This window comes from Lates calcarifer, linkage group LG7_1 (assembly GCF_001640805.2).
Source record: "Lates calcarifer isolate ASB-BC8 linkage group LG7_1, TLL_Latcal_v3, whole genome shotgun sequence".
Taxonomy (NCBI): Eukaryota; Metazoa; Chordata; class Actinopteri; family Centropomidae; genus Lates; species Lates calcarifer.
This window is the reverse complement of record NC_066839.1, coordinates 10011070-10263957: the sequence shown is the minus strand read 5'-3', so window position 1 is coordinate 10263957 and position 252888 is coordinate 10011070. Positions and strand designations below refer to the sequence as shown.

Below are 252888 nucleotides of genomic sequence, written 5' to 3'. Positions count from 1 at the left end.
GCCGACCATAATGGGACTGAAAAGTTGGGGCTAATTAAAAATAATGAGCTCTGTGTGTTGATGCTCTACCAGTCATTTCAATGACTTATATGAACCTCATCACAGTTTAACACAACCTTGTTTGAGATCTTTGAAATTTCTGTTTACTGCTGAGATCCATCTGCCTCCAGACAAACAAATCTCATTTACCTGCAGCTCCTACACAGAAACCTGAGGGGAAATACTTGGTAAATCATGTTGAAAATAAGGAAATGTGTCACAATGCTGTCTAAATTTCCTTATTGGCTTATTTGACCAAGTCCAAATCCATAAGCATAAAAGACCCTAAATTTTATTATTGACTATGCCTAATATGTTGTGTGTTACATTTCTGAGCACTGCATGAAAAATGAAAGCTGTATGCAGTTGGGAAAGCCAACAAGTAATGAAACATAAAAAAGAATCTTACTAATGGTGTGAGGCAGGGACATGAATTCTTTATAGATTGTATAATTCACCATCATGTCCACACTCTTAGGTTTTGCTGACCTATATCAATGCCAGTATGCCAGGATTTTCCCCAGGTGCATACATTGTCGAGATGAGTGAAGAGAGAAGCCGGCTAAGTGGGGTGGGTATGGGGCTACTATTTGTAAAAATGTAGTGTTATGTATGGTAGTACAATCTGTCAGGTAGGAAGTATTTATATGAATGGACTGTGAATGTAATGTAATGTAATGACTGCAATGCAGTGTTAGGTGTTTTTTAATCATCAAATAAGAGAGACAGAGAATAACTGCATATAAATGTAATTTGTAGGAAATGGAGTTAGGTCATTTTTAACCACTTTCTCAACCCTGCTTTTGTCTCTGCACAACCCTCCATTATTTTTCAGTTTTCACCATCCCCCTGTGCACCCCTCACCCTCATCTTATTCTCAGTCTCTTTCTCTGGTCTTTTTTCAAATTGCTCAGGTAAAACAGTAGAGTTTGTGATCTAATCTGGGCCCTCTGCTGCCTTACAATGAACCTCATTCCCTATTCTACCACCCTCACGTTCTCTCTCATCTTGTGCCTTTACCCATGCCTTACTCTTGTATTTCTCTCTTCCCTTTTTAAGTCTCATCACTCTTTTCTCTCCTTCGGTGTACTTCTCACCCTCTCCCATCTGCCAGTTCTGTTCTTTTTTTCCTCTATCTTCCTCTCTCTGGTAGACATTATACCACTGCAATGCCTGGCCGATAACACATCCATTAAAGGCTGGAATTTCTAAATAAACATTTGATTTATAATGCTTATTAGTGAAAAGACAGTAAGATTCAACACAAGAGCAGTGGGTGCCGCATTGAGTGCCAGGGCTGACAACACTGTCTCACTGTTTTGTGGTTGCTATTAATTTAGTTTGGCATCTTCACAGGTAGAAAATTGGAAAATGTTTGGGTCTGTGCTTCAGTGGACACAGTAAATGGTGCATTCTCACACACAAACGGACTGCAGTCAAACATGAACTTCACCGCCCCTTCCCTCAAAGCCCCGCCACCCCACACAGTTATTTGCATAAAACATTCAAGCATTTCACTCTTTGGCATTAAGGTTGTCGTGGCATTCACATTATCTTCTTTGCCAAGAAAATCAGAAATGTTTTTTTTTTTTTTTTATACTTGGTGCAGAGGACAAGGAAAGATTAAAGTGGGCTAAAGTGAACAGAGAATAAGGACTTGGTTAAATGCCTTCAAAACAGTGGCTTCAACTTACATGCCAATCCCCATGCAAAAGACTCACAAAGTTAAATGCAGAGGTTGACAGTTTGCATTCTCCATCTAAAAAGAGACCTTCCACTGTGCGTTGAAATGTGGCATTAATATGCAGTGGAGTCAGAAAGACATTTTGCCACAAATAATACTGAGTGAACACCAGATTTATGGGTACATTTTACTTCTCTCAGCAAATACCTAGCCTAGGTTATGGAAACCAGACATAAATTTGAACCTCCTTGACAAGTAAAAACAAACAGACAATATTCATTTTAGGCATGGTTGTCTCTTCAGAAGATCTGTCACACAACAAGGTTTTATGATTTACTGTATTTCAAACTTTCGAGGCATAAAACAAAGCTTCCTCCCAAAGCGCTTGTCTTTCAGCAGTTTGTCTCACTATACACTCTTTCATTTGCACACAACAGAATAAAACATCCTCAGTCTTATATTTATGATGTATCCCGGTCTGGTAAATATGAGCAGGTGTGAATTCTAGCTGCCAGTGCTGATGAAATCCAACTGGCTACTGAGCATCTATCACTGCAAAGACCCCAAGGTATCATGTTGGGTAGGTTGACTTTCAAAGCCCAGTGCAGACTCCAGCCCACGGCTGAGCTGTCAGGACTCTTGGCCCTAGCACTCACTCTCACTAACAGCCATCTCCTCGGCACACTGTGAAGGGTGGCTTTGCTACTTCAGCACTCATTCTGTTTTGACACATAGACCTCTCCACATGCTTGTCGCCCACTGCTGTGCCAAATATTGCCCCAAATTCAACAGCTGCCCCTTCAGCAACAGGAAGGAAGACATTTGACTGCAAAGAGGGAGAGAGAGATAAGAAGTGGAGAGAGCTGAAGTGTTTATATATGGTCTTTACACTCATGTTAAGGTGCTATAACTTGTCTTGAGTTACAACTGTGAGTGTGTGTGTCTGTCCCTCTTTGGGAATTTGTATTTGTGTCCCAGTCCATGCAAGAACAGCCCCGGTCCAATTCCCCACTGTCAGTTGTAAGAACTATGATTCAGCACAAGTGAGATGCATTTGCAGGACGATGTCACACCCAGACCACCATGAGAAGTTTTTATCACCTCAGGAATGTAAACAACATCTCCAGAGTTACGTGCTCTTACATGAGAATTCTTAACAGCCTTGTGCTTCATTTAATAAACAGTCTGCTGCTGTGTGGCAGCACTGAAAATATCCTGCGGGCAACACAAGAAGTTGAATGAATTTCCCTAAGTAGTTGTAGTGCTCGTATTCTCAAAGAACAACAGAGGGTTATTTTGGGTAGTGAGGGTGGTCATTAATCAGAAATGAACATCCTTATACACTTAAGTAAAATAAAAACAAGATTTAGGATCTAATATTTCGGAATGAATTGAGATAGCAGCTCAAATTGAGTATGAATTTAAATCAATTCATACCAAAAGTATCGAGCAGTTCCTGCAGAGTGAGGCCGGTTTACGTGTAGATAACTTTCTCTTTGTCAAATAGGAAATGATGTTGCTGGTTCAACCATTCACTCATTTGGCCTTTCTTCTTGCTACTTCTGTGGATATTTTTAACTTTAGTAAAAAAGATAAACACTCTTTTTCTTATTGGTTTTTTACTACATGTCTCACCATAAACAACTGTGAGTTTCTGTGAGAAAACTGGGTTTCAGTTGTGTTTGCACTACAAGAACAATGGCCAATTTAGGACTTTGCTATTTTAGGGTGTCTACTGGGGTCTAATTTTAAAGAGGTGATTAATGGTTGAATAATGCTAATTATTTGATGGCATGGAGAAAATAATAACCACAGGAAGCTCCACACATATTCCTTACTGACTCACAGAAAGTTATTCACAAGAACTCAAACTCTCAAAGTACTTTAGAATAGTAAAATCATAGCTACATAAAGATAGATAGATTGGCCTTGACAAGACAAAAACCCTGCAGGCAAAACTGGACGCAAGGGACACAACTATGAGGCACATTTCATCAACACAATACACTTCAAAGAGTGATTAGGAAATGATCTGAAACTGACAATCAACAGCAATGTACCCTGATGATGAGTATGAGATTGGTTTTATCTATTTGTGTGGTGCTTGAAAAGAGAGATCCACCGAGGAGTCCACCAGAAAAGTGCCCCTGATTGAGTTCTGCAATTTGGGGGCATAGACAATGTTAGGCTGATTGCCAGGAGGCATGGAGGCAAAAGAGCGATGGGAGGAAATGAAGAGATGGAAGAACGAGAAGAAGGGACTGATTCTGTACAAGTGATTGGGCTTGGTCCCAGGGCTGTCGGCCAATTTCATCTAAGTGAAGATACTGATAGTTGATGATGAGCAGAAAGAGAAGTTTCAAAATGGAAAGTAAGAAGGAACAGAGGGAAATAAATTTGGGTAGCAAAAGGCTAAGAGTGTGGGCACAATAACAGAAGAAGTTTAACTCTCAATTGCTGTAGTAACTGGTGAATGCAATGGCAGTGGTACTAAGTCTAATTTAAGCAATATAGTTAGGAAGCTATTTATCATGTGATATGAAATGCATGTTTGATGCGGCTTTTTTGCAATCTGTACAATATATTAAACATGCATGAGTTTGTTTTTTATATATACACATACATAATAACACTACAACTCAATATCATACCTAGGCACAATAGCTTCACCTTGAACAGAAAATCTGATTCTGCAACTATGCTTTAAGGATTAATAATTTTAACCATGGGAAAAAAAAAAAAAAAAAAACTTTTTTTGGTCAGCACTACAATTTTCCAGGCAAGTCAGCACTAAAAGTAAAAAAAATAATTCAAATAATTCATCATTTGCCAGTAAATTATGTCTTAAATCTGGTCTTTTTTGATAACAAATTCCCATCTATAGGTTTTAGCTAGACACTGTCTGTCTAGTCAAAAAATTTGCCTATGGCAAATGTCACTTATTTGCAGTGTAGTTTTTGAATAATTTCTAGAGATGACTGTCAATATTTTATTTTATTACATAAAACATGATGAGGCAGATTACTGTGCAGGCATTGTAAAATTATTATTATCAAAAAACAGGAGTAATGATTTTTTGTCTTCTTTTTTTTTCTTGTTTTAGGTAAATATGATTTAGCAAACAAGAAACAAGATTTAACTGACTCGATATAATGTGGGTGGTCCTATACTGTCCACATGCAAATACATATACAACACACTAACAATTTTAATGGGTCTTTCATTGACGAGCACTCCAGTCCCAGTAGGCTTCATCAGTAACAACTGCACAGCTTTCAGGTTGCTCTTTTCTTGCCAGTATTTTATTATCCTTTCCATCTGTATCATTCTGTTTTCAGCTCTCTGAGGGTGAGATGGCTGAGGCTCTTGGTGATTGCATCAGGTTTTAATATCTGTCTGGTGGTAGTTTCCATGGACAGAACACAGCGGGTGAGAGAGGGAGGATATTGAGTGTACTGAGAAGGGAAGCATCTGTCCCATTTGCCACCCACATATCAGCACCCAGTTCCTGTAACTAACACAGCACATTGGACACACAAACTCAAGAATTCCCCAAATCCCCCTATTGAAAGTGAGACTGTGTGTGTATGTGTGTCTGTCTACCTGTCTGTGAGCAGAGGGGATATTTTTTTGTTAGGGATTGGGAGAGAAATGAGCCAACAGGCACCAGAGCTGATACTATGTGTATCAGAAAATACAATGGCACAGTAATGCTGGTGATGTAATAGGGTTGAACAATTTTGGGAAAATATGTAATTTCGATTTTTCTGACAGATACTGCGATTTGCACCATATGAAGTCAAGCTTCAGCCCCAGTATTCACTATGTGAAACATGTGATAGAGCCTTACCATTTAGGAGATCATTGAAATATTAACTGCTCTTTGTACTAATCCAAGGATGTGAATGAAAATATACAAATCCAAATTGTATTTATTCTGACAAAAAATGGTACAGAACATACACATAATGAACAACAGAGCCATTCTCACAAAACAAACAGTAGCACTATGTTCGCTTGCCTTCTCTGCTGTAACTTTACATTGGTCATACTGCTGCCTGTGGTGATTTCTTCTGACAAGAGATTGACAGGCACACAGAGAGCTGGTAGAGACAGACACATGCAGTAAAAACTCTATGGGATTTGTCCCCGTAGAAAATACAAATACAAATCTAAGTTAATGTTAGCTAGTTCATTCTACCATTTTCTCTCTTCTTTCTCTCTCTCCTTCTCAGCTCAACCTGGTATTTTGCAATTTACTAATATTGCTGCAGAGGTAATAATTTTCCTGTAGTGGACCGCCGCAAGAAAATGCTTATAGCGGAAACACTGCAGACATAAATCTGGCATCTTGGTCATAGCTCTGTTATCTCTCTTGCCAGCCTGCTGACACTGTCAGCCGGTTTTAACTCGTCATAACAACGGTAGTTTCTGCTTCAGCTTTGTCCATTCTTGGGACGGGCATGCAGCTCTCCGCAGTCACACTGCCTGCATTGCACTGTCTCTCTGCCCTCTGTTTTCATCCAGTATCTAACTCCACAGTTAGTTATGTGGTTTGGTCATTTTAAGACAAGATTTGGTTGTAAAGTTTACAGCCTGTCACTCTGTTGCTCCCACAGTGCTGTTTGTGTGAAGTTTGAGGCAGCTAAAATAGTGTAACAACTCATCCACTATTTACATTACGTTGTGTGTTTGCGGTTTGCAAATCACATTAGTTCAAATTGCAATTTTGGTTGAAATTCGATCAATCAGTCAGCCCTATTCAATGTATCGCAGTCATCTGTGTACCAGAAAAGCTGGTGACCCCCAGAGTCTTACATGTCAATAAATTGTAACAGAAATGCCCACAATGCTGCATGTTAATGTATTAAGATGCCTAGACAATTCTACTAACAATATGTTGCATATTGCATGTTGCATAAGTACTGTGTTGCATGTTGTAAGCTGCATGTGGAAATATATCTTCTGTGGCTCCCACAAAGACGTATACCCTAAGTCAGGCTTACAGTATTGTACAGCAGTTTGCCTCTATATGTGAAAGTGAGTGTCTATTTCTTACAGCCCTGTGACGCCCAAGGTGTCTGCCCAGTGCATTCTGATATATATGTAGTGGTTTGTCATCTCCCTTATGGTTTTAAAAATATGAAGTCTAAACTTTCAAAGTATAAACTTTCAAAGTGTCTTACTCAGACTGTGAACTGACGAATTAGCAGAAAATTAGCTCTATGTTCTCTGCTTGATGATTAGACCTTTTAGATGGGATACATTAGAGCAAACTTGGGCAGTTAAATCTTCTGCTTGATAATGCATTCATTAGGTTATAAATGGCCTGGAAATTGTCTGTTAGGCTTCAGCAGCATGTGACCCTGAGGAGAATCAAATGAAGCTTTTTAGTAAAGACAAAGGGAAATTGTGCTAAAATATTTGAAGTGATATATGACTTTAATTGAGTTTTCATATGTATTGGTGTTTTTTACATCTCAAAATTATAAATATCAAAAATATACAATATTATATTAAACAGCTGGAGCAAACACTGCAGAGCAAAATAAAATAATGTACATTACTACAATATTGCAGTGTTTTCAAGATTAAGGGAAGAGGGACTGCAGGTACACACTGCTGATAAATAAGGAAATAGCAAAAGCGCACTGAAGTTGTTCACCATGGTCTACCAATTCTATTGTAGCTTCTTCCTGCTAATAGTGGTATTTTGGGTATCTGGGTAGTCTCTAAAGCCTGTAGCAGTGTATGTCTGTGTTTCTGTCATAGACCAATTTTGGGGAGGCTATTTTACATGTGAAGTTTAACAGAGTTCTTCTCAGCCTGTGAGAACAGACAAATTTATTACGGAAACCTGTGTTACCAGGCAAGGGAAATCAAATGAACGACGTTATCCAATTGCATTATGGGAAAGGCAGGATCCAGTGTTTATGGAGCTTGGCCAATGTTAGGGACTCTGCTGCTAGACATAATTTAACCATTGTGTTTTTTAACTGGTCTCTTGCAAGACCACTGTAATAGTTTTAATGCTTAATTATCTCTTATACACAATTAACCAGGGAACACTGTGAATGTGTGTTGATTTTAAGTTGCTGAGGAGATTCTTCTTATCTTAAATCACTCCATAAAAATGTTTGTTCTCGCCTCTCTCGCTCTCTTTCTGGCAAAAGAGAAAAACACGGAAGTAATTAGATCAACAATCCCACTGTGTATATTTAAAGTTTATATCAATGCCAACTGTTTATCAAAACTCTTCAAAAACATCATGTTAAACAGAAGGGGCTGAATGTCCATCACACTAAAAGGATTATTAATTAAGACTTCAACACAGACTATGTTTTAAAATACATCAGTGATGCAGCCTGAGAGAGAATTGAGAACATTTCAACTTTTCTTTATTGGTATCATTATTCCATTCATTATTCCATTTGCTCCAATATCTTCATTTATAAAGATGGGTAACAGTTTCTCTTGAGAAACTGAGGCTTTGAGAACTTCTAATGAGCTCTTGCCATTTGTTTAAATTTCATAGGCCAAAGGCTTAATTAGGTGGATGCAGAAGAAACATAACTATTAGTATTAATCAATAACTGTTGCTTAATGCAGAGCCTTACATGAAGGGCTCTCTGAAGTCCCCTAAAATAAGTTCCCTAAGACATGAGATTACCACATGACCCCAAAGGTTGTTAAGAAATACCTGCCCCCTAAACAGAAGGTGACTGATGGTGGTACTGTCTCTCTAAGCTGCTCAGAAAGTGGTCCCCAAAAATCCACATATAGCCAATTCACATACACAAAATTGCTAAATTGATTGTACGGTTTGTTTGCGGCTGAATAACACGTGTTTACAGAAGTGTTCAATGTGCATACCCCACTTAACTTCACTTTAAGGGCAGATGACTTCAAAGAGTACGCACAGAAAAATGAGGGGTTCTCTTAAAACTTAACTAAATTCCTTTAGCTGATTTGCATAATTAAACTTAAAATGCAGCAATCAAAAATATAAATTGCAGTGTAATTCAAAGGCTTAATTTCACACAGAATTACAGACAAGAAAGAACAGGGAATTGCTGTTGTTGGGTACTGCATATATTCTTAGAGTTCATTATTCTAGCTGATTTAAATATGAGAGTTGTTTTGGGCAATGCTTGTTATAATAATTTCCCTAAGTGTCTTCAAACCAGGAGAAATAGCAGGAGAGAAGTAGAAATCCATTCCATAATCCTTCACCTTATCAGTTGCTCTGATGAAGGTCACCATAACAAGGCATACCTTTGGCACAAGCTCAGATAGAGATGGATACAGTGTGTGATGTGTGATGTGTGTTTTCGTTTAAACAAGAATATGGTCAATTTCTCTCTGTGTTTTTTTCCCTTTCATATACAGTGTACAGACAACACCCTTTGCTTACAATTGAAACTCACTCCACTTTGCTGCTCTGAGCAGGGTGCTTCTTAATTATGGCAACTAGAAGGGCTATGGAGAATGACAAACCTCTTATATGCAGTCATTACAAGAATGACCATAAACACACATACATACAGATAGATGGCAGACAAGCTGATGCTTCACAGCTGGTGACTTCCACTAAGAAACATAAATACAGTGTTCCCAAACATAGGCTCTACCTAGAGGTAGATTAAGATGTGCCCAGGTAGATAAAAGCAGTGTCTACAAATAGTATACATGTGGGTCTTTTAGGGGACATTTGTAAATTGAAGCCACAGAAAATAACCTGGCTTACACTCTCCTCCTCTAAAACACGAGTCTCTGCATGTACATCAGTCACATGCTGCGCCAACCACCACCACAAGTAAATTCTCAACCTGCGAGAAGCACAGACGATGAATCGTGCTAGTGTAGACTATTTTGTTCAGGATATTTCCAATTTCATTTTCTTTTGGCTCTTAAAGATGTTACGCAGGCCAAAAGAAGAGATCCTAAGCTCTTAAGTAGACAAGAACAGGAAAGATAATTAAAATATTATAGAGATGAGAGAAAGCCATCTTGGAATAAAAGGATAAAAGAAATATAAAACATACAAAAACAGAGGTGACACTAATGCTTCTCCTCGACATTTTACATTTGTCTTTTTTTTTTTGAAGCTGATGATTTCATGAAGTGTCATAAAATGTGACACAAGACCTCCATGTCTTGTGTTGGCCTTCAAAAATCAAATGATAAGAAAGTAGATAAATAAAGAAATAAATATGCAGCCAAGTTTATTGTTTTGGTATTTTTGAGTTTACATTCAGCTAAAGGGCATGACAAACAAATGTGTTTTGCCACACAGTCCAAGTCTTGGCATTCATGACAAGTAACCCCCCGGTGCACCCCATCAGTCAGTGCTCTGCTGCAATGCATATTCCTGATGTCTATGTGAAGCCTGTTGTTTATCCCCAGGCTACTTAAATACTCAATCATGTTCTGTAGCGACCAGGGTGGGACAGGAAAAATAGATATGAGAAATCATATTTTATGGTTTCAGGGGAGGAAATCAGAACCAATTCTGAAAATGTTCCAGGAATTGATGTTGGATGCTGCTGAATAATAGACAGCCCTATTGGCAGCAGACACGCCACATCTCTCCTTTTAATAAGAGGACACCGAGCTCGTGCACTACATTGAATGCAAACAGTTATAACACCAGGAATTTGATGCCAAGGCACCATTGATCTGGCAATTGTGAAGCTTAAGTAATGGTCGATTATTGTTACTGACCACTGAGGATTATTTATGAGGGGCATATTTATCTCATAACATCACTGAGTCAATACACAGTTTATCATTTTCAGAGAATATGAGCCACTGCCATCTGTGCTATACCACTCTCTATTGTAAACTCTAATCAAAATCTAAATCTGCAAATCTGGGAAAATAAGTCTACTTCTACAAATTCACTGACAGAGAGAGTTTTCTGTTGAAAAATTCTGATCCAATATTTTATAATTGTGTTATTAAATGGTGTACCATGGCGACAAATTTTGGCACTGTCCATATATTCAGCCTCTATTGGATGAAGTGGGACATTTAGTGTCAAGGACACTGGGTTTGAGTGTTGATATTTTGTTTCTTTCTGTCATTTTAGAGAGATGCCTGAAGGTTTGAGTAGACATGATATATACCACGGGTAAATCTTTACAGCAGCAAATAAAAAAACTATTACCAAATGCTGGCCTCAGTGAAACCCCCAACTCTGGGCTCCATTAACTATCTACACTCCATTTAAAAGATGACTTTTGCCCTTTCAACACTGAAAGACAGGGATGAAAATATCACAAGACATGGGATTGCTCTCAGGAATCAGACACTGTTTAATGCTTTTTACCATCTATCCTTACTTCTCCTTTTTACATCACTGAAAATAAAATCCCTGTTTAATGAACTGTAGCTGTGTATTAGTCTGTGTTAAACCGACAACCTCACCTGTTCTTGTTCGGAATCTAACTGATAGATCGTGGGGAATTATTCCAGTTTCAGTTTAGTGAGGTCCAGTTAAGTCAAGTCAGGTCTCAATTGTGGTGGTTTTGATTTGGTATTTGCACATGTACAGTAGCAACGATGGCTGAGACAGAAAACGCTGATTTAGGCTCACAAATGACAAAAGAAAGAATATTGATTTATATTGGTTATGGCTCAAAACTTCTTGCACTGCCCCATCATGTACAAAGGCTCAACATGCTGTCACTGCCACTGCTCTGTGTACAACTTGACACAAGATGAGAAAAGTTTAACAGCCATTTGAAAAACACATCTGATTACTTTTAAATGCCTAACTCTCCCTGCAAAATGCTTGGTTATTTTATGATGATTATATGAGAGTACTAATTTTAGTGGCTTAGTGGTTAATGGCTCACAGTAAAGGAATAGTGAAAAAACAGCAGAGATGTATGACTCATATGATTAGAGAGACTGCTGCTTGACTGGTGCCAACTCTTCAGCATCAGTTCAAAGCGTGGAAGTTACTGCTCATCTGAAGTTTGGGCCTGGAGGAGGAGAAAAGAAAAAAAGGCTTCTGAAGTACAGTGAGTGCAGGCCAGTGGAGACAGTAATATTAAAACCAGAGTGAGGGACACTGTTAATCGTCCCATAGGTATCTAAGAGTCCATGTGTACTAACCCCTCTTCCCACCCATGGAGTAATGAAAGCAGAAGTCAGTGTGCCAGTGTCCTGACAGCACCTTTCTGTTCCAGGACAGTAACTGTGCTCTCACCCTCAGGCCCTGAGCAGGATCTCTTTATTCCGCTTGGATTTTCTTCTCTTTGCAGCCAGCTGCTGCCCTACTTGGGTTTCTCATTCTGCTCCTTTGATTGCCCCCCCTGCTTAAAGCCTGTGCCACTTTCATCAGAGGGCTATTTGAATCCATTCCACCTTGAATAATTGTGCAGGTCAAACCTCTGTGTGGAGGCGCACAGTTTGAAAATGGTTCGACATGCAGGTTTGACTTCAGTTTCAAGCACCAGGGTAAATTGGTTCATTTAGAAATGCTACATATGGTAGATAGGGTCTTGGTCTGAATATAAATGACATACATTGATTTTTCCTTCTAGTAAAGTATTTTTCACTCAGCTTGTGAATAAGCTGTCTGTTTAATATTCAGTTTGAGCACCTCATGAAGTAATTGAACCTATATTACCCTGTTACATCAGCATGGGCCATTTAACATTACTCAACCAGGCCTGCAACTCGTTATAAGAAGCAGGGGAGAAAATGTTGAAGAAGGGGTAGCATGAAGAAGTGCATTGTATGTATCATAAATACAGTCAAGAGGGAACAGAGAAAGTATGCAGGTGAAACATGAGCCTTGTTATGAATTCTGCACCAGGCAGCAGATTCAGTAGAACATTCTGTAAGACGTCAAGTCGACCCTCATTAAAGCTCTCTTCCTATTATCATTAGCTAGGTGAATATGCGTAGATGGTAATAGATGTGGTTCTATGCTCGTTAGGCGACCTTGTGTCTATTTGTCAGGAATTAACGAGTAGCAGTGTTCATTAAGAGTGGATAAGCCCCGGAAAGAAGGTTAACCGATAGTGCAGAGGTTATCCCTTTCACACATCAATTCAAGGTGTTGAATGGCTAGCAAATCTTAGACGACTTTGTGTGTGAGTGTCTGTAACATGTTTATGAGCATTTGTTGAGACACATACACAGAGATTTGCTGTGATGGGACAAGTGGTGAGTCAGATGTATGAGGTGATACAGAGATCAAGGACAGACCGGGACAAACAAGGAAGTGCACTCATGAAGAAACACAGTCATTCTTTGCAGTCCCTTTAGTCCTTTACTGTCCAACCCTGATGCAGTGATAGAGACATAAAACCCCTCTCTCCTGTATAATCAGCACCTCCAGCCACTTCCTGCTAGAAATGTTTTCTTCAATTTCTCATTTTCTGCTCGTCAGAGTTTACACCTTCAATTCCATCTGCCCTCTTCCTATCTCATGCAGTCTGCTTCTATATTCATCAGCATAAGGGCCAGGCCAATGGTTTCCTCTCGTACATCCTAAAACTGACATTTTCCTCGCAGACTTAAGTGTGGACATGTTCTAGATGTGACTGCAGTGGACAGGACATGTCTATGTTTTTCAGTTTTGATGCGCATGTACTTCTGAGTGTGTATGTTGTGTTGTGGGAGTGGAGAAGGAAAAGGGCAAGGTTCAGTAAAATTCAATAGCTATCCTGGTAGTAAATGACCTTTGCAGTAAAGGTTTTCCTTTTGTCAGGCCAGAGAGGGATAAGCAATTCATCCAGTCAGTTGCAATGAGGCAAACTTTAACTTTAACTGAAACTTTAACTTTAAATCTACTTTTACCCTGCAGGTAAATATGAACTCCGGGCACCGGAAACAATTTCAGTGCAGCCAGGCCTAAACATAATATACACACGCAGACATACACACATGCACCAACAAAATGCAACTCTGTGGACCAAATGCAATGCAAAAATCTCCATTTCTTGGGTCAGTAAACTATAGGCCTGGTTTCCAGTGAGGGTTGGGACTAAGTATTGGCACATGCCTCCTGGACTGAACAATAATCCTTGGCCTCAGCATGAAAGTGAAAATGAAATGACAGGTAAAAATATAGGTTTAGCTTTTGGGGAGTGCAGCTGAACTAAGAAAAGACAGTATTATCCCATTTGAAAGTCATATAAATTCTAATCTAGAGTTGTCCCCTAAAAGTTGACAGTTCAGTACATCTGTCGGTAAGACCCTGATTTGTCTCATAAAATGTGATTCGATAACTTGTTATATATATTTTTTTTAACTGCATCACAGTACACACATAGAGCACTGCAATAGTGTGTTTTGACTTAAAACGACTGGACCACAAAACTAACTGTGATGGAAATAGAGACGTGATTGAAACGGCAAGCAGAGCAGTACCAGACAGCGCGAGGCAGGGCAGTGCGACTCATTTCTGTTGGCTGCTCTAATATGCTAAGCTCCAGTGTCAGGCAAGATCTGTCTGCCCACCAAAAGCTTAATGTCAATCACAGGAACATACACAGCTAAAGCCGGAAACTTAAAACTGACGGACAATGCTGTCAGCTGCCCAGCAGGAGACACACCTCATTGTATGGCTGGATTTCACAACTGAGTTAAGACATATTCCAACTTAATGTCTATATGAAAAACAAGAATGAATCATCAAATTGTCCTATGGAACAGCCAAACCCAATTCAACTGACAAAATTTGAGTTGGGTACAGCCCTGGTATTAACAACAAATTATCAAAACCTTTAACCCTGATACTTGTTTTTTTCATTTGTATGGTATGCTATTAGTTAGGCTCCACCTTTTTCCCCCAGACACAATTATCTGCTCAAAGCTACACATTCTAGACTTAAGTGTAGCAAAAGGTTAGCCAGTATTGTCACAACAAACATTTTTTTAAAAATTTTTAGAAAGTCATGCATACTGTAGAGTTTCAGAAAATATGTTTGAAGCTGTAAATATACTATAGTAACAAGACTAGCCATTTGGCCAAATTATTCCTGTTGTTAAAAAGAAATTTGAATAAATTTTAGGTTTTTACAAATTTTTGTCAGTATGTATCAATGTTGTCCTGAGCACATTTCCCATGAACATAGGAAGTTAAATAAATCAAATAGTAACATTGTACCCCCACCCTGGATACTAACCTAGTAATAACTTGGCCTGGTACTGTAGCCCAGTGGGCTCATCTTTAAAATCCTTAGATTCCACAGCTTGGATGAGAGGGACTGTAGACTGCCACTCTCAATTCTTATCAGCTGCTTTAGTCTCTAAGTTTATGTAAGATGTACTTAGCTAAACATTACAAAGAAAAACTTGAACAAAAAAGTTTTTCATAGTTATTTCACTTCACAGGTAGCAGCTTAATTCATCATTGACTCAGCCACTTTGGTGAACTGCACTAGCAGCTTGCTGGCATTTTGTGTTTCTCTTGCATCATTTCTCAGAAGACTGTTTCAGCACGATATGGATCAGTGAGTGTGAAAGTGTCCCTAAAATGATTCACACAGTGGGTGGAACTGACTTTATTTGGAGACGGAGGAAGAAAAGGACATCTGTGAGGATGAGAGTACTTTATTAGAGCCGAGTTTGGCATTGTAATTTAGTCTTGCTCTCGCCAATGGCTCCGGTTTTCCGTGAAAATGTTTCATTCTATTTGTGAAACCTTTACCAGCTATTATTTCCCCGTCTCGCTTCATCTCAGCACAGACACAGAGTGAAGGGGGTGTAATGGCCGTGGTTGGCCATGTTTGGCCCAGTCTTATAAAATCTCATTAAATTGTCCGAAAGTAGCATTAGGAACCTATTTCTGGCTGTTAACAGTGTGGATGCTGGCTGGCGTTTGCATTCGGCCCCCAGAACAGCTGTTAGGGGTTTGGAGAATGCCATTACTGGTCACAATAATGTCTGATGTGAGTACACTAAAGTCATTCTAATTATTACCTGCTTCCTCTCTTCACATGGCTGGAGATGTAGGACAGAGACACAAGACCTATCACATCATATTATTCGTTGGTTCGTCATGGCCTAGGAGTAGTTGGATGATTCAGACACATAATAGATGCAATTAAAAATGTGTGTTTTCATGTGTGCCAGTGTGTGCGTATGTTCGTATAAATTCAATTTCCTCATAATTTCCCCATCACACCAGCAGAGATTCCAATTACTTATTCATGACATTTAATGGAAGCAATCTATCTAACTCAAGTGGGTAAAAATGGCTGTTGAGGATTCTTAAATGGATGAATAAAACAGTCCCGACCAAGCTTTTTATACAGTCACTACCATATTAGACCCATCATACATGCTTAGAGGTCTGATAGTTTTTATTTTCTGTTGTTTTTTTTTAAAAAACTCAAAAGTAGATAACAGAGCTTCTAGCAGTTTGAGTGTACACAATTCATGGTGGCTTTTTGTTCACAATTACCCACAAAGTGTTTCAATGTGCCATTTTATAACAGGCAGTGGCATTTTCAACAGAAATGAAAGGAAAACAACCTCAGCAGCTATTTTGTTTGCAAAACAGCCTTTGTGCTGAATGATCAGGTAAAATAAATGAATAAATGAAATGAAAAACCTTTTCTTATTTTAGAGGATGCAAATGTCACAAAAAGAGCCAAATGTGCACAGTGCAAATTTTCAGTGTTTTCATCTCATTTACTGTAAAGAGTTTGTGCAGTATGGCCTACACAAATTATATTCAGTGATAGAGCCACATTAACAGAATGGTTTACAGTAATATACACAGGGAGTCTTTGAGGGTGTAGACTGGCAACAATATCAATTCCTGTTATAGTGGTTGCTTTTATAGCACTGTACTGTCACAAACACACCATAATCAACATTACACTTTTACATTTAACAAGAAACAGAGAAAAAGCAGCAGATAAAGAAATTAAATGGGTAGTAAGGGATCAATGACTTTTATCGGCTTCTGCCAACGTTCAAAAACACACACAGCAAAAACACAGCAACCTTAGCCCATAGCAAACTGTCACCCACGGCAAATGCCCTCTCTCTGCTACTGTGTGTAAAGGCTTTTTAACAATACCAGCAAAGAACCAAACTAAATTATCTTAAAACCAGAAGTTTCTGGCCACTGTTCACAGCCACTTTTTAAATAGTTAGCAGGACAAAAGCCACTCAAAACTGAAAAAGGATTATGGAAAATACCACAAATGACTAAAACCGATCTCATATATGACTTTATTTCCCTAAATGCTGTGGATTCGTGCAATTACTCTTGTCCACCCAAGCATCTAAAAATGGGAAGATTGGGGAAAGCAAAATAAATGGCTTGTTGACATAATGACTACTACTTTGTTATTTTGTCGGTGATGAGCAATTCATAGATGTTCACTATTCATGAAATGTTTTGTGTAGTTATTCTTTACATCACTGGTACTGAATGCTATGCAGCTGCAATGGGTATTGCAATGTCTGGTATAGCAAAACAGTTAGCAGATGAGAACATTACTTGAATGATATTGATATTACTCTTCTCCTGACCTCCTATCATCGACACCACATGCCAAGTAAGAGTAAAATACCCAATAAGTAAATAAAGGAACATTGCAGTGATGCCTGCAAAGGAGAATGTAATTTGGATTGATCTTTCTTTAATATATGAAATAGTAGCCTGGCATCAACAAAGCCTGAGACCGCTACCTTGCAGATAAATTGTTCATTAAGGGAAAGAGCTGGGGGAATCCAAGAAAAAGATACATACAGAACAGGCAGTAAGTGGCAATGATGTATTCTGGCCTTCTTCCATAGAAGTAAATTGGATTGTGAAGGCAAGTTGGTGCTTCGGGCTCACTCTCCAATCAACAACGCTGCCATTGACATCCATCGCTTTTATTGAGATTCTTCAAAAATGGATGATTTGTTATATTGTTTGGAAACAGTATCAGCTAATCATCTTGATATCACGTTTTCCTAAGAAACTGGTGTGAAAACACAATTCCTCCTCAGACAGAAAAGAGAAAATATATTTTCTCTCCAGATAAATGTTTTCTCTCCAGATAAATGTACCGTTATGGTTATTTCTTATCCTGTCCTTTGGTTTATCAAAACATTTATTCAATGGAAATGTAAAACAGAGGGGGGGGATGTCAAGTCCTTCTATCTTGCTCCCACTTGACTAGTGTGCTTTGGCTTAAGTGATGAAGTGCCTCAGGAAACTGCAACTGATGTTATGCTAAAGCTATCCCATTGTTTCTTTACGTAGAATATTTAACCCTCCTCTATTTAAGAGGGTTTGTTCCTTGTGCATTTGAGCATAAGATAGATAGAGTCTGGTTTCAGGGATAAACAGCAGAAGAATACTGTCATTTATACAGCCCACAAGTCTCAAGAGATCTCTGTTGCTGTGCAATGTTACCGGTCTAAGACTAACTGCAGTAGGATCTATTCATGGTCTGTAACCAAGGGAGCTCCAAGGTACTTGTCTGAAGATGCAGATAAAGAATGTCATCTAGCCATGATTGCTAGAGCAGCTGCACACACACATACACATGCACACCATATTCAAAGAAAGAATTGAAACAATGTCCACATCAGCCAACCATGACGAGCCTGACAGGTAATCTTGGGAGAGCAAAGAAAAGGGCATTCAATATGTCTCTGCCTTGAATCTTTGTGTGTGTAAATATGAAGATGAGAAATGGATTTGGTCATGTTGGTGTGTGGAGGACCCAAAGGCCTCGCTCAGTGTGGAAACCCTGAAACCTCACATCAACCTGCAATGAAAAACTAAGGGAGGGAAGAGAAAAACATGCACGTAAAAAAACATGTTTTTAAATAATCTTATGATGCTCTAATTCAATTATAAAAATAAACCCAATACTCACAATCATATTGGCAACATGATATGTATGGTACGTTTCATCTAAAATGTTTTATTAATTTAGCTGATCTTTATCCCACACTGATAGAAGACCTTTGCAATTTAACCAACAGTAAAGTTCATAAAGGCTTTTAACTCTCACATAGAAAAACACCTGGCAGAAACACCTGGAATCAATACAATACTGATGCAACAACAGTTAAAGTAGATCAGAAACAAGGCATCAGCGTCACATACTCACCAAAAAAACTGACTGCTACAGCAATAAACACATAGCAAAAAATACTGTTGCACAACACCACGTTCGTATATTTTTCTGTATTTAAAGGTCCAAGTTTCCACTGAGACATTCAAAATATCAGCATCTGGTTATTACATAGCATACGCACTGAGAGGGCACTTAATTATACTGTCTCCATGGCTCACATCCCGAACTTAATGCCAAAATTTGCCAAGACATTTTGATCAATTTTCTCTTCCACATCAAATTTAAACACTATCAATTCTTTGCCTGCACAGACAGAAGATGCTGGTGTTAATTCAGCTGAGGCCCATCTTCCACATGATTAGACCATCACAATATGATGTTATTATGAAGAATAGACCTCAGCATGCAGTATATTTGCTCCCACACAAACAAGAACACTAATTTACAAGGATTAGAAAATGAAGCAAGAGGAAAAACATCACTCTATTATTTTCCTTGGCCCTCTGCAATCTATGCACATCACCTCAAACTCACAAAGAAAGCAGAACTCAACGAAGACTAATTAGTTTGCAGACATAGTGTTGATGAAGAGGAATGAGATGTATGAGAAGAGCAGAGGTATGTAACATAAATTCATCTTTTCCCGCTGAAGTGGGCAGTGAGGAGGTCTGAGCCCATCACATTAGCATGAAACAGTTTTTGACAAAAAACAGCAAAATAAAACAGCAGGCTCCCTGCCTCCCAGAACACACCACACACTGGGCTTAGTGCTGTGTTACTCCACAACTTGGCTGGAAAACAAAAACAGCACACTAACACAGGGGTGTGCAGGTTTTCACATTGCAGAGTACCCCAGTGCTCCACACACTGCATCACACACACAGTGTACTTCACTTGGGAGCGGATCAGAGAAAAAAGACAATTTTTCATTTTTAGTAGTGGCTGGAAAGAGGGAAACTGAAGAGGGACAATATAAGCTACGTGTGTTATATCAATGTGTGTGGCTGCATTCCTGTCTGTAACTGTGTTTTGCCTTTTTCTGTACATGAAACTGTAAGTGTGTATACATACAGTATGCTCTTTTTCCCACCGCAAGCCAGAAAGTGATCAGTAGAATATTGGAACAAATTCAAAATGGTATAAAGTCATTATCTGTACATGGCCAGTCATCCCCCCTTAAGAAAAGCTATCTTTACTATCCCAGAATATCAGGTGTCACCATGACAGCCTGCTCTGACAGACCTTGTCACTGGCCAGATTAGCATGGATCAGTGTTAGCTGCTGCTTTGATTGAATTCAACTGGGCTTTCTGATGCATTCTGTTGTCTCTGGTAAACAGTGGTTTGTACAGTGTCAGACAGAGATAATCCTGTACAGAGGGAGGGATTAGCCTGAATCAATAATGACCCCACACTGTGAGCATGTTAAGGCAACTGGCATCTACCTCACAGAGATGTACAGGTGCGTTTGCACAGGTTTTGTTTTAAAATCAAGGGGAGGAATTAGCTAAGGATGCAGAGGTAAATCTGTGGATTATTATGTAACAAATGAGGTGGTTACCCTACAGGAAAAGTCAACATTCTGTCACAGATTTGAACATTAAACCCAATGTGTAATTTCACTTGTCTGTCCATTTCAAGAAAATTAAACAGATTCTCATTCATGTGTGTATGATTAAAGTTATAATTAGGTTTTAAATGTGCCAGTTAAAAATTCCAGCTAATGTATGCCATCCAACTTTTTGTCTAGTATCCAGTGAAAGAAAATACTCCTCTCATTTACTCAACACTAAAGCTGCCTTGGCAAGTTCCAATCCAAGTCCTAACTGTAATCAATTAACCTAAGCAAGACTACCAGTAGGAATAGTACTCCATACGGGGAGGATTTTCCACCTGTGATGTAGCATTACCAGACTGCTCTCACTTGCCCTTTGGCACTTGAAAGATGAGGAAAGATAACATAAAGCAAGACTAGGGAAGCACAGAGGAGTTCCTTGGAGCTGGAAACCAACACAAATAACAACTACAGTGGATAACTGCAAATTAAGACACAGTGCCCATACTGGACTGTGTTCATATTATCTGAGAACAAGGCAAAATTTAGGAGCTTAGTCTTAGTAGATTGTTTTTTATTGTGTGATTATGTTTACAGTGGTAAAAATAGAGCATCATTTTAGGAAATGAGTACTGTGAGCAGTTGTAAAGACATTTACGTCATGCACATTTAATAGTAAAGCACTATCATGGAAACACTATGATTTCCTTGGATCACAGTGGTAGAGGTGGAGGACCACTGAATAAATGAGCTAGTTGTTTTGACCCGTATCATAGCCTGTTCTTTTATGTACTTGTAGGATGGCTTTAAGCAAATAGACGGAGGTCGTCTCTTCAGCATTTTCTTCACACATGGAAGAGCAAAACAAAGCCATGAGGGAAAGAGGAGGGAGCAAGAGAGAGAGGGGTAGAATGAGAGAAAGTGGTGCAATGACAAAAAAGGTGGGGAAAGTGGTGGAATCAGTGCAAGAGAGTGAGAGAAATGTGGGAGAGGGATAAACACAATTTCAGATGTGAGTTTGAGGGTGGTGGAGGAAAACGAAAAGGGAAAAGAAAAGGGGAGAGATTCATTAATGCAGGGGATGGATATGGCCCATTAGGTGATTCCCAATAAGACTCTCTGGGCCAACTAATTCACCTGCAATCATTTACCCTACAGTAGGTTTGATCACAGGCACAAATGCTGCATGGTAATCAGCATGCAGAGGAAATAAGACTGTCTCTCTGCTGAATTCATGCAGAGACACACGTGCACACATAGATTACATAGCACAGGCACGTTCCCTTTTTCTCTCCCTCTCAGGCCGTCACAGAAGCTCGCTTTCACAATGACTCAAGGTCATAAACAATTTTTGTTTCCTTCCTGCTGTGCTGCTGGTGTTTCTTCCATGCACTGTGATAATTAACAATTAACCTTTAATCGACAATGCTTGTCAGAGCTCACACTTAACATGTCCATTAGTTTCATGTCAGTGCACAGCCAATATTAGAAGCCTTCACACACTTAATATCTCACATAATCCAAAGTACACAAAGTCTGACCTTCTAGCTATTGAACAGATGATTAACCTTTATGCTCGTTTAGCCTCTGGTTCGCTTCATTACTTGATGAAATTTTAATTACAAAGCTGAAATCATGTTCCGAGAGCCCTCCCCAGAAATCCATATCTAAGCTCTCCCTTGAAGACTATGAGCTAATGTGCAAATTGAAATCATCCACACGTTTTTGTCTTTAAAAACTTCAGCTAGAGTTTGGGTTTAGTAATTTGTCAAACTTTTTAAAAACCTCCTGGCCTTCAGTATCTGTCATGTTTTTATATTCCCAAAGTCGAACGTTGTGCATTCTGACTGTTCGGTTGCGGCAGGAGCCCATATTAAATGGCTCTTCAAACCTCTTCACTGATTCAAAATCCAGAGCTTGACAAGGAATTCTCCAAAGCAGATGTTGTTTTCAATAGTTAATGGAAAGACTGAACAGATATCTCCCAGAGTAGGGCTCACAAACCCCCAAAGCTATAGACTTGTAATACACCTAAACAATACTCAGGCCCACAACTGCACACAGCTAAACAAAGCTCTGTGTCACATCAAAGCACATAATATATAAGCTGATTCAACTGCATTTGTGTTTGTATTAATTCAAGTAAAAACACAAACAAACCTTTCTCAAAGCCAGACATACTGTAAGATGCACTCACACAGGGGCACATTACTGATCACTGGGCAGTAAACAGGTTTATGTTATATTTAGCTGTTTGCTCCACTTTTGCACTTTGGCTTGTCCCTTGTCAGCAGAAAAGTGTGCAGAGAAGACAAGACTGGCAGCTCTGGTTAAGCTGATGCCAGTGCACAGCATCTATTGTTCACCTGCGGATTTGGGAACAAAAACAAGGTGCTGTGTCGTGTCATCCCAAGCCTCTTCCTGTGAGAGAATAACCTGCTTTCCAAATGCAATCTGTATTGCAGCCTGATTCTGAGCTAATTCTCATTAAGTCTACAGCAATTGAAAGGAATGGGCAACAAGGAAACCCTGGACCTTAAGGCAGATTGGTTTCAATAATACTTTCCCTGGCATCTCTTGTCATGCATGACTAATGGAATACAGACATGTAAGGGGAGCGAGAGAGAGATATTGGGATTGAGATTCCAGCCATGAGCTTTCATTTTATCATGAGAACAACAAACCGTAAACAGTTTGCTCACACTTTAGGACAGAACTAATACTATACAACATTGCTTTGCTGTGGTCATGGACTTAAATTGTTGAGCCAAACAATCAGTTTGTGTAAAGGCTACCTTGAAATAGGGGATGTACCCTGATTTTACTCTGGCATCTGTACTCTTCCTAAATTTCTGTACTGTATCAATTTTTGTATTATAATCTTGCTAATAGGGACATTATTTTGTTTCACAGTGCACAGTCACACCTAACAGACAGAATGATATTTGATTTTGTTTTCTGCAAGGGAACTACTGTACAGTTAACTCAGAAAGATGTTATGTAGGTCATCAACCTCATCAAGACGTGATACTGGGAAACAGGAAGGAGAGACAGCGTAGTTTGAGAGAGAAAAGAAAAAAACATCTAGATGCAACTTAGAGTGAGGAGGGACCTTAAAAACTACTAGCAATCAAGGAAGCTTAACATCTGCAGAAAGTAGGCTGGAGAAGAAGGAGAACAGGGAAAAAAGGCAGGAAAAAGAGAAGAGGAGGAGCATGAGGAAATACTGAAAAGTGAGAGTTTTAACACCTCAGGTTGCACAACTAGAAAGAATCACCTCTAACCAGCAGTCAACAGAAATGCCAATTAGAGAAAATGAACACGACGGAGGCCAATGATAGATAGCTCCTGTACTCACTGGCAGATAATTGAAAGCATTACTTCTTCAGTTACTATCTAAAACCCAAGCAGAAGACTCTCTGTCTCAGCTCACATACTGTATTACAAAGCCAAGGATATAAGTAAGGAATATGAATCACAGGTGATTCAGTATTCACTTATTCAATAGAAATGATAAAGATGGGCTCAATCAGAAGTGACTGCCACCAGCTGTTAGCTTAATACCGGACTTACCTTTCCTTCCTCTTTGATTTCTGCTTATGGTGTGTCCAGTGAAAAAGTTATACCTCAGAAGGACCACAATGCATTTTTAAGGCTAGACAGAGGAACTCACAGAGAAGCTTTGAGTCAATCAGACAAAGGTAAAGCAACAAAAAAAACAACAAACAAAAACTGCAGCTTTGAGGTCTTCAAAACGCACACACTAATATGTACACTCACAGCTATACACACTCTTTAGTGACAAGTCAAATGAGTATATCAAAACACTCTCATGCAAAACTCCTACTTCCATTATTCACTGACATCTTCTCCCTTGTTTCTCAGTTGGTAGCTTAGTTACCTGTTCCTTTGACACATGACAACTCCCCTTCCTCCCATCAACCTGCCAGCTGAATTTGACAGCCTCTTTAAAGGCCTGAGTGAGTTGTGTTTTGATCATTAGCAACCCATTTGTCAAAAGGAATATGCATTATCTGAAAAGAATTTGGGGAAAAGCTCTCTCCCATGCAGCCTCTTCTCTGTGGAGCAAGTTTCTCTCTCTCTCTCGCTGAGGAGTCAGACACTCGTGTACTGCTCTCATCCACTGACTATTCTTGAAGTTCGGATTGTCACCTCAGTTATGCTTTTGCAGATTTGTGATCGGATTGACTATTGAGAATTGAGGAGATGATTACCATGTGATGATAGCCAGGCAATTTTTTTTTTTGCATACCAAGAGGGATAATGCAACTGCTAGGTAGCTAGCAAACAGAGGCATTTCCATTTCTTCCGGTAAGCACACAACAGCTACCCTGTTGAAATCCACACACTACACATGTACTGTGTACTACATGGAGGTGTACTGAGGGAAATATCCAAATACTGGAGTAAAAACATGGCAGGCAGCGACAGAGCTTTATGAAACGTAAAAAAATCCAGTCTTCTGTGGAGATCCAGTAGTAATGTAAATTTAGAACTAGAATATAATATTATCATCTATAATGTCATTTTAAAAAACACTGTCAAAGCTCTGCTCCCTCCAGTGTGTGTAGGTTCCCTCACACATCTGAAGGAGGGCTCCTCCAGCTCCAGCTGTCACTCATCTCTGTCTGCTCTCTGCTCTTACAAATTGCTGTAAAGTCACATTTTGGGAAAGGAACTGTTAACTAGGCAGAAATGAAATGATGAACGTGATGTAAATCAGCTCCAGAACTTTAAACATGGCACATGCGCTATATGCAATCTGATATAGCGAGTCCTGCATTTTTTCAGCTGACAAAAGCTTTGCACTCTGCAGTAAGTTAATGTTATGGAAACACTCTAATCTAATTTTGATTCTAAAATATTCTAAACACAGAAGACCGAACAATCTGAAAATACACGATCGTCCCATTCTAACCTCTTTCTCTTGTCTCTTGCTATGATCTGCATTTCTTATCTGTTTCTCCCCTTATTTTCTATAAAACAATTGTGATAAAGCTGTACCATATGCAGCGTATACTGTATAGTTGATTCATTAATAAACTTGACAACACAGATTTACTACAGAGAACCATTACAGAGACGATGTCAAGATGTCATTTCATATACACATCCTCAGGCTAATTTAGAGCGGGTAGCAGAACCTGTCTAGCATGGAGGTGAATACATTATTGGATTTTCTACCAGCAGGCGCATTTTGTTTTATAAACACGAGGAACATCGTGTAAAGCCACAGATTCAATCACACTTGTTTTGGGCATTTTATGAAAGTGACAATACGCAAAACACCTGCGAGCACATTTAGCATGCCAAAAGTTCAGCCCCATTTAAACATCAGAAAATCATCTGAAAACAAGTATCATTATGCAAAAGTGATTAAAAATGATGGCGCCTGCAGTATTTCACAATGCCCTCTCCACTCTAATTTCAAAATATGGATCACATAACTCCAGATCACATTTTCCTCTCAAATTCAACCAATTCTTCTATAACATGAATTCTGCCTTCAGTATAGTAATATACTGAAGGCAGAATGCGGGTGTTGTGGCAATCGGGCTCTGAGCACTGTGACAATGAACACTTTTAATAATTCAGTGTTTCTCATTCACAATCTGCAGGATTGTGGCAAGGGGTTGTGGTGCATCTACCACAACCTGTCAGCCACAGAGGTGTGATGAGCATAAGATTTGCCTCTGGCAGATGGTTTGTTATGAAAGTTAGGGGTTTGAGGAAAAACACCTGGGATATTTTGCCACAACTTTCCAACTCACACATGCTGTACAGAGAAATATGTAAATCAAACTGCTATCACTCTGCACAAAATAGATGTGGCTGCTGTGGTTAGCAATTCCTTTTTCAGTTTGTGTTTTCCAGAAATCATTCAGTAGCCTCTCTACGGCCAACACAAAATGCCCATCAAATTTCATTAGCACCTTGTCTTCTGTGTTTACAAGTGGCCTGATTGGTTCATACTGGCATCGTGGCAGCAGGGCTCTAAATGCTGTGAGCAGGAATGCCAATGACCTGCCTGAAGCTAATGGTCCATGGTGTAATGAAACTGGGAAGATACTGACTGATTCCCTGCGCACCTCCCACTGCTCCCATTTCAGACACACCAATTTCAGTTTGTCTCCCTTCATTAGTCCCTGGCCCTGACCAGGCATCATGAATGAGGCTGTTACATACAGTTACAGGTGTGGGAAATTCAACAGTCTAAAAATTCTTGCTTCAACAGACAGGTGAAATTAGTGTATTCCAAGCATACAAAAAGCATGTGTACAGTATCTGTTTGTGTAAAGCCAAGTGGAAAGAGGGATGATAAATAACCTACTGCATATGACTGCCTTGAAATATGAGAATAAAGGAGGCAGGCAACTGATAACAAAATGATGACATGACACTCAAGAAAAATTGGAAGCTATGAGAAATTAGTGAAAATGAATATGAGGACTTAAATTTGAGAAGAGAAAAAATAATCTAGCAATTGTAAAAAGTGAAAGGAGTGACAGTAGAGGGTTAAAACTTGAAAATGTGATATATCGAAGTATACTTGATATATCCTGTTTCTTTTTCTTTTAAAGCCAGCAGAAGAAAATGCTGATATGGGACAAATGCTCAGAATATTCCCTCAAGCATCCAAAACCCTAGGTCAATGCCCTGCCAGAAGAAGGTCCAGAAGCAGTTAGCTACTTAAAATTAATTGTCAAAGAGAGAGCTAATATGGTGCTAATGCTAACTCACCATGTGAACTCAGCATATTCTGAAGCTGTGGGGTGCACTGAGGACAATAAACCTTAGCAGATAAGTACTGCAAGGGAACTGTTAAAGCTGGAAGGTTCATTAGGATACAAGTTTGACTCAAGTTTGTGTAAGCTGGAACATTTACATAGAGGACTACTGTGTCAGCATCACAGAGATTCAACTGCTGACATAATAGCAATGATGAAAACAAAAACTGGCTTTCCTCTTGATCCGTTTTGGCTTCTCCCCTCTAGGTTTCTTGCCTTGTACTCATCCGTTCCTCTCTTTCCCTGACTCCGTCTCTCAGGGGTTCACCCATATTCCATATCCCGCACAGGTCCTATAGTGTCCTGCCTCCCCCCTCATCAACATCTGTTCCCTATCCTTGCCTTGTGCCAGGGGCAGCTACCCGCCAAGACACCCATACCATCGGCACCAGCTCTGTCGCTGCCTGCCAAGCATCTGATCAAAGGGGGCAGCTGTCGAACGGATCTGCATGCCAGCCAGTGTTGCTGCATGAATGAGAAACGGGCAGAGGAAGGGGAAAAAATAAACATCCAGCACCATCACTACTGCTGTCCCATCCAGAAAGACGGTTTGATTGATTGCGGACAGCTTATGCCATACGCCCAAAGCCTGGAGGAATCGTTGTAGTCTGTTTTTACCCACAGCAAAAAGAATAATTAGCAGATCACAGATGGTGATGCTCAGAGGAGTATAAGGGGACAAGGAAATTAAATACATTAGATACTGTCCGGTATCCTGAGAGAGGTTCATAAGTGATAAAAGAGAACCTGTAGTGCAGTTTAGCTCTGCACGCAGAGCAGAATACTGACTAGGCCAGAGTAAAGGTTTGACTGAGAAGGAGGTCACAAATACTATACCAGGGGCAAATGTGGAACAGTGCAAAATGTGTCATAAATAAAGAATACATGGATTTAAGATATTCATTGCATTATACCTTTTGTCAGGCTCTTCATGAGGATCCTAAATTTTCTAGCTGTGCCCCTTAAAGGCAACACTTTAGGTTATCTGCTTAGTTACTCACCTTTGCATGCATGTGAAGCTGGTCTGGTCTACAACACCTCATAGCAAAATCTGCATTGTTCGAAGTTTGATGATGAAATAGCTTCCTGACTTTCCAATTGGTTGAGTTTATTCTATATAATAAAATGAATGAAATTAAATTAGAACAGCAGCCACAGACACTGGGCCTCTACACACACACACACCTCTTCTCAGCAAAGCTTTGAGCTGAAAGAGCAAACAAACTAACAAACTATTTGATAAATTGAGCTCTCAGTAAATCAAATAAAAGCAATTATATCAATACAATAACAGATAATTAATGTCTTACTTGACACCAATATGTAACAATTTCACCACATAATAGCAGCTATCTTAGTTTATAATAATAAAACTAAAAATGACCGACGCATGCATAAAATAGACTGAATGAAATGTGTGTATGACAGCCACACTACCAGCTCTGTGAGGCTGTACTCAACAATGACAGCTCACAGGCAACATGACAACATGCTCTGTGTGACAATGATAACATGCCAGTGTTTAGAGAGAAATGTTGACCATGGTGAACTTCTTAGTTTAACATGTTAGTTAACTAATGCTGAACATTAAGACACACCTGAGGTAGTATTTGGTCATAATCCGAAGTATTAGACTGAAATGTTGATCTGATGATGTGGCTGTACCCAAAGTCATGAATGCCTGTATAAAATTTAACTGCTATCCACACCACAGCTGTTGGGATATTCCAATCTGGACAAAAATGATCCACAGCTGGGGGATGAACAACCAAACAGAGGACACTGTCATCCCCTGAGCCACACCAACAGTGAAGCCACGATACAAAAAGAACAGGAAGAGGCTATATACCTAATATACTAAATAAAACTGAGAAAACTGAGTAAACAACGACTTTAGAAGATACTGGGCTCCTGGGCTGTGCTCCTTTGAGCAAAACTAAATCATTGAGGATGCTATCTAGCTAGCTGTTAGCTTGTCTTCAAACTAGCATGTTACAACAACATGCCGTACTCAATTAATATCTTAAAAATAAATAAAGACACAACGAACCACACTTGGAAGCCCTGGAATATAAAACATAGAGCAAGTTTAGCACTCAGCACAGACTCACCTTTCTCCGGAAACACTTCCAACTGATGGAGGAGGGCGGCTAACTTCAGTACCGACGCCACACTTCAAAGGTCGGGTTACCGGACAATGTCAGTTACTAACGCGTTAAAACGGGAAGAATTAAAAATAACCAATTATCCGGTTGGAGGCAAAACTTCTTTTGTGACTTAGTAGGCGAGAACAACAAAGTCTGGCAGGTGCACAGCGACAAAAAACACATTTAATCCAACTTGGAGCAAATATTTAAACTACACGCAAATACCCAAATGAAATCCAAGATGGCGCACGATCCTTAATTGAGTTCAGTGCTCAGAGCTGGCCGGAAGATGCATTACAACATTTTTTTTTTTTTTAATCTTTATTTATGAACAACAAAGGCAGGGTATAACAATAGTAACAAATATATACAAACGATCAGACATTTCAAAACCGTAGTACATAAATTAAAATACTAGCATTACAACAATACTAAACAGCTTGATATGTCCATTAGCATCATCATCATCATCATCTCTCTCTATAGATAGATAAATAGATAGATTATCATGTGATACAATTAAATCTTTTCAACGGTCTCTAAATGGACCTCGAGTTAAGATCAGTTTATAACTTTTTGATAGAAGTTATAGCTTAGCACCCTCAAGGTGAAAGTCACAATTTCACCCTCAATAAAATTGTCTCAACGTTCTTGATTCATTCAACAATTTTGTATATAATGACCATTATAGCCACAGGAGGCTCCTGTGGCAGTAAGCCTTTATTCTTATTGTCTGATTAAGACTGACAAAAACCTGCCCGGATGAGTTCCTCAAGGTTCAGTCTTAAATGTGAGCAAGCATCCATCAGTTCCTACCAGCTCCAAGGGTGCAATGCTCTGTAGCTGAACGTGACCTTTGACCTCCATTTGGAGGGCAAGAGAGTTTCACTTACATTGTTATCATATATTCACTAAAACATCCACTATGTGAGCTGTGTTCTTGTACAGCAGAATGCTAAGTCAGGCAGGCTGCACTTCACTGGAGCTTGACAGTCTAATGTGTTAAGTCACAGAGGGCTGTCTCTAAGCAGGATTAAAATACTTTGGAAAGATTGCTGATAACTCATGCAATCTTGTTTGGACGAAGTTTCACATGAGCACATTGGACTGTTACAGTAATTAAACCTGATCCGCCTTCACATATAGCCTAATTGTCACATTAATATTAATAACAATACGAGTACACTTCTTTTTGCAATGGAATCCAGTAAGGAATAACTACCACCTCTCTCTTGAGAATACTAGGTTGTTACTTATAAAAAAAAAAAGCCAATTCCTGCAATGCATTACAGAAGTTTGAGTTGTAGACTAATTAAAGCACCTCAGGGAGTGCAGAGGATGTGAGCACACTGTCTATAAGGAGTCAGAATACATACAGTAGCCCCAGATCCAATTAGGGTGCACTACCACTTTGCTTCTGCTGCATTATTGAAGCGTATTACGGAACGGCTGGACCATAGATGATAGGGGAACGCTATTAAGAGAGAACCTACCCAGCATGGAAAAGTCATCTCCGTGAATTACTTTGTGGTGAATCTGCCACAACAGAAGATGATGGAAATGGATCCGGGGACTGATACGTCAGTAATCGCTTTTCTTCTAAACTGTGGTAGAGGGGAGAAAGTTATACAGCGAAGACTCGCTTGTTAACATTTTGTGATGAATAAAGAGTGAGAGAAAGAACTGTAAGATCAGGAGGGAGAAGTTAAAGGAAGGAAACAACCAATTTGAGGTTGCTGTGGTCTAATACTTTAATCTGACAGGTTGCTAAAATGAGCTGGTTTTACACCATGAAATTACTTGTGCAGTCAGATTTGATTTATAACCACCAGCATGTGACAAGACAGCGAAGCAAGACCAAGGTAAATGTCTTTAATCGAACATCACACAATCCTTAAGAATAATTAATGCATGCAGCTACAAGTGGGTAATGAATAATCAAATGAAAAATTGGGGGGGGTTGAAGGGCTGGATTAAGAGGTAAAGAGGCTAATTATCTTTCATCATTCATTTTGGAGTTTTCCGTTACAGCTCAGCAGGTTCACTGCAAACATGTAATAATAATACAACCTCTCACTGCATGATCAGTTCCTTTGATAAATAATAATGGTATAGTCCTGGCTAGATGACACTGAGTTGGCCATAATGAGGCCTATATTCCTCAAATCAGGTGTGTGTGCTGGAGTGCATGGGATGCTTTTAAATGCAGGGGGCAAGCTCTGCATATGAAACACCTTAAGGAGCGGGATGAATTTCTGATCAGTGTGTATGAAATTCAGTGAAGTGATTCAACTATGTACCATTACAGTCCAAACAATTCAACACAGTAAATAAATAAAAATAACAGCAGAGGTTGAAAGCATACTTGTTATAAAAATTTTATTTAGAATAAAACAACATAGCCATATTACACGTAGTGTGGTCAATCTATTTTACATACCTCAGGAGAAGCGACACAGTTCTGCCATGGTACGGTTCATCATGATTGTAATCATTAAAATTATCACCAACATCATCATCAGTCTACAGTCAGAGGTTATAGTAGTGTTGTTCAGTCTCACAAGTTTTACAGGATAGCATATAGCACAACAACACAACGCAGTGAGGGACCAGTGCTAGAAGGCCAGTGGAAAAACCAACAACAGATAAAGTAATACTCGTCGTAACGGGTGGCTAGCTTCAGCAGGCCACAGACTCATTGTGGTACAGTAATAATAACTTCTTTTTTTTTACTTGGTATCTCCTCGTTGCAGTGTACACAAATACAGTAAGCTAAAGCTTAGAATGCTAAACCAGGTTGTTCATGTTCTGTAAATGATCACAACGGTTTTAAACAAGTTTACGAACCACAAAAACAAAACTGTGTCTATGAGTCTGAGGTAGCAAGGCAATCATGGCTTTCCTCTGATTTCTGAACATATATCTTTTTTTAAAAAAAAGCTATTCTACATAATGATGGCGGGCCTCTTACAAACCCAGATTCAGAACAACTTTAGATTTAAATCTATATTTTCCGAAACTTCTCTCTTTATACACAGTCCCACTTTAATTCATTAACTCTTACCTCGTCTTCCACATGTGGAATGACAAACTGTATAGGCACAGAAGGGGTAAACTTTACATTAACAAATCGCACTCGACACAAAGTCTGCCGGCATATCAATGCTTTAAAGGGGAACTTGACATCAAGCATGCTACGAGATAGATCTTGAAAACAAAACAGATGCTTGTGACAGTCTACATCTTCAAAGTGAACCTTTAAGCCTCTGAATGTTATTACTCAGGAACTGTGAATGCTCCCAAATATGCAACTAAATCTGTGGCTACTTCCATTGACAATAGCAACTGGGGCTGGAGGGTTCAAAGCAGTGGAATGACCAAAAAAAAAAAAAAAAAAAAAAAAAAAAAAAAAAGTTTGATTCCCAGTGAAGGCAGAATTTATTTATTTTAACGAAACACAAATCCCCAAACCACCCTCTGAAAAACAAGAAGCATGTTTTACTATACAAAGCCCCATGTCCATATACTCATCTGCATATCTAAACAAACCACTGACAAATGTTGAACCAAGTTCAGGTACAATCTACAGTTTATAAAATGTACAATTTGCATAGTACAAGACAAGGTGGTAAAAGTAGTTAAGTTGTCCGGTCCTGTGCGTCTTTGGGATTTAGGGTAGGTGGGGGGGGGTGTTGTTTTGTTTGGGAATGGTCCTGTCTCTTCTAACACTCACTACACACAGGTGCACGCAGTCACATGTGCAACCACAAACACGCACCATCCTGTGTGGTGACTGTCCTCACATCACCTGCAAAACAGAGAACACAAACATGCAGCCATCATCACAACAAAATTATACATTTTAAAACACGTCGGTGCAAATAGGTGTGTGTTTGGGTTCAACTGGACCCAGGGAAAGTTAGTGCTTCAAGTGCAGCAGGTGAACCTGCCTCATTTCTTTTCATCAAGACATCACTGTGCGGAAACATCCAAAGTTCGAACAAAGTAATCGGGTTTGAAGGCTGTTAAATGGACTGCAGTCCCTCAAGCCAGTTACAGCCCATTAGGAGCTCGGTGTGGAGGAAAGGGAGGAGGTGGGCGTGGATGATGCAGGAAAGATTTTACAAAACACAGCTGTCTTCTTAGGAATGGAATTAGGCACTTAAGCCTATTCGCCCATGCCTTTGTGTGAAAATCAGCAGAAAGTGTATTGTCAGTATTTGCCAAGGACAATGCAAAAAAGAAAAGATTAAAAGGCTGACTAAAATAAATAAATAAAGCAAAAATAAAATAAAGCAGAGTGTCATTCACTTCATTTCATGCATGCACTGAATACAAAGTGCATATTATGGACGCTATACAGTATCATACTAAACTTGAGCTGATTTAAATGAAATTTAGAGATGTAAATTCTGAAAGCGAGAGGCTGAAGTGCAGTGGTCATCAAAGAAGAAAGTAGAAATCAAAGGGAAAATATGTGCAACAGTCACCACAAATGCTTTAATAGCAAATAGGGAGGTGAGCTGGTGTGTGAAGGTATTGGCTGTGTGTAAAGAGACAAGCCGAGCAGTTCAAAGACACAGAGAGGAAGGAGGAATGGAGCGAACGAGGGGCACCAGGGTGGGTTAAATAATTACACTGGGAAGAGGTCGGCGGCAACAGCTCTCACAACAACTCTGTCCCAAAGTGCACCTTGGCCTCAGACCGAGGGGGAGAGAATGAGACGAGCTGCTAATGGCGCTCCCCAGAGATCCATTAACCATCTCTTTCACACAAGCCACCAAATGTGCAAGAATGAGGCCGGTGAAGGCTACAGAAGAGACTATGTTTGTGGCAGCAGCTGTAATTACCTCTAAAATGTTGCTCTGCTCCAACTTCTCTCACCTTTACCAATTACTAAAATACTGACACGGAAGCACACACAATAGAGCAGTCGGGGAGACAACAGGAGCTTCCATACAAGCTGCGAATACACAGACTGATTTACAGTACTGCTGTGTGTCTGAAAGTGTGGAGATACTCAGTCTTACCTGTGGCCTTGAGGAGAGGCTTGAGGCTGTGGGAGATAAAACAAAGAGACAATAGAGTAGTTTAATACTTGAACTCCCCAGTTCAGCTCTGTTTTCATAAGTCTACACTACAATTATCAGCCTCTGGGTCCCTCCCACATACTCATGCACACACTCAGCTCTGTGCTGCTTGGTCCCGGTGCCTCGGAGCTGTGCAGTAACCAAATGCTAATAACGCTTGCCAGAGCGTCTGCCAGATTAGAATGGATTTTTAACTAAAGGACTCATAGGAGTTTCAACTCTGAAAATTCGAATGCAATTTAAAGTCAGTGAGCTCTAACTCGCTTTTCGAAGATTTGTATTTATTTTTCTATTTGATTAACATCCCCCTGAGGTGGATATTCTATCAAATTCTGCTATAAAGAGTAATGAGGGGCTAAGGTTTTTTCCTGATCATATCAAATACTAAATTAAAATGGTAATAAAAAACAAAACCTCACAGCTGCATGTGAAATCTGTCTATTTGAGAAAGTATTTCATCTGAATCAAAAGCACAGTCACAATGCAGAGGAGCCTGAACGCACCACACAAACAATGATTCCAGTTTCTGAAAAAGTCTATATACCACTCTTCACTGAAATACAGGATAAGACCTTTTGAATTCATGACTACAGATGAGTGCACAGCTGCTCGAGATGCCATTATTTATACATGGCACTGCAAAGCGTACATACACACACACACACACACACACACACACACACACACACACACACACACACACACCATCCACAAACAAAGCTGAATGACAGTATGAGGTAAAAAAGAGAAAAGAAAAATGCAGAGCAGGAGCTAGTAAGAGAGAGGAAGGCGAAGACAGAGGGACTGATAAAAGAAGTGAGGGGAAGTGGAGACAATCGAAAGACAGATGATGAGTGTGGTTGAAATTGTAAATTATGTTGATTGCGTCAGGAAAATACCACAGTTTCTCCCCTTTCTGTTTCTGTTTCTGCCTTGTCATGCTGCCATGGCAGAGCATGTCACAGATGTAAAAAGTGCTGACAAGCATAAACAAAATAAACTAGTGTATCTACTGAATTAATTAAAAACAAAAACAATAAAAGGAACATCTGTTAAATTATCTAGGCAGATGAGAGGGGAAATGTGATTTTTTTTTGTAATGGGAAAAACTACTTCTGAAACTTCTGCAAAGACAGTTTGATATGTGTTGGGTTGCACACAAATTCCCAAATTCAGTAGATGTATGTTAATTCACAAACTCACATTAGCCATTAGTCAATCAATCAATTAAAGTAGTAATTAATTGGTTTCTCTTTGCCATATATATTAGTAAAATGAATATCTTTGGGTTTGGGACTTTTGGAATCAACAAGGCATCATTTTGTATTTTCGGACATTGTGGTGGAGAAAATTGTTTTATAGACCAAAAGATTAATCTAGAAACTACTCTGAGGACTATTTGTAAATGTAAAGGATTGTTGCAGCCCTACAATTTGTAAAAGAAATGAAGTCTACCGAATTACATTTGGGTGAAACTAAACAATTTTTTTAAACATTGCTGTTCAAGGAGGGTAAAAACTAATTCACACATCTTATACCCTACAGATGAATTTTCCCTGTGAGGGATGAAGTATGAACAGTTAAACGGAGTGGCATGCACTATTTTTCTGCTGACCAGCGACCTTGTGGTGGAACACAAATCTGCCCTCAGAGGCTGAGAAGACACGGTGGGAGAGAAGAGGAGGAGGAGGAGGAGAGGGAAACTTACGACTGCATGCAGGGAAGGAGTTGTTAATCTGCTCCATTACATCTGCCAGGTCAGAGCTGCTATTGTGGGAATCCAGCAGCTCATCTGAACACACACACACACACACACACACACACACACACACACACGCACACACAGACCATACACAGAGAGGCTGGATTTCAGTTTACCATGGACACACTTTAACATGGTGCCACAACACAGTGAGCAACAAGTTTCCATTTGCAGTGCAACAGTGTGAGATTCTTTTCTGTGTTGTGAGTGATGTTCAAACTTTCAGTGTACCTGCCAAACTTTTTTTTTGCCATCAGTGATTGAATTTCAAGGACAGATCTACATATATCAAGATCAACAGTAGCATGAGTGTTTGTGTCTGGATTTGCAAGTCTTTTTGAGCTCGATTGTCTCACCTGAGTTTTCAGTAAGAGGCCCTCGATCTTGCGCAGTGGGAGAAGACACTCCATTTACCCTTGAGTCCACCTCCGGCTGAGAGAGAGGGAGAGAGAGGAGAGAGAGCAGAAAACAAAAAAGAAAAGTCCATCATTATAACATAATTATTCCGCTTGGCATCCACTTGACAACTTCAAAATTAGTCGTGCTTCAGTGCAGCAGGCGGAGACAAGGGAATACCAGAGGGCGGCACAATGAGGCTGTTGTCATGTGTACAAAAACATCTCTCATCAACATGTCTCTGCCAATGTCCCAAACTTTAGTTTAACATGCCACAGAATGAATCACAGTCAAAGACCTCAAAGGACGTCTTCACAGAGTTTTAGCGCTCTGGCTAATTGATGAATCCTGATGGATTTCATTGAGTGCAACAGTAAACAAACTGCCAACATGAAAGATTAAAATCAAGGTCATGACTTGTCCAGATAAATATTCTTATGCCCATGATATTACACACTGTGTAATGTGATATGAAAGTTTATATTTATATATCTTGCCTTTCTATCCACTGGTTTCTGCCCTAACACCTGTAGCTGAGCCTCACATTAGAAAAATCCATCTCACCTGAGGCTGATGTGTCTGACATTAATGCGGCCACCACAGGTGCTAAAGCAGCAGGGAGTGAATACAGATGACCTACAATAATCTACCAAAAACAGTGTTGGTATTCAGATGTTTTGTCTGTGACAGCTTGCACTACTGTTCTTTTGCTTCAAATTGCTTTCCCCCTGTTGTCTGTGTGATCGCCCTATTCTGTAGTCTCACCTTGATGTCCGCTACTGAGCTCAAGCAGACTTGGTCTGCAGTAAATCTGTGCCCTGAAATGTTTTGAATATAAACTGAAAACACTGTTCCAGGAAAAGAGAAGCATTCAGGCACAGATTCACAGATAAACTGATAATGTGTGATCCAATTTTTTCATTTGTATGATTAAGATAAATAAGCAGGATAAATAAATATCTCTGATTCAAGTCACAGCTGATAAGAAAAGTCTGATGAAACAGGCAATTTTTCAAAACAATTACAGAAAAAGCCCAGTTACTCCAAAAAAAAAAAAATACAATTTCAATCAATTAGACACTAGGGTTTTTGTAGCTAAAATACTGTAGACAGTTGATCAATTGCTGAAAACATGCTCTGTTGCTCTGATGCACAGAAGCAAATACTTGAGGTCCAGTGACATTTACAGCAGAATCCCACATTTCCCTCTTCCCTTTAGCTTTTCAACTGCAAGAAACTGAATCAATGTTGCCTCCCTACCCTCCTGCATCACCCCTCTTCTTCCTCCTCCCTCATCTCCCGGTGCCCCCGGCACTAGTAAAGGCTAACATGTTGGAGACGTCTCCAGAGCACAGCCGGTGTCTTGAGGCTTATCTTAGAATAGCTAAGGTCAGGGCTGTGGTCAGCCTTGAGGAGTGTGGATTTAATGCGTGCCATCAAGCTGGCTGGAGTTTATTATTCTCCAGCTTGGCATTAACACTGTGGTTGATGGAAAGACATGTTGACATACCATCAGGACTCCGGGGACTCAAATGTCAGACAACAGAAGTTCTTATTTAGAGTGGGGATGTTTGTGTGGATGCAGTGCGTGCTATTATGTTTGCATTTTCTTTGTCTGTCAGAATTAGCATCACTTCACTTCAGGATGTGGTGCAGAAAAATCTACTTACACATATACAGTGCTAAGACACGGTACAAGAAATTTGACAACTCCAATATGAGTAGAGCAATGTACGGATGAATGTGTGAATTCCTCCGCTACATTTTACAATTACAGTTACTAGTTACTTTCTACATTAAGAATTTATATAGAAAACATTAAATTTATTTTTGACACATATTTATAAATGAATCTACTTTAACAAGATAATACTTAAACTAGTTTCACTTTGGCCACCTACAACAATAAAATGCTGCATAAATGTTAATACATGTTGCCTAATGAGCACGTTTACCTTTCAAGATTCAAGACCTAAGATTTGTACTTACAAAGATAGCCTTGATACTTCTAATATCAAAAAATTATACTGTTTATACAAAATCTGTTTATATACAACAGCTATACATCAACTGGAGTGGCATCTCCAATATAGTGTAGGCTGTGTGCACGAAAAAACCTTTGTTCTGTCAAAATGTTAATCTTCATCCATTAAAAATCTGCCGACTCACGTCAGCTGCCTTCCTCAGGCCATATTTGTTGTGAGTTATTACTGCGCTTTCAGCTCCACAGCTACCAGAGAGCCAATACCTGCCCCCTGTGTTTGCTCAGTCTGATTTGTCAGGATTGCTGTTTGTTTGGCTTGAGGGTTGTGCATTTCTCACTTGGCACAAACAATCCAACCTCGGTGAGCAATTAGGCCACGCATAAACAAATCTGGAAGTTATTGATAGAGGGGCTGGAGATGGATGCTGGACTCCGGGATAGAATGGTGATGATGTGATTAGGATCTCATCTGAGCATTGATGAGCAGGTTTTGTTATTCAAAGGCACAAACAACTAAGGATAAAAACTGAATGGGTTATCACGTTTTGCCTACAGACATATATGGACTTCTATGTGGGGGTTAATGTGTGCACAAATACATATTTACATTGATGATTTATTTGAATGACTTTGAATGAGTCCTTTTAATTTATTGGACGCATTCTGTATCAGTGTTTCACTGTTTAATTTAATTTTATTTATTTTTTTTATTTTATGAGTTGCACTGAAACAGCCCTGCCAGCTGGTGTGTGTGAGTGAGTCTGTGAACTGTGATTACTGCCCTGCTGCTCCTCAACAACAAGCCTAATGAACTAAAAGAAAAGGCAACTTATATATTACCTTGTGACTCCTTTTTATTGATACACTGTGCATGTTTTTGATAGATACTGGTGTGATTTTGGAAACCATTTCAATTTTGGAAAAAAAATTTAGTTGTCTCTTGTTACTTTGAAACCTCGCTTATAAGGTCCTCCTTTTAAAGCTGACACATGAGGCTAGCTGGTCTGCATATTATGTATAAAGGTATGTTTATCATTCTTGTCCATGTTGTTTTCTGTCTCCTAAGCACCAAAACTACAGCCATTCTTTCTGCAAATGGCCCCTTCACAGATGCAGCTTGAATTTATTTCACCCAGTCCACTTTGCACTCGTCATTGGAGAAATCCACAACAGCAAGAAACAACCCTGATTCCCTTTTTTTTCTGAGGGATGACTATTTTGACAACATATGAGTCTATGAATATCTATCTGTGCCTCCTCTCAGCCATAACCTGTGGCTTCTCTGGATAAAACTGTCCAACAAATCAGTGTAAGTGTTATGTCACCTGGTGCAGTAGCTGTCGGAGGCGGTGGAGCTGAGACTCCAGCTGTTTGTTGTGTTCCTCCAAGATGTGCATGCGGGCCTCCAAGCGGCCCTTGTGTTGTCGCAGCAGCTTTGCCTCTGCTAGAAGATCGGCCTCATCCGGGTGGGTGGAGGGGCCCTCTGACTCCCAGGGGCTTCCAGCAGGGGCCCCTCGTTGGCCGTGCTGTTCCTTTAACTGTTCATACTCCCTCTGCAGGGTCCTGGAAAATAAGGATTAGAAATAGGGATCAAGAAATGATACAAAAGACACACATATCTTATATTATTTTGTTTTTATTATACCATTTTTAGGATCCCCTTATAATGTTTTTTAAAATATTTTTTATACTTGTTAAGTAGCATGACTTGTAGCCATGTGTAACCATTAGTTTGACAGTTATATTCCTGGAGGCCTTGTACAAATTGGCCTCAGAGGACTTGTGTTCCTCACTGCTGGGCATGTTGCAACCACTAGCCCAAGAGGTCGGGACGTCTCTCTCGTGTAATATTTCCTATGGTTGCATAATTATTACAAATATGTAATTCGATGTTGTTGTTATTATTTTTATTCCTGAGGGACTCTCGAACAGAGCATTCAAAAGCTTCTTCCCTTTTGTGTGTGGCACCCTGGCATTGTGGGTGCCACACAAAAACACCGCTCTCATGTTTGCCACTTCTTTCTCGGTGAAATCCTATTTGAAGTGGATAGACAAACATAAAGGACACCCCCCCCGCCAAATCTCTTGCCTCACTCCCTCCTCACCCCCGCACCTCCCTTCCTCTCAGTGCAGAACCATAAGCTGCAGTGCTTTACTTAAGTTGGCATTTATGAGCCTGGCAGTAAAGCCCTCTCTCCCCTCCTCTCTCTCCCGGAGTGCCTGTGTATGTGGGTAATCAGTGTTAAATCACTCCAGTCGAGCCACTGGCTGTGCAAAAGCATCTCTACAACAATAGATTGTACAGTGACTCTGTCTCTAAGCCATCTCCATTTACTAATCAAACCGGGGAAGGACTTGGCGTGTGAGACAGGCTGGCGGTACGGGAAGGGTGTGCATGTCTATTTATTGTGCACTGGAGTGCGACAATGGGCACATGACACCAGGAAGCCATGAGTAACAGTAAATGTGACTAAGAGAAGAAAAAGATAAACACTAGTTTAGTTTTAAATGTCAAAATTGTGCAGAAACAAGCGACATTTCCCCCATATTCTGGGTCTCAACCGGCCTCTTCCCACACTGAATTCTCTCAAGTTTTTGTTTAAAAGACATACAATATAATGCCCTACCTCTGCTCCTCCTCCAGCCGAGCGATGATCCGCTCCAGTTCGCCTCGCTCCTCCCTCTCCACGGCCTGCAGGATCTGGGCAGGACTCTGGGGCTGACTGCAGGGGGAGCCCTCCCCTCCCAGCGTCTGACAGTACTGCAGGATCAGGGCATGCTCGTCGTCCCTGTGGAGAGGATGTGTGGAGGAGTTTTGTGAAGACTGAGAACCCCAGAGATCTTGTCCCTTTTAGATCAGTTTAGTTCACCCCCTGGTCAGTTAGGGAGGGGTGAGACAGGATTTCATTAGCACGTGGTTGTAACAAAGGTACTTGTGAGATAAATGCCAGCTTACTGTAAAAACAAATAAAGAAAGCACCCAATCTAAAAGACTGCTGTAGCTGCCACAATACATAAGATCTTTAGCTATTGTGGGTCTGTAAGCTCCACAATCCTTGGTGGAACACAGATGTGTCAGTCTCTACTATCTGATAAGTGGAATAAGCGAGGGCTGTGAGAGATGGATGGAGCAAAGAGGGGAAAAAGCCTTGCAGACAGATGGAAAGATATGGAAGAAGGGAGGGAGAGAAACGTCTGCCGGTGTCTGCTGTCGTGTATCTGTACGTGTGTGTGTGTGTGCATCTGTCCGTCCCTTTATGTGCAATCTCAGTGATCTGAAAGGGGCTGGCAACTCTTGCCGAAGCCCAGCTGTCACCCTTACTCTAAAACACAACCTTAGCCTTGAAGACTAAAACCTGACAACCACACACGCACACAAAAAAGATGGCAGACTGTTATTTAAAAGTCCTTTCCATTGCTAAAGTGACTGTCATTTCCAGAGCCAGCTTGACAGCCTGAGATAGAGTTTGGCTGAGAAAGTTTAGCAGCATGGTAGCTCCACATGTGACTCACTCTATTTTGGCATTTTTCATGACTCCAGCCAGTTCAAATGTCTGCCTGTGCTCAAACTGTCATTCTGTCTTCATATTCTTCAGTTATGTCACATTAAAATGAATATATCTTAATCGACAGGAGGCTAAGAACATTGTTATGCTACTTTATCACATAATATATAAGTACATGCAGCTGAGATATGGGAACACACCAACATCACTACAGTGAGGTTCAACAGGGCAAACAACATGAGCAGTCAGATAATCAGACAGGTTGTGAACAAAATAACAGTTTTTATTTTATACAGCCATAAACCAAAAGTGAGTGCACTCAAATTACCGTTTATAATTAATCATTGCACAGGACAACTATACACAGTAAATATGGTAAGATAAACTAAACTGCGATTGATATTCACAATAGACGTTTTGGGTGATAATTCTGTGGCTTGCTTTTGTTTTCTCTCCCAAATAAGTTTGACTAACTAACTTTGTTTAAAATCTGTATGACAGTTAGACTGCTTGTGTTTTTTGTCACGCCCCAATTCTTTTTTTAATGTTGTGTTCTGGGTATTTATCTAATTTATTTAATTATAGGTAATTATTATGGACAGGAAGTAAAACATCAGACAAATGGAAAGGCAGGTAGTTTAGTTTAGGGTGATTAAAGCGGAATCACATAGGTAAATCAAGAATCAGCACTAATTTGTGTTTTTAGAGCTTTTTTGATTGAACTGTCACTTTTTTTAGTTTAAGCACACCCTTGACACCTTTTAAAATACACAGTAACTTGCTCTAAACTCAGTTCACACACTCTTATCTGGGCGAGACCATAAATGAGCACATAATCCTTGGTTATAATGAGTAAGTTAATCAAATACGCTCTGGAGAGCAGGCTAACAAAAATGAAATGTCTTAGGTTTTACATAAGACACCCTTGAATTGCACCATGGGAGTCAATCAATGAGTATTCAGCAAATATTCAGAATGGCATTATTGCCACATGCATAATAAGAGAGGTTACGAATAGGGAGCTTTTTCTCGCTCAGAGATGACAGTAATTATACTATTTTGTGACCAAGGACTGAGGCAAGTGGTTAGCTAATGAAAGGTACAGAAAATGAGGCTTTCACCTCTTCACATAAAAGGAACAATATGCCAAGCCAGTAGCCTTCCATGCACGTTGATGAGAAAGAGGTTTTTATCACGAACCAGCATAAGCTCCCTCTACGATTTGAAGCGGAAGTTTAGAACGTTCCTCTCTCTAAAGAATGGGATTTGCGTCAACCTTGTGTTCAACCTTTTTTTTTTTCCTTTTTCCTAAAATGAAAGCCAGCATTGATAAAAGAGACATGAAATAAACTTTATATGCAGTCAGTGCAAAATGTTTTGAACCTTTCTGCACCCTCCATTAAAGACAAAAGCATTCCCCAGCTTACTAATCTCCTGTAACCAGTAGCTCTCCCCTCGCCATTTTTTTTTTTTTTTTACAGTTCCTTCCAAATTATTTTTTAGTTCAGTCATTACTTTTCCTTTTTTCATAACTAACTCTTCTAGTTTCTAAACAACAGGTGAAAAGTTTTAGAACACCCCCATTTTTCCTTTTTTTTTTTTTTAATTTAAGCACCACAAGCACTAAATGTACAAAGGTCATCTGTAAACTGCCCAAGTTAAAAAAGACAACAAAAACTGAAAAGTCATGTTAATTTAACAGAAAACAGGTGTTCGGGGATTGAGAAATTGGTGAGCTTTCCTGCAGCAGTGAAAGTAAATGAAAGTTAATATAAAGAATTCCTACATGTGCCCCAACTTTTAGTGATTACTTACAAACCATCTGTCTATACAAAAACAGTGTTGGAACAAACTGTGTTAGTACACCCCCTGATGCATTATTAGGACAAAACCTTGCTGCAGGAAGTTATACTGGATATTGCTATCATAATGGTGAGAAAAAGGCAAGCAGCAAAGGAAAACAGGCTGGATGTCAGTGTCAGGGGTTCATTCTACAGCAAGATAATGACCCAAAACATCAGAGGAAAAGAACCAGACAGTGATTTAAAAAGATGGAGGACCAGCACAGTCTCCAGACTTAAACTCCACAGAGCAGGTTTGGGATGAACGAGACAGCAAAACAACCTACAAGAGCAACACATTTCTGCCAACAGTGCAGGGACAAACTTTCCAAACAATGTTTCATTTCTATCACAGAAAGAATGCCATGAGTGTGTTTGGCTGCTGAATGAAATCAAATCTTTATTATGTATTTGTTCTGTGCTTGAGTTTCACTGTACACAAGTACACTTAGACAGTACATTATGTAAATTTCAGTGACAACTGGACAAATGGAGGTGTACTAAAACTTTTGATTGGTACTGTATGTTATACATATCTACAGATATACGTAGTTATTCATCAGTTTACCTCTAAAATGGAGACGGAAGCCATGCTGAAACTACTGAGCTTCTGTTAAATTACACAAAGACAGCTGGCAGACACACTAAGCCAAATTTCACACTGCCACTGTTGCAACATGCAGCAATACGCCAACACACACATGTGCGCACACAAACGTTTGAAATATGGGCACACTATGACAAGGGGGAGACAGCGATGATGACGAAAGGCTCAGTTTCTGTAGGGAGTGTTAAAGATAGGTGGCGGTGTAGCCTGCTGGGACCAGGGGATGAGGGGTCCTGCATGGCGAGTGACCAATTAGGAAGGTCCCTAGCAACAAGAAGCTGTAGCAGGACATTATGGCTGGCAGGAAGAGCCCAGAGGACAGCAGGAAAGGGGATTATTTTGTTTGGAAATGGGGACTACAGGGGGTTAGTGCTGGCTCACAAATCACCTGCTCTGAAATACTGGGACAAAGACGTACTGGAAGTGAAAGGACTGGAGACTCAGGCAAGCGGCGGTGGAAGAGGAAGGGACACAGAGAAGAAAGAGATGATAGAGGAAGAGAGCATCAGTGTGGGAGAAGAATTAAATGTGAATAACGGTGATGAATGGTGAGGCTATTAGCCGCGATGCACTGTGAATACGAGTGTCGTGTTTGGCGAGGGTGAGCAGAGGACACTGCTGAGGGAACTTTTACAGTCTTCACCCGACAACAATAGTCTCCAGGCCTGATGCCTGGCTAACGTATTGCAAAAGAAGCAGCTCTTCTCAAGCTAAATATCATCTGACCTCCGAGAGAAACAGTAAGAGATGAAAAGAAAGCAAAACAAGGAAGTCAGGAATATAAGAAAAAGAAGGGAGAGGATGAAAGAGGGGCAGTTGCTACAAGTCTTTTATTTCTCCCCTCTGGTAATATGTTAAAACCTCTCTTTCTATGGGACTACCATGTCTGGGGAGTGATCATTGTGAAGTGTATTGCTTACGGTGCAGGGCTTCACAAAAAAGTATTTTACTGTTTACCTCTGTGCTTACTGTTTAATCTGAAGGTTGCCTGGGCCCAAAGGTAAAACATGATTAGACTACAACAAAAAAATGATGAAAGGGGTAAAAGACAAAGAGGGAGAGAGGGGAGGGTAGTGTTTAAAAAGAAAAGGGCTGGAGAAATTAAAGGGAGAGGGACAGGAATAAAGGGCAAAATATGAAAGGCGAGGAAAAAAAAGGACAGCACTGGGGGAAAGACTAGAAAGCAAGAGATAACCAAACAAAAAAGCCCAGGCAAAAAAAAAGAAGCAGGGAGTCTCAGTCCTCAGTGACGTCCTGCGGCACTGATGACAACATCATACTTTAGCTGGAGGTCACGAAAAACAGGCAACACCAACTTCCTAATTAAGGATTCCCTTTTAGATAAAAGCAATATAGGACTAAAATGACACAAGCACCAATGCCACATCCACATACACACACACATGAACACACCCTTTATCTCTAGAGCTCTCTCTCTCTCTCTCACACACACACACACGCTAATAATTGATAGCGCTGCACAGCTGGCAGTGAGTCCACATCAGTGTTTGCAAGCTTTGAAAGATCAGAAAACACAAGCCAAAAGCCAAACATGCATGTAATTGGCTAACGCAGTCATCCATGTTACACTATGTTACCAAACCCTGGCAGGAAGACACCTTCTACTGTCCTGTCAGGCATATGGGAATAAATTCTGTGAGTGTGTGTCCTCACAAACAACCAGATGGAGTGGAGTGACAGACAAAGAGGCTTGTGTGAAATCAGCTGTAGGCGGGAAAGAATAAATCTTACAAAAAGAGAGGAAAGACAATCAAACACTCCAAACCAAAGGCATTAAAAGGAAAGAGGAAGGAGAGTTATTTCTTAGCTGGGAAGTCTGACAGCACAATATACAGCTTCATCTTTTGAGAGGAGATCTGGCTGAGGGGACTGTTTCACTGTAGCGCTATCTAGAAAGCACAATATTGTTATTTTTACATAAGCTTTCAAAGTTACTTTTTCCTTAAAAGTAGGCCTTGATGGACACACTTGTGTGTAAAAACAGGGCTACTGGTTGATTCTGGCCTTTTAAAAACAACCAATGTTTACTTCCAAACTAATGTGAATGACATTTTATTGAAATAGAGTAACATTTAAGCAAATGTTATAGCACTTATGACTTAAAAAAAAAACATTCCCCTGCAAAGACCTACAGTAACTGTACTCTAAACTTATTTTTTTGAAATTAAGCTGGCTGTAATGATGACTGTTTTCACAAGTACATCACAAAGATTTCAACATTATTTAGCTCTTAGTCAAAATTAAGAGCCAGTATGTGGGGAATCAAGTCAAATAAGTTAATTATCCTCCACAGAAACAGCAATAACAGCCTACAACAGCAGACAAATTGGATCTAGTTCATTTTCCTTTCCAATTAGCTGCACTGTTCAGAATGCAATAAATAAAAGTTTATAGCATCTCTCAGACCCCAGTGTTTCCTACTGAGAGCTTGATTATTCATTTAACACATAATAATAACATAATCTGGCTTGACATTATAAAAAGAAGTACATTATATCAAAAATTGTAGTATGCAGTACATACACAGGTTCTACAGCTTGTGCTTCATGCTGATAAGTACAAAGCTGTTCTTTTCAAAGACGTGTTGTGGAAAAATACTCCAGTCCTAGTTATATTTTATGATTGGCATTTAAATTTCCTTTTTCTTGGGGGATTGTGCTCTTTTTATCTTCACAGCTACATTGTAGCTGTTGTTTTGCAGAAACGTGGAACACAAATCGTACAGAAAATGACACTGATGTAAAAGTGAGTGAAAGCACAAGAACTATGATTATGTTCTAAATGTGCCCCGGTGGGTGTTTTTTTTCCCTCTGCTGCTAAACCCATTAGCCTTCATCAAACCATCATCTTCCTCACCTCATTAGCGCCTCTACACACTTCTGTGTATGAGCGTTGGTGTTGTTTCAGAGCTGGCAAAGATAATGGCTTCTTCTCTTAAATAAGCCCGAGTACAAAGCACAAAAGAGAGTGAGCGAGGAGGAGAGGGGATAATGTGTTTGTCCCGCATTACGAAAGCTTTGAGAGGAAAATAAATCCACCTCTGCTTCCAACTTCCCCTTCTCACCAACACCTTTTGTCTTTCTATTCTTCTGTCCTTCTATTGATCAGTTGAAAAGACGGAGAGAGCAGAGAAATGCAGCTTTTGGGAGTCTTCAATCGAAACCTTCTGTTTCCAAAAGTGTTATTTCTGAGAGGTAAGGTTAGATGAAGGTGAAGTGTGGGTGCAGTGGACCACATGATGCACGCACACTGGCAAGGGACACAACCCACAACAGAACGAAGCTGATGCTTCACTTCATCTTCACTGAAGACTCTCAAAGGTTTTAACCATCTTCCCATGCGCCTCTCCACTGTTGTGCTGTAAATACTCCTTTTAAAAGAATTTCCTTTTTAAAAACCCCAAAGCTTGTTTCCCTTCTTCTCATGAGGTATACAGGGAATCTTTTTTCTCTCCTCTCTTTTTTTGGCTTTGCTCTACTTGAAATTGTTGCTGAGACTTCTGCACCCTCACATTCTCATACACAAAGTAATTTCACACGTGTATGCACACATTGCTAGTTTCCAAATCTATGATCATCTATGATCTGGGAAATCTACAGAACAAGAACAGAGTGATAAGTGTCTGTCTGTCTGTTTCTGTTTGAACACATGTGTTAGTGTGTCCACCAGCTCAGAGAGTGTTTGAACCTCAAGATCTCATTCCCCTGATTAGGATCTCAGCTGGGAAAAGGAACTAATGCGCTCTTCAACCTGAATGGCTGGTAGAAGACATACACATGCCTTCACATCCTCACACACAGACACACACACACACACAATCAGAAACTTTTACACCCATGCTCCTCATCAGCTTTTTTTTTTTGATTTCTTCTTTTTCCGAGTTTGCCATGTTCTCATCTCCTCTGATCAAAGATAACTGGTCGTCATCAGAGATCTTGAAACCAATCACTCTTGCTGCTCATTGTTGGCACTCTAATCCATTACATTTCTCCCAGAGTTCTCTCCTTCCCGCTGTATTCAACCACATTCCATTGTCTTTTATTCCCCTTCACTCAACACTTCTATCGCTCTCCCCAGACCTTTCTCGGTTCTCACACGTTCTCTCTTGATCTCTTTTCAGGGCTGTGGAAAAGCCACCTTGTTATGTCTTTGGCTGGTTTTGATCCACTGAAGGGCATGTTTTGGGGTTTCTGACAGGTAAACACTGCACTGGAAGCCGTCTTAGCTTATTTTATCATAATGAAACCAAATATCAACAAATACGCGCTGGGAAAATTTCACTTGAATTTTAGAAGAAACTGTTCATTGTTTGAAGACAGAAAACATTATTAGCTGACATTAATAAAATGCCTGTGTATATATGGAAATGAGGAGGTTTGTTGTGACTAGAAAATGAAATCTGTGAAATAACACTATGGAAATTTGAAGTCATGTTGCAGCAAATATCAAAACATGTACAAAAAAAATGTCGGAAATAACAAACAGTGACTTACATGCTTCCTGTGGCTGAGCTGCTGTCTGTGGGCAAGGAGCCATTAGAGCGCTCCATCTGGGCCAACCTGGGAACGAAACTATCATCAGGCACTAAAACTTCAACATTTAAAAGCTGTCATTGCCTCATTACAATGCAGAACATCAGTGTAAACAAGAGAGGAGCTCAACGCCACAGCAGCACACCTAGTACGATTTTAAAAATATGGTGAAGTGACCACATGCAATTTTATGCAACTTTATACTTCTGTATGTTCTGGTATACAGTTTGTGTGCACACCCATATTTTTTGTGCAATGTACAGCAGAGATGTGTGACTGTGTGTGTAGGAGCATTTTTTTCTGGTCATAGATCCAGACAGAGAAGTCATGCTAATGAGGCTGCCCCCCCGATCAAAGCTTGTATTCACAAAGCTCTGTAATATAGCAGCTGCAGGGTTGTCCCACAGATTAATAATGTGATCCTCACACTATCCTTAAAGATGAAATTGAACTTTGACAGAATATGGGGTGGGGGGGTTAGAATTCCATGAATCAAATCTTATTGTGTGCATTTTTTCCACACACGATAATCTATAATGTCAGCGTCTCTAGTTCAGTTAAAATTGTAATTCACAAGGCTCATGTCTGTGTCATTGCTGATAAAACAATGCAGCCAGAAACACTGAGTGAAGGTTAATGGTGTGTGACCAACGGAAGGTTACGGGCCAGAGAGAGCAGCGCTGCATCAGAAGACCAGTCATGATTAAAGCCTTGTGTGGAAGGACACACCAGGGTCTGTTTGACACGAGTAACCCTTGTCAGCTTTAGAAAAGATAAGCCTTAGACTGATTAGAGATTCATTCAGCAGGCTAGATGGGATTTATGCAGCTTGGATACTTCTTCTTCTTGGATCTTAATATTCAGACTTATCTTAAAATCAAACATGGCAGGTTTTCAGTCTCAGTGCAGCAGAACATTAGTTTGGTAATGATCGACTGCAGCTCACACGCCGTGTTCACGGGTGTGTTGATGTACACAGCAGTTTCATGTGATGTGGGCGGCTAAAAACAGCTATCATGCCAATCTGCTGCTACTCTGATCTCAACAGCAAATGCATAATGTTGCCAGCCGTGTTGGTGGGTGGCTGCATGTGTTCTCAGTTCGCTCACCGAGCAGACTTCGACAGTCATCTGACATTTAATGTATGCGAACACCGTTTGGCACAAAATAAAAAGCAGATCCATAATGTTCCAAAGTCTATTTTATAATAATAATAATAATATCAAATTTCTATAGCACTTTTCAAGACACTCAAAGACTGTTGTTGATGTTGTACTTTTCTCTGACATCAAACAATGTCTTGTTCCACCACAGCATTTTTCAACTGCACCTGAGGTTTGTAGAATATCTATATATGCATTGTTTTTCCATTGTGTCTATGTTGAAAAGGTGAGACTGAGATTTGTGATTCTATGTTTAGTTACACAGAGCACTTTTTGTACAGATTCCAGGTCGTGACAAAAATCCAGATATTGTCTATCAGTTGTCCTTTGTGCAGTCTGAGGGGAAAAAAAGCATTTGTGTTTCTCTTGTTCGACTGTCATTGCATGGCCTGAAACAGGTCTCAAAATGACACATTTACAAATGCTTATTTTTGTCTCCCACTCAGTGAAAAGACATGGTATTCTTACGCTCTGTCTTTGAAATGCCTCAGCTTGAGAGAGCCAGTTCAGATTTCCAAAATAAGTAACAGGACTGATAGATACTGGCAGAACATGCTTTGTTTGATTCTGAGCTAAATGTGTCAGTGTGAGATCTGTTTCATTGTGTAATGAGAAAAAATAGCAAAAGAAAACAAAGCTGTTCTCTGCAGTAAAAATTATCTTGATTATATGGAGCACAGGAACAACCAATTAAGATAATTAATGGTATCACTATTTATATGATAGCCTTGACGCTATACTGAACAATGCTGCCGGTGTACTTCATCAGAAATGATTGTTGGAGGGTTGAAAAGCTTCAGAAACCTCCCTCTCTCACACCTTTTTAACATCTGAACTAGGTAGGCTCTGTATGAGGTTCTACAATACTTCTTCCTCCTTAAAAATATCTGCAATATGTCCTGATACTGAATAAAGTTTTTGGTTTTCATCTCATTTCATTCCATCTACTGCAAATCACATTTACGCATTTTACATTTCTGCTGCTCCTTTAACATAGCATAATATAGCGTTTACCATTGTTAAATGTGATTTTCCCTAGCTTCCAGGCAGCTGCTGTTTTCCATTTATGTAATGCTTCTAAAATCATTGTACAGAGATTTGATTTGGTTGTCATGTCTATGTCTTATTGTTGTCAATATCAGACTACTGTTGCATAGTCATGCATTTTAAGTGCAGCATGAAAGCAAATGTGACTTGGAGAGTGGGAATAACACACTCAAAAACACTGGTATGGCCCTTTAAAAGTGGGTTTAAGGTCCTATAATGAAGCTCTTGAGATGTTTTTAATGTGCAACATTTAAATGCAGTTAGCCATTCTCTGAATGTGTGCTTTGTGGCGCCTGGCATGATGAGATGATGATTGGAGAATGCAATGCGTACCTGCTGGCATACTGCTCTATCCTGGAATGGGTGTCATCATGAGAGAGCTGAGGTGACTGGGACAGCCTGGAAATGAATGGGGTAATGGAGATGAATGAGATTCTGCATGCTCACACAACCTCATTAACACACAGATTCGCAGGCACATGCACACACAGTCGCTCGCACACAACCTAATGGCCCTTCACAACATCACCTAGAAAACAAATCTGATAATCCTAGAGAGAGAAATAGGAGAGCAGGATGATCTACGGAGCGGTCGGATAGTTTTTGACAGCCGCTGCTGGGATGAGCAACTGAATGCTAGCTGGATGTTTTAGAGAGGAGAAGGAAGTGACGGTAAGGAGACAGTGGGTGAGGTTTTTTTTTTTTTTGGTCGCATCTTCAGCCAGTGGATCAGGCAGGCAGGCAGGCAGGCAGGCAACATGCAGTGCAGTCATGGTTTAGTCGGTGTGAGGACGTGGGGCAGGGTGAAGACAGATGAGAGAGGAAGGACTAAAGAAGGTGTTGTTTAAAGGTATTCCAGTCTGGAGACGAGGTGTAGTTTCTGGTGACGTAGATACTCACTCATACTGCTCCGGACACATGCTGATGAGGGTGACGGGACTGTAAGAGGGAAGGAGGGAAGGGGAGTAAAGGTACCAACAAAACATTTAAGGGTCAAATTCACTCAGTGGGTCAGAAACAAAAACACAGCAGGTGGAGGAAGAGTCTGTCTAACAGCTGAACGGCTGGACTCAACAAAAATGGAAGACAGTCACCAATATACAGTATACACCACACGTGGTCCCTTGTGATGTGTAAAACCTGCTTCAAAACAGACTTGTGACACAGAAAATGTGTAGACTTGAAAGGGTCAAAATGTGCAAGTGGGCCTGTCAGCACACTGCGAATATCCCCAGGTTGTGTGCGTCAAAGCTTGTACAGGCAAAGGTTGAGTGTGTCAGCTGACTTCGCTGCTGTCAGACACATTTCATTAAATTGTTTTTACAATTTCTCCTGCATACAGAATGATATGGCCCAAATTCATTCCTTTTTCTCATTTAGTTCCCTCAGGATTTACTGAAATAGCACGCCAGAAAAACCATACGTACAGCAGAACCTATTTTCTGGTTAATCTGCTATTGAGTACATTATGTTAGGAAGGAGAATTAAAACGTGTTATGAGAACCCAGCAAATGAAGCTACTGGTCTTTTGAGTTTTTGGAAATAAACTGTGACAAAGCAGGATGATAGAGGCATGTGCTTTGATGTCATAAAGTCTTCTAAAGTTTCTGGTTTCTAATCTGTAGTAATTGCTGCTATTCTTAGAGATGTACAGCATAAATTGTTATTTGTAAACAAATGTGACACCCTCTTATCTCAGACATACAAAGAAATGAACTGTTTTCACAAGGAGGCTGGCTAGAAATTGGTAAGATAACAGTGGAGGTTGACATTCTTTCGCCTCGCGCTTTTCTTCCCACATTAAAGCAGGGAAATTCAGAGGGAGACGTGTGGCATGGTGGTTATGTTTCTCACAGTGGAGCAGCTGATGTAGTCACACTTCTGTAGCTGCGAGGAGAATTCAAAATTTAGCAGGGAATTCAGACAGAAAAGAGTATAAAAAAGGGAGTGAGAGAAACCAGGGTCGGCAGGGCAGACCGAGCTAAGTACTGAGAGCCTGAGCTGCAGCATTTTAACGCCTCCGCTGACATCTTCGCCAGGAGGAACAGTGAGTGTGTTCGTTTTGTTTTTCACGCGAGTGATGTCAGTTTTCATCTTTGCCAAAAACTGATAGCGTTGTAGGGTGTAGATTGTTTTCCTTTCACCCAAATTTGTCCTGCCGGCGTATGATGACGCAACTTTAACCTGCAGATGGGTTGCACTTGAGAAGAAGTAGTAATGGGGAACACAAGTGACGGAGAGGTAAAGAGGGGGAAAAAATTGAAAATGAAGCATTAGAAAAAAAAAATATGTGAAGGAAAGGTGACTTAACCAGGAAGGCAGGAAATCACTGCAGTGGGGACATTTGGGGAGTATTTGGGGTCTGACAAATGTGGCTGCATGTTGTGGCTGCTGAAGTTAAATAACAGGGTGTGGTGCACATTTCACTTCTGAACAGACTGAGCTGTTGTGAAAATTCATGGCTACAGTGAATCTATAACTAAAAACAGTATTCATTAGAGATCACCATCAGTCAGTCAGAATGCCGTCTTCTGTTCAGTTTGAGAGTACATTTAGAACAAAAAATAAAGCTTGTCTTCAAAATGAGAAAATTAGATTCTTCTGCATGTCTGTCTTTTGATTTGATACTGATCTGATTGAGCTCTCACAGGGTAGGTCAAACTCAATCTGACTGAAGCTCCCTAACACACAACACAAAGATGATGACATTTAAAAAAATCTTTACTCATAAAAGTCAGTGTCTTGTGAGTAGGGTGGAGCCTGGAGTAAACAAATGGTAACGGACCTTGGTTAAGCAATAATCACAATGTAAAACCCATGTAGCATGTCTTTTGAAAAAGCTGGCTTCAGTGATGCTTACAATCTTGCAATGGTGTGTCTGCCACTGGCTACTTTAGAAAACTTGGAACCGCTGACTCCGAAAAAACTGAAGAAACTGCAAAAAGATCTGACGTCTTTTATCATCTCTTTATGTATTTGTCAAAGTCATACAGTATCTGGTTCACTGTGCTGTCAGAGTTTCTTTAGGGGTGAGTTTTTTTGGGGTGGGGTTTTGGGAATGTCCTGAAAGGCTTCTAAAAATCAATTTAGTCCATCATGCTGTGGTAGTCACTCTGTCACAGTTAGCACTGCTTCTCTCTGTTCTCCCTCTCTTCCATTTTCTCCAGCGGGGGGAAAAGACCATCTGCACATGCTGACACCTCTACCTGTCTGTCAGCAAGACAGCTAGAGGGCTGCAAAGAGAAATGTGTGTATGTGTGTGTGCACACGTGTGAGTGAGAGAGTGTAGATATAGATGCAGAATGAGAGAGATACTTCTGTTTTTATCATTTACATGTGTATTAACGCATAAAAAAATCTTGAGTGGATGCTTTTGTGTGTGCATATGAATATATATATACAATATATATAAATTCTGTGCTTTGATGTACACTATACTTACTCTCTGTCACATGTATACGATTGGAAGCTTTTTACTTCCAAATCAATTTTCTTGAGCTACCTACCTACAATGCATTTTTCTACATATATATTTACTAAACATATATACATGAAAATTGTATGTTTCCTTAATGTAATAAATTCTAAATTCAAAACCTACTGTGCTAACAGATGCCTAAGGAAAGCTTTTCACTTTCACTTTTGTTAGTCCTGTAAAATGTCTCTCTCACTGAATTGTGCCCACTAATATACAGCAGCATTTTAGGACTTGATCCTGACGGGAAAAATAATAATTCAGCCACTAATTTACAAATCCACGTTTAAAGCCATTAACCCCTCTGTGAAGCCTAATGCAGCAGAGACCCATCTTCACTATCTGGTTATGTAGGGTGAAAGGCAAAAACTAACACTGAGAGGGAAACCATTAGAATGGTTCTTTCATATTATCAAATATAACTATGACAAATCAAAAATCCTATCTGGCGTGAAATTAAGCAAAGATATAAGGGGGAGGTGAGAGTGGGTGGTGTTTTGCTCTCTCAAGGTGGAGGGAAACAGAGTGGGTGGAATCAAAAAAGAGAAATGATGACACGAGAGCAGAAAGGAGAGAGTGAGTGAGTGCATTAGGGAGGGCAATTATACAGCAGACAATCTAATTTTCTCTTCTGCTGCTACAGTACTTTAAAAATTATAACTTCTTACAAGTTCCCTTGTTGAGACGACCAATGGAGCCTAGGTTTTGGGGGGGGATATTTAAAAAATGAAATCTTTTAATATTCTTCAAAGTTGTTCACAGCAAGAGAGACTGGATTCAGTCCATTAGTTCGCAGCCCATCAGCGAAGCTGTAAAATTGGGAGTAATCACATTCTTATTACAACCAACACGGTGTTGTTATGATGTTTACCTAATCTCTATAATTCCTCTTTTTAAGCAGGGACTAGATCTTGTTCCAATTACAGAAAAATCCATTTCAATTTAGGTCACAGCATTCATTTTAGTGATGCGGAGATGACAAGAGCCATGAACTGTGACAATATAGGTCTAAAATGAATGTGGTGTGCAGAGCATTTCTTAACACTGATCATATGCCTGAGCCAGATCTCATAGACAGCTCAAATGTTAAAAGTTGCACATACCGGATTCTTTCTGCACATGAAGATGAGAGTATACAAGCCTGTGATATCATGTGAATAGTGCATGGCTCACGGGAGAGCCCTAATGCAGCAAAAGAGACAGGAAAATGATGACCATGAAATAGTCCTGAATTTCTCTAAGTCTCCATTCCCTCCTGCCATAATTTGAAAAGATCTCCACATTTCGCCCACAATTTCTCTACCTTTTAGAGGCATTTATCAGGCAGGCAGCTCTGGAGGAGTCATTTCTCAGAGAGGAAGGGAAGTGAGAATGGAGCGAGGTGGGAGGTGAGGAGGAGGACAGGCGAGGATAGGAGGGATGAAAGGGAGAGTGCAATCCATCTGAGAGGTGACCGTGCGCCGACTGGTTGTCGGGGAAAATCTATCGTATGTGAACAGGTGAGTCACTGTGTGTGCACGCATGGGGATCTCTGAAAGCTTTCAGCACTCAAAAGATGCAAATGAACACGTAAACTGAGAGGGAGCTTAACACTCTCCACAGACTTTCAGAACTTGTGACCTGAGGATATTTGTGACAGAGAGAGTGATGTGGCAGTAAAATATATTTAAAGGGACTCTGCCAATTTTCCATGTTAAAGTCAATTGATTAGTCATGGTTAGTACTACTCAGCCTGTTAAAACTGTTGTATAATGTCTTGTATAAAAATGTTGTAAATGAAAGCCTCTGTCACAAACTGGGTTCATGAATCTTGAGAGATGAGGGGAGCAGGGAGGCACACAGTCCTCTACAACTCACTAGAACTTCATGTTGCTCTGTTTTCACTAAGCCACACCCCCTTTTGAGCACTCCAATCAAACAAAAAGGATTTGATTTTAAATCTTTCTTGTAACTAAACCTCCCCCACAAACTCTTTCACTCACAAATATGTCACACTGCTGAATCTAAAGATGCTCGCACTTTCCTTTCCCTGTGACGTTAAGTGATGTGACGTCAGATGAAAGGTGTTGCCCCCATAGACATAAATCTAAACTATGTGGATTCCGTTTTTAGTTCAGACATCAATCTGTATGTGAAGAGTTGTTTATGTACTTCGGCCAATCGGATGTGAACACTGTTCTGATTCAAACTGACACTCAGGTCCTACTTACGTTTCCAAGTTGTCGCCCTCCAAAACTGTCTGGACTGGCAGGTAACCTAGCCGAGGATGCTTGGCAAAGTACTTCTTTGATCGGAATTTATTCTTCAGCACTTTGGTGAAATCACGCATGTCCTCACCTGACGTCGTCTATGAGAGGGACAGAGAGAGAGATTATTTATTACAGTGTGTGTGTGTGTGTGTGTGTGTGTGTGTGTGTGTGTGTGTGTGTGTGTGTGTGTGTGTGTGTGCGTTGTGCATGCATAAGCAGCGTATACATTTGTGTAAAAGAGAATGTCTTTTGTTAATTAGGTACTTAGCAAAGGTGTTCCTCCTGCAGAAGCGGTTTCTGCCTTGCAAGCAAACAACAAATTACCACTACAGTCTGACCAGAGGGCGAGAAAATCCCTCTGCAGAGGATTCAGACAACAACCACTGAACACACACACACACACACACAAAACACACACACACACGCACACTCCCACAGTTGACAGATATGCATAAATGAACAGACTCTATTAAGTTCAGTTAGCTTATTGACTAATCCACACAATTTAAGATGGTAGTTTGAGCAAACCAACAGCAATTACAGAACAATTAGGCTAAAGCTGGAGAAAGTTATATGTGTGCATGTGCGTTTTTGTGTAAGCTCCTTCCTGTTCGGCTTAACAGACTTTTTTTTCATTGCCTTTATTAGATAGTGACAGTGCAGATATGGGCAGGAAACAATGGGAGGGGAAGAGAGAAGAGAAGAGGTGGAACACTACGCCTGGAATCGAAATCAGATATGATCTCTGTCTTCACGACTAGGTCGCCAGGACGCCACCTGATTTGTCGAGACAGCTAGAAAAAAAATTCATCCCAATAAAATGACACCAGAGACATGAATAATAATTAAACCCAAGCAACATCTCCTCTTAGGGAAAGGTACAGCTTTGAAATTAAAGTAATCAATACAGCATGACACCTAATTTGTATTCTTCAATACCACTGACAAAGTCCAATGGAACTATGAAAATGCCACTCCCATAAAAATCTAAACCTAATAAAAAAGCAATATTGTGGCCATAAAACAAACAGTACAACAAAGGAGAGAGAACAAGTCTTATTAAACGACAGCACTGAGTCTCACAAAAGCCACTATCAATCGGTAACTCTCTGCAAAATCTAATTTTTTTTAGCATCATTATTCAATATGGACTTGATATTTTCAGAGGTATAAAATGGAAATGCAATTTGGTTTGAGCATGGGGAGTACAAGGTAACTAATATATATAATATTGATATTCTTAGAGAAAAGAAAGAGAAACAATAAAAAACTTGCGCTTCAAAGGTGTCAAATAAAGTGGAGTTGAACTGTAGGATTTAAAATAACTCAAGAAGTTGATTCAGTTTCATTTGATTTCCCCCACAAGCTGGAATTACAGATTTGGATCTTGGATATATCTAACAGCTTGGAACTGCTAGATTTTGCTGAATTTCTACCAATCTACAGTATCTTGCAGTTCAATAGAGCTCTGGTAAGTTGAATATGCAGTGTTTATGAACAACAAGATGCAGCTTTTCAGTGGGATTCAAGTGGAAGCTTTTCAAGGTTTTTCTTACTTTCATTCTGCAGCTATTCAAGTATTGATCTAGCTGTATGTTTTAGGTCATTGTTCAAACAGAACATAAGCCATTGCACCAGTCTGAGGTGTCTGGCACTGCACAGCAAGCTGTCCTCTATAATTTGCCTGTATTTGGCTCTGTTCATTGCTCCTTTATCCTCACACATCTCCCAGTTAGTTGTGCTGAGAAGCCTGCGGTCAGTACGCTGCTGTCAGAGCCGTTCTTTAAAACAGTGATGGTGATAAGTTGTGACTGGTTTCTGGCAGACACAGAGCTTAAAATTATGCCAGATAAGTTCAAAAATATTAATTTAATCAGTGCATACAATCTTTCGTCTTATACTCTCAGTCTTTAACAGACTTCTCTGTGACTTCCAGCCTGCTGTCATGAGCATTTTTCTGCCAAACAGACCAGATCACAGCAGCTTTATCAGTGTGGTCCAGAGTGTTTAAAGATGCAAATGCAGGGCAACTAAGAGGTATACTGATATACTTTCAGTAGATGTAAGCAAATAATTTAATATTATGTCTAATGAACTGTACAGGCCACACTGTAGGTCAGGCTGTAAAGAAGTCTCAGGCGCAAGATTTCAGGCAGAACCTTGCTTGTAACTTAAATATATACTTTTACACTATGGGTTATTGTATACAGATCTGTGAAATAAATTCAGATTAAATACACTTTAAACTTTAAGATGCAACATGACAAAATGTGGGAAAAGCCAAGAGGAAATGTTGAACCCTCTCTGTAGTAAATTTTTTTTCTCTGATAAAAATGACGATCAGTAAACTCCTGAGTCATTAACGTAGCCTATAGCTGAGCACTAATCTCTCACCAACATTTTAAGTGTTTGTTGCCTGCAGTAAAGCTGAAAATAAGATAATGTTTTTTCAAAGTTGTGGCAGGCAGCTGCTGGGCATCTTAACTCAGGGAAGAATGATCACTTCCCCCTACAGCTGCTCCTCCAAAGTCAATATCTATCCCATTTGCAAAATTGAAAAAGCAAATTAAAAGACAGAAATGAGAAATGTCTCCACTCGAGTCACTCAAAGTTTGATGTTAAGCAATATTGAAACGAGCTGGCCCACAAGTGTGTGATCCTAATTGAGAAAGGGAGCAATGTTCAATTTCACAAAGCTTCCCCCGTTTTCTAATATTCTTCTCTCTGCGTAGCAGTAAAGTGAAATATAGCTTTCTGGAAGAAATTATAAAAAAAGACCTCAGAGAGCCATGAACATTCTACCATTTGTTCATGTAAATTCAAATGAAGCCAAAGGTCTGTCGGGACAGTTGATTGTGGAAGTTTGAGAGATCAGCTGCATGGGAAGTGGGACGTGGAGGCATGTGGTAGGGGTAACGCCAACTTGTATTAACCACAGCGAGAAGATGAAAATCTGTTCACAGAGTCACATTAAAGGGACCCACCTACTATTTCTAGCTAAAGCAAGCCCACAGTGTAAGCCTAGGGTACAGGTTAAGGTCAGGCACGTACTGGTTATGGTTGACTTGCACTGGAATTTGATACGTAAATCATAGAATTACACAATATTTGGAAATTAAAACAGCAGTATGTTTTCAAAACTGAAAACTGTAATAGTAAAGAAGTCCCTGAATACTAAGCATGAATATTCAGGGGCTGGAAGAGAGCAAGTCAGTGGTTTATATGACATTAAGAAAGGGACAGTTTTAATGAAAGATGGGGTAGGAGGTAACCAAAGTCTTTAAGTGTGAATGTGTGCGCTTTCATTATATGCATGAGTGGAGTGTGTGAGCATGTGGAAAAGAGATATGACTTGAGCTTCTAAGCAACATGTGTGTCTGTGCACGTGTGTGAGTGTGTGCATTAGTCCCTCACCGGTGTGCAGTATTCCACCATGGGGTAGTTGAGCTTGTGGCCCTTGGCGGTGCGCCCGGAAAAGAAGCAGCTCTGACACACGTCGTAGTTGAAATGCTTTAGACTGCGATACCTGAAGAAAGAGAGCGAGGCAGAGAGGAGAGGGGTGAGAGAAGGGAGGTGAAAACTGAGATAAGTTGAGCTGGGAAGTGGTGTGTGTAGATGTCACTTTCATGTCCACAGGGTGTATTGATGTGTGTGTGTGTGTGTGTGTTTTGTGCCCACGTATGTAGCACTACAACATGACTCAACTCCAGGCTACACTATGCTGGGGCCCTCCTGGAGAGCTGTTGATTTCCACTGTCACTCTGTCACATAATCCTCCACATGCAAACGACACACACACACACACATGCAAACCCTCCTCAATATGCTGACAGTATGACAGACAATTGGATTTCCACCAAAACACAACAACGTGACAGCAACTGTCGGGATGTTGTCCTCAGCAGCAGCTGTAGCCAGAAGGCCATTTAACAGCTAAATTGAGACAGGAGCCATTCAGACATAATGGCTTAAGTCTTTTATCTCTCTCTCCTCTCCAGCTCTCCCAAGGTTAGCTGACTGATGAGCTACAAGAGAGAGCCATACATCAAAGGATGCAACAGCGCACACGACACCACCAAGTCAAACGCGCCATTACGTGCTGACACGTAGCATATTACTACGAGGAATGAGATGTTAATTCACCTTCACAGGAGGAGGTGCAGAGATGTCCCTAAATTAATGAGTTATCCACCAACAACTTAGGTTAATAATGGAACCTGTATATCTGGTTTTCTTATGTGACATCCTCTTATATATTAAAAAGCACTTTTTATTAATCACCCTGGTGTGCAATATTCTGTCACATGCTGCTTTACACAGTGTTTACATTTTAATCCAGGAGAAACTACAAAAACACAAACACACAAAAAAAACTATTGCTTATAGATTTGTTTACAAATTTGAACTTAGACTTTTGTCTAATGTAACGCAAACAGACACATTGAAATTCAATACATTTGTGATATAGAATGACATCTTAAATTACCCATTAATATTGTGATATTAATCTCAACTATCAGCAAAACCTGGTGTACAGTTTGCCTTTGACCATATGAACCCTGTTTACACAGAAATTATTGATAAAAGCGCAATTCAAACAATGAAAGAGGAATAAAGGAGGAACATTAGAGGCAAAAATGAAGAAAAACAAATGGGTAAAATGCATATACTCTTATTTGTATATTATGTGTGCTGCACCTATAAAAAAAAAAAGCTTTTTGTCCACTCCATCTGTAACCTGTGCAATCACAAAAGTCACAACAAGTGCTGTATATCCCAAGACAGAAAACCCAACCAAACACAATAAAAGCAAATTATATGGCCAGAAAGAGATTAAAACAAAAGAAGAAGAATAAAACTGTATTAAAAATAAAGGTCAGCTTCTAATTTCACATTATTAATCCCACAAATTATCATAAAAACACCATGAAAGTCTTTTGTATCGCTGGCATTTTGTAGCAAAAGCCATTAAGTTTTAATTATTGCCAGCCAGTTCGACATCACAAGTAAATATGGAAATGTAACACATGCTCAGGACAAGTTTACGTGACCGCACAGTAAATGGTGCATGTTGAATGTGGTTCAGTGGCTTGTTAACGATTCCATTAATTTCTGGCAATTGCATTGACATTTATCACATTTAAACATATCTACTGACATATTATCCTTGAAATTCAGTTTGAATTTTTGCTCATGTACCATGCCAGTTCAAAAAGTACTACTCCTTACAAGAGTAAAAAAAATAAAATAAATAAAAATAACTGAAATCTACTGGTATAACACGGTTGATGTCATGTCTCAAGACCACACAAAATGCCTGCTCTGCATTTTCTTTCCTCTTTCTCTCTTGCTCCCTGCCTTTCCCCTCCCTCCATCTCTCTCTCTCATCGATCAATGACAGAACCTGGGAGACGTGTGCTTCATCAAATGTCTGACTGTATTTCTCTTTCTGCTGGCAAAGCAAGGCATCTGAAGGGGACAATTCTGCCATCCTACTTTACTTAGCATGGTGTCACGCCTATCTCCAGCCACAGAAAAAGTTTTTCACTGCAAGACAAACCAGCGAAAAACTGAATTTTATGATAAATTGACCAAGGCTGTTGAACAGCAACGCACATCTGTTGTTACTGCGTAAATCTGACTGATCAGGAACCAACAGAAACAGAGGCAGTAATTGTGTGTGTACGCTGTATGTGTGTGTCAGTCCTGCACAGTATCAGAGGGTGGTCTGATATGGATTGTTTGCCAAGCGACCGGCTCTCTGTGAACTTTGTGAATGTGGCCTTGTAGAGTACAGTATGTTTGTGCGTATGAGCATTTTGTTGTTTGTGAGTATGTGTGTTTCATTGCAAACCTCCGGATGGTATTTAGTCAGTGGTGTATCAGCTGCTGACATTTAGATAAATGCCTGCCCTCCAGAGCAGATCTGCCCTTTATGCTCAACCAGGAGGGAACAACACAAAACAACTGCCACATTTATGTGTGTGTGTGTGTGTGTGTGTGTATTTGGCCTGTTACATGTTGCAAACTTGTCACCTTCATCTATTATGGGTGTTTCACAAATTGAACGCTAAATATGAGCATGTGAGTGTGTTTACCTGAAGCCAACAATAGGACACTCCTTGCAGATGTTACACTTTGCCTGATGCTTCGCCGTCTCCGCAGCAGCCACTCTGTGCAGCACAGGAAGCCAAACCATGGACTGAGGCTCCAGACGCATCCAATCTACAAACTGCCTAGGCTCCAGCTCCACCTTATTGGTCACCTGGGAATAAAAGAGGTGGGGCTAAAAGTGAAGAGCTTTTAAATCAAAAGTTTAGGAACCATGTGAAGTTTACAGATTCTATTAAAGTTCAACAAAGACGGCTGATAAACTGTAAAGGCACTTTGTAGCATGATAGACAAACGTACAACTCCATTCCCAGGAACAAATAAGAGGCTGTAACTCTTTGCTTGTTACCGAAAGCCTAATAAAGATGCAGACAAATTTAAGATGACCATACTTATTAAAGTGATGATTCCCTCAGGCGCATTACGACTTTGAATTGTGGACATGACTAAATAACTTTTATGAGCTCCTTATTCATCTTTATTGGTCGAAATATCTTACAATAAACAATGATTGATTTTAACACCCTCACTGCCCTTGTCCCACACACCCCTGATCGTGCTGTTAGCTAACAGCCATATTGCTCCATGCAAGTAGATATGAAAAACACCCCCAAACTCCTACTCTTAACTGCTGCTTTAAACTTTTGGAGGTGTAATTGTTTATGTAAGCTGTACTTGCACAGAGCCTGTTCTTTTAAAACACTCTGGTTGTGAAACAATCTCTTGGCTTCTCCAAGAACAAGAAGCTAAAAATTAAGTGTCCGCTTTCCAACCTTTGCCCCTCTTAAAAACAAACTATCGACAAAAAGAAACATTACTTGATAACAGCAGCATTCACAAAATGTATTCCAGCAGAATCTTTGTTGGACTGCAGATTATAATGAGCCCATTCGAAAAGCCAACTCAGGGTGAGATGCTCTGACGTGGCTGTTGTTACCGCTAAACCAATCAAAGATGACCTTTCCATCATCCCTGACACACAAAAAGGGCAGCAAATGCAGCAAAGGGGTGAATACATTTGAAATAAGAGGAGAGAATAATCAAAAGGAATGCAGCACATATGTGTGTGTGTGTGTGTGTGTGTGGGTGGGCATGTGTTCCCCTGATCCTTTCCCAAGGCTTATGGTTTGTAAGACTGTAGAGTGTCTCAAGTTTATTAGCATATCCTTCTAAAAATAAATGCACACTACGAAACTAAAAGGAAACGCATTCCAACCTGAAAACTGGAATCAGGGATCGTCTTATTAAATTAATATTCACAGCTGGCTTTGGTGTGTCTGTGTGTGTAAGTGAGAGATAAGGTTGTTTTTTTGGGGGGGGCAACCAAAACGTATTCATAGCACCAAATATTGAAAAATGTCAAGTACCAAGTGCTGGCATCAATTATTGACTCTTGTTGACTTGTGAAAAGTTTCTCCTTTTGCCAGTTATAGACTGTATTTTATAAGGCAACATTTCATGTCACATAACTTTAGGTCAAGATAACCTGGTGAATGCATTTCAGGCAACAGCCCAGAACATAATGTCAGCGTTTATTAAGTGTGTTTGTTTCAGTTGGGTTTAAGAGCATAAGAAGGACTCTTTAAGTTTGTGGTTGAGAAGTGACAACACTGCCAATCAAACTTTCACCCTGCAGACATCTCAAATCATCTTTAAATCCTTAACCCTTCCATTTGACCTTCCCCTGCACAATCAGAATACCTCTCCATCTCTCCTTTCCCATACGCCAGTCTCATCTTCACCTTCCCTCCCCCTCCTCCTTACCACCCAACGGCAGAATTATAGCACTTGCAGATTAATTACTGCAGAGGAGAGATGGCTGAAAGGATGACTATATAGATGGATGGATGGATAAATGAAGGAGAGTGACAAAGGAACAGTGAAGAGGCCATATTTATGGCGGCACAATCCGTTCATCACAGGCCCATTAAACCAAATGGACTGGGTGACTGCACTGACACTGGCAGGGCAGACTGACACACAGGTGGGACAGAGCTTTGCTTGCGTACATGTATCAGAGTGTAAATTAGAATGTGTGTGTGTGTGTGTGTGTGTGTGTGTGCGTGTGTGCGTGTGTGCATGGTTTCCACCTGCCAACTTGGTTTGATGATTGAATGATTAATGAGCAACTGGACTACGGCTGGCACAGCAATTCGTGATCACGTCTGTGAGCAATTTGTGTACATGTATTCGTGCATGCTTGCTCTCCATGACCGTGTGTATTAATATGTCATCAAGGTGAGTGAATTGTAGGCAAAGCAGCAAGGTGTTTACTCAGTGGACTTTTGCATTATTTTGAGAAGAAAAAAGAGAGAGAGAGAGAGAGAGAGAGAGAGAAAGTTTAAAACTGCCTCACACTGCTATTTTGGGAGGTGAGGCACAGGAAATCAGTGAAATTTATAGCTCCCTAATTTTAATGTTTGGCTCCCATTTATGACTGCCGAAGCTTGAGCCAGGGGAGAAAGAGGGTGAAAAATGAAACAGTGATCTCGGGGGATGAAGACATCATTAAATGCCAGTAACGTCCAGAGATAAACCCAGGAAAAGTGGTTAGCTGGCCACAGTAAAACACTAGAGGACAGCCAGCAGAAGCCTGGAGGCCGTTTGAGGCTTCATGGTTGGTCAGCAGAGCTTAAATATTAAAGCACTTTTACAAAATAGAAGGTGGCAGGTGTTAGATGGCTGGGAAATGTGGAGGAGACCGAGATATTTAATGTCAATTACATTTGGAGGAGGATGCATCACAAAACATAATCTATTACAGTACTGATTACTTTCCAAAAACTGCCATCAGTAATGTTGCCAACTCAAACTAGAATGACTATTCTGAACAGATGGCAGTTGCCAGTTTCCGAATGTGATTGAAAAGAACATAAAAGGCTAGGTTAGGCACAAGGGCTGTGTATGAGTAATAGTTAAATCAATCACTCCTTGGGAACTGATCAATCTTATTTGTGTATCAATTAATATGTACCATGAGTGCACACAACAAACACTGTAACCTAGAAAGAGGCCTGCATCCAGAAAGCAAATTTACAGTTGAGAAGAAATTTTGGTCATTAAATCTGAAATTTGCAGTTATATGTATATTATATATTATTATATATGTATATTAAGACTGACATGAATTTATTATGATGGGAAAACATTTACACAGCATTCTGAAATCAGATTTCTTCCCTATGCCAGTAATCTGTCCAGCATTAAGAACATTATGTGATAACACAATCAGTGAGGAAAAAAACAGAATCACTTTATGCTTATTTATTCTGGGTGTGTGTGTGTTAGTGTGTCAACATACGTGCTGGAAGCAGCTGCGGACACTGGGTTCAATGTTGGAGCCTCCGAAGGCGGCCACCTCCCCCAGCTGCCTCGGGATCTGGATGGCTTCATGAAGCAGCAGACCGAGCTGCCTCTGGTCACATGTGTCGCCTGCCGATGCAACCTGGCTGAAGAGGTCTGAGGGGGGAAAACGGGGGGAGGTAGGAAAAAAAAAAAAAAGAGAAAGAGAACGTGAGGGAAAGAGTCAGAGCATGTGGGTGATATTTGAAATAAAATATATAGGTATAAATAGACGTAGAGGGAGAAAGTAACAGTATAGCAGTGAGTGGGAGGGAAAGTGTGATGCATTTTTAATCTTTCTGTCTTATTTCTTGTGCCAGGCACTTTCTCCTCTAATTTCTCCCTCCTTGCCTCCAACTCTCTGACCACATTCTCATAAAAATCGACAGAGCTGTGCTGGATGTGGATGCCTGCCCGGTGACACGTGGGCTCGGCCAGCGAACATGTTGACAGCATTATATTTTAGATGAAGTTATGAAACATCTCCAGAGCTCATGTACAAACTGAGCAAACAGAGCAGAGAGGGTAATGCGGAGAAAGGAGGAGTGGAAGGAACGGAGGGCATGACAGGTCTTTCTGCTCCGTTTGCAGCTGACTTTGATCTCTGTGTGAGGCCTGGCCCTGATGCCTGCTCCTGTTACGTATGTGTGTGCGCGTGTGCTTTGACATGCAAACACCAGCAATGATGTGCATTCGAGACCCCCTTCCTCCACACCATTTTTGTGTCATATGACTGATCAACCCCCACATCTCCAACTCACTCCTTGCTGCTACAAGATTACATTTGACATCCGCAACTGTCTAAAAAGAGTGCGATATGATACCATGCCTGGTTAGGGGTATGTGTGTGTGTGTGTTACTGTGTAGCTATAAGCAAGGGACTGACAGGCAATGAGACTCTAAAACAGTAAAGGAGGAAGGACGCAATCAACCGTGCTTGATACCCTTCTCAGGCTAATAGAAACTGCCAGTGGAACGAATAGGCTCAGGGATGAAGTCCACGCCATGGCAAGAGAAAGAGAGGAGAAAGAGGCAGAGGGGAAAGGAGGATGGAAGGGAAAAAAGGGAAGCAAAAGTAAGTAAGATAGAACAGAAGACAAAGCAGCACAAGTTAGACGGATGAACAATGGCGTGAGCAGTGACAGCAGAGGAAGATAGACAGGGAGAGATAAAGCAGCAGAAACGAAGAGCAGGAAACCAAAATCAGTCCCCTCCCAGTGCAGCAAGCCTATATTCACGCTCTCAAATCCTCAAAATAAATCAGAATAGAAAATTAAATAAAAAACAGGGGAAACGCGTAGGAGGTCTCTCATCCAATTAGACGACCCGTTCTCGAGCTCTCTCTCTGACTTTCTTTGAGTCTGATTAATACTGCTGGGATTACAGCTGTGCTGGAGCAGTATGGGATGGACTCGCCACAGACTGGGCTGTACTGAGAGGTGGGGGGAGGAGGGGGTAGAGGGGCTGGACGGGGGTGTGTTTAAGTGCTCGTGCACATCAGCAGATATCTTAGCTATTCGTTGGCACTTACATTTGTATTTCTCCTCCAGGTGTCCCTTACAGAGAGAAAGCAAGCCGATCTTCATTGACAGGACTCGGATCTTCCCGCTGCGACCACTGCAGAGCCCACACACACACGGACACACACACGCACATCAAAAAGTGGCAATGAGTCATTATATTTATTGCAGCTTTATGCTTGTATGCAGTGGCAAGAAAAAAATATGTGAACCCTTTGGAACTACCTGGTTTTCTTTGCTAATTGGTCATAAAAAATGATGAATATCTAAACTCCTTGAGATGACTTTGTAACCTTTTCCAGCTTAATGCAAATCAACAATTGATTGATAGTAGATTTCTGTTTTGCAAAGCATGATTCACATCAGCAGGTGCATCCTGTGAATAGCAAACTCAAAGTGTTTGAGTATTTTTTTCAAAAGCTAAATTACCTCTAACTAACACCTCCTATCTTGTTCCATTGTTTAGACTCCAGGTTTGCTAACTCCTGATTTCAGTTAGCTTTTGTTGATGTCATTGGTTAAAACAGACTGACAGAAAATCATTGGAAAGTGCTTGGAAAGTGCAGAACCTTCCAGTGTGTGTATGTGTGTTCCTGTAGCTCTGTCTTTGAGTGGGTGAGATTCTAATTGCATTTTCTGTGTACCAACAAGTGTCTATACCAGTAAGCAAGATGATCCACAGCATGTAAACACACATGTGATTATGAGTACTGCATGTTCATGCTGTTCAGGCCAGTGCAGAGCATATTTGCACATGTGGCTCTGTGTGTCTGTTCCCAAACAAACACAGTGTGTGTATGCCAACTGTGGCTCTTGGTGGCGCATATAGTATGTTGGCAATGTCAGAACATGTAGAGTAAAAGAATACGAGTGTGTAAATATGTAAAACATAATAATTATGCAGACACAGCATCAACAAAGATGGATTTGAAAATTCAAGAGCACAGCGATGAGAAGCCTCGGTTCTGCTACTTGTATCCAATGTGATTTAAGACTAAGATTTTATGCACTATGCTTTGTAGCACATTTAGATCTATAAACAAGCATGAAGACACATTTTCAAAAGGCCAAGATGCAGGTTTGTCAAAATGCATGACAAATTGTTGACTGATGCCTAATCCTCTGTCCTGAATGCAAAACAGATGGGATACGTACGTGTCGTAAACATTGAGCAGCCAGTTGAGACACATGTCAACACACAGCGGCACATTGACCAGGTCTTTGTGCTCCTGCTCCAGGCCATCATAGATGGACGTCAGGCAGTTGATGACATCGGGAACGGACAGCAGCTGATTGTTGTTGGTGAGTTTGTGCTGCTCAAAGGTGTTCTGGGCTACACTGAGATCCAACAGGTCCACTGCAAGTGAAGAGGGAGGGAGAGGGAGGGAGGAGCAGTAGGTGTGTGGGCAGGATGAGAAGAGTTGAGATGGAAATGAAAATAGAGGAGAGACACAGCGAGGAGACAGAAAAGGGCAATTATTAGGCAAAAGAAGCAAGGGGAAGAAGGGGAAGCAGAGAAAGGTTAAAAAGAACAGAGGAAGAACAAAGAAGAAAGTAAAAAAAAAAATCCCATAAGGGGTGACAGGGGACAGAAAGAAAAAAGAGCAAGTTAGAGCCATTAGTAACCTTTCAGACTTGTTCATTGGACTTTCAGTAGTAGACTATTCATAGAGGCACTTCAAAACTGCAGACTTGACTGATATTTTGTCCAAAATAGTTCAAAACAACTAAGTACAGAAGTCTGCCGGGAGTACAGACAGAGAACAGATGGATCATTGTGGTGAAATATTAATATGAGAGAGAAATCTGAACAGAAAAAGACAAATGGGGAAGAAATGTAAGAGAGTCAGACGGAGAGCAGTCTGGTTTCTTCTAATTTAATTTGTTGGCTACATCTTCAATGACAAGGAAAAAAGGAATGCTATATTTATATCAATATCTCAATTATACTTCCAACGTCTTCTATACTTAAGCTTTCACTTATGTAACTTGAGAGTAAGATGGAGCAAAAAAGAGAGAGAAAACTTAACAAAACAGACTAATCGAGTCCTTCGGGAAAACACTGCTAAACAAAGTAGCCGGCTGCATAAACACACACAAACACACCGAGACAAAACACAGTAATAGAGACGTAGATAAAATAGAAGGCGCTCTCAGCAGCTGTTGTGCAGTAGATAGTGCCATTCACACATAAAAACACACACAAAAAATGGTCAATGGCGCCTGACTAAAGAGCTGTGGTATTTATAGTGTTTGAACACTGAGAGCTAAAATATTATTTTGCTAAAATAAGCAACAACAACAAAAAAAAATCTGCCTGTGAGGTGAGATTACTTTACCTCTTCCAGTGTGATGATCTGCTTTAATCAGTCTCCTAACTAGAGACTGGCATTCTTTGTCTTGAAGAACAAATTTGAGACAAAATAGCTAAAGTAAAAGTGAATGTACTGCAAACTGAAAACATGGGTCAAGTTAATAGATTGTATACTTTCAGAACACTGTGTTTTAATATGAATTTATAGAGGGGCGAGTTCAGATCCTGATTGGACTGTTAATTAGTGTTTTATTCAGGGAGCAGCACAAAGGTCAACCAGTTGACCCCATCTCTGTTCAAAACATGTAGGCAGCTCTAGGCGGTAAAACAGAGTGTGTGTTGTCTGCTACAGATGGTTAATTAGCATGACCAAAATAAAGCCCATCACAGTGTAGGTGTAGATAATTACATCTAAAATAAATGTACTGATTACCCTAAATTACTTCAGATGTATCCAACAAATACTAAAATACAGGAGGTTTAAAAAATTTTAACTGGTATGGTTTTCACGTGGCATGAACCCTCAGTTGTTCTGTACCTTCCTCTGACCTTCAAAGCGTTTAAACTCTGCCCCCTCTTCTGCAACTTTCATCCCTCTCACCTCTTCTTCTTACTTAAGTTTCCTCATTTGCCGCCCTCGCTGTCACCCTCTCCACTGCTCCTCGCCTTATGTTAGCCCCCGTTCCCCAGACAGAGCTAATTACTGGGGTGTATCCACGTGGAGGAGGCGCAGCAGGGCAGCCATGCTGTCAGAAAGTAAAACTTTACTTCTCGCGCAACACACGCCGCAGATATGAAGCTGAGAGGCTGTGGCACATTAGCAGGGTGCCACGCAAGCTCATTTGTGCTTCTCCAGCCCCCTAGCACAGACTTAACCCAATTAGCCGTTTTATAGTATCCCTGTCGTGTTTGTTGGTGTGTGTGTGTGTGTGTGTGTGCACATTATTCTCACACAGCCATGTGCATACACACAAGCACACACATTCATACAGGCACTCTCAGGTCTTCAAGCAAAGATTCCACATGAATCCCGGCTAATAACTAATATCTACTGATCCTAGACTGTGTGTGTGATCGTGTGTGTGTGTGTCATACACACACGTGTATGAACAATTTTGTGACTGTTCTAATCTAATGGATGAAATTGAATTGCAGTGCCCCCAGTCGAAATCACTCAGGCTAATGCATTCCCATCACAAACACATGCGTTCAAAGAGGCAATATGAGATGGCAAACTAAAACGCCTAAGTCATTCAAACTCATTAACAACTAACAAACACAATAACACACTTTGATACACAAGATTATTCAGGTACACACGTCTAAAGGTGCATACACACACACCTACATCAGACAAGGTTATATATTTTATCTGTTTGTTTCATACACGCACGCAGAGAAAACTTCCTACAAACAGCAGGATGTAAATGAGCAGTGTGGGCTCACAGTGTGTGATGCTATAATAGTGTCAACAGCTGGATAATAGTTAAACATTTGTCACCATTATTACACTGTGCCAAGCCCAAGTAGCTGCTTCCATGCTGGTTGAAACCTCACAAGGGGGGAGTCTGCATACACCTGCAGTCTGTGTGTGCAGATGGGGTTGATAGCCACCTGAGACTGTGGATAATAGCCACCTTTATCACAGCTTCCATTATAAATGAGAAAACAGCAGCTCTCGTGTTGAGAAAAATGTTTTTTTCAAAAAGCACAGTCTAAAAAAATCCCACCTGTGCACACCAAATGAGGCTATGCTCAACAGGCTTAACACAAGCACCAGCTGTGCCTGTGCATGGACAAAATCATGTGCGCACACACACACGCGTTGACACAGTGTGAGCAATTTTAAAGCCAAAATATCTTTGGCGCCTGTACTGTTCTGGCAAAGCTTCAAATCATTACTGCATCCCCTCGCTACACCCAGACTTGAAAAGAAGTGGACCACGACTGTAGGTATTAAGGTGTGTGAGAGTGTGTGTGCGTGTGTCTTACTTACAACACAGTGCTTTCTGTAGTCTGCGGATCTTCATGGCTGTTCGGTACGCTGAGAATCTCACATTGTTCAAGTCCGCTACAGGCGGGGATGGAGAAAGCGAGATGAAAGGTAGGCGGACAAAAAGAAAACGGAGGCAGAAAATCAGAAAACAAAGTGCAACAAAAATCTGCCTACTGGGCAACACAAACAGGACCTCTGTCTTCAGTGAAAGCTGATTTTCTGTTAGTTATTGTCTATGGAGATGACCGAGGGGAAGGTGGGTGTGGGGGGGTAGGTAATGTGGACTGTGTAATTAGGTTAGCAAGTTCTGTCTCAGTGGGGGCTGGTGCTATTTGTTGAGCTGCTGGCCTACAGCAAACGCTCCCAAAGTTTCACAGCTTATTACTTATCCGGCTGCTCATTAAAGAACAGTCATACTGGCCATCCCACAGGGACATAGACATGCATATGTATATTAAGCAAGGAGAGGCAGAGAGGGAAAAGATCTGGGTGCAGTTTTCATCAAGTTAAATGTAAAGAGTAAACTAACTAGACAAGTGAGAAATAGATCTGTGGGATGTAGCTGATCCCTAACGAGAAACCAGCCTTAAAAAGACCAGGGGATAATTTCACCGAATTACAACATGCAAGCTGCAATTTGCAACATGAGATAATTTCCCCTCATGTTAATTATGTGTGTGACAATCATTCGTGAAATGTGGCACTGCCACTATTTATGGCCTGCATGTAAGTGGTGCTCACTTTTCTGAAAAAGACCAGAGAACTGCCATAAAACAGGCATTATTCATTTTCTTAAAGGGTCAGCTGAACCGAACTGCAGAAAACCTTTTTTTTCCTGACTTACTGCCAGTGGTATCTGGCCATGTAGATAGTTTTGAGTTTATTTGCCCAAGTTCTGAAATATCTATCTCTGAATTCTTGCCTTTATCCCAATACAGCAGCAATGAAAGGAATTTCCACTGACAGAATACATTTTAAAAATTCAGCACCAACATCTCTTTTCAGGAACAGCATCCAGTTACTCACGACAACATACAAAACATACAGTGAAAAGTTTTTATTGGAAAGTTTTTACTGCAGAAATGCTATACAAACAGTTGTCAGTGTATTTAGTGTATTATCCATAGTGATATGAACAGAAAATGTTCCTGTTGAATTGTTTTGAAATTCCATTTTTTTAAACACCTGGAGCATCATGAATGAAATTCTCTTCCATTGTACTGTAGTGGTGCCATAAATCTAAGACACGCTTACAGTATCCTTAAACGTGGGCAGATAAAACCAAAGCGAAACATTTGTGAAACCCAACCCATAACAAGATCCTCAGGCTCAGATTTTTGAAAATATAACCTATGAAGCTCGGGACTTGAAGGCACCATTGTGTGTGCTTCTTACCCAGTGATTGGTAGAGCTCTGTCATCTTTGGATGGTCCCAGCAGGTTGTCTGTGTCTGGTGACTGAAAAACCACAACAACAGAGAAAACCATTACATAAAAACACATACACACACACACAAATTGCACATTAACTGACACAAAAACAGAGCAGGAACCACTTATGTCAACACACACACTGAGAAATTGACAAACACTTTCAAGGACTATCACAAAAGAATAAAAAAAAAAACAATGACAGACAAAAGCACTTTAAAAGCTAAGATACACAAAAACATACACTAAAATAACACTGGTAGACACAAAAACATGTCAGAATGACTACACATGAGCTAACACCACTAGTGTCATCATCGTCACTTGATGTGTGCAAACACTGCTGATAGTTTCATTACCAATTCTTCTGATACTGCGCCTAAGTTGGGCACAGAGTCTACAGATTCCTCCACAAATTCACAAATCACAAACAGAAAACACATACACACAGACACAAATATACACATACTGTGACTCCCTCTCATCACCACAGCATCAGTCTTTTCAGAAAACGTGGGGCATAAATATAAGGAGAGAAAGTCTCACCTCCCTGTTTACATTTGTACTTCAGAGCGAAGCCTCACACATATAAAACAATCTGAACAAACTGAATCTACTGAAAACCAACACTACAAAAATAAATAAAATAAAACCTGTGCTAAAACTGATCAAACACTGCTGCCTCCACACAGCAAAGAATCAAACTTTTCTCAAGCTGCAGCTGCCAATCAGTGCATCTGTTTGAGCTCTGCTGGCCGTAATGTGGCTTTGTGTGTATATTTCAAGAAGGCACCTGGCTGTCAGGAGCTGCTCTCAGATCTGTGTGGAATATTTGAGAAGGTTTCTGAAAGGTTTTTTTTGTTTTTGAATGCAGTGGCTCCCCTGTGGTTTCTGCAATGGCTCGCTCTCTGCTGAACAGGCAGCAGGAAGTGAAGTTGTTCGCTGACAGTGAACCGAGGTGGCGAAGTGGACGACCGGAGCCCTGCTCCTCATCCACAGATGTTCATCACTAGTCAGTGGCCTGGTGACCCCGTCACAGCCACACAGGAATCGCTAATGCCTGGACATCCCTGCACTGAGGAGAGGCTTGTGTTTTAATTAAACGGACCGCAAAGAGTTTGCCTGATTTGACAAAGGGTGTTCAGTGAATCAAAGTTAGGGGATTTGATGGTATTTGCTGCACACACATACAAAACTAGAAAAACACTGGCTATCCAGGCCGCAATCAGCCAGCAGCTACCACCCATGAAACATTTTTGTCATTCAAGTGTACCTCACAGACAAAGTAGTACAGTGACGGGTTACACAATCAACCATCAATCATCACAACAAAAATCTGTATCGTATCTATGTACACACACCAACAAGGCAGGCAGCGTTTCCATCAAATAGATTAGACAGCTTGTGCTTATATCCACAGCTCCTGAATGCCATAATGAGGAGGATAGAGTTGTCAGGTTCAACTGTCCTCAACGCTTTCCTCTCATTGCGTTCCCTTTGTAATGCCTGAACAATCTTTTTGTTGTCCTGGAGGAGGGGAAAAAAGCAAACTGATGACACATTTACTACAAAGCTGCTACAGTTTAGATAACGGGGCGGGAAACATTCGTAGGCGAGGGGGAAACACATCAGAGAATATTAAAGAGCAGGGGACAAAAACAGAGATTTTACTGCAGATATTTGAAAGCTTCTCTGAGATGCATACAGCAGTACATCCGCAGTGAACCTGAACAGAGTGCGAGGAATTTAAATTTCAAATCTAAGGCTGCATTCATACCTGTAATTTGGTTTGATTGCTGCTTTTCTCTGGTATGTATCATTGTAAATTGAATATATTTAGGTTTTGGATTGTTGGTTAGACAAAACTAACAATATCAAGTTCTGAAAACTTGGTCACAGGCATTTTACACTGTTTTCCACATTTTATGGACTAAACGATTAACTGAAAAACTAATCAATTTTAGGCCTAATTGCTGAAATAAACATGATACTACTTTAAGATAACCAATAATGATCCCTCACTTTTCACTTTCAGTTTTCTGAAGCATGTGTCTCCTGAGAAGGAAATAACTTCTCATCTTCTCTAAATTCAAAATAAATTAAAAGGAAAACACAGCAATTAAAATAGCTTTTAATCAGAGATGGTGGTTTTCCTGATTTTTCAGGAGGTGGCTGACTGTGAGTGAGAATGTCTGGGGATGAAGCTGCTTGGGTCTTATGCAATGCATGTGACATTTTCCTTCATAAACATCCATTTAATAACATCTAGAGTAAGAATCAACGAATGAAATGGGGTCACAGAGGGGGATTCTGCAGCAGGCAGAAAAGGATGAAATTTATGTAGCCACTGGGGCACCGTGAGAGGGAAAATAACCTTTTACAAGATGTTTTTATGAGATTTCTGTCTGAGTGAGCAACCACAGCAGGCAGTTGAAGCCAACAGAAGTGAGCAGTCTGACCCTCTTAAACTAACAGATCACCATGATAACAATTAGGCTCATCAAAAATAATTGCTATTTCCTTTGACGTTTTCTGTGTAGAACTGCCATTCCTAACCGTTACGGTCCAATGGAAGTTTAAAGTGGGTTTGCTAATTATTCACTTCCTCTCTGCTGCACTACAATTAAGAATAATGACATTTAACCACTACTAGTGACTATGCCTGTCTTTCTGTTGCTCGTACAAAAGGACAAAATATTAAATGTTTCCTCCGGCAAGCAAAAGATCAGATATGTCAATGACAAAGTCCCTCTGGGATACAGCCACCGCAGCCAGGACCACAGGGCAAGGGGTGAATGTATACCATCAAACAGTTGGCTTCAAAGCAGCCAACACTTCTGTGCAACACTTCTCTTTGCTGCTGGGAGTTTGTCACTGTCAAACACTCAGACGCTGCCATGAATAATCATGAGTGTGCAGATGAATGATTACTAGCGTATCTGGATATCCAAAGATGCAGAATTAGTCAAATATCTGAGCGAGAGGAAGATTTAAGGAAGCCTTTTTTTTCCAGTGACAGCAACCTGCCAGACTTCTCACGGAGTGTCTCTGACAGGTGATAAGTGCCTGCATTCACCACCTGACTTCTGTCATTTTCTGGCTTTCACCTCTCCTGCGCTGCCTCTTTTTTTGCTCTTAAAAAAAATTAACCCTTTCTCTCCCAATGTTATTAGTATTCTGCTCTTGAAATACTTTTCAAACTTGGGATTCTTTTAAAAACTTCTTAAATGAGACATCTTGGGGAGGGGATGCACATTGTCCATCCATGTATATAAAGGCTGTCAGCTCTGCTACCTACAGCCAACCACATGATTTCCCAGCACCAAATTCTTCCTGACAAAAACACAGACGGACAGTACAAACCACAAAAGCCTTAGAATGTAGAGGAGACTTTCTCTAATCTTTATAGAGATGCAGTCTCGCTATATTTTCTCACAGAAAGCCCTCAAGACACGCTGAAGTGCCAGAATGGGTGAAATGGGACAGCATGCGAGGCTGCCAGCTTGAGGCTGCTGGCACAGAACTTTTGTGAAGCCATTTGATTTTCCCCCAGTATGTCGCTTGATCTCCTCACTACAGGGGGTGGACAAGGCGCAGTTTTAATCAGGGGCCCTTTGTCAGTCAAGAGAAAAGAGGCAGAGTATGAGAGGAGATTGGGAAAGGAGACGAGGAGGGGTTTGGGGAAATGAATGTGTCAGAGACTGATGCGGGTGTCCCAGGGATGTCACGGCACTGAATGCGACCTGTGATTAGTCGTAGAGATGGATTTAGAGTTCAGTTTTCAAGCTGCAAATTAAGTGGGTTTGCATGCATGTGTATATGTGCTCGGAAGGAGGAGGATTGGAAAGGGCGGCGGGCGTACAGCAAACTATCTTCATTTTAAGATGAAGGAAACACCACACAGTGTGGTAAAAGTTGAAGGAGGATTGATTCTTTTCTTCCTGTTTCTGAGAGGCAATATAAAGTTGATAGAAAACCGCCATGGAGAGAAAAGAAAAAACCCTGGTCCAACCATCCTAGAGGCATCGACAGAACATATGGTGTGTGCTCACAATGAGTCTGTGTGCATATTTGGTTAGTGAGTTTCAGTTTGGTTCCAGTTGGAGCACATACGCATCTTTGGGTACGTGTCAGTGTCTTCTTGCCAGTGTGAGGGTAGTATCTCTATTTGTGTGTCTAAATGACGTTTGTGTGTATTGCTTCGTGTGAATGCCCTTGTGTGCACATGTGTTTTGTTTGTGTGTGTGCGTGGGTGGATGCAGGTTCATTGGCTGGGCACATCTGTGATCACAGGCTGTTGTTGACTCTAAAGTTATAAGCCTGTCCTCTGAGTCGTTGTCTGTCTCTGACTTTCATCTGATTCTCCTGTAGTGCCAAGCTGCAGGCACAAACACAACGCAGGTGTCCCTCCCCCCTCTGTCTTTGTCTAAATCCTATTTTCCTCTATTCCCATCCGTATGAAAATGCTTTACCTTGACCTCCTCCCATGTTAACTCACAATTTTCAATATGATCCAATAAACTGAATTGACTACTTTTAATTGCTGGTTTTAAGATTGATAAAATGTTTTACTAGCTTTCTAGGAGCACTTGAACTAACCACCACCATGCAATTATCCTCAAAAACAGACCCAACAAATTTAACTTTATCTCTATGTCAAGAAAATTTCAAGCCTCTATATATAAATGCTTTGGAAAAGGGTTGCATAAGACTTTTCAGGGATGTTTAACCTATCACCGAGACAAGACTAGACTTGTGAATCTTTGCAGCTGAAGCTTTTTTATGGGTGGTTCTGAGGACAATAGCACAAGCACATTTTTTTTAAAATGGTCATTTGACAATTCAACTGACACAGAGACATTTTAACCCAGGGCAAAGGCAGATAAAATGGGGACAACCCTAAAAAACACCTATTTTATCACCATAAATCACAGCGTTAAGTTGTAACCCAGCAGAAAAGAGAGAAGGAAACAAAGAAAGCAGGACTGACAAATGATAGGTGAAACTGCTATCCAAAAATTCATATACCCACCAGCCAAAAATAGGGATGAATTCAGGATTGGTTAGTCAGCAGTTTACTGACATAGAGTTACGTAAATTCTGGATAATGAGTTCCTCCAAACTTTTCAAACACTGACTTATCCTGAAGAGCAGAGAAGCTGTACTGGTTGCTACCGATACAGAGCTTCTCCTCGCTTGTTTGAATGGAAACCTGCTGCTTGGTCCGATCTGGCAAAAATTAGAATGGGAAGCAACATGTCAAGCTGAAGTTGTTATAGTGACTTTTAGAGCAGTGTGGGGAAACTGTCCTGGGATTCAGCCAGGTATTATCTATTCAAAGGAGGTGCTAATGTTGGACTGAATGAGAAATGTGCAGGTGAACCAGCTTGAATTTTAAAATGTACACCAAGGAGCAAATCAACTGAAAGAATTTCTGAAGTGGGAGTAAAATAAATTATGTATGCTTGAGTAATATACATGAAACAACAGCTACCATTTGTGGGTGATGTATGTGAGAGGTCACTGGAGGTCAGAGCTCCGATGTGAAAAGGTTAAGAAGACTTAGAAACTATTCAATTACCCGCAGAAAAATGTATGAGATTATAGGTTATTTTAGAGTCAACTGGGAACATAAACATAAATCAAAAGCATAAATTCAACTCCACTGGCACCACACTGCCCACATTTGGGTCTACTGTACCTTGAGGAGGACACAGCAGTTAGAAATCTAAAAAAGTAAAAACAGTCTGACTATCTATCTATCTATCTATCTATCTATCTATCTATCTATGTACATAATACAAAAAACTAACCCTACTACACAAAATTCAGCTCACTTTTTTGTTCAGACTTTTCTTTAACCTTTGTTTACTTTAAGTTCTGCATTATTTGACCTCTTCAGGCCTCTTAGAATTATTCAAACGAATAAGCTGAAAGAGAAAAAACAACTTTGATTCAAGGGCTCAAAACACATACAGCCTGGGCTGAAGGAAAACAGACAGACAATGCACTGCATTGTGAGTCACACGAAACACAAACTGGAAACCATTAATATAGGAGATGAAGATAAATACCACAAAAATGAAGGAAGTGCTGTTAGAAACAACAGCATTTTTACAGACAATATCCTGACTGCTCTACCTTGAATGCTTTAGCAGTGTATAACAATCAAACACTGACACATGTGCACACACAAATGCATGCAATTTACAAAGACAGCTATTGAAGCCATTTCTCGCCACTTACTTGATGTAATATGGAACCTTATTCTGAGAAACTGCACGTTGCCAGGGGAGCTGTACAGAAGCTGTGGATGGAGAGCGAGAGAGAAAGAGAGAGAGAGAGAAAGAGAGGCAAAAGTCAAGCAGTCAGAATCAAAATACCATCTTAATAAACATTGCACAATTTTACCATGCAGTATAGTAATCCATTTAGCATTCGGAGCTTGACTTGAAATAATTCTCACATCCAACACTTCCACATTAACACAGTCTAGCTATATAAGGAGGACTCTTACAGTCCATTAAAATTGTGTTTGTGTGTGTGTGTGTGTGTGTGTGTGTGTGTGGTGGTGGTGGAGGGGGGTGTAAGTGGGTATTGTTTTCTCAGATGAAAGAGGGAGGAGAGAGACAATCAGGCATGAAAGGAAACACAAATTTTAAAAAACTGAGAAAAAAAACTGTTGATAGAAGGCATCATGTGGCTTCTGTTAATCTTTCTGGGTATGAAAGAGGACGATAAATACTGATAGATCAAGGAAATCTTAAAAATGACAAGCTGATACAGTGTTAAAACCAGCCAAATATAAGACTCGAGAAGCTCTCAAGAGCAATACGGAGCAGAAATGTTGCTTGATTTATCGCCCTCCCACTTTCCCTCCTCCTTGACACAGCTCTACGCTAAGATAGAGAGATGAAAAGACAGTAAGAGAAAGAGATTAAGCGAGATTGGGAGATATACGAGATGGATAGGGCAAGATAAGAACGCGGTACTTTATTGATCCCTGAGGGAATATTAAGCTACTAGTGTAATGAGAGCGAATGTGTGATGGAGTAGATAGTGTCATAGTGCCAGGAAGATGAAAGAAGAGACAGAGGGGTGTTTTGTCTGGTACTGTTGCTGAGCTCTCAGCAGGACTTACTTAGTAAATGTCTAGTGGTGACACAGCACAGCAGCCGAGCCTACCACCTGCCCTGAATCACACACCGTCCATTTTGCCTCTGTGTCTGACAGCCAGCAAAGCAAATCAGGTGGAGCAGAAAGAACACTAATGGCTGTATGATTATAGAAAATGACAAAAGAGAGAGAGAGAGAGACACACACAGGGAGCGAGAGACTGGCTGCTTTGTTTAATGTTCACACTCCTGCATTTGTCTTTACTCTCTAGCTTTGTGTCTAACTCTCTCTGTTCCTCTCTCTCTGCTAATGACCACTCTAAAGAGGGAGAGAGAGGAGGAAGACAGTGAAGAGCTGTAATTAAGCCTTGCATTATTCAACAGTAAAGTGCCTCGTCTGCAAACTGCGTGAGTATGCGCGTGCACCCACATATCCACACATGATAGTGAGGCCCAATGCTGAAGATGAGAAGATGGGACATGAAAAAAAATTAAGGGATGTGAAACAGTGTAACTGAGTGGAAATTAAAAAAAAAAAAAAAATTAAAAACGAGTCCCCCCAAAATTTTCTATTCCCTACGAGATGATAATTGTACTCTGTACTCACTGGAGAGGAAATGCTGGGAGGAGGGGCCGAAGTCTCGGTGGGCTTCCTGAAGCAGCTTCAGTCTGTCCTCAACCGCCACCTGCACGATGACCAGACAGACAGGAGAGAGGACAGTCAGCCGTGGACCTGAAAGTTGTACTCACAGTGACAGAACGTCACAGTGGCTGGAGCTGGCGTTATGGTTGGGATGAATTCAATTTCAGTGCAATTAAGTTGGAGGTGGATTTGCAGCAAAAACTCCAACTTCAAGGAGTTTTTTTCTTACAATGGTATAAATACATAGTGTATCTTATTTGGTATTAATTTACAGTGCAAGTATCTGCTATGTTATTTACCACCGTGATAATATGAGAAGCTAAAGGTAAATGCAGCTGTATTCAGGCACCCAGAACCCAAACTTTGTTCATCTTCCACTGTTGAGGTAACTGAAGCAGTACAGAACTGATAGAGCGAGAGATGAAGGAGTCAAAAACTGAAGGCAATGACACAAAAATGTTAAAACTATTTATTTTTCCTTTAATGCTCCTTATTATTATTTTTATTACAAAGCTATAAGTAACTTCTTACAGTTATTATGTTAAACTGCAGTGCAGTCACTGAAAGGTGAAACTTCATGCAGCTTTGAGTTATCAGTCACACACACATACATCAACTCCTGCTCTCCAGTGAAAGCTGTGTATTGACCTCTCAGGCAGTGCACCTGTGCCCTACATGGCTGTGGGGTTGCTTTGCTACATCAGTCTGAGTAGCAGGACAGAATTGGCAGTCTCTAATACTAAGACACACACAAACAAACTCACACCTCAGGTATTATGGCAGCCCGATCACAGCTGCCCGCACAGGGAACCAGAAAATAGGCACAGAAAGGGCAATAGCTCGGCCGCTTCCTGGCCACTAATGGCTATTATGGCCATTGTCCCGCTGAGAGGAAGATGGGAGCCGTCTGGATATGAAAACCAAATCATCAAACTACACAGTCAGACCTGGTTTATTAGTGAAGCTGTCGCCTTCCTGCAGGCTGAGAGAAGTAAAAAGGAGCGGACAACAGAGAGACTAAAAGTGTGTAATCCACTGAAACCCTGCCCTACTCTGACTCAGTATTTGAGTTATGGTCATTCTCCAGGCAGAAAGACTATTAGTGGGTGTCTGCACACTACATGGGAAATATCACAAGGCTACAAATTAGCCCAGCCCCCCTTGTTTCACTCTGCGGCAGTGTCACACTTAAAAAGGGATGACTTTAGATTTCTTTCCAAGATTTCTTTTTTTTTTCTCAACACATAACTCCCTTTCCTGCCCACATGCCTTTTTTCTGCCCACATTCCCAGCTCATTTATCTACAGTAACCATGCTGCGTAGCTGCAAACAAGGAACCTTAAGAAGAGGTCCATTAAAAACCTAAGTTTCCATGTCAGTGTCTTTGAAATCAGAGTCTATCTGTGGCTGCTTGATGTCCTTCAACTGGATGCCATCACAGCTGGGCAGAGTGACCTGTATTTAGTTCTCCAAACACAGGATCCCAGAGGCATCACCAGGCAGCCTCGTCAAGTATCTCAAGGTTCAAAGAGTTAGTGACGAAGGAGAAAAAATTTAACATGGCATTTCTCTTCACCTATCTCTGGCTAGATCTATGGACCTGATTTGATTCACACACAATTTCGTATGATTATTCTTTCTGACCAGAGAGAAGGGGAGAAAACCCCACTGATATTTAAACAGCCTGAAGATTAAGTTTAAACCAAGCCTGAGAATACAGGGTAAAAAAGTAAGGAAATTGAACAATTGGCCTTGTTTAATGAAAGGAATGTGACTGATTTATATTTTTACTTTGGTATGCTGTTATGCACCTGCAAACTTAACAGAGAGGATTTCATTCCCTAATTCACAACCAACATCCCCTCTTTTTCTTCTCTTTCCCTCTGATGACTAGTTAAAAAAAAAAAAAAAAAAAAAAGAGAGAGACAGAGACTTTTCCACGACTCCCCCTCTAGGGCTGAGGCACACTCCACTCTGAGAAACACTCAGCAAGTCCCACAGCGGATCAGACCAAGACATTCAAGCACGCAAAGAGCCAAGAATGTGACTGGTGTGCTGTGAGAATAGTGTCCATTGATGTGTAGTGACAAAGTGTCGCGTTGAGCACAGAGCTGTGTTCAAATAAAACAGGTACACAAGTAGAGGGACAACTCTCAGTCCCCTGTGTGTTTGGCTGACACAAAAGTAAAATCAGCATGCACACGGTGAGAGAAACTGAGGGAGACAGAAACAAAGACACACAGAAGAGATAAAAACACACAGGCAGGCAGAGGGAGAACGAGAGAACAGGAAGTAAGAGTATCAACATATACTGAAACGTGGACAAGGAGTTAAACAGGCAGAGGAACAAAAGTGTGTGTGGGAAAGAAAGAAAGAAAGAAAGAAAATCATCTACAGATGATTCAGGAGGATTTAAACTACCTGTAGTAGCTTCCATCTCATGTTGAGCTGGTCCAGTTGTCTGGAGGCGGTGGAGGACAGCTGGATATCCAGTGGAGTCAGCTCTGCAGAAAGCTCATTGACGATTCTTACATCCTGACGTAAAGGAGCGATCTCTTCTCTGAAGGCCTGGACAGAATGTTTTATGTTGTAGTGTGAAAGACTGATATTGTAACTGTATTACGCTTGTAAAATTATAAAAGTCTAACTAATTTCTTACTTATGACATATGTACTTTCAAAAGGAAAAGCATGTCACAAAGAATATCAGTTATCCTGTTTTAAATGCTGTTTATCTTTTTCTTGTTTACTGCGTTGACCTCGCCATCTCTAACCACAGCTGGGATTTGTAGCACTGTAATCTTCTCTCCTGTAGTCATTATAAACTGAATTCCTTAATTTAGTTGCAGTATAATCTATTAACAGACAAATCTGACAAAAGTAGGTTCCCACGTGACATGCATGTTAAGAAAAATAATTGGACACACCACAGGGAGACCTGTGGTGGTGTAACAGGCAGCCATATTAATGCAACAGTTGGCTTTCCTCATGCAACCTGCAAACCATGATTTCATTATTTTCGGTGCCACTGTCTCTCCTCTGTCCTCCATTTCTCCTTTGTCGCTCCTCCGTTCATTGTTTACTGTTTTATTAGGAAATGCTGTCATTTTTGTGCTTGTTAACTAAATGTGTTGCCTGTTTCTGGGCCAGGTCTCCTTGTGAAAAGACCTCCTCAAATTTGATGAGAAGCATTTGCAAACAAACAAGACAGAATCATCAAACTGAGTACATCATCAAATCAAGGGCTGTTTCACAGTGGAAACTGTGTGAGTTTTCACAGCCAAGTCTCACTAACACTCCTAGTATTTGTTGAAGAAGACTGAAGTACACTGAGGCGCAAAGGAGTGGGCTGTCTAACTCCTGACGTGATGTCTTGATGATTGTAGCAATAGCGCAAGCATCACCACCTCTGTCTCTCTGACTTACCACAGTCTTGTCGATGTGGTCCTGCAGAGAGTCGATCAGCAGATCTCCCACGGGCTGCCAGGTGGCTTTGGCCTCCTCTGCCCGAGTCAGCCGCAGGTCGAGCTGGTCCATGGAGCTCTGCAGCTCCTGGAGTCGCTCCAAGGCTCGTTCCACCTGATTGTGCCAGCCGCCCACATGTCCTTTCAAGCGTTCCCACCGCTCCCTCACCTCACCTGTCTGCTTGCGGATTGCCCGGGCCAACCCTCGGGCCTTCTCCTCTGGGGTGAGGTCTGGAGGAAGAGATCGAAGGGAGGAAGAGAGAGAACAGGCAGGTTGAGAGAGAAGTAAGTTTCTTGTTGACAAGACAGTTCAGGCACTTTAATACTCTTTAATATACACTTAGTTTCCATACCACCACACAGATATGCATCTTTATATATAAGTTACAAACGAGAGAAACAAACCTTCCACATATTTCTATTCTTTCACCCACTTGCTTAGTCCTTTTCATTTTCCCAACTGAGGGGAAAAAAGAAGGGCAGAAGATAAGAAAAAAGAAAAAAGGATTTCAATTACAGCGAGGGGGGGGGTGAAGCCAGTCAGGGCATGATGAAAGTGACCAAAAGAAAAAAAAAAGGCCTGGAGAAAGACAGAGGATCTAGGGAATGATGGTGGCAGGAAAGGTGAGAGGATAGGATAATTGTGACATATTGGAGGATGCAGACAAAAAGGAGAGAAAGGAGTCGGCAGATGAGAAAACGGCTCTCCAGCCGCCCATTTTAACTACAAAGAAAGATGAGCAGCTTTTATGAGTTTTTAAGGTCTCATCTCCAGGGTAATGACTGAATTACCATCTTCACCTGTTGCCCCTCTGCAGTGCATCTTTTTTTTCTCACTTCTCTCTCTCTCTCACACACACACAGACATCTGTGAGACTTATAGTAGGTAGTACCTTGTGCAGATGTACAGTGTGATGATGGTGTTTGTGTTTTGTAATGAAGTGTGTGAAGTACAAACAAAAGAATACAAATCTATTTAGTGGCATTGAGACAAAAGGAGAGTGTAGGAATGTAGGACAATTAAAATTGTCCTCACAACACACAGTGTCACTCCGAGAAATCCCATCTCCTCTGATGAAACAACAAGCGCAGCTTCTGATCTTAAATTAGCTTTTTATCTATTTATACAATGAGGCGACGCTTTGATATCCGTATCAAAGATCACAGACAACGGGCCTATCGGTCTGCGCTCTGAAGTCTCGCCACACCCCTACACAGCCCCTTGGGTTGGTTTAATTATTTACACAGTAGGGCTTTAGTTTGAAGGGGATTGTGCTGACTTAACCAAGATTTCCCTGCCGCATCCAACAGAGACAGGGAGGAAGTGCTGAATGAGTGGTTGCATATTTGATTCATGGGTGCTCTGTTATAGTATATTGATATCACCACCAGGTCAGATTTTAGTGTATAGTGTTTCAAGGGCACTTAACTTGAAAACTGAGCCAAATAAGTTCTCACTGTCAGTTTGAAGGCAGCCAGACTAGGTTTGCTGTGTCTAAGTGCTTTGTGGTACACAATGTACTGAATGAGAGCCTAAAAACTGGATAAAAAGGAGCATTATTGTGACTTAGGGGTCTAAGACAGTGAACATGTAATCCAATGTCCCTCTGGTTTAAGTCTAGCCAAGAACCTTTGATGCGTGTCACCACCCTCTTTCACTCTTCTTTTCCTCCAAATTCTGTTTGTTAAATTTATCCTCTGTATAGTTCCTTAAAAAAATCCTCAAAATGGAACTAAGAGCAGGTCCAGGAGAGAGGAGCAAATGGAGGTGGTGTTGACATGAATGCTAATACCGAGGTAAATGCAGCCAACTCTCACTAAAATGAGAGGAAAGACAACAAAGAAAAGTTTTGTTGCAGTCTGTAGTGATTTTACATCACTGATGTTCAAATTCAAATTCAAGTTTATGAACAAAAACCACATTTGCCCTGTCTACTATGTTTTGCATTACAGTACACTAATATTGTGGTCATTAATAATTGCCTCAATTATTAAAATCCTATTAACCACTACAACATTACTTGTGTATATCCCATCAGCGCCATGTTTCCCTGCAAAATTTACAGTGGCAAACAGCGTGACCTGAGTAAATCCATCCATCTCTACTGTTCGCAAGATCCTCCCGTGAAAACATATGCAAGGACTGAGACGCACAATGCAGACACTCGCACATATGCAAACTGTGGCTCCAGCTTTCTGCGACTGTGAAAGTAAAAGTTTAAGGGACTCCTCACTGTTAGGACTCCCCACCAGTCAGTACAAAAGATGAAGCTCAATGGATAAGTTGCAAAAACTGCTCTAAGACTATATATATAGTAGCAAATTCAGCTGCCTTTGACTTTTTACTGGAAGACTTACTGTACTACTGTATGATCAGACCACCTGAGGCTTAATATGAGTTCTTGTTTTAGTAGAAACTGCTATGATAAGGACGCAGAACAAGCATGAGAAGTGGTTAATAAGGACTTAAGGTGGTAATGCAATGATAGCTTTAGTAACATTTCTTGTTTCAAATTAGATTTCTAGACCTCAGCGATTAATTCAGAGACATTAAGCTATATCACAGTGTGATGAAAGCTGAGCTGCTCTCTGATGCAAAATGATGATGTTCACTTTCTTTTCTAATGGTTGGTATAAATATGTAAATGGTTTTTAAGGAGAGTGCAAACGTACCGGTCTTTGGCTGCAGGTTCTTGCGTGGCTCCCCGGGACCCTCGATCGGCTGGTCAGCAAGAAACATCCTGGCCTGGTCCAACGTGCTGATCACCAAGTGCTCTCGCTCCTTCAGTTCTGACCGTAGCGCCTGCGGGGAGAAAGACAGAGCAGCGGGTTAACGGAGCTCCAGTGTGTAATACATGACATCACAAATTTCTCACTTGGAAAGCAGTTCATTAGAATTAAATTTAACTCTGTGATCGTTCTAATAGATCCATGTGGAAAAGACAGTAAAGATTTTCCAATGACTTTAAAACAGAACTATCTCTATGAGAAAGAGAGTGCATTTGTAAGCGGAGAATATTTTCAACAGAGAATTTAAGAAAGGGATAATTAATGCATTTCCTCTGCAGGTATGTGCATGTCTGACACATGTCTCCTGTTCTTGTCTGCACCAGCAAACTCCAAATGAACCTGGAGTATTTTAAAGAGGGTGTTGTATCCAGATTGCTGCTCCCCCCACAGAAATATCTACTAATCAAGCAGTTCTGCTTAAATTAGCTCTGACTTCCATTATGTTACAAAAGACAGTTATTACTAACTCACACTCAGGCAGGCACATGCACACATACAACCAGAAAACAACTGCATATGTTTACGTTCAGCTTATGGAGGAGAACACTCTCAACGGCTAATTAGGTGATTGCTGCATAACAGAACATTTTCCCTGCCTGGTCTTCCCTTATTAAGAGGAAAAACTAGAGGTGAGAGGGAGAGGGGGAGAGGGAGAGAGAGCAGCTATGTTAGGAGTGTCAGCGGGAGTGAGAGATCTGAGAACAGGGCGCTGACTGAAAGTGAGAATACGAGGTCAAACCGGGCATTTCCTTGGGGTCGTTGTGAAATTAGCTGAGCGATCCGTGGAATAAAGTGAGTAGCTGGGCGCTACAACCCTGCAGGAATTATCATTACACAGCCAGCTAGCAAATATTGCATATCCTGCTCATCCTCTTAGATACACATACATCCTATAAATGCCATACATACATACATACACACACACACACACACACACCAGGTCCTGCACAGAAAAATAGATGCTAAAAGTTCACAAAGCAATTTGACTCGTCTTACCCTCATGTCAACTAGTGAGGCCTGCCACAGCTCACAGCAGGCAATATGACTAGATATAGGGAGTGAGCATGGCATGTAACTGTATAATTATTCTTGTTTTAATATTAGTGTGACCCCAGGGGACTCCATTGCCTATCGGAGTGTGTGATTGCTTTGTGAGGAGGCAATGTAGTTTAAGGCGCTGTGACGCAAGTTGATTAGATGGGATGACTCACTTTGATAAAGTCTCACACTTATCAGACTTATCAAACAGACGAGCTTGGCAAAAATGAGATGCCAAAAATTCTGTTTTTTCAGCTGCGTTCATGACACTGACTGACTGAGCGGCAGATGACAACATGCTGGTTTCAGCGCGATCGTATATACAGTGCTATTTGAAGAGGTAAGAAGGGAGAGGAAAGAGCAGCGGAGGAGGAGGATGGGAAGGAACAGTCAGCTCACAGGCCTTGAGATGCACACACCATTTTTTGTTCTAGTTTCAAAATAAAAAAAAAGCTCATTTCTGGGTGTAAGTTCCTGGAAAAGTTAGGTTTAGAGCAATGCAATGACAATTTCACACAGCCTCCTGCAGACAACCAGCAAAATAGAGCATCCTGCTGAACACAAATTAAATCACCCCTGCTAATAAATGGTTTGCTCCGTTCCAATGATTTCCTTCCAGCTCACATGGAGGAAACATAATAGGCAGGTAGCTCAGAGAGGGGACCTTGAGAGATAGAAACTAAATGAGAGGTGATTGAGGGAAAAAAAGAGGTATGTGTGGAGAGCAGAGATAAGAACGGGGGGGGGGGACTAAGCTGTGAAGACAACTACCAGTAAAAACCAAACTTCTCAGTTTTTCATGGTTAATGTTTTATATTCAGGTTTATTGGTGGCTTAAATTAGGCTTTAGAGGGCACTGAATTGAGTGTGAAGAGGTTGTTTATTCACAAATATTGTTTGCATATTGCTATAGTTTAGCAAGTAAAATATTCTCATATCAGTTTTGTGACGTCATAATAAAATTCTTTCCTGCAAACAACAGATAGGCAGCTCAGTGTGAGCACAAACAACATCCATGGTGGAGGCATCCTGGGTCAGATAAATCAGAGATGCCTGATTACAACTACATGTAAAGGGAACTAGTATTTACAACACCAAACCAGCAGCCTGTCTACTCTGCATTATGCTTTTCCTACATTAATAGAGCATTGTTTTAGCTGTATGAAAATCACTGATGACAAGGAAGCAAACTCCATCTACGGATGAAGACCAAGAGATGTGGGTTACAGCTCTAGAAAAAAACTTGTAAGTAGATTTTAAAGTTAAAACTGTTCTGTCAAAAATAGACACATATCACAGTAACAGCAGCTGTTATCAGCTGATTTCTGATCACAAGTCAGCAGACTGGAATGAAGACTAGTTTCAGCTGACCTACTTAATGGTGAATACTCAAACTGCTGCTCCTGCCTATATCTTTCTTTCTTTCTTTCCACTTTCGAATCTGTTCTCTATGTAACACTGGTGATTTATACAATTTTCTGAATGTTGCTTTAAGCTTGGTTGATAATTCAGTGTCATCTAAGGCTGTATCTAACTATTACTTTCATTATCAATCAAGATTCTTTTTTTTTTTAATCATTAGGCTATAAAATGCTAAAACAAATGTGAAAAATGCCCATTACAAGTTCCCAGAGCTGAGTTCCCAAAGTGAGAACTTTAAATTGCTCGTTTGGTCTGACCAACAGACAAAAACCCAAAGTTATCCAATTAACAACTATACAAATCACAGAGAAGTAGCAAATCCTCACATTTGAAAAACTGGAATGTTTGGCATTTTTGATTTTTAATTGCCTTAAAGGATTAAGCAATTATGAACATCTTCATTAACGGATTCCCAGATCAATAAGGTCAACATTTAAGTCCTTTAAAGTACTCAGAAGAAAAAAAAATCTTGATGTTCACAAATCCAGCAGCGCAAACTCCATCTGCTGATGAGGACAGAGTGATGTGACTAAAAGCTCAGGAACAGATACTATGTTGACCTTGTGTTCAGATTGTTTAGTCTACTGCCAATTCCAAGGTCAAGAATGAACCCTGAAACTCAAGCTTAATATAATAATAATATTACCCGCCCCTAGTTCGCTTAATGAAACTGTATTACTTGTCTATTACAATAAATGTTGAAATTTACGACAGCCATGTTCTCCCCAAACACTGTCCTTCAATGTTAACTGGCTCCAGAGAGATGCAGTCAAACACGAAGAAGGTTGTTACAATGGCAACACAAGTAGTGCCACGTAATTCCCAGTGTTAGAAACAACCTCCCTGCCTGTCATCCAGCCACTGAGTATCTTTGCAGTTCAGACAGTCGAAAACACCAAAGACCTTTCCCTAACACTCAAACAAGCCCTTTTAGTGAAACTTCAACACACTCACAATATCAGAGTGTCACACTGGGACACACTTTTCACAGGGTGCATGAGAGGTAAATATCAAACACATGTACTGCTTTCAGGTTAAGAATAAAGCTTTTTTTAACAAGCAAATCCCAGCTGGCCCATGAGTGATAAGACATGGCTGTCTATGTCAAAGATAAAAAGGGGCAGGTCCTCACTTTGCTCTTCCTCTTTTTAATAGTTTGCAGCACTGGTACATCAGAATATGGTCTGGGCTTGTGTGATTTGTGGAGACTAGTAGAAGAAAGAAGTCTTTTCAGTACCACAATACTTATGGCATCTATCTCGCAGCTATGAGTGACCGTGACCTTGGCTGTGTGTGTGTGTGTATTTCTGTATCTGAGTGACTGTGTGGGGGTGTTTGTGTCCAGGTCTGTGGCCATAATGGCACAGCAAACTCTTATCGCTGTGTGCCCTGTGCTGTGGTGCCGATAAGATAACATCACAACACAGCTACTTTCAGAGCTCTGCCAAACATCCCCCTTTCCCGCTCTCAAACCACTGCTATCTCAGCCTCTTTGCAATATTACCACACCCCTCATCTTTTTCCAGGAAGAAAATAAGCCTCCCAAAAGGACCACTACAACACACCAGCTCTCGACTCAAAGAGCCAAAATAAGAGGCGAGTCACATTCAAGCTGTCAAGAAGATGCTGACTTCTAATTTCTGTAGCTAATAAAAGTAAACAATAGAAACAAGTATTTATTTTAGGTATTGAACTACTGTACTCTCAGCCAAATTAGATTTTTATAACTGCACACAAAGGAACCCCAGAATGACTCAGCCTAAGAATTTAATTGCTCCTTTGGCCCAACATCCACTGTTATCTTACAACAGCTAAAAGCTAGTGATGGCTTGTGGTTGTTTGAAATCATACTCTCTGACATGCTTGACTAATCTACTGCTTCAAGCCTTGACCATTTTTTAATAAGTAAAATGCCCACAGGCTGCAAAATGCCGATAGATGTGTTAGAAACCAACCTGTGACTGCTTTGCACCTAATAAAATACGAAGGCACAGTTAAATAATAATGTATACATACGTTTCTTCAGTGACAGTTCCTGACACCACAAAGCTATTCTATGATTTTCTTTAAAATATGTATTGGTTATATTTATTTCACAATGCTGTGTTGCAAAATGAATATTTTTAAATAGTCTCTCATTCCCAAAGCAACTCTGCTCTTTATTATTACTGATCATTACTACTACAAACATCACTGCAAACATAGTGATGTCATGTGTGTCTTTGTTGTATATTGTCACTGACAGTAAACACTACACTGACATATCACCTTTAACGCTGATAAGGTGAACTTTAGCAAACTGTTGCTTATTTACCAGCAGACATGGAGCAACATTAACTTTCATTTGGAGTCATTGCAAGTCCAACTTCACCTCTTCTTTTTTGGTCTTCATGAACTCCTAAGGCAAATAGCTCTTTAGATGCTACATGGTCCACTATGTCCACCCGTTAGTAACCGTTTCATGCTGGTTAGGTGGTGCATAGTCTTGTTTTCAGGACTATTTTTTTGAAACTGTTGCTGGCTGCAACTGAGAATGACACTGATGAGCACAGTGAGAGTAAAGAAGGAAAATTGTGGGCCATAAAACAACCAAAACAACAACCTGAAACACCTTGTAAAGCTCTGTTCAACTGAGGGAAACTGCAGTCAGGTGGGTTCATCTCTACCTGTGAACCCCTTTCACTTTGCACATAGTTTGAGCCAATGTTAATATAAAAATATTAATTATAGCAGCTTTAATGTTGCAATGTTTTATATTTCTTATATACATATCTCCCCAATGGTGGACAATATTGTTTCGCAAAGAATGCACTTGACTCAACTAAAACAAAACTGTATTTAGGGACACGGCTACAGACAAAGTCACAAAAGTGCTCTCTTCAAGTCTAGAGGAAGCAGACGAAAACAATTAAAAGTTACCTAAAGTGAGGCAATTGTGAGTTTAAAAAAAAAAGTCCTTCCTTTCCTGAGAGATAAGGTAAAGTCCAGCGCAGCACTTTAAACCATTTCATTCTCCTTTACGACCTGTCCGTTCAGGTGCAAATGGTGCTAATCAATCATGCAGGCACAATGATTAAGATGGGTTCTGTAGCGGATTATTAGATCCTCCTCGCTTTAGATAGGGTAATTAACACTAATTCAGCATATTCAGACTAGTATGAGAACTACATTTGAATTTAAATAGAATCCTGCTTTACCTGTCTTCATATTTATTCACTCTGAATCATTTGGAGGAGCTTTTGAAGACCTAATTGGGCTGTCCCAACAATGTAGACAAAATGCCAACTGTTGCTAAAAGATAAGAGTCATTAAAAATGGCCACAAGCATTTGGTTCCCTGTTCCCGCTCCTTGATCTAAGAGCTGTTAATTTAATAGAGCGGATTGATGAGTTTAATCAGATGAATGCTGACGAAGGCCTTTTATTGGATAATTGAATGTGCAATTAATAAATGCTATTATGGCCATTTTAGCTGAGAAAAACACAGACACAGATCAATACAGAGAGGAGGGAGCGAGAAGTCACCCAAGTAGGACAAGACAATACCCCTCCCTTCTGCTCACACTTTAAATTCTTTCAATGTATTGCCAGGTAAACAGCTTCTTTCAAGCAGAGAATAAAGCAACAGTTGTGTTAGGAATGGAATATCCTAAAAAAAACAAAAACAGATGAACGTACACCGTATCTGTCTTTTTTCTGCCTCTGCTGACCTCCTTTCCTCCACATATAAAAATTGTTCTTTCCTCTTTTGTCCTGATCTAACTGTAGCTCTGTTTGCTGCTTCCTGTCCATCATTTTCTTTCCTGAATGTTCAGACCCCTGCTCTCTCATATTTTTTCTTCCCTCTGATTCTTTAATAACAGCAATATCCGTTGCTCTCTGTTGGGCTAAGTGGCTTAGCCTTCTTCCTTTTATCTCTCAAAGTCTCGCAGAAGAAAAAAAAAAAAGAGGAGAGAAAAAAGACAGGTTTTTCCACTTAGCCCCTCTAAGCCCTCCCTACCTCATAGATACCAATTTCCATATAGTGATACACATTTCCTTCATCTCGCTGACAGAGCAGCTGGTGCGTGTGTGAGAGCGAATCACTGATGTGACTGAGGTGTGTGCTGATGTACGCGTGAGCGCAGGGGACTTGAAATGTGTGTGTCTGTTGGTGTAAGCAAGTAATAGAGCATGACGTGTTCAAAGCCCCAGCTCTTTGTGCTGCTCAGCCACCTCATAACTCTCAGGGTCGGAGAGACCTCCAGGCCAATCTATTAAGAATACAGAGGAGACGGAAGTGAAGGGAAAAATATAACATAGTCTAAATGAAAAGTGAGCCTTCCTCACTTTCAACTCCCCTGTTCCATTATTTCTTGTTTCAGCATTCTCAAAGCCAAAGACCTGGAGATAAACAAAGGAACAGAGAGAGGAAGGAGACCGAAAGGAAGAGTGTAAAGAAAGGAGATGCAAAAGACAGGAGACCAATGCCTGGCTGGACACTACAGAGAAGAATGACAGTAAATGAGATAGGAGAGCTGAAAGAGGGTAATGAGAAAAGGAAGGTGAAAGTGGAGATGCAGGAAGATTGTATTCTCCTGCAGTTATTGTGTGCTCTCAGGCCCCATTCCTTATCTAATGGAGCTTGTCTGATCTGTTGTCTTGAAGCTTGTCTCTTCTTTGCCGTCAGGTGTTGGGTTGAAGATACAGAGCGAGCCTCAACATCATCTCAGACCTCAGAGGACAGATTTTGATTAGCTGGAACAGCCACTAATTGTCTCAACTCGCAAAGCATGAGCACAACTAAAACTAAAGATACTGAGTTCTTGGTTCCTTAATGGGCAAACAGTGTGGAACGTTATCTCTTTCTTTTTACATAGAGTGCATCTCTCAGGACTGACTGTTTTTGCCCCCTGGTGTACAATATATTCACATGGTCTAGCATTGTCCTGGCTGCAATATTCTCTTTTTAATAAGTTTTTATTCATGATCTCGAAGAAAACAGAAAACTCTTCTTTTGTTCGCAATCTGTTCTGCTTTTGAATGATGATTCTTCATTAAATCGTTAAAAGACTATACTTAGCAGGCATTAAAGGAGCCAAGAAATTGATCATCTGCCATTGGAAAGGGCCCCAATCTGTCTCAACAGCAGATCAGTTATCTCTGTCTTTGTCCTTTTTTAGACTTTTAAAATATATAATTTTTCTTTTTGCATTTGTTGTCTATTTTTTTGTCTATTTTTTTTTTTGTCAGTACTACTCCCATGTAGTAGTACTGAATTTGATACACCTCCTTACAACTGAGGAAATGTTCATTTCAGCTTTTTTGAAACTTATTGTGTCTCTGTGTGCGTGATTGCTTGATAAGTCTTGATTGGTATTGTCTCTACCAAAATGTGATGTAATATATAATTAGATTATTACACTACAAGATGTGGCAATACTCATGCTGTGAAGTGTTTATCACACTGCTATAAAACCTTATACGTCCTTGAAGTAGGGACAAATGTACGAAGGTCTAGCAAGCATCGCACAATACATCTCTTACATGTATGAAATGGTTGAGTGTGTTTGTCTGTTGTGTGTGCCCCAATGGTGTCTGCTGATCTGTCTAATTGTGTTTGTGATCCTGCACCCATGCATGGCTGCACGCGTGTTTACTCTCAAAGCATTTTAGGGAACAAAATAATAGTGTGGCGAACGGGGTGCGGAGAAACGCATTACAATGTCAAGAGTAACTTCGATGGCAGTGGCAGCCGGCGGACTGGGAGTAGCCACAGGGTGAGTCATCTATCTGAAAGCAATTACACTGCAATGCACTATCACAATAACCAGTGGTTACAATAAATAATACAGTGGGGAACATGGATGACAAATGGCAGTAATGACAGATGAGTGTATGGGTCGGCACAATGGTGTTATTGATCGCTTGTTAGAATAAATGATACAGTGTGGTATAAGAGTGACACATAACAATAATTCTTAGAATGAAATAGGTGGAACAACAATTCTGATTGTGTAGATGTAATTTTGATATTAGTCCTTAACTCTTCGCTGATGAAAGTTTTGTGTACAGCTGCTGCTGAATGACCATAACATCATGGAGACGTAAAACACCATGCTGTGACTAAGCTTGATTGCTGCGATGTGTAGTTTAGTTGGATGTTCTGTAACCACACTGCCAACGAGCCTGATGCTTGATAATGTCACAGTGATAACTTCAACTGCTTTACAGTCACTGTATCCTGTTGCAGTTTCAGTTGCAGTTTCAAAGTGATGAGTGTGTTTTTATGTATACACTGTACACATAGGCTTTGTTTTTCCATAGAAGACATTTTGACACCACAGTAGGACAGCACAAGTGTAAATAATAAAGTGAACAATGTTTCATCAGTTTCATGGTCCTGGTATTGTGAAGCCAGCTCAGTGTCAGGGTAAAACTGTGACCCTTGAGTCAAAAGGATGACAATGGTTGTGTAACTTAAGGATGTGGCGGCGGTGGTGGTCACGTTATCCTATGATGAAAATTCTCAGTCACCCAGTTACTTTTCACTTAAAGCTTCTGCACACCCACTCAGGTGTTTAAGTTTATTTTGGCTAATTAGATGGGTAAAGCTCAAATTTTGCGAGATTGCTAAACTCCACAAATCAGCAGGAATTGATAAACTTCTCTACCCTTTTAGGAGCAGAAAACTAATAGACAGGTCAGGGAACTGTCAATCAAGCATAGTCCATACACACCCAAAGAACCCTGAAGAGGTCTAATGAGGTAAAGATAAGAGAGAACATCTCATTAGGGCATTAAAGTAGGGCTTTTGATAGTTATACAGTAGATAACTGTATTTGATGTATAAAGCTGAGAGTATGGTTAAAACATGCTAAAACATTTATAGAAGAAACCAATACTCCACTTTTTGCAAGAGTGTCAAAATGTGACCAACTCAAAAAAAATCACCGGCGGAAACTTGATGAAAACAATGAGGGACAAGGCATGATAAATCTTGCACAGCGTGGCAGGAACATTGCCTGTGGCGATTGTACGTACCGTGCAGTGGTTCTGCTGTTGTAGCAAGGTGGGTACATCTCCTCCGATGGGCATCTGCTTGGCCAGCTCCTCATCCTTCATGCAGATCCACCTCCACAGCTCCTCCAGGAGGCCCAGCAGACGAGACCAGCGCTCGGCACTCGCTTCCAGGTGGGCTCTGCCAAAGTACACCGTTATACCATATGCTTTTTCAGCTCTCACTGTTGAAGCACAGTCTTGTGCTGACAAATCAACTGGTCTATTCAAGAGACACATCTGTGCTGCAGCACTGTTCTTACTTTTCACAATATGCCCACACTGGTTTACATTAATATAAAGGCAGTTTTAGCGCCTATTAAAGGCTGATAATTGTATTTATACAGAAGTAAAGCCACATATATTCTTTTATATTTAGTGAACTGATTATGTAAAATACTTAAGCTTATGAAAACCAACTAAAAAGCTTTTATCACAAAAACCTCCATAAAAACCTCATCGCTGACCACTTGAGAGAGGCTGCTGGCCTTGTGGAGTAAATGTTATTTGTTAAAGGGAACACAGCTGGTTGCTAGTTGCGTGGGTGGTAGCACACATGCAATATGTGTTGATAAGCACTTTTGTTTTTCTACTCTCCTGTGGGCATTATGTATCTGAACACTGTGTACACAGACCTCATATTGCCATTCGTCGAGTTAGCCTTAATTATACATGTACTGCAATTAAGACATAATGGGCTGTATGCAATCAACACACGCAGTACCCCACCTCCCACACACGCACACACAAAGCGATCTCTCGCTGTCTAGTTTTCCGCTCCCTTGTCTTCCTGTGGAACAAGTCCAGCCTATTATGTCTGTACCGCCTGACCTTGACTCACTCCCATTTATTCTTTTCCTTTCAAAATGAAAAAGCTTCAGCGCAGAATCTTTCCCCACACCTTTTTTTAACCCCCCCAGTTTCTCTTCACCCTCTCTAACCTTTCCCCCTGCCCCTGTAGCTTTGTTGTGCTCCTGAGATGCTTCTCTCCTCCCTCTCTCCTCCTCTTTGTCTTTGAACATCTCCATCTGGCCCTGTCAGCTTCACTTCCACCTTCACTTTCTTCATCCTCTTCACCGTCAGCCATCACCAATCATATTTATTTATGCCCAGGCTGTGGCTGACGCGGCACTGTCTGTGTCCTCAGAAGTTTATATGCCACGCTGGTGGCTCTCAGGACCCTTTTTTCCATCCCTGTGCTCTATGGTGAACACAATGGAAAACAGCAGCTACTGTATCTGTACAGCTGATAGGGAGCACAACAACCAACATGAAGACTCCACAATGAATACTGTATGTCATGTGTGGTTTTTGCACATTGATACTGACATTCCATCACGAATAGTCCCATGTTTATTCTTTTATATGAGCTGAGAGTACCTCAATGGTCAACAGTAATATATAATATAATAGTAATATATAAGTTAAGCACAGAGTACAATGTTTTGCTTAGTTTACAAAGAACAGTGCCCTTGGACTGACCTTAACTCTTGAAATGTGATTCACTGTTTGAGTTCTTGATCTTTCTTTTTTTCTCATTTTTTTCCTTATTCGATACACAAGAATCACACTCTCCCTTGGAAACTTACTTCTGCAGCATGCAATTCACTGGTTGATAAAATAGTAAACTGAAGTGGAGACCTACTCGAACTACTGCCATGATTGAGACCTTCTGCCAAAATCTATTTTTTTCTTTCCCGAGTTGGGAGCAGCAAAAGAGCAGAAATTTGCAATCTGAGCTGAGAGAGGAAAAAAACATTTTTCAAGTTTTCGATGGGGTTTTACTGACCGGATGTTGGCTGATTTGGCCTTCAGGTCGCTCCAGCGTTGGTTCATGTCATCCAGTCTGTGTTGGAGGAACACAGCTTCCTCTGAGCTGCCCAGAGCCTTGACCATCTTCGACTTGTTCCCGTCCACACTCTTGTAGATGTCATTGTGGGCATCGATCTCAGCCTGGATGTCCTACAAACACACACAGAGAGAAGAAGAGGAACTCACAGCTGAACATTTCTTCAGGAGAAAGTCTCTGCAGATATACAGTGAAGGACAGCAAAAGTAAGTTCATATCGCAAACACCCAAAATTGGACATCACGGTCTTCTGCGCTGTCACAGCTGATTATTCCTGAACCGAAAATAACATTGGACTTTTGCTAGTCTTGACTAGTCTTAAGGGAGTTCACAGTGTTCTGCTCACAACATTTCCAGAGGACAGAGAAGTTTATATTTTCATGAAACGTCCTCAAGGTACTTTTTGACAAAAAAAGATTTTCACTTCCACCCTTTCAGTTGGAAAGCCTAACCCAACCAGGAGCAAGTCCCAAAGCAACATCTGTCTCCATACTAATGCTGCATTAGGTTATACCAGGGCTACACCAAAGCAAGCGTTGCTAATTTTATGCTGGGATACAGTATGCAATGCTAATGTGATGCTGTACTATTCCAAAAATACTATGCATTTATGCAAGCACGGCTATAAGAGGCCGTCACATTCAACACTGTGACGAAGCACGATTTCTCCATGTGTACGCATGTGTGAGCGTCCTTAACAAGGCAGCTCTATTACACAACCATGTCTCAAAGGGTATGTGTGAGTGTTTGTGTGTGAGGGTTGAACCACAAGGGGGGCTGACGCAAGCAGAGGATCCTGTCAAATGTTTTATTTTTAGATGTGTAAAACTGCTCTATTTTCTTCTCTCTCTCTCTCTACTGGGACTCCCCTCAGTTCAACCCATTTCAACTACAGATAAAGAAAAGACTCCAATACCATGTGGATGGAGTGTAACACTGCCTGCAGCACAGAGACAGATTTGCAAATGGGACAGAATTGGTGTAGATAAGTAAAGTGTAATGAGACCTATAGCCTACAACAGTACACTAATAAAAAAAATAATAATTTTGGGCACAGTGTGTGAAATGACCCATCTTCAGTGCCTGAAGTTGTTACTTGTGTATCCTTCTCATTGTAGCATTACAGATTGGAAATGATGCTATTAACAGAGTTTCACTTTACAATTGCTATAAAACTGCCTTATCTAGGAAAATGCTATTAATGTCACGTCACAGTTTTATAGTAGTCTCTGCATTATTAAAATAAATTAATAATTATAAAAGGAAGAGAGATTATTCTCAGTCTGCGTACATTTTTAAATTAAGAGTCTTCTAAGTAAAAAATGTTCATTTTCTGGATATTACATACACATTGTTCCTGGAAAATAAAATGGATCTACTGCATGTGCTTTAATGGCATGAACGTGATACTACACTAATCATTTAACACCAGCCAAAATCACCCATGACAAAAATGGACAATAGGCAACAGAAGGAAAATCCCATCATCACACATATATTCACATACCAGCACGCACGCAAGAAAGATACTGAAGATGTGGGGATACACATGGGAGACACACACAGATTGAATGTTAGATGCACGTGACCACACATGCCATGTGTACAGTAAAGTGGAACATGTGACAGCAGCTCAGCTACTCTGTAAACTGTGCTCTGGGAAAAAGTGGACGAAATGTAGTCCAGCAACAGTAGAACCAGACCTCACACAAAACAACTATCAATTACCACAGTCATCAGTGGCATTGTGCTGCAATTTACTGAATGCCAATAGACATTTCACAAAGGCTGAAGCAAATCCCTCCACTGTGATCTGCAAGGATAATCGCCTGCTGGCTTTTTGACACAAATCAAATGCCTCTGAAAGGTCATAGACGAGAGAGAGTAAGAGAGGAGGAGACAGACAGCCAGACAGACAGAGACAGAGAGAAAAAGAAAGACAGAAGGACAGACATAGAGTGAAAGACAGAAAGTCATTCTGCCACCGAGCCAGCTGGCTGTGTTTCAAGTCATTACCCAAGTGCTTCCCTTTTGTTTTTCTTTAGCACTTCTACTTCCACTGGAAGTAACACTGACTGCACACACAAGCACATATGCACACAGCACAGAAGGCACTGACTGTGTGGGCATATAGAAGTGCATATTCATTTACAAATGCTCCCTTTAAATCTCATTTCACCCAGTGAAAGACGACATTGAGCCAGTTGTTTGTGTATGTCAACTTGTATCCTGAGGTGCTTAAGAGTAGTGACCGATCACTTTCTCTCACTCTCTCTCACTAACACAGATGTACACACTGTGTTAAAAGCACATTTGTGTGCTACAGGTCACCATGTCAGCTACAAAATGCCACTATTGATAGAAATTAATTCAATATAGAGTTTTCAGTTCTGGCAAAGAATCTCTCTCCCATCTAAAAAGACACACTCACACAAACAAGCAAGCCTTTAGCTTTAGGCGACTTGTGAAGGTAATGAAGACAGAGAAAACATGTCTGCAATTATGAAAGCAAGCGACACATATTTGTGAATACACCAGATATACAAATATATAAAAAAGCACAGACACGGCTACTGACTCAGCTGACCACACACACACACACCACACACACACCACCACACACACACACACACACAACCGAATGCAGCGATGTGTATGTGTGGGCGACTGGGTAGAAAGCAGCAGAAAGGTTAATGGGTTTTGCATCTCATGCACACTTTAATGAGTGATGGAGTTTTGTTGGCTCTGGGTCCACTGGAGTGCAGACAGGACAGGACAGAGTCTGGCCTGGAAACTTAAGTTACAACCTCTACTTAGAGCTATATAGAGGATAAAAACAATAAACACATGGTTATGGTGTGCCTGAAGTAAAATGCACACAAGCACTCTGTCTTGTTGATGATAATTTCACCTAAATAATGACCCTCACTAGACTAGGCCATGTTTGTCTTTAGCCCTTAAAAAACACAATTACAGTAAAGGTCTGCTTTGACAAATTAGGCCCAGTTCAAGACTCAAAGTCTGATTCTATACTAATTCTCTCTCTGCATGGTAGCGCTCCTTAATAACTAGCAAAGCAGGCCAGAACCGATTATTCCATTTTAATGAGTCCAGTAATGACTGCTCAGACCTCATAAAGCCGACTACATTAGGTCCACCACTACAAATACAAGGGAAGATGGGAGTTGAATAGTGGCTCTGTTTGTACTCACTGTATGCAGCATTTATACTTGTTTAAATGAAATGCATTCAAAAGGCCAAGTTGCTGAAAGACCAGTGCCAAGTTGTCATTAAAAAAAATACCTCAAAAATTAATAGATGTATACCTGTTCAAACTTTCTGAGGAACTCCTGCAAGCTGAAGTTCAAGCCAATCATATTGGAGAGTGTGTACTGACTCCTCCCACTCCCTCCAGTGCCTACATCCTCTCCTCTGTCATACTGGTGAAAGGCTGATAAGGAGTCAGAAAAGGTGGGTAAGTCCTCCAGTGATTATGATCAAAACCTTCGAGGTCAGGGCTGAGATCAATAGTAAATCCAAAGTTTGAACAAGCTTGAATCTGACTATAGAGAAAACCAGCTCTTGAAAAAAACACCAGAGGGTCAAATCCAGGTCGTGGTCCCAAAACAGGCGATTTACACGCTTCACACACCCCTTGGCAGCACTTGTGCATACACGCCGGTGTGTGTGCTCGCCCAATCCCACCACATGTTCGTAGCATCCTCTTCGGACAAGCAGCCAGGCTGAGTAGGGGTAGGGGGAGTGACAGCTACCCTGCAGTCATGCTTCAGATCTGGGACCTGGATTAACGGGACGATTGGTGCCACTGGAGGTTTGACAAAGTATTGGCTGGAGGCTGACAGCGGAGTTCCTCTGGCCAGGGATGGGGCCCTGAAACTGGGAGGGAAATCCAGCAAATCTTAGGTAGAGGTCTGCAAAGTGGAGATAACGGTTTGTGTCTTGAGGGATGGGCAAGCTGTAAAGCGCCGAGCGGCCGTGGACAGGTCTGGCTCTATCCTTCAACTTTGCTATGCTTCCCTGCCTCCACTTCCCCTCTGGATATGAAGGAAGCTGTTTACACGTTGTCCGGCAGCCCAACCCAGGGCAGGGCTGGGGCGTTTGTTCTCAATTACGCAGATAAAAAGCACTTTATCCCTGCCAGTCACACAACCCCACACACTTCAAGAGGAGAGACAGCGGCACAAAGAGGCGCATGGTTTGCCCCCTCGTTCCCCTGAGTAAAGGTAACACGGGCTCAAAGAGACAGAGTCCCCTCAGTGTCTGCCTTCCTACCAGCCCCTCGGGTCTCAAGCCCCGGTCTGGTCTCGCTCTATCACACCCTCCTAATCACTGCCATGACTGGGCCACTTAGTCAAAGAATGCCTTCTTCTTTTTCTGGAGCCACGTGTTGGCAGGAGGCTGCTCCGAGGCTCGGCGTTTCGATCCTGGACAGCGAGTCTGACTTGCCGGCCTCTTTGAGACAGAGCTCTGCTGATTATCTCTTTCCCACTTGAGAGATAGGTTAGGTTGATCCGTTTGTAATTCCGTCCTTTCCCGCCTCCTGGGATGAGGAAACTTCTTTAAAAGTTATGTTTCTCCTTTAGCCTTTTAGCTTTTTGTTCCCTCGAGGGTCACACAAACTCCCAGGCTGGTGTCCCCATCCCTCTCTCTTCTTCCTCTGTTGCTCTCGTTCTCTCTGGCCACTAGCCCCACTCTTTCACACAGCTGTTTATTATTTTAATCAGTATCCTCCCTTTCCCCTCCTCTCTCTACCTCTCTCTCTCTCTCAGCCCCCTCTAAACTAACTCAACACACTACACACCCACTTCCTGAGGCCTGTGCGGCAAGAGCATGGTAGAAAGATGAGAGTTTCAGAGTAAAGTAAGATTTAGATGGAATTTAAATAAGTCAGTAAATTAGTATTCAGTATGAACAAAACTAGGAGTGGCTGCAAGATGAAAGTGACAAAGTGGGTACAATGCAAGTGCAACCTGACAGTAGCAGAAGAAAAAGGATCTTTGAGAAGGTTGAAGGAAAGAACGTGAGGGCAGGGGGCCAAGCCTGCAGAGCTTCACTGGTGGAACTTTCTACCTGTCTAGCTGTGGAATGATGAAAAGATGTGGCTGTTTTGTTAAAAGAACAGAAAAAAGAAAGTAATGGCAGTTTGGGATGATGGGGTGACTGTCAGGACAGGGAGGATATGACCTGCTGCACAGAGAGCCATATTTCTGCATTTTAATCAACAAAGAACACCTTTCCTTGAAAACTCTTCATCAAATATCAACACAAAGAACTACAGAATCTACTGATGCCTGTTACAGTTAAGATCTGACAATGTAAATACCATCTGCCTGCAGATGATTGCATTAAGCAAGCCCCAAAATTCATACTATAAAACAAAGGCTAAATGCTTTGAAGTCTTAAGTTAAAACATGTTTGGAGAGGCTTGGGTACCAGCTGTGGTCTATGGAGCTATGTTAAAGAGGTGCAAGCATTAAAATGCATTCCATATATTAAACCTGTATGTGGAATTTGTGTGACTGTGCGTGAGTGTGTGTTGGCATTTTGAACAGCAGGGTAGACATGTGGTGTGCATCAAAGACACGCAGACAGATGGCTGTCAAGTGAGGGGGGAAAAAAACAATACAATCTTGCATATTCATAAGACAAAGACTTTGAAGTGCGCTTAGCTAATTAAAAATATTTACATACCCAAGGCCCTTAAACAGCATTTTTGATGTATGCCGACAAATATATACTGTTTGAGGGCTTTCCAGTGAAGGATGTTAAAATTAACTGGTTGGAATTGGCACATTTTATGAGTGTAACTAATATGACAATGAGTGGAAACTGAGAATAAAAGGGAAAAAAAGAGATGAAACAATCTTTTTGCAACACAAGTTTGACAATTTTGGGTTACCAAGGGTTCTGATGCTTCAACTTCAAACTTCTAAATCCAAGACTGTCATTCACAAAAATAGACACTTATTAAGGATGCAAACACACAGATACATGGAGCCTAAGGCAGGAGATGTGGGGGTTAATGTTGGGCTACATTACTAAGCTAAGCGGATTAGGACCATTACAGGGGTAAGAATGTAACACTTCCACTCCCTGAGGCAAAAAGAGGAGGAGGGGGGGAATAAAGTTGACTGAATATGAAGAGAGAGACGGCAACGACAAAACCTATGGAGTAACACTTATACGAAGATAAAGACAAGAAGGAATAATAAAATAATAAAAGGTCATGTGTGTGAAGGAGGGTTAAGAAAGACGCAGCTTTGGTTGCTCCCTTTTCCGGCTGCAGAAGCCACATGTTGCATCAGTATTGTGGTGACTGACTCGGCCTTCATGGCATTCAACATGTTTTGTTTACTTAAATTTTTACATCAGCTAAAGACCAAGATATTTCCCCCAGGAGTTGGAGGAGAGCAAAAATGAGAGTGAATATTAGACTTCGCCAGGTGGCCAGAAACACAACAGAACATGAATGTTAATGTTGCTCTGAGCCTGTGGACAGAGACAACTGTTTGCTGAGAACGATAATATGCTAATACTGCACTTATGGTTTGATTTGCTGCTTCAAAAATGCTACTCTAAAAATGATTTACTGCGGTATACAACTGTATCTTTGACAAATAATTCAGGTTGTGTGTAATAGATAATAAGAGACCAGGAAGGTTGAGGAAACTAAACTGTGCCTTACGATCACTTCAGTGTAGCAAGAATAAAAGAACGTTTTTTAAAAATCTATTCATGAACCAGCAAAAACTGTTAAATCATACTAGACTTTTTACTACTTTTTCACTCATTCTGGCCAATTGCATTTGTCAAGGAGCATTTTATTCTTCAGATAAGCCAAAACAGAGGAGACACTACCCCCAGAGAAAAAAATTTGGACAAAAGGAGAAAAAAAAACAAGAGAAGAGCAGGTGTATTGAATCTAATAAATACATTTGGTCAAATCGTCAAACAAATGTGGCTAACCTTGTCTCACTATAAACCTATTTGGCTTTAAAAATCCAAATAGAGAGAAGACTGTCAAAAGGGAAAATGTGAAAGAGTCAAAGAGCAACAGCAAAGATCGAGGGGGCAGAAGCAAAACAGTTTGCCGTCTCAGCTGATGTCAAGAGGGAGCAGAGGACATGTTGTCTAAATAAAGTTGGGCAACCATATTGCAGGATCACAAACAGAGCAACTGAACACCAGAGTGAACAAAGACAAACATGGCCACATGAACACAGACGGCCACGTAAACACAGATACACAAATATACCCGGAGCCCAATTCCAACAGCCGACCGCTCTGCCATGGTATTTCTCAGTAGCTATTCTCCAGTCGGATCATCAAAGATTCATCCAGTGCCATCTAATCCAGGTCCTCTGCCACTACAGTGTATAGTGTCTGAAAAATCTATGTATCTGCAGCATTCCACAGTAATTCTCTGCCTCTCAAATGGGCCACATCCAATGAGATCACTTCCTGTGCCCCAGGTTATCAGTGACACTCCTCTTCCTGTTGGGAGGGCAGCACCGCTCTGAGGAGATCAGATTTGTGTGTGTGCATATGTGTGTAGTTGGCAGGCAGAGTAGCTCCTCTTTGCTGCTCATTTGGCAGTACAAGAAAATAGCCAAACTGTGGAGAAAATCATAGTGGGTGTGCAGAGATGAATTGTTCTTTCCTGTTAGAGGTCCCGTGCTCTGCATTCAAACATACACTTGAAGTAGAGTTAGTTTTACTTAAACACAAAAATGTACATTTTTTTTTTTCTTTGTTGAGAATACAATCACAGAGAGCAGAGGAGGGGAGCTTTAACAATCACATCCTACACACACTTCACTTTTGTCAACACAAGGTTACTGCAGCTCACAGTTTAATTGTTAGCTGGGAGGATGAATGAAGAAAAATAGTTAATAGACGAACAGACCATAATTATCAAAAAGCTGATGTTCAATAGCATGTTTGAGTCATCAGACCCTGATTTACATTTTAGAAAGTGTTTGATTTACCTCAACCACGTACGCAGAAATTATTTATAAAAGTGTTTATATAGGCTGTGAGGACAACAGCATTCACAAAGCAGAAAAAGTCATTCCCTTCATGATGCAGTCTCAGAGCTCAGAGCTCACACTGCGAGGATGACATATTTATATCTGACAAAGCCTGTTCACATGACTCTGGTGAAGGCCTTGCTAATCTAGTTTCTGTCTAAATCAGAACAATTGTATGGCCTCTCAAGTCAAGATAAAAACCAAGATAGCATAAAACATAAAACAAGAGCCAACTAAGTGTAATGGAAATCAACATGACGTGAAGAGCAAAGTCAAAGCAATAAAGCATGTCCCTGCACATTACAGGGATATTACAAAGCCACTGTCCGACACTCAATTGACCCACCTGACCTCCACTGATGTGACAGGGCTGCCATTAGAGAGGACAACTGGGGTCAAAGGTCATGCAGATCACTAATAACTTATTCCAGGGATCCAATAATAGACCACAAGTCAAATCCTTGTAATCATAAGCAAGAGGAAAGGACATCCTGAAATTCATATGCAAGCAACTAAACAAGGAAATTGAAATTGATTAGGGAGCGCTCTGTGCTGTTGCCCGATAATCAGCTATTGATTCTGGAGAGCCTTTTGTGTTTTTGTGTGTCTATCAAGACACTTGGAGGCTGGGTTACATACATGCAATGTTTCCTGTGAATCCTTTGTGAATCCCCAGCACCCTCCAGCTCCTTTGGTTGATAAAATGGCCACAAACAGTAACTAAAACAAGGTTTATTTTCATGAAAATGTTAAAGATTATACATTTAACAAAGTTCAACACCAAAACTGAGGTCTCCATTACATAATAGAGATAATTAATTCCGCAATTACAGATCTTTTTAGGCAAAAAGATTTCCGGACTTGAAGAAAATCAACTTGCTGAATTGACTGGATTTTGAAACCGGAGGCTTGCTGAGGGTCCTCCAAGTTCCTATCATCCCTCTCTTCACTGGCTTTCAAAGACTCCTGCCCCTCCCTCTTTCCTTTTATCACTGCTTTCCTCCAGTGGGGCATCTTTTTCACTTTCTCTCCTCCCCTCACAAGTATTTGAAGTGCTCCACCTCCTGGGAACTCAGAATCTGACCATGACGGGTGGTCTGTCAGCATGTGGCTTCAGTACACCACAGAAGAATTTTTAAAAAAGTCACTGTGACGTGATCAGTTCTGAGGCTGCTGTCACCTCCACTACCAGCTGAGATGGGAGAACAATTAGCGCACGAGCCCTCCCACCTGCTGCGTTCGATGGGGAAGAAAGGGGCCTCGTGAGGTCAAGTGACTGAGCCAATTAGCACGCTGTGCTAACAAAGTGTTGTTTCCAGCTGTAGAAGACCACTGTGTGAACACAAACTCGAAAGGATGGTCCTGTGGAGTTATGGTGCTGATGTCAAAACAATGGCCCATCACACATCATAACTAAGACGTTCCAGTTGAGGGGAAAGACAGAAAAACTTGATGATGATACAAACATGATGATAGACAAACTAAACTACAAACAATACGTTACACACTTCTAAAAAGAAAGTCACACTCAAACACACAGACACCCTCATTGAAAATGGCAGTTGCTGTCATTATAATATAAAGACAGCAGACAGCCAGGATCTGTAGGCCAGCCTGGAGCAAGAGGCAAGACGAGATAAATTGATGGATGGAACAGGATGATAATGAATTAGTACATGCTTAAATGAATGAGGTAGAAAAAGTAAGAAAGAAAAGTGAAGAAAAAGCAAGAAATAATATCAGTAAAAGAACAGATGGCATCATCCGAACACCCTCAAGAAAGCAACAGTAGAGATAAATGTGCAGGAGGTGAAGCATTTACTTACAAAGGCATGACAGGATTACCTGAGGTTATTTTTCAGTCATTTGAATTGCTTGTTTCGAGAAAAGTGGCAGATGAATAACAGGTAGCGTGAGAAAAGGGTGTATTCAAATCCCCCTCTGCCCTCGCCCTCCATCAGAAAAACATTCCAACTAAGTTTCTGATAACAACCCCAAAATCCACCTGGTAATCACGTATTATTATTTTCAGAAAAGCCACATATTCATCAACATCACCTCTACCGCCCACATATCCTCTTTAATATACTCCCCCATATCAAATCAATTGCATCATAGATAGTTTAAAAGAAGAAAAAAATTGACTCATTCCTGATAGATTTGCTTCATAAATATTAATCCTGCCCTGCATTTCACCCTCAACTTCAAACATTATCCTTGCCTTCAAGTGAAAACAAAAACACCATTCAGGGATACAAAAGGATAACCTTAAAATCTCTGCACAATGTGAACCTGTAAAAACTGACCCACTCTTCACATATTGTTTACAACTGCCTTTTATTGAAGTTTCAGACTTGCCGTTTAGCCCCGATGTGACATTTACTTTTCCTCTTTCTACAAGACATTTTATTGGGAGTTCACATCGTTCATTGAAGGGGAAGAGTTTCCCAATTGGAGAGGCCCTGCTGGTTGGGGTCCAGCTTTGAACATGCAGAGATGAAATAATCTGACCGTTTCTGTGCACCCTCAAATAACTGCTCTATCGATCCCACAGATGGCCTAGCTGGGATTTTGAGATGATGACTGGATGAGAATTAGAGCTTCATTATGGTTAAAAATCTATATATAATACGCTTCCCGTTGATTGAACATTGTTTGGATCGATGACTAGAGCCCACTTTCCATTCTGCTCTGTGTCAGTCTCAATTTAATGCCTATAAATAGTATGTCCCTGTAAGCAGCCACTCAAACAGAATACAGGGAACAAGCAGCGATGATTGGTGATAGATAGATGCACATCTCCATGAACCAAAATACAGTGCAACGGTGTGTGTGTGTGTGTGTGTGTGTGTGTGTGTGGTGTGTGTGTGTGTGTGTGTGTGTGTGTGTTACTGTCTGTGAGCTACAGACCGAGTTCCTGTGCAGCCCCTCTGGGACAAACCATTGGGTGGGACTCACAACAGCGCTGCAGTTCAGGGGAAAGATAAGACCATGAAGTTTCCAAACACCAATCACTAAGCTGTTCCGTGACATTTCTAAAGAACGAAACCCACACCGCAGATTCTAATTTATTCAACTCATTAGGGAACATTTAAAAACTAAAAACAAAAAAACCTTGGGGTTCCCTGGTGGCCTAAGGGGTTAAGGAATCAAGCATAAATGGCAAAAACTGCCCAAAGCCACATTATTAGATTTTCAACCACTTGGGGACAGAAAGGAACAAAACCCAACTCACAACAACAGAGCTTTAATACACTTGTGGCTTTTTCAGCTTTTTCTGGTTGACATGTTAGAAAATACATTCCTAATTACAAACCCATCCAGAAAACAAAGCAACAGATGGCATCCCATTTGACTCATCTTTCTTAACACCTGAATGTAAGACCAACAGATTTGCATTTTTGCCCAGATTTGATTCTTCCAAATCCTTGGGTGTCTTGCAAGTCTGTGATGCACAGGGTCGTGCTCATCAAAAATAAGACCTTTTTTCTGTATTGTTCAAGAAACACAAAAGACATTTCAGGTGGTTTAAACAAGCACAAAAAAGTTTTGATTAAAAGAGAACAAAGGGTCAAGACGAGGAAGAGTCAGTGAGGAGACGTGACTGTTGAAACAACTGCAGCCAAGCCACACAGCGGCTCCTTGGCTTGACAGCAAAGATGTTCATAAGAATCAAAACAACCTGCAAATCCCTGGTGGGCACTGAGTCAATGGCCAATAAAGTGCAGCTGAAATGAGGGGGAAGATACATGAGTATGTAATAATGCACGCTGTATTTCATGCTGGCGACAGAGGTTGTTTAGTCCACTAAATCTGATCAAGTGCTTTTTGAAAATTCCAGCTTTTGAACCTCCAAACTAACTGCTTATTTTGCATATCTGCTCCAACAGGGTTGTAAAGGTTTGTTGCTCACCAGAACATGCCACATTTTCCCTTTCCCTCCAATCCTTTGCTGTGATTACTTCCTAGGTTTATAAGTCAAACCCTGGGGAGATTCAAACAAAACACTAAGAATTCCTTGCAAAACACTATTAGACCCTTGCCAGGGTGCCAGATAAAAACAAAGCCTGCTGTGTTTGGTGAATACACAATAAGACAAGATAGGAGGAACTGAGGAGGAAGCTATGACACTGACACTGTGGGTGCGCAAGTGTATGATGAGTTCTTTTTATTGCAGTGTGGTTTTTCTGGTTATACAGCCGTTGTGCTCCCTCCTCACCCCTGCTTCTCCAACCTACCCCTCATATAAACTTTTCATCCCTTCTCTTAGTCATATTTGCCTTCCTCTACTGCTCCTGTTAACTCCCGATTCCTCTTTCTTCCCCTCTCCCTCTCCCTCCCTCCTCCTCCTCCTCCTCCTCTATCTCTGGCTTTCAGCACTTCTATTTCATCCTACTCATCTTTTTTCTCTCTCACTCTCTCTCTCTCCTCCTCCTTCTCCTCACAGTTAGTTTATTGCCCAGGGAAGGTGAGTGAGATATCTAACCTCTACAGGTCGTCCTCCCTCTGAGCCCTCCCGCCCTCCCATCGCCACGACAACAGGCTGATGGTTGGCTTATTACTTCCTGGAATGTTTACTGTAGGCTTGAGCTCGGCCTATAACGTTGCAGTGTTTTCTGTCGTGCTGTGCTAAATTACTTCACCCATCACTCACACACTACTCCTGTTGGAGTCTCTGTCTTCATTTGTTCCACTCCCTGTCCCATCTCCCTGCTTCCCTTGACTTCCCTCCTCATATATCTTTCTCTACTTATGCTACTGTCTTAACATTCACTGTATGTCGCTATTTCTGTCCACAGCTTAGCAGCTATTTGCCACTCCTGAGAGAAGTTACTCATTTTGTGGTGTATAATCTACAGCGCTCTGATATCCAGTGTACCCATCAGACGTAGAATAGATTTGACTGTGTGTTGCCTCAGCGGGAGCACATTTTTACCCTGGTCTAAACTGCTTCAATTCTCATGTACATGACTAGAGTTTAATATTCAGTCTCCCGCTGTGAATCCATTACAGGTTTTGATGAATGTCATCAGCGTACGGCACCATTCCTCTTCCTGCGGATGGTTTGCACAGTGAAACAACTTAGTGCATGATGTGGACTCACATGCTCAATTTTCTTCTTTTGGCCAGGCACTAAGAGGTTTCCTTTTTTTTTTTTTTTCACTCTGCTGGGCATAAGGTGAAAATAAGAAAATTGAAAGGAGAGAATAGGTCCTGTTGTCCCTGTGGTTTCTCTCTCAAAGCTCTTCATCCCTAGAGATACATGTCTCCTTTTCATCAGCGACAAAAGCAATGTTCTCTAGACGTCACCATACAAAATCCTATCCTTAAATGAGTCACCCTTGCCCATTTTTTTTGCTTCTCACTAACACAGATCTTGGTTGTTCCCTGCTGACTTTCATCCAGACAGACGACAGGGGAATAATGTCGGCTTAGGTAATATTCTGTGTCTTTGAGGCCTCATCAGGTTTCTTTACAGCAACCAGATCCCACTCTGTAATTGTCAACCCTCAAGTCAGGACAGCACACTCCAAACTTGCCTGTGCTACTACTCCCTCCAGAGGAGGAATAGGGACCATTTGAAAGAACTTTTTCACTCTTCAGCCTGTACACCCACACCGATGGAGTTTGAGAAGAGTCAACCACCAACACTAGCTGCTGCCTCGGGGCTCTGCTGTCACTAACAGCGTTCCACAGTTTTCCTGAGCTCTCAAACCGTGGTAGCTGCCAACACCCAAAAATATTTTTCAGACTATGTGTTCAAAAACTAAGTATGGGTAAGTATCTCCAAAGCTGTCAGGGTAAGCTCAACTATACAGCTTCTTTTTGTCTGACTGATATACAGGGTGATGTCGATGTTATGAATTATAGATGTCATGCGCAGATTTCCGTCTGCAGTTGACTTATTTTACCACTTCACACAACACTGAATTCTAGCAATTATTCATCACACTAATTAGCTACACACTTTACTCCATATACAACCTTTTCCTGCTACTAATGAGACATATTCTCTGAGACCTTACCTGAGGCAGAAATGGAAATCTGAAGTTTCATTCAGCTGGAATAACTCCTGAAATCATTCTGGTGTTCTGTCTGATGCCTCCCTCCCCAAAATTTTGACCACCTACATACTCTAATCAAAGAGACGAGACGGAAACTCAGTGGTGTGGCCAATTGTGAATCATTAAGGGGCTTTGAGATTATTTAAGGGCTACGTCTCAAAAAAAGAGAGGCTGCGACAGGGTATCATTAATCTGACAACCAATCAGTTTTAGAGCCCATTAACTCAGTGGGACATAACAGCTGAAACAACAAGGTGCTATTATAACTAAATATCAGTGTGACAGTTGAATAGTGACATACTGTAGACAAGCACTAAGCATCATACTTGTGAAGACAGACAGCCTTATCTTTTTATGGCTCCAAACAGTCGTTTCTTGGTTTGTCATATTTATGTGACATAGTTTTTTTAAGTATATAAATTGAAAGTCATTTATCTCTGTTGCTCTTTGAACTCACATTATAAAATATATACAAGTCACACACTATTTTGTACACTGCCATCATTCCTTTCAAAGACATAACACCCCCAACACATGCACACACTGTCACAGATAGTTTATCATGCACTCTATTGACGGGACAGTGGGTGTTATCACTTTTCATGATAAAATTCAATCACTCCCTTTCCTGCGGAGACAGGGTCACTCTAGGACAAGTAAGGGTACAGATGCACCCGTAACAGATGTCAGACCAACATGGGAGAATTAATACATTCAACACCCGAATCATTCAAATGAATGGATGTGATGCAAAATGCATCTCTTCTGGGAGAGTATCATCTGTCATCTGTTATATGGATGTCTTCACAGCCATTTTTCATTGTTGAATCCTAGGGAAATGACATTTTTAGGTTTCCAAAATTCAGCGCATTTTCTTTTGAAACAAAACGTTTGTGCTACAATGAATTATGATGGGGTGACTGCTCAGGGAGCTTCAGGTTCAAAAATACTTTTTAAAAAATAAATTGGAGATGCCTGCATATGGCAATGGATGTTTAGAGAAACAGGAATCCATACTATGTTGCTGACTATGACTGTGCATAAAAATGGGCTAAAAGATCAACAATCAATTTTATTTCATTTTTGGAACAGTTCATGTCCAATCAGCACATATTAGTTCAGTAGCTATTAAGGGTAGTTTTGAACTAGTGTATAGTACCAAATGCTGAAAAAATTGACAGGCTGTAAATGAGATCTCAAGGGGCCACACTTTGTTTGACAGGGCCAATTATAGAGGATTTGCCTCTTCTGTGTAGTGGCCCACAAAGATTGATGGTGTTACATTAATCTGCTCTGAAGTTACACGCCTTTTAATCAGAAGTCACACATCCCTTTGATCAATCAATGAGAAAAGTTTGCTTCTTCTGTGACTCAAAAAAGTTTGCGCAGATCCACTCATGAGATTATAAGAGAACTCCAACAAACAAGCAGGCTGGAAAGGGACGAAAACATAACCTCCTGCAACTTTGTTGTTTCTGCATGCATTACACAAAACACGACCTCACGGTAGAAATCAGGGCGAATGCAATCCGCTTTCAATCAAATGTATGAGGAGAGGACATGGTGACACAGCTTTGAACTTGCACTTATAAGTACACCACAGGGTTATTCAAATGAATCTGCAAGGGGCACTGGGGAGACGAGGAGAGAGACATAAAGATCAGAGAAGCAGTGTGTGGCCTGAAAAGACTGACATTTCCTTTTCGTCTTGATTTGCACAGAGGGAAATCGTTTTGAGCCTGCACAAAAATATACTCACCCCCCAATTTGATCTTTCTGTGCCTTTTCTCTTCCTCAGACTTTCTGAGTGATCAAACAAAAGCCACGCTCTCAAGAGCGGTGTTGTAAGATGAGTTAGATTCTTCGAAGCAAAGAAAACTCAATTAGTCTAATTAGAGAGATAGACACAAACAATGAGTTTGCAGATGATTGAGAGAGAGGTGTGCTAAGAAGAAAAAAAGGTGTGTGTGTACACATGCGTGGCAGTGTGTGTGAGCTTGGATTTCTGGTAATGTGTGTTTGAACGAGCACACCACTTAAACACTGTGAGATGTGTGTGCTACCTAAAAGAAGTAAATTAACAAACAACAGCTGCTTCCATCACTGAGGAGCAGGAGCATGAGGAGTGGGAGGAAAATGAGAGAGATGAGGAGAAAAGGAAAGGAGCATTGCTTGTGCTCATCTGGGCCTCTGTTGCATCTGCCATGGCTCAGTGCCTCAAATGAAGTTGAGAGGGGGTAGGTAGGGTGAGAACGGTGGCAAACAGACACACAGACTGGGCCAGCCCCGTGGAGGCAGCAACACGCACTTCTCAAACAGCACTGAAGGAGGCACAAATGTTATGTAAGTATGCCTTGTGACTTCAAAGTCACAGACGGATGCAAATGTAAATGTTAAACATCTTTCTGCATGCCTGGGAGATCTGTGTGAGTCATGTTGGGCCATGAGATGAACCAATGACATGACTAACTGAGACCGGCCAATGGGGATCTGAACAGATAGGAGAATAATGAGTTAGTGAGTATTACTGTCACAATTAGACTTTGTAACTCGCCAATTTTGCCAAGTACAATAGATGAAATAATAACAAGATTTGGCTGGAAAAAGAAAAGACAGATATTGCATCTAATGAGTCCTACAGAAATAATATCTGACTAACTACCCTTCTCGCAAGCTTTGAATTTCTTTTTATTAGGAAAAATAGCATTAACATGTTTCGTACCCACACTCTGACCATTAGTCATCACTTAGAGCCAATGTTCTTGGTCAGTTTCCCAGAAGTGGTGAATAATTCACTTTTAGATTGTTAGTGCATCTGAACTAAATAGTGATTTATTGTTATTGTTGGCCTGTCAAACAGTCTTGGAGTGTTAGGAAAAAAAAACAATGTTTTTACCAGTCTACTGAAATATAAAAATGTCAACAAATGTCTCCATGGACTTGTTATATTAGGAACCATTTTTTCAAACCTCTTATGTCCATAGACTTTAACTGCATATACAAACTGGCTTCACATTAATGTAGCCACATCTCCGCATTAACAAGTGGGAACAAACTGTACAACCCTGTTACCGAGCAACCCAACTCACAGTTTCAACTTGCCATTCATCACGGTTCATAACTCCGAAAGGTAGTAACAAAAGCTACATTGCAGTGGATTTTTTTTTTTTTTTTTTCAAATACCATTGCAAGGAAGCTGGGATTGCAGCTCCCAGTGAATGAAAACATTTTTTGATGTACTGAATGAAAGAAAAAGGTGAAGTATTGACTTCAGGCACCAAGAGAGCTGCACATAAAAATTAAAGCTAAAACATTTAATCAAGTGACTCCCTGCACTGTGAAAGGGTACCAATCCAACTGAGACTCAACACCTGGTCTACAAACAATTCCAGCTTTCAAAATCGTGGGCAAGCGGCTCCGTGCATACAAGCAGTTTTGTTTACTGCCTGTATGTCACATAATGGCAGCGTTAAAGTTGCTAGTGAAAAGAAACAAACATCTGAGAAGCCAAAGAGACACAGTTATTTTTCTTGGAGTTGGAAGACCAAAATAGAATTAAAATATGAGTTAATTCTGGGCTCCCATTCCACAATCAAGAGAATTAAGCCCTTAATAAGAAATTTGTGTTGCTCTGGTAATGCTGCATGCATAAGTAATATCAGATAAGTGCTTGCTAACATGCTAAGAACTCGACAAGCTGGTACAGTATACTAGAGTCACTCTGAGTTTGTATTGGAGTCTACTTTCTGCAACCTAGTGGTCAAAATCCCTCCATGCAGCTTTAATACTCAACAGCCAAAGCTGGGTTTTCCATCCCACTATTAAATGAGTGTTTCAGATATATCATAATTCAAGCTGGTAGCTGTGCCATGCAGTTAGATAAGGATTATGACAAACAGATAAAAAGTGATAAACACAGAAAAGAGGGGGCTGATATCACTGTTCCCTCAGATGTTCTTTTTGTGATGAGTTTTCACAAGCACACATGCACGGTTACATCTCCACACACACACACACACACACACACATATTTATACTGTCTTCTTTTTAATCTGTAAGCGGTGCCTTTGATCTGCCTCGATGAGGAAACGCATATTCAAAAGCAGTAAGAGCGAGAGATGAAAGGCCTGTCCAATTATAGTGAACTAAAAGCAATCTCTGAAATATGCAGTTGTTCATAAACACTTGTACACATTAGTTTGATTAGTTGCGAAAGTCCATACACCAACACGTTTACAGCTTTGCAGGGGTGAGAAATAATTACGAATATATAAATGAATCCTGTTAATCGTTCAAATAGAGAGAAGCCATAAGACATTTCAACTGCAAAAAAAGCAACACAGATGTGTTGGTAAAATCTAAATACAGTACTTTAAAAATAAACAAGAGCACATAATCACTAATTGAAGTGTCTTTATGAGGCTTTCCAATACTTACTGACACCAGTTTGGACTGACTGTCTAGTATTGTAACACTATGGCATAACACAGCTGTCCAGTATCCAGTATTATTATACTGCTCATCATCATGGGAACTATAATCCTCTACTTACTCTCTAATCTACTTGGTTATGCTCAAACATATCTACCATCCCACCTTACAATAAATTACCAGCACACTTAGTGATACAAACCTCAGAGCTTCCTATAAAAACTAAATGAGGACATACAGTAAACTACTGATGTACACTAAATCACTTTTTTGAATACTGTATACAGATAACTTTCTATTGTTAGCATGGAATCAATTTTATGCTTAATTTGAATGGATTGTTCTCTGTTTAAATTGATCCTCTGGATTACTTGTTAGCTTGTCATTAATTTCACGGTTTGTTTTGAGGCCAATGCTGTAACAGAGATGATTTAAATAGAGCAAAAGATGACTTAACAACGAAAACTGAAACAGCTGTTTTTAAAACAACCTTTTGTATTTGGTAATTCCAAAATGATTAGCTAATCACCAAAGCAGCACCAGCAACATATAATAAATAACTTCAATGGAGGTCATTTTACTTCTCACTTTTACTGTAAATGGTACATATGTATATATGCATCTGTCATACAAGTCAACAGCCATGCTAGCAGCACTGTGAGGCTGTACTAAGGCAGAGCAGTGCATTGAACTGAATGCTAATGTGAACATGCTAGCATACTAACAATAACAATACTAACATGCTTGTTGTTGTGTTCAACATCTTAGTTTGGCATGTTAGCATGCAAACATTTACTATTTAGCACTAAATATAAATCACAGCTGAGGCTGAGGAGAATGTGATTAGTTTTGCAGTGTTAAGTAATTAAGCAAAATGTTGAACACATTTTGTCCTCATGATGGTGTTTAAAGAACAATTTGGGATTCACCAATGTTATTATAATTCATGTGCAGGAAACTGTAAATGCCAGTACCAAATCTCATTCTAATCCATTTAAATGTATAGTTCATGATGGCGTTAAGTGTCAGAGGATTACCAAAGTTATGAAGATTCATCCACGGAACCATGACTGTGATGGCAATCAATCGCTGATTGATGAGATATTTCAGTCTGTACCAAAGTGATGGGCCGATCAGCCAACAGACATTTCCATCCCAAGCACCATGCTGCTACAGTGGCTAAAACCACACAGTAGAATTAAACTGCTCGATTAGTGGGTAGTGGTTACACTCAAGGCATGAGCTCATCTTCTGAGTGCTTCTCTCAGCGGGAAAAACTCCAGAATTAAAATAACCTTTCATGTCCTATCATCACCTTTCATGTCATACATCATTTCTTACAGCGATGATAAGCTCTTTAATGTAGAACATACTAAGAAATGCATCAGAATGTTAAATGCAGATCCTTTTAAGTGGCAGTAATATCCATCTGGGGTAAGTGCGAGATGACCGCTAAGATCCATTTTCATGCCTATGATTTGCATCTATTTAGTGGTTGCGGGTATGAGTGGTGTCAGCAGCTGCTCACCTTTTGATACCCAATTAACCCTCTGCTACCTCGCTGTAACTTTGGCTTGCTGCATTAAGAAGAACAACAGAGATGAGCACGACTGATTCAAACTGACTGACTACCTATTTCATTTTTGTTTGTTGACTCGACAGATTCAATAGTCTGCAACAGATGGTTGGAGACAATAGAAACCAGCCAAAGGCAAGACGGGAACTGATAACTTTATACTGCCAGCATATATACTGTAAAAAAGAATGAAAACAACAAAATAAAACCTCTAAAGCACTAAGGCTGCAGTGACTGCAACGTGAGAGCTTTGTCATTTTATCACAGACATAATAAGTGAGGTAGAAGGTAGAAAGAATGAGAAAGGCAGAGATGCTTAAAGTCCACAAATACTGCAAATTATGAGGTGATAAATCATTTGTGGGAGGTCTGTTGTTTTTACTGAGCAAAAAGAAGTGTTTAAATCTACTTCACATGGAATACATTCATAACATGTAAACATGTAAATTAAGACTCAAGAGACATAGCAGTTCTGTAATCCCCGGTTGGGTAATTGCAATTATAGAGGCACGTTGCTCAGCAGTGGATGCTGTTCTTAACATACTGCTAAAAACCATACAGGGTCAGTCTACTTTATATGGTCAGGGCAGGTTCTTGCAACAAAGAGCAGCACAGCTCCTTGAGCAACTGTGTACTGTATATTAGCATATGTTTCTGACTGGCAGTGCTTAAAAAATACTAATACAGTTCCCCCTTTTTTTAATGAAGCCTGAACTGCTGAGCCGTCCTCCCTGATGATAGCAGCCTCTGTAATTGAACCCAGTATGTGGCTGCGATCCTATTTTTCCAGGCTAAAAATAATGAAATAATAATATGCTTTGAAGAATCCAGGACATCCTGGTGATAGATGTTTACCATCACAAGTCTTCCAAACACACACTTTTTAAAAATTCATTCTCTGTGTGATGGCCTTGCCCGAGTCAGCTTAAAACAGAAAGAACAGCGTGAGTGAAGAGGAACAAAGCAAAAAAACAACCAAGTTACCATTGACGTCGAGGCTATCTGCACTCAAAAATCTGATTGGGTGAAACTTCAAAAAAAGAACATTACTTGATTGTATTTTTATAACCAAATTTAAGGTTCCAACTCTGCACTTATTTTTTCCATTATTCTTCATCCCCCCCTCTGCAGTAACTGTCATCAAACCCACTTGGAGTCTGACAGCAGGATGTGATTTACACCTCATGCCTCTCTGTTGGTCCACTTAACCCTGACTGGGAGAGTTGTGACGCACTAATTGGCTTGACTTAAAGCCCAATCTCTAAATCACGTTGCAAAACAAACTCACAGCCACACACACACAAAAACACACACATACACAGACTTCACAGACCATCGAGCATTCATTTTTATCCACTTGACCACTTCTCCCTGATACAGCACTCTTTAGACACATTAGGTTGCTACAAGGTTTCAAAATTGACACGACACTAATAGCAGCCCATACTGAGAGCTCCATCTCTATCTCTCACACACACACAAACACACACTAGCAAACAACAAACATACAAGCACATGTCACACAGGGTAAATGTACTAAATGCAATGGTCCGGAGTAATGCGTCAGTATTACAGACCTTCTCTTCCAGGGTAGCCAGTATTGATTCAGACTCAAAGGAGGTGCTCTAAAAGCTTTAGGACAAGTGCAGCGAGGCTCATCCCTCTATACTTGTTTACTTGTTTTTATAGTTTTTACATACTGTGGTCCTGCAGAGGCAAAGCTTCAGCACTGCAACACAAATTATAAGCTCCCATTTCTACCTGCAGATGCGCACTTTGGAGGAAAACATTTTGACAGTACAGAACACACTGTTCTGCACTAAAACTTTAGGCAGTGTCTGCTGATGCTAACTGTGTTGACATTTACATATTTAGTAATCTCTACCGTCAATCTATGAAAGTGAAGCAAGAACTGTGATTTTGACAGGAATTCAGGAAACAAGGCTACTAGCCATGCAGACTAGATAGCCACAACTTCCAAACTGCCTTGCACAAAAGAAAAGGCCTTGGCATGAGAGGAAAGTAAAATATGAAAAGCAAATGGGAGAAAAAGAAGAACAAGCAGCACAGGGTGAAGTTAAGCAGAGGTGATCTGATGTGAACAACTTCTTTCCTTTCAGTCCTATAGCACAAAAAAACAAATCTTTAGTTTATTTGTGTAAATTTAATTTATGCACAGCAACTACTTAAACAGAGTGAGGGGAGGGGAGATAAAAAGACTATGGCCTAATTACAACACTGGCTGAAAAACAAATTAAGGTGACTTGATGGATTCAGTGAGGAAGATAAGAATGTAAATTGGAAAAGTACAGTAAGTTATACTGTACTTTTGTTAGCATTGTTCCTGCAGAGATTACATAAAAATAGCTTTGGGATGTTTGCTGCCTTGGCCGTGGGAGCAGAATGTCAGTACAATTTATGTTAATGGGACATTTCTCCTCCACTTTGTAGATTTTGCCTGGATGACTCCTTCACCGCATAGAAATGTGCCTCTACCGTGATCAACGCAGATGTGACTTTGAACCACGGTGCATCCTCGGGGTCATAGGAAGGTTGGTGTTCATATTGCAGCACTGCTGTGCAGACACAAGGCATATGCCAGGCCCGTGTCTCACAGCAAAACATCTGTCATATGTGCCAGTCATACGAAATGGCCTGGGCCAGATATAAAAACCACAGAGAGTTATTAAATCTGGAGATTGTATGTATTTTTTGGAAAAGATGTTGAGTAAGTGTAATGGTTGATTGGTCCTGATCTTATAAACCACTGTGAGAGAAATTAAAGATCATATGCCATTTGCACAACTTAAAATTGAGCAGTTTAAAACGATAAACTCCTCTCTATGTCTTTGTTGCTGCAAAAGCTACTCTTACGTATTTTGCATCAGAGGCTGTGCATATGTTAAGTCAGGTGCCGTACACTGTACCTTGTAGCTTTGGGATATATCAAGAAACAGGCAATTGGTTCATAGCCAGACTGGAGCTAATATAGAGTCCAGGTGTTTTGAGTCAAAACAAAAAAACACACAAACACAAAAATGTTTCCTATATCACAATTTATGGAATGTATGTTTTTCTTAGTGTTTAAGTCAGATGAAAACTCCTGGTATTCAAAATATGAGCTTCTCAAGAATCAGCTGCTTGTTTGCTACTAAATGATATGGTATTCTTATGTTAACCAATCAGTATAAAAAGGTTTCATGATCAAAGATCAGAGAATTTTCTCAATGCCCAGAGGAGCAAGCAAGTGATCCATCAACTGATCTAAAAATATGAAAACTACCATGTTAGCAAGTCACCTGCCAACAAAAATATGCAGCACATAATATTATCATAAAGGTCATCCCATAAAACTAGACTGCATCAATAAAACAAAATGCCACAGAAAGGCAGCATGACAAACAATCTCACCTCAACTCAACCTTCAACATCAAAAGAAAAATGTGAGACACCCCAAGGCTGAAAAGAAAAATAATATCAAATCAATTCAGAATTTTTCCTCATTGAGACAGTAATTACAACAGCAACCCTCTGATGAGAGAAAGAAATGATGAGGAGAGAGGGGGAGGAGAGAATGAAATAGCTGGAAGGAGAGTCCTTGAGTAAAAGAAGCAGGGCAGCCAAGTTTAGAAAATGAATAATACTATAATCTGAAGCAGGAAAATAGGTCTTTTTATGTAGACCTGTATACAATCTGTAAATGTACCTTAAACATTATGTTGTAGGAGGGGAGCAACAGTGAGCCAGCACTGAGTCACTATATTACATTGGCTAAATGAACAACTGACACATACAAGCTCTAGTACACAAAAATCGGCTCTAAAATGTAAAAAAAAAAAAAAAAAGTTTTCCTCAATAGTAATTTTCTTCCATAAACATTGCTACAAATGGGTCTATTTTGAGAGATCAAAGCAACACTGGACCATGTAAATGTAGCTAAATATACTCGTACATTAAAAACAGCTTTCCCCCGGCTAGGTTTCCTGTTTGTGCTGGCACTGTAGCTGTTGGTGCTGCTTTCTTTCCAAGCTGATCTCCATGAAACATAAAGCAATACACACATGAAGAGAGAAACATCTGAGATGCTGCAAATCAGACTTGTGAGTCAAATTTAATCACAAGATTTTCCAAAGCCATGTGCTGTATATCGCTGAGACACAGCCATCGCGCACAGAACATAAACATAAAATCCCATTAATATGCAAGTCTTGGCTTCTTTGATAGACTACAAGTGTTTGTATTTTTTATAATAAAGTTAAAGATAATAAGAAGGTAAGGCAAGATTTACTTTGCTTATAATTTCAATGTAAATCTCGCAAAAAAAAAAAAGATTTTAAAAACATTATAGTAAGCCATTACAGCAAATGATGTCTAAAATATAATTACAGTTTTAGTGATTCCAGTACATCATGGTCCAAAACAACTTCATCATTACAAAGAAGGCAGCCATTTATAAATGTCAGTCAAGCATTAACAATGCACTCAGTACATAATGTCCATTGTCAGACAGAGAGAGGGAAAGACTGAGGTAGAGGCAGGAAAGAAAAAAACACAATGGAAATAGAGAGTTAGAGACAGAGTGTATGTGACGTCTTGACTACGCAGCCAATCAGCAACAGAATCACAAACACCAGTCAGCACATCCAGTGTTAAAGCCATTTATCAATCTTGTCTGTTCTGTGACAAACTAGAAGGAGAGGCACAGCTGCTGCGTGTACACGCTTATATGTGTTTGTGCGTGATAGTTAATTAAAGTAAACTAGTGAACTCACAATTAGGTGATGAGTGACACATCTATGGAAAGGTTGGAGCCCTAAATTGATTTACTACCTGCTTAAGGCCTAAGCCTGTCAGTACAAGTGTATAAACACGAACAAGTGGGCTCAGTCAGAGGAAAAACTGCAATCTCATACCACTGATGTTTAAGTCACTGGGTTACCATCAGGCCATTCACAAAAAAATGACTTCGGCAAAAATGAAAAAAAAATATATATATATATATAATAATAAAAAAAAAATATACAGACGTAAAATAGAGAAAAACTGCACCATCTCATATGATTGCTCTGTACTGAAATGGGAGAATAAAAGTGAATAAACCCCCAATAGCCTGGGAAAAACTAAGTTGTGCCACAGACACTGCCTAAGGCCATCTTCCATTACAGTGACTATTTGTCCCCTGCAATTCAGTCCTTTTATACATGCAGTTTCCAGAGGCAATACACAGCACATCAGCCCAATATCTCTCACTACAGGGAAAACACAATTCTAAGATTTGAGAGCCATCCAATCAGACTTGCAACCATTTCATATGATGAAATGGCATCGTGACAGCAGTATAGCCGGAAATGCCCAAGAGTGTTTTGGCTGGACATTTCCATTCAGTGTGAATTCACATTCATGTACTAAGTGCATTACACATCTCTGAGCTGCGTTGTTTTAACTCTTTTGTGTTATTTTATCTTTACAACAGCAGTACAGAACTGCCTCATTACCTTCCATCAAAGATGAACTCTGGGTGCTCTTTTTGCAAATCACAACTCAGCCTGACAGTCATCTCCTCAGTGTGTATACACACAACAATGGAGGCCACCAGGAGGCGTTTCATTGGACCCTCTGAGAGCTGCACACTGTCTTGTCATGAGCATAGAAAGGGTTACCAGGCGAGTTTTTAAGAACAACTACTGAGGCCAGATACAATTACCCTAATGCATGCCATTTAGCACAAGCTAGTTTTATCGTAATTGAAGCCTATTAAAATATCTGTACCAGAGATTTCAATGGCTGGGAATGAACAATGAAAAACTTCTTGAAGCCAGACTATAAATGTATGTATGATGTCTATTCTTTCTCTCTATATTAACAAAAAAAGGAAGAAAAAACATATAACTATAAGTCTGGCTCATTTTTAGCTAGACTGATGTTTATCCTGAAAATGATTTCCTATAATGATCAGACTCATAAATCACTCAACTTGGATAGTGTTTTTACACACTCAGGTCACTTGTTTCCTGAGTTTTCTGACCCCTGTCTCATGACTTGCAGGTATTTCTGATGAGCCTCTCATTCTCCCACTTGGGACCTTAGGACTGTAATCATAGGTAAAAAAAAGTACTGCCCTCAAATTTTGCATTATTTTCCTAAGGTACATTGACTAAAATACAAAAGTCAAACATAAAACCTGTTTGTTGCCTTACTTCAAACCTAACCTCAAAAAAAGTCACTCAAGTTCCATGTAAAGTACAAATCAAGGATGTGCAATGTTATGTTGTTGTTGGATGTTATGTCATACAAACAGTTAAATAACAATGTGCTGAGGGACATGAGGACATCAAGCCTAAAAGGACTGGTAAGGCGTTGGATTGTGCCTGAACTGTTTTGCATGGTCAGCCTTAGTCCCTGTTGCCTGTTACGAAACTGCAACCTTTACACAACTGCCACTTCTTCAGCTGCAACCAAACTATATAAGTATATCTCTGCATGTTCGGGGTAAGATGACATTTTTGTGTTCCTTCATTATTTTTCCTTTTCATTTCCGCCTGCCTCTCCTGCTCTTAGGTCCTTTTTCTCTTCCAACGGGCAGCGACAGTGTCATGGCAACCAGCATCCGGAGTTCACACCTGCTAGCTGTACTGTATGGTAACCCCTTACAGAAAGAAACCCACACCTTATCAAAGCTGTCACTCTTCTCAGACAAACATAAATGAAATGAAATTGAATGAAAGTATTGCTGTGGAAAAGTACGTGGATCTTGTTCAGGAGTGAAAATAAGGTGGTAGAGTGCAAGGTCAACAGCTTGAGTTTCCGTGGTAACCTCAGGCACATTGTTTATGAACCAGATTGTCCAATGAAGAGGAAGCTGAGCATAATGGCAAAGCTTTTTATAAACTGAGGTCATGACCCAAACTTGATCACAAGTTGGGTCATGGCCACAGATACTAGTAGCTGAACTTAGTTTCCTCCACAGGGTGTTGTGGTTACTACAGTAACAGTTGTTTTGGGATGCTGATTACAATGTCCCCAGGACATCTACGTGAGTATTTCAGCACTTCCAACAGGGAGGAGACCTCAGTCAGACCGAGAGCAGGTTGGAAAGATTACATAGAGTATCCCATCTGGACTGGGAACAGCTCATGATCCCACAGGAGAAGCTGAAGGATGTGATTGGGGAGAAGCACATTTGAGCTATGCCACTTTGTTTGCTGCCACACATGGCTCTCTAGAAAAAGTGTGTGTGGGTTTTTTTTTTGTTTGTTTTTTTTACATTCATGTGGGAAAATTTTGAAACCAAAAACAAGCAAGGTTTTCACAAGTCTTTACTAAACAACTTGCGCACACAGTAGAAGAGCAAACAAATATTTAGGAAAACACAGGGGAAGTCTGTAAAGCTCAAAAACAGAGCTGGTGGATAAGATGGAGACAAAGAATGACAGCACATCAATAGATAGTCACACAGAGATGCAGCTAAGCAGACAAAAAATATTAACAGGTAGATTCCCAAAGCATGCACAGTACTTTCAGATAGTCTTGAAGTCAAATTGTGTGTCACCTTGCTGTAAATGCTGCGGAGGCTGAGGGGGAAACTGGTGGAGAGTTGGTGGTGAATTGAGCTAAACTCCAGGGCACAAATGCATCTTCCAGCCAAACAGAGAAAGAGACAGACAGGAACAGAGATACTGTCACAGTGAAGCCACGATGACAATAAAAGGGCCAAACAAAAGACTTTGTGCTAGTGTTTGGTCAGTTTTTATTATAAGTGAAAATCAATTTAGCAGCATGGCAACATATGTGGAGCAGTTGAATGATACTCTGTAAGTTGGTTGGAGCTTGTGAAAAAAATAGGTGACAGGTGGCATTCAAACCTGCACCAAATAACATTCAATATTGTTATCTGAAAATGTCAAGTCCACTTCCAAGGAGGTTTTATTTTTTAATATCCTTTGTTTATTTTACACACTACCTGCCAGTGCTTCCATAGATATCATCTCATGACAGCTATTGTTGTTTAATTGCACAATTGTTATCAAATTGTTGCTTTGATTTGAATAAAAAACACTGCTGCTTCAGCTGTTATAAATGTAACTCTCAACCTCCTGTGTGCAGACACTGTGGGTTAAAAACTGCAAAGTTTTCATGAACTTCAATGTAGCGTGACTGCTAATATGCAAATATTCTAATATACTTACTATTTTCCACACATCTGGACTGTGCTGACCAGCTAATATACCATACAGAGACAAAGGTTAGAGTTAAAGAGTCAGTAATTAATGTAGTCAAGTACAGTTAAGGTAGTGCAGTTAAGGTAGTGTGTCTGTATTAGTGACTCATATGTTTTATGATCCATATCCTCTCTGTGAGTTGGGTACTCTATCTCTGTGTGAGCGGGGACATTTAGCAGCGGGGTGTAAGACCATCCTGACTAACCCGAGTTATGATCACACACACAGTCAGTGCAGAGTGAAATGAAACAGTCAGACAGAAGTGATGTCAGAACGAAGGTCAACAGGAGGAAGGAGAGTTAGACGGATCGAGCGTGCTGGTCGATTGCCCTGTCAATCATATAGTTGCCATGGCACAGTCTGGCAGGCGGGGCCTAAAATAGGTTATAAATAGAGCAGGCGAGGATGGAAAGAGGACAGAGGACAATTATGATACATCAGCCAGAGGTAGAGGTGTGCTCCTGTGTGTGTGTGCTCCTGTGTGTGTGTGTGTGTGTGTGTGTGTGTGTGTGTGTGTGTGTGTGTGTGTGTCTGTGTGTGTGTGTGTGTGTGTGTGTTGTGTATTTCCCAAAGTGGTTAGTGGTAATTAATGGTCTCTCTCTGGGATGGAAAACATCAATCCAAAATTAAATCTTGATGAACTACCACAAATCGACGAACCTGAGGGCAAACACAGAGTACACACTCACACTATTTGTAGCTCTGTATTTGTGAGGACCAACACCATCATTCATACTCAAATTCAGTTTTTCTAACCACAATCAAATGAATTAACCCTAAAATTCATCTGTATGTTAAATGTGGCCCTGAACCCAGAAATAACCTTAAACCTGCAGTGAAGACCCAACAAAACTGATCTGAACTTGGAGGCCTCCCTTGTTTTGACTATTACCATGAGTCCTTACAAATACAGAAGAACACACACATTAACAGATAAGTGACTACATTTCTTATACTCGAGCTACAACAACACAGATCACCAAAATCTTTACCCAAACTTGAGTCAAGGCCAAATTCTCAAAACCCTCATACATAAATCCTCAGTTTTACAAGTGTACACTGAACATCTTTTATATTCAGGGAGCTCTGTCTGTGTTACAGTAAAGGAGACGACACACACACATACACACACATTTTGGCAGATTCCCCTCTGTTGTCTCAAGCATACTGGGTTTTTCAAGGGCACTTCGCTGTGAGTCTCACAGAGATGATCTAATTAGTGTCATTAGCATCATCTAATTGGAGCTTTAAAATTAAAAGATTAGCTCTGGCGCTAACTGTGCTAAACTATTTTAGGATTTTAGAGAGAGGGAGACCGACAAAGAGAAAGAGGGAGACTGCACGCTTACAAGTACCATCACGGTAAATGAATTGGGTTCTGGGTATATCATTTGCCCCTTTAACCTCGTAAATAAACACACAGAGGCTATAAAAGGCACAGGGGAGGCACAGTGCATCTGCCCCTCCTCTACCCTTCCTATCCTCCACCCCACTTCACTAATTAACAATTGTTTTAATCCTCCTTTAATTCTGCAGACAATTGCACAATTTGTGTGTCTGTTTGTGTGTGTGTTGTACGCCAAGGGTCCCTCACACCATTCACCAGATTAGTCGAGCTACTCTCCACCAAGCGCCCACAGCGACCAAAGGTAATTGCTTTTTAATTAAGCCCCCGGTGCTAATCCCAATGATATTTAGCAGGCACGAATTGGCGTGTGCACACACACACACAAGCACACACAGACAGTGAAGGGACAGAGACTAAAAGAGGGAAACATTCCACAAGACCCACCCATCCATACACCGGACAAATGTGTAATAGGCTTTGTTGGTATTTTTCTTTGTCCACAGTGGGTGGCAAGGCAAAGCGAAAATGAAGTCATTCATGTACTGAAGCAACAAATGAATTTTCACCACCATGCCAAATCTGAGAATATCCTTTAGACTGAAAATGAGCACTCGGATCGATTCTGGACAGTGTGTGTGTGTGTGTGTGTGTGTGTCTCCAGTGACCCTCAAATAGGCCCTGCAAACCTCAAAGATGGAAAAGGCAATCGTACACTTCTATCGACCATATCTTCCTCTCTCCTTTCTTCTTCTGTCTCTATAAGTCTTTAACCTCTTTCTTTCCATCTTTCCAACCCTTCCACCAGATCCAGTTCCCACTTCCTCTTATCACAATAACTTTCTCCTTTCTGTACTTCCACAATGTCATGTTTCCATTTCTCTTTCCTTACCTCAGTTTGTTCTATTAAAGAACACACTTGGCAGCCTTCTTCATTTCTGTCATGACATGTTTTTCTTCCTCTCCTGCCTTTTGAGTCACCCTCCTTGCTTCCTTTTCAGCTAAGCCAGACTCATCTCCTCCAGGGTGATGAGTGAAAATGTCCCTTTTTTCAGACATTTGGATGATAACTATGAAATAAGCTGAACCAATGAACACCCACACTGGCAGCGCTGTAGTAAATCTAATTTCATTCCTCTTCATATCTAACTGCTCGGAATTTTCTTTGATGTCTATGGTCCGATGTGTGTAGGTACCACTCAAGTGGAGTTAAGGCTTATGTTGGGCTGTCTTTCACAAACATTTCCATTGCTCACACTGATCCCCTCTCGTCATCTCAGATCCTTTGCTCAACTTTCATGAATATCTCACATTTGTTGGAGCTGTCTCGTGTCTAATCTTTTAACCACGTTGTGTGAAAAGGACATTTCTGATTTAACATGTCTTTTTTAGTTTTACCAAAAGCTGCTCAGTACAGAAAATACATGTCAACAGCAAGAACCCCTTTGGGCAAAGTTAAGCTTTTAAGCAAACTCTGGCATGATATTCCTGTAAAGCAAATCTGACTACCCATCATACCCATCCAACTTTTTTCCCCCAACAGTTTTGCTCAGCTGTATTTCTACTGTGGCATTTGACTCTGGCTCCTCTAGTTGGTTGTACCCTCCTGCAGATTACAGACTATATATAGCACGATTTATCTTTAATCTCCCTGTGATATAACAGCGGAAACCATTTTCAGTTGCTCTCTGTTTTTGCCTCACCACAGTATTTACCTCTGAGGGCATGCTCAATGCACTATCCTCCTCCTTTAACAAATGTACACTGCTGCTTCTTTCATCCCTCTACCTTCTCTTTGAGTCTCATTTTGTCTGTTATCCTTGCTCTTCTTTCTTGCCCACTTTTTCCTCCTCCACTCATTTTTTTGGGGTGTTGTGCTTTTCCTCATTTAGGCCACTGACAGCCCCGGGTCAGGGATAGAGCCCTCATCATGTTCATGTAATCTGAACCTGAATGTTTTGATCAACATGGTTATTTCATATTTAAGGTGAATTGAATTTACTGGAAGACATTCAAAATTTCAGGAATACGAGAAGGGCATATTTGCTTGAGGAGGCTGCTAGGCAGGATCTATTATAGGCAACATACATGTACGCATACAGTAGTAGGAGATGCACAAAACACACAATACACACACACACACACACACACACACACACTTGTACTCAACCTTGGGTGGTTAAGGCAAATCACATATGATGTGTGAGTGGGTGTAAGTTTCAGTGTTGGAAAGTGGCCCTCTAAGGATCTGACCCAGCATGATTAGATGATGCCGTGTCAGAGGAAAGCATTTGATCAATGTTTTAGCAGCATGTAATGATCTGCTTCATAAGCACAGCATCAAGGCGGGCTCAAGTAGCATGTAAGCCATCTGTCTTGAAGACTTGAGGAAAAGATAGGCAGTTTTAGGAGGGTAGGAGGGAAGGAAAGAGAGCATGAATGATTTAAGAGTGGCATGCGAGGAGCAGATGACGGCATAAATAGAAAGAGGAGGATATGAGCCGGGGCATATGTTGCATATGGCTTACTGAGGAGTGGTATTAGAGATCTATAAGAGAATACTGAAGAGTGTGCATATAACACTAGAACATATGATAGAAGACTACAATGAATAAAAAAATGTTCTCAAACAAAGAAACAAAAGAATACTGAAAAGAGATGATAAATCACTGAAAATGTGCTCTGCATATTTCCACAAAGCAGACAAAATACAAAATCATTTGGGCTCAGTACACCACGGAAATAAACCCCCAAACCACTGGGACGAAGCAGGAGCAGACGTTATCTTCCAGCAAATGTGCCACCTTCTTTTTAAAGAATTAATTACCCTTGACAGAGGAGGAAAAATGGCCAGGGTAGGAGAGAATCACAAGGGAGAAGGAATGAGTGTTAAAAGTTGACGCAGGTAAACAGGAGGCGGGGGGGGGGGGCAACACGATTTATAGGTATAATCAACTGAATAATAACTGGATCAAATCTCCTCTGATCATTAGTCCGGGCTAATGTAATAGATAGTGTGTGTAAGTCTGACTGAGTGAGGCACACTATGTGTCCAAGTGCACTTGTCTTACACACCGTCATCTCTCCTTCACTGTGAAACCACAGAGGTACAGACACTCGCATACACAGAGAGGAAACATAATATGGACTGTGAGTCAGCACTGTGTTTGTGAGCTTCCCATAGATATTGGCAGGGTGGGACACAGGCGGGGTGCAGAGTGCAGGCCTTGTCCCCGCAGATTGATTGTCAGGCCAAGAATAGAAGGAGCGGCAAAAGAAAAATGATTGCACCCCTCATTTTATTTCCCCCACTTAGGTCGCCCCATGGATTGCACCCTGACTCCATCTGGCAAACAGTGCGGGGGATAGTGAGGGGAGGGTGAGAGGGACCTGGAAGGTCAGAGAGACTTCAAGCTGGCAGCAAAAATGCCTCCAGGTCAGTGTGTCCCTTTTTCTCTCTTTTTACAGCAATTCTGCTCTATTAGAAGGAGAGGTGGTCGTGGCATCGAGGAAAGCAAAGAAAAGGAGGAGATGGAGCTGAATGCATCACTATGTAGTATGTGCCTTTTGTCCACCAAGCCTGCAGGACATCGTAATCTCTACCCTGTCTCGACTCAGTGTGATCCAGCTAGGGAAGTCTTGGCCGGCTATAGATCATGATGTCAGGTGAGTTGGAGAGTTCTGGCCAAGTCTGCTGTCTGAAAACAAACAAGTCTTCCACTGGCAGCTGGGTCTTGAACCTCAGTGCCTTTTAGCAAGTATAAAGTTGAGTAATAAAAGTTTAGAGTATAGACAATAGAATAGAATAATATAGACAAAACATTTACATTAACATTACTTTGTCAAGTCTTGGTTACAGTCTCTAATGAGAGGTGTTCTGGTTTAAGTCATAATGTTTAAGTTCTTGTATGGCTGTGTTTGATGAGTTTGGCTTGTTGGGGTAAAAATACAGAGAACAAGGTATAATGGCTTAATTGGTGAATTTCAGAGGTACTGATAGGTCTATTTTCTTTCAACTTTGGAGAAAGCCAGGCAATCTGTTTTGGTCTGCTTCCAGTTTCATGCTAAGCTAAGCTAATAACCTCCTAAACAAAGGTAACTCACAGATACCAGTATTGAAAAATTCCCTGAAAAAATTAAGCTCTACTCGCCAAAGGGCTGAATGCGCTATCCCATAACTCCCAAATAAAATAGCAAATGTCAAAGACAAGAACAAGAGTTTGTTTACTTGGTAATCAGGAAAACCAAGAAACCAAGAGCGAAAAAGTACTCATTTGAAAACTAGAGGTCAAACATTTTGATTGTGATATCTAACCAATAGAGATAAGTGTGTTGGTTCTCTGTATTGACTAATTGTCATTTAAGCAATATTGATGCAGCTGTACTATAAATACACATATATATAATTCCCAAAGGATAGCTTTGTATGCGTCGACTCCCTCCTGGCTACACACTGTTGTTTACTCTGACCATCACACGTCGAAAGCCTGGGTGATTACAGAGCTTTCCTGCAACATAAAGTCTATCTGCTGATAAACCACGCAGACATTAGCAGGTTTAGCTTGCTTGTCGGGGCCCTCCTGAAAGCCACTAATGGACGTGTGTGCACAAAATCCATCGCTGCTCTAAAACACAAACCCAACATACATACACACACACACACACACACACACACACACATAGGCATTACTAGCTCAATAAATGGGTTTACTGGAAATGGGAGAGACAAAGTGGGATGTGGAGAGAGAGACAGAGATGGGAAAGAGGCAGGGAGGACTCTCTCTCTTCATCTATATTTGCATCTACTAATATCAAAAGTAATTTATTACATATTTAATCTAATCCCAGGTGGTGTTTGTCAAATAGAAGGTGAGATTCTCAGTCCTCATCTCATAATAATCAAAAAGTCACTTTCTGCAATTGAGAACAGGAGAGCAGCTTAACTCTGAGCTGTATCATTGATTTAAGTGCTATTTCAAAGCACCTCTACTGCCAATAGGAAGTCCATCTGCTGGAGATTTACATGTAATGTTGATTCGGAGCAGAGTCCGGTCTTCATTTTCTTTTATTGTCCCTGCTCTAGCCCAATATGGTCTTGATGAATTCAGATGATCTGCATTTATGAATCTGTTGCCACATAATTCTCCTGCCTGTGACTCATCACTCAGGCTAGCTGCGGAGTAAGTGTGTGTGTGTGTGTGTGTGTGTGTGTGTGTGTGTGTACTTGTGCTTGAGTGAATAAATGTGTGTGTGCGCATGTGTGTATGTGAGACAGAGAGCAGAATGCATCATGGGCAGTGTGTGTCTGTGAATTAAATGAGTGTAAGCATGCGATGAAAGAAAATATCTGTGATTTGAGTGTGAGCCAGGTTACGGGGGGGGGGGGCGGTTGTATCTGCCTGCACCTGAGGCTCCAACTGCTAATGCTAACACTTGCTAAAAACCCATAGGACCCCGGTGGAGCTCAAGGACGGGGAGGTCGGACAGCTGGGCTCCATGCCCATGCCTGAGTCACCTGTCCTGGGGTAGCAATGAGCCAGGAGCAAAGGTGGATGGACTGTTGAGCCCAAAGGCCAAAGTATTTGCCAGACAAACAGCAGAAAAGACAAGGCATGACTACACATTGTCACCGCTTTAGGGCTGATTCTAAAGTGGGCTTTGGCTGAGCACACACAAACACACACACACACACACACACACACACACACACACAGTAGGAGCCAGTGCCACAGTAATGAGAGTAGGAGGACACTCCTCAGGAGAGAGGTGGGCCCTTCAGCCAATTCTCAGCTAGTGATTACACACAGAGAGACAGAGCAGAGCAAAAGAGTGGAGATGAAATGAGCCACCGGGGCCCCTCTGCATGCCTCAGTATAAACTAACCAGGCATGCTACTCACAAGTACTCTTTACCAGTAAACTACTCATGTCACAGCCATGCAAGCAAAAAAGTGAGAACAGCAGAGAGCAAGGACGCAAGCGCAGAGGAGGGTGAAAAGAAACTATCAAGACCTCACAAGGATTCAGTGAACCTCACATTTACACTTAAGGCATTTAGCTGACGTTTTTAATGGAACTGAGTGCATTAAAGTGTGTGGGATAAATGCACTGTAGAACCTTATACATAATCAAAGCCTTAGGGAACACTGTATAGATGTGAAATTTCTCTAATAGCGTACAACCTCATTAAACATTATTGTTTTGAATCAGGAAAGTGGGAGAAGAAAACAATTTGTGCACCAAATAATGGATGCAATTCTAAAAACAGTTCAAGTTAAATGGCTTCTGCTTGCAAAGACTGCAAAGCTCAGTATTATACATCAACATAATGAGTGCCGTTAAAGGGAGCATGCAAACACACATACACCAAAAAGCTCCCAACGAAGCACGATTAACAGGAAAAGACGACTAAAAGGTTATGACTCAGTAGATTCTATAAACTTCCCATCATTCATAGCATGGTGAGCTGGCACAGCGGTCACTCTGCTCTGTTCTGCCACTGTTAAGACATAGTGAGGACCGATATGATAGAGGTCAATATGTTTTAGAAGATAAGCTTGGCTTTGCAGCTTAATTGGACTGCCAAGGATAAAATACAGTCTGCATGTAATATAAGGCCTTTCTGTCAGTGAGACTGATGACAAGAAAAATTCTTGACTTGGTCGGTCACATTGGCTGGAAATTACTGATGGTCATTTTTTCCAGTTACTGGATAGTATGAATATAGTTTATAAAATATCATGTCAAATGTGATGCTTTTCATAACTGTCCTCAGGCTGTTTTCCTCACTCACAGTAATTACAGTGGCTAATTTAGTATTGATCAATACGGTTCTGCTCAAAGGGCCACCAGTTTATTCAAGTACTTAATATCCTAAATCAGACAATGGCAAGGTGGGCTGTTTTAGCACCAAGTGCTATTCTGAAAAAGCAAGAATGGCCAGACCCGAGAGGGTGAGCCCCGAGCAAATCCATCATCGAGAAGTCACAGTTCCAGTCTGGCGGCCAGTGAGCGCGCCCCAGGGAGGCAGGACAAGCCCGGCATTACTGATTCCCCCAAGGGGAGGCCAAACGAAGCCGGAATGACTGATGCAACCCAGGGGAGGGTAATCGAGTGTGGAATGACTGATGTCTCTCGCCGGTAGGGACACAATCCAGGAGGGGCTGGGCCACTGAGGATGCCGAACGGAGCCAAATGAGTGATTCTACACCAGAGCTGAAAAAGTTTACAATGAAAGAACAAGCGAGTGATGATTGAACAGACTGGCTACCAACCATGTGAAAGGCCACAGACAAAATCAGATTTCACTTGTTTTGCCCCGAGTTGGTAAAACAAGCAGGATCAATGGCATTTGGAAGATAAATAACTGAGAAATTGCAGGAAAATTATGAATCTCTAATGCTCTGTTTGCTGCTCTCCCTTACGCTTAATTTTTTTACCAAGTCTCATCCTTGTGCCATCTCTCTGTTGCTCTCTCTTCTAGAAACTAGAAGTGTAATAGACTTTACCCACGATCACTCCTTGGTAAAAATACAAAGAAAGATTGACCAACAACCAAATACACGCAGTAGAAAAAAGGGCGGAGCGCTAAAGAGCGATGGATTTATGGATTAAGGATGGATTAAGTTGAACCACCACATGTTTGTTGAGGCATGATTGAAAACTGGTCCAGTGAATTAGTCAGTCTCTCTCTCTCTCTCTCTCTCTCTCTAACTCTCTCTCTCTCTCTCTCTCTCTCTCTCCTCTCTCTCTCTCACTCTCTCACTCTCTCTCTCTCACTCTCTCTCTCACTCAGTGCGCAGTTTTGTAAAATCTCAACAGCTGGTCCCCTCTGCCCTCTGAGAGTGGGTCAATGTTGTGCAACACCAGAGAGACAGCAAAGAAGATCAGCAATCAATAATGATCAACAGGGGTACAAAATGACAGCCAGTCCACCACACACCAGTAGTCGTTTCCTCTAAGGTGAAATCAATACAGCTGACAAACAGCTCTAACAGGTTACAGAGTGATACATCTGAGTTTATTTTTTCATTTAACATCAAGATCAAAGTCTGTTCAGCAGAAGCGAGTGCAGCTGCGTGTGTGATTTCAGCATTTAAATGCCTTCACCATAACAAAGTCAGTTAATAACTTAAATCAAGAGGCTTAATTGTTAATTACAGCCATTATAGTACAAAGTCTCATCAATCCCTTGACCACCTAGGAAGTCGAGTCCCGTTTCACCAACACAGTGTATCCTGTCAGGATGATTCTCCCACACATAAACAACAAAAATACAGTATATGCACACTCGTCTATGCCTTGTTAGTTTGTTTATGCCTGCACCACTATAAAGTCAAACTCACTTCAAAACTGACGGCATACAGACAAAAAATATAAAGTGCACGCACACACAGGGGCGCACACGCACCACAACAGGGATACACAGTTGGAATCATTACTTGTTATGCAGAAAAAGTGCCAAAAGTCCTAAAGTCAGTGAGGTGTATACATATATAGATATATATACATCTTTTTAAACAGCATACTGTGGAGGTGACAGAGTCCCCAAGACAACATTGGTTGGAACAGAATGTGTTGACAACCAAATGACTCATGAATAAAAAGACCAAAAATAGATGAGGCAAAGATAGACAACTTGGTGAGCCGCTCCTTATTGATGAAAAGAAAGGACTTCTACAGTGAAAAAATACACACACCTAGCAAAAACTCCTTACAATCTCCTTACAGGCATACACATAATCATAAACAGCCTTTAAAATTGTAAAAATAGTCTCAAAAACAAATCCAAAAGCAAACTCCAGAACATACAACATGGTAAAAGTTTGGGAAGCTGAATCAAATCATTTTTTTAAAAATTGACCGCACACATGTTCAAGTTTAAAACAAATTTCCATCCAATTTAGGAAAAGAAAAAATAAAAATAAAAACAAAAACAAACTGTCCATCCTCCAGCCTGCTCTCTCTCTTGGGGTCCACATACCTTGCAGAGTTTCTGGTAGCGCGGCGAGGAGATGGCCATCCTCTGGAGCCTGTGTAGGAAGACCACCACTTTCTGGAGGGAGGTCCGGACCATGGCCATCATCTTAAGACTGCTACAAGTCTGCAGCAGCCTGCTCCTGGTCCGCATGCTAGCACTGCCCTACCCCGCTCATATTGTTCTCCCTCTCCCTCTCCCTAGGCAGCCGACCAGACCCCAGCCAAGCTGACGTGATGCGCACACACACACTCATGCACACACAGAGAGGGGGAAAAAAACACGCGCACACACACTCGCAAGCGTACTCAGCTCAGCATGCCCCCATGTTTCGTCACATATACACACACACACACACACACTATACACAGGGAGCGCAGCCTCAGTTTGCGCGCGCCCTCTCTCTCTCTTTCACTGACTCTCTCTCTCTCTCTCTCTCTTTATAAACAGATACTCTGACACAGCTCTCAGCATGCACACACACACGCTCACACACACATGTGATGATGCAGGAGAGCAGGGCGAGACGAGACACTCACTTTCTCCTCCACGCGGACATTCACACGCGCACCCCGACCGCAGAGCCAGAAGAGAATCAAGCAAATCACTTGTGACGGCACCCTGCAGAGTCAGAGGAGGGTGACGGAGAAAAAGGAAATGAAGAAGAAGATGAGGAAGAAGAAGAAGGAAAAAAAATCAACAGGGAGAGAAGAGTGGAAAGTGCCGGCAAGCTGAGAGCGGAGGAGAGAAGAAGGCACGAGTTGCACTGGACGAGAAGAGAAGCTGGTCGTACGCGGCTCACTTTTTACTGCCACTGATCCAGAGAGAGAAAGAGAGAGAACGAGTAAGAGAAAGAAAGGGAGAGAGAGAGGGGAAGGGGGAGAGAAACAGTAGTCCCTTTGGACCACAGAAAGAGAGAGGGAGAAAGAGCAGAATAAAAGAAGAAGAGAGACGGATCAAAAGCGGCAGTGTAAGGGATGAAAAACACTGTCTCCCCGTAAAGGGAGAATGAAATTACGCAAGGCAACCAACAGATCAATGAGCGAGGGACAGAGATGGACAAAGAGAGAACACAAAGGGGGGGGGGGGGGGAGTGTGTGTGTGTGTGTGTGTGTGTGTGCAACAGTGAAAGAGAGAGAGACTGAGCGAGAACTCAGGGCACAAATGAGATGCACACACACAATAGAGTTATGGAGAGGGGGGAGTCATTTCAGGCATCCAGGGATCCTGGAAGTAAAAGTCCCATTCATTTTCTCCATTGGCAACGTTAGCGACTGACAGTTGGAGCATTTCCATGGCCTGGATGTGCATGAAACCCTCCTGGTTGAAACAGGAGTGCAAAAAATGAATAACTGTATTTGACAGTATATCTATTCCTTTGACTAAAAGTCAAAACTACAAGCCTGTGTGCATAAAACCTATGTGGACACATTAGCAAAGAACATGTCTGCCCAATTTTTTTGTAACAGCAAAGCATTTTGGAGACTGTGCTTGTGTAGTCTTTCACTAAACCTAACCAAGCAGTTTTTGGGGCTAAACATAACACAATTGTGACTGTTTCACAAGCATATTCCCACATTTATTACTGTAACCATGACAATGAATGTCTGGCACATCTGTGGCGCTATTTCAGGTGACATGCTCATGGATCATATCAGAGAGCAGGGACAAACAACCCATATGGCCATATGGACTTTGATTCGTATCTCACTGTCTTCAGCAAACTTGTGTTAGCCATGCCTGTTGTCTCAGACACTTGAGGTACCTCTGTGACAACTGAAAAAACTTAATTCCGCAAGGAATACTGTGAGATGCATTTGAAATGTACAAAACACTTTATCAAGGGGTTGAGTTCATTTTTTTATTTTTGGTAGCCTAGAGGTTAAGGCATCGACCATGAGCCGCATCCCTTTGAGAACTTTTGTTGTCATCATCCATATCTCTCCCCACATTTCTTGTCTTCTCTCTACTGTTAATTACATAATAAAGGCATAAAACGCCCACAAAAATAATCATGTTTTTTTTTTTCATCAAATTAGTTTAAATATTTTCAATTGATGGCTGTAACATGAAACTACAGAATCATTTAAAACTCCATGTTTAGGATCTATGTTTAGAAACACAGGGGGTACCATTGAAGTAGAATTTAGAGGAATTTAAAGTGGAAAAAAAATATTTCCAAACCAGCATCTCCACCTACTTTGCAACTATACAGTGCGTGTGTGTGGGAGAGAGTGAGAGCACGTACACTTGTTGTTATGTGTCATGTCGCAGCTTTCAAAAGCTTAACTGAAAAGAAAAGAAGGAGACCTTACTGGAATGGAGCTGATAAAAGACAAGGAAAGGGAAAAGTGGGAGGAAAGTAGAGCAGGAGGAGAGAAGGTAGGTGGGTAAGGTCAAGAGAAGATAAAAGGCGCAGAAAACAGGTAAATCTTAAAAGAATTAATCTGTTGGTGGCACACAAGCACTGCACAGATGACATCAAGAGACAAAATGATACAAGAAGAATAAAGAGAGTCAGCTAAACACAGAGATTGGTGCACAATCAGCAGAGATTATCATAAAGCAGCCGCTCAGCTCCTGCAGAGCCACTGACCACACAGTATTACACACAGGTGAGTATTCATGTTCTCTATGACTCTCTCTATCCCTGTTGGACTTTTATTTGAAGTACTGCTGAAAAACACTCTTTTCTCCCAAACAGAAAGACAAGAGGCGTTTATTTGAAGTGAGGATGAAAACCTCTGCACCACCTAAGAGCAGCACGCTTTGCACCGACGGTTCCCCTGTAACCGTGACTCATACATTTAAAATGAGCACAAACTGACACACATACACAAACGGTGTATTCAGTGTAGCGTTACAGGATGCATGACAGCACTTGGTCCCTGCATCTAGTATCAGGTTATGCAGACTGAAGGGAGATTCCAAGGCACAGAGGAGAAATGCACTCAAATAAACAAACATAGATAAATTCCTTTTTCACCAACATGCAGCTTACCTCCACAGCCTAGCTCAAATAATCATCATTTACCGACAGGCTCGTGCACTAACACAAACACACGACACACATACACACAGTCACTGAGAGAGGGGATCACAATGAGCTTACTGAAGAGCTCTGTTTAGAGAAGGTTTAACTGGATACAGCGTCCATTTCAAGTCATTCCAACAGAGAATCGACTCTGCTTCACAGGGAATTACAAGGGCGACTGAGTGTTTTGTTGGCTTTGTGTTAATGGCAGTACGGGTCTCAGCTAAGAGGTTGTAGGAGGCATGTATGTCTCTGCTACTCACATTGCTATGGTCAACACACACACACGCACACACACACACACACACACACACAAACCTTATATGTACAATGTACTGTAAATGGGTAAGGCAATATAAAACTACAATGGCCATAATAGGAGATTATATCTATCATCACCTTGTAACTCCAGTGCCAAAATTTACTTACAACCGCCTATAAGAAAACACACATTAATTGAATAGTTAAACATTTTGGGAAGTTTGGGAAAAACTGAAATTGGTTACTCCGGTGGATCATTATGGCAAAATGTGTCAGAGCCTCAGTTGAGTTTTGATCATATAGCTTTCAGCCTCTACATTTTCAGGAAATTTCAGTTAATGTGCCACATTTGTATTTGTCAGTACCCCTGACCAATCAAGTGAGGGCATAATATCAAACCAGCAGTCAGAATGACAGTGGCCTGTGGCCAAAAACTGTGATTAAAGTAACTCGATACAGAACAGCGGCAGAGCAGTCACTGTGAGTTAATAAAATTGTTGGGGGGACAACTGTCGATGTCGACATGCGTCCTCTATGGCTCAAATTCTGGCTCTGTTTCATTAACCCACTTTCTAAACTTGAGTGCCATCCATCAATCTTGACTCCAGCTGAGACAGAGAGATAAAAATGAGAGAAAAAAGAGGATGAACTAGAGTCAGTGGGCAATAACAAATTCAGAGAGAGATCCACTGATATCCTTGTATGCCAGTATTTCTTGATATTTCAGCCTCAATACTTACTACTTAAATTTCAGTTACTTTTACCACATTTACCACACACAGGACCTCTGAGATGACTTCGACAGACTTTTTCGGAGTAAAGTCTAACAGTATACAGTTTGTGTCCTTTTGAAAGGGTTTATAATGATGGATTATGTTTGATACAATAAATGTGGAAAGCGATATAATATCCATTTCTTCCCAATTATCAGAGTCACATTAGGCAGAAACCAAATCCAGCCAGGCCTAAAAAATGAGCTGCAAAAGTCTTTAAGGCTCACGTTCACACCCAATTAATGAATTCTCAGAAATCTTTGAGGCCATTCATGCAGTGATTCACTTTTCAGTCATTTTTCTCTATAACCTTGGCCCTGTTTTTAAATAATTTGACAATGCGAATGGGAGTGATGGCACTGTGGCATTCAAGACAACGAAACCAACAATGTTATTATTGGACTAAAGCTTTCAGTTCTGAAAGATGTGACATTGCAGCATTTTCTCAAGGACAAGGACTTTATCCAAAAAGCAACAGGAAGCTTGGATACACTCACATATACCAAATTGTCAAAAAATCTGAGGTTTTGCAAATGAAAGTTCCTCAGTGTACAATCCAAGAAAGAGGAGGACAACTTCAGTGAGCTGCTAAAAAAAGAAAGATTATTGTCTGTTGATGATGATTATCTGTTGAAAGGGTGAGGTGAAGTGATTTGGGGATTAAAATGTTACATAAAGCATAAGATGATATGCGTCAACAGATCCCAGGGGGAAGGTCTGGGTAAATGACAAGTTAGTGAGAGGAAGCACAAATACACAAAAACGCACACACACTCTGAATCCTAAGTAGCACAGGACAAGGCGATCAATGAGTCGCACTCAATGCATACAAGCACTCACATGCCCTCTGTATGCCCTCTCATTCACACACCTTTAACCAGCCGCATACACGTGGATGCACCCACACACACATACACACACAGCCCAGCCCAGCCTCAGTTCACTTGGTGAAGGATGCATTAATGAAGGATGACACTGAGATAATAGGCTAGCACCTGTGCATAGATTCACAGTTTCTCTATCAATTTACAGTCCTACCTCTAGTTGTTGCTTCAGCTCCTTTGCATGGGCGGAGTCCTGCGACAGGTCTTCCCTCTGGGAGGCGTCAGCCAGGACGTTGACTGTAGTCTCCGCCTCCTGGAGCCATTTGAGGAAGGACTCCAGCTCCCTGAGAGACATCTGCAGACCCTTCAGTTCACTGTCCAGCTGAGCATAACGGTCACTTGCCCTGCCAATCGATATTGATGAGTCAAATACGTGACTACACATGAGAAAACACACAATTTATAAACATATAACTACTGTAGCAGTCAGTACATTATTAAACACTGCCTGAAACATCAGCCACATATGAGCATACAGACAGCTAGACAGGCCAGTTTGTGCGCACCTATTGTTGATGCTGTTCCAGGCGGCATTGTGTTTGTCTGTGACCTCCTTGATTCTCCTGGTGTCGTCAGTGGAATACTCCCGCAGAAGATGAGCGGACAGTTCGTTGAAGGCTGCCACTGCACCCTGGCCTCGGCCCAGGTCTTGGAGGAACGCCTGTAAAGCAATCAACTCGGTGACATTAGGGTCATAATGACACTGAAAATGTGACAGATGTGACTCAAACATTATGAGTCACTGTGAAGGGCCCTGTTAGCATTACTTAAATTATTCATTTGCCTGCATTGTTTTCTATACACTCTTGAGGCTTTGGCATCTGCTTTTAGTAAGACAAATTGATATGCTAGAATACTAATGACATATTCTCTAAACACAATAAAATTAAATCAAACTTCAGGCAGTAAAAACACAAAAGAAATTAGTTATTCTACTGCCCAGCCATTTGATATTGTTTGTTTAACCTCTACTTAATCAAGCAGGTTACATAAGACGCAAATGTTATTCATAAAGCCAGATTATTACTCTAAATTTAGCATTAGCAAATAAATCATCCATATATGACCCCAAAGCACATATTCTACCAACAAAAAGGTACACTTCACCTTTTTAAATGGACGATTACTCATCGTTACAAGACCACACAAACCAGGAGTGGGTAGCTGTGTATCTAATTGTGCTGGATTGTGTTAAGCTTAGTTGCCCTCTAGTGTTTGATTCCTGTAATGCCTCATGAGGCAGACTTTGTTTCTAGATACCCTCGCCCAAGTCATCATCTCAAATTAAAGTGATGGATGATGTGGGTGTACGAATGTTATTAAGGTTCAAAGTGATACTGCAGAGAGGTGATTCATTCATTCCCACCTTGTACAGACTTATACGGATGTGTAAAGGACCTCTAATACTTTATGAAGTAAAGTTTGGTTTAGTCTAATATTTTTCTCTCAATTTGGAAAGTGAGGAGACAAATTCCTTTGAGTAAATTTCTCATCTAGCGTAATGACAAGGATACGGACTCACAGCAAATGACCTCAGGAAGGACAGGCATTAGACACCCTGAGGACATCGAGAGAAAGTTTAGCGGTGAAACTTTTTCCTAACCTTGTTGTCAGCAAGCTGTTTAGTCAGGGGATCTCTGGACTGCTGAAGAAGGTTGTGGAAACGTCCTTCGTTGTGCCCAATAAGGGCCTTCACCTCCTTCCTCTGTTCCTCCCACTGGTTGCTGTGGCCAGTCATGTTATCCAGCTGCTGGAGCCGTGCCTCGACACCATGCTGAGTGCTGTCCCACTGGCTGCGTACCCTCTCCACTAGAGAGACAGAGACAGATGCATATTCAACGGGGTGGGGGACAAAAGTGAAACTGACTTGATGATCACAGTTCTGTGATCGTCCTGCTCTGTACATACATTTCTCAGTAATGGATGTGCGAACGTCCACATTAGAGGTCTTGTTTTTGATGTTCTGTGCCAGGGTGAAAATGTCCTCTAGCTGGGGATGACGCTGCTCCAGGTCATTCTTTGTCACCTGCCAGGGATGAGGCACATGGAAAAATACACAAGAACACACAAACACATTCACACAAAATGTAGAGTACACATGATCATATTCAGCAGTTAAACTTTACCCAAAAAAACACCTTGCTCCACTGAAAAATATTTATCACACAAACGGCTCCCCCATTTCCCTCCCTTCCTCCTTTCCTCTCCTCAATTCTCACCTGAAGACGTCCCATGGTGGTCCTGATCTCCTCCGTGTCCCCCACAGTGACAATATTAGACTTGAGCATCTGTGTGATGAGGAGGAGCCAGTCTGCCAGTTCGGTGGCTGTCTGGTTGAGGTCAGTGGGCGCCACGGTGTCGGGCGTGTGCGGGGTTTGGTGGCGGGGGTCCTCGCTCACCAGACTGGCCATCTGCACGGCTGAGGGGACCGCAGACACTGGAACAAGGGGCGGAGAAAATGCGAGGAGCTCAAGGGAAGTAATGTTGACATATAGAGCTTCTTTAAAAGGAAATGATGCAATGAACATTAAAGATGTTCGAGTGAGAGAGGAGGTGCTGTCAAATGGCTCTCAGAGGATGGTGGCATCACACTAAATCATGATGAATGAGGCATCGGGATTTGTTTTACTGTTGCACAACTAGGACTTGTTGCTCATGTCTTTTTTATTATTTCATCATGCATTTTCATGCTCCAGATTAAGTTGAGCCAATTAAAAATTTCAAATTTGCCACCTGGGTACTTATTACCTCTAATACAAGCGCATGTTTACATGTTTAATGATACATAAGACTCAAATGTCTTTTTATTTCTCTCTTATCAAAGGCTAAATACATGGGACTGTATTGAGTCTTTTCATCCCCTCGATGCCATTGATGTATTATAAAGACAGAACTAGTGATGCAGAAATGAGAGAAATCACGAATTTTAAAAAGTGAGTTTCATCTTCTTTACCAAGCTGCTGGTGCTGAACGACAAGTTGGTGCTGTGTCCATGGAGAGACGGGTGGCTGGAGAGATTCCCTCAGTCGTCCATCCAGGGCTTTCCAATCACCTGCCAGCTGCTCTACCTTACTCTATACACACAAGGGCACAGAGGGACATGCGTATTATTAATGATCAGGAACAAAATGTTTGCCACACGGAAACAGAGTGTATCCAGATTTTAATAAAACAGCTAATTAAACCTTAATAAATTATAGGAAACTAAATTACCCAAAGTGGGGTAGTGGCACTTTAACAATGCAATATGGTATAATTATATGCTACAATTAGAAGTGGTTCTTTACTAAATGATATCACTATGGAAACTGGGACCTTTTCCTGAGGCAGAAGCTGCTGTCGTCTCTGTAGCTCTATAGAATGAGCTAAGAGTTCCTCCAGGTCCTTCTTCCTGTCTTTCATGGAGGCCTCCAGAGCCTGTGACAGGTAAGAGTTGATTTTAGTTTGTGTGAATGGTAAGTGGACATTCAGTGAGGTTAAGTGTGTTATGTATTCTGGGTATGATCTACCTGTGCTTGTACAGGGTTCAGGCCTCTGGTCATGATTGTCTGGTGCGTAACGACAACCCAGTCAGTGAGTCTGTCCATCCTGTCCTGGAACTGTGCGTGACTTTGCAGGTTTGCCTCCACCTCGCCCACCTTGTCCAACAACTCATGGGTCACCTGCAGGGTAAATGCAGAATAAAGAATGAGTAAACTAGGGATGAAGAAAAAGACAAGAGGACGGTAGAGATAAACTATTAAAAAGGTAATTGGAATAGTTGGAATGTGAACAGGGATCCAGTGTCGGTACATCTCTTACCTTGCTCCAGCTGAGGTTGATGGCTCTCAGTTTGCCAACATGCTGGTCTCTGCTCTGAGGGCTCACACTGGGACTGGCAAGGGTCTGAGGAGCGTGCTTGTTCAGCCAACCGAGACGTTCATTCTGTGCATCCATTTCCTCAGCGAGGGCCTGCAAGGAAAAGAATGCACTGGACCTTAATTTCACAAAGAATCACTGAGAAAAGAAGAGAAAAGAAATCAAGAAGTACTTCTGTGAGGGTAAGCAGCAGAACAGCTGCTCTGCTTAGCCACACAACGTCATTCATTGTACTTTTCACAATGTGTCTCCATGGGGGCAAAAGTCTGGCTGAGCTTGTTGTCAAGAAGGAATAAAGACAGAAAACACTGAGTGAATTTATTTGTTTCAACAAAGCTGGATTGCTCAAAACAAGAATTGTCAGAGTTAAGTTTTCTGTGTATGTTTGCAGACTTTGGCAGGTTTTTTTAAGACTGAGACACAGAGAGCAACTTGTAGATACAGTAAAGCAACTGGGGAAAAAGAACAAGGGGAAACACCAACACAGTCAGAGCTGACCATAAAAATAGCTGAATCTGCCAGCTCTAAAGCAGGAAGAGAGATCTCTGCGCTCTCATGAATCACACTATCTTTGGAAAGTTTTGGGCCTCGCTATACCTTAAGTTCTTTGAGGTTTTTGTCAGTGGCAGTGACAGGTAGGGAGCTGACAGCGTTTTCCGCCTGCTGCAGCCATACAGCCAACTCCTCGCGTTTTCTCACCAAGTCTGACAGGGCCGGGTCTTCTCCAGCCAGCCTGCACACACACACACATACACACATACATGTATTACATACTCAGATGAGGATCTCCATTTCCCGCTGGTTGCAGGCCTACTCCCAGAATTTCCATTTAAATTACTGTTATAAACTGATTTACCACACTGATATCACTAACCTGCCAAATACTGATAAAGAAACAAAGTCTGTCAGTGATGGAGAGCGAGCACTAACCTCCGTGCTACATTCTACTGTAAAACTAAGATGTTTTATTATCAAGACACACCAAAAAATATGTATGGTGTCAAAATCCAAATCTGACTACATCCCCTTAATGTTTTAGGTCCATACGGTCTCATTTTTATGGCACTGCATCCTGTGTTTCCATGGATACACTACCTGCGCTGTCTGTCCAGGACCTGACAGCTGACAGCTCTCCAACGCTGGCCCAGAGTGTCTAGCTTCTCCTCAAGCAGTGGTCCATCAAGAGATGACAGCTGCCCAATTATCTGCTCCCCAGTTTGGGTTAGTATGGCCAGGACAGGTTGGTGACTGGCAAGGCCTTCTTCCAGCTCCTAAAATGTGTATAAAGGAATGAAAGAGTATGACACAAAGAGAGAGTGAGAAGAAGAAAAGAAAAAAAAGTTGGAAACGGGGATCAATCAAACAGAATAAGCCGATTGACTCAGGGCCAAATCCCCTGCTCAAGCCCATCTCTCCAGGCAAATCTCTGATTGACACATAGGCATGATTCGTGGCAAATCAAGATTTAAGCTGCCAAATCTCTAGTTCACACCATGAGAGATTTAACTTGCCGAGACAGACCTGCTAAGTCGGGTGAGTGATTGTAATGTCCGCTGAAGGGTGAGTCAGCTAATTGATCTCTCAATTCCCATCCACCTGATCCCTTGTCTCATTCTCAGTAACTGTGAGAACATGTAAAAGAGCAAGACAGACGGAGCGCAGCTCAAGCTTTGCAAATCCCACTGATAAAAGGTGTTAATGGCAGTGGTGCTGTCAACGATAATGCTGCGGCTTTAGAGAATTTAATTCCCCCTTGGAAATGAAATTGCCGCTTTAGTAATCAAACAAAGCAAAATTAGAGGCCCTTTCTCATCTTACTCTTCAGTTCACTTCTCTCATCTCTCGCTCTGCATAATGTTAGGTGTTAGGTGTGCAGTGTGTTTGTTTATCAGGTATAGTATAGCACTACTCTTTCCCTTAGAGGAACAAAATGCAATTATCTCCTGGCTAACATTTCCAACCATCCAGCTACTAATATCTCAAACATATTATTGTGGCATCCTGGGAGGGTAATAATCTTGCTTATATACATATGGAATATTATTACTATATTTGAGTAATTACGGGTTTATCCAGAGAAATGTGGTATGCCTTGGGTACATTGACACTGTCAAAAATGATCCACAAATACAAAAGTATCTGATGTGATGAAAATGGATATATTAAAGAATAAACCATGGGAAATACCCCAGTATGCATGTGAAATCTGGCAGTCACACACATTCGAACAAAACGTCCATTAAGACCTCCAGATGCCCCATCACCCTCCACTGACCTCTTGGTGTTGTCGTGCAGAATCCAGGTCCAGCTGTCCATTAGGGCCAACGCTCTCAGACAGCAGCGCCTCTGTGTCTGTCAGCCACTGACTCAGGTCATTCATGTCACAGTGGAACTGCCCCCACTCTTCTATGGCACGGTCAAAACTCCTGCAGCAAACACAAAGCATGTTGTTGTCAAACCTAAACCTGAGTTCATATTTTAGTCAAGTTAATATGAACAGGGATAAAACTGTGGAAATTCTACAGATTTTGATAAGGAAAAATGGAAGAGTTGACCTCTATTAAACACTAGAAAATGCCATTACCATCAGGAACCCCTGACAACACTGGAAAGTTCACAGCGACGCGAGTGAATAAATCAGCAAAGACCACACAGCTGATTACTTAAAATGCCTAATACAAAAAACAGATCTTTATCACTTTGATGGTCTGCATGAGGGCTATTTCCTCTTACAGCGTCGCTTGGAGCAGAACAAATCTGATTAGAGAGACAAGGTGAGGAAATGAGTTTTGGATGAGTAATTTCACAAAATATACTCCATTCTTTGATTTTTAATGATGCCTTGAGGTTATTGTGATTACAGACAGAGAGCTTCTGCATTTGTCCACAATCTTTAAAATTAGCTTACTAGTTTATTCTAGCATGTGCACATACTGCACTCAGCAAATGTAGACTGTTTATGCCCAAGGAACAGTGTTGATGGGAGTCAAGGTCACCCACTGTGAGTATGTGTGTATGTGTGTATGAGGGAGTGAATGAGTGAGTGAGTGAGTGAATAGGCATGAGATTGTTTATGCCCAAGGAATTGTTTTGATAGTAATCAAGGTCAATGTGTGTGTAGGTGCATGCATGTGTTGAAGTGTGTGCTCTAGTCTATCTCTTTATCTGTTCCTGCTGTCTCCTGACTAGCGGACAGCTGGCATTTAATGTCCCTGCAGCTTCAACCAAATATCCTGACAAAAAATTCACACACATTCACGTCTGAAAATAGCGGCTTGTTCACTTCTCTCCCGTCACAACATTTTCTGTGAATGATTTGCTCACCTTTGATTCAAAGCCTGAAAGAGTATAAGTGCAGTGTAATCTGTTATACTGGTTGTGTGTGAGGCCGGTGCACGCACCCCTTGCGGTGGTTGTACATGCGGTTGAGGCGGTCCCACTCGGCGTTGAGCTGCGTGAGGGCGTCTCCGATCTGGTTCACCTCGGCGGGCGAAGCGTCCCGAATGGCGTCAGGTTGGCGCTCATGGATCCCCGTAACCTGCTCGCCCAGATGCTCGAGATTTTCTTTGATATTCTGTGGAAAGACAAATGAGGGATAAAGGGAAAAAAGGGGCAGCAAAATGACTGGATTGAAACAGTGGCTTTAAGTCCATGGAACAAGCACGCTAACAGAAGAAAATCACATCACTTTTATTTGTGGCAGTTGGTTATCTGACACAAACTGACTTTAATATTTTGCTGATTAGTTCTTGACAGGACAGGTTTAATAAAAATTTCAAAAAAGGAGGATTTAAGGTATTTGATGCCAGAACACCCTGACACTGGGAGGCCCTCTCCAAGGTGCAGAACTAGTGCTCTCTGTTAAATAATTTCTTCAAAAATTTTCACTTTTTTTTTTGTTTGTTTTTTTTTTCCTGTGACATTTTGTGAAAGTAGCGCTATAAAATATAAAAGTATGAGAGGCAACTCACCCTCAGTATGTCCTCCTGGCTGGAGAAGTCTTCATAGAGCCCCCCACTGAGCTCAGAGGAGTTCAGAAGCAGCTCATTGTCAGCCATGGCAAGGAGCACTTTGTTGATGTCCAACAGGTAATCGGACGGACTGAGTGAAGGAGCACTGCTACGCTCCGCTGCAGACATCTCCTACACCACAGAGAAGCAGGGGAAAAATGATAAATTGAAAAGTGTAGGACACAACTCAGTGACTTAAGTGACTTCCTAGTTAGTGTGTATGCGTACACCATATGTATGCGTGCATGCATAAATCCCTCACCTCGGCAGAAAACTCTCTGGTCTGATCTGTGAAGTTGTGAGAAGATGACGATGCCACAGAGACGTCTACCTGCCTGATTCGTAGCACCCTCAGCTCCTAAAGCAGGCAGTCACACAAACACAAGTTAATCTGAATGCATGAGTGCACAGAGCCCAGCTTAATGAAGACAAACTTATATTTTATGCATCTCACCCTGTGAGCAGAATATTGGCTCTGCAGCCGGAGCAGCAGAAGTCTCAACTCCTCCCTCTGGCCCTCGTCTGGAGTTTGGTTCAGCAGTTCTTCTCCCCTTCTCAGCAGGTCTTCCACGCTGGCTTTCTCCTCATCCATCTGGTGCAGACAGAGAGGGTAAAAGGTCAGATGTAATTCGAATATTTTTGCAAGATAGAATTATATAAAATCTAGTAATTCAATATAACTTCAATGTATCTTAAATCTATATTCCACTAAACAGGCATGAAAAAAAGAATAACTTACACACCAGAAAGTGACATGAGCCATGAGTTGCTCCTTTGCTAAACAGTGTGCTGAAAGGTTGCTTCAGGAAAATACTGTTCAAAACACAATAACAGCTTCCCAACTGCAACACTGACCTTGCTTTGGATTGGTCAGATTTATTCAGCTGGTATGTTTAATGTCATAAACCCTGATAACAAAGACTGAATTCCAGAGTTGTCAGGCCTTGAAATGCCTAATCAAAGCTCGTCTTATCAGGTGGAAGCTTTATATAGCCTGTAGCCCGGCATATTCTTCATAGAAAACCTCATAAAACCTCAGGTTTAGAGGGACAAAAAGAGAATAATAGGTAACCTGGGGCAATTTTCTGCACACGCATTCTGAAATTTCTCTTGAAAATTGCTAGAGATTTAATTGAAACTTTTGACCAGAGAATAGACAGTGTGCTTATTCCCCATGGCACAATACTACAGTATTTAGGTCTCCATTTTAATGAGGCAATTACTATTTTGCCTCTCATTTTCTTTCCATTGTTGTCAATCATGTCTCTTTGAAAGTTTTAAAAACTACATGAAAATGCTATAAAAGGAAACTGGTGACCTTGTTTACCTTGTCATCATCCAGGACGTTTACCGGGTCCTGTTGCTGCTGCTGCAGAGTCCTCAGTGTGTCCTGGAGCTCTGCCTGAAGGTCCTTCACCTCACTGGGGACTAGGGTCTCACTCTCTGTGCGGATCTCCTGGCTGTGAACGACCTGATGAGAAAAAGCAACAACACACCTCTGGCAAGTCAGTCAGAGCCGGTCAGATGAATGTAATTATCAGACTGCATGCTCAAAAAAAATGATCAGCTGAGAGTAATTTGATACTACAGTGATTCCAAACAGAGCCATGTGGTGTTTTGTTTAAAAACTCTCTGCAGCTATTTTAACGCAGTTTGGTTAAAATAAAATATGTTCCCTCTGGGTAAGTATTTTGTGGTGAACTGCTTTTGCTTAAAGATATGATTTAATGGCCCTTGAAGCTTGTACTAATGTGAGATTCTGGTACCTGCTGAGATGCCTGCTGGTTCATCTCAACACTGCCTGACTCAAGGCTGGTCATCATCTGAATGCCAAAAGACAAGGAACAGATACACTGATTGAACAGTCTGCTTTCTATTTGACAATTTAACCTTTTGTGCTCACGCCATGACTGAATTTCACACTGAGCTTTTCATTGGTAAAGACAATAATGAATGTTAGTTTGCAAACAGTCTGTGCTTTTGTACCTTGGCAGTTTTGATATGCTGGGACACTTTGTCAAAGTTGCAGTTGAGCTCAGCCAGTTTGGGCTCCACCACATCTCGGCAGGCGGGCCCCCTGCTGGTCATCAGGATGATGGCTTGGTCCCTCACGTTGTCCACACGCATACTGATGTCCTCCAGCTCCTCCAGCATGCTCTGAGGACAGACCACACAGTAGCTGATCATTTACTTTATCAGTTTATGCTATCAGTCTTTCTCTCTCAGATTGGATAGCAGAGTAGCCTTGGGTCAGACCAGAGAGCTTAGCACAGCATGTGCTGAGATCAAGGTTAGCAGGCTCAGGGACCAGCTGATATTTAGTGGAGACCTTCAGCTGTCATGGTGAAAGGAAGGGAAATGTTAAGAATTTAAGATAACTGTTAGATCTAGTATTTGACACGAACAAATAAGGCTTAGTTTCTCATCTTTTCCCATCCTCTCCTATACCTCAACAAACCTCTCTTATGCCCCTAACTTGACCATATCTTGCTCTCTTTTCATTCTATGTGGCGAAGCATGGTGACAATTGGCAATTATTATTAATAACTACACAAAAAAAATATCCCACTAGTGTCCAAATATGTGTGCTCCTAACCAAATTTCCATCCTAACCAAGCAAAACAAAATCTCTGCTACAACAGAGGACAACCCAAAATGATACATTCAGAAAAGACTGATCATTATCCCACTAATCCCTTCATATGAAAACGCATTGAGATTTCTCTGTCCCAGAAGGTAACAGGAGGAATATTCCTCGATGGATTTTCACAGAATGCATTTCCTTGCCCGAGGCAGTGATTTACATAAAGCAATTCTAAACTACTATTTGACACTTCTAAGCTTGTTATGGCATAAGCTCAGCCAATTCTTACATATTTTTCAGACTTTACTGAAAATCAGTATGAAATAGTATGAATTAATAACCTTGAAATGACAACAGGACAGGACCAGTAATACTGGGTGTCCAGTATCCACAGTTTACTGCCATTCTCCCATTCATCATACAAATGCTTGCTCTTTCACACTGTAACAACTCTATCTCTTACCTTAACCACCTTTTCCCTTTCTGTCGGGGCAAGCCGCTCAGCCTCGTCCAGGTGGATCTGGGTCTGATAGAGCCAGGTGCTGATGTGAGCCAAGTTCTCATCAAAAATTTCCACCTCATTCTGGTGACTCTGCACAAAAACAAAGAAGAACACAGGGCTTGGTGTTTTGATTTGGACATAAAGAAAAGTTTCATTATTGTTTTAAGGTGATTCTGTGTTTTCCCCATTTTCTACCTTATCTAAAACAAAGACCTTTTACCAATTATGAAAGTTTTCCATAACCTCTACATGAACTGCTGTAGCGCATAATTACAAAAGAAACATTTCTTAGTCTCTTTGTTTAAATGGTAAATATATTTTTGTTTGAAGAAGTGATTTGCATGGCCTTGTTTTGTTCTTGATTTGAAGTTTATTTCTCTTCCTCACTACTGCAATCACTTGACTTATGCAGTATAATGAGGAAATGTTCCATATGGAGTGTAAATCAAAGAAAGTCTTGCAATGCTGTTTTTTTTTTTTTTTAATATTTACAAGGACAGGAAAAACTACTGTTGAATTTAATAAACTTTTTACAATTTCAAAACTTACCATGTGTGCTTAAATTGTAAATTCAACATGATAAATGCACGAATAACATGAAAACCATTTCTCATTATCCAGAAAAATATCTTTATAGTCTTTTAGCACAGTAAAGTTAAAATATTGTATACACGCATGCTCATAAAAACTTGATGGGAGCAGATGGGAGAATTTACTTACTCTGACAAAACAGAATAAGGAACACAGCAACTCCTTATTTATTAAACCTTACTGTACAAAATATTTGCTCTCACCAGCACGGCGCTAAGCCAGTCCTCGGTCCAGGTGCGGACCCGGCCCCAGGATTCGTTGAGGCCGAAGAGTGTGTCCTCCAGCTGAGCCTCGCTACCCTCCACCAGAGTCTGCAGCCCAGCGCTGGTCTCCATCAGGCCAGATAGCTCCACCTTACGACGCTCTGACTCCTTCAGCAGGCCCTGGTGGAGCAATACACATATATGGTATAATGTATTAAAAAGGTTCAGGTAATGGCCTCCATGTTTAAATAATTTACTGCCATACCAGCAGGCTGTCAATAGGATTTATCACATACACTGTGGTACACACAAAAATATGGCACGAACTATAAGAAATAAAGACAAAAATAATATCTGCCATGATATCCCACAACCTAGAATGAATGTAAATATTCCTATATTCAACTTAACATTTAAAAACAACTAATTTGAAGAACAAAAAGGGCAGAAAGAAAGAAGAAAGAAACTTCCTACACACTTTTTTGCACTGTAGTGCTGCTGATGACTTAGTGTATCCCTGAGACTCATTTAAAATTGATGCAGTTTCAGTTTTAATACTGTTGCGGAGTCTTTTGGGCAAAGAGGTCAAAAAAGGGGGTTGCTTCAGTGTTTTCAGTGTGTGGAATTATATGAAATTTTCAGTCCTTTTTGGACAGAAATTGGGGTCAGAGAGAGGGGGGAAGAGACTGCCAGGGAATATGGTTTAAGTCACAGCTGAGGCATCCTTAACAGTTCCTCAGCTGCCCTCTGCTCATAATGCTGACACACTTCATTTCCAGCTTTAGAGGGAAAAAGAATGGTGTCCCTACTAATCAAACAGTCCCTCTGCTCCACCTACTGGCTTCAGACAGAAGCACATCTTTACTCCTCCTGGGGAGATACTATATAATGAAAGGTTTAGGACAGCTGCTCACATTAGCCCATGCAATCTCAGCATCAATGTCAGCTGGCATGTCTCCACAGCTGTTCTTCTGCTGGAGCTGAGCCTCATTTGTAGTCAGCCACTCCTGCAGGGCAGCGCTCTCCTTCTGGAACTTTTGAGACAGAGACAAAGCTTTCTCCAGGTCCTGCTTGCCCTCTGTTACCTGTAAAGAGATTTTTAAAAAAAAACACAAAAAAACAAAGGAGCCTCAAACTTTTCTCATATATCTAAATATCACATGAGCTGTGTTTTGTAGAACAAGAAAAAATCATTTGATTCAAATATTCCCAAAAATAAATTACCTGAGCCCCCAGGTCATTGTAGAGCAGTTTGAGAGCAGTAAGCTGCTCGTCCATGGCTTTGGGGTTCTCGGTCTGCTGTTTCTGCACAATCTGGCGACCTGTTTTTATCACCGTCTCCACCTCTAGCTTCACCTCACTCAGCAACTTGTATAATTTCTGCACAGCAAAAAGAAGAGAAATTAGTGTGGGTGAGAGAGACTAGAGTTTGTGTCTGCACAAATAAGAAGTTAGGTTGGCAGATATTTTTGCTCATGTTTCTTGTAATTACTTTAGAATTTGCTGAGCATCTACAATGTTCACAAACAATAACAAGCAGCTACAAATAAACCATTTAAACAGACTGTGTCAAACCAAGATTGAGAGAAGTCTGGTTCTCACCATGCAGCCGCTGAGGTGAGACTGGATTTTTTCTGGTTCCACATCCTTGACATCCAGAATGTGCAGCTCAGCCTTGGCACCCTCCAGGACCCTCTTACAGTCCAGCATGCGCTGCTCAAAGTTAGCAGGCTTCTGGAACAGCTGGTACTTTGTGGAGATCTCTCTCAGCTTCCTCTGCAGTGAGTGAAAGGAAGGGAGGGTTTACAAAATTACACAACTATTTCACAACCTGGATGACAAACAACTGCAACAATACTTCTACACTGATGCCACATATTCCTATTTGTCTTGCATGTAAACACTTTCTACATGACAAACGATGGCAAAATATGAATGAGAAGCTTCCAGGAAGATTTCCAGGACATAAAACACAAGGTTAATGGGAGCAATGCATTATTAATGTAATGATAGTGTAGCAGTGGTGTCAGAAAAAAAACAGTCTGACATCAGTTTCTGCAGTTCCTGATGTTTTCCAGTAGGAGTCACTGTTACCTGAAGCTGATCCAGCATGGTCCCACCACGGGCTGCCTTGCCATCAGTGGTGGGGGGAGGCAAGTTGGCTACGTTCCTTCTTCTCATCTCCTCTACTGTTACTTCGTGGGCTGCGATCTCTGCCCCAATGGTCTGATGAAGGAGTGGAAATGAAAACATGCAGCGTACAATATGCAAATGCACAGACCCTACTTCTTGTGTATTTATGCATTCATTGGGTGTTTTCTGAGTGTTTTTGTACTTGTAATGTAAGATTAATTTTAATGCTCTCTACTGGAACAATGTTAAACTACATCATCCCCATCAAATGAAATAGAAATTCAAATACTCAATGATATCTTGAGATTTCAAAAGACAAATCTATTTATGATTCCTCAATTAAGACTTATTTAACAACCAAACAATATACTCTTCAAATCTATCCTATTATTTTACGAATATTTATTGACACCCTATAAAGTAAGATCCATCAGGCTTGGGTGCCTCCCCAACTGTCTCAGTTTGTTTGGTGACTTCTCTGGGTGTGACTGTGCCCCATACCTGTGCCTCCTGTGGGAGCTGGAAGGCGTCTATGCGATCGGTGAGGTAGGAGGTGAGCGTGTGGTCCAGCTGGCTCAGAGACTCCTGCAGCGATTGGAGTGCCTGCTCGTTCTCCTTCAGTGTCTGCAGCTGCTGCTCGAGGCTGATCTGCCGGTTCACCGCCTGGACGAGGACACGGACAGTCATGAGTTGGAATTTTTGGTCAGGATTATGAATGTATTTCTATGTATTCGGTTTCTTGTGATATTCTACAGAGAAGCTTACAAGGAGATGATCATGTGCTGATAGTAGGACTGCATATAATGTCAGATGTATGCTATTATTAACCATTATACTCAGGAATACACCTCATCTGCAATAGAGCTTGTTTCTGTTGTTCTTAACTGGATGTGACGATGCATAAATGCATATTCCTTATTATAATAGAACAGAAGGATGCCTAATGCTTTTAGATGATTGGAAAAATACATAAAATGTATCAAGTGCACAATGATAAAAATAAATCTATGCATTATGTATACTGAAAATACATAAAATAAATAAATAAGCTTGTCAAACATGACACTATGACACTAAGCCAAGGTCCTGACCTGGTGGTTGAGTTGCTCATAACGAGAATTGAAGGCCTCTAGTTTTTCACTAATGAGTTCGTCCAATATGCCCCCGTCAATCAGCGTCTGACCCAGCTCTCTGATTTGCGTGCGGTTGTCCCCGGGGTGGCGAAGCACGCTCTCCAAAGACTGGTGGTAAGTGGAGAGATGGAGAAGAAGATAAAATTCTAAGCAAATTAGACAAAGTGAAGCAAAAAGGGGGAAAAAGGAAGTCAAATTGTTCTTTTATGAGGCTGCAACAAAGATCAAGAAAGCTGAACTGCTTCACAGTTCCAAAAATTTGCCATCGAAACTGAAAAGAACAGCAGTGGGTAAAAACACAGATCGAAGGAAGAAACCAAACACTCAAGGAAACACGAAACACCAGAGAGGAAAAAGAAATCCGATAAATGGGCAAAAAGCTCAAAGTGTTTGTTAATATCCGTGAAAGATTGAGAAAACACAGAAAAGCTGAGCAAACAGATGGAGTACAGATGCATAAACTGCTGGGCTGGGTGTGTCAGATGGAGGCAAACCGAAAAAAAGACGATAACTGAACGAGAAATGAGAGACAAGTGAGAGAGAGAGGCTTGTCAAGTGACGGCACTTGTTTGGATACAACAGTCATTGTTTATGTGGGGTCATTAAATGTGCTTTTCCTTCCCGGAGGTAATGGACACACAGAGAGCGACAGCCTGACTCCCCCAGAGGGATGAATCTGATTAGGGAACTGGGAGGTGAAGGGTGAGAGAACAACATTCAGAGGAATAAAGGGGTGAGAGAAAGAGAAAGAGTGGGCGGGGGGGGGGGGCGAAAACAGCCAAAAACACATAAGGACAAAGAAGAGCAGGAGAGACATTGTCTTCAAGGGTCTTCAATTTCCTTCATCACTATGTGATGTTACAGAAGCAGCACTGTGATTAAAGCGACTTTGACAGTCATGCTGCAGGCAGTATACAGATATAGCAGCAGAGCAAAAGAAAGGAGGAGAAATTTAGAAGACAAAGTCAAAGACAATGAGGTTATTAACATATAGTTACATATTAAATGGATCATTTGGTTTGAGGAAATGTGGGATTTTCAAACTAACCCAAACTAATGGTCTTTTATACTGTATGTCTCTCCATGCAGTGTGACTGGATGTTTAATGATGGAATGAGCTACATTTCTGGGTGTCTAGAAATGTACGTAGCTTGACTTGTGACATAACGGATGGTTTTAGGTGTGAGATCTCTGTTGTTAATGTGATGTGATGGACGTGGACATGTTTTGGGTTTTTTTCTACTTTTCTGGGGTGAGACAAAAGACAATTTTGTTGCATTGGCTGGAGAATTAAGTTCATTCTATTCTATTCAATCTATCCATAGAGCATCAGCACCTCTAAAAAACAAAAACACAAATGAGAAAAGAAATAAATACAATTTTAAACATTAGAAGTGGACTGCTGGTGTAAATATATTATTCATTCTAATATATCATTTGTTTTTTATCTTGCTTATATCTTGTCCTTTACTCAGATTTATGCCTTTTTTTCTATCTTCAATCTCTGATGCTGCTGCAACAATGTCAATTTCCCCACTGTGGGACTAATAAAGGATTATCTTATCTTATCTTATCTTATCTTATCTTATCTTATCTTATCTTATCTTATCTTATCTTAACTTATCTTAATGAAGTGATTCATTTCCACAGTAAGAAGAGAGTACAGAGATGATATCAGATTTACTTTGTGTTGGCATGTGCCTGCAGCCATGGAGGATGAATATATGAATATGCGTATTTTAAATTCAAAAGTAATCCAACAGTATGTACAGTATGTGAAATTTTGCACATAAACTTGAACCTGAAATAAAAGCGATGTATATGTAATGTTGTAACTAATGTTCTTCTTCAGGTTGTGTGTCTTGCTGTCCCCATTACCTTGTGTTAATAAGGGCTCTACAACTCCTCTCCTTTTGCTGCTGCTGATCCCCAAAGAAATCCAGCAAATGAATTAAGCTGGCAAATGTCACCCTTAAACATTCCTTCACACTGCACCCAAATGAAGGCTTCAATCTAGTGAGTCTGACTGTGGGTAAATGGGTTAAGCACTAATAATCCCCAGAAACTGAACGCTGCCTTAAAAGAGTAAGAGAATTAACAGGAAAAAATGAGGAAAGGTATGAGGCATTTAATGTGATTACAGAGAGTGAGTGTGTTTGTGTGTTGTGCACCTCCAGAGCTTCATTGACGGCCTCAGTGCTCTCGGGCAGGTTGTCAGTAGCTTGGACTTTCTCCTCCACAGTGTTGAGCCAGCTCTGCTCCATGTCCAAGTACTGAAGCAACTCCATCCAACAGGACCAAACCTCCTACACAGCACACCCCAACACACACACAAACAGAAACATGCATTTAAATACAGTTGTGTACAGCCAGAGAAACACAAATGATGTTACTAAGAAGTGACAGCTCTATTGAATACACTCTCACTTTTTAAAGGACTTCACTGTGAGGCATCTTTCAAAAAAATGTTTATAAGTCTCTTACTCAAATTAAACAGCAGAACTCACAGGACAAAGATGGGATGGTGACTAATGGACTTCAGGCAAAGAGTATACATGAGCATAAGCACAACTCAGTGACGTGTCTGACCTTTACCCTGCAGAGTCTGGGGGTTGATAATCAAAAACTGCCCCAAACTATGATTTAACACTCACAGATTAGCACTGAAAACAAGGATCACCAGTATCCCTTCCAGCTTCTCTTGTTCTTTGCATGAAAATTAACAAATGGGAGCTCATGTAATGACACATTGCATAAACCAACACGTCATTCTCATACTGAACTTTGAGAGCTGCAAGTTGACTGACAAATTGGGCCATTCATGCATAAAAGTATGAATTATTTTTGTGTGAATATGTGTCACACCAGCTTTTTATACTGGAAAAAGTCTTTAACCTTAAACTCAAAGACAACTTGAATTCACTATGTTGTCTAACAACCTAATTATCACAAACAAAAAAATTATACAGAAGGACCATTCACACACATTACCTCCAGAGTGTGACACTTGCTCTTGAAGCGGTCACAGAGTTTGTGGTAGTTGGCTAGTACCCCCTCTAGCTCTGAGGTCAGCGCCTGACCACTTCCTCCACCAGGGGGCGATGTTCTGGACACCAACATGTTGATGCTGTCTTTCAGGATCTTTACCTTCACCTCCTTCTGTAGCACATCCTCTTTAGCCCTCTGTGAAAGGTGAGGACAGGTGAGACGAGGACGAAAGCAGCAGACAAATAAAGCAGTCAACAGTCGAACTGACACACTCACCTTCATCTCCTCCAGCGATGCCTCCAGCTCCTCAGGACTCTTGTACTCAAAGTCCCTCATGAGAAACTCCTCGTCTACCTGGGTCATCCACTCCTGCATCTCCGCCAAGTCCTTCCTCAGATTCACCTGCTTCTCCTGACTCTCTGCCACACGCTCCTGATGGCTCAGCAGCTGGATGGAAGCATACACCATCAGGTTTGTGAAAGAACCATCAAAATAATCTAAGACTTTTCTTTATAAGCCAAATTGAACTCACTACATGGATGCTGGGTTTTTGGTTTGAATTAAGTGCAGCTGTATTGCATAAAACCAAGCTTTAAATCTAAGACCTGTGTGACTTTGTACTTAAGCTGATGGTTTATTGTGACACTATTGATGGTGACACATTCACTGCATAAGATAAATAAATCATGTATCAGTGTAATTATGCTAACGAATATATGCAAATACACACCAAACAAGAAGCCTTACGGCTGTTAAAAGATGAAAAGCATGTACAAAACAACACACCTGTGCATACAGAACACAAGCAGAAGCTCACATAAAGAGTTTTCCTCACCTGTTTACTCAGTGTGTCCCACCTGCCCCGAAACTCATCCAACTTATCTTGCCCCCACTTGGCCAGTCCTGGGACTGCAGCTGCCTGTACAGCACTCACATTCTCTCCCATCTGCTTCAATGAACCTTCCACTGACTCTATCTCGTTCACATACTCCTAGTAATAAGACAGAAAAAAATCTTTGGAATAATACCTTGGAGAAATTAAAGGCACTGCAGATATTAATCCCAACTCTTTATTGTTAAGAGATTGCTATCTTAATAACAGTAAAATTGATTTTTAAGTGTTAAAGTCATGTCGTCTTTGCCACAAAAGTGTCAACATATGTTGGACAAAAAAGAAACCTATGCTTTAATTTTTTGTTTTGTCCTCTCACCTTGCACTGGTTAAGCTCTTCCTGAAGACTCTCTGTGCCCAACCCTGTGGCATCTCGAGACAACAGCTCCTGAACTGCGTCCAGCCAACGTTCAACTTGCAGCAAACACACCTAAAAACACCATTAAACAACCATGTTATTAATAATCACATCTCTACCAGTAAAGAGAGAAACTCTAACATACAGTGGCAAGTTTCTTATATCACAAGTGGCAGCTACTCTACCTGATTGTCCTTCATGCTACCCAGGATGCACTGCAGAGTCCCCAGTTCCTCACGGGCCCTGGAGGAGAGTCGACTCCATCTTTGTAGTTCTGCAGGATCGGAGGCTTGCTGTGTTTGCTCAATGTCTAGACACAGGCCCTGGGGTGAACAAGAGTTTGGGCTTAAAATGACATGTCTAAGCTTTGTCTATAAGTACCAGATCACCATGGAAACTCTTATTACCACGACAGGAATTTGCTATGCAGAAATTACACTGAGACATGAAGGATAACAGTCAACCTCTTGGAGGAGGGGAGAGGTCATCTCTGATCTCTTTGACTGACTGGGGCTTCATTCGCGTTGTTTGCATGTATGTAACCTATACAAACTAGTCAGTGGAATAGAAATTGAAACATCACATAGCACCTGTGTGCTAAGTGACCCGCTCCTTAAAATATCCGCTCCTTATGGTGCTACTTATAAGCAAAATCTCCAAAGGGTACCTACAATTATGTAATGAAATTCCTCATAACATCATGTACATAATTTGTTACAGTAGTAGTGTGAAAACAATGTGAGGAAAAAGGACGGAAATACAAGCATTTCTACAAAGACAGTAATGTGTTATTAAATTAACAACCTTCACAGTATTTTAGTACAGTGATGTACTTACCTTTCCATAAATAAATAAAACACAGGTTATTACACTTGTGGTTAAAGTGCCACCATTTTTAATGGAGGAAAAACAACCAATCATGTTTATATCTTTAAAACAATCCACATTTGTCTAGAGTGGATAATTAAGTTAATTGCTAATAGGACTCAGAGATGCTGTCATGGGACTGTATGTTGTGGATGTCAGGCTGACTGACTGGTTGAGCAGCTCCACACTGAGCTGTTAGGAGCTCCGTGTTGCATGCATGGGCTCGCTGCCCAGAATGTGCCAAGTCCCCACCCCTCCTCCTCCCCCCTCTCGGGCACCATGCCCTATCTGCCACGATAACAAGAGCTCGGACTGAACTGCATTCCACTGAAGACAGAGGAGGAGAGAAACACACACAGCAACACACACTGAACGCAAAAAACAACTCTCAACACAAAACTACATACCTAAACACACACACAACTACACACACACCCTTTTCCTTCTACAAAGAGGTTTGATACAGTGCAAAGGGAAGTGTCTGGCTGATAAAGGGCCTATTGTGTGCCAGAAAAAGATTGACAAGAGACAGATTAATACTCAGTCTGTTATATGTACAAGCACATAGACACAAACACAAACAAAGTGACTGTTGAGAGTGAAATCCTGTTAGCTTATAGGCTAGGGGGCACATATGTTATCAGCTACACTCTCCACAGAAACCATAACAGTAACAATTATTCTAATAATAACTAATATGTGTGTGTGTGTGTGTGTGTGTGTTATTGCAACATACGAGTTTTATTTTATTTTGTTATTTATCTTTATCTAACCAGGAATGCCTTAATGGCATTAAAAACCTTTGGCCAAACCAATACAGGCAGCATCAATGAATTAAAGACTAAAAACATGATAACAAGAAGATCAAACTTAAACAACAACGTGCACCATAAACTCAGAAATATAACTGGAAATAAGAATCACAAGAATCAGAACAATGAGACTACTCACCTGTGCCCGCTCCACTGCACTTTCAGTGGTAGGGATGTCTACTATTCCCTCCCTCAGAGTGGCCAGCCTGGCTTCTAGACCCTCCACCGGACATGGTACCATCTGGCTGGTCTCAGGGGTGGCCAAGGCTGGAATAAGACAAGGGGGAGATTTGTGCAGAATGGGGGAGAAAAGACAGAATATTAAGTTAGGGTGTCAAAACTTTTACATCAGGTCTTAAGCATCAGGTTTTCTACCACAAGGGGGCAGTGTACTGGTTTGGGATTTCTCTGTGTTTGTGTGTGTTTTCCATGCTGTAAGGGGATCTCAGATGTTTGACAGCATGTTTCTTAAAGTAAGTCTAGTTGTTCTCTCTTAACCAACTCATGCATATATTTCATGCCAGATGCATTTTGAATACACTATTAAGCCATGGCTGAACAGCTATTTAACCATATTGCAAAGGTGATTAAATGAATAGTTAAGTAGTACCAGTGTGTAACTACTTCAACCTCATTTATAATGAATAGTAACATTTATATGTGTCCTTGCTCTTCTCCTCAGTTGTCTCTCTCATCCTCTCCTTTTCTGTCAATGTTTTAATTACCAGGTGATTTAATGCTTACATAATCGGGCTATGTTTATATACACAAAGAGCAGAGATGGAGCGTAACTGGGAGAGAGGGGGAGAGAGATAGAGCGAGGTCCCAGCAAGAGGCAAACTGCCCTCAAGCAGAAACAAAATGGTTTTCCTTGGCTCTCATCCAAATCCTCACAGTCATAAAAGCCCAAGAGGCGAAGCAAAACAGACACCCCCACACACACAGTCACACACACCTATGGTCAGGAGCAGAGAAGCACATTCAAGCCTCCCCTTACGGACTCGCTTTTTTGGCCCGAAGCTGCGCGTGTAAATTCCAGAGGTAAAACGGTGACTGGTTTTCAAGGCTGCTCCAGGTCCAAGTCACGTCCTCAGGTAGAGATGGGAGCTGGCACGGAGGCATGATCTTACACACAATCACTCACGCATCTGTGAGCTTTTGGAGGCCATATAAGGGCATCATCTATTACTTGTGGCTGGCCAAGGATTCGTATAAAAGCTAATGTCAAATTTACACAACCACAGTGGGACTGGGCTTTGCTGATCCTAGCCATCACTCTTTCAGTCCCCCTATAAAATGGAAAGCTTTGAGCCACAAGCAAGGCGAGAGAAATGGGTCTTTGTCTTAAGCAAAGCTTAAATCTCCTGTCCTGAAGCTGCCTGAAATGAGAGAATGCCTCAGGGCTGTCAAAACCCATGAAAAGCATATGGTACTATTAATACTGTGAAGCCTTCTCAGAGTTTTGGAGCAGGTCTCCTCTGTGCTAGTTTAACAAATTACTTTGATATAGTTCAGAAGCACCTTTGTTGACTTCTTGCTCTCTGCTCTGTAGCCGCTGCAGTGTGGAGGCGTAATGTGCAGATACCACCACCATGTTGTCTTTCAGAGAGGGCACAGGCTCCCAGTGATCCTGCCTCTGCAGAAAGCTGCTCCAGTTGCGGGCTCAGTGCAGTGACCTGGACGAGTCGGGACTGAGGAAGAAAAGAGGAAGAGAAAAGTTCATTGATTTGCATGTAATGAGGGGTTATCACCATTTGTAACTGCTCCTAAAAGTAGAGGACTGTTCATGGATAATTCAGCGGGAATAATTTTTGCTATTATTGCACACTCACAAAAAGGAAGAATTTTATAGACTCAAGATGGGGTTATTCCCTTGACTTAAAAATGAGCCAGCTAAATCTGAATAATGACATTTAATGAACTGAGAGCAGCTGGGGCTCCAGTTACAGCCTCTATGATTAGTGGTTTTCTTGAACATTTCATTGACTTCTGTTTTTTAATAATGCAGAATGATGAGACAAGATGGAAAGTGTATGTTTCAGCATATTATTTTACTTGTATTTCATTCATTTTGTGCCATTAACTTTTATAATTGTTTCTTATATAAAATTTAGGGAAACCTGCAACACACACAGTGAAATACTGTGTTAGTATAGAGAAAATTCACAGATCACTGGATGGAGTCATGCTTTACACTGACAGACTTTCCCCCCATGCTCAAAGTGAATTAGTCTCAAACTGAAAAATCTTAAGTCCACACAAGACACACCAGAGAGGGTTTTGTCCATCTTATGCTTACTTACTTTTCTATTCACTAAATCCCAATTTTGATCCCATGGTTGTTTTGATTTCTGACTATCATTTCAAGTGTTTCATCTCTGCTGTGAAACATGAAATATTTACAAAATATCTGCAACCCCATGAGCTAAAACTAAGAGGATAGACGAAAGGGTCAGAGGTGAAATTCAGGATTAAAGTCACACACAGGAGATCAGGGTGAATGTGGACTGAGACGATGACTCTTACCTGACATTCTCCACTCAGGCTTCTCAGCTCAGCCTCGTCGCACTTATCCGCAGCCAAGGTTGAGTCCAGCCACCGGTCCTGCTCCTCCAAGGCCTGGTCCAGGTCTGTCAGCTCGGCGGATGCTGCTCTGACCCGGGTCTGAATGTGAACTCGCTCACGGGCTGCCTGCAGCTCCCTCGCACACACGTCCCACTCAGTTTGGATTAGATCTATGTCTGCCCTGACTGAGTCCACACACACACCTTCTACAGAGAGACACAGAGGCAGAACAGAACAGATATAAGGGCTCAGAGTAAATGTACTTAACTTAATTAAGCAGACTTAAAGTACATTTTTACATTGTTTAGTCTAAATGTGCCACAGTCTGTGTTGTAAGTTCTTGGTGGGAGAAAGAGGCCAAAGTGAGGGTTAAAACACTGGTGGATAAAAAAAAATTGGAAAACAGACACCACAGATGACAAAACAGAATATACGAGGGAATAAAACAAGTTGAGTTTAATGGAAAGTTTGGTGTTTAACAAATCTACTTCAACTTAGTGGTGCTGCTCCACTACCCCTCACTGCCTCCAGAACAGTGTAAACTCATAAAAATCCTGAGTGTCTCTTCATTTCATCACACAGTTATATGAAGTCAGCAACCCTGCAGGCTGACAGATTTTTACTACACTGCGCACACAAACACACAAACACACAGACATAGAACACGGGCACGCATTCCGATTACTGGCATCTAAAACTGAATGGCGATAAAAATTTAGACTTGTAAATACACAGAAAATACCAGGCAGCTGTGGAAAAGCAGTAAAATCTTACAAGATGAGCACAAACAGGAAAATGATAAGATTTCTGTTAAAGCCAGTACTCATGAGAAATTATAAAAATGAGCCAGCATCTTCGTACACGTACACGTAGATGAATGAGTTTGACAGAGCTTGGATGGATTTGTTTAGAATAATTATTTGGTTTATTGTGTATAATAATGCACCATTTCAGTGTCAATGAGCAAGGACATTCTCCTCTTTCCTACATACCTCTCTCCAACTGGTCCATCAAGTCCCGTCCTTCCTGGATCACTTGAATAACTGTAGCTTCCTTTGCTGTGAAGGTCCAACTCCAAACCCTGAGGTGATTGGTCAATGCATGGTTAAGGCATGATTTTTAAAAGCAAAAGCTCTAACTTTAGGTTAAAATTGTTTGTTCTTGGGCTGTATCTTCAGCAAGTTTACCCTTAGTTTCTCCTGCAGGTCTGGTACATCGGGTGTAGTCTCGGGGTGTGCGGAGGCCAATGCCTGAGCGGATGTCTTCCACATTTTAATCCAGCTCAGGAGGTCAGAAAGCTTATTTTCAAACCTACAGAACAAAGAACACAACATGCGCATTGATGTGTGTTTGCATGTGTTAGTATAGTAGGTATAGTTTGTTCATGTGTGTCCCAGTTCCTACATTCGTCTAACTTCTGCATCGGTCTCCACCAGTCGTTTCTTAGGGGGAGCGGGTGGGGCCAACTCCTGGTCAGGGAATCGAAGCAGCTGCAGCCAAAACAGCTGTATCCACGACGTCTTGTTCTTCCATCGGAGTCATCCCAGCATCTGTCACAGCTTCCATTACCTTAGCAGTGATTTAGAGTATGAGAATAGGACTAACAGCAAAGCAACCACAGTTACAAAGCCATAAACAAATAAGATATGATGACAAAGCACTTTCTTGTGAAACTACAGGTACCCTACTGTTCTAGTTTGTCCAACTAGTCATTACCTATTTGTCAGGCTCAACAACCATGTCCATGTTTGGAACATCACTGAATTGCCACAGCTGGTATCACTGTATTTTAATCAGCTCAGGTGTCTTTGCCACAGTCACCATTTTTATTCACAGTCAACAGGACAATGAAACCCCTGGAACACACACCTGGAAGGAGCAATCCTCCAGCTTCTGCACCAGGTTGTCCCATCTATGTGCCAGCTCTTCTGTGTCTGTTTCTATCTTGGCTCCCGCCTCAGAGCTCCGCAGTAGTGCTATCACGTCCTGTCCTGCATCAGACAGCTGGTCCAGAGTCCTCCTCTTCTTTTCCATGTCTTCTTTTAAAATCTAGGGGATTGAATGACAGAAAAATAAACATTGAAAGTTCACAAATTAACAGACGTTGTTTAACTATCTGCTGCAGCTGGTGTTGAACTGTCTAGGAAAGAGTTCAACTTTGTTCAGTTTCCTTTTCAGTAAAGAAGCTGTAGATATTCACTACATTAGCAACCAATATTTACAACATTTCATATTTCAGAGTAAATACTACAATTATAACAGCACAGTAACTGCTAAGAGTTGGCACTCTACTTACTGCTAATCGGCGCACATTAGTATTCATTTCACTTGGGTCCTTGAAGTTGCTGGTCTGTACTTCACTCAAAGCCTCCTCTTTTTCTGCCAACCACGCTCTAAACAAGCTCTGTCGGAGAGGTGGGAAAACAGCATTTATTTCGATTACTAAGTAAACATTACAAAACAAAGTCTTGGTGTTCAGTTTGAGTTCAGCAATCAGGTCAAATGCTAAATTCAAAAACAAGATGCAATTCCAACTCAAATAACAGTGTGTTCAGGGTTATGTAAGGAATACAGATTGAATAACATACGGATTCGATTTCAAATGTTTTTGTTCAGTGGATCTGAAAGACCAAAAGGTTCACTTTACACTGAAAGAACTTTTGTAAACTTTTCTGTTTCATGGAGTGGGGGTCAGAGTATGCTGAATTCAGTCTCTCCTTTCTTAGAGCAGTCAAGCTGTTTTGAAGATTAAATGTCACTGAACTGGTTCATTAGAATTGATCGATTATTTAGAAGGTAGAGGAAATGTATCATGAATGTATCATGTATGTGACTTTGTGTGTCTTTAAGACAGTCCTACCTGGTCTGACAGAAGCTGCTGCCATACCATAAAGACTTCCTGCAGCTTGTGCCACCTCTCCTCCGTCCAGCGACACACAGGCTGCCCACCGCTCACCCAGTGACTGAATGCAAGATAAAGACAAATACGAATGAAAGCAGCAAAGGTCTGGTAAAGGTCTCCTTTACACCAGAGCTCATAGACATAGAGAAACTATGTACAGGCACAAAATCTATATAAAACTAATGTCAGCTATAGCACACTGCCAACCTTTCTAAATAAAGTTCAGACAACAAAAAGCTGAGTAAGATACTGTAATTTCTGTAAAAACACATATTGCAAAATTGTAGCATGCTAAAAGGGAATTAAAAGGCACAGAGAATGTACTGCATGCACTGGAAGAAGACTCTCCTCCTTGAACTGACAAAGAGTATTAGCCAAACAAATTTACAAAGGTTATCAGGCTGACAACTTACTTGTAGTTGCTCCTCCAGGGCAGCAGTGGCACTCTCACCACTGTTCTCATCCACCACGACCACCATGTGTGTCAGGGAGTTGACCTTCACCTGTTCTGCCTCCAGGTCGTTCTGAAGCTCCTGAACGGAAATGCACATGGTAGATTCAGCAACAGGTTACATATTACCTGTAACACTCAGCTTTATGGTGACACTATGGAGACAGTTAGTACTCATGAAACTGCAGAATCACATGTGGCAACGTGATCACAAGACTTGTCTGTTTCAGGCCAAGGGCAGTGCAGAAATGCTGTGACAATCACTTTAATTGAATAATTTGAATCCAACTTGGATAAACATGAAAAGCAACAATTTGGAAACAAGCACGCAGAGACCATGATTTTTTTAGATAGATAGATAGATGTACTTTATTGATCCCATGAGGGAAATTCTTGTGTTAATAGTCTGCTTGATGCTGTCCATGTTAAATCAATTCCCCATTCTTCAATGACTAGATTCATGCAAGACGGAAAATATTTCAATGGGTGTATTTACTTTGTGCTGCTCTATCTGCTCTTTGTAGACCTCCAGGTCTTTAGCTGCCGGTTCTGTCTCTATCCTTCTGATTCGCTCTTCAGTCTGCGTCAGCCAATCAGAAAGCTGCTGTAACTGCTGCTGCTGAAGATCCATCAGGACTTCATGAAGCCTGGAGAGAAAAAAAGGTGCAAGTAAAGACACAGATACAGTGAAGTGCATGTATAGATGTAGAAAGGAAATGACCGCCTGATTGTTGCACAGACACTGGAGCATTGTTTGACAATGCTGTGTACAGACTCCACAGGCAATGAGTCATGACACACACAAGCACAACAATTGATCTTGTGGACATCATGAATACAATTTACGAACAACTGTGTGAATGCATGTGTGCTTCTGTGTGCTTCTGTGTGCTTGTGTGTGTGTGTGTGTGTGTGTGTGTGTGTGTGTGTGTGTGTGTGTGTGTGTGTGTGTGTGTGTCTGAGGCATCATAAACCTTAATAACATTGAGCATCAGACTTGTTGAGCCTTGGAAGGCTTGAGGCTTATCAAGTGTCACCTTCATACAACTTTCAGCCTTGCACATTCTTCACAGGAGAAACTCATAAACATGTCAGGTCGAACAGTGACACTGAGAGAAAAAAAAAGACCTCCACTGGATAATTTGTGGCTCATGATGTGATGGCCCTGCACACTACACTGTAAAGAAATGTTTAAAAATGTTCAAGTTGTAAGCTTTCTTTTTCTTAAGAAGACACTTGTTTTTAACAAAAATCAACAGTTAATATTTGCCATTTGCAAATAAACAGCAAAAGATATTGCAATACCACTACAGGACTAAGCTAGGTATATATATGTGTGTATCTACCTGGCCTGGCGGTCCATGCTGGCCACTCGGAGGCTCTCCCAGCGGGAGTTGAGGAGGCTCATCTGCTCCCGAATTTCATCCTCTTCCTCCTCTGTCAGGTTTCCCTGAGCAATCAGTTGGTTACCAGCTTGGAGTACATTACCCACGCTGCTCTGGTGTGCTGTCAGCTCCATCATAAAGGCCTTAAAGGGGAAAAGGAGCAAATAGTTACGATAAAAACTGATAGCAAATCTCTGACTCTAAAACAGTTTGGAAGTGTTGGTCTGCCCTAATAAGCTGTGTGCTAGAGACAAAAGAAAAAATGGGATGATAAACAATTTAAAGAAAAATAAGTTACATTAAGGGAGACAGTGTCTAACCACATACCCTTAAATATTACCCAGATTCAATCCAACTCCCAGGCCAAACATTGCTTATATAATCTGGGGCTCCATGCTGGCACTTGGCACCTACATACTAACATCTGGATATGTTTCTCTCCCCACCCTCTAACTTCACTTGGTATAAAACTTAAGAACACCCTGCAGAAGTACTGGGCATCACCTCTGCACCCTTGTATTAGTGAGTGTTGCTGTAGCAACACTCAGACGAGCCTGTAAGCACTAACTGAAGGGCCAACTGAGGCCAATTACACAACAGAGGAGGAGAGAAAAATGCTTCAAGATGAAATAAAAGAGTGAATTTGAAGGAATCTGGTCGCTTCTTTACTCCTTAGAGGGGCTGCTTTTTACTGGTTCTTGTAGTGAGCAGTATGAGGGCCAGTGATTTGGGTTATTGTCTGTTTCCCGTGAGCTCTTTGGATGAGTAAACATTTTTGACTGCACCTCTGAGCACATTGTTTTTGATGAGGCTTTGCTGGAGGAGCTGGAGTAAGTGCGTGAACAACAAGGCCAAAACAAACTGGATTGATTTTTTTTAGACCTCCTGAAAACCCTGGCTGTTAAAGAGGCTTTGGATCTTGTTGCACTCGGTCTCACTACCAGTTTTCTGCTTTGACCTGGATTCCAGATATTAGACAAATATTCACATTTCAGCCAAGGGAATTCAACCAAAGCCCCTTTACACACATGCACAGACACAGACCCTGCAACTACGCCTTCTCAAGCAACCAAGTGAGTTCTGGGCCAGGGCACCACGGGGTGCTATGCACCAGTGTTGTAAGCAGAATTCCTGGCATTCCCAACATGTACGGAGCATGTACTGTTGTGGGAGGCCTCTATCTGTGGAGTACTATTGTCGTCTCAAACATGGAGAGTGACAGTTCTAGGACAAAAAACTGGTGGAGAAGTCAGACAAATAACATCTGTGTCATAAGTATAACATTGTAAAAGTTTGGTATCTCAATATAACGTCTCATTTCAAACTGATATATAATATTTACTCATTCAGGAAAAAGTTATTGAATAATGAAGTATTTTAGACAGTTACAGACTTTTTATCTACTAACCTTTGAGAAGCACCATACAATTTATCATTTTGTCCATGTTTACAGGAAAAACAGCACAGTTTTTTGTACCTCTGTATACATGTGCTCACATGCTTGCATCTCTGCATGACCTACGTCAGCTAACAGGTCTCCTCCTACCTCGTGTGTGTGAAACTGGTCTTTGACTTCTTCCACATCATCCGACACCTCGTCCTGAATCTGCAGGGCATCCTCAGCTGACAGCAGCCAGGTCAGTACTTCCTCCAGTGTAGTCTGGTAGCTATCCAGGTCCACCTCCAGCAGGCTGCCCTCCATCTCCCCCTCTGTCTCTGTCATGGTGCTGGGGGTCTCGGGTCTGGGGCTGCTGCCCGCTTCCTCCATCTGTGCACTCTGAGATAGATGAGGCAGGGGATGAAGGTGCAGGGTGACCAAATTATAGACACTGTGTTTAAATCTTGTGTGATCATTACTTATTAGAAGTAAAATATTAGCTTAACATTTAGATATCAAGGAACAGTAGGAATGTAGTTTTATTTCATGTAATATAGTAATATATATTCTTAAAATGAAAAAAAACATAGCTTCATTATTAATATGTTGCAAGTCAGACAACTGAAAGTTCAGTTAGATGAACATGGTACTCTATTCATCTATGAATATTGTGACATAGGCAAGTAAATAGAACAACATCAGAACATCTGGAGCAGAGACTGTGCAGTAAAAAAAAAAAAAAAAAAAAAATATGGATGTGCATCAATCGTTAGAATACAGTAAGTAAACAAGTGGTAAATTGTACTCAGAGAGATGGTACTATCTCAAAAGGGAGGAAGTAAAAAATAAACTTGAGAACAGGAAATGGTTGCTTTAAAGAGAACAGGGAATTGTGTGTTTCAATGAAGTGAGACAAAGCCGAGTCGCATCTCTCCACCTCATACTTCATACTATGGAATTCAAAATTGCACAACAGTCTAGGTATACATGCAGAGATAACCCTCCTGTGCAGCGACAGTCATCTTGTTAGTGCAGTTTCCTTCATCAGCAACTTCCTTAAACAACCTGACCATGCTTTTCTAAATCCAACCACCATGAAACAGGCAATTAAGATATACTTTCAACAAAATCTGTTATGAGTCCCATTAAAAACCATGCTGTTAAACACCACATGGGTATGTGATGTCTTTTGTAGACAACAGCACTGAGCTATTCCAGGTTTCCATTTTGTGAAGGAAATGTAGGAAAAGGCTTGACAGAGCTCAACAAATCTGTCTGGAGCTGAAATGAGCAGGAGATACAATCTCTGCAGTGGCAGCCATGCCAAGTCAAAGATGATAGAAATGCTAATGGGTGTGTGTAGGACCTAGTACAGTAACAAGTCAAATGGACCTTTGTTTTCCAGGCTGAAATTACACAGCAGTAATGTCTGTGGAGCAAAATCAGGAAAGGTCACCTGCTGAACATATTTGATGACCTTTTGGATATTTTGGAACAAGTCACAGAAATACTGTAAGTCCTTATGTAGACAGTGTAGGCTGGCAGAGACTGAGCACCAGGGAGAGAAAGAAAGGCATGGGGGGAGAGAGAGAGAGAGAGAGAGAGAGGAGAGAGAGAGAGAGAGAGCGGGTGAGAGAGAAAACTGCAGCCTTGGTCTATTTATTGACTTGAATGGCTGTAAAATAGCTGTGGTCTGGCTCAACAGAACATTTTATTATCACCAGATGATTTGCTCAACTCAGTCCCTGCATTCATCACTTTTGCAGCTGTGATTCTGGAGCATGTAATATATCACCATGCATACGCCAGTGCTCTTATCATCAGTGATAGTCTAACCTGAGAGATAGCAATGCGATAACACGTCATTACATCTCAAACTAAAGTTGTCATGAATATTGAAAACTCTCATTATCAACCTTTAAAACACCTATGCAATGTTATGAACCAATATTATGAATGTAAAACTTGAAAACAGGCATCAGAAACAAAGAGCCTTTATTTTTCCTCCACTCAGTTTCAGCATTAAGCATCCCTTCCTATGGGGAGAGGAAGCATGCCAGGAAAGTAAACCCTGTGTTGGACCAATCAGAGCACTATTTAAAAAGACTTTTCCAGCACTCGTTCCAGGGCGTGTGAAGTATTTGCCCATGGACAATAAAAACTTAAGAGGTGGTTTAGGGATTTTCTGACTTCTGACTAAAAACCTCTAAAACGAACTGCCCCAGGGCTGTATCCGATTGAAAGGAAAGAGCACAGTGGGTTGGGAGGGGGTGAAAATCTATGTAATACATGTGGCCAAAAGTATGTGCAATAAATTCGAATCATTTTGATCAAGGTAAGTAGATTTTTTTCCTGACTTTGGAGTTAATATGAAATATATGTAAAAAATATGATCAGGATAAAGCACAGTTGTGCCTAGATTACAATCACAAGTTAGTGAAACAGCAGGGCAGTCCATATGAATCAAGCTGCCCCTGAAATGTCCAGAGTACATGTATGTCAGTTACACACTAAAGCCACTCACCCACCAGCATACAGACATCTTTTATGCTCAAATAACCTTCCCTGTCAACCCTCTGCACACACTCCCATTCTCATCAATTTATTCCCTCATTTCCTTCCATCCCTTTACAGCTCTGTGTTTCCAGCAGCATGCAGTTCGGTCTGTTGGCTAATGTCAGAGTGGTGAGTCATGGCTCTGCTCCCTATTTGCCTGCGCCTGCTGTGCTTTTCATGAGCAGTGCTGGAGAGAATGAGGGAGATGGCTTTTTCAGAGTGGGAGTGACTCATTCTATCTGGCAACACACAATGAGACACTTTGCAATATTCCTTATGCTTGCAGATAACAGGGTCGGTGGCCTTTAAACTTGTATGTTATCAGAAATACAATTCAGCAACAAAGGTTGAGAAAGTTATGGGTTTTTGCGACCCCAGCTTTTCAGATGTTTTAAAAGTGGCTGAGGTGCTTGTATGTTTGCTTAGGTTGTTTTGCAGATAAATATTCTACTTGGGATAATCAAGAAAAAAAACATAAACATAAAAGTATGCTATTGGCTTAATGTATTTCTTCCATTTCATGTAAATGTTTTTTTATGTCAGGAAACATTACTAAAACATCCTGCAACACCTTTGGCTTGTCCTTTAGGTTTGTTTGGTGGTTTGGCTTTTTTCCAAATCACTGATTAACCCCAAAATCAAGCTAGTGAGGTTAGCCCAGCTCATATAGCATATGGCTAGCATCACTGAAATAGCAAATGTATAGTCTTTAAGTAAAAAGACCACAAGACACTAAAGTGTAGTCCTTCTTCAAATTTAGAAGCAACTTGTTTTAACAAATTGAACAAATTGTTTTACAAACTATAAATATGTCTTAATTTCTACGGCAACAAGCATGGCTTATGAACAGCTGTTAAGTACTAAAGTCTTTTCAAGTAAATGGAAAGAAAATGCATGCTACGTTCTCCCCACTGTACTGAAAAATATACTAAATCTTTACCTTGGTTTGGATATAAATAACTGGCTCTGAATTGCATCTGGTTCCAAAGTAATTTATTTTTAAAAACACACTTTTTGTACTTTTCAGTTCCAGTATTTAATTCCTGAAGTTTGGACCTGATGTGCTTCTGCCTACATTGCTGATTACCAGCTGTGGATTTTTTCAAGTTGGCACATAAAAGAACACCTTGAATTCTTAGAAAAACAGATGTAGCCATGGACTTCAGCAAGCACCTTTTGTGTGAGTGGTTTTAAAGGCTGTGAGAATAATATGTAGACTCTCCCTTTGGCCTGGACCCACATGTCCAACTCACTCGGTCCTAAAATTAAAGTCTATTTTTGTATTCTGCTGAATTACTCAAGGTAATAGCTGTAACACATTGTACTGTACATTTTACCTGAGCACTGAGGCCTGGACCCGAGTCCTCAGCCTCTGCTTTGAATTTGCGTGGCAGGGTCTCCACTTCTCGGATAGCCTCCATGCTCACATCTTTGGGCAGCACCGCAAACAGCGATGTCACATACATGATGATGGACTTCTTATCTGGTAACTGCACTGCAACATCTGAGAGAGAGGGGGACAAGAATGTGGGAGGGAGATGGATGTAGGGCGGAAAGATCAGAGATACAAATTAACCATGAGAAGCAAAGGGGGGAGAGAGTGAGGGGGATAAAGAGGTGAAAATTGCATGAGCAGAAGAGCAGCATGGCACATGGAGTGAGATTGCAGTTAAGGGTGACAGGAGGAGATTATATGGGGAGCAAAAGAGGCAGGTTGAGGCAAGTTGCGCTGATTAAACCTGGCTTTGGCACAGATCAGGTGTGACTGCCCCTCGGTCATGACATAACAAGAAGTGTCTGAATTTAGAAAGCTCAAGTACGTGCACACTGAGCAACTACAGGTGCTACATGAACTAAGAAAACATTCTGAGCAAACACAGTTTCTTACAAAACTTCAGCCAAAGACAACACTAAGTTATTTGCTCCACAGTAAGTTTATCCAACTGCTGGCGGGACATTAAGGTAGCCTTCGTGAACATGGATTGTGTTTTAATATGTGGGAATTCTGACAGTAAAAAAGTCATTCCATATCCAATTTTCATTTTGAGACTACTTTAAAAGGTAGTTGATGCGTCTTCTTTTGGAACCAACTGTCATTTTCATGTTTCTACAATTATTCTTGTCCAAATAAGTACCTGTGTGTACAGTATGGGATAGTGTTCAAAATGACTCAGTGTGTCAATACCTTCAGGATCCAGTAGCCTCTCAATAGCCAGCTGGTCTTTTGCTACAGTGAAGGCGTGGTCCAGTCTTTCCACAGGGCTCAGTCTGACCACCTGATCCCATTTGAATGCATTTGGTCTGAAAAAAAGAGAAAACAGTGGTAATGAGAGCAGCAACATGGAGACAGTCGAAGGTCTCCAAAATTGAAGTCATATCAAATCATTCATAAACCACTAAGACACACTTATTTTGTACTCAGCTGTATGTGTTTCTCAAAGTGCCAGGGATATATATGTACATATCTGCATACAGATGAGACTCTTCCCAGAGTAGTACATAGGGGACTTGTGTTGAGGCCAGTTGGGTGTGGAATGTGTGTGTTCAGTGATCCACCTAAACCCTGGCCCAGGTCTAAACCAACACTGGCCTTTCTCACAGTTCACAGGCCTCTGTGTGTGTGTGTGTGTGTGTGTGTGTAGGTCACTAGTAAGGACAAGGGGTTACAGAAAGGGGGAGGAAACGCCCCTGACACTCCTCTTCTCTCTTTCATACACAACAGCATACACACACACACACACAGTGAGCATGTGCAAACAGTGACACGGCAGGTGTAAACAGAGCGAGTCAAGCAGTGTACACAGACCCGGCAGGCGGTGACCTGTCAACCTGACCTTACGCCACTTACACAGCCTGGATATCCTCGCAATCTCCCACACCCTCTCACACTCACTTTAACCCGCACATACACACACACACAGAAAGATTCCTACACACTAATTCCAGGCCTTGGTTTTTGACAGCATTTGAAGGTCTAAGTCTGTGCTCAGTATAATCGACATTTAGAGTCAAAGGGTGTAGGTCAAATTGCAGTGTCAAGACTCATCTCAGGCAGTAATGTCACTAAATTTCACATTGCACATTGAACATTTCTTGCTCCAGTACCCCCATAGTCTCACCTGAAGTGGTGAAGGATGCCGTTGAGTGCCAGGCCATCAGCCCAGCTGGTGGTAAAGTTGAGCACATTGACTTCTGGGTATGAGCGGGTGCACTGGCGAACCCAACTCAGTAAGATTTTCTCACTGTTGGTCTGCTGCAGGTTGGACATGATGTCCTTCATGATGTCTTTTACCTACACAAACACGTGCACATGGAAAAACAGAAATTAATATGGGTGAATAAACAAGAGTAAAAACCTGCACACCTTCACATTTTGATTCCATTTCCTTAATGGGATTCACATAATGTAGTTTTTCATAAATGGAACATTAGTAGTATATATCAGATTGTGTATGGTGGTAAGAAATGATGCGAGAAGATAACGATTAATCTCCACCACTTCAGTGCTCTGTGGTTATATGAAAATACAGCAGGTTTGCTATGGTAATGACAGCATTTCTAGCATGCATAACAACACACATAAATAAAATCCATTCACACAATGACAAGAGTGTGAATGTTAATATAAACTAGTACTAATGAAAAAATTGACCTGGCAATGCACAAACCTTTCTTATAAAACCTCTTGATTAACTGTTTTCTTTGAATGGCTGTTTGAAATTTCAACAGGTAAAACACACAAAGCAGTGGATGATAAGCATGTTTACATGTACGCATGTGTGCACATCTATAGCGACTTTCCATCATCAGTATTTTTGATCCCTTGGGAACATCAGTGAGGTCGCTGAGCAAACATTAATGACTCTTTGTGTGTGTGTGTGTGTGTGTGTGTGTGTGTGTGTGTGTGTGTGTGTGTAGGATGTGGGTGGAAGAAATAGCACATGTGCATGTCTGTGTATGTGTGCTCACCTGCCAGTGAAGGATAATACTCCAGATGAGGCCTAAGGTCAGTTTGTGGTTCCCATCCACAATATCTGACCCTCCTATGTTTACCAGATCAACCTGAAATATGGGGGCAGACAATGAGACCGTTAAAAATCATTGATAATATGAGCAACAGTACAAAGTTATTTAGCCTTTCTTCCACGTCTTTCAATATGCAGCTGGGCAAGTAATAATACCTCAAATCTTAACGATTGTCCACACTGTCACAGCTAAAAACTTCTGAACCATGCATTTTGATCATACAGTGGATTATACCAACCTAACTGCAACCTTCCAGTGCTACCAATAAGGTATTTCTGCAGGCTCGTCAGACACTAATTATATGAGGTGAGGCCAAGTGTGGTATGATTACATATAAATATTTTGGAGAGGACTGAGGCACAGAGTGGAACATGAGGTCAAGTGTCTGACTAAACTATGAAGTGACCTCTGTGGATACAGCAGAGTTGACCTCTGACCTATCTCTACTCTCAATCAGCTTCATTCCACCTCTCTCTCTTTCTTTCTGTGTCAGTCTGTCTCTCGCACACACAAAAGTTCACATATACAGTATATAACACTACTGCATCTGTGTGCAAATTTTCCCGAAAAAGCTTTTGAAGCAACAAGAATCATCCAGCAGCACTCGGCATGATTGCAGACGACGATCGATGATTGTCCTGCTCATTGCGTTTGACAGTGGAAAAGCGTGACACATTTTATTATGTGCCATCCATTAGGTTTTTAACCACCTTGGCCAAACTAAAGCCAAAAACGTTACTTTGTTTTTTGAATTTAAGCATTTTAAGTAAGACATTGTTCAATGCTGTGGCAACCACTGCTCTTCAGATACAGCTTCAGACATGAAATGTTCACAGGAAAGTTAAGTAGTTCAGCTGGAGCATGACATCACATTTCAATGATCAATGTGTTTTTTATATTTTAATTAGAAACATCAAGTGTTTTTATGGTATCTATTTATTTGAAATAAACTTCTAAGCTCTTAATTTCATTTTCTCCAGTCAGCAGACTTTAGAAGCTCATGGGAATCCGGGTCCTCACTGCCAGCTGACAGTTTTTGGCTCTTACAGGAGGGAAACCCAGCATGCAAACTTAAGCCTCTGCTACTTCCCATGAGCATGCCCTGCCCCTTATCTCCCACTGCTAAGGTCAAGGCGTTAAGACCAACCATTGTGCACAGAGGAGGAGGGATGAGGGAGCGAGAGAGCGAGGGAGGCAGACAGACAAAGAAAAATACAGAACACAATGTGGACAAACTGACACACTGAGATAAAAGGCCACAGGGGAACATGTAGCTCAGTATAGTTACAGGAAGTGTTACTGGTTTCAATCAAGCCAGTGCCACCTTGGTTAGAAATGTACACATCACTGATAATGTCATTTGTGGTTTTTACTTCATGAAAACACAACAGCAAGATATTCTTACTGTTAATTACAGTTCCCCCTTTCTGACAGTACTATGCTATGCTGTGCTGTGCAGCGTGGCTAAAATAAAAACCCTGCAGACTCTTAAGCCTTAACTGCACAAGGATTAAAACCAACGATATGCATGATCTGGCTAAAAGCATCCACCAAACAGCAGCTGATGTTGAGAATAGCACCGAAACAGCAAACAACAGCAGGTACTCACATTATTTTGATGCAGGACTTGAAGTACTTTGTTGATGTTGTTGAGGGAGTGCACTCTGGTGGAGCCTCGCTCTTTGGTCTGAGGAAGAGGAAATGCAGCAGTAATCAGCTGACAGCATGTTCAGTGTTCATTAGCCAATAATGATATTGCTATAGAAATCTTTCACAGCTCATAAAATCATCAGAGATACATGGAGAAATCTGTCAATTTCTAGGAGATGAGTTTCAAACTGTGATATGATATTCATTTGCAAACATTCTCAATCAGTTCCAAGGGATGAAAGGATTCACTGCTAACCCAAGTAAAGGTATGCCATCACTCAGCAGCAGAGTGCTTCTCACCATACATTCATCACACCCATTACCCTATCAGCAGTGCCCACAGGTCAACTTATGGAAAGAATGGCAGGATGAATAGCTGCCAACTACACATCCTTTTTAAGTCTACACATACCTCAGTCTCTCATTAGCACCCAATTATAGAATTAGTATTCTGGTATCAGTCAGAGAGTGTGAGTGTGCATGTATATGTGTGTGCCTGCATGTACGCGCACAGCGACAGTTGGCAGCTACAGGTGGTAGAAAGCAGATATCCTGTTTAAAAGGTGATGCTGATAAAAAAGGAATATCCAGTAAAACAAAAATGTGTGCACATAGTTGTATGGTTGTTCACTGAGGAAATACTGTATATACAAAGGGATGGACATTTTCTGTGTTTTTAATCAACTTTCTTTAATAAAGTATTTGTTAGGTAAACAGTAAACAAATCTTTGGTGAGATCTATTAATCTGTAATTGATATAACGTGCCTGCAAAGCATTTGCTTTTAATTTTTCTGTTTCTATTACAGGATACAAAACATCTGCTGAGGCCCCCTGAGAGGCACTTATGTTTACATTAGACTTAAAAATAGATTTCATATGAGGTAATGCATGTGTTTGTGTTGGCTTGAGGGGATACAGCAGTCACTCTTCAGCTACACTCCTGTAATTTCATTATATGCATTGCCAAAAACCTGTAAGTGTTTTGATGGTGTCATGGCTCGTCCTTAAAATCAATGTTCTGCAAAGGCAGCCTGTTGCACTCACAAATCAAACACGTTTTTTTGCCACAGCTCAAGTTCCACAAGAAGACAAACTCAGAGAGCGTGCCCAAGCCTTCAGTGACTGTTTGCAATGCACAAGTATCGATAAGATAAATTAACACTGAAGCTGATCAAATCTTAGGAATTTTAAAGGTCAGATGATTCCATTCTCAAAAATGTTGGCAAAAAGTTTTAGAACTTTCACAGAAACTCACCAGGACAGTGCCAGTGAGACCCTCCAGCAGGTCCAGCAGCTTCCTCCCATCCCTCAGGTCACAGAACATATCTTTGATGGGTGTCTTCCCAGTCTGATAGGAGAAAAACAGTAAGTGGTAAGTTAGGTTTTGTAAATAATTTGTAGTCTACTCCAGGGACAGAGTTGGAGAGTCTAGCTGCAGCTCAGAGACAATAATTCAGATGTAGAAAGTGATCAACAAACAAGCCTATCAATTATTACATGTTGATATGTTTATATCATTTTAAATGTTAGCAATACATTAACCATGTAGTTTATTCAGATTTCACAGAAATTGTTGATTTTTACAAATATCTCAACATTGACAGGGTCTTTCAGAGACTCACTGAGAGGAAACTTACATGTTACAAGACCTCTGTCAAATTCAAACAAAGTAAATGCCCCTAATAAAAGTAAAAATTAACACAGAACATGATGCAACTACTTTTTATGATCCTGTTCAGGCCAGGAATCAGAATGTGACAAATATAGAAAAGAGGAAGAGAAAGTTTGGCAAGTTGTAACAATCACTATCATAAGCATAGGCTCAGAGAGGAGATTCAGAGTGAAACTAAGAGCATTTAAGAGCTCCAGAGATTATTGTTGGCCTGTCTACCGGGTGCAAATATTTAAACAAGACCAGTTAGCATAATCACCCAAACATATTTAACATAATTCTCTGAGTAGTGTGTTTATGAGAATAATGAAATATAAAAACAGGACCACACACACAAAGCCATTAGCTCACAGACAGAAACTGCTGCTGGGTGGAATAATGGACTGAGAAATGCATTAAAAGAAAATAATGTGTAAGTTCATTGTTTTGATCATTTGCAATTAGGTTTTGTGCTTAGTTTAAACAAATTAAGATGAGATATGGCAATTTCTCATCATCTGCAGAGTATATCCAACAACATTTACACAGAGAAAAGCCTATTCTTCTGATAGTAGCAAAGCTAGCCCCATCACCCTCTTCAGAGTAGCACAAAAAGGTTTGTGCACAAACATCCAGGGACAGTTTTTCATTTGAAATAGACCAACTGTCTACTGAAATACCTGAAATAGCAGTCATAGTAATGTAGTCATAACACTTCAGTCCCACTTAAAAAAAATTGCAGTGTCAGGTAGATGAAGGTCTTTAGTTTAGTAAAATCATTAACTTATCTTCTTGGGCTTTCAGAATACAGTTGCATTGTTCACTGTGCTTTCATTAGTGCAGTAAAGGTTTGACTGGTCAGTGTTTTACTTTACCTTGGAGAACTGTGCATTTATCCATTTGGTAAACGTTTTCTTCTGTACTGCATCATGCTCATCTGCGGAACAGAAAGAAGACAGGCTTTCAGTGAGGTGAACAGGTGTATCAAAAATTGGACATCGGCAGTCTGTGCAGTCAGCCTTATGATGACAGCAAATAACATTATTAACACTAAAAGTCCATTTCCTCTTGTTTATTTCAGGAACAAACTGCCTAAAATCACTCTGACATACTGGTGCATGGTAATTGTGGCTGGAGGCATCAACGCTTAAAAGCATCACAATCAATGCGGTGAGAACATCAGAAAATTACAGCAACAAAATGTAGGTATTTGGATGATGTGTACAAAATGTTGAAAGGTGCTTAGTGTCAAAAGTAAAAGGTAACACACCACATTGTCCGACAAAAAAAAAAAACACGATCTGAACGTGTACGCACACCCATGCCAATTTATAATGTTCCCCTGGTCTCTGAATCCAATTGTACAAATATTTCACATTCTCTTCGCGTTTGATTCCTTCCCTCCCTGCTCCTCCTTTATCCTCTCCAATATGGCTCTGTAATAAGGCCTCATTGTGTGTGAGGCAGAGGGTCAGCTGCTTTGATGTGCTTGGGCGATGGTTGGTTCCTGTAATAGATCAGGGTAGCTCATACAAAACCCAAGACTTAACTCAACTTGGTCCTGCAATTAAAAGAATATGGAGAAAAACTATCTATTTCAATAACTATGACTAGATTAAAGTTTTACAAATCATAACTGAAGATTGGATTTTGTGGAACAACCTGTGTGAGCAGAGGGACCTAAAATATTCTGCAGACATTCTATACAGTGTACAGTGACAGGCGAATCTGTTTCCATATTCCCCTTAATGATCAGACATTCAGTGACAACAAAATGATTCAAAGGCATTTCAACACATCAGCCTTATAAGCAATTTGCAAAGTCCAGATTCAAAACATGTACTGGTTACAGCTTCTCAGATAGTAAGCAACACACATTAACTACTTTTAACATTTTCTGTGGAGCACCATTAAGTTGTTCCAGTTAGCTAATTGTTATATGCACAGGCTACTGCAGTTTGCTCAAAATTTAGTGCAAGTGCTTCACAATAAATGCATTTTAATGTAAAGGCAGCAGCATTTGTGCTTTACAAATACAGTTGCAGCAGCTTTGTGTTAACTTTTATCATTATCTGACAACGTATCAACTTAACAGTCAAGTGAAAAAAACATAAAAAAGAAAACAAAAGACAAAGCTTAGAATCAACTTAAATAAAATAGGACAGACCCTTAGAGACTCTGCTTAGAATCTGAATCTAGGGAGACAAAGAAATCACAAGCTGTAATATCAATCAAACAAAAATGGCATTAACAATACATTATTTTAGATATCTGCCATTACAGATATCTACACCTACACCTCAGGTTCATAGGTGTGTCAGTAAAGAAATGTTTAAGTTTAGTTGCGATTAAGTAGATTGTAAGTTTTTTCTCATAATCTTCCTGTAGCCTCCTAAATAACCAGTTCATTAAGTTGTCAGCCTGTCTCAGATTTGTGTACCCAAAGGAATGAGTCAAAAAAGACACACATCTGCTTCTAAACACATACCGTGACCGTGACAGGTCGACTGTAATGTAGGGGTGGAGAAGTGGTGCGAGAGTGTGTGTGCATGAGCGTTAAACTGCCATTGTCATTCAACTGGCCGCTGTGTAAAGCACCATGAACTGAACAAAAGGTCAAAGGTTATGATCACCAGCCCCAGCAGTCGTCGGCTTCTTTGTTTTGGGGTGTGTGTGTGTGGAGTGTATGTTGTGTGTGCGTTGCTACTGGCAGGGTGAGAAGGAGCATAAAAACAAGAATGTACTGCAGGAGGAGGCCAGAGGTGGAGGTGAGGGAGGTGAAGAGGGGAGGCGATGAGATAAATGGTGGTGGAGGAGAGTGGTGCTTTTTGTGACTTTTTCCTTATCCGAATTGAGGGTTTAAGGATAGAGGGTAATGCATGTTGTATAGATTTTGAGGGAAATTTGTGACTCTGGGCCATGCAAATAAAACTCTCAAACTCTCAATTCTTTCTCAAAGAAAAGGCAGAAGATCTGCATTTTCCATTTAGACCATTTAATTTAAATTTCCATACTTTGATTAGATGTTTTCTTTTCTAGTTTTTCTGTGCCATTCACATCAGGAAATGGACAAAAGTTATTTAAGCAGAATATGGGACTAGTGCAACAACTACGAAGTGTTATCTGCGTGGAGAGAGACAAATGGAAGGCTGAGATTTTGAGGTGGAGCCAAAAGCAGGAGAGACTAGTCGCCTAGGCTGGTATATACTTGCACTGCATCCTCATCTCTGTGCCATTGTCTATAAAGTGCTTTGAACCGTAACACTGTAAAAAAAAAAAAAAAAAAAGGCCCTCCTGAGAGTATGTTGACCCATTTTTCCACATAAATCCCAGGCAGCAACAATAATACCTTAAGGATTCTTTCTTAAGCGGTGAGGAAGACAAAGAGATGACAGCTGAAGGTGGTGATGAATGAAGAAGTCGATGTAGAGGAGGGTGCAGGAGACAAAGGGGGGATCGTGTTGAAAAATACGAGAGCATGACTGACAAAGGGTAGGTGCCGTGAGAGGGGGCCCAGTAACTGACAGCAATCAATCACAGAGGATAACTTAACAGGTGGAATGATTAAACATGTCCTGACAGACAAGGCAAAAGACCACAAGAGCAAATAACAAAAAAAAAAAAAAAACTGGAAAAAAAACAAGGAGGCAGGGCCAAAAAAGATACAGAGAGGTAGCCGGAGGGAGAGAAAAATGCTGGCAAGAACATTTAGAAAACAACTGATGAGCGCAAGGAGCAGGCCATATAGCCCAGGTATGCTCTCAACAGAATATCAATTTTCCTTTTATAAAAAGCTCCATGTGGAGGCCTCCTGTCCTTACAGCCTTATCGGCACCCTGTGGAGGGCCTCCGAGGCCCCCTGAGAAGAGGGTCCCTGTGGGCTCAGGTCTCCTGGGATCTCCATCATACCACCTTAACAGAGACAATGCACCTGATTCATTCGTGCTGCTCCCCCCACCTCAATCTGTCTTCTGCTCCTACTCACCACAGCACAGGAATGTCTTACTGCTGGACAGATCAAAGGAGCGGCAGGGCTGTGTGTGTGCAAGTGTGTTCACGGGTGCGTTTGTGTGTGAGCAGAGAAAAATACCCCTATATACAACATTAATACACCACTACACATGTCCACTTTGTCACTGACTATTTAAATCTGCCCACACAGTACTTCAGTCACTGATGTACAGTATGTCATGCATAGCTCTTATACTGACATTTATATGATTTTTAAAAAAAAACATATGCACACACCTTATTTATAAACAGGCTGTAAAATGTGGTCTGTGGTCTTTCATGTGAGTCTGAATGACTGGCACCTGGTGTGTGTCACCTGAGTGTTAAAGCCTCAAGCTGTGCAAGAGCTCAAGAGGGTGCAGTATGTCACAAACAAAATGTATTTAGTGTCCAATACCTGTAAGTAGTAGTTATGTAGTTATGCTGGGAGCAATTAAGTATCCATCATTACAATCAATATTAACTACTTACAGCAGGTGAGATTTTAATGCAACAACACATGTATCCTATGGGTTTGAATTCCACTAGCATCTAGCTGAAAAATCTCTTGTGTCAAGTAAAGAGAAATACATCAATGTTTTCCCACAGCTCAGCTGTGAGTTCTGTCACTCTAGTCTTGTGATCCTTTGCTTTAAAGATTACACTGCAGTGTAGAGATCACAGACTTCACAGCGTGCAATTCCTGGGTGCGGAAACATGTGAGTGTGCCATCTTGGCCTGGTGTAAAGTCATACTAACAAAAGGTATCAATAGAGATATTGGTGGATCCCTTTGTAGGTACATAATCTGGCTTTCTAGTTGTGTTGATTGTTATCTGGAAAATCAGTTAAGCACCGTCTTACTGTATACAGAGAATCCTTTAATTCGTTAACATAGAAATGTTGTGCAAAATATTTTCCTGAGCCTATTCAAGACAATCAGCAAAAGTCTGTTAATACTGGCAAGCTTTTACTGGAAAACAGTCTTTATGGGTCACTTGGTCATATGATAAATATATCCTATCAGCCCAGTGAGTAGAAATGAACAAACTGCACCACAAAGTGAGGCAAGAGTCACAAGCTCATTTGTTTGCAGAACAAATATTCAGCCCCTGTCAAATAATCAGTCATCATATTCAGACACACTCACACACGTTAGCATGAACAGAGGGATAACACATTGCACAGTCAAAGCAGAGTCATGTACAGTCAATGTGCTGAGAAACAAATCTTTCTCTTCCGCGACAGCCAAACAGGAAGCAGTGATTACATCAGGAAGAGGAATCCCACTGGTATCTTCTCACAGCTGAGTGAGCACACACATGTTGCCAATATGCAGTATGAACACGCGTGCATACTCACACCACAGCATGAAGACCACAGTGTTGTGTGTCAAGTTGTCCACAGGGTTCCCTTCCTGACAAAATTACAAATTGTCTTACTTTTCCAAAAACGTACATGGCAAAAGTCTTTCCGTGACCTCACAAATTTCTGTTCACATGTCTGTTTGTAGAGCTTTCTGCTAACACAAGAGCTTCAGTCAAAAAGATGAATGAATGCAAAATCTAAGGCAATAAATTCTCCAAAACCCCCCCAAAAATAAATTCAGATATGAGCTTATTATTCTTCTGAAATATGTCCATGATTTATCAAACTGCCTGACTGCTCCAATTTCCTTGACCCAGTGTTGACCAACATTACATAACCAAGAGTTAACAGTGCTGAGGAAATTGAGAAAAATGAACTGCAAACAAACCTCATAACATGACATAACTGGGCAAGAAAAAAAATCACAGAAACACACATGTTCCTCAAAGTAGCCAGCCGAGAACACAGAGCAGACACATAAAATATACAGCCCGTGGTCTCCCAGTATGTCCCCCTCTATCTCACAGGTGGAGAGAGCCTGTGTGGGAGTCACTGAGGTGAAAATCAAACAAACCATCAGGGTTTCCACGGCAGCATCACACAGTAAACAGGAGAGCTCAGAGCCTAGACAAATAGAGATATTTACAAAGTTTAGCTGCACTGCTGAGCAGCAATCACCTTTAACAGTTAAGACTTAGCTTTTGCCCAATGCATGTGTGGTCACTGAATGAACAATTAACATGACAACCATACATTTAGCTCCACTACCAGCTGAAGTAAGTTAAAGTTTAATTGGGATGGACCAACTGGGATGTGTGTCTAAAACTCACCAAAAATAACCTTATTTTAATGCCACTGAATGTAAAGTGTGTGCTTTTCTCAGGTCATTGTTGATGAAGCATTAAGGCTAGCTCTAGGCTTGGCAATGAAACAACTCTCAAGAAGCCACGCTCATAAAATAAGTGTCCCAGGGTGAACTTCACCTTGATGGCTGTCTGGAAGGAGGCTCAGCTGTTGGCTGTCTTGTCTTTCAGTACAGCACCACCCACAGCCTGTTGGAGGGCACTAATCCTCACACAGGACACACACACATACACACACACACATATACACACACATACACATACAGACTAGATCACACTGATAGGCTTTCAAGGCAACCATTGTATGTCACTCAACCTACGACAAACTTTCTACTTTCCTCGCATACCTACACAAAAAAGTGCACATGGAACTCAATCCTATTCATGGTTTGTTGCCAGAGATGTGCATTATTTTGACTCTGTAGGTTGAGAGGAATGCATAGAATTCCTATAATTTCCCATGCATTCCTCCCTCCTCCCTCCAGTGGTCACTTGTCTAAGCTTGTCCCAGCCAGCACAGCCTTGTTGACACTCTTCCCTTGCCAAGATCTGGGAATTTGTAAGGAAAACAATCCTAACGTCCAGAAAGATTAGCCCATATCCCCACTTAACAGTTTGAAAAACAACCCCTGTGATGTATGTAGGTGCGTGCGTTGGTGAAATTAGGGTTGAATAAAAAAGGTGAGCCAAGGGGGTGTTGGAATTCAGTGAAGTCAGCGTGGCAAGCCAGGTCACTTCACAAACCAGAAATATGACAAGCAAACTGTAAATCACTGCTGCAGCTTGTAAGATGTGTGGGGAGAGAAAAGAGAGGGAAAAGAGAGGGAAGATAAAACTGTGAAGTAAATATAAGTGAATCTGACCAGTTTCATCTCCATCTGGACACACACACTAATTTCTCAGGATCCAATCAAACCATCGTTTAGCATTACATGTGTTTAAAGTCACATTGTTACCATACCATGATGCTATTAACTGAAAGAACTCTATCTCATTATTGGCTTTGCTTACTGAAAGAAGAACGTGTTTTTGGATTTAAAGTTGAAGACAGACAGAGCTCGCATTTTTGTGCGCCTGCTCATAAACAACTACTAAACAACTGAACAATTTGAATCTACAGGAGGTTTGCTCTTTTTTCCATCTAAAAACCAATTTAAAAAGCCCTGAAGCTTCATTAACAATATATAGTATATCTGAACTTTGGTAAATCCCGTAGGATATTTGGTGCATTTGCCAAATAACAAATACTTAAGCTAAAGAAATGACAGTGCACTTAACAAAATAATACCTTGTTTCATAAAGCTTACACACACCTTGATCAGACTTTGGAAGAACAATGAAGATACAAAGCAATTGTCACCAGCATCTGCCGTCAGAGTCAAACTGCACCTCACTGCACCACCTGTGGCACACCTAGCTGCCACCAAGCCATGTGTCACACACACACCTGTCAAACTTCTTACCTCTGAGTTTGAGCCCACACCCTGCCATTTTTTACTGTAGGCTGGCACAATCTCAAACCAAAGAAGCAGCAAAAGCAAAAACAGGGGTGGAAGAGATAGTCCAAGAGTATCAGCAGCACAAAACTGAATTAGACATTCCTGCTTCTCTCTCCTCCTCTCTCCTCTGCCTCTGTTGCTCCTTGACCAGAGAGGGAGGAAAAGATCAGAAGAATGCAGCAGCAGCAGAGAGAGAGAGTGGGGAGGGAAAGAGGGACACTGCCAATGAAAGGGAAACAGATTGGGGGCAGAGCAGAACAGGACAGGGCAAGCCAGGGGTGGGGAGTCATAATGCATCGTGGGATAGGGGATGAACACAGATAAACACTGTTCTGCACCATCCCTGTGTGCAACAGGACAGAACGCAAATGCTGTCACAAGGTGGAACAAAGAGAAACAAAGAAGAGCATATCAGGCAAAGATCAGCGCACTAACAGACACAACACAGGATGACAGTGGGTGCAATGTGGTGGGGTGAAGGCATTAACTTTCTGATCTACGTTTGCTGGAAATCTACCCAACTCAAAGTTTGGGACACAAGACATGCCCGCCCTCATCTGATCAAACCACCAAGATATCATATTACACTTTCACCCTAACCCTAACCCAAAAGAGCTTAGATGAGAGCAAAAACATGTTAAAAGAAATAGCTACAGCAATTTGTTTGTAAAAATGAGGAAGATAAAATTAGCAAGTGGTAAGGTTTTACTAAAGAGTGATGTCAGGTGTGTGTGTGTGTGTGTGTGTGTGTGTGAGAGAGAGAGGAGAGAGTGAGATGAGTGTGAGAGAGGGAGAGGAGAGGGAGAGAGAGAGAGAGAGAGAGAGCCTACAAATCATACCCTCCAAATGTAAGGGAACATACTTGTTCTCTATAGACTCCAGCAAAAATCACATCAACTTCACTTCTATGTTTTTATTTTTATTATTTTTAAAATGAAGTTAGAAAATTGCCACTGAAATCAGTGACTGATGTGTGAGCAGTAACATCATATAGAGAATACAGCCTGTACTTTGATAAAAACTGGAGAAGACTCCTTAGATGCAAAAACATAAACAAAAAGTGAAACAATAAGGATTTTTGCCTCCTGCCTGTTCTATTATTAAAACATAACCTGATACATGCAAAAAGTTTCAATGGATGCAGCAACACATACAAACAACATACATTAGAGATGCTTAAGATTCACGGCAGCACATCCACACAAACAGCTAATATATGTAGACTGAAAACCAAGCACAAACACAAAAAAACACTTAAAAGTGGCAGTGGCTGGTCAGTTTGCACATTAAATGAATAAACAGCTTAGTTTCCTGTAATGCCTCTGAGAATTCGATGATAAATTCCTCCACAGATACATTACAGATGTGCTCATCCACTTACCTAAATCAAGACTACTTTCATGCTTTCCTTTCCTTCTGAAAAAGTTACGCTTTCTCCACGACATCCACTTACTCAAATTCATGATGGAAAGCAAGTGTTTTTACAAAAACAAAAAGAGAAAAGAGAGACAAAGAAAGAAAGAAAGAAAAACAACAAATCCGGAACAGGAAGAGAAGGTGGTGTCGGTGGTGGTGGGAGAGTGAGAGAGTCAGAGTGAAAAGAGAAAGAGGAAGTAGAGGTGTGAGATCATTTATCGAGTACGCCGGGTGTGTTTATTTGGGGGTGCTGGGTCGGCCTGTCTGATGTTACATCACAGATGTGTTCACACACACACACACACACCAGGAGGGTGAGAAACGTGAGTGACAAGAGCAGGGACTGTTTCAGCTTGTCAATTAAAAGGTAAGTGACAGGTGACAGAGGGGTTTGTGTGTGTGTGTGTGTGTCATATGCATTGCTGCAACTGACAGCTGATTCTCCCCTGAAAACACAAAGTACTGAGGAGGACGACAGCTCTCATTCTCCCACGTTGCAGAAAGTGACAGCAGATAAACATGACCCACAGTGACCTAAACCTTAAAACATACTGCTGACACTCTGAGCTAAAACAATGCCCTCCTTTGCAAATGTTTACATGAAAGTGAAACCTATGACAATCAAAATGACTCACAGAATCACACATGTATTGCAGGACAAAGGGTCAAAACTGTGACATAGCTCCTGACATTTAATGCAGGTCGGTGAGCCAGCGCAGTGGAACAGGGAACAGGGTAAAAGGCCTAAGTCCATTTGCTCATTGACATATTTAGTCAATGAGGACCAACTGAGCAAACAACTCTATTCCCACAGAGAGAGTAAAATAGAAAGATGGGAGCGAGAGTAAAGAGAAAGGGGGGGGGGGCATAAGAGAAAGTCAATTTTCCTGTGTTTTGTTTTCTCGCTTCCTTTCCTTCACAAAGAGGAAGTGGAGGAGGAATACCAACCCGGTCCACCCGTGACCAACTTCCAGAGTCTGAATGAATTAAATCCACTTCCTTCAATGGGGAGTGTTTGTGGCAGCTGGTCTGGTCACAACTCAGTGGAATGAACTGGGTTGGGTGAGGCCTGGTCTTGGCAGTGACTGAAGGAGTCAGACCAAAAAGGGACTTTCCACTGGGCTGCGTCAGTCGTGAACCCAGAGGGAGCCCACCCCCCCCACCCCTCACGCCCCACTCTGTCATTTCGTCTTCACACACCACCCTGAGAGCATCCATCATCAAGCTGCTTGAATGAAGCCGTGCGAGTGCGTGCACACTGGCATAAACATCTGCCTCTCTCTCTCTCTCACACACACACACACTTCTAGTTCTTCAAATCCCACATCTGACTGATGGTTGGAAGAAATGAATAAAACCTTTTATTTTCATGTCTCATCCACAAACATTGGCTGAGTTTACATGACATTCAGAGCTGTTTGTTTACTGGATGTTTGGTGTTTGCACTTGAGTAATTAGTAAGACAATTACTGATGAAAACTGGTGCGGTTATTTGTCTGTCGACCAATGCATTGAGAAACTACTCCGTATGTCACACAGCCTTGTGAAAAAAAAAAATCAGCCATGGATTGGTTCGTGAATGAAGAGACTGGCTGTGTATCCTCCTCTGACTGACCACCAAAGCTTCATCTCCCACAAGCCCAAGAAACCACATGAGATCTAGTCTACATATTACCTAAATCACTTAAAATTAAGGTCAGTTATTCACCACTGACAGAAGATCAGCTTCCCTAAAGGAAACTTCCACTGCACTGTCACTCTTTGATGTTCAGTGTGCTGCAGGAGTTTGTGATGAAATGGTGTAATTAACTTTTTTTGTTGCGCCCTCTTTCCTTTAGCCTCCCTTCCTGGAAGTCAACTTTGATTTCAGTTTGTTATCGTCACTAGTCACGAAAACAGCAAGAGCCGTAATCAAATTTCAACATGTTTCGTTTCAGCCACACATTATGCCTTTTGTAGATACTGTTAGAGATAAGTTTGGGATTTTCACTTCTTTCACAAAGGATTTCTACTTCGGTGATTATGCGTTTATGATCTTTATCTCAAGACAACATCACATACCACTTAGCACGACCAAGAAATCACAGAAATATTGAATTAGCTGCTTTTAGGTGTGTTTTAGGGTGAATTTTTCCATTGAAAATACTACTCAGAGGTGGTGGGGGTACTCTCTCTTACTCACACACACACACACACACACACACACACACACTCAAATGCATTCATACAGAGCAGATGAGTCAGTGGTCCAACCAACATCCAAGTGAAAGAAATGGAAAGTTCAGCTCTCCCACAATGCCACAGGCCTCCACCCAAGCACTTGAAAAAGTAGATTCCCATGTCTAAATCCTCAAAATCTCTTTGCAGAGGTGCATAACATGGAGCCACAATATCCTCCGTTCATCTCTGACCTGAAACCTTTTGGCACATGAGTTGCTGTCTCTCTCCCACTCTGTCCTGTCTCTATCACTACCAGTCACTCCATGCAACATTGGAATAATATTCCCTCAAGGCTGGGATAGATCTTTACAAGGGGAAAACCCTATCTATGGAATTTTGGTATCAATACCATATTTAACATACATATTGTGTCAAAAAGCTATAAAATGTTCGCACTATGTACCTAGTTTTAGCACTACAACAAGTGACACAAACTTGCTAACAACCAAAGGACCAAAACAACCTTTAGCACTATGTGAAAGTGGGGAATTACAATAGAGGGTTTCAATCCCATTAAGTTATTTACTCAGTAGTGAAATGCCACTGAAGCTTTAAAGGGTTAATCTAAACTCTCTCTGGGCCTCAGCCTGTTTTTTGTTTTATTAAATCCTGTCATGCGAGAGGTCAGAAGGTAGATTGGGCTTTGTAGCCCTAATGAGCTAGGAAAAGGGGGCAGACAGGGGGATTTAAACTGGAAGGGGGTGCTTTGGAAAAGGGAGATTCACAAAAAGAGGAGGCTGGTTTGTACGTGTTTAACAACCACAGGCCCATTCAAGACTGATCATTTTCTGCCGTTTCCAGCCTCCTCTAGAAGAGTTTAAATGTCATATGGGCTGGGTGGAGTGTCTGCGTGCTGCTTGATGCACATACACGTTCACATGCACATGGACCAAAAGAAGCAGAGTCCCACACACACACACACAACCGCACCCAGGGGAGATGTTTTGGCCAGCGCTTCCATTCCCAGATTTCCAGCCAGGGTTTTGCAAAGCTAGTTTCCTCCCACTTCCCAGGCAGCCAGATTCAGCTACTAGCAAAGAAACTAACAAACACACACCACTTGTGACTATATATTGCTGCAAAGACACATCCAGCTGCATTCCCTGTAGACATGTCCCATCATTAAAGTCAAAACATACTCATGAGAACTCTTGCTGACCGTAGACCCATTCAGCAAAATGAAGCTGAAACACCAGAGGCAAAGAAAAAAAAACAAATTCAGGTCATGACATCTCAGAACGAAGGGGCGGCCACAGTGAAAGCTCCATTGTTTTGATTTGTGTTCAGTGCTACCCACACATGCAGATGCATACCCATTATTATGTATTTGCATAACACTGCATGCCACTGACTGTTGGAAAACACTTCTATGCCACTGCGAGGTGGTGAATATACATCCAGATAACCTTAATGTTTCATCCAATTATTTCTGAACAAGTAATCCAATATCTTTCCACACATGCACTCACACAGCAGCTGGGAAGTTTCCAAATACTCAGTCCACCCTACTGCAAGACGACAAAGCTTGAAATTAGGACTTGTGACATGTAGCTGAGCTAGTATGGTGACAAGTCACACCCTCCACACCCTCAGTTTGGTGACGATCACATTCCTGTTCTGGTTAAACAAAACAATATTTCTTTCATTATACTGCTTGTCACACCCAAACATAATGTATAAGCAGATGATCCTGTGTTCAGCTAAACAAGTAAAGCTGAGACATTTGAGTGTCAACACAACAATTCAACAAACATAATCAGTTTCAAACATATTGGATTGGATACACTCAAAGAGCTGCAAGAGTCACCCACCAAATCTTAAGTGTGTTGCTTGGGACTGCCAGTGTTTCTGATCATATTAACAAACACACACTAAAAGTGTGAGTAATGAGTGAGGGGAAGAAAAGGCATACACAATAGAGAGGAGAAAGATGGAGACCAACAAGACCAGGTCAGGTAACAAGAGTTGTGTAAGTGTGGTTCTGTGAGAAGGCTCTCCCACAGCCGAGCTCTCAAGTGACAAACAAACAGAGAGGGAAGAAAGGTCAGGTGAGTGTCCATTATTGGGTAATGGCTGTTAAACAACAGCCCCTGACCCTGTGGATGATATTTGACCTTTCACATTTGTCTGCACTCTGGATTGGGCGGGGGGGGGCACAGTCAGGATAGGTGGTTAGAGCTTCAGGGGGTTGTAGGCTAATCCAACCAGAACTTTGTCAAACACTGTCTGTAAGCACTCCTTAACATCTGTTTCAGCCACTTTACAACTGCTGCGCCATATAGCAAACCACACACATCTGGATTCCCAACTGAGTTTAGTTCCTTAGGTCAATTTTAAGGCTGCAGCTAATGATTATTTCTATTCTAGATTGTCTGTAGATGATTTCTGCTGATTAACTATTTAATCTTGTAGTCTAATAAATGTGCAAGAACAAAGAATAGCAGCAAATAATCACAGCTGAGAAGCAGAAAGCAGGAATTTTTTCAAAAACTGATTGAAACAATTATCTATAATCACATTTGTTGCCATTCATTTTCTCTCCATTGACTAAACTAGTTAAACTAGTCAATTTTGTCAAACTTCAAGGCTTTAATGACTTTTCAGTAACATCTGCTTACAAAATACTAAAATGCTACGTCCACCAACTTAAGATTCTACCAAAGAAAGGCATGTGGTTGTTATTAAGTACTACTAAAGTAATTTTTGTCCAGATGCACTACTTGTGTCATCTTTACAGAAACTTTTACCCGGCACCCCTTTCTCTTCTGTCATATACTCGACATTTTTCTCTCCCTCCCTTCTCCATTGTGGGGACTTGCATAACAACATGACACGCTGGAAAACATGAGCCACCACCCCCCCAAGGCACGCCCCACAAGAGGCGTAAGTGTGCATGTGTCTGTGAAAGCGACGGGCTGTCTAACTTGCTGACCTCCATTGAAGGAGGCAGATCGACAACACACATACACACCCCTGCCTCGACACACGCTGCAGCGATGATCTCACACACCAGCTGAAATAACTGATCCGGAGCTTCGAAATAATACAATGTGCTCACTTTCTCCACAAGATCAAGACAACCAGCGGTAACTTTGTGCCAATCAGTGATGACGACAAAAAAAGAGAGGCTATGCAGTTTGAGAACACACTCACCTGTTGCTCAAACGCTCCCCCATGGTGGCCAGCATGGAGATCACTTGAACAAGTGTACTAATGGTTTTCTCACAAGGCTTATCTCAGCTGTGAAAACATCCTTCCACCTGCCCACCACACACACTCACACTCACCTGCTTGTCAGTCACTTCTCATAGCCCACGTTTCAGCTCCATGTAGGCTACAAATGTCTCTCTTTCACACCATCTATCTTTCTGTCTTAATTTCTGGGAGTTCTCCTGGTTTAACCTGGTGTCACGAAGGTCACACACTCTCTTAATTGTAAAATAGATCCCCTAACTTCAGCCATATTTACATAGGCCAACCAAATACACTTGTGCCACAAAAAAATCCATTCACAAAGTAAAGATAAGAAAACAGTTAGGCAATGGCCTGCAAGTTACCTCAACACAAATGCGCTCTGCTGTATTTTGTGGGTTGTTTTAGTGCAGCTAAGCTACGTGCTAAATTTTCCCCTCTTTGCCATAAAAGAAAACATTACTTTTAGGGTTGCTAGGGAAACCTGAATCTTTGTAAGAAAAGCATTGTGGTCTGGAGACAAGCGTTGTAAATTACAAACTCCATCGGCACGGTGGAATTCCTGGCAAGGAACCTGCCAGTGCTCCAAGGCCGGGCGGGTGGGGAAAGCTGGCATATGGACCAGACAGGATGGATAAATCTACACTTTTCTTTATTCTATTTTCTGCTGCATTTGACAGTCAACCATACAGAGAGTTTGGCAGGTGTGGAACCAAGAGTTTCACAAAAGCACATGCCACCACTTTTTCATGCCATGTGTTTTTATGGTGAATTCATAGTGCAAATTACAGTTACCAGTTAGTTTCCATACAAGGCATAGATATGACTTGGGTTAGTTTTTGTTGAGGGATGACATCATTACATGCTTAATTTGTTAAGTCTACTACACCATGTTTGGCATATGGTTTAAAATATACTTCCGCATATTTGCTTGCTTCCCTCTGTCTTGCTACTGTGTGTAATATAAGTAGTGTCTTGTAAACCCACACTGTACTATATGCTGGGTACCACTTTTGCATATGACGCCTGAATTAAAGTATTCATTCACTAATTTACTATGAAACTTATCATTACCATCAATATCATAAACTACATACCAGACTCATGTTTTTTGTGGTTAGGAAGGTTAGTGTGTGTAAGAATAAAAACCATTTCTTATTTTGGGTGGGAGGTCTTCAGTTTAACTTTCTTCTTATGTCACCCCAACATAATTTGTAAGCAAATGCACAGCGCACAGTCTGATTCCAAGAGATTCTGTGAGCAGAGACAGAAACACTGTATCAGGTAGATACTCTACATATTGTGCTGACCTTAAATGTTTGCAGTTTGCTCAATTAAAGCACTCCTCCTGTTAGAACAACAACTTGTTTGTGCGTCTGCCTCTCTCCGGCTGAGGGTGGCGTCTATAAAAGATTAACCTATGGAATGGAATGATCCACAGAGAAAGGGATCACAGGGTGTGGCTCACTAAAACCCATCCCTGCATTCTTGTCTTCTCTCTTCTCTGCTGCCATTGGTCACCTGTTCCTGTTACTTTCTCTTTCGCCTGTTCTCTCTGTGCCTTTGTCGCTTGTTTTGCCTCTGTCCCTTCTCTCCCTTGCCTCCATGGGAACTGAGGTTAACTATGCACAACAGGATTTCTGGCTGTGTCAGTGTTTCCTTTCAGTGACTGCTCTCGTGCACGTACAACAAACAGATCAGCTCTCTCTATGCAGTTATGAGGCGACCTGTCGTTTTATCACAGAAAATTTGGCAACACCTGAATTTACAGCACACACAGACTTACACATTCTGCATGCCATATGGTGCATTAAAAAGGCTCCAGACAACATACCAGATCTCCATTTGATGATGTCGTTGAACTCTTCATTGGCTCCTCCCTCTGCGATGTCTCCATGTGATGCCATGGTTGACAATTAATCCAATGCTAGATTAGCTGAAATTGTGTGATACAGTGTCAGGTCTCTTGACACACAGTGAAACAGCCTTCTTTCCGTACCTGGAAATGAGAATAAAACTTAAAGTCAAATTCAAATCAATTGCATAGTTGCTCAGCCCTCTAACACTTTACTTCTTCTATTAGCTCATTTCGGTTTTAATGTGTACTTAAGTGGTGGGAACTAATTAAAAAAAAGAGGCCTAGAAAACAGAGGTGTCACATGCACTGGAACCACACACACAGAAAACATTCAAACACTGTCACATAACACACAGGAAGATCTGGCACTTCATGAGGAACACCGTAGGTCGTTAAAACGCTAACAGCTGTTTGAGACTTGCACCTCCATGTCCATTCAGCACTGTCGGGGAAGAAACAAACTGTTTTCACACCATGGCCTTGGGGTTACAATCAGATTTATGTGTAAAACGACTCCCGTAATAGTAATTGATGCTGTAATAGCTGACAGTTACGCTGTGGACTTTTGTAAAGCTTATGAACAAAGTAGACAATAATCTCTGAGTTTGAGACACCAGCAAATCAAGATAGTAGAGATGAAAGTGCTCTTTGGTTTTTCTGTTGCTTATTTTGCCACAAACCATCACACACACTCAAAATCTAATGCACTCTTCTATTGTTGAATTCTGCTGCACTTTATACTGAACTGCAAAGTTTCCCCTATGTATCAGTCGTAATATTCCATTGAATACACGCTGACTGCCTCTAACTATATTAAGTAGATTTTCATTTAGTCTGAAAAGTCCTGGCAAACAAATTAATTTCAGACCCTGGACACTGGACAGACTGATTTCTTTTAAAGATGTGCAACTGATCAGAGTTTCACTTAAAGAATGAATGAATCATTATATTACTCAGAGTTTTTAATTTGTTATCCTGTGTTAATGTTTACAAATGGCACTGTTGTTTCTATCTGTCACATTTCAGATTGACACAGGACCCTGCAGTGTGTCAACTTTCAGTCAGTGTTAGAAAATAAAACACCATCTGTCAAAATCTCCAAACGTTCAACTTGACTAAATGAATCACTCAGTCCTTGCAGCAGTGTTACAGGATATTTTTATGATTGTGTTCTTGCAGCTTTTGAAACCTGCTTTTTACTGGATCGCTAATGCATGTGCTTGTGGTCTGTTTTAATTCAAAGTATCCTCTCATTAAAAAAGTCAACCATGCTCACTCCCAAAAATAGCTCACTTTTACCATGAAAGGAGCTGATGTGCAGCTTTATCAGGCAGTGCTTGGTGAGTTACAGTTCTTGAGAGATGATGCAAGACCCAAAAATAACAACTGTAAACTAAAGGAAAAGGCAGTCTCATTTATCTTGACTGGTGTCTTCAGAATTTCGGTTCCTCTCGCTGAGAGAGGAGGTTTTGACAACCGAGGCAAAACAACTGAAGGGATACAATCAACCAGTTTAATCTGAACCCTTTGAAAGTTGAACGTTTCAGCAGGCACAAATGTAGTTTCTAGTTCGGTTGATCTGAACAATAGCAGAGTTTCAATGCCTTGTCTTGAGCAAAGTAAATTTAAAGCACTACTATGCTGTGTTAATCTGACGAGATTACCGCCTTCCTGACAAAAAAAAAAAAAAACTCAAGTATACTGCAATTTAACACATGAAGGGACTTAAAAACAGCAAATCTGTGTTGGCCTTGTCGTAGTCAATGTTTTATCTCTTTGGCATGACTGCAGTGTTTCGATCTTGCGTGACTATTCATCAAGCAATTGCAAATCTGGACACTTACAACTACGTGCAACACCTCAGGTTAAACGAGAACAGTCATTGTTTGGTATTTGAACATTTTAAAACGCTTAATTTACACATCCAAAGTCCGATTTTAAACTTCATAATAACGGACTACAGCTGGCTGCTGTATCCCGTTTGTACAATGACGGTTAACATTTAACTACAAAGTTCGAGGTATTTCATGGATCCAAATCACACACACAGACTCACCTCTGCTGTCACCGAGGAGTCAGGGAGACGTGTTCCCTCACAACAAGTCCAAAACGTGTAGAGTATGAACAGACAAATAAAACCAAAAGTGCTGAAAAGTTTAAAACTTAAAAAGTACATCAATTCGGTTAATTTAAGGCATTTTCTACGAGGTACTAGGCACTCTTTTCTTAACTAACTAGCTTACTAAAGGCAACCGTCCCTCAAGCGCATCCAGTCTCCACAGTGTGCCTTAAAAAAAAAACCTTAAAGAGACGCCTTTTAGCCACGCAAGGCAAAGCACATCTATCGTAGTCTAGAAAACACACGGCAGGCTGTCTCTTGGAAACGGAGAGATGGTTATTACATTTCACAGGTCAAACGCCGCAGTACTGTGGACTCAGGTCCCACAACTTTGTTCCTGTTGCTTACTTGACTCTTTCTCCCTGCTGCTTGCACCAGTGTCAAGTCGGGGAGAGTTAGCTAAACATAGCGGAAATGCTTTGATATGTCTTTCAAAGTAAAAGCCCCTAAAACTCACAGCTAAGTCAAACCAACTGGCAGTGGCAGTCGTACTCATTGTCTTTCCCAGTAATTGTGCAAATTTTTTGAAATCTTATCGGGTTGGTTATGTAATGATAGGTTCACGTGAAGGCTTCCAGCATTGAAATACACCCTGTCACCGTAATGGGAACATGTGTGAAATTTTAATCGACTTTTCTGTCATGAACTCTAAGTGATATAACAACGATTAATGTTGACATTTGCGACCGATGAAGTCGTTTCGTGAACGCCGTATCAGTCACTTTTATTTTTAAGGTTTTGAGCGGAGGCACAGCGCTAACTCTGGGCGACTTGACACTGGACTTGAGCTTTTTCCCTCTGGCTGTAAAAGTTTTCCTGACGCGGAGATGGAAACATGGCGCGGTGGGCGTCACGTGACGTAACATCAGCGGAACCAGTGATTCCCACTGGAAAACAAAAAGCTTTAAAAGAAACTTCAACTGTGGAATAATAACTGCCATGTTTATTAGGACAAGGGTTTTGGAAAATTTTCCACATAAAGACACAAAGAATTGTCTATTTACACATGGCCACGTGTTTTATTGTGATGTGTGTGTGTGTGTGTGTGTGTGTGTGTGTGTGTGTGTGTGTGTGTGTTGTGTTTTTCTTTCACTAGAATGAAAACTGTTGACTGTGATGAGTAGCAAAGCCACAGTATGAAAATTCAACATTCAAAATCGTTCTCAAGTAAAAGCAGAGCAAACTGTGAAGAATGGCCCTTGTCAGTAATTTTATTTTCCTACTATTGGATTATTACAACTGAAGCATTAACATGTAAGCAGCATTTACTGTAAATGCTGCAGCTGTTCAGAGAAGACTCAGTTTGAACTACTTAATACTGCTCGGTATGGTAGTTATTGACTGATAATATGTTGTGATGTATATTATTCTTGTGCAAAGTAACTAGAAAGGATTGTCAATTTATTTAAAAGTATAATATTTCCCTCTAAAATCTGGTGAGCTGTATGTATGAGGTAACAAGACATGGAAATGAAGTGTATGGTACAGTTTTCGTGCAAATGTATTTAGTTACATTCCACCAGTGACTAGTGTTCATTTTGTTGGTGCCCCTTGCCCATGACAAACTCTACTAAAATAAAATACTGGACAAATTTGGGAAACTTAAAGACAATAAGTAAGTATATATGTGTATGTATGTATATACATGTACTAGTTACATCTTAAATCTAGTCAATTAATATTTTTTATTATACCAAACCAGTCGAAGGTAACACCAGTAGCATAAAATAGAAAGTGTCCTGCTACAAATCCACAGTATTTAACTTCCATTATTTTAGAATTAATGTGTTGAATATATGAAAGACTTATTTCAATAATAACAAACTTTATTTATATAGTACATTTTATACAAAAGATGCAAAAACCAAAGAGCAGACCATTTGAAAATACAGTTATAATGTGAAAAGCCCATTTTAAAATGAGGGAAGGTAAATTAGAAAATAACCAAAATAATACTGATGATATAAATAACCATAATAATAACAGCAACTCACATTATAGACCCTTCCACTATTTTTTGTATTGGGTTTCATTTTATTATAGTGTGAGATGTGTTGGCCTGTAAAGCAACAACTTTTCCAGTACCTGAGGGGACTGAATAATAGATTAAGGCCCATTGGAACGAGTCTCTGAGGGTTTGGGGATACAGAGATGTTGATCTTCCATTGTAAGCCCTAATCCTACTCCCTCCCTCTTCTCAGTTGTCAAGGCTCTTTTGTGGATGCTTCCTCACACAGCTCACAGAAGAAGCTCAGTTTCACAAATTAGTGCTCTTATAGGCCTCGAACACCTATCGCGTGACAGAATGTTTGTTTGGTGGTTGTTATAAAGGGAGCAACAAGACAAGTGGGAACTCAGACCTGTAAGTTCACTGACATATTTACACAGATTAATAGGTAACACAAGAAAATCAAGTATTCAAGTCAACAGTCTTTTGCACACAGTTAGAAGAGCTGCAGCTATTTTCTGAGAAGCTTTTCCTGTGGCAGATGCAGATGACTGGGTACCCATGTGTCCAAGGCATCGCCCTTGCACTGAAATTATAGGGATGAGAGTGTGTGGGCCTTCAGTGGGCCACTGCTGGACCCCAGCCCAGAAACTCCAACAAGGGCTCAGAGTGCCCTCTTCTGTCCCAAAGGTGCAACTACTCCTAAAAGATTGACGTTTGCCTTCAAGACAAGTACAGCGTAAAACATTAGATATTTAGATAGTTATTAATGTTCCTCAGAATGAGCCTAGAGAAAAGTCACATCCACCAAATAAGTAAAATGTATGTATAGCTCTGACCGCATGAGCCAGCAGGAGGCGGGCTTGTACCTACTACAGAAAATATCTGAACAGACTTTGTACTACACTACCGCTTATCTGATGTTAGAATTAAGCCTAACATTATTTGACCGTCCAGATTATTTGGCATTATCGTACCATCGTTGTTTAATTTTAATTCAAACGTCATTCATTCATATGATTTGTACAAAAACGCTGCATTTAAACGAAACAGAAAACGCAGAACTATAGTGAGGAATGGCCGTTTGCAGTATATTTAAGTATCTTACACTAGTCGAGAAAGAATACTTACCATCACAACGGACGGCTTGACTTTGTCATTTATTTTTTCGCTTCTGTAACGTTGCAGCGATTTACGGAGGCTCATGATATAGCTCACCTGCTATTATCACCTCATCAACGGGGTGGGACATTAGATGGAGAGACAGAAAACTGCTGCTTACGTGCGATGTTTGCTATCATGAATTGTAACGTATTGTTTTATGATGACACTCCCTGTTTCGGATACGGTACTGCTATGTTGTCTGCCGACACTTCGTGATGATGACAGAGACACCATCAAAAGACATTACCAGGAGTGGGGTTCGAACCCACGCGGACATATGTCCATTGGATCTTAAGTCCAACGCCTTAACCACTCGGCCATCCTGGTGTATACACCACATCCCGCCACATTGCCCCTTCAAAAAACCATCATGGAACGAATTATATGTGCTTACTTTCATGTTTATTTGTCAGGCAAATACTGCCTTAGCTACATGAACGTCTTTGTTAAACTAGTCCTGCATCAACAATGGCTCATGAGTAGCAGCACGACGCTAGCGCAGTGTTGGCAGCTAGCAGCTAACTTGTGGAGTAGCACCGAAGCGAACTAGCTAATGACACAGCTTTTCAACACACTACCGCGGTGACTTGCTGTGTTTGTGACTTAAAATTTTATACTCAAAACAAAAATTGCATCTTGCTGGCCTGTGAGAACATCTGCTGATGCATCTGTCGTTACCGTACCACTAGTCAGTAAGATATCTAAGCCTACAAAACAAGAATCAACAGCTAATAACGTTAGCACATGCTAACTGATAGCACAAGTTTCGGCAGACTTGGAAGTCCGCGCGGCACGATGCAGCTGCACATATAATATACAAACAAATCGGGGCAGTGTCAAGCTATTTCTGCTATTCATTGTAAGCAAACGTTGCGAAGCAAGCGAAAAAACCAAGGAAACCGAAAGAAACCTCGAGTCATTCATGGAGTCATGCAGAGGAGGCTGCCAAATAAAGTCCGTAGAAAGTTTGGGGACTGAAAGTGACACTGACGGCTGCTGCTGGGTATTTCTGCGCCTGTCATTCAATCACACAAGCAGGACAGATGCTTTCAAGTCGTTTGATATTCATTTCTTTGCATGTACATTTTTACAACATATATTCAAAATAAAAAAAAGATATAGTTGGATTCTTCTGATAAGTACAAATGATAAAAAGCTCTCATTGGCATTGATTAAATGTAGCTTTAATATAATAGTAATAGAAGAGAGGGTAGAATGTCTACCTTACGTGATTTTATCTGTTTTTATTCTGAGCAACTGGTCCTAGGATCCAGACCCTCAGTTCACTGTGTTGTAATTGTCCCTGATGCAGTGCTTTCTATGTTGCATAGTCCAAATAAATTCATTTTTGATCAAATTACCACACAATAAACCTGGGGTCATGTAAGATACCAGAAAAAAAGTACACACACTGCATCAAGGGGAGTGGAAAGGAGTATTTAGAGGAGCCCAATAGCTTATTTTTGTCCCAAACACATTAAGTTTGGCTACACCGATGTGGTTTCTGTGTATCAGATGGTTATTTTTCAGAAACAAAGAAAAACGCTAGAGCAGATTTTTCCCCATTCTTCAATGAGGAAATAGATGTCATTCCTCTACTTTTAAACTTGATTTCACTGTGTGACAGATACCATGTTTGTACACTGCTCAGCCTATAATTGCAGTTCTTATCAATATTCAGTTTGATATTTTAAACCAGGCTTGCAAGACTTAAAGAATTTTTGTCACCAACATGATACACCTCTCATCATCTTTGGCAATTTTACTCTCTCACAATAATGTCTTGGCTTACTTTCTTCCATTTACAACAAACCAGAATGAGATTTCGATGACTACAGGTAACCTCAGCATGTATCCTCTTTGTGACCTTTATCATTTACTGCATTTCTGCATAGTCACAGCTCTTCTTATTGAATCTCATGTAGCAGCACCAGCTGCAATTTACCAAGCCTCCTTACATGCTGCCACTGATCACTCTCGTGACTCCAATTCTTCTGAATTTCTGAGGAGCATGTGAACCTTTCCCACATGACCCAGCTGACTAAACTGATGTTCTGCCAGTGACGACAAACTGGGTTTAATTTACAACAGAATTTATTTTGCATATCAGTGAACTGCTCAAAATGTTCAGTGTTTCGACTTAAATTAAAATACCATCCTTTTAAAATGTAAACTTCTCTCATGCACACACACTCACAATTAGATTAATTCTCTTATTTTTCTGTAAATCAAATTTTAGACAGCTGGTAACTCCAAACCTTGAACAGTTTAAAGCTTCAGGTAAAGAAATGTAGTGTGCTACTCTTCAGGGGTTGGATTTACCATGAATAAAGCACATTCATAACATTCCGTTTCAGTTGGCCATTACTGTCAGCATTGGTAAACATTTCTATTAGTTTTTCAGTGATCCATTCAATTGCATAAAGTCAAAATAAGTCCTAAAATGTTTGGTTGTGTCTCCAACAGGGTAGACAGGGACAACACTGTCGAAAAGGATTTTTCTTCTTGTACTGTAAAGCCCTCTTGATGTGAACGTTGATTTTTTCCACATATTCTTCAGTGCGACACACATTGCTCTCGATGTTATTGAGCATGCATCCCTGCTCCTCCACCAGCACGGCCATGTTCAGGAACAGTTCATGGACCTCCTTCATCCTGGCCTCCAGCTCCACCAGCTCCTTGTGTCTGCCTTTAATCTCGCACATCGCCCACCGGCATGAGCGTGCGCCTTCTGTCGGCAAACTCTGGGACAGCTCTGCCCATCCCTCACCACCTTTGTCCACCAGCACGTCCAGTTGCTCGTCTGTGATTTCAGTACCCAAAATGGAAGCCTGCCTCTGGATCCTCCCCCGACATGTACTCTTCTGCATCTCCTCGGCCTTGTTGTAGTCACTCATGGTGGTGTGGAAGGCTCGGGTCAGTGTGTCGTACTGAACTCGGGCAATGCGGCTGACGGCGCAGTTCTGACCTTCCTTCTCCTCCAGCTCGCTGCTCTCCTTACCCAGAGCCTGCAGGCGGACATACAGGGCCTCACCACGTTGCTGGATCCCCCTGGCGATTGCGTCAGAGTCCTTTTTGAGTAGGGTGAAGCGTCGCATAGAGGTGCCAAAGCGTTCATTGTGTGTGCTCAAACGCTGTACCTCAAGGCGTAGCAAGGAGATCTCCTTCCGTATGGAGTGGGCCTCCTTCAGGATGCTGTCGATAGCTGAGGAGTTCTCAAACACCACTGCCTGTTGAGACAGAGTCATCTTGTCTATGTCATACTCAAGGCCATAACACTCTGGATCGTTGTCCTCCTGCTCCTCACTGATGGTGTGCAGCCTCTCCAGCATGTCACGCATTTTGTCTGAGAGACCAATATGAAACAAAAATGTTGGTTAGTGGGCTCATCTCTAGTCTAGCTTTTGGTTTGATGTACTGTTATCATGAAAAGATAGTGTCCATTATCTTTTCACTTTTTAGAAATCAAAGTTACTATCACATTTGTTGTATATATCAGATTGTAAGGATCTTCACCAGGTTATAATCCCTCCCCAAAAGAGCTCACAAACAGAGAACATGTGAAATTTTGCATTAAACATTGTGGTAACAAGGCTTACATGTACGGCCTACTGGCTGATTGTATGTAAAAGTTAACATTATATAACTACTGAGTGATAAACACAATGATTGGTCAGTTTTACCTGCAGTAGGTTTTCTTTCTTTGGTGAAAAACAATGGCAGCAGTCACGGCTCAGTAGCTAAGTGGAATGTCGTCATTTAAACCAGGAACAAGGAAGACTATTGAAAAACACATAACTTTTCAAAGTGGGGTTATGGCAGAAGATATATATATATATGACATATGTTTATCTGAACATTCATTTTGTCAACCTTATGCTTGGCGAGGCTTTGAAAGTTGGGGTGCTTGTCTCTATCTTTGTCAATGACTCTTTCATACAATTTCAGTCTTTACACAGAAAATCCATTTCCTCATACATCATATTGGCAAAAGTTCATTAAACTATTTCAAAAGCTGTGACAATATATTATAAATCAAGTAAACTTCCTCTTCAGTCCTGAATTTACAAGCTGCCTCAGCAAGCACTAATGTAGCACTAATTAAGTCCTGTCAATTATCCACTTGTCTCCAGGTGCCCCTGCTACACCAGAAAAACAATCAAATATTATTCAGTTCTCAAAATATATCTTACCTGTTGTGACTGGCTCCCAGAGCACAATCCCCTCAGTGTTTCTCACACTGATTCATTTGGTCCAAGGTGCTTGGTGAAAGCATCTTTTTACTCTGATGAAGGAAGTCAGCTGTCTGTTCAGCGTGTGTGTGACTGCCACCCCCTCCCAGGTGAGAGACATGAGCCTTCCCACTTTAACACTCAGTACTTCCTTGATGGCAGATGCATTTTTTTCTTCTCTTTCTTTTCTTCATCTCAGAGAGCAAGAAACTGGGTTGATTAGATAAGGTGACATTCCTCTCCAATAATGCATCTAGAACAAGAAATTTAGTGAGTAAATCTGAGAAATTAAATTAAATTTGACACTAAACCACTGGATCAATGCAGAGCAAGCTTATTTTTGTAGAGTGACAACACCTGTATGTGTGTGGATGTCAAAGATGTAATTGAGGTGAGGGAACCATAAATGTTTCAGGAGGCCAAAAGCTGGACAAAGAACCCAGAACATACCTGGGATCATAGATATTAATTATCATAGTTGTTATGGAAGTTGAGGGACCCAGTATTTTTTAGCAGCGCCCCTGGTATGACTGTATATCTGAGTGAGAACTTAAAAAATGCATTCATGTGTACCAAATGCTAAATTTCAAGTCTTTATTGTGATGTGTTGGTATATCAACAAGAATAAACCCATGCTGTATTTTAATACAATTATTTATGTTATATATAAGACACCACAAGAATGAAGACAAAAATAAGATATAATTATATACAAAGTCATAAAAAGGCAGTGAAAGGTAACAGATTATGTGCATCACAACAGCATCAACAGCGTGATCCCTGTATAAAATCAAGAATGGGAATAAATCCTGGTCAGAACACTGAAGAGATGGTAAATACCAGGAAATAATGGAGGACTTTAAAAACTGTTGTACAGTGTGGTCAACACAAAATGGCTAGTTACGATCAACCCATGAATTTGATAATTTATATAATGCAGAAAATATTTATGATCCGATTCAAGAGCAACTCAAATGTACAATTTCTAAAACATTTTCTTTCAGCTTTATGTCAACTACAACATCCAATTACCTGTGCATTGACATGTAGGCATGTAGAATGTCTTGGGTCATAAACTAGAAAATGATTTTTGTGACAAATCACTTGATTGAACTTGCATAGAATAACATTTCTGTAACATTTACTATCATGACAGTTTACCGTGTCAGGAATCATTGTGCCTGGCAGGTTGGCCAACACAAACATGTATCTTCCTCCCATGTAGAAACTCAGCAGATGAATTTATTTTCTGAACATATTTTCTGCATAACACCTCGATCGTGGGGGAATTAATTCTGTTTTGAGATACCTGTCTCAAACCTTTCTCAAACATTACAGACATCAATGCATTTCTTAAATATCATTTTGAAATATTTTACTTCACCATTTTTGTCTCTCAATCAAAAGATTCAACCTTTATTTTGCCTCCTGGAAAAAATGTTAATATGTAACGACTCTACAGGTTGTTTTGATAAATACTTAGTGACAATAAGAAGAGTGAACTAATGACAAGTACTGAGCAGGTTTCATTTCCTTGGGATTTCCCTCTTTTCTTTGTCTGGGCATCATTTTGCATATTTTCCCATCGCTCTACCCATCTCTGTACTCTACAGTCATTAGTTGAAGCATGGGAAACAGCTGCAAAACATCTTTTTAAATGGGTTGTTGCGGTCATGACGCTTGGCCCTGCCGAGTTTGACGAGGGAGTCCTGTATGTATTCATCAGTTTTCTGAACATTAGTTTGGATGGAGGTCAGCATGGGGCCCTGCTCCTCCACCAGCAGGGCAATGTCCAGGAAAATCTCATGGATACCCTTGATGCGGGTCTCCAGGTCCACCAACTCCTGGTGACGTTTCTCAATCTGGGACAGAGCCGATCGAGCCGTTTTACCTTCAGTCACAATGTTGTCGTTAAAGATGTACCACTGGCCTGTCTCAATCATCTCCTCCACCTGCTCACCTGTCACCTCACGCCCCACTATCTCCATCTGCCTCTGGATCTGGGCTTTGCAGTTCTCCCGATGGCTCATCTCAGTTTCATTATAGTCAAACATGGCGTCACGGAAACCAGTGCTGAGGCAAGCGTACTGTGTTCTGGCGATTCGTGTGATGGCAGAGTTTGAGCCATGGGCTTCCTCTAGCTTGTGGGCCGTGCCGTCCATGTCGTGCAGGCGTTGTAGAACATTCTCAGCACGAGCCTTTATGTCTGCACCGATGGCATTAGAGTCCCTTTTAATGGTGCTCATGGTGGTGGTGCCGTGGAGCATGCGAGAGTTCTGCTCACGGAGCCTTTTAACCTCCAGGCGGATGAGCTGGATCTCTCTGTGGATGTCTTGCGACTGGGAAAAAACCTCCGCCAGAACAGGGCTGTTGTCAAACACCACTGCCTCATGGGGCAGCTCCTCCTCCAGGTCCACATTGCTGAAGGAGTCAGAGACAGTGGACTCCGCATACTCCATCGGCTCCACATGGCCGTTGGACATCTCCTGTAGGTGGCTCAGTCTGTCCCTCATGGTTCAGCTGGAGAGCAAGTGAAGGTTACAAATGTTAAGATGATTTTCTCTGTTTGGCTAACACACATTGGTAAAGATGACTCATTAAAGTGGGCAGACCTGAAAGGCCAAATATCAACAACAAACCTTGGAATTTAAATTAAATTAATTACAGCACATTCAGGAATTAAGTCACTTTTTTTGTCATACAAAGACAAAACCAAATCACAAGATATAGATACATTCATGACCCAAACACACAACAACCCTCTAATTTTCAAGTTTAAACCCATCTGATGTTTAATTTAAGCTGTCATTCCAGTTTAAAAGTCTCTTCCTTCTTCCTTCATATGCAACACCACCCAGTACCAGTCACTGACCTAACAGGTTCTCCAAAGAATAGTCAAAGGTGTTGCTTCTCACCAAACTAGTTCTTTTAACTTGTGATCTGCCTGACGCCTTTACCCAGACATTCATTTTAACTTTTCATCTAACTAGAGCATCAGATACCGTTTTATCTCTGAGAAATAGTTTAAAAAACAGTTACTGTGTGGATTAGGGAAGCTGGTGATGTCATTAAAAGGTATTTCAAAGGCCAAAGGTTCACAAACTCCAGCAGCTCTGATAGTGCTGTTGTGCTCCTACTTTCATTGGGGAATTTACTAATAATGCAATAAACAGACTCAAGTGCTCCTGGTTGTAACAGTGGGAATCACTGTAGACTTTTACAATACTAATATACTAATACTCTAATCACACAAAAACATTTATTCTTTTGGAGTAAGAATTATTTAGATGATCTGCCACTGCTTGGTCTCTTGGTTAGAATATTTTCAAGGTAAGTGGTAACAGGTCATTTTCATGCATATTGTGGATACCTTAAGACTTTATAAGGTCTCTATACATTTATTTTGAAGATATTTAAGGAGAACTCACAAAAGTAACTAACTAAAACTACTTAATTCCCCTGAGGGAGTCATCCCAAGGGATCAATAAAGTCTAATCTAAGTCTAAGTATGCTTTTCCCGAAAATATAGTCAATCTCTATAATTATTTATTTATTTAAAGCCATAGACTTTTGCCTCTTCTACAGAGGAACTATCACCACATCAAGAGTTCGCCCATATTTAAGACAGACTGCAACATCACCGGGTGTAAAGACTAATTATTTCCTGTAATATCAGCAGTTAGCTGTTAGTATGTTCTTTTTTATTTAATTCATTCACGACTGCAGGATTAAAGGAAAGATTCTTTACCTGTTTTGCTCTGATATCCACAATATATCAAACGTTGTCCTTTAATGTGAGGTGGCCTCTGTGCCACAGAACCATCCTACAGATCTGAAGTCGACTGCTCCGGGCTGAGAGCAGAAAACAAAGGCCTCCACATGCGTAATGCATCTATCTTTGGAGCTGAAACTGTGTCAGTTTGTTTGGGGTGATGGATTGCGCCACGCCATGCGACTGTAATGATGTGACTTCAGGAATGAGGCCCGGTCGGTTTGGCCTTTGCAGTGACGCTGCATCTCAGGAGCGTCAACTGGATAGGACGAGGTGTGAGCAGCTTGGGGTGTGTAAAGCGAGTGAGTGCCAATTCAAACTTGTAAGCCATCTCGTGCTATTTTATCAGGGTTGAACGGAGCTGCTAAATTGTTAGTAAATGTACAGAGTAGCTCAGGACAGGTGTTTCTGGCGAGGATTTATCACCGTGACAACAGTTGTCAATCAGCTGTTGTTTTGTCCTACAGCCGCCGTGGAAAAGTTTATTTGTAAGTGTTAATGGCAGTTTGATACCTGACGGTGCTCGAGCCGACAGACACAAGACACTGCTGTGACGGACTGACGTCAAGGTGTTCCCAGGCACGCCCAAATTACTTCTACAAGTGTTCAACGTGTGTGTCTGGTACAGACAGACAAGTGTTGTTGTACCTAGCCTTTTGCACTGCACACACACACATTGCACTGGTAACACACATTTAGAATTGTTCCAGGTACACTAAATTCAAAATTGCCTAAATACAATGTATCAATTGTTTTTTTAAGTAAATTTAAACATGGGCTCTGTGACAATTGATTCTGGCTGCACACACTTAGTGGGCAGTCTATTAAGAATACCCAGCTAAAACTAATGCAGTCTAATGTCACAGTCCTGCAATAAATCCTACTTTCATGAAGGTTATAATGTTCAGAGAGGTGTCGATTCAACTGGATGGATAGGATATAGTCTGTGGATGCTGTTGAACTACTTTGCATTGAGGTGTTTCTATTGTTTAACCTACTCTCAATGCTAACGATGGGGTGGACAAAATAAGAAACACCTCTCTGGGTAATGCAGTACAATTTGACAGCACCACAATCTGCAGCCTCCAAAATGACTATAAAATTGAATTGCCACATCTCTAAAACAGTTTCAGCATAAAATTAAACCAAAGTTTATGTTAAATTAAACATAAATTTCATATTCTTCAAATTCTTTAATTCTATAGGATCCTTTTGTATGTAATCTTTCACATATGTACAAACTTATATTTTCATGATTGATACATCCTTTAATGCCAAGGATAAATTCAGGTCAAGTCAATTTTATTTCTATATTGCAGCATCACAATTTTGCCTCAGGGGCTTTACAGCACCCACTGTCCTTAGATCCTCAAATGAAATAAGGACACTCTCTTTAAATTAAAAAACTCTTGCTCAAAAGATGGTGGCGTGCATGGACGCAGCAGTTCGAGGCTCCCTACTTCTGTGCACTATTTTGTGTTTTTGTGTGCATTTTGTATTCTTATTGTATATACCTTTCTTCTATAGTGCACTGTTTGTCTTTGTGGAGCACCCACAATTTCGTTGTACTTAACTGTACAGTGACAATAAAATTTTGAACACTCATGTGTTGTTATGATGTTAAAAAATTAAAATTAATTCTGTCTCTCTGGATTGAACATCACTCAGGTTTACCTGGCAAAAGAGTGCAGTGAAGATGAAGTAAGTGAAACTGAGTCACACATTTGGTTGATATCAATTAGAGCCTAAAAGGTAGACCTAAATGAACACAGGTAACTTTTGTGAACCCTCGTGGCCTGAACTGACCTCCTCCCCTCTTGTAAATATATCACGTGATCGCGAGGAACCTTCATGCTGTGACAAGACTGCTGCTTTCAAGTGTAGCTCTGATTTACAAGCTCACCCTCTCCAGTGATTGTGGTCAAACCAACTAGTCTTCCTTAATGACAAAATATAAACCCCGTGCTAAAATTTTGGCTACATTTTACGATGGCCTTTATCGGGGCAAGTAACATTAGGACACGTGAGAGAGATGCACTTTAGTCATGTAATTGATCCTAAAAATCAATACATTATCGAAATATTGCTGAACAGCAGGGTACACCTTGAGAACGTGACATCCACGTTTTCCAGTGCTCCAAACGTCACTTTGATTGTGTTATCTTTAAGAGGCCTCTTCTGTGTGACGATTTATCACATTTTGTGATTGTTCACGTGTGCCAACTCTAGATATAATCAAATTTCCGACTGTCCCTGAAGACAACGTACTTCTATTAGAACCTTGTCGCCGCTACAACTTTCTTTCCGAGGTTGAACTCGTCACTGACGACTGCCAAGAGACACGGTCCGGAGAAAAAACAAAAGGCGACATTAAAAACCAAAAGAAACAGCCATGAAGTTGTCTATAATTCGCAGTGCTTGTGGCAGTCTCCGGATACATCCAGGAAGCAGGGTCAGCAGCTTGTCGCTGGAGATGCTTAACGGTTCGTCCTGCCAACAGCCGGTTGATGCTCCGCCGGGCAGCGAGCAGCTCAACCAGCGGCGGTACCAACCCGAAACTAGCCGTCCAATTTGGGAAAAGGTCCCGGAAGGAAGACGGCTTTGAGTGCGACAGTTCTTTGAGGTAAGACAATAATATGAATTCTAAAACATATGTGCTCATGCCCTACTCAGTAATACAATTGTGTTGTTATTTTGATAAATACCATTTCTTTACTGAAAATATAACACTGTCGACTAGCATTTTGCACAAATGATAAACGGTCGTCGGTATTTCCTGTTTCACCAGCGTTTTGGCTCTTGGCGAGCAGCCAGTTCTGCACGTGTCCCCGATACCATCAAAGGGTCTTTGGCCAGCTGATGTAACTTTTCTCCTTTGTTGCTAAAACACACGATGCGAAAATGTGCCTGAACTCACAGTGAACTGAGCTGGAAACTCATACGGGTGAACGGATGATGTCGATGAGGATTACTGTAACGTTATGCGACATGTTAACACCACTAACATGAAATTATGTGTGTGTTTGCATAGGCCGATACTTTTTAATGTAATTTGTGTCCTATGTAATATATGTTGTGCATTGTGGTGCTTTTGATGTTAAAATTATTTATTTTACTTCTGTAAACCATCACACGGAGTAGAGGCAATTGAATGTTTTCTAGTGGTTAGCTGTGGACTTGATCCAGCTAATGTTTACATTTTAGGTAATATATAGGTCAGTGTGTCAGTTCTACTTATTAATGTGATTCAACGATTTCGTTCCCTTCCATTACCATTACGTGGAATAAAGGCAAATAAATGACTGATCTCAGTTAGCCAGAGGTGGACTATTGAGTTAATGTAAATAGTATGTACAATGTAAAGGTTGGTGTGGTAACTTTACTTTTTAACATACTAGCCCCTCCCCCTTCGTGTTGTCACGTGCGCAGTGGGGGTGGCCCTTGGGTACAACCCCACAATTTTTATTTGATGATATTCCATTATAGAATAACAAAACAGTGTGGAATGACTTAATGTCACTGTTATGTTATTTAAATATGAAACAGGGAAGTTTGAGGCGTAAGTTATAGATAGAGCATTATATGTTTTGTCTTTCCCCACTGGTTAACTCACAATAACTACATTAGCAGCTGTAAATGTTGTATACTTTTCTGTTGGCTCCTTGGACTAATGTATTTGCTTGACTTGAATTTATTTTAAAAGCCTGTGTGTAGCCCTGAGTAAATAGACACTGTTGAAGTTATTTTTTCTGTCACAGGGAGGTGATTCAGAGCACCAAGGAGGCAATGTTGGCTCTACAGAGAAGAAATCCATCAATTCAACCTTTGTTAGCCATCATACAGGTATTTTAAGTCAAAATAGAAGTGCTGTGTTTGTGGCAGGATGTGCTGAAATAATGTCAAATCTTATAGCAAACAGTAGCCTAAAGACTGTTTACCAAGGCAGAGCTGGTTTGTGCTAGTAGACACATTTGACCTGCTTTGCCGCAATTAGCCTTTAACTTGAGGGTTGTCTGTTTTTATTGAAGCCATTGAACATTCCTGTATTATCAGGTCTGTGTGTGCTTTTCTCATTGTGGTAATTTTATCTCAAAGGCAGGTGAAGATGACAGGTGTGTTGGAGATCAACAAGAAAATAGCAGAAAAGGTAATTCTGTCTGTTACTTTTCTATGTGTATTTTGTTTGGTAATTTTGTCTTGTTGGCAAATCTATGCAACAGTTTAAACAGTTAACCATTTCTCTATCCATATGTCCACAGATTGGGTTGAACATCACTCAGATTTGCCTGGCAAAGGAGTGTAGTGAAGATGAAGTAAGTGAAACTGACTCACACAAGTTAATATTCCTTTGTGCCTAAACCTTTATGTGGGCGAACCGCTCCTCCCCCTCCCCCTCATTGTTTAGCAAGTCAGTGCATGATTTACCATTCCCCCCTGGCTGTTTGTCAGTGCAACATGTGATCATGGGTGGTTGTGTGAAGCATCAAGGTAATCAGAGCCCTTCACAAGCTTTTATACCATTACATCATTACTCAACTGTAAGTCCGTATTTCTCAACTGTTACTTACTGTGACTAATCCTTCATTTCCTAACTGATGTACTCCTTCAGTCATTCTTTTTTTTTTCTCAGTGGTATTTTCCATTATTATGTAACTGGGAATGGGAATCACCCTCTCAGCTGTGAGTCTCTTTGCCCAGTGGGAAACTGACTCTTGATACTTGCAGAGAATGGGAACTCCTGGGAATAGCTCAGGCATTTTTGGCTGACAGTGGATGATTTACATTACAATTCCCGGCCTGAGGAGGACTGCTGCTCTACTGATCTACTGCTCTACTTTCACACATCTTTTTAAGAACCTTTCTCTCCCCTTTTTCACCTCAGCGATTTCCATCTTTTTTTCTTTGCTCAGTAAGCAGCACTGATCTGTTAAATCTGAAGGTGCAAATACTCTTCCACTCCCCCTCTCTTTAATTGTTCTTAATGAGTTTAGTGTGACACATGGTCACATGTGATGTTTAGGATTTTCTGATGACTCATCACATACAAATGTGTTCAATGTGTCACATTTCCACAATAGCTGTGATTGTGGTTTGTAAATACGTTTTCCTGTGTGTGCATGTAGATTGTAGAGGAGGTGTTGAAGCTGAATGAGGACCCCAGGGTGCACGGTGTCTACCTCCACCTTCCCCCGGCTTCACTCACCAGTCGAGTGCTCAACACTCTCAAACCTGAGAAGGACATAGATGGGTAAAAATCATATATGCTCACTATTATAGTGGTTCAATTTTCTGTTGTCACATAGAAAGACATAATAGTGAAGAGTATATTGTCTACAAATAGCAAATGCTGTTTAAATTCTTAAAATGTATAAAATTGTGTGAGGTTGCTTCCCCTAAAATTGCTACTATTGCCTCAGTAGATTTTTGTGCAGCAGCTGGACAGGTAGAGTGCATCAACAGTGTGTGTTTCTCTGTCCAAACAGAGATAAATGTATTTGCTCTCGTGCTTTAAATTTCTGACCCAATCAGAAAGGGCTGCACAGAATTAGAACAAAGTACATGTAGAGTGAATGAGCAAATGAGCAAGGCACCCTTCACAATCATCATGAAATGGTTCAACTAAGGACAAATTACGTAAAGCACATTAACAGAAATTTGTTTAAGTTGTTCTGAAACAATTGGGTATACAGTAGGGTGCTTTTACTTCAACAAGCTACTTTACCTAAAAATGTTTTCAAACAGTAAGCATAGATCTCTGTCCATCATAATATAATACATACTATAAAAATGCATTACTGCTAAATGCTTTATTCACTAACTGTCTTCCAGGGAGAAGAATAATTAATTTATATTGTATATTTATGCCCATTCTTGTCCTGCAATAGGATATCAGATTTGAATATGGGCCGTTTGGTACGAGGAGACTTGAGCAAAGGCTTTGTGTCACCCTTAGCCAGCGCTGTCCTGGATCTGCTGGAGAAACATGGTGAGTCTCTGGTAAATTAATTGGGTGCCATGTTCAATAATTTGTGGATTCTGTAGGCTGTACTGTAACTAAGGAAAATTATCTAACTCATAACAAGTAAAGGACAAACTATACAAACACTAAACAGTTCACAACACAAAAAATACAGCTGTACCTGAGGAAGTTAATGAGTTAATTTGCTTAAGGTGAGCTACAATAATACTAAGCACTGACAATTAGTATTACTGTGGCCAAGCACTTTATTAGGAAAACCTGTGCACCTGCTCATTCATGCAATTGTCCAATCAGCCAATCATGTGGCATCAGTGCAGTGTTCACATCAGTCATCAGAATGGTGGAAATAAGAGCTCAGTGACTTTGACCATGGCATAATTGTTGGTGCCAGATGAGTTGGTTTGAGTATTTCTGAAACTGTAAATGCTGGGATTCCACACAGAGCAATCTAGAGTTTACTCTGAATGGTGTTAAAAATTCGAAACACCCAGTGTGCATCACACAGAAGTGCCTTGTTGATAAGAGAGGTCGAAGGTTGATTGGTCAAACTGGTTGGAGCTGTCAGAAAGCCTATGGTATCTCAGATAACACATTGAGGTGATTTGCACAGGCTCAAACGTTGCCTGGTCTGATGAATCTGGATTCTTCTTAGGCATGCAGAAGGATTGAATTTGGTGTCAACAGCATGATTCAATGGATCCAGTATTAGTATGGTGTTCCTAATAAAATGTGAGTGTATGTTAATGAATGTAAAGCAAACTGCAACTTTTGGAAAACCTTGGCACTTCAATTTTTTAAAAAAGGGGAAAAGAAAAGCTAATATTTTCAAATTTCCATTGTGGAAGCACTCTATACTTGATTACACCTACTTAAAACAAATTTGTAATAAAGACTTGCGACACAGCAAATGTATAAAAAGTCTGTTGGAGTTGTAGAGAAGTGAAAATGTCATGATGTCAGTGACAATGTCTTCTTTTTAAAGACATTGTAGGAATTACTGAGGGATCTGAAACTCCAGCGTACCAAAAAGATTTCAGCGCTGGGGCAAGCAAGAAAATGTCTGACTTACCAGGCTAACTACTTGAGACACATGCTGGATTTAAGAGTTCAAATGTCAAATGTAGTGGGGTCACAGTTATTCTGAGTGTCCCTGATACAACCAGTATCACTGGTTTGATACAGTTTTTCTACATACTTGATATCTTGAAAATGATACAGTTGCAGTGCTCTATAGGGTGGTAAATTTCCAAATATAGAATATATAGGCCATTAGCTTTGGGAATGTACCACATATCAACACACCTGGTCTGTAATTATAATCACAGTGTTGAATAAAGCTATTTAAGGCCTATTTGTCATCCATGTCCAGATCATCAACCTTTAAGTATGAACATGAACACACAAGTTTGGCAGTAAGGGAAATGTAGACCATGTGGACTTTAACATTTAGGTTGCTTGTGCAGAGAAACCGCTTAATGAATGAAGTAAGTTTATGTCCTAATGTTGAATTAAAACATTCCTGCAGATGTTCCTTTGGAAGGAAAAACAGTGTTGTTGGTCGGAGGTGAAGGACCTCTGGGGTTGGCCCTGCAGTGCCTAATAGAGAGACGTGGAATGGCAGCTCTTAAGAGTAACTGGAGCTCCGAAAGCCTACAAAGACAGGTGTGTGTGTGTGTGCGTGTGCGTGTGTGTGACCATTTGCTCCTCATGCACTTTTTCCTTCCCTCTTTTATGCTTGCTTCTTTCTCATCATTTCTCTATCCAAAATAGTATTTAAGCACCATTCTCATCTCACATCCTGCAGGCCTGAAAAGATGGCTGTAAACAGTGTGTGGCTTGGTTTTTGAAAGAGTGTTTTGAGTGAAGAGCTTTACTGTTAATGCCATTGTTTTATTAAAAAAACACTAATCTTAGTATTATGCTCCATAGTAATCATCTGCTGACAGTATTCAGTAGCACCAGTAACAGTAGGTGTAGTTTTATTGGTTGACCACATGGGGTCAATCTCTGCAATACCATAAATTGTGATGAGTAGTAAAAAAGCTAACTCAGGCAATTTTTTCTAGTTGAAAGCTATTAGAGTCACATTTTCAGAGGAGGTTTTTCAATTTGTTTCTTGTTCATTTGAATGAATGAACCCAAAAAACATATATACAGTATCTTTTACACGCTTGTATTGTCTAAAACTTAAGTTTTCTTCTGTTTTATTTTTTTGATTTATTGCTTGTCTCTTTCTACCACTGTATTGATCCAATTTTCTTAATTCATCATACCCAATTTCTCTCTGTTTCCTTATTTTCTAGGTGATGCAGGCTGACGCTGTGGTCCTGTTGGGTGCAGGGAATTTGGATATTCCACCCACCTGGTTTAGACCTAGAGCTGCTGTCATTCGCTGTGAGCCCACCCTGGGATCAGGTATTGCTGAATATGTTGTGATAGTCACTCTGCGTGGGTTTAAGGTATAATGAAAAAGAAATAATACTTAACCTCTAGCACCCCTGGGTGTTGCATAGGTTTTAAACCTCACCACTCCACAGAAGTTATTTTAACTGTGATATTATAGCAGGCTAAAAAGCTTGAGAATATAACTTAGTTTCCAAAGACATACTATGTTTTTTTACAGCATAAAGCTTTATAGTTAATTATGTAGACAGATTTCTCTCACTCTTTTGTTTAACACTTTGATATGTATAACGTGTGCATTAATCCTACAGTTTTTTTTTCTTTTAGATGAATATGCAATGTCTGGATTTGGGTACCTCACAGCAGCTTACAGAATACAGGTGCATCTTTTTGTTTTCATCTCCTCTTTCACCACATTTACTTAATATGTTCCGTCTTGTTCTTCACTGTTGTTCTCACGGTTTGTTTGTCAACCAGAATGTGGTGCATAGTTGCAGTCGATGGATCCAGGAGCAGCAGTACCGACCCTGGCACCTACGCAGCCTCAAACTGCAGCCCCTGACACCTGTACCAAGGTATAGACCACTATTTGTGAAGGACTAGGAATTTCACTACATCTACTTAAATGTAGTAGCTTTTGCCTTTATGTTCTGAGTTGCACCTACCCAACATCTGAATGTTATATGAATAAAAGTTGAAGGTGGTGTATAACTGTGTAGGAGACATTGTCCATATATTTTAAAATAAAATGAAGGGAAAGATTTGTCATGTTATCTGTGTTTTGTCAGTGATATCGAGATTTCCAGAGCTCAGACACCCAAGCCAGTGAACCAGCTGGCTGAGGAGATTGGTTTGCTGCCAGAGGAGCTTGAAGCCTATGGCAGGAGCAAAGCTAAGGTCCGACTGTCCCTGTTAGACCGCCTTCACGCACAGCCTGATGGGAAATATGTACTGGTTGCTGGGTGAGAGTGACTTACTGATTTACTGAATTATTTTTTTAAATTCTAGTATTCCTTTAGTGCCCTCTAGTGCTTAAATGGGTGATGTCATAGAAGTAAGCTTTATGGTTCTTAGCAAGGGGACAATGGCAAGCAATCACTTTGTCCATGCTTCTTTTATGATTTTATCTTACAGTGATACAGTTTGTAACCTATTTTCTAATTCAAAACCGATCCATATTATCTGTTTGTCTAGTATAACCCCCACCCCACTGGGCGAAGGCAAAAGTACAGTGACCATTGGCCTGGTTCAGGCCCTGTCTGCCCATCTGAAGCTCAATTCCTTTGCCTGTCTCCGGCAGCCCTCCCAGGGACCCACCTTCGGGGTTAAAGGTCAGCATTGAATACCTCAATATCCTGTCTGAAAATTTTGCTCTCTTTGCTCTCTGCCCCTCCTTTGATTACAGTATAATCTTATTTTGAGGATAGTCATTCCAAAACTAACTGTTTCCTCAAAAAAATATTTTGTTAGAACACTACTACAATGAATGAACAACTTAAGTTTTAATCTTGAAGGAGTTGTTTTTTTCATTTTTTTAAAAGATGTCCAGCAGTTTAATATGGTGAATGTTATTTTGGAATGAAACTCTGAATTTTGTTTTGCTTCCTATTGAATACAAGGCCAGAGACCGGCACCCCAAAGAAGCAGTTAGGAATGTATCAATAACTGTGTGATAAGCTGCCTTTGTCAGTGTGAGGTTAGCATTTCATACTCTGGTACATTTTGTGCTGGGATGGAATAGTTCACTCAGAGTCCACCACTCAGCATTCCTCCTTTGTGTGTCCCTGTCCTGTTGTCTGCCTCTGACTGTGCTACCACTTCTTTGTGCCTAGGGGGAGCTGCAGGAGGGGGATATGCCCAGGTCATTCCTATGGAGGAGGTAAGACACACAGACAGACTCATAGTGCTCCCCACCAGGACTAGCACTTGCTTCAAAGACTCAAGAAGTGCAGAGACTCCCCCCAGTTTGCACAAAAACACACACGCATACGCACACTCACAACCCCTGGAGCTGTGGCATAACATTGCCTGTGACTAAAGGCACTGTCTGTAACGATAGAGAGTGAGGGATGAGAAGGGAGAGGGAAAAAGTTTCAAAGCTCCAGACACGTAGTCTACAACAAGGCAGCCTCCTTTTCTCATACCAAAACACCAGCTTTTTTCAGCATTTTCCTTTGACCTCTTCATCTTCACATTACACTTGTGTAAAGTTCATGTTTTGTTTCCTTTATAACGAAGGGCTCATGCCAAACACAGAATACGAGTCATAATATTTTGAAAGTCTGAGGGGACAAAGTCAAAACCATGAGAAGATTACTTTGTTTGAAACCACATTTATCTTGTGATACCAAATTTACAGCCTTTTAACCCCCATTGTTAGAGGTTATATTTCCATGTCAGGCCATCCACACCCATAATGTGAACCACTACATTACTGTAACTCTGTGTCTTATGTCTAATCCCTTCTCCTCTCTTTTTCTTTGTTTTTTTATGTTCTTTTTTCCTCTCATAATGCCCTTCAGTTTCAACCTCCACCTGACTGGTGACATTCATGCCATCACAGCTGCCAATAACCTGGTGGCAGCAGCCATCGATGCCAGGATGCTCCACGAGGCGACGCAGTCAGACAAGGTGACCATGTGATAATGATGCCACTCAGTAATAATTAATTCTTACACCACGCTGTGAAAAATGTGAAACAGTTGTTTTGACCTGGACACTAATATGATGACAATCCTAAGGCACAAAATTCTTTCAGTGACTTGTTATTGAGATAAATTATTCTCAGTGATAATAGAAAGGAAATAATGCATTATGCTAGTTATTCAGTAGTAACTTTCTAGATTAAGCGTTTCAGTAATTGTAACTTGTATGTGAACTTGTACTTCATATGCATGTTCTTCACAACATAATTGTTTTGTCCTACACTTCCAAGGCTCTGTACAATCGACTGGTCCCTTCAGTGAATGGAGTCAGAAGATTTTCACCCATTCAGATCTCGAAGGCTGCAGGTAAGTCTAAACACTGCTGTGCCAAAATCACTGGTGTCAAACAGTTACTGACCCTCAGGCATTGTTGTGTTCAGTTCTTATTTTAAAAAAAAGAGATGCTTTTGTCCACTAGGGGCCCTCAGTGAACCTGTCTAAAGTTTTCCACATTTCTCTTCCTTCATGTCCTCATCTCCACATATTTGTTTATGCCTCATGAAATTCCTGACTGTTTACATGACTGAATAATGTTATTTTATTTATTGTTGATGACAAATACCTGATATCAAGTCTTGATATATAATATACATATAGCAGATGTTATGGAGGTAGAGGGGAGACGTTTGAACATAAGTCACCTCAGTGTTTGGCTGTCCTGTTGGATTAAGGTCTCTGGAATGAGAAGTTAAAAGGACTATAAAATATTTATTGGTCTTAATGGATAGGGTGATAGATACGGAGTTGCATTCTTAAACCAAGCTCTCCCTGTGCGTTGATTGCTTCATAGTCATTTAGTCTGGATTTGTTTTTACATGCTTGGATGACAGTGTGTGCATCCAGCAAATGTGGACAGAGCAAGAATCGTACTACTTTCATTTAAAAGAAAAAAGAAATAGTCAAATTATCATAACAAGTCAAATAAATTGCTACATCTAGCATTATTTCCACAGCTTGGACCTAAAACCACCTAAGCATCTCCATCACTTCAAAAAACACTTATCTAATCGTAGTTTTTCTCTTCAATTCCAGCGTCTTGGCATCAACAAAACAGACCCAGCAGCTCTCACACCACAGGAAGTCAGCACCTTCGTCCGTCTTGACCTTGACCCATCCAAGATCACCTGGCAGAGAGGTATCTCTAGAAGCATATGAATGCACACAGCTGACTTAACATTGAAGGGAAATGCAGCTGAATTTTGCTGTCCCACATTTTACAGTGTGAGTTAGCTCTCCCACTTTAATGTAAAGTTTTGTCTTCAACTTTAGGCATGTTCAGTGTGTAATAGTATTTACTGAAGAGGTTATTTATATATGGTATTTTCAATCGGCTGCACATACGCAAACTGACCAAATGCAATCAACATGTCTACATGGCAAACGTGTCTTCACTGGGACAGTGATATGAGACTGACACATTCCCACTGAGAATGAAATAGTAACACTTGGTGCAGAGCCGCTAGTATAATGTTCTGCAAGCACAGAGTCATATTCTTGATTAAAACCAATATCATGACTATCACACAAATCTAATTTGCATCAAAGATGTTTTGACAAACATCCCATGGTTCATAAAGTCATTCTCTTATTAAGCCATGTCTGAGGGATGTCACATGCAGTCCTGAAATAGAGGTATTTTCGTTTTCATGTAGTAAATTGTAAAATTAAAATTTATTGTAGGCTATTTGAAGTCTCATCAGTGGAAAGTTGCAATGACATCTCTTTCTGGCCTTTGTGTTCATATTGAATTAACACATTCTATGTAGAAGTGTTGCAGTTATTGGTCATGGGATGATAAATGTGGTTATGGTATGAGTGGGAATAGCTACCTCAGTGGTAGCTGGATTGGTTTAAAGTTGTAAGTGAAAACAACCAGCCGGGTGCTGCTATGACTGATGTGGTATTTACTCCAGTGGCTCCAGAGGGCATTCTTAAGAGACTAACCCTGGAAATTAAAAACAGATTTACCACCTAATGTTATGTGGGTGTGACTGCGTGTCAGTGTGTTCATGAAACAAACCATGTTTTTCACATTCCCTTTCATTACATCAAACTAGCATAAGGATAATGTTTGACTATTGTGGTTTCCTGGCTGGTTGTAACAACAGCGTAGCCACAGAATAACTGATTTTAACAGAGAATAGGCGAAGTGCTGAGTGAAGAAACTTTTAGGTAACGAGTCCCTCATAGCATAAGCACTTCCAGCGTGCCAGCACCTACTCACAATAAGAGACAAGAATCTCTCCTTTTGTCAGTCATTAGACTTATATATGTGTAAGCCTGTGGATGAGAATTACTATCTATTTAATAATGTGTGGAAATTGATTTTTACAGTCTGTTAAACTGTAAAGGCATAAAGTATTGAAACTGCCACAGTGTCCATGAAAGACAAAACGTTAATTTCCAGCTAAAGATTTTTTTAAACTATCTTTTTGTGTTTGTTTTTCAGTTGTCGATACAAACGACCGTTTCTTGAGGAAGATCACAGTTGGACAGGCAAGCACGGAGAAAGGACAGTATCAGAGAGGTATGCAGCATCATCCCTTTGTGATCTTGATTCCTCTAAATTTATTATGTTCTTTTAAAATATTTTTCAACCACAGACCTGGTTTTGTGTACTTGTAATAACCTGTGTGTTAATTGGGTGTCATTAATGGCTACCTTTTCAAGTAGTTGTACAGTAGAACGATAAGTGCCCAAAAACATTCTCATGCACACACGGACCACTTGGTTTCCCTCTCCTCTGTCCATGATAAAGCCCAGATGTATTTCACCCATATGTCTGTAGTAATGACAGCTAAATGAAATCCTGTAAATAAACACTTCACCTCAATGGGAAGCAAGCAGGCCTAAGTGAAAGCAAATGTTTAAAGAAGGAGAAAAATGACCCACCCACCTATTCACACACACACACACACACACACACACGCGCGCCACACACGTACACACACACCTGGAACAACGTCTATGCTAGTTCAGCATATGCTTACATTTACTGCCATCAGTTCATCCACTCTGTTTCCCTTTCATTCCTCTGTCCTCCACCTTCCTCCAGTGCTGGATATACTATAGCCCCTCAGGGTATTAGCACTGGGAGTGGGAGTAGAGTTGTTGTGTTTCTTTTGGTGGATTGATGTGGTTTAAGTTATGTTTCTTTTTTAACATGGAATGGAGACTTCTTTGGTTTTCCATACTCTTCCCCATGGGTATCTCTCATTCACTCATTTTCTCTCCTTTCTCTCAGGCTCTTTCTTTTTATATTATTTTCACATAAAGCATTACAGAAAGTCACTAAACATGTTCATCGCTGAATTTTAACCCCAAGTCGTCAGTTCAAAACTAGACCACATTTGTAAGACTTGTATTTTCTTGTCCATGTGATAAACCTATGACTATGGTGTCTAGATTGTCTGCCAGTCACTGTGGAAAAGTGCTATTTTTTAGTACCGCAGTGTCATCGCTACAGCACTGTGACGAAGGGATGTGACATTTCATTCACTCACAAAACTTTTTTTCTTTACAAAGCAATCGCCACTAAAACTGAGTCAAATGTATTTTATTGTGAAAGAGTAAACATGTTGCTCTGCGTTATAGGTGGAAACTTTCATATGGTTTCACACAACAGCCACGAAACTACAGAATCTTTGCTTATCTATCTCATGGTTGATATAATCTGAATTTTAAATCCACCAGCGGCAGTGGCCACTGCACAAAAACATCAGAATTTGTTTTCCTTGTGGTTTACATTGTGTATGATTTTCCCTTTCTCACACTCAAGACTGGGTTCGACATTGCAGTGGCCAGCGAGATCATGGCCATCCTGGCTCTGGCAGATCAGCCTGGAGGACATGAAAAACAGACTGGCGCGCATAGTAGTGGGGACCAGCCGCTCCGGACAGCCTGTCACCACAGAGGACCTGGTGTGTTACTGTGTGGTCTTTTCTTTCAGGGACTGTGGGAATTTTAACTCTCACGTTCGCTTATCATCACTACATCTGAGAATTTCTACAGGGAAAACTCTTGAGAGTGTTCCTGTTTTTCTCCTTTAATACTTCAGATAAACTAAGATGCAGAGAAAGACTGGGTGTGTGATATTTTGACCCATCCTCCATTTTTGATAGTGAAACCTCTGCAGTAGTTTATGCTACACTACAGTACCACCTCCCCCTTTCAAAACAATGTCTCATCCAGGTGTAACCTGTGATTAAGATGTTAGGCAGACTTTTCTCACCTCTCACCAGATCCGTCTGTGGGGTCAGCTGGCTGCAGTTTCCCACAGAAAACTGCAGCCTGTGTTGTTTCAGGGCTGTACAGGAGGATCCCCTATACAGTTACATTAGGCTGGTTAGTCAGGATGCAAAAACATCACCACACCTCAAGAACCAGACCCAGTGGGAATATGATGTATGACTGTGTGTGCACTATATATGTGTGTTACTGTGTCCCAATTGCTGGCAAGGCATATTTTGGAAAGCAATTTTGGCTTGCAGTATTGCAGCATAAGGGATTGAGACCTAGAAATCGGACTGTAACCATTTGAGGATTCTTTACATCACTATCAGTTTTAATGAGATTAATTTTTGTCTGAATCCTTATAACCTGTTCTATCTAACCACCATCCTCATGTTGCTCTCTTTCTCCTTGTTAGGGTGTGAGTGGAGCACTGGCGGTGCTAATGAAAGATGCCATCAAGCCCACGCTGATGCAGACCCTTGAGGTGAGACACGCACATAACCCCACTTAAATAGTCATTATCCTGCTCAACGTAGCGTCCTCTGATGGATATCTTGTAGAATAAATAGGCTGGCAGTCCACAGGGAAATGGAAAGCAAGCACTAAACCTATCTCTACCGCTGCTGTAAGAGAAAAGAAAGAAGGCGAAAGCATGCTCCACTGAGAGCTTTTAAGAAAGGATGATAGATCGACCTTTTCCTCCCATGGCTCTTTATCTTAATAGCAGTTTAGCTGTGTGGAGAGGGCAGGTGGAGCTTTCAGACAGGGGGCCACCCGATCCAGAGTCATACAACTGTCCTGAGGAAACAGTTTAATTTGGGTGTGACGACTTATACCATAACTCTGCCTCTCACAACATCTGGTTTTCATTTAGCTTTTGAGACATTAGTGTAAGATGAACACGTTCACATAAACAATTCTTGTGTGTGCACAAACACACATATGCACATAAATGACCTTAAGCTGTCCCTGTACCAAAGGGAAAACACCCAACCCTCAAGGTGATGGATAGAGAAATGGAGGGGAGTCGGATTTGAAAGTCATCTATCAACAGAAAACATGCCAAAGAGCACGTCTTAATGGAAGTTAAATTTACAGACTACCAACCCATTAACTAACTTCACTAAAGGATGAAAATGTGGGTCTCAAAATAATCCATCATCCTGGGGCTGGTCAGCAGGCATGAATATAACTGGTAGAAAAATAAATGGAAGAAGAAACTGTCACAAATCCAAATTAATTACTGAATTGTAACAGTATTTACAAACAAGTATATAGTAAAAATGTTACTATTTATTTTCTAGGTCAAATATTCAGCCGTATAGCAGTATATTATCCAGGAGTTTAATTGATTAGTTGATCAACAGAAAATTAATTGGCACATTATTTGATAATTGACTAATCATTCAAGTCGATTTCTATTTTCTATTTGTGCAAATGTTGTCATACTCCTTTTTGAACTCACCATTATGCTTCAAAAAGACTTAGCTCTTACTTGTAGGATTAGTGTAAATGTTAAAAAACATAAATAATTAAAAATAAAAATCTGTCCCCTTTTGAGATGCAGCTTATGACTCACTCACTTAGTGTAGTGTCTGACGGTGGTTCCCAACTAGAGTCAGTCATTAAGCTTACAGGACGCAAAATGTTAGCAGTCACGCTCCTGATAACAGCTTTGTCTTTCTTTTGTTGTTGTAGGGCTATTTTTCGTTTGTTTGTTCCTCATTGGTTTTGAACAGAGAGCTTGATTACATGGCTATTGGGTGGGTAAAATAAATACACAGACTGTCCCAGATTGGGTGTAGAGCGGGTGGAGTGTTGTATTCAGTGGAGATTTGGTTACTTTATGTTTTTTTGGAGGAAGCATTGCAGTCCTGTTGTGTGAAACTGTTTCCTGTGTGGGTTTCCTGTGATTTTGGTCAGGGAACTGGTATCGGGACCGACCGAGCCTCAGAACTCCCTGAGAATTTTCCGTCGAGCTTGACCAGTCATGCCCTTTGTGCCCTCTTCACTTGTGATTGTGTGTGTTGAATACAGACACACACATGAGAATAGAGCTGGCATATGGAAGCTGTTGTTAGTGTGTGTTTGAGTCTTCATTTCTGTGTCTGGAGCAGACATAGCACAAGAGGACAAGGGATCATTTTTGAACCCGCTCCCTGTGTACGTGTCTATTAAGCAGACCTCAGTCATTCTGTGCGTTTTTCTAACATCCTGTCTACGTGGAGTTTCACAGAACATGCATCTTTCCTGGTGAGAGGCAGTAGAGCATAGTCTAGACAGTCTGGCCTGTGACTTCAGGCTTTCAGGTGTGAGTCCTTAAGCTCTCTGAAAAACTTAGCTGGGAATATTTTATTAGTGTGGCACTCTTCTGCAGCTGGCATGATGGACAGTACAAGAGATCCACAAGAAGAGGAAGTAGTGAAATGATCTCCATCTTCCTGTTATTGTTCCTCTCCCTTCCTAGTCTTAACAGTCCTCTTGTAAACTCCAGCTGAAGGAGGTGATACATTGGACTTTTCATTTATTTCCACTGTCATCACCCTGTTGTGGCTTATTTGTTTCCAGAATCGCTGTCCCTCGTGTACGGATGTGGAAAGGGTGAATGGGGTCATATCAAAGTTCAGTAGTTGCAAACACACATGGAAATACACGTAATATGTGACGTGTGTTGTCTTTCCACTGGAATAGAGAAAAGGACATTACTGAATGAATAACAATAATAAAATGATGTTTTAGTCATTATATTGTGCTGTCTTTCCCTTGTTTTTCCTTTACTTGCCTCTCTATTCTATGTATTCCCACTTCATTTCGTTGGTGCTGCTGTAATCCATACTACTAGTTTACATGGACAAATAGACAGCATTGTGGCAGCATTTATCAGAGCCTTGTTAAATGGTTGATTTACTCCCCCGAGGGGAGGCTGTTTATGCAGGCAGAGGGAGAGGTATGCAAACAAAAGCTTAGAAAATTGTGTAAGGCCTTCCCATCCTTCCTTTTTCCTCCTCCTCAAGGAGTTTGCAGGCAGTGTAACAATGGGTCAGATGGCTTTCCCCCATTTTCGCCTTGACCAGTTTTCTCAGTAATTTCCCTTTTTAAAGTCTGTCATGAATGCAGCGCAGGGATTGTGATCTTGAAGAGTAGATCTTTCCTTGGTAACCGTTTTCTTTGAAACCTTGCCTTTTGTAAGCTGGATGCACCCAACAAAAATATCTCTGAATAATTCACAACCAAAGATAAACCACTACTGCCTGCAGATTATTTAAGATAGGCTTGCTGCTTATAAGATAACAGCAGCTGAGTCTGAGCAGCAGTTACAATATCACCTCAGTTGAAGAAAAAGTACCATTAGATGTGGTTGTAGAAAATTGATTTGAGAGCTTATATTTGTCATTTATTTATTTATTTTTAATATATAGAGTTTCATGTCATCCCTCAATTGCAGGAGGTGTATTATTGATCCATGATCGACTTATGAACAAAATGTATTTCAGATATCAAATGTAAGAATACTGAACAGCCTTCAATATTAGAACAGAGTGAACAGAGAAATCAATACTAAGGTTAATTTCAAGCCAGATATTGAGATTCAACTTAAATTTGCCACAATTTTACGACCCATTCTCCTAAAAATGGATATGTGTTGGTATCTGTGAATGCTGAGCATATTATGGCTTGGTTATTGAATGTTTTCCATTTTTTATTGTATTCACATTGTGTTTATGCTCATAATTGTAAAGTTAGTCACTTTGTAAATAGCAACTGAAAGTAGTTGTACTGTGTTTGTGCGAGTGTCTGCCAGATACGGAAACCTGCACTTGAAGTGCTCTTGTAGTTTGTGTGTGTGTGTGTGTGTGTGTGTGTGTGTGTGTGTCCAGCCTTTAGGGAATTATCCAAATCAGCAGGGGAAGGAAGTCCTGGCCCACAGTCAGGCTGGCAGGCCTGTCAAGAACCTCTTAACTTGTGCCTACTGTTTAGACAAACATGGTTCCAGCCAAAGTGCATCCACACGTCAATATTTATCCTGGGTGTTTGACTGAAAGATGTCGAATTTAGTATGAAAGACCTGCTTAGTTCTAATTTAAACTTGGTCGGGTAAGTTGCTCTGGGTTACACTATTTTCTCATCTCCTCCTGTATGTTTGTGTGCCCCTCTTATTGTCACAGGGCACCCCAGTGTTTGTCCATGCTGGGCCCTTTGCCAACATCGCCCATGGCAACTCCTCGGTGCTGGCAGACAAACTGGCTTTGAAGTTGGTTGGACGGGATGGTTTTGTGGGTAAGAGCACACCGTGCATACAGATCACACTCAAGAGCTAAGGCATCTGCATGACCACAAAACTTTGGGGATGACAGACAACAAGATGTTAAGTGTCTGTCTTGGAGTCCCAGATGTGGAGAGATTTAAGGCCTGATCTGCCTTACTAGGGCTAAACTTAAAGTCTAATTTACAATTTACTGCAGTCATGAACTTCAGCTTGCTCCCCTGCAGTTGTGACCTTTGGCCTAGATCCATCTTAGTTTTGGTTCTGGCTCTGTTCTACCTGCCTCTAGCTAGCTGCTGTGGTGTTCTGGTGTCCTGCTCCTGCATAACTTTCGAGGAAACTGGTGGAAGGATTGCAAAAAACAGCAGAGGAAGGAAGCAGATTGATAATCTTAAGAGCCCCTGGAATGCTTTAGAGTAAACCACACTAATCCCTTCAACGTCAAAGCATACTTGAGTATTTCCACTTTTATCTGTCCATCTGCTCTCTTTCTGCCTTCATTTACTTTGGCTACAGAAATATGTTTGGAATGCATGTGTGTGCATGTTTGCGGGACTCGTCAGGTGCATTTAATGTACATGCAAAAATCCTCAAGGCTTGTATTTATGTTTATGTGAGACATTTTTTCTGTGTGAGGGCAATAACAGGTAAAAGAAAGAAGGGTGATATTAGCACAAGCTGTCATCTGTGAGCTGGGTAAATGTGTAGGCAGCGTGGGCAGAGAGTTGGGTTTCACAACACTGGAGTGGAGACGCAGGGAGGCTCGTATGTGTTTTTAAACCTCCACCCCACTTGTTTTCCATCTGTCCGTCTCATTCCCTCCCTTCCCTGTCTGTGTGTTTGTTACCTGACTCTCAGGTATGCCAGGAACTCAACTTCTCTCCTTTTCCTCCCCCAGCAGCTGGGATGCATGTACCCCCCCTCCCTCTCACACTCTCTCCTCTCAGCTCTTTTATCTGATGCCACAAATGCTGCCTTCTTTTTGATGGAATCATTGGAAAGAATAATAACACAACAGCAAAGTTAAGAAAATGAATATTTCTGCAAACACAATCTGGTCAGCTTTTACATGATCTAGCAGTAACTGCTACACAGAGTGACAGTCCTATATGTATTTATATAGGGTAAGAAAGGAGTGATCAGACAGATTGTAAATTAGCAATCAATTTAGCTAGATTATCTAAACCACTTTATTTGGGGGTTAAACGGAAAGCTGGTAGCAATCACTCATTGAATAGGCAAACTTGAACAACCACAGAGAGTTAGGTCCAAGTTAAACCAGGGCAGTCTATAAACTGTAAATGTTTTAATTCTTTTTTTATTATTATTATTTTTATCTTCCACATATGTTTGGCTAACCTGGGTGTTTCTTTAAAGCTGTTCTATTCAGTATTTCAATATTAACAATGTATCAAATGACCTGTAATGTGAAAGCCGTTGCTCGAACCCCCTCATACAGAGAATTATAACCAGACCCTGCAGCTCTCCTCAGCTGTAGGTAGCAGCTTTCAGCTCATTGTTTTGGTTTTGCTTGTAGCAACCTTGCTGTTTCTGGTTCACTCTCATTGATTTCCAAATGCAACAGCTGTGGAGCCTTGAACAGCTAATGAGCCAGATATTTTTCTCAAAAATTGGTGGAGAACAGACAAGAGCTAAAAGGAGAGTGAATGGTAAAGACCTGTTCACCTACTCTAAATGAATGCCAATGTTTCGCTGTGTCTGCTTGATGTGTAAATAAGCTGTTGTTTCAGTAGTATGTTAACTATTTGTTTTTCACTGTAGCCTAAGCATCTGTTAATACAGGTTTAACATCTGTATGATTGCCTGACTGCTCCTGTTTGTTGCCCCATCTTGCTTCTTTCTAACAGCGTCTCTGTGTTCCCAGATCTCATTTCTAAATTTCAACAATCAACTTGATTAGTGTAATGCTATTATGGGAATGGATGGGACAGTGAAAAGTAATGGCCAAAAGTACAAACCTTAGACCCAAGCAGTAATAAACCTGAATTATTCTTTGGTGTCTCTGATACCAGAGTGTCTCAAAGTAATATACAGTTTAATTCAGTTTAATTATCTCAGGAAAGCTCCTTTTATGAGGCAAAGGAAGTACGTGAACTCTTAGTGAACTCCGTAAGGATTGTGAGGGTGTGTATGAACATACTTGGGGCCATGCTTCATCATGCTCAGTATTATTGTGGGGGTTTTCAAGTCACTTTGGAATCTGGAATTAAAATGGAGAAATGCTGCTTTTGGAGGGGGTCTGCTCGAGGATGAATTCCTCATGCCAGATGTGAGGGATTCCTGTATCATTAACAGTCTGGGGTATTGAACGCAGATAACCCCCTGATACTGACTTACTGTAAGATTTCCCACACCGCAAAGCTTCCCTAAACTAGAGCAACAAATCATCTGGGCTTTTAGAGAAATGACCACTGAGAAATGATGATGGATAACCCGGCATGTAAGATATTTTCATCCCAACAACCTTTTTTTAGTCACAATCTTTTAAAACTATGCATATTCTGGTGATCCCAAGATATGTATAGTTACAACTTACATACTGAATTGAGTTTAAAAGATAATGATTTCAGGATTTAGGTGGTATCATTGTATTATTTTGGTCAACAGCATTAACATGCAAGTTAGTGAATTAATACAGCTGCAAGTGGAATGATAACTCACATAGTATACCTAGAGTGAATTAAGAGGTAATAGTACTGCATATGATTAGTAGATTAATCAATAACTTTTACAACAGATAAGTATTAATCACTAATTTTTAGGAACAAATAAAGTGGTAAAAAGTACAGAAAGGGGGCCTTTTAAAAATATGAGTATTTTAATCAACAAATGAATCAATAATAAAAAAAGAATCCTTTGTTGTAGCCCTACTCAGGATTACAGTATAGCTCATGGAAAATTCTCACAGGAGGTAGATGGTCGTGTTGATCTGGCCTACTTTCCAGCATTTTTGTCAGTGTTTTTATTGGCCAGGGTGCCAATGCTGGCCAATGCTTTAACACCATCCAGTTCTCTCTCTCTCTGGCCCCATTGACAACAACATGCCCCCCACCCCCACCTCCACACCACTCTCTGAACAGTTCAAGGTTGTCACACAGAACAGGAAGCTTGCAAGTGTTTCCTCATGACATCCTCTGGTGTCACTCTCCTGGTCAGTGTAATGTGGTGGGAGACACAGATTGTTATATCTACGGTTGTTACTGATACTGTCTTTTTTTTTTGTGTGTTTTCATTATTTTCTCTCTGAATATGCTTTGCTCTGACTTACTGTGCGTGTGTGGTATGAGTACTCCTGTGCTCACTTTGTGGGAGATCACGCAATTTATGGAAGTATCCGCAAATACTGTACCTACGAATGGGATTTTTATTGGCAGGCTGGTTCAGTACACAGTGCCAAAGCTCCAACGTGGTGCTAATGAAAAACACTACACTCTGTCAGCAGTCTGTGGCCAAACAATGTCTGGTTACATTCTTGTGTTCATCCCTCAGGCTTTATTTGTTGCTCTTTACTCAGAGAGACTTGTTAAGCTGGAGATGATGCAGCCAAGGCCCCCCAAACCACAAATTCTGCTTAATGTCAATATTATCATTTATATTCTGAGAAATGGTTTTGTCCTAGTAATAAAATTCTGCTCTCCCCTTTTCTCACAATCTTCCTCTTCTTCTTTTCCCCAAAGAAATTTCTAATTTAATTTAACTTCTTGTCTCTTTTCCATTTCCGTTCTCTCTCCTTCTCCCTCTCTCTCTCTTCTCTGCTCTCTTGTTTCTGGTGAAACTGTATTTTCTCTAGTAATATAAAACCTAAGCAGAGTGATACATTTCTTCATGGAAACATTTGTTTTCTTTGTAAAGCCTCAGAGATATTTGACCTATCTAACACTTTGACATACAGTGAATTTCTTGTTCTCTGTTCTCTTCTTTGTGGAATTTCAACAATTATTTGATAAAATATTTGGGAGTCTATTTTGAAGCTAACTAAATTATTCTTTATTTAATTCCACTTTTTCATCTAAAATGTTCCTTGTTTTCTCAATGAACATTATTTTTTCTTTTCTCTGCACTTAGACAGCTGTTTGTGTGTCATTTGTGTCATTGGTCCTAAGGTTATGACATTACCTTTCTAGCCATGTTTACTGTGTTTTAATTCGTTTTTAAGTGGAGTACATTGAAGTTGATTGAGGCTAATTAGATTTTTGCAATTTAGTTTAACTTAGTTTTTTTTGTAGAATCGATGACAAAATAGATTGTCTGTCTGTTCCTTAAGAGATTGATACAAATCATTCCTGGTGCTGTGGCAGCTTAACTGTACTCTATAAGGTGTGCATTTACTGTATAGACATAATCTGTGTGCACACAAGCATTTAAATAACATGCATATAATTTAATTAAATTTATTTATTGTTTCCTGACATGCTTCCTGGTCACATTTCATTATCATCCTTTTGATTAAATTTAATGGTAAGAGGGTTAGCCAGTGGTTGTGGTGTTGTGCACACAGGCTGCCCTCGCACAAAAACACACTTAGTGTACAACAACATACATCTTTCACTGGTGGAATGCAGTTGTGCAGGACTGACTGGTAAATTCGAGCAAAATACTAGTAGAGCTTTGTTAGAATCATAAAATAGTAACACTGATACTAAACCCTGGCTGTTAAAACAAGCAAGCCTCCCAGTCTTTCTCCTCTAATATTTCTACTTCTGTAACTGCAGCTTGATTCTTCTCTTTCTGTGAATGTCCTTGTTGATTTCAGTGTCATTTAATGACTTTGTTTTCTTCTAAAATGTGCCTTGTCTGCTCTTTAGTAGTTTTAGCCCTTCACTTTCACTCATTTGTTCATCATAATTTCAATAGTATTACAAAAAGCCTTAGTTTAACTCTTGGACACACTTGGAGTATGGTACATTCAGCAAAGCAAAAATGATCAATTTTTGCATTTCAGTTCTAGGCCATTTGAGGTTTCAGCTGTTGCTAATGTACCATGAGTTGTTAACGTGGAGTCACTTGGAAAGGCTAGTAACTCATGTACATTAAATGGACTTTTGGGCGAATATCAAAGCAAACTTTATTCTTCTGTCTGACAGCAGGTCACACTGTACTTGAAAGCCTTATTGGTCTTCTCTGGCCATAAAGAGTTCATGAAGCCTGATACTCAGAGTGGACTTTAATGGTAATAAATACTGACTGGCAGGTTGAAACAGAGGAAGGAAACAGGATGTCGTGGTAAATTTATTCAGTTAAGCTTTTGAATTGATGTAGATGCCCCATTGCAAGCACCGCAGTTGTTTCAGAGGCAGATGTGGAAGCCCAGCTTTTTTGGTGGTGCAGTTATTTTTTTCCTACCAGGTTCAAATGACAGTGTTCCCATCAGGCTGAACAGCCCGCTCTAACTGGGGAAATATACCAGAAGTTGTTAAAACCTCACTAAACAAGTTAGGTGTGAAATCAGCCTTGGTCTTCCTCTGAAATTGTGGTCTTGGCCTCCAGCAAGTGTTTTTTAGAACAATGGTGCCATACACATGCACGCAGTCCCACACACATACACACACAACAACAGTAACAGGAAACCTTATCTTAACAAGGCTGTCATTCCAGGTGGACTATTTGCTTTGTTTGGAGCGTGTTCAAGAGGCCTGTGTGTAGGGCCGTCCATATCAGAGGCCCTCTGTCTCTTTGAGAGCCCTTACAGTGAACCCATTACTCATACAGCTTTACTGTTCAGACAGAAACAGAGGCAGACTCATTTCTTATTCCCACGATTCCCATGAAGTGAGCTCACATGTGTATATTAAGTTGTTTTGAGTTAAAAATTAAGTCAAACATGGTATTTAAGACAAAGTACAGTGGTAGAAAGCATACAAGTAGAAAGATGATTGGTTCATTATCAGGTTAGCCAATCAAAGACATCACCTTGATTTATGTCAAAGATGATAAACTGCTGCTGTTAAAAACATCATTACTTAACTACTTATGCTTCTATTATGTTTATATGCTGACCAGAATCCGATAATACACTCAAGAAATTATTGGTAGAAGTATTATTGTGATGTATAGTTGTTTTCTTGTGCCTTGTATAAAAACATCTGGTCTGTTTCCCCACAGTGACTGAAGCTGGTTTTGGAGCCGACATTGGGATGGAGAAATTCTTTAATATCAAATGTCGAGCGTCAGGTTTGAGGCCTAATGTGGTGGTGCTGGTTGCAACTGTCCGAGCACTAAAGATGCATGGAGGGGGTCCAAATGTAAGTTAACACAACAGTGTTACCATAATACACTGTAATCAGCACCGTGACGTGACCCATACATCATCTTTGACGTAGTAGAATTAAATAATCATCCGCATAAACGTCTTCAACATCCTAAACTAGCATGTGACAATGTTGTTTACACAGTCACAATCACCCTACATGAACTGTAGCATCCTTTTAATGGTCATGAAAAGAGCTGCTATGTTCTTCAGGAACTCTAACTCAATAGAAGTTGATTGATTAATCAGTTTATACAGTCACTGAAAGTTATCTTTGTCCATATCCATTTGTAGTATACTCTGCACCCTACTCATACACATAGAAAGGCTTTATGTCTTTTTATGGAAGATTACCTGGCATTATGGTTTAACTCCACTTTCTAACTCTAGTATAATATGATAATAATAACAGCACAAAGAATGTACACACAGTATGTGCCCCTTTGCAAACATTAAGGGCATGCAAGACAGCATTTCTTATGATTCAGGCAAGTGCGCCCATTTGATTTTCAGACTTGTAGATGTTTGTGCATTCCTCCATGAAAAAGATTTACTTGAATGACCAACATTCATACAATTAATACAGTTATAGAAATCTGCTTAGAATTTCTTGGTATTTATTTAACTGCACCCAAATTAATAGCAGTAATCTCTGGCTTTTCAATGCCTTTTCAATGGAAGCATTAAGAAGAGGAACAAGGCAAGAAAATGTCAGTTCTTTACAACAAAATTGTAAATGTGTCCTAAAACGCAAAACAATATGGTGATCATTTGTTGTTTTTCTGTGTTTTCAGGTCTCAGCAGGTGCTCCTCTTCCTAAAGAGTACATTGATGAGGTATGAGCCACGTTAGTAGACACTGATATACATGTATAGACACACACACAAATAAGCGTAGCCACTGTGGTAAAAAGACAAACATCAGGGAGATGTGGCAAACATGGAAACATTTTGAGCTGAGGAGTTGTGAGGTTGTGACATCACTTCCATCAAGTTAAGATAATTGGTTGAGCCTGTTTTTATTTTATTCAGTTGTAAAGGTCAGGATATCTTCAAGTAAACTAAAACTATTTAAACTAACTGGCCAATGCAAGACAAACACGTGCTCATTAATATAGCGCTATTTGGTGGTGTGCCTGTGTGTGTTTGAGTTAACTGGCAGCCATGCACATGGATAACCATGGATGGTGTTACAACATCCTCCTAGTGTAGCTTTGTGGCCCTCGACATTCCCAACATGCCCTTAAGGCCCCTTACTACCCTGACCTTCTGTAAAGATGTGAACGATTAGAGCCAGTCTCAGGTACGTGGAGGGACTCACTGCACACTTGCACATCGGGGAAACACAGTAACACACTATGCAGCATATCACTTAAATTCTTTATACTGGATTTGTCCTTTAGCCCAAGTCTGTGTGGTTAGGGACAGAAACACTTGGGGAATGAGCCATCATTTGACATATTTATAGAGATTTATGTGTGATGCAATAAAGGAAGTCTCAGGTTGTACTCAACCAATCTGCCTCAGGCCTACAGCTGTATTCTCACTGATATTTAATTCCCCACCCATATATATATTTACATCGCCCATTAACATGGTTAAGCGCTCTCATTCGATTAGCAGCACAAATACAACCTTTGCATGTGGTTTCCGGGTATGTGGACCTCAGCAAAGTGAAGGTGGGATTCTTTTGGGTTTGTGTGTGTGTGTGTGTATGTGCACACATGCCCATATCTGGATAGAATCACTGGTCTCTCAGGCAGGTTCAGCTGAGTAAATAATGAAGCAGTATAAGTTAATTGTGAAGCCTGTAACGAGAACCAGAAGTACTGGGGAAAACAGAGCCAGGGAAATGAATTTATGGGACCTGTATTGCCTTACTGCTCTGAGCCTGTGGCTGCACACTCACACTCACAGACACACACACACACTCACGAGCGTAAGATAATGTTACTGTGGTCAAACTTGGAGTAGCTGAATGAATATTCTGTTAATGTGTTTGGGAGTAAATGGAGTTCTGCACATAGTAGTATAAAATATGAGAACGGTTAATGAATAACTAGCTGTGGATGCTAGGGTATCACTACAGTCTTCTATTCCATCACACTAATAAGTATTAACCCCAAATAACTATATCAAAGGAAAAGTAAAACTAATTGTTGCTAACAAGACACAAGGTGAGTGGCATAAATTCTGATTTAACTGCTAGTAGTTTGGACAGCTCCAGTTAAAAGGATAAAGAGGAAATGAGGCTATTTAAACTAAGCTTTCACGAGAATTACGGATTTCCTGTCATACCCTTCAAATTATATCTCTGCAAACTCCTTGCCAGTGAAGGCAGGAGTCGAGGTCGCCAGCATTTTCCCTGTTGTGCTGACAGTGTAGTAAAAACTATCCTCAGTACAGCATTTTAGCATCTCATTCTGCTGTTCTGTTTAAGAAGTCTTTCAGTTGTCATTACAGGTTTTGTTCAGGTCTTGTCATGATCACTGATACATGCTTTGGCAGCCATCATACATTTGTGACCTTTGACCTTGCTGTATTTCCTCTGCATCTTTGTCCTCTAGAATCTGAGCCTGGTTGCAGGGGGTTGCCATAGCAATCTCAGGAAACAGATCCAGATCGCACATCTGTTTGGGGTACCAGTTGTGGTGGCGCTCAATGTCTTCACGTGAGATACATGCAGACACACACATCAACAAAAACACAACATTTTCATAATATACAGTAATTTACTAATCTTAACAGAAGTAATAGCATAGCCCATGTATTCCTTTGACCTACACAAGCACCATTTTTGTTTGGTTCATTTTATCTTTAAATACATAATTTGATGTTATGGCTACCAAGCACTTCTAACATTTCCCTTGGTGATCCTTCAGGACAGACACCAAGGCAGAGATTGACCTTGTGTGTCAGATTGCAAAAGAGTGTGGAGCATCTGATGCTGTGCCATGTCACCACTGGGCGCAGGGTGGGCGAGGGTCTCTAGAGCTGGCCCAGGCTGTGAATGAAGCTGCCAGCAGATCCAGCAAGTTCCAGTTCCTTTACAACACAGAGGTGAGAGCTGGTGCTGTAAATGCAAATCTGCATGTTGTGTATTTTTCAACTGATCATAACTAAGAGTATAGCTTTGTATTGAAAAACACGTGATCCAGTTTGATGTCTGTCTTTCATTGCTGAATGACAGGCAGTTGTCATTATCCCTGTCCCTACTCTCTATAAAGGGTACTTCCTGTTTGTAGCAAATGGTGATGTTGTCTTTGGCAGCATAGCCAGAGATAGTGGTAAAAAACATCAGCTGGTTTGAGTTAGTGAGTTTGGAAAGTTATGACATAAATTAACTGATCCTGTTACACTGATGTGTGTTTGTGTGTGTGCGCCTTTGTGTCTGCCTATTTACAGTATGTGCCTGCATACCAAGAGTCCAACAATAGAATAGAATAGTCTTTATTGTCACTGTTCCAAAACAATGAAAACTATTTTGCAGCTCTACAATGACAGATACATATAAAAAGTCAAAAGAATAAAAACAATTAGATAAAAAATAAAAATAATGGCTATCAAAATATAGATGATATTTACATTGATAAGATGATATTTACAGTGCTAACAACTGGAGAACAATAGGTCCAGAACTAATTTAACAGTCCTGTATTCAGTATTCACATTGGTGGGGTAGGTGTCAGGTGGAAGCAGCAGTATTACTAAAAGTCAAAGGGCAAAAGTCAAACATGTTGAATTATTTAATTTACTGTTGAACTCTTTAACGCTGAAGTCACACAGATATGTATTCACTAAATCTACTTTTATTGGAGAGCTGATGTGGTTCCACCTGTCTCTGATGCACTGTCTCTCCTCTAGACGCCGATAGCAGAGAAGATCAAAACAATTGCTCAGAAAGTGTACGGAGCTGATGACATTGAGCTGTCTCCAGCGGCCAAAGCCAAGATTGATTACTACAATCAACAGGTGAGATCGCTGCTGCTACAATAACAGCTGACTCACACGGAGACAGGAGTCATGTAGCGCATCTCCTCTGTCTTTCTCTCTTTGTGTATCACTTTCTCTCCCACTTGCACACACATAAGCCATTAAGTTTTCTTTTCTCTATAACCAGGGCTACGGCTCATTGCCCATCTGCATGGCCAAGACCCACCTGTCACTGTCCCACATGCCTGACAAGAAGGGTGCACCCACTGGATTTGTTTTGCCAATCAGAGATGTTCGTGCTAGCGTCGGGGCTGGCTTCATTTACCCACTCGTGGGAACGGTACGTGTTCAACGAGCTAATGCTAACTTCATTGTCTGTGCCTTATACATTACAGTCACATTCCAAAGGTTTTTAGAAGTGTCTCCACAAGGCTGCAAATGTCTTATGGGTAAGTGCATGTACTGTAATTTACATTAAACTGTTTGCGCCATTACTGTCTTAGAAATGGAAACATTTTACAGCGGAGTGGAGTCTTGGACACTTTAGAAAAGGTTAGCGACCATGACGAAAAATATAGACAGATTTCACAGTTTTGTTCTTGTGTGTGATGTGCATTGAGAAGATCAACACAGCACACCACACACTAACAGATTCACCACCAACAGCCAGAGCTTTGACTCTCAAAACTCAAAATCTTGAGCAGTTAAACGCAACTTTAGACTAAACGTGGTGTCTCATTTGTTGTGCTTCTGTCCTCAGTCAGCTTGGCTGTTGTTCTGTTCCACGTAACAATCCATAGGGTGCGTGTTTGGTTTTCCTCTGTGTTAAATTATTAATCGTGGATATTGAACATGTTTAAAATTTATTAGGGCGCCCCCGATCGTCTTCCGAGCAGATCAAGAACTCCTAACACACCTCACACCACAGGAAAATCTGGCAAGAAAATCTTTAGAACCATCAAATAATGGGTACAGCAGCTAGGAAGGGCTGTTTACTGCACATGATGCTTAATCTAATTATACAACCTGGCGCCCTTCCCTTTACCTTGTTACTGTAGTATCCAGCTTCAACATAGGTAGCTCCTGCTGCTCACTTTGATCTTTCAGGGGTGTGGACAGAAATTAAGTTCAGCTGTGCTAAGTGAAAAGTTAACGTAAATCCCAATCTGCATGTCTGGGAAGCCACAAGCTCTGTGTTATTTTATGTTGATGTGATTTGTTGCTGAAAGGGTTGAGCATTACCAGGGTTAGCTGACTTCTTCCCTTTGGTCAAGTTTCCAACTTAATTCAAGCACATTTTCAGACTTATGTTACAGCAGAAATGTTACTTCTATCACTGTTTACACAAATAGGATCATTAGCTTTTGCAGGTGCTTTATCCACTCAGCCTTCCTTCTTCCCATGAGTTCATCTCTAACAGTATTTATGGTTTTGGTCCTGTCCTCTACTTTTCCTGAAAATATATTAGTGAGCTGGCTAGAGCTGAATTGGGCTTGCTGAAACCTCTCGGTTGATGATGGGCTGGGCAGGAAGGAAGCAGCTTCCTGAGCGCTTTCCCTCCCGCTGTTTCACCAGTGGGCCCTGAGGGCTTGGCTTTGATAGGCTGTGGCAGAGGTGTCAAACACCGGGCATGCTGGGAAGGGGTGGCAGGGTCTTGGTGTGGCGTCTGTCCAGCCTCCCTGCCATGCCTTTGATCTGCTGTGGCCCGTGGAGCCACTGGCACGTTGACGACCCTTGAACTGTGACTCATAACCCAAAGGGAGTCGTCTCCAAATAGTTCTTTGAACTCTTTAGCTTAGCCTTATGTCTGCCAGACAGATCCATAGATTGATTTTTTTTTTTTTTTTAGGTTATAGAGAGCCAAGCGCCACTCTGGCTCAGGACAGGACTGAACATCTACATGTCTCCCATTACTCCCATTACTGTCAGATAAACTTGGAGAAAAAATATTTTCCTCACTTAAAGGTTTTAAGTGTTCTCTCTGATTATGATAAACATTACTATTTCATAACATTTTGCCATTTTTCATATTTAATTAAAACCTGTAAAGGATCCTCAGTTCACACTTGACTCAAAGAAGTGGAAAAGATCTCACCAGCAAAACTCCTGAGGCGATGAGGGCATGAGTACGAGAGGAGGGGGGTACTTTAGATGGAGGGGTGGGTTAAGGGTCTTTACAGGGTGAAGAATCAGGAAGGGGCTGATGTCACTCTCCAGATATGTGAGGGAGGGGTCGCAAGTAGAACAATAGATCTCTGTAGAGTTCATATCCCGTTAGAGCAACTTCCACCACACCATTACACCCAAACCAGTTCAGATTTATAGAAAAACCCCTCCTAGATATTCAACATGATCACAACTGGTTAATGTTTAACAAGCTGTAGATTGGTTAAGGGACTGTGATTTTATCTATGAAAGAAAGCACACATGTAATTTATTTTGCCTGACTCTGGTCATGTTATTGAGCCAGAGTCCATTAAGCTCAGTTAATTCAGGTATATTTTTATCTTTGAAACTGACATGTACTTCAACTTCAGTTGTCAGTAGAACTAATGCAGAGATAAATAAACAGTTTACACAGCATCACAAGACTGTACATGTTATTACATTCCCAGTACACTGCCTTAAAATTACACTGAGCACTCTTCACGCTAACCTGAGCCCTAAACTAAGCTCATCTTTTACAAAACAGAATTAGTAGTTTCATGTTTACAACTCATCACCAGGAAGTTCAAAGTGTTCCCTTAGGAAAGCAATACACTCTCACAGGATGAGAGTTCAAACTACACCCATGAACTCTTCAGTCTCATCACTCCAGCTCCACCTTTCCAGTCATTGGGCAATTTATCCATTGATTTATCAATTTATCAATCATCTCGCAGTCAAGAATGTAACTTCATTAGATGATGCATTCAATATAAGAAGCATCCATTTGACTTTTAATTAAATGTTTAATTTCACACTTATTGTAATTTCGACATTTGCCTCCCTCTAATGGTCCATTAATCTTAAATGGCACAAGTGTTTGCTTGTGAATTCAATTTCATAATCTCCTCAGTCCTCCTCTTTAGCAACTGTGCTGTTTGTTGACCGAGACTCTTCTCCAAAATCAGTGGGGGGGCAGAAATCCAGCGACATTGTCTCCTCCAGGGTTTTCCCTGACAAAGGCACATTGTGTTTGGGCATAATGGGGGGACTTATTTGGCCGAGTGGAGTTTCCAACTTTAGCCACGGAGTGTTATGTGTTTTTGCAAGTGCCAACTTGTTCTCAGGCTTGAGAGGAGGACCGGCAGAACAGTGCATGTTTTGTTGCTCTCAAAACCTTGACAGTTTGTCTTTGCATTTTGCCATCTTTTGATAGTTAAATGTGTTACTGTATATTTCATCCTAAAGGAAAGAGAAGATAAAGGGCTATTTGTGAATTCAAATGTTTTTCAAGATGTTTTGAGTCATTTCTTACTGTTAGCTGACAGTAGTTTTCATTTGTTACTTTTGAGCATTTAAAGTGAAACTCTGATCACCACTTTGTTTTGCATTTTCATTCAAAAATCATGTCCCTTGTCATAAAGATGGAGAAAGACTGTTGACAGTTTTATCACTGTCACGCTTTCCGACCACATTTTCTGGTAATTATGGTTAATTTATCTGGATGTTAGTCCTGTTCAGAAGCATGAAATCAACCAGTGTTGCCTCTTCTCTTCTTTAACAATAACCCGATTATTACATAATGAAGTACTGATGTTTACCTAAATATGCAATTTGAGTCATTTGATACAGTTATATTACAGAATTACAGTATGTACAGTCGACAGTAATCTATAACTAGTCTTATTGGGCATTATTAAAGGGGCTTGAACATGACATAAAAGCTGAATGTGGTCCAAAACACTTTTTGAGGCATTGGCTTCTTATTCTTATTTCAGTCTGGAGAGATCAGTTGGAAGTCTATAACAGTCTTTAATGAGGTTAGCATTGTAAAAAGACTCCATCAGTGTGAAGCATCTTCTAATGGTAGAGATTTTTTAAGACATATAAAAATATTTACTTAATTTGTGTCTGATGTGGCTTTTCAACAAAAAAGTTAAATAAGCTGGTTAGCAATTCTTAATATTATATCTACACCCATAAATTTCCTTCTCAAAAGTTTCACTGAAAAGGTTAGTGTCAGTGTATGTGGTCTGGTGGTTTCGTGTTTCATCAACACACTTGTATAAGCTGTATATTGAATAAAAAAACAGGCAAACATCCAAGTGAAATGACGATAAGCAGGAGACATTTTTGAGTGGGAAAAAGTAATTGTTCTTAATGCGTCCCATTAGATTATGATGTTATGCAGTGATACTAAAGTCCTTTACTGGAAATCTGCTCATAGTCTGAGTCACCTGTGGGTGAATCATATTGATGGACAGTAAGAACAGTGTCATGTAACAGCAGTCACAGCTGATATCAGACCAGCCGAACGATGAAGACAAGGCAGATCGCATCCGCTCTGTCAGATTGTGTAAGTATGTGCTCCTTGTTTTGTCCCCTCATGCACTCGCAGAGCCACATTTCCTCAGACAGGAAATTGTCCGATCACTTCCTCCTGTCTCATTTCCACTAATGGGCCCATAAAACTGACCCTGGGTCAGAAGGAAGGAGGCATGCAAAGAATGTCGCTGCCCTGTCTAATGAGCAAGATAATTTGCTTTTCAGCTTGGATGGGATGATCTGGCTGGGTTTTGGGAGAGCAAAGTGCTTTATGAGTCAGACAGTTGCCTTTGATCAATTGTAGTGGGTGAACCACGTCCTTCTTTTCATCTGTCACACAACAAACACTGGAGTAACACATTTATTAACAAGAATATTTAGATTTACATTTGTTTTGGTGCATAGTCTGGTGCAAAAAGCCTTTAATTACACTGTCTCATAGAAAATGCTGTCGACATCTACCCAGTAGCGATCTTGTTGACTGGTCTCGTGAGCTTCCATTCACATGCTCTCTCCTGTCCATGTCACTAATTTCATTAGGGAGAATTCCCCCCTGTCAGTTGCTGTTTTTTCTTCTAATTGAATCTATCAGTAAAAACGCCACATGGCTTTCCCTGGCAGAAGCTGGCGATCAGCTGGTTATAGTAACAGGGTTCCCACACACACTCATATTGTAGAGGTGTACAGAACAATAGGACAAGTCTCTCCTGTGCCTCAGCCTTTTAAATTTGTTGTGAATGAATGTTCAGTAACTACCTGTTAAAAGAAGTTTTTTTTTAATGTTTTTAATCCCCCAATGTGGAAAATAATTTGGAAAATAATTTTAATCATTATGTTGATGATCATAAGCATTTGACACCCCTTTGATTGTTGTCAGTTGCAGAAACCCTAAAGTTAGGAAGTTCTACGATTTCAGATATTGGTTGCTGTTAAGTTACTGCACATCAATTTACAACATTTACAAGTGCATTGGATCAAAAGCCCTGAATGTGAAAGAACCAGTAAATCCTGCACACTGTTGATCACTTGATTAATAATCCTCAAACCTGCATAGGGGACAATTTATATAATTTTCTTTTTCAATTCCTTCACCTTTTTCAGATATAAAATGTGGATTATTTTTGCTACTTATTGAATGCATCAAAACTCGGGGTGATTCTTATAAACCAGGTGATCTTGATCAATGAGTAGAGCAGCTAGTATTACCACTATGACTCGCTATATATCTTCTTTGTCTCATCTCTTCAAGGCAACCTTCTGTTATCTACTGTATATTTTGATAACAGTGAGAACAAAGCAACTGTTGTCTGTGGCTAAATTCATCACCGCTAAAGTAGAGGTTGTCAACACGTTGATCATCTGTCTCTCTGGAGTTAAATGAGTCTGGATTATAGTTATTGAACCCATGGGGGCTGATCTTATTCTGTCTCATTTACCCAAGATTTGATACAAAAACTCAACAGGTTCTCTTTTGGTGTAGAACAGCTGTGTTGTGGTAAAGTCTTTAATATGAGCTTTAGTTGCTATAATCTTACCTTCTTATTTAGTTTCTAGAAAACACGCAGTCAGGGGATTTTTTTCAGTGCACTGCTGATGAGTTTGTGTGTAATTGTATTTATTTATTTATTTTTTTCTAACCATTCTGAATCGGACGCAACAACCTGAAAAAACTGTAACATTAAAAACATGTTTGACAGGTGACCCGATAGCTGAATGGTTAGGGCGTGTACCACATGGGCCTCAATGCCCTGAGCAGCTGGTCCACCGGTTCTACTCCGGAACCAGCTGGTCCTTTACAGCATGTCATTCCCCTACTCGCTCTCTTCGCTGTCCTGTCAATAAACACATTAACACCCCCACCACACCAAAAAAAAAAAAGTTTGACAAAAAAATGATTGATTGATTGATTTTGAGTCATTTCTTTCTTTCATTTTCTCTCACTCTGCTTACCAATCAGGATCTTATCTTTTGCCTTTGCTGTTTTTCCTCAGATGAGTACCATGCCTGGCCTGCCAACTCGACCCTGTTTCTACGACATTGACCTTGACCCGGCCACAGAGGAGATCACTGGGCTCTTCTGAGCATGCTCCAGATAAAGAAATCCCTACAGGTATTATCACATGTATATCAATACAAAATATTCCACCATCCCAGTCCTCTAAAGGAGCTGGCAATGTGTCATTATAAATATTTTACATGTAGTCATTGTCTGTATAAATCGTTAGATGAGACTTTATTTCCTCCCTGGAGTTTTCAGTTTACTACCTCTTTCACTCAGTGCCAAGGCTCCAGTCTGTGAGGCCACACACACCCTCATACACACAGTTCAATTCATCATCTTGTTTTTCCCACAGGCTCTCTGCTCTGTTTTCAAGATCTTCAGCTCCATGTGTGCATCATAAGACACATCCATCCACTACATGTTTGACAGGAAATGTTTTCTTACTCTTCCCGGTAGCCCAGACTCACAGTAACATGCTATGAAAAACAAAACGGATAGTACTAACTAGTACTAATTTATGCTGTATTTGCACATATGCCAAAGGTTATCTCCTACAGCCATATTGTGTATCCCATATAGTACACATGTATTAGACCATTCTGTGTCCTCAAACCAGTGCTGATTTTTACTTAAATATTTTTATGTTTTGTTATTTGAGAAAAAAAAAGTTACTCAAATGTGTTACGATGGTGCTGCAAATTTTATTTACTTCTTAAGCATTTTAACTTAAATGGGCACAGTTTGTGTATTTATTACCTAAATGCTGATATGCGCACAAAAAGCCATTATGGTATTTATCTAGTTACAACTACTCTCTATTGTCTTAAGCTTCTGCTAATTGTCCAAGCTGCTGCACTGCTTCAGTGAAAATCACTACAAGTCACAAGTTATACTCATCATTTTGAAAGTATTACATTTTATGAGGTGAGATAGGTTATATATATGTCCAGCCAGGACGTTGTTCAGAGGTGGTAAACCACTCAGATCATGACATACACTGCCTCATGATCTACTAGATAACAGCCTTAACAGTAGCTATGCTCATTAAATATATGCCATTTGTTATATAAAATGGCACCTTATCTGTTTTTCTCTGAAAGTTGATGCTTTGTTTTATGACAGTGTATTCATTTTTATGATGTTCTTTGGGGTTGCCTTCACTTCAAGTGAGGTTGGCTGGCTGGTTTGCATCCAGACTGCTAAATGTAATGCTGCTCTTACATTGCAAGCTGGCCACTGCAACATCTAGTTCTGATTGTCTGACACCAGTTTGAGTAACATCCAGCATCTGTGCATCCGGACTCGTGCCCTCATGGGGTGATGAAAAATGACAGAAAATAACAACTGAAATGTGGTTAAACTTTTATTGTGCAAAGTGTAAGCCGAACATTAGATTTGAAATGAAACAACCAGTGTTTGCTCTGAAAACATATTTAGTATTCTTCTCATTGACAACAATCGTATGTTCTCAGAGATCAAACGTGCCTTTCAAATAAACCTTTTATTTACTCAGAAACTGTGTGTTTGTGTTTTCACACCCAGCAGTTGACTTGTGGCCCAGCCCACCTGTTGTTTGGATACATGTGTTCACTTCCTGTTGTTTCTTTTTCTCTTTCTCACTCCACTCACTCACTCCACACATCACAACTTTTACATTTTTCATCATTTACTTGTATTTTTCCACCAAGTGCAGTTTTACTCCCACAGGAGGGGGCGGGGCCTGTGTTGGAAGCGAATCTAAAAGCCAATGATCGGGGCCCCCCAGCAGCACCCCAGGGTGCAGCATCTGTCATTATGAGGTGTTTGGGTTTGCAACATGGAGCCAGTGTACATGTGTGCACATGTGTGTGCCTGTCATAGCTGGCATTCCACACCTGCTCAGTCTGTTATTCTCTGTGTTCACCACGCAGGATCTGGCACTTAAACTACAGTCAAGGCTGCAAGAATGCTCTCATTTATACAGTAGTGCTCCAATGGCATATTTAGTGTGCGTGTGTGCGTGTGTGTGTGTGTGTTAGAGACAGAGAGAGACTGAACCCTCTTGTTTTGAGCTGATGACAGATTTGGAGACATGGTGTTGATGAGGAGGGAGCTTCGTCATTGCTTTGTAATGTGCTGGAAAATCCCTGTTTTGTCAGGTTAGAGTTGTTTATGTTCAGCTTTTGACTCACTCTCCTGAAGCCTCTGGTTATTTAACCTGTCGTCTTTTAGCACTCATATTTAATAGACTGGCTAATTTCAGTACCAAGGACAGGTCCCTTTGAATGTCTGTGCAAGTGTAACTCCAGAGTTCCTGGAAAATGGCTCTGATGATTCAAGGCTTGTTTATATAGGGGGCAAAGCAGGCAGCTGCTGTAGGCCCCAGACCTCTGGGACCCCCAAAAGTCTCAGGTTCCTTCTGTATTATTTTGTCTTCTGTTAATTTTTGATAACTTGCAAATTAGTTTGCAAATTTGCACCACTTAAGTACAATATCTGCTGGGTCCTGCATTATTATGTAAAATTGTTGCCCTGTTTATAATGCTTGTATGGTGGATTTTTCTAAATAAACTTATGTTTCATTAAATTGTCACAAACTAACAGGCAGTATTCCAGTAGAGTACTGGTTGGCCATCGGCTCTGTAGTGTGTAACTTTTTTGGCTTGTAAAACTTTTAAAATTTCGCCCATAACACACATTGCTGCCTGGATAAAAGACCCCTCGAACCTTATAACTTTTTGTTCAGTATGACTAATTCATTGCATAATTTTTATAGTCATTTCCTCTTTACAGTGCAGTTTTTGGGTAAAAGTCTGGTAACATCTGTTTTACATCATGTCACATTTAGTCTCAATAATTATGACAATTATGCAACATTAACATCCATCTTGTTTTGGAGCAAAACCCTTAATTCGCTGCTTGTGACAAAGTATCTACAGTATGTGTCAAACTCCCACCATGTCTGCTCGGTGCCCTCGCCAGACATCAACCCTCAGGGCCACATTCTTCAACTCACTCTGTCTGTCTGTCTGAAAAACACTGCATTTCCCAACATTTCATTGTTACATTTCTTAGAAAAAATATGCAGTCCGTGTATTAACTGGCAGTCCTGGGAGAGTATCTCTCCAACAAGAATACCATTTGTTTACAGGCTAAAACTGATGTGATATCTTGAAGTGAAGTGATATCTAACACAGTCAAGTACAGTACAGTACATGTTTAGACTTATATCTGTTGTTTGGATGGCTGTTCCTTCTTGAATATATCTCTACCATCTTCTCCCTTTTAATTTGAGTAATTATATTGTGCTTCCATGTGTACTTTGGTCTGTATTTCACTCAGAACAAGGATAAGAAGAGTGTGAAAGAAAGTATTTGTGAGGGTTATTTAGCCCTGCCTCTTCTAAATGTGTGTGTGTGCGTGTGAGCATGAGCATGCTTTGAGCATTAATGTGCCCTTACGTTACGGTTTTATTGAGCAGAGACCATGACATATCCGGTAAGGCTTTCACTTTAATGAGAACCTCCCTCCATCACCTTCCCTCTTCTCCCCCATCCCCCCTCGTCTTTTAGATGACATCAGCATTACTGCTGATGGGCCTGCCATGTTGAAGGTCATTGACTAGCTCATCTATCTACATGTACTGTACAGCTGTAATGAGGTCTTCTGTCTTGGTTCACTCTGTCTTGTGGACATGCGTTTGAAATTATTCTGTAATTTAATAAGAAGAGCAGCCCGACTCACAAATTAACAACATTCTGCTTTACTAGTCTGAGGTAATTTTGTGCTGAAAAGGTTATGAGAAATTTTTATTCATGAGGATTTGGAGATTCTGTTGTTAGTAATATCCCGCCTCACATTTACAGTTTAAACACATGCGCCCCTTGGGAGAGGAGCAGTATAACCACAGTCCAAACCATCTGGGTCACAGGGGAATACCAGTGTCAGTTACATCTACTTTACATTTTTGTGTGCAGTAACTCATATTTAAGATATACACATTTTTGTTTTTCAAAATGTTTTAGCTCTTAACTCTTCCATGTAAGCTCTATGTCCACAGCTAACAAAGGCATATTACTGAGGCATTAATATCCTGACAGATGTGTCTATTAATCCAGAAACTGCCAACAGCTCAGTGAAAGATGTGGCTCTTCCCAGGTCCATTTCCTGGTTGCTAGAAACATTAACAGTCCAGGGCCAAGGCTACCAGTGTTTCTGATTTTCTGACATGTCCTACCTTCCAGTAAGAATTTGTAAATACATCTTCACCAAACACCAAAAATTCAATCAAAACCACTTCAGCAAAAACAGATAAACTGAACTGGAGAGTCATGTCGGCAACATTAGTTTACACCTTTGAGATTTCCACCTTTGTCGTGTCAGGTTTATTGAGGTTTAATAATGATAAAACTTATCTGCAGTATCTTTAAAAGTAAAAGTCTAATACAAGATCCAGGACCTTCACATCAATCTTAATTTTCTGTCTTCTCTAGTGCTAATAGAGTGAAACCACATGCAACATAGTCAGTGAGCTGCTTGTTCATTCTTTATCTCATCACAGGTAAAGATCAGTGGATGAATTGTTAGGCTAACAAGGTAACTCGGGTAAAAGTGCTGAACAGAGAGTTCTTCATACTGGCTGTACATTGACTGTGCGTCAGCAATTCCTGTTTTCTCATCATGTGTCTGTGGTTGTTTTGACCTGATGATGTTACGATTTATTGAATTAGGTCTTCATGTGCCAGTGATGCTAATCTAGTCAACACTGCAGATAGAGAAGGAAGCTTTAAGTGCCAGAGAGGCTGGTTTAGTGTTAACAGGCTGAAAGGAATACCAGAGTACATGACGGTAAATTTGATGTAAAGTCT

At 40.8% G+C, this 252888-nt stretch overlaps 4 protein-coding genes and 1 non-coding gene across 5 annotated transcripts; 1 reads left to right on the top strand and 4 right to left on the bottom strand.

The window, feature by feature from the left end:
• Positions 1 to 31652: 31652 nt before the first annotated feature.
• On the bottom strand, positions 31653 to 201046 carry LOC108880895 (dystrophin-like). Its single transcript, XM_018672611.2, is given in 83 exon segments — positions 31653 to 33098; positions 34321 to 34346; positions 36089 to 36172; positions 36499 to 36574; positions 39848 to 40085; positions 41150 to 41311; positions 48991 to 49056; positions 51573 to 51638; positions 52140 to 52178; positions 56925 to 57061; positions 60378 to 60489; positions 63062 to 63228; positions 66376 to 66533; positions 67948 to 68033; positions 69092 to 69293; positions 72247 to 72321; positions 73642 to 73703; positions 79923 to 79983; positions 81399 to 81477; positions 83856 to 84002; positions 84860 to 85128; positions 87571 to 87700; positions 97170 to 97326; positions 98974 to 99146; positions 142803 to 142992; positions 143155 to 143309; positions 144252 to 144457; positions 144557 to 144674; positions 144868 to 145085; positions 145602 to 145722; positions 145964 to 146065; positions 146158 to 146310; positions 146450 to 146599; positions 147104 to 147239; positions 147602 to 147777; positions 148782 to 148932; positions 149908 to 150080; positions 150478 to 150648; positions 150779 to 150874; positions 150971 to 151108; positions 151844 to 151987; positions 152283 to 152339; positions 152503 to 152673; positions 153564 to 153692; positions 154397 to 154576; positions 155311 to 155481; positions 155621 to 155776; positions 155999 to 156172; positions 156491 to 156622; positions 157031 to 157192; positions 157621 to 157770; positions 159834 to 159968; positions 160654 to 160845; positions 160927 to 161097; positions 161486 to 161641; positions 161862 to 161972; positions 162086 to 162223; positions 163719 to 163846; positions 165101 to 165194; positions 165196 to 165270; positions 166106 to 166350; positions 167137 to 167206; positions 167208 to 167225; positions 167332 to 167455; positions 167549 to 167622; positions 167624 to 167713; positions 168014 to 168193; positions 168441 to 168548; positions 169005 to 169082; positions 169084 to 169107; positions 169460 to 169579; positions 169994 to 170144; positions 170844 to 171025; positions 172429 to 172659; positions 176154 to 176320; positions 177002 to 177117; positions 177936 to 178108; positions 178786 to 178878; positions 180452 to 180529; positions 181749 to 181841; positions 183020 to 183081; positions 198526 to 198690; positions 200606 to 201046. Coding segments are annotated over 82 exon segments (10611 nt in total). The 5' UTR covers positions 198599 to 198690; positions 200606 to 201046; the 3' UTR covers positions 31653 to 33089.
• A 2978-nt stretch (positions 201047 to 204024) lies between these two features.
• Positions 204025 to 204107, bottom strand: trnal-uaa (transfer RNA leucine (anticodon UAA)). Its single transcript has one exon. It is a non-coding gene; the product is annotated as a tRNA-Leu (tRNA).
• An 844-nt stretch (positions 204108 to 204951) lies between these two features.
• On the bottom strand, positions 204952 to 208145 carry LOC108880894 (syntaxin-11). Its single transcript, XM_018672610.2, has 3 exons — positions 207974 to 208145; positions 207464 to 207560; positions 204952 to 207126 (listed from the first exon to the last, which is right to left on the bottom strand). The coding sequence occupies exon 3, from the start codon at positions 207119 to 207121 to the stop codon at positions 206219 to 206221; it is 903 nt and encodes a 300-aa protein (XP_018528126.1). The 5' UTR covers positions 207122 to 207126; positions 207464 to 207560; positions 207974 to 208145; the 3' UTR covers positions 204952 to 206218.
• A 447-nt stretch (positions 208146 to 208592) lies between these two features.
• On the bottom strand, positions 208593 to 211921 carry stx11b.1 (syntaxin 11b, tandem duplicate 1). Its single transcript, XM_018672652.2, has 2 exons — positions 211761 to 211921; positions 208593 to 210532 (listed from the first exon to the last, which is right to left on the bottom strand). The coding sequence occupies exon 2, from the start codon at positions 210523 to 210525 to the stop codon at positions 209629 to 209631; it is 897 nt and encodes a 298-aa protein (XP_018528168.1). The 5' UTR covers positions 210526 to 210532; positions 211761 to 211921; the 3' UTR covers positions 208593 to 209628.
• A 1762-nt stretch (positions 211922 to 213683) lies between these two features.
• On the top strand, positions 213684 to 249557 carry mthfd1l (methylenetetrahydrofolate dehydrogenase (NADP+ dependent) 1 like). Its single transcript, XM_051071860.1, is given in 32 exon segments — positions 213684 to 214254; positions 214256 to 214407; positions 215543 to 215627; positions 215880 to 215897; positions 215899 to 215931; positions 216044 to 216097; positions 216908 to 217032; positions 217670 to 217770; positions 219290 to 219426; positions 220068 to 220179; positions 220495 to 220547; positions 220645 to 220742; positions 220956 to 221129; positions 221362 to 221498; positions 222000 to 222046; positions 222691 to 222798; positions 223103 to 223182; positions 223886 to 224007; positions 225322 to 225389; positions 225391 to 225399; positions 226651 to 226707; positions 226709 to 226792; positions 227521 to 227589; positions 231272 to 231383; positions 237493 to 237632; positions 238432 to 238473; positions 240204 to 240307; positions 240519 to 240696; positions 241501 to 241608; positions 241757 to 241909; positions 248031 to 248149; positions 248394 to 249557. Coding segments are annotated over 31 exon segments (2928 nt in total). The 5' UTR covers positions 213684 to 214176; the 3' UTR covers positions 248121 to 248149; positions 248394 to 249557.
• Positions 249558 to 252888: the final 3331 nt, after the last annotated feature.

Excerpts from the sequence above, each read along its gene's own strand:
- LOC108880894 (XM_018672610.2), bottom strand. The coding sequence starts at position 207,121 with ATGCGTGACATGCTGGAGAGGCTGCACACCATCAGTGAGGAGCAGGAG.
- stx11b.1 (XM_018672652.2), bottom strand. The coding sequence starts at position 210,525 with ATGAGGGACAGACTGAGCCACCTACAGGAGATGTCCAACGGCCATGTG.